This window comes from Ascaphus truei, chromosome 6 (genome assembly GCF_040206685.1).
Source record: "Ascaphus truei isolate aAscTru1 chromosome 6, aAscTru1.hap1, whole genome shotgun sequence".
Classification (NCBI taxonomy): domain Eukaryota; kingdom Metazoa; phylum Chordata; class Amphibia; order Anura; family Ascaphidae; genus Ascaphus; species Ascaphus truei.
This window is the reverse complement of record NC_134488.1, coordinates 20,843,227-21,131,584: the sequence shown is the minus strand read 5'-3', so window position 1 is coordinate 21,131,584 and position 288,358 is coordinate 20,843,227. Positions and strand designations below refer to the sequence as shown.

The following is a 288,358-nucleotide window of genomic DNA, read 5'->3' as shown; positions in this document are numbered from 1 at the left end:
TCCCCGCACACAGCCCGCGCCCCCCGTAAAAAAACTTGCGCCTCCCAGTTTGCGCACTGCTGTCTTAGTGCACTCCCCCCCCCTATTCTATTCCCCTTTTGTTGTGCTGGTATCCACCTCTCTTGTGTCTCTGAGGTTACCTCAATTTGGGAGTCTCAAATGAGGTAATGGGATGAATTTTCCCTAAATGGACCGCGGGGTCATGTGACATGATGTTGTCATAGCGACGCATCACACCAGCCATCTGAACCTCGACAGAAGCCTCACGCGATGCCCCGGCATTTAATTTCAATGCCTTGATGAAGAGAGCGGGGCCTCTGCAACCGACCGCACCCTCCAGACAAATCTCCCGCCCCCCAGTTTGCGCACTTCTGTATTAGATTGATCCAAAGTTGTGTTTAAAACGAAGTAAAAATCTCCAACAATTAATTTCCCTTTTTTTTTAATCCCTTCCAGGTCTTCAAAGAACAAGTCAATGAACGTTCTGCTGGGATTATTGGGGGCATATATATTAGCTATTAATTATAATAATAAGAAATGTATTTATATAGTGCTTTTCTTCCAATGGAACTCGAAGCGCTTCACAGTTACAAAAAGGAAAAAAACAGAAAACATTTAAGGTTATAAAAGAGACCAAACTCAAGGAAAGATACGATACAGGGTGGGACGGCACTGTAGCTATTAAATGGCAGACAGATTGTGGTTACATAGTTACATAGTTACATAGTAGATGAGGTTGAAAAAAGACGTATGTCCATCAAGTTCAACCTATGCTAAATTTAGACAACAGATACTTTATTCTATATCTATACTTATTGATCCAGAGGAAGGCAAACAAAAAACCCCATTAAGGGGAAAAATTAATTCCTTCCTGACTCCAAGAATTGGCAATCGGATTAATCCCTGGATCAACATCCTTCCCAAGTATACTTATTTGGTATATCCCTGTATACCTTTCCTATCTAAAAAGATGTCCAACCTTTTTTTGAACAAATCTATTGTATCTGCCATCACAGTCTCCATGGGTAATGAATTCCACATTTTAACTGCCCTTACTGTAAAGAACCCTTTCCTTTGTTGCTGGTGAAATTTCCTTTCCTCCAACCTTAAGGGATGGCCACGAAAATTAATTCATTAATTAAAAGCTATTGTGACAGTACTGTTATGTAATGTGCCCAATAAAATGATGTATCTATCCTCTTTGTCACATTTCTTTCTCTCAGGAACAAAGTGGTTTATTTTATTAAACAATATTGCTACTCCATTCTTTTTTTTTCTCACGTCAGTAGAATAAAAACACTTGAAGAAAACCCGATTTTGTGTTGAAGTGCGTTTCCTGGAGGAGTAATATACCTGCTCTTATATTTTTGGCGTCAGTAAATGCTATCTTACACTTTCTGGAGTTGGTTAAACCTTTCACATGATGTGAAATTATTTTATATGCCCCCATTCAATTTAAAACGGGTTAATAAGACAGGGGGCAAGTCAGACCTGTTAATTGCTGTAGAGCAGTGGTTTCCAACCTTTTTTTGGTTAAGGAACCCTAAGTGAAATTCTGTGGAACCCCAACCCTCTCTAATAGCGCGTCTGAGATCAGATACATTGTAAAGAACCCCAACCCTCTCTAATAGTGCGTCTAAGATCAGATACATTGTAAGGAACCCCAACCCTCTCCAATAGCGTGTCTGAAACCAGATGCATTGTAAGGAACCCCAACCCTCTCTAATAGTGCGTCTGAGACCAGATGCATTGTAAGGAACCCCAACACTCTCTAATAGCGTGTCTGAGACCAGATGCATTGTAAGGAACCCCAACCCTCTCCAATAGCGTGTCTGAGACCAGATGCATTGTAAGGAACCCCAACCCTCTCCAATAGCGCGTCTGAGACCAGATGCATTGTAAGGAACCCCAACCCTCTCTAATAGCGCGTCTGAGAACAGATACATTGTAAGGAACCCCAACCCTCTCTAATATCGCGCCTGAAACTAGATGCATTGTAAGGAACTCCAATCTGTCTCTAATAGCGCGTCTGAAACCAGATGCATTGTAAAGAACCCCAACCCTCTCTAATAGCGCGTCTGAGACCAGATGCATTGTAAATTCTTCTGTATTTGATACAATTTTCAAATGACGAGAAAATTGCAGGGAACCCTTTAGGGATGCCTAGGAATCCTGGTTGAAAAACACTGCTGTAGGGCTTATAAGTTTTTCAGTTCCCAATTGTTCTATGTGCTTCATAATAATAAAGTTATTTAGAGAGGAAAATGGGGACGAAAGGAATCTGGAATGAAACATCTTCCAGATTTAGTGCCCAGACAGAGGGGTATAAAAAGGGGTAATAACTGGGCAGGGGGTTTAGGGGTTCTGTCAATTATCATTCCAGTGCCGACTATATGGGCTGAAGGTAGAGAGAAACAAGATGGGAGAGGAACCTAGAACAAAGTCCAAGGTGCCTATTCTGGTAGCTCCGAAGTGTGACAAACCTTTCTGGTCGGATTGGAGTGCTGTGCTATTCTGTACGGCAATCTTGCATATCCAATCTGGGTCTAAAAGGCTTTTCTCTGAAGCGGTTTCACTCCGGCTCTGCCAATCCGATCGGTTTGTCAAAAAAGCCTCCAACTCGCATTTTCTTAACTTAAACTGCAATTCTCCTGGCTCCGCTATGCAAACCGCTTCTAAAAACACAGAGTTTTTTTATGCCACCTTAAGGGGGTGAGATTGGTGTTGTGAGTTACATCCAGAGCCTGAAATATGGGTTTGGCTGAGAGAGCAAAACCCGTAAGTCAGACTGGGGATGGAGTTAGCACCTCTGGTCATTCTGCTTCTAAAGCGCGTACAATCCGAGCGGTTCGGCTGCTAAACCGGGCCGTTTGTCACTTTTTATAGAAGCGGTTTAGAAGATGCAATTTGCAATAGAGAAGAGGGTGTTTCTCACATTTCATTCCGCTACTTCTAAACACGCCAAACCGTGCAGAGTGGCACTGACAATTTCGGAGCTATGACAATAGGCCCCCCAAGTCTATAAAGTGAGTTCTCAGCCTGTGTAATCGAGGTACTTGGCAGGGATAGCTTGGCAGGCTGGCGTTTGGAACATATTTTAGGTTGGTTTGTAAATATAACCCTCCCTGCCTGGCTGGAAGGAAGTTTACATACATGTCGTTGCTGTTGGTCACTCAGGGTGCATTACCTTTGCCTGGGGTGCTGAGCCACGCACGCTGGGTGTATAAGCAGATGTTAAAGATGGGTGCCAGGAACTTTGTAGTTACGAACAGGACAGGCTTTATTGATAATTCATAGGTTACAACAACGTCCCCAGGTGCATTACTGCATCCCTGAAGAGGCACATCCTTTGAACAGGTTACATGAGCAATACATTTATGATTGCTCCTGTTTTGATACTGTATAACCATTTATTTCAGGGTCCATTTCTTGGGCTACCCTGTGTAATCCTTCTGGAGGTACTGTATCGGATTACTTGCACTAATGATTCATGGCTGGGGAAACAGAGATCATGGTCCACTTATATTGGCCCACCTCATTGCCTTGGCGATGCTCCCCACAGGGATAGGCCTTCAGGCTTCTGCCTTATTCTCTGTCAGAATGGTCCCAGGGCTACATATTGGGCAACCTCCTAGGGCAGGGGTGCGCAAACTGGGGGGCGCGTGATTTTTTGTGGGGGGGGGGGGCGTGGCGTTTGCAGAAGACCCCCCTCTTCCCCAAGGCATTTAAATTAAATGCCAGGAGACCGCGCAAGGCCTCCGTAACTCACTTACCTTGATTCAGCCGGCTTGGTGTGATGCGTCGCCATGGCAACGTGATGTCACATGACCCCGCAACGTCATTTGACGCTTGCTACAAGGTGAGGGGGGGGGCGCGAGCAATGGGGGAGAGCAGGCAGGGGGGCGCAGGACGAAACGTTTGCGCACCCCTGCCCTAGGGGACACAGGCCTCCCACCTGGGGGCCTGTACTTATCTTCTTCCCTAACGTCCCTAACTTCTTCACTAACTTCCAAGGATACTTCCCTATCTACAAAATACAGAAAGGGCTGCTTATCCCGTGCCACTGTATTTATTTACATTGTTATATACAGGTGAGACCTCTCCCCTCTCTCTCTCCTGCAGAGAGGACTGAGGGCGGGAGCCTCCTGCCTTACTATTTACTACTTACACCTCCCTCTCACCCCTTTGTCTCTGGGGAGGAAAGGGGTGGAGCTACACCTCTGCCTGCTCATTGGTAAACACCTTATCTAGAGGGGCAGGGCTTTAGCATATAGTAACTTTATAGTAACCCCCCCCCCAAAAAAAGGGGGGGGGGGTTACATACACATTAAATATAGGCAAAATCATTGGATATAAGTGGACTTGTCTGATTGCTTTTATATGAATGGCACGCCGATGTGAGTCTATCACATCAAAAACTGTATGGGGTCAGAGAAGTCAATGACAGGAATCGGTGCAATCTTATTATAAATACAGTGAAGCAATGGCAACGTGAAGCCCCATAGCGTTACAACGTCACGCGACATCCCGTTGTCATGGGGATGCCACGACGAGGGACTCAGGAAAAAAGAGAGATCCAGCGCTCCACGGATTTCAAGATAATGAATTTATTGTGCCACACGACGTTTCGACCTACAGGTCTTTTTCAAGTGACAAGGCATACTCAAATGAGGGTCTACCTAGTATATTTACCCTCCAACATTAATCAAACAAGTGAAAAACAAGTGAAAACAGTTACATAATCACCCCAGTTGCTCCCAATCCGCTTCCCCTGATCAGTGCTATCTCCATGCATAGCCATAGCAGTCCATGAGAGTTCATTTCCGGTTCCTGTGCCCATTCCCGGTCTGTGCGTTCCAGTGACGTCACGATACTCTTCTGCGCATGCGCATGCGTTCCAGCATCGTCATCGTCTCCCCGTCGATCTACAGTGACGTCAGTCTTCTTGCCTGGATAATTTATCCTTCCCTCGTGATGCTGTGGGGGCTGTGTGTTCGCTCTATGAGCTGCAAGCCTTCCTTCCTTCTGCGTCTCGATGTGGGAGGTGCTCCTGCGTCCTGTGTCATCACTGTGAGATCTCTGGAATCTTGTAGTCCTTAATGTGTCCTGAAAATTGGGCTTTACTTCTTTCTCTCTTTTCCTGCAATAAATGTCCTTTAGTATGTGATCAGGGGTAGCTGTATATAGTGTGCTCCAGTGTAAATATAAAATGTGCAAAATAAACATTTATTAAAAGTTTATGGAATGCTTATCAATCTATTTTGTTCTTACTCACTTTAAAGGCTTCTCACCAACAGCAGCCATGCCATATAAGAAACAATTTTATCTCCTATTAAGAAAACAGTTGTATGATACGTAGTCATTTAGCCCTTTTGGATAAACTGTGTCCAACGTGTATGTCCAGTATGTCTCTCGTTGTAATAAAAGTGTATCTACATCAAATCCTGTGGACTTTGTTTGTATTAGTTCTATCCCCATTACACGAAGGGATGAGACTGGGTGGTTGTGGTCTGTACAGTGGTCAATAAAAACCGTATTCTCCGATTTATTATTTATCCTGCTCTTATGCTCAATAAATCTGGTTTTTAGACTCCTTTTAGTTTTACCCACATATAAAAGACCACAAGGACATTTAATGATATAAATGACTTGTGTGGTAGTGCAGGTGATACGCTTATTGATTTTAAATTTTGCACCACTTCTTGGAGGACAAAATACATCACCTGTCATTAAACTGTTGCATACCGAACAGTTAAAACACTTGTAGCAGCCTGCTTTTGGGTTACTTAAAAAATGTGTACTCACATAGTGCTCTTTTTTATCTGCTTTAATAAGAATATCCTTGATGTTCTCTCCTCTTTTATAGGCAAATCTCTGTGTTTCTTTACAAATGTTTCCTAATATCTGATCTGTTTGATGAATTTTCCAATGTTTTTGTATGGTTTGTTTAATAAATTTACTTGCAGTGGTGTATTTGCTGACAAAGGTCATTTTATCCTCTTTAGCTATTGGCCTAGTCACCATTATTGGTTCTTTATCCAAAGATTTTTCCACTTTGGATGCTTTATGCCCCCTTTCAGTGAATCTGGTTTTTATATCTGCTATGGTTCTAGCTAGATGTGTAGGCCTGTCGACAATTTTTCCCGCTCTGATTTTTTGCGAATATGGTAACATCCTTTTTAACGGGTCTGGATGAAAACTAGACCCATGCAATGTAGCATTCCTATAGCACACCGTATAGAGACTAGTGACTACAAAAAAAGTGTCTACAAACATTGACAATGGCTGGCATTAGTGAGAGAGGGTAGATCGTATATAAAAGACACGTTTGATTTTTTAAATAAAATAAGATCAATTGAGTTTAAAGATAGAGAAGTATTTCTAGTGACCATGGATGTCACTAGTCTCTATACGGTCATCCCTCATTCAGAAGGTTTAGAAGTGGTTAGGGAAAAATTAGAATTAAGTCACCAAAAAGGACCACCAACTGATTACATCATGCTACTGTTACACTTTATCTTGCACAAAAATTATTTTAAATTTGAGAACACTTTTTATTTGCAGACCACAGGTACCGCCATGGGGAGCAATGTAGCACCATCCTATGCTAACTTATACATGGCACATTTTGAAGAAAAATACATCTATGACACAATTCTTTGGTAAAATGCTCTTCTATTGTCGCTATATAGACGACCTCTTTTTTATCTGGGAGGGAACAGAAAATGAACTTATTGAGTTCTTCACATATTTGGCAGAAATTCCTACGCCAATTAGATTTACTAAGAATTGGAGCAAATCTCAAATATCATATCTAGATGTAATGATCACATATGATGGACATGAGGTACACACAGACCTTTTCCGTAAACCTACGGATAGAAATGCTACATTGCATGGGTCTAGTTTTCATCCAGACCCGTTAAAAAGGATGTTACCATATTCGCAAAAAATCAGAGCGGGAAAAATTGTCGACAGGCCTACACATCTAGCTAGAACCATAGCAGATATAAAAACCAGATTCACTGAAAGGGGGCATAAAGCATCCAAAGTGGAAAAATCTTTGGATAAAGAACCACTAAGGGTGACTAGGCCAATAGCTAAAGAGGATAAAATGACCTTTGTCAGCAAATACACCACTGCAAGTAAATTTATTAAACAAACCATACAAAAACATTGGAAAATTCTTCAAACAGATCAGATATTAGGAAACATTTGTAAAGAAACACCGAGATTTGCCTATAAAAGAGGAGAGAACATCAAGGATATTCTTATTAAAGCAGATAAAAAAGAGCACTATGTGAGTACACATTTTTTAAGTAACCCAAAAGCAGGCTGCTACAAGTGTTTTAATTGTTCGGTATGCAACAGTTTAATGACAGGTGATGTATTTTGTCATCCAAGAAGTGGTGCAAAATTTAAAATCAATAAGCGTATCACCTGCACTACCACACAAGTCATTTATATCATTAAATGTCCTTGTGGTCTTTTATATGTGGGTAAAACTAAAAGGAGTCTAAAAACCAGATTTATTGAGCATAAGAGCAGGATAAATAATAAATCGGAGAATACGGTTTTTATTGACCACTGTACAGACCACAACCACCCAGTCTCATCCCTTCGTGTAATGGGGATAGAACTAATACAAAGAAAGTCCACAGGATTTGATGTAGATAAGCTTTTATTACAACGAGAGACATACTGGACATACACGTTGGATACAGTTTATCCAAAAGGGCTAAATGACTACATATCATACAACTGTTTTCTTAATAGGAGATACAATTGTTTCTTATATGGCATGGCTGCTGTTGGTGAGAAGCCTTTAAAGTGAGTAAGGACTAAATAGATTGATAAGCATTCCATAAACTTTTAATAAATGTTTATTTTGCACATTTTAAATTGACACTGGAGCACACTACTACAGCTACCCCTGATCACATACTAAAGGACTTTTATTGCAGGAAAAGAGAGAATGAAGTAAAGCCCAATTTTCAGGACACATTAAGGACTACAAGATTCCAGAGATCTCCCAGTGAAGAAACAGGACGCAGGAGCACCTCCCACATCGAAACGCAGAAGGATGGAGGGCTTACAGCTCATAGAGCGAACTCACAGCCCCCACAGCATCACGAGGGAAGGATAAATTATCCAGGCAAGAAGACTGACGTCACTGTAGATCGACGGGGAGACGATGACGATGCTGGAACGCATGCGCATGCGCAGAAGAGTATCGTGACGTCGCTGGAACGCACAGACCGGAAATGGGCACAGGAACCGGAAATGAACTCTCATGGACTGCTATGGCTATGCATGGAGATAGCACTGATCAGGGAAAGCGGATTGGGAGCAGCTGGGGTGATTATGTAACTGTTTTCACTTGTTTTTCACTTGTTTGCTTAATGTTGGAGGGTATATATACTAGGTAGACCCTCATTTGAGTATGCCTTGTCACTTGAAAAAGACCTGTAGGTCGAAACGTCGTGTGGCACAATAAATTCATTATCTTGAAATCCGTGGAGCGCTGGATCTCCCTTTTTTCCTCAGTGTACTTTGGAATCTCCTGGCAGGTACTTCCTTGAACCAGCAGCACCGGTAAACTGTATGTATTTATTTATATATTGTGGTGTGCAGCCTTAAACCCTTTTACATTATGACGAGGGACTCTGCAGGAAGAGATAGCGAAGGAGAAGGTAAGTGGCCCCGCACCACGTGTGCCGGCACCGAGCTTCGCAATATTCTCACCTGGTTCAGACTAGTGTTTTGTTTTCAGGTCCATATTTTTTGCTGTGATGTCAGGTGCCTATTACATAAGGTCACGCACAGTGCTTATTACATACGGTTACACACAGGCTATATGACAGATTCCACTTTGTATGTAAAATTGTCTGCATTTGCTGCTTACATAGCTGTGTGTTCCCTTCACTTTTGTTTTTAGATTAGGAGGACAGAGTTGTGAGGGAGTTGGGAAGTACCATAGTCCCCCTCTGTGGAGGCTACGGGAATGAGCCTGTAGACGGGGTATAATACCCCAAAACATTGCCCCCCCACATCTTCCTGCACAGATATCCTTCCCTGTCAGGGACTGTTTCTACCCCACCCCCATCTTATCAGTGGTATCACCCCCCCCCCCCCCCCTTCCCTCACCTCCCCTCCTACCTTTCAGGTTCTGTATCTGCATTTAATTTACCACCTGTTTTGTATTTGCATATGGTTGTAGCATGTCTTTTTTCTCTGTGAATACATAATGTTATCTCTAAGCTTTATTAGGCTGGGGCTATGTAGAGGCATGCGAAGGCTGTGCAGTGACCCGCATGAAGCGGGTGCTTTCCCTGGCCATGGTGGAAGGGCCGTGGGGGGCGTGCCCAGGGGCGTCACGGAGCTGATTCACCCTCATTGGGTCGAACCGCTCACGTGACTGGCCTGTCGCGCCAAGAAATCAGTTTCAACTGATTTCTTGCACAACGTTTGCCCCCTCCCTCTTCAACGCGCCTGCACGCCACATAGACGCGATCACTGCCTTAAGGCAGTCTGGTCGCTCAGCGTGCGGACGTCTCCACGCGGTCGGTGGCACCATGGCCCCAGCCTTAGCTCTCTTGTTTTTTTGGAGTGCTGGGAACACCTGGTGTGTTACATATTTGTAACTGTTGCAATGAGATGAATCAAATCATTCCAAACAGTTCAAGATTAAGAAGTGCAAAAGACAGATATCTGTTTATACTGCAAAAAAAAGGTTAGTTTGTCAAATAAGTCGAGCACACAGATGCAACAGTGAAGGTGGCGTGTGTCTAAGTATTATGGCAACAAAGTTATGAAGCCTTTTGTATATTGAGTCAAACTTACACATCACCAGGACCTTTTTTCTTCTTCTTATAAGTGGTAAAAATGTCAGTTCGAGCTGATTTACGACTGGGGTGGCTTTTATGTATGTTTCAATGCAGAAAGTTTGGGCATAAAAGTTGGCATGTGTGAATAGAAAATTATTTCAACTAAGGGAGTGTCCATGCTGGAGCATGTGAAATCTCAATTCCCACCCAAGACCCTTTGGGAAAAGATCTGATCAATGTTAGACGATAACGTAAGGAAGATTCTAAGTGTATCCTTTTATTTTAAGAAACAGGTCTGCATTTATTATAACGGTATGTTCTTGATATAATCATTTTCTGTCATCTAAGCACTGTCTTATTGTATATTAAAGCGAAACTTTAATAAGTGATGCTTTGGGCTCTGACTGAACTGGTTGCACGCTTTGAAGCGAGTAAAGTACATTTTTGGACACATTTTGCTACAACAGATTTCTGCGTGTTAAAGCTGCAGTTCAAGCTGCCGTTAAAAAAAAAAATCCATTCAATATGTGCATCAATACAATCTGCACACTGACAAGTGATTAGCTAAGTTCCCGATCAATCCGTTCTCCTGTAATTGATCGCCGGATCGGGGGTTATTTAATTCACTGTTAGGGCTGCACAAGAGTACCCAGGATGCAAAGTTCTGCGGGAAAGATCATGTGACCAGGCAGGTGCTAGATACAATTGATGCACTGCTAGAGAGAGGGCAGGGCTCAAGAACCAGAGCCTGTCTCAGAAGAGGAAGAGGGTGTGACTTTGTAAATGGTTTCTATAGAAACAAAATTGCTTGCTACATTAGACTACATTAAAAATGTCTTTAAAAAAATTTTTGTTTTGATTTTTTAAAATGCTACAAGTATTTTCTCATTGTACAGAACCGATTAATTATTTTTTTAAAAAGCACACATGTAGGATATTGCTTGAACTGCAGCTTTAAGTGCATAGTTTTTCTTTAATAAACAGGGACCATAAGACCCTGGCAGATACATATTTAGTTTGACACATATTTTGTCTGGCTTTATCTTTTGGTGGTGGGGGCGGAGGATAGATTGGATTGCAACCCAGTAAGGGTAAATATGAAATAATTTGAAGTACCTTGCGCAGAAGAAAGGTGAGTTGGCTTGTTAAGCCGTGTGTATTAACCCTGATTGCATACCCAAGTCACGTGCTCACTTGTGTGCTGTTCATGACAGATGGTACATTGGCACGGATTGAGGGAGGTATTGTTCATTTCAGAGACCTTTGCGGAAGGTGCAGTGGGTCAGCTAGATAGCTGTGTGTAGCCCCCTTTCCCCCCGTGTCTAGGGTGACCATGTGTGCTGATATTACCTGAGTGGCAAACAGGAGGCCTGATCCTCTGCCACTGGGAGCCTGGGGTGTGTGTAATGAATATACTAACAGCGCCTCCACCTGGGAAGGATCCTCACACAGTGGGATAGCCCCTCCCAAGACAATACAGTCAGTAATTGCACACAAGGGTATATGGACAAGTATTTACTGGACAGTAACTTATAACAGGAACAATACAACATAACATATAACAATACAATATATATATATATATATATATAGATATACTAACCCGTGGAATATCCCCCCACAGTAATTGGGTGCATGAGCACCAGTGTCCCAGTGTCTAGGCCACAATAGCCAATCCCACCCCGTGTGTGACAGCGCTGCCCTTGTGTATTGTTGGTGCACTTGTAGATATACCTGTCCGGGCGCTCCAGCCCCCGGGTGCCGCTGGGTACTAACAAACAACCGATCAGTCTGTCCATCGAAGATCCGCCTCCGCGTGGGGTGGTATCCGGTTGGAGGGTCCCACCTTAGGATAGTCTCTGGTTTGATGACCTGGTCTGGTCCCAGACGCAGGCAGTGCACACCGCGTGCATTCGTAGCATATATGCTGACTAACACTATATTGCTAAGGGAAGTGTCCCTGTCTAGGGGCCATCCCTACAGCACACAAGCTATTAGTGATGGGGTCTAGCTGGGACCTATGGGAATGTTCTGACCTAGTCCAGTGAAGTACAAGGGAAAAGAAACAAGCGTAAAAAGAACTGTGAGTAGGAAGGATACGTTCTAGTTAAAAATATGAATTTCCTTGATGGGTGCCGCACCGGATAGCAAATGGGTTCGTTCTGGGCCACTTGAGTAGTTGAGGAAAACGGGTTCCAAATGCGCACAGTCTCATCAGAATATATAGATGAAAAAAGGGAAAAAAGCACACAATAGTGTAATACTGTATAATACAGTTGAGCAGAAAAGGTATTACACTCACATTTGACTAAGTCAAGCGGGCATTTCGGTTACTAAGTTTAACCACACTGCTGTTGTAGATTCTCCGTTGCCAGGACACCTCTGGTGATGTATAGCGTCTCCAGTCGCAGGACTCGCAGTGTCATACAGGATCACCGGTGACAGGATATTCTCAATGGAACAAATAAAAACCACAAATAGTGTAATACTGTATGTGTGGGTATTAGTAGAATGGTAGAACAGAATGTGCACTCACATTTTGTGTGAAGGTTAAAAGACTTATGGTTGTTAAAGTAACCAACTTGTAAGGGTGGTTCTGGAATCACTGGATAATACCAAAAAAAAGGGGAAAGGACGCAGGAAAAAAGGAATTGAATCTTTATAATATAAAAACAAAAAACAGTAAAGCAACCAAATAGCCAAAATGGGGTACACTAAAACAACTGGATCCCAACTCCCAATAAACCCCAGCGATGGCCATACACCATTGGATAAAGCTTAGAGGAGGTGACAGTGCTCCAGATGACTCCCAAAGGATCTAGTGCAATCTGTATAGTGAACAGATAGTGTCCCTAGTGCTGTTGCAATAAGTTGGCCGGGAGAGGCACGAAATAGAGAACCCCACCCTGCTGGGGGATGTGGCGCGAAAGCTGTGACCGCGCCCTCCTGGACTGTGACAGGCTCAGAGCCTATTCTGGGTCACCAAGTGAACCTGTGGGACCCTCCTCTAATATCTACCAGGGGGAGGGGTCCTTGTATCTGCCAATTGAGAACCTAGTTGGCTGAGGGAGGAGCTGGATGTGCGCTTCCTGCTCCTCAGTTGCGAGGAGCTGGTGAACAAGAGAGACTACTGTGCAGAGTATCTCCCTTAACCAGTGCGACTGAGAGTGAAATGGACATTGCTGTACACCCCTACCTATTGCCAGGAGGCTTCCTGGTAGTGAAGGCGGGTGACAAAGAGACGCTGCGGTGCCTGTGCACTCAATGCAGGTTACCCGGCGGAGAAGCCAGCACCACTGCAGGATGCCCTCAGTGTGGCATACATTATCTGTGGTCTGTGGAGTCGTTTTAGGCCGGGCAAACCGCGGAGGCGGGAGGAGAGACAGCCAAGCTGACGGCTGGAGCCTCGCCCAAAGTAAAGAAAGAGAAGGTCGATCCCGGAGAATGGGGATCCCTGCTGATGATCACTACAGAAAAGCAAGAAACTGGGGCCTGCAACCGCAGCGAGAACCCGGAGCCTTGCTGTCGGTCCCCTGCGGAGGTACCTCTACCGGCATCGGAATCTGTCTCGTCGGACGACGAGCAGGGAAGCCCGACATCGGTGGTGATGTGCCTACCGGCGGGCTACTACAGCGGTGCTGAAAAAGAGCCAGCACTTACCTGTGATGTAGTGGAGCTGAGCCTCGAGAGTCCGCGATCACCTGCGCTGGTGCGACCGGAGCGGATGAGTCCCATGGCCGTGGTGACTTCCAGCGCGGAAGGAGGAGAGGACCGATGGAGCGGTGAGACACCTTCTTACCCCCCACAGGCTCCGATGGATGCAACGGAGAAGGAAGTCCCAGCCAAGGCCCAAACGGAGCAGCAGAACAAGCCATCACATCCGGCGGCGGATGTCGTACTAGAGGAAGTGGTTCCGGTGGGGAACCCAACCCAAGATGGCGGCGCCTCATCCCGCGAGATCGATGACGTCACTTCCGGCGGACACAGCGGAACCGGCTGGAAGCAGGCAGCATCATCACGACCGCCGTGCTGCACCAGGCTGTCAGAAGAAGAGTGGAGCAAGAGTTGGCAGGCCCTGAGGAATCCGGGGAATCGAGAGAAGGGTGAGCCTGACTTGCACCATGCTGGCACCGGCCGAGGTATTGCCAAACTGCGGATCGTAGTATCGCATCGCCAGCCCACGTCCCTTTTTGCCCTGCCCCCGGCCATTGCCCAAACCCCTGCCCCTGTCACTTCGTCATCCGGGTCACTTTCTAGCCAAGGGTGGTCTGGGGAGTCCCAGGACACATCTGAGGAACGGACTGGGTCAACCATGGACTGGGGGGAATGTTTTACTTCTGATGAAGGATCGGGGAGGGAAATTATTTCGTGTGATAGGGTGTCAAGATTAAGTGCTGCTGGTTGTAATGCAAATGTGAGGGGTAGGCCTAAACGTATTGGGTCGGTTTCTAGATCCACGGGAACATCAGGTGTTTCTTCTGGGGGAGAACCGGAGGAAGGTGACATAGTTGTCTCAGTGAGGGAGCAGGCTGTAGAGAAGGAAACCAGATGGTGGGCTCCTATGTTTGAGGGGTATGAGGCCTGGTTGGCTCGTACTCGATTCATACTGATCAGAGGAGATGTAGTTGACCACTGGTGGGATGTGGGTGAGAACTCTGAGGAGGAACGCCATGAGGAAATAGTTAGACGGTGGCATGAAATTCAGAGGGGCCTAGTCACTCCAAGGGGGTCATCTATTTTATACGATGTGATCGCTTCCGAAGAGCCATTGTCATGGGTACTGCCAGGCAAGGCAGGCAATAAAAAGTTAATTCGTATCAGCAGGGCTGAGAGGGCCATAGTTGCACGCTACAAACGGTCCCATGGTCTAGAATACCCTTATGTACTGGCACCTATCATGCAGGAGATAGAGGACAATAGGGATGCCTGGCTAAGGGAGACTATAGAGGACTACATCATGTCTAAATCCGATCATGTAGCACATAAGACAGAGGAAAATATCAGCTATCTCATGAGGGTATGGAGTGTTGGGCGCAACATATACATGCACAAAATGGAGTATAGGCTGAGAATGGGCCGCCTAGATGATACAGTATTTCAGTGCAGGATGCTAACGGGAGGGAGGTGAAGAAACCTGACCCTAGGCATTATTATTAAGGCTTTAGATTCTCCCCAGGAGTAGTGCAATCTTGCAGGTCAGTCTATATCTGTTCATTTGTACAGTATGGGAATGTGTTCATAATAATGTGTACTAACGAATATTGTTATGTTTTGTAGTTGCCACATGAAGGAAGGTTCCGCAAATTTGGGTCCAAGTGGGGACGTTGGCTTCCACCAGGGGGAGATTGTAGCCAATGTAAAATTGGTTTACAGATCTCTCTCTTACTGAGCAGTGACTCCTGTTAAGAGGGCAGGGTTGCCAGTGGTCATCATGGAGGTTTGCCCTCAACCCCTGTGATATGTAGGATAGTAGCAAAGGAGTTGAAAGCATACTCTGTGTCCACTGTTAGTGACACAGAGGTGGGTCTTTCTAGAGCTTATATATTGCACAGCACTGCCAAAAGTTAGTCGGTCTGTCTGTTCAAGTCAAGGAGAGTGAAGTGTCTGCAGCAGTTCAAGTCTGTCTGTCAGAGAGTCAAGTGCAAGCTGATTTCACACTGTGTCCAGGGACCTAGCACAGCTGGTGGTCTCCCTTAGGGGAGAGGTGGAAGGACAAGCTGATTAAAGAGTCAGGAGGAATCTTCCAAATGGAGTGCAAGTACAAGATGTGCGTCTAAGTGTCGGCCGCTGTGATGGGCAGTCTGCCATATGACATGCTAATAAAGATGCCTATGAAAAGATACTTTTCGCCTGTGAATGGAGTTATTCAGGGAGAAGGTGCACCCGGGAGTTTTCTTCCAGACACTCCTCCCTGCAGCCGTGGGGACCTGGGAGAGATGGAGGCACTGTACCGACTGTGAGTAGGACTCAGCACACTACCTCAGATGCCTGTCATGGTGAAATCCCCATTACCAACCAGGGGGAGTGTAACAGGGGAGTTATCCCTGCTCAGGAAATGTGCCTCTGATCCAGCAGCGTGGTGGTTAACTGCTGGTAGTCAATTATCCAACACCACCTGCCTGATTAGCTTCTTAGAAAAGCCTGTCTTTTGAGACAGGAAGGGAGATTGTTCCTGAGTCTCACAACTTGTGAGACTGACCATGGGAACAGATGTCTTGAGCCTGCCAGAAGAAACAGCAGAGCTGCTTGCAAGACACAGGGGAAAGCACCTCTAAACCTGAATGCTGATAGAACCTGAGAAAAGGCAGCAACCCAGGAAAGAGAGAAGCCTTCCCCACTACAGCTACCAGAGAGACAGATAAGACTTTCTTTTGGAACTGTTATGTATCTGTATATATGTTTATATTTTGGGGTTGGTGAATAGCTTAGCTAACCAACCCAGTCAGAGAGGGCTGAGCTACATGTGTAGATAGTCTCCAAAGCGGAGATAGGTTTTTGTTTGGCTTATTTGCATATGTTTTGCTGTGTTAAGGAAACAGGCCAATAAAAGCCTTATTTAATGTCACCTTATCAAGTCTCCCTTGCATACCTCTACGTACGTCCTCCTACAGGGAGACTCAGGAGTCCTGAGAGCCAGCAGGTGCACCACACTACACATACATGTAACTGGGGCCAGATTATACCCACAGGGGCCAATATGAGATTGGGTGGGGGTCGAACCATTACACATACATGGCAGTCCGCTTTCCCGTAAAAGTCAAGGGGTTCTAGTAACTTTGTACGGTAAGAGACAGGGGTGCCCAATGCTACATCCCATTGACAAAACATATATGGTAAAAAGTATAAAGTAAAATACTTCAATAATAATAATAATAAATACTTGGTTATTTAGTTAACCCTTTTGGCCAAAGCGTCATAAGCCTGCATACCAACGCCAAGGTATAACCAAATTAATGCAGGTCCTACACTACACTGTGAACACTTCCTTTTACCTCTATAAGAGGGGAAGAACCATCATAGGTCCTGTTCTTGCAGCAAATGAAAAGACTTCCCAAGTTAAAAAGGTGAAGGTGGAGGAGGGAGCTCTGGGGGGAGGTGCCACCTACCTCCATACAACTGTTACCAGTCAGAAATTGATTAACACACATTCCCAGCTCGCTCAAACTCCTACACCCACCACATTATTAATATATATTTATGTCAACAAGAGAGCTACTGAGCGTGGCAATTGTATATAACAAGATATACCGATACGTGGAATATCCCCCCACAGTAAATGGGTGCAGGGGCACCAGTGTCCCAGTGTCCAGGCCACAATAGCCAATCCCACCCCAAGTGTGTGACAGCGCTGCCCTTGTGCATTGTTGATGCACTTGTAGATATACCTGCCCGGGCGCTCCAGCCCCCGGGTGCCGCTGGTTACTAACAAACAACCGATCAGTATGTCCACCAAAGATCCGTCTCCGCTTGGGGTGGTATCCGGTTGGAGGGTCCCACCTTAGGATAGTCTCTGGTTTGATGACCTGGTCTGGTCCCAGACGCAGGCAGTGCACACCGCGTGCATCCGTAGCATATATGCTGACTAACACTATATAGCTAAGGGAAGTGTCCCTGTCTAGGAGCCATCCCTACAGCACACAAGCTATTAGTGATGGGGTCTAGCTGGGACCTATGGGAATGTTCTGACCTAGTCCAGTGGAGCACTTCTCTCTGGACATTACCTATCCCCTTGCTCTCCTGCTTACAACTCACCCACTGCCTAACGGCCTAATTGCCTAACTGCCAGCGCGAGCTCCCTTGCGCTAAACTGCCTCTCTTCCCTTACCACAAATTCTGCAGCCCTATGGGCTAAGCCGCACGGCATCATCCGGTCCCACCTAGGCCTTCTGGGGCTTGTAGTTCCTGCAGAGCCTTTCTACCTAATGGCCGCCTCTCGTGCGGTCCTACTGCGCAAAATGGCGGTGCCCTGCAAAGGGCGCCGCCAGAGCCACCGGCGATCCCGTCGCTCGCCGCAACAGTCCGCGGCCCTCCCCATACTACCGGCGTGTGCCGGGTAAATGCGCAGTCCTTTGTCGGCAGCCGCGCGCTCCCGCACGCAGCGGAGGTGAGGGGGACTAAGGGGAAACCTGGCCACATGTGTATTAACCATTGTCCCATATCAGGTCACATGCTCACAGGTGTGCCATACATGGCAGTCCACTTTCCCGTAAAAGTCAGGGGGTTCTAGTAACTTTGGTGTTAAGCCAGATTGTTTATGATTTGGGCTGTAAAGTCTTCATGGCTGGCAGATAATACTACTCACATATTCCCCATTTCAAATTAGCAGTTCCAAATCAGTGGTAACCTCTACGGGAGTAGTCTGGTCACTTGAAAGGTCTCTGGGGAAAACAGAGATAGGACACAACAGTGCAGACTGTACAAAATTGTTTCTTTATAATTCATGAAAAAACCTAAAAAGTGGCCCCTCGCCCAGTGAACATTCTTTAAAACATGTATTGCTATAAGCAGGAACACCTGAGATATTGAGCGGCTACAATCTCACTGCCTCTGCAGTTGTCGGCGTCAAATGTGACTCATCCGAACTTCCGGTCAGGTTCTCTGGATGTCGGAAGATGCGTTCCTCTCTGCTCCCCAACTACACGTTTCACCTCGAACGGCTTCCCCAGGAGTCAATACTCACTAACTGCCAGAATCCTCACAAATCGGGGACAAATGACCAATCACTGATCAATGAGACTGTTACCATCTGTAGTGGTCTAATGCTATGTTGACTGATGTGCTGTTAACACTTTCATTCTATTATATCAATTCTGGTTGTTGTTTTCTAATTGACTCCTCATCTAGATCTCGATGGTGCTGTATCAACAGTCAACACATTTATACCTTTAAACAATTGCTCTAAGCGTCTTATGTAACACTAATGTGCTTGAATTGCAGTACTGTATGTTCTTTAGTTAAGTTGACACGGCTCTTCTGTTTTTAATGTCAGTTTTGTAGACAGCAGTATGCGCCTGAATATGTTTTCATATCCTCAATCATTATAACTGTATAGCCATTATGTGTCTTTGTTGCTACTATTTTTGTATCAGTGAGCTCAAAGTTGCGTTACGCAGTCTGCAGAATATATTTGTGTCCATGTTTTCTATGTCTTGTTTGTCACACATAGGTGAATTTATGCACCGATATTTCACACTTCTATTAATGATATGTTTGACAACCCCATTATCTTTTGCGTTCATTACCACTACTTATACTTTGTTGCCTAGCAATCACACAGCTGATTTGATGTTACTGGGAAAGTATTAGGTGCCGAGATTAAATGAACATGCCCACTCTCACACTTATTAAAATAGCACCTCTTCACCGGTTTAGTATCGTAATAAATGTCCAAGTTACGAATCGAAACGTCGGTTACCGCCCCCAATGCATTTCTATTGCTTTAGAACAAAGACGAGTGCCGTTTGTTTTCCCTGTGATGGGTCTACCTCTTGGACATTGCACACACCTGGTGGGAGTTTTGTGTGCAGCCGAGGCTATACCCGTGGAAGTCCAGTTGTGCGAGTGTATCTTTATGCTATATCCATATTATTTCTATAAAGCACAATTTGTTGAGATGTATTGGTTTATAATCACCTTGTAGTAAAATTGTCACTTTATTATAAATTGCACTAATCACTTTAGGGCGAATATTATTCACTGTGAGTTTATTGTGCACCATATAAGTAAAATTAAAGCTTGACGTATATTTAAACACAGCCATGATGGTAGAGGCAGACGTCCTGCCTCGGCGGCCATGTTGGTAGAACCTCATACGTGTATCCTCCACCGCTTGTGATGCCTCTTGATGGACCAGCTAAAGAGTTCTTCATAGATTTAACCGCAGGTATAGAGCCTGCAAAACCTTCCATAAAGAAGACTCTTCTGAGATTCATCAAGAACTATCTTTGTCGTCCATTGAAAAATATCACAACTTGTTATGATTTGGTGCATGGTGATCTCCTAAAAAGTTACCAATATACAAAACACTACTGCACAATTGAATTGTTGGAATTGATTAATAAGTTGTAAATAATATGGAAATATGACATAGGTTCCTGTTATTACGTCTGTATTTGTTACATATGAATAGAATACATTGTCATACTTTCAAACAATAGCAGTGTGCAGTAGTGTTTAGTGTAACTAGTACAGTCTAAACATACTGATCATATTAAAAATAGAATTATAATATAAATATGTTGTTGGTACAAGCACCAGGCACACAAGTGAGCATGCACAAGGCATCGCTGGTGCCAAAAATCTGTCGGAATGTGGGAAACATATAGCGACAAAGAGGATGCAAGTGCCGCAGAACCTTGTCTCCATGCCAGAGAGGGTAAGTAAGTGCTTTTAATTAATCTAATAATAAGCAAACATAAGGAGCTGTTACTACACCATATGCATATGAATAGCTGCTTTTTTCCGTTTGCTTATTGCAATCAGATCATTGATTTTAACCCTTAGTAGCTACGGCGTGGGCTTTTTTGCTGTTTTTTTTTAGTTGAGATCGCTATCTGCGCTACTACGGAATGCTGAACGCAATCTGACCGAACGAGGAACGGAAGAGGGGGAGGGGCCGTGGCGTTCCCGTGACCTCAGAAGCTCGAGATGAAGAAAATCATGATTTTTAACACACAAAAAAAGGTGGGTTTTTTTGTTTGTTTTTTTAAAAGACCAGGACATGCTCACGGGGCAAGATGCTAACATTCTAGGAGTAAAGCTCTACATGAGTGTATATTTAGTACGCAATGCAATACATCGCCCTTGAAACACTATGGCCCCTCATTTGTATCCCATTCCTAACGTGGAATGAGACTTACTAATTAGAAAGCAGCGTCACTCGTTTGTACCATTAGATATGTCATGGGAAGTCATTTACCCAAATCTCCTGGCTGTAACACTGCTGCAAAGGAACAACATGTAAGTCATACAAACAAATACAAAGAAACAATGGCTTTCAATTAGATTTTTTCCTTTGACAAAATGTGCTACTGATTGTTGTTACACCAATTTAGTCCCACTGATGCAACTGGGAATGTTAAAAGTACCACTCACAGACCGATGAAGCTCTGTTTGCTATATAACGGATTGTTAACTCCCCTATCTATCCCCGATAGCTAAAACTTTGACGAATTCTCTTTTGAAAGCTCCCTCATCCCAATGCCTGTCACTGGAAGATTAAAGTAGCAATCCCTTGAATTAAACATATACCGTATACAGTATATGTTCAGCTGCAATTTGGCGAGGATTTTTGATCCTATGTACCATCTAGTTCAAGTGAAATATTTTCTCTCTTTCTCTCTCTTTCTCTCTCTTTCTCTCCACAGTTAGGTCCGGAAATAATTGGACACTGATACAAGTTTTGTTATTTCGGCTGTATACCAAAACAAATTCACGTTACCGTTAAATAATGAACATGGGCTTAAGTGTATCAGTCTATCAGCTTTAATTGAGGGTATTCACATCCAAATTGGAGAAAGGGTTTAGGAATTACATCTCTTTAATATGTAGCCCCCTCTTTTTCAAGGGACCAAAAGTAATTGGACAATTGACTCAAAAGCTGTTTCATGGACAGGTGTGGGCTATTCCTTCGTTATTTCATCAGCAATTAAGCAGGTAAAAGGTCTGGAGTTGATTCCAGGTGTGGCATTCGCATTTGGAAGCTTTTGCTGTGAACCCACAACATGCGGTCAAAGGAGCTCTCAATGCAAGTGAAACAGGACATCCTTAGGCTGCAAAAAAAAAATCCATCAGAGAGATAGCAGGAACATTAGGAGCGGCCAAATCAACAGTTTGGTACATTAAGAGAGAAAAAAAGAACGCACTGGTGAGCTCTGCAACACAAAAAGGTCTGGACGTCCACGGAAGACAACAGTGGTGGATGATCGTAGGATCCTTTCCATGGTAAAGAAAAACCCCTTCACAACATCCAGCCAAGTGACGACACACAAATATACTTTTCAACACCTGACCTTACACCTGCTGTACAAACCAAAGTTTCTGAATGTCTCTCTGCTATATCATCCTGGATGGCCCTCCGTCGCCTTAAACTCAACATGGCTAAAACAGAGCTCCTCATACTTCCTCCCAAACCTGGCCCTACTACCTCCTTCCACATTACTGTTGGAACTACGATCATTCACCCAGTAGCCCAAGCACGCTGCCTAGGGGTCACACTCGACTCCTCTCTCACATTCGCCCCTCACATTCAAAACATTTCTAAAACCTGTTGCTTTTTCCTCCGCAATATAACTAAGATACGCCCTTTCCTCTGTTGCTTGACTGCTAAAACTCTGACTCAGGCCCTCATTCTCTCACGTCATGATTACTGTAACCTCCTGCTGTCCGGCCTTCCTGCCTCTCACCTGTCTCCCCTACAATCTATCCTAAACGCTGCTGCCAGAATCACTCTACTCTTTCCTAGATCTGTCTCAGCATGTCTACTCATGAAATCCCTCTCCTGGCTTCCGATGAAATCCCGCATCTCACACTCCATTCTTCTCCTCACTTTTAAAGCTTTACACTCTTCTGCCCCTCCTTACATCTCTGTCCTAATTTCTCGTTATGCACCATCCAGACTCTTGCGTTCTTCTCAAGGATGTCTTCTTTTTACCCCCTTTGTATCTAAAGCCCTCTCCCGCCTTAAACCTTTTTCACTGACTGCCCCACACCTCTGGAATGCCCTTCCCCTCAGTACCCGACTTGCACCCTCTCTATCCACCTTTAAGACCCACCTTAAGACACACTTGCTTAAACAAGCATATGAATAGCACTGTGGATATCCTGAACACATGATAAATAAGCTTGGCCCCCTACAGACGCACTTACCAGAACTCCCTCCTACTGTCTCTGTACGTTCTCCCTACCTACCAATTAGACTGTAAGCTCCTCGGGGCAGGGACTCCTCTTCCTTAATGTTACTTTTATGTCTAAAGTACTTATTCCCATGATCTGTTATTTATATTATCTGTTATTTATTTGATTACCCCATCTATTACTACTGTGAAGCGCTATGTACATTAATGGCGCTATATAAATAAAGACACACAATACAATACTCTCCAGGAGGTAGGCATATCATTATCCAAGTGAGAAAAAGGGGGGGTGTGAGGCGCTTCTATAAGAGGTGCAATAATTAAGTGGTGCAATAATAACCTTAAATGGTGCTTAATAAATAATAAAGTGAATAATAAATGTAAAACAGTGAACTTCGCAGCTTAACCCTTGAGGAGAAGATCAAATTCCTCCTTTTGTTGATTGTAGAGAGAAACTTGAGGGAAGCGCAGATGTCACCGTATGTGAAAAAAATATATATAATATAGTGTAATACGTTCAACAGGAAAAAACAGCTTCAAAAATCACAAGTGGGGACTCACAATTTCTCAATCAAATACCAGCAGTGTGTATGTATGGAAGACTTGCTTGACATGAAGTACCAGGTTCAGCAGGACAAACCCTCAATAAAAGAGATGGCACTCTTAGTGCAACATTGCATGTTCACTCAAATATATTTATAAAACAATGAATATTGAACTCACATTTTGCACAATGTGCATAGACACGTAAAATTATAGATGCGCAGCTTCAGTGCTTGCCTTCTATCCCACTCCCGAGGTCGCGTCGTGTCACTTCCGGTTTGGCCCGTCGCGGCCATTCATAAGCCTCAAAAATATAAAGGCAAAATTAGACTTTGCCAAACAATATCTAAAAAGCCAGCCCAGTTCTGGAACAGCATTCTTTGGAAAGATGAAACTAAGATCAACCTGTACAAGAATGATGGAAAGAAAAAAGTATGGAGAAGGCTTGGAACGGCTCATGATCTGAAGCATACCACATCATCTGTAAAATACGGTGGAGGCTGTGTGATGGCATGGGCATGCATGGCTTACAATGGCACTGGGTCGCTAGTGTTTATTGATGATGTGACAGAAGACAGAAGCAGTCGGATGAATTCTGAAGTGTATAGGGATATATTGTATGCTCAGATTCAGCCAAATTCAGCGAAGTTGACTGGACGGCGCTTCACTTTACAGATGGACAATGACCCAAAACATACTGCGAAAGCAACCTAGGAGGAGTTTAAGGCAAAGAAGTGGAATATTCTGCAATGGCTGAGTCAATCACCTGATCGAGCATGCATTTCACTTGCTGAATTCATAATTCAAAAATATGAAAATTGTGTCAGTGCCCAATTATTTCCGGACCTAACTGTATATAAGCTCACATGAGCCAGATGGTTCATAGGATCAAAGATCATCACCAAATTGCAGCGGAACTGTACAGAACTGCTTCTGTAACACAATGCATTGCACCCCACCCCCTCTGGCAGCGAAAGGGTTTAACCCAGGGGAGGCCAACTCCAGTTTTCAAGGGCCACCAACAGGTGAGGTTTCTCCGGATATCTCTGCTTCAGCACAGGTGGCTCAATCAGTGGTCCAGTCATTCTGACTGAGCCACTGATTGACCCACCTGTGGCGAAGCAGGGATATCTTGAAACCCTGACCTGTGTGGTGGCCCTTGAGGACTGGAGTTGGCCACCCCAGGGTTAAAACATTTGCCTCATTCTCCTCCCCATTTAATATAATGATTCATACAGTATTACACTATGGCCTTTTCTTCCTTCATTACAGTATCCAGATTTACAGCCTCTAGCTCATCACCTACTGCATAGTGTACGCCATTATCCATAACACTATTTTCACCTTTGGTTTGGTTTTATTTGCGCCCATTCTTTGTTTTTCTCGTTCTCCACCCCACCTGCCCAAACGTACATGTATTCTGCGTGTGCGCCTCCGATACTTTGCAAGGAAGGGAAAAGCTTAGCCTGCAAGAGCAGGTTACCGAAAAGCGCAAGTGTTATCAAGAGATAGACATCGGCGGAGGGGAAGTGCGAGAAACAGGAACTGATCAGAGCAGATCATTTCAGGAAAATCTGCTGCGAGGCACAAGCATTTCTAGATGCCACGAAAATAACCGCATGAGACATGCAATAATAAACTGATTACTGCTGAATGCAGACAGAAGCCGACAGCACGATGCAGATCCTGCAGAATGTAGCACCTGAAACTACAGGTGTAGCACAGATAAACTTGCCTTGGGACCACAGCAGAAAGAGTTTTTCGCTTCTACTATCCCGGAGCTGCAGGAATCCCATCATAAGCCTATATAAATTTAACTCATATAGGGGGCTATGCACTAAGCAGTGATAAGTCGTTTTAAGAGCGCAAAGTGCTCTTAGAACGTGAAGTTCCGCCGAGCGCTATTCACTAAGCCGCGCAAACAGGCACTATGTGCTCTAAAACGGACTTCTTCCTGGAAATTTTTCTAAGTCCAACTTTGCTCGTATGATGAGCTGTTTGCGCTGAATCCTGCCCTTCTGCGGGATTCACTAAGCAACGCAAACTTATTGTACGTGAAAGTTGCGCTGAATAAAGCTCACCAGCTAAAGGCAGGTGATAAAAAAGCAGGACTTTATTATTTGTTTACCGTTTTGCAGGCGCAAAACCCATACAACAGGCGGGCGGGGGTCCCCGAGGGAGGCCGGGGGTCGCGCGGGTGTCCCCGGCTGACCCCGCGGCTGTCCCGGGGTCCCCGCGGGCCTGCGGTACCAATGTTGTGCCTACAAAAATACTAAACATTATTTCTAACTAAATACACCCCCCTAACACATACAGTACAATAATGTGCAAAATATAGATATGGATCATAGATTATTTGCCCATTATTAAACACTGCATTAGCATACCTAAATAAAGTAAATAAAAACAGTAGCCAGCTAATCCAATGAATACAAGCAGTAACAACATCAACAATGAATTAATTAAACCATTAACCAATGAAACCAATTAATTCCTAAACCAACTCAAAATGAATAGTAACACTAACCATTCAAACCAATGAATTACTACAACATTAATGAATGTAAACATTAAAAGACAAAGAAATAAATTCAAACAATATCTGAAATAACCATAAAACGCATTAGCTAACATAATACAACATTAACTACAAACAAAGACCAATCGCAAACATTTTATTACATTAAGCAGGAAAAAAACAAACAATCACATCCACATAAGAAACTCACATTAAAAAAAACAACAGCAATACCAAGCCACAAATGCCCCCCCAAATATTGTCATAGTAATGTATTAATCTGTACCCTAAAGTGGTACAGATTAATATATTATAAGTCAATGTGCCTCCCCCCAAAAATCAAAATACACATCCAATGAAGAAACCTGTAAAAAGAGACATTTACAAACATTCAATATATTACTTATCATTAGAAGCAGTGGCTCTCCGACTCCCGGGGTAACAGGAAGCTCACGTACCTTGAAGGCCCCCAACAGCATCCGATGCCATCCGCATGAAGATCCGGATCAGGTACCCAAATCTTTTTTTTTCTTTCTTTAATCACCTTCTTCTATCTTCATCTGTTACCATTTCTTGATCTTCTTTATCTTCTATCTTCATCTGTCAATCCAAAAAAACCCATGGTAAATCCCAACCGATGTTGTCTCGTCGTCTTCTTGGGCTCAAATTAGGCGTCACGGCCTTAAATAGGGCTTGTGACGTCACATTTAGCCTCAAAATGGTTAACAGCCACCTGATTGGCTGTTCAAACCATGTTCCGACTTTAATGGTTTTTTTTTTTACATGACGTCACTTAAAGGGAATGATGCCAGCCAATCAGAATGGCTGTGCTTCATTTGCCTTTAAGATGACTTCACTAAATCCAAGATGGTCGGGGTCACATGGTATTTCAGCCAATCAGAGTGTGGAATTGGTTCCCACGATCTGATTGGCTGAAATACCATGTGACGCCGGCTTCGTCACGTCATCTTTTTACAGGTTTCTTCTTTGGATGTGTTTTTTGATTTTTTGGGGGAGGCACGTTGACTGATAATATATTAATCTGTACCACTTTAGGGTACAGATTAATACATTATTATGACAATATTTGGGGGGCATTTGTGGCTTGGTATTGCTGTTGATTTTTTTAATGTCAGTTTCTTATGTGGATGTGATTGTTTGTTTTTTTCCTGCTTAATGTAATAAAATGTTTGCGATTGGTGTTCGTTTGTAGTTAATGTTGTATTATGTTAGCTAATGCGTTTTATGGTTATTTCAGATATTGTTTGAATGTATTTCTTTGTCTTTTAATGTTTACATTCCTTAATGTTGTAGTAATTCATTGGTTTGATTGGTTAGTGTTACTATTCATTTTGAGTTTGTTTAGGAATTAATTGGTTTCATTGGTTAATGGTTTAATTAATTCATTGTTGATGTTGTTACTGCTTGTATTCATTGGATTAGCTGGCTACTGTTTTTATTTACTTTATTTAGGTATGCTAATGCAGTGTTTAATAATGGGCAAATAATCTATTATCCATATCTGGATAATAGTAATTTTGCACATTATTGTACTGTATGTGTTAGGGTGGAGGGGGGGGGGGGGGAATCGTGTATTGATGTTTGTTAAATCTTTTTTTAATATACATGTGTTTCATAGTGTAGATGTGCAGGGGGTGTCCGGAGCTGAACCGCATTGGTTTCACCCTACTTCAGGAGATATAGGCCCCGTTATGGGGTGCCAGTATCCCCTGCACTTTCAAGCGTCCGCGTCATGTGACCGGGACATTGCAATTCTGCAGGGGATACCGGCACCCCATAACGGGGCCTGTATCTCCTGAAGTAGGGGGTCCTCGGACCTGAAACCAATGCTGTTCAGCTCCGGAGACCCCCTGCTCATCTACACTATTATTAAAATGTATTTATTTAGTGTACGATTGCCTGTAACAGCCTTGCATAGAGATGCAGAATCTCCATGCAAATGTCACAGGCGGCTTATTTTTTCTATCAGCTACCGTACGGGAAGTTTCAGTGCGCTAGCAGAGGGAAAAAACATTGCACGCACGATAAGCCAGTTTTGGGCACGTCTGATAGAAAATGGGCTGAGGGCCTTAGTGAATCGCGCCGCCGGCTTCATTTTTTATCGGACGTGCTAATTTTTTTCAGGCCGGCGCGAAAGCTCGGAGCTTAGTGCATAGCCCCCATAGTGCTAGTGACCACTGTGATGGTGAAGTGGTACCCAGGCCATTAATAAAGGTATTTGGCCCGGCTGGGTGCCCCTGAACCAGATTGGGAATTGTAGAGTGTCAGCTCTGCAACCCAACCAGGTTAATAATACTGGAAATGTATTCAAAATGCCTGTGTCTCTCTCCCAGGGATAAGGGGTGAGGTTAATACCATGTATCAACTGTATAAGCCATGTAACAGAGTCCCCTGAGTCATAAAAGATAAATGTGGATCGTCAGCTCTGCAGCCCAGGGCTGGCTGCAGTCCTGTAAAATGTGTCAGAATTTTCTGTGTGGCGAGGATCATATCATGTTTTAAATGTATAGTTTATTGTAACAATGTTTTTCTGAATAAGAGAAAAAGAAAATGGTTTTTAACAATCCCCAAGGGTTATATTTTTATTACAGTACGGAAGTCATTTAGTATGGATAAAAGTCCATTTGCATAGGGAGCTACTCCGCCTACCAGCTTCAAAGTTTAGGAGAAGAAGGTGTTAACCATTGGGGTTGCCAGGATATGGACGTGTTAAACCTTTTGTTAGCAAAGAGAGATGAAGGAAGAGAATCTCAATAAGCATCCTGGCAAATGGCAGACTTTCAGGCGCAGAGTCGGGCTAGCATGACAAATGGGGAAAGATGGCATTTATCGCACATGCTCAGTTGCTATACTGAAGCTCTCAGCCAGGTTCTGTAGAGACTTGAAGAACTCTGCTATAGGTGAGATGATTGGTTCCCACGCAAAAGATTGGCTGCACATGATACAGATAGGCTTTTGCTGTTTTTAAAAAGTCCAGTGCAGCCAGTTAGGAGTTAGTTTCATCATGTAACACGTGAGATTGTGCGTGCGGTACAAAGACTTTAACAACGTAACCAAGATTTGTATCCAGTTTCCAGTATTCGTAAGGACTAAGGATTTGCTAACTAATCCTGCATTGGGGAAACGAAAATATTACCTTCGGCGGAGTAAGAGTGGTTGCAGGCAGCGCCACTAGCCAAAGACTGTTTCGCGGCTCTATTTGCGCTCCAACCCCGCTCCTGGGAGTTGGTGCCTAAAGACTTTATTTCTGTGAAGTTCGTTCCGGAAACATTTTATTTCGTTTTGCCCTGTCCCAGTAAGTGTTTATTCGTGTTATTTTGTAAATCAAGCGGTGTGTGTTTCTCGTGTAAATAAATCACAATTTATTTTATCTCACGCTTTGTTCAATGAAAGGATCCAGGTATTTTAGTATTAAAAGCACTGGTCTCCCGTGACAACCACGTCCTCCTCTTTTTTTTGTGTGTGTTTAAATATTGTTAGTTTCCTACTCGCTAGCTTCTGAGGTTACCATGGTAACCTTTAGACTGCAGGGGGCTCTGGGAGAGAGCTCCATTTTAATTTAATATTTTAAACGCTTCTATCTCCAGAATGGAAGATAAGATTTAAAAATAAAAAACAGTGTGGGAAAGAAGAGATCTCTTAAAGGAGAAATTCAATGCAAACAAAACAGGGTGTGGGGCTACATCTATAAGTCCCCGTTACTTTCAATCAGTCTGGGATAGAGATGCTCCATAGGAAGTAAATGCTATGGCGGTGTCTATACATATGTAGTTTACTATATGCAAACAAGGTTTTAGCAATAAATCCTTTGAAGTTATTTCTATGCACTTATATACATATAATCAATAAATATTTATCTTTGATTAAAAAAATATATATATATTTCACTTTCATTTTTTATTATGAGTTATACAGTAGTGAGGGGTTTACAGAAAAAAAGAATGGGGTCGTTAGGGGGTAAGCACAGGAATATATATATATTGTCACGTACGGCACACCTGTGAGCATATGACCTGCATACGGGACAAAGGTTAATACACAGCCCGCAAGCTGCTCGACTTTCACCTTCCGCAAAGGTCCCTCAAATGAACAATATCTCTACTCAATCCAATGGTATATCTGTCACGAACAGCAAACTAGTCAGCACGTGACTTAGATATGCAACCAGGGATAATACACATGGCTACTCTAGCCAACTCAACTTTCTCATACGTAAGATACTTTCAATTAGTTAATTTTTACCCCTTACTCAATTGCAATCATATCTATACGCCGCCACCACCCAAGAAATGACAAATATTCAATTATATATATCTGCCAAAGTCTAATGGTCCCTATCTATTAAAGAAAAAACTATGCAAGCAACAAAACACAAATCTGTTGTAGCAAAATGTGTCCAAAAATGTACTTTACCCTCTACAAATGGTGCAACCAGTTCAATCAGAGCCCAAAGTCACTACTTATTAAAGTTTGGCTTTAATATACAAAAAGACAGTGCTTAGATTACAGAAAAAAGATTATTACAAGAACATCCAGAGCAAAACAGTTTCTTGAAATAAAAGGATAAAACAAAAAGAAATCCCTAAACAATACGATACCACACATCATAAGTTCTTTCCAGAGAGGTCACTGGCGCGCAAAGATAAATATTCACGTGTCTGATCCCAAACACACCCCTGTTGAATTCTGATTTTCTATTCAAACATGCCAATATTTATGCTCAGACCTTCTTGCATTGAAACATACGTAAGTCCCACCCCTGTTGTAAATCAGCAACTTTGGTGACCTTTATGACTTAATGGGAATAAAAACATTTTCTTCTGACGTTTAAAACCTGACTCAATATATAAACACTCATAACGCCATTTCCCAAATACTTAGACGCCATCTTCACGGTTGTGTCAGTGCTCTCCACATGCATGCCTGCACCTAACGTCTATTTTCGCAGGAGAAACAGTCTGCCTCTCTTTTGCGCCTCTTACCCATGCAGTGTATGGTATGATTTGATTTGTCTAATCGCAATGGTGAGAGATATCCATTTGTTACCCTTATGAATTGCTGCCAGGCCCATAATTTCTTATATTTAATAAAGTCCTCCCACTAAGTGGTGACCTATTTGTCACCTCTCTCTGGGGTGCACAAGTAATAATTCAAGACTGTTAAGTTTTGTTTGAGGCTGACAGCCCAGGATCTGGCTATTGTCTGTAGTTTTCTAAACTACACACATTTCACTTTTAGTGGCCATCAACGTCCCGTCCCCCAGCTGCTGCGGGGCCTTCTTTCCCCCAGAGAGAGAGAGTCCCCTTTCCCCACTCTCTCAGGGCCACTTACCGGGATTCTGTTTCCTCTGCTCTAGAAATTTCTCTGGATGGGGCGAGGGGGAGAGAGATCGGATGGGGGGAAGAGGGGATGGAATAAATGGGACTGGTTTAATTGGTCCAAATCCAAAGAGAGCACAAGTTGCAGTATAAGCAACCCTATGAGGACAGAATGGTACCCTTCTCCTGCAAACGTAAACTTCCTAATCCTTTAATAGGAGCTAGCTAATGATCGGAGCATGTTACTAAAACTGAAAAACAATAAACAGTGACATAGACACACTAGCTGCAGACTAAATACATAGAAACGCTATATACAGGACTTACATTGAGGTCCGGACGGAACATTGTTCCAGAATGGAAGGGTGGGGATATATATATCCTCTGTGCTTCCTGTGGTGACATCACTGGTCAGAGGGTAGAAAGGGGAGGGGTGAAGCTTGAGTGATCCCACCAGGTTAACCCCTTAAGGTAGTTTACCCCTTATAGAAACAGTAGCCGTCCATGAGGGGGCTACATAACCTTCATACAGAAATTACATATAGGACCCAGAAAGCGAAAACAGTGCCTGCTAAATAGCTGCAGTATGTATGTATATTTTTATTTATATGTGCATAGTGCTTCACAGCAGTAATACACGTGACATAATAATGAACACATAATGGGTATAAGCACTTGAGACATAAAAGTAACATAAGGAAAAAGCTTACAAACTAAGTGGTAAGTTGGAAATACGTACAGAGACAGTAGCAGGGTGTTCTGGTAAGTGCGTCTGTAGGGGCCAAAGCCGATGTATGAGGTGTATAGTATCAGCTACCCATATGCTTCATTAAGGAGGTGCATTTTAAGATGGTTCTTAAAAGAGGATAGAGAGGGTGTTAGTCGGATATTGAGGGGACAAGCATTCCAGGTGTGGGGCAGTCAGTGAGAGAGGTTATAGGTGGGAGAGGGCTTTAGATACAAAAGGGGTAGACAGCAGACATCCTTGAGCCGAACGCAAGTCGGGATGGTGTATAGCGAGAAACTAGGCCTGAGATGTGAGGAGGAGCAGGAGATTGTAAAGCCTTAAAAGTGAGGAGAAGTTTGTGTGAGATACGGGATTTGACAGGAAGTCAAGAGAGGGATTTCAGCAGGAGAGACGCAGAGACAGATTTAGGAGAGAGTATAGTGATTCTAACAGCAGCTAGAGGGGGCGAGACTAGCGGGCTAATTCCACGGCTGGAGGCGGGAAAAGCTGGGTTGGTGGCGTGCGGGGGAAGCTGGGTTGGCGGGTGCGGGCTCGCCACAGCTCTTCCCCTCTGTCCCACGTTGGGAGAGGGGGGGAGCTGGGAGTGGGGGGGGGGGGAGCAGGCCCGCATGCAGCAGCCGGACACCCTGCTTTCCCTGCGCATGCGCACCAGGACCTCGGCTCTGCCCATGCACACGGAAATCACTGCCATATTTTTTCTTCTTCTAATAAAATGGGCACGACCACGGGACGCCAACCCCGGCAGCCCCCCCTGTTGGTGGGCCTGCATATCAGCCATAAAAATACGCAGCAATTATAACAATGGATTACACATGACTAAATGTAGCCACAGTGCATATGGTTTAACTCAAATATCGCCCTTCTATATGGTCGGTCTTAGACTCTTTGTTTATTCCAGTGTCGAGGAACTCAGATCTACTTGTGTTTCTATACCCGAGGGGGAATCTTCTATAAGGTGAGAAGGTTCCAGTGCTGTCCTGCATGTCCCAGTTACAATGTTATTTTAATAAACAAGTACAGTACAAGCACAAAAGAAAACGTAGGAGGTTTAAAAGTGTGTGGGTGGCTATAGAAAACGCTGAGGCTGGTTCGGCCAATATTAATTCCCTCCTTTGGCTGATCAGGTTATCTAGGCCAGTGGTGATCAAGTCCCACCCAGTGATTAAACATTCCCTTACGTTATGGGTTCGGTTAAAAATTCCATTTAACTTCCACCCCACGATCGGGGATGGTTCCATTGTTTAATAATCCAGACTTTGTATCGGGTCTCTCATATAGGCCTTCAACGCATGGAAGAAGACTGGCATCACCAGGGTTCAGGATATTATCTTGGGGTCAACCATTATGCAATTGCCAGACGTACATGAGCAGAAAAATCTGGCTAATCTGAGAATTTTAGGTACCTACAACTCAAGCACTTTTTTATTATGCATGTCCACACCGGCAGCTTAATTCCACTATCATCAATGATGAGCTGCTCTTTGATTCCCGATAATTAGATAGGGGCCTAATTTCAGCAGTTTATCCACAGCTGCTGAGTCCGATCTATGAGACAAAATGCCCGTATATGCAGAAATAAGAGGAAATGAGAGGAGGAACTGGGCGTAGAGGATGAGGATCGGAGGACATATATGGCGGCAGCCAAGGGGTGAATATGCACAACCACAAAAGAAAATGCCTACAAAATATTGTTCTGCAGGTATCTGACCGCAGTGAAACTACATGCCATGAATGCCTCATGCCCGGTAGGCTGCTCCCGAGGAAGCAGCCAAAACGGCTCATTACCACACATCTGGTGGTTCTGTACCATAATAGTCCCATTCTGAAGGAGAATATTCTCACTCATTAACTCCCTCTTGAACGCCTCACTGAGGCCCGAACCGTGGTCAGTTCTGTTGGGAAGGTCCATTCCTGATCTCCCCCCCCCCCCCATGTGGGAGGCCAAACCCATTGGCCACTTTCACACGACCGCCAGATGTTGCGTGGTAGCTTGCTGGAAAAGGTCCCAAGGCCCCGGACATGAACATGGTCACGAAAAAAAGCTGGCATGTCATGACTACAGAGAGAATTACAGCCTTTTTACCGGGATGGTGTACTCAATTTGCTAGGACATGGAGTCCGTGGTTGGAGTCGAAGGGTAGAGGGAGCTTTAACATGTAACATTTAACATGTAGTAACGTCATGACGTCACGGCAGCATGTGACGTCTCATTGTCATGGCAAGCCATCATCATTTACCAATGCGTTGTCATGTGTCGCCATGACGATGCAATGCTACAGGAGGGGGCCTGCTCCAGAAAAGGTAAGGCTCTCACACACACATGTTCTCCCTCCAAAATTGCCACTCTAGGCTATAACCTACTCAGCTTTTTGGGAAATATGCCACTGCGTACATCTTTAGAATGTCCCACAATGTCACAGCACTGCCCCATTGATGTCAAGGCCGTGCCTCCAAGCCAATCCCCTCCTTATCTATTGGTTAGCGGGAGTGGGGAAATCTGGGGTGGTCCATACTGGCCTAAGGAAATATTATTTTCAGGTAGACGGTAAGAAAATATGGGACATCGCTTTATCTTCCATTAAGTTGCATTGGGCGGAGGATACATTTTCCAGTGAATTATAATGGAGTCTATTCTGTAGAATAGAATTTTTAAAAAAATCCCAAACAGAGAATTGCTCTGTTATTTACAAACGTACATTTCCATTGTATTTTTATAGAAACAATTCATGCGCTTTAAAAAAAATTTTTTTAATTATTATTATAACATAAAAAAAACTGATGAATCAGACTGTTCTCCTATATGAAAGGTCCTAAAAGATGCAGGTGCAAAAGGGTAAACATATATAACAACAAAAAAGACCACAAGAGGTAGAGTCAAAAGCAACCCCGAAATATGCACTCAATGCCAGATAAATAGTGTACGGCATAAATAGCCTGAACCGATAACTCTGCTATGTGGTATGCTGTAGTCCGAGAGAGAAGAGCTAAAAATTAAAAACAAAAATGTTTTATTGCATCAAATTACTTAAACATTCAAATGCTAAAAACCATAAAGATCCTCATAGTGGAGTAGAGGACCCAAAAGTGGTTTAAATGATGATTCCTTAATAGGTATAGACTCCTCCCCCTGATGAAGCGTGTCATACATGTTATGTTATTATTATAACATAAAAGAAAAACTCCAAGCAGTACGATTTTCTTTGCAATTGTTTTTTAACATAGGATTGAAATTGGGGGGTCCCCGCAGCTGAACCCCTTTAATTTCAGGACTCCCCATTTCCAGAGATACTTACCTCCGAACCTACTGGCCCGCAGGAGCTTTGATACTCCATCATTATTGTAGGGATGGGGAGAGGAGCTCCCCTGAGTGTGCGCTACAGGGATAAGGTGGAGGTGGTGTAATGAATAAGGACAAAATGAATTGATGGGACTGGAATGAAAAAGTCTTGATGGTGAAGTGAGCCGCGATATATAATGAGGAGGATACCAAGTCACATAAAATGAATCCACAAAGTGTCTCCCCTATGCATGATGATAATGAACACAACCTCTCCGTGTCTGGACCCAGTAGTGTGAAGATGATATCATCTGTACCAGTCCTAATGTATATACACAGTGTATAACAGAGGTGTGAGGGAGAAGGAGAAGGGAAAGGGGGGGGGGACGGGTAAGGGAGGGAAAGGAAGAGGGTGGACACTTGTCTTGAGGCCGGTGAATACCTCCTTGTGGTGAGCAAAGTGGAGTCTCTGTTCTCTGATCTCTGGTTACTCATGGGACTTCTGGCGCTACGCACTTCTACCCCTGGTATGCTCACACGGGGTAGGGGCGCCGTTCCGATGTCCCCGGACCTTGGCAGAGAGACTCCTCACGTCGGTGGGCTTGCTTGAGTTGGATAAATCGCTGTGACGTCATCCGTCGGCAGCACGCCGGAATCCCACCGTGACACCGACCTCCTCACAGGGAGTACTTTCCTCAGCCGTGCGCTCCGGTTGAAGGTGTCGCTGTGACGTCACGTATCCGCGACTCGTCTGCACCGGCGTCTCACCTCACGCGGTCATGATTTTGCGGGCTAAGCACTGCATGCTCCACTAGACTGTAGAAGAATCCGTCAGGCATCATGCACCATAAGCTGTCGATATGTAGCAGCATAAAGAAGCAGTCACCAGGCGTGCTCCAATGTGTAGATGGAGACTGTAGTAAAGAAAAATTGGGCACTGCAAGTCGATGAGGCTGATATGGGTTGATAAAATTAATTTATTGGGGCATAATGAGCCAAGAAACAAAACAACACAGGAGTCCTCCAACGCGTTTCTCGCCTCACAGTGCGCTTTCTCAATTTCTTGGCTCATTATGCCCCAATAAATTAATTTTATCAACCCATATCAGCCTCATCGACTTGCAGTGCCCAATTTTTCTTTACTACATACTCCATCATTATGTGATCCCTGCCAGCCGAACGGAGCGGCTACCAACACCCGCTAGGTAGGCCTGTATCTCAAGTAGCAAGGTCGCCAGAGCTGAAATTAATGGGGTCCAGCTTCCCGAGACCCCCTGCTTCAATCTTATGTTTAAAAAAAAAAAAGTAAAGAGGGATTTTTTTTGAGATTACTATCACCCTTCCAAACTATGAGAGTATAAATCATACAGCGCTTTTCTCCCAGTGGGACTCAGCACGTCACAATGACAGTACAGCCCGCAGTGCGCAGCGCGCAGCACATAGGAATGTTACAGACACAGTCCCTGCCTAGAGGAGCTTACACTCTATGAATTTAGTGCCTGAGGCACAGGGAGATAAAGTGACTCGCCCAAGGTCACAAGGAGCTGACACCGGAAATTGAAACAGGTTCCTTGATTCTTTACTCACTGACCCACTCCTAACTCAGTAAGTGAGACCCAAACCCAAACCACACGTGCTTATTTACATGACAATAAATGAGAATCATCTCCGTAGACCTGCTAGAGTCAGTGTCTCGTCTTCTCCACCCCCCTCCTCTCTCCCTCCCCTCCCCCCGTCACCCCCTTTATTTGTGTGTTTCCTGTGGTTAGCATGTTGTTTTGCTTTGCCCACACCCTCTGCGTCTATTCAAACAGACAGGGTTCTCCGAAATCAGCCTGAAGTTCTACAAAACAAGACCTATTTCCTCTTTCCAAAATAGCTAACCAAACAGCTACCACTTGTTGATAACAGTCATTGAGCGGGAAACTGCGATGTCTTTCACACATATATCTTCTAAAATGTAGCCCTCCACGCCCCCCAAACCTTCCTGGCGGGACTATTTGTGTTAACCTCTTCATTACTAAGACAAGTGTTTGTGAACCATCTTGCAGCGAAGGTAACAAATATGAAGCTGGTGCTTAGCTGATTATATACAGTGAAAAAGAAAGTACACCCTCTTTGAATTCTGTGGTTTTACATATCAGGACATAATAACAATCATCTGTTCCTTAGCAGGTCTTAAAATGAGGTAAATACAACCTCAGATGAACAACAACACATGACATGATTTATTTAACAAAAATAAAGCCAAAATGGAGAAGCTATGTGTGAAAAACTAAGTACACCCTTAGTGCTTCCATATAAATTAAGATTCTAAGTAGCAGGCAGGTGCTGCTAATCAAATGCCCTTGATTAATTGATCATCAGCAAGTGTGACCACCTCTATAAAAGCCGAAGTTTTAGCAGTTTGCTGGTCTGGAGCATTCAGGTGTGTGTTAACACAATGCCAAGGAGGAAAGACATCAGCAATGATCTTAGAGAAGCAATTGTTGCTGCCCATCAATCTGGGAAGTGTTATAAGGCCATTTCCAAACAATTTAAAGTCCATCATTCTACAGTGAGGAAGATTATTCAAAAGTGGAAAACATTCAAGACTGTTGGCCATCTTCCCAGGAGTGGACTTCCCAGCAAATTCACCCCAAGGTCAGACAATGCAATGCTCAGAGAAATTGCAAAAAAAACCAAGAGTTACATCTCAGACTCTACAGGCCTCAGTTAGTATGATAAATGTTACAGTTCATGACAGTACAATTAGAAAAAGACTGAACAGGTATGGTTTGTTTGGAAGGGTTGCCAGGAGAAGGCCTCTTCTCTCTAAAAAGAACATGGCAGCACGGCTTAGGTTTGCAAAGTTGCATCTGAACAAACCACAAGACTTCTGGATCAATGTCCTTTGGACAGACGAGACCAAAGAGGAGATGTTTGGCTATAATGCAGAGCGCGACATTTGTCGAAAACAAAACACAGCATATCAGCACAAACACCTCATACCAACTGTCAAGCACGGTGGTGGAGGGGTGATGATTTGGGCTTGTTTTTGCAGCCACAGGACCTGGGAATCTTTCTGTCATTGAGTCGACCATGAACTCCTCTGTATACCAAAGTATTCTAGAGTCAAATGTGAGGCCATCTGTCCGACAGCTAAAACTTGGCCGAAATTGGGTCATGCAACAGGACAATGATCCCAAGCACACCAGCAAATCTACAACAGAATGGCTGAAAAAGAAAAGAAACAAGGTGTTGCAATGGCCCAGTCAAAGTCCAGACCTCAACCCGAGCAAGGCAGCTTGTAGCAAGCACAGCAAACACAAAATATGCTTAGCAATCAGCCCAGGGCTGACTGAAGCTATATACTAGAGGTAGCCAATGGGAGACCTTACCCAAGAGTGAGGTCAAAGGTAAGTCGAGCGCCGGTAGGAGGATGCAGGATGCAGGGCAGATGTGCAGGCATCATTGTAATTGCAGCGGTCTGGTGTGTTGATGTGTGACCAGCTGACTTGCTGCCACTCGCGGAGGCCCGTCGCGGCGGCGCATGCGTGTCCATGCCCCCGCCGGTCCAGGAGCAGTGGCGGCATGTGCCCTGAGTCTACACGTGCCTCCGACGGGAGAAGCGGGTGCGCGTGAGTCCCTGCTGGAGAGGAGAGCCATGGGAGGTATGGGCTGCGAGCGGGCGGTCCTTACAGTACCCCCCCTTTAGGATCGGCCTCCGGATGATCCACTCGAGGCTTTAGCTGGAGTTTTCAGTGAAAAGCTTGAGTTAACCTGGTTCTGTGGGATCTACTCCCTCTCCTCAGGACCAAAACCCCTCTAATGCGCTAGATACTGGAGACCTCCTCTTGAGAGACGGGAGTTCAGAATAGATTGGACTTCGAACTCCTCCTGTCCGTCTATTAGTCTGGGACAAGGTGGATGTCCTGGGTTTGAGGGTTAGATTTAAAAGGTTTCAGCAAGGAGCAGTGAAAAGCAGATGAAATTTGCATAGTTGCGGGCAATTTTAGTCGGTAGGCGACAGGGTTAACTCTCTCCAAGATTAGAAATGGTCCAATAAATCTAGGTGCCAGTTTGGGGGATGTAACCTTTAGGCGGATGTTCCTAGTGGATAACCATACCTTCTGACCCGGAGCATAGTTGGATGAATCCTGACGGTGGCGATCGGCCTGTCTTTTTTGCATAGCAATGGCACACCTGAGGTTGCTCTGTATCCTCTCCCAGGAAGACTGAAGATCCTGGATCCTATCCTCAGCAGCAGGAACCCCTGTATTTGGAGCAGAATTGGGGAGAGTAGAGGGGTGAAAACCGTAATTAGAAAAAAATGGGGACTGTTGGGTGGACTCATTCCTGAGATTGTTAAGAGCAAATTCTGCCCATGGGAGTAGATCGCACCAATTGTCTTGAGCGTTGGAGATAAAGCAACAAAGGAACTGCTCCAGAGATTGGTTCGTGCGTTCCGTTTGACCGTTCATCTGTGGATGATATCCATAGGAGAAGTGCAGTGCCACGTTAAGTCCTTTGCAGAAGATCCTCCAGAATCTGGATACGAACTGAGAGCTCATATCTGAGACTATGGTCTGGGGGGATCCATGAAGCCTGAAGATCTCCTTTACGAATACCTCGGATAATTTGAGGCGCTGGGAAGGCCTTTGAGTGGAATGAAGTGTGCTTGTTTGGTGAAGCGATCGACTACTACTAATATAGTGTCCATCCCTTTGGATATAGGCAGATCAACGATAAAATCCATTGAGAGGTGTCTCCATGGTCGGTCAGGAATGGGGAGAGGTTGTAGAAGGCCCGTGGTTTTATTCCGTGGTGATTTGTTCTGTGCCCAGATAGGGCATGCAGAGACGTAGTCCTGAATGTCTTTGCGCATACCAGGACACCAGAAGGTTCACTGTAAGAAGTTTATAGTCCTTTTAATCCCAGGGTGACCCGCTGTTTTGGACGCATGCAACCGTCCATCTGGCACCTTGAGACCCTGCGGGATCTGGTCTTGAACCCTGGCGATTTCTGACAGGGCGTCGAAGGTTTTGGCGGAAAGGACGCAATTGGGAGGGAGTATGGTCTCCTGGTGGTCCTCAGTTTTATCCTCTACAGCTGAGGTGACGAGCTGTCTCAATATATAACAGATTCTTGTGATCCGTGAGGATGGTGATGGGGTTTTCGCGCCTTCCAAGAGATGGCGCCACTCCTCTAAGGCCATCTTGATTGCGAGAAGCTCACGATTACCCACATCGTTATTCCGCTCTGCCGCGTAAAATTTCCTAGAAAAAAAAGCACAAGGATGCAGTCTGGCCTGTTGATTCTTCCTCTAAGATTATATGGCCCCTGCTCCTATATCAGAGGCGTCCACCTCGAGGGTGAATGGCTGTCCAGGATCTGAATGCACCAAGATGGGTGCCATAATGAAAGCTTTTTTCAAAGTTTCAAAGGCGCTGATAGCCTCAGGTGACCATAGTGCTGGGTTGGCGTTCTTCTAGGTGAGAGCTGTGATGGGTGCAACTACTGAAGAATTTTTTTTTATGAATAGGCGGTAATAGTTGGAAAAACCTAAAAACATCTGTACCGCTTTCAGAGAGAGAGGACGCGGCCAATCAATAACCGCTCTTACTTTGGCAGGGTCCATAGCTAGACCTGTATCAGAGATAATGTATCCCAGGAACGATGTGGAAGACAGGTGAAATTGGCACTTCTCTAACTTAGCAAACAGACGGTTCTCCCGTAGCCTCTGAAGTACCTGCTTTACGTGTCCTGTGTGCCCCTGGACGTTCTTGGAGAATATTAAAATATCGTCCAGGTAGACCACCACGTGCTGATCCAGGAGATCCCTGAAGATACCGTTAACAAAATCCTGGAAGACCGCGGGCGCGTTACAGAGACCAAAGGGCTTCACCAGGTTCTCGTAGTGCCCATCGCGTGTGTTGAAGGCAGTTTTCTATTCATCCCCCTGGCGAATTCTAACCAGGTTGTATGCCCCCAAAGGTCAAGTTTAGAGAAATCCTGGCATCTTGTAACCTGTCAAAATTCCGCAATCAGGGGTAAGGGGTACCGGTTCTTGATAGTTACTCAGGAGTGAGGTCAGAGGTAAGTCGAGCGCCTGTAGGAGGATGTAGGGCAGGTGTGCAGGCATCATTGTAATTGCAGGGGTCTGGTGTGTTGATGCGCGCACGTGACCACGATGCGCGACCTCGACGGTGACCAGCTGACTTGCTGGCACTCACGGCATGCGTGTGCACGCCCCCGCCGGTCCAGGAGCAGTAGCGGCATGCGCCCTGAGTCTGCGCTGTGAAAGGCCGCGGGGTAGGAGATGGGAGCGGGGATGTCCCTCAGGTCCCCGCTTCCCCCAGTAACCGCGTGACAGCCCGGAGGTGCTGGTCGCGGCCTTAACTCCCCCCCCCCCGTGTGTGTAGAGAGAGCGAGGGTGTGTGTGTGTTTGTGTGTATATATATGGGAGAATGTGTGTGTGTGTGTGACACCAGAGTTACCCCCCCAATCAGTCACCCCCCCAATCAGTCACCCCCCCAATCAGTCAACCCCCCAATCAGTCACCCCCCCCCCCAATCAGTCACCCCCCCCCAAATCAGTCACCCCCCCCTGCCCCAGCCAGCCAGTCAGTCACCCAGCCAGCCAGTCAGTCACCCAGCCAGCCAGTCAGTCACCCAGCCAGCCAGTCAGTCACCCAGCCAGCCAGCCAGTCACCCAGCCAGCCAGTCAGTCACCCAGCCAGCCAGTCACCCAGCCAGCCAGTCACCCAGCCAGCCAGTCACCCACCCAGCCAGTCAGTCACCCACCCAGCCAGTCAGTCACCCAGCCAGTCAGTCACCCAGCCAATCAGTCACCCAGCCAGTCAGTCACCCAGCCAGCCAGTCACCCACACAGCCAGCCAGTCACCCAGCCAGCCAGTCACCCAGCCAGCCAGTCACCCAGCCAGCCAGTCACCCACCCAGCCAGTCAGTCACCCAGCCATCCAGTCACCCACCCAGCCAGTCAGTCACCCAGCCAGCCAGTCACCCAGCCAGCCAGTCACCCACCCAGCCAGTCAGTCACCCAGCCAGCCAGTCACCCAGCCAGCCAGTCAGTCACCCAGCCAGCCAGCCAGTCACCCAGCCAGCCAGTCACACGGCCAGCCAGTCACCCGGCCAGCCAGTCACCCAGCCAACCAGTCACCCAGCCAGTCACCCAGTCACCCAGCCAGCCAGTCACCTGGCCAGCCAGTCACCTGGCCAGCCAGTCACCCAGCCAACCAGTCACCCAGCCAGTCACCCAGCCAGCCAGTCACCCAGCCAGCCAGTCACCCAGCCAGCAAGTCACCCACCCAGCCAGTCAGTCACCCACCCAGCCAGTCAGTCACCCAGCCAGTCAGTCACCCAGCCAATCAGTCACCCAGCCAGTCAGTCACCCAGCCAGCCAGTCACCCACACAGCCAGCCAGTCACCCAGCCAGCCAGTCACCCAGCCAGCCAGTCACCCAGCCAGCCAGTCACCCACCCAGCCAGTCAGTCACCCAGCCATCCAGTCACCCACCCAGCCAGTCAGTCACCCAGCCAGCCAGTCACCCAGCCAGCCAGTCACCCACCCAGCCAGTCAGTCACCCAGCCAGCCAGTCACCCAGCCAGCCAGTCAGTCACCCAGCCAGCCAGCCAGTCACCCAGCCAGCCAGTCACACGGCCAGCCAGTCACCCGGCCAGCCAGTCACCCAGCCAACCAGTCACCCAGCCAGTCACCCAGTCACCCAGCCAGCCAGTCACCTGGCCAGCCAGTCACCTGGCCAGCCAGTCACTCAGCCAACCAGTCACCCAGCCAGTCACCCAGCCAGCCAGTCACCCAGCCAGCCAGTCACCCAGCCAGCAAGTCACCCACCCAGCCAGTCAGTCACCCACCCAGCCAGTCAGTCACCCAGCCAGTCAGTCACCCAGCCAGTAAGTCACCCAGCCAGTAAGTCACCCAGCCAGTCAGTCACCCAGCCAGCCAGTCACCCAGCCAGCCAGTCACCCACCCAGCCAGCCAGTCACCCACCCAGCCAGCCAGTCACCCAGCCAGCCAGTCACCCAGCCAGCCAGTCACCCAGCCAGCCAGTCACCCAGCCAGCCAGTCACCCAGCCAGCAAGTCACCCACCCAGCAAGTCACCCACCCAGCCACCCAGCCAGTCACCCAGCCAGTCAATCACCCAGCCAGTAAGTCACCCAGCCAGCCAGTCAGTCACCCAGCAAGTCAGTCACCCAGCCAGTCACTCAGTCACCCAGCCAGTCACTCAGTCACCCAGCCAGCCAGTCACCCACCCAGCCAGCCAGTCACCCAGCCAGCCAGTCACCTAGCCAGCCAGTCACCCAGCCAGCCAGTCACCCAGCCAGCCAGTCACCCAGCCAGCCAGTCACCCTGCCAGCCAGTCACCCACCCAGCCAGCCAGTCACCCAGCCAGCCAGTCACCCACCCAGCCAGTCAGTCACCCAGCCAGTCAGTCACCCAGCCAGTAAGTCACCCAGCCAGTAAGACACCCAGCCAGTAAGTCACCCAGCCAGTCAGTCACCCAGCCAGCCAGTCACCCAGCCAGCCAGTCACCCACCCAGCCAGCCAGTCACCCACCCAGCCAGCCAGTCACCCAGCCAGCCAGTCACCCAGCCAGCCAGTCACCCAGCCAGCCAGTCACCCAGCCAGCCAGTCACCCAGCCAGCAAGTCACCCACCCAGCAAGTCACCCAACCAGTCAACCAGCCACCCAGCCAGTCATTCACCCAGCCAGTAAGTCACCCAGCCAGTCAGTCACCCAGCCAGTCAGTCACCCAGCCAGTCACTCAGTCACCCAGCCAGTCACTCAGTCACCCAGCCAGCCAGTCACCCACCCAGCCAGCCAGTCACCCAGCCAGCCAGTCACCCAGCCAGCCAGTCACCCAGCCAGCCAGTCACCCAGCCAGCCAGTCACCCAGCCAGCCAGTCACCCAGCCAGCCAGTCACCCACCCACCCAGCCAGTCAGTCACCCAGCCAGTCAGCCAGTCAGTCACCCAGCCAGCCAGCCAGTCACCCAGCCAGCCAGTCACACGGCCAGCCAGTCACCCGGCCAGCCAGTCACCCAGCCAACCAGTCACCCAGCCAGTCACCCAGTCACCCAGCCAGCCAGTCACCTGGCCAGCCAGTCACCCAGCCAACCAGTCACCCAGCCAGTCACCCAGCCAGCCAGTCACCCAGCCAGCCAGTCACCCAGCCAGCAAGTCACCCACCCAGCCAGTCAGTCACCCACCCAGCCAGTCAGTCACCCAGCCAGTCAGTCACCCAGCCAGTAAGTCACCCAGCCAGTAAGTCACCCAGCCAGTCAGTCACCCAGCCAGCCAGTCACCCAGCCAGCCAGTCACCCACCCAGCCAGCCAGTCACCCACCCAGCCAGCCAGTCACCCAGCCAGCCAGTCACCCAGCCAGCCAGTCACCCAGCCAGCCTGTCACCCAGCCAGCCAGTCACCCAGCCAGCAAGTCACCCACCCAGCAAGTCACCCACCCAGCCACCCAGCCAGTCACCCAGCCAGTCAGTCACCCAGCCAGTAAGTCACCCAGCCAGCCAGTCAGTCACCCAGCCAGTCAGTCACCCAGCCAGTCACTCAGTCACCCAGCCAGTCACTCAGTCACCCAGCCAGCCAGTCACCCACCCAGCCAGCCAGTCACCCAGCCAGCCAGTCACCTAGCCAGCCAGTCACCCAGCCAGCCAGTCACCCAGCCAGCCAGTCACCCAGCCAGCCAGTCACCCTGCCAGCCAGTCACCCACCCAGCCAGCCAGTCACCCAGCCAGCCAGTCACCCACCCAGCCAGTCAGTCACCCAGCCAGTCAGTCACCCAGCCAGTAAGTCACCCAGCCAGTAAGTCACCCAGCCAGTAAGTCACCCAGCCAGTCAGTCACCCAGCCAGCCAGTCACCCAGCCAGCCAGTCACCCACCCAGCCAGTCACCCACCCAGCCAGCCAGTCACCCAGCCAGCCAGTCACCCAGCCAGCCAGTCACCCAGCCAGCCAGTCACCCAGCCAGCCAGTCACCCAGCCAGCAAGTCACCCACCCAGCAAGTCACCCAACCAGTCAACCAGCCACCCAGCCAGTCAGTCACCCAGCCAGTAAGTCACCCAGCCAGTCAGTCACCCAGCCAGTCAGTCACCCAGCCAGTCACTCAGTCACCCAGCCAGTCACTCAGTCACCCAGCCAGCCAGTCACCCACCCAGCCAGCCAGTCACCCAGCCAGCCAGTCACCCAGCCAGCCAGTCACCCAGCCAGCCAGTCACCCAGCCAGCCAGTCACCCAGCCAGCCAGTCACCAAGCCAGCCAGTCACCCACCCACCCAGCCAGTCAGTCACCCAGCCAGTCAGTCAGTCAGTCACCCAGCCAGTCAGCAAGTCACCCAGCCAGTCAGTCAGTCACCCAGCCAGCCAGTCAGTCACCCAGCCAGCCAGTCACCCAGCCAGCCAGTCACCCACCCAGCCAGCCAGTCACCCACCCAGCCAGTCACCCACCCAGCCAGTCACCCACCCAGCCAGTCAGTCACCCAGCCAGCCAGTCACCCAGCCAGCCATTCAGTCACCCAGCCAGCCAGCCAGTCACCCACCCAGCCAGTCACCCAGCCAGCCAGTCACCCAGCCAGCCAGTCAGTCACCCAGCCAGCCAGTCACCCAGCCAGCCAGTCACCCAGCCAGCCAGTCACCCAGCCAGCCAGTCGCCCACCCAGCCAGCCAGTCACCCAGCCAGTCACCCAGCCAGCCAGTCACCCAGCCAGTCAGTCACCCAGCCAGCTAGTCACCCAGCCAGCTAGTCACCCAGCCAGCTAGTCACCCAGCCAGCCAGCCAGTCACCCACCCAGCCAGTCAGTCACCCAGCCAGTCAGTCACCCAGCCAGTCAGTCACCCAGCCAGTCAGTCACCCAGCCAGTCAGTCACCCAGCCAGCCAGTCAGTCACCCACCCAGCCAGTCAGTCACCCACCCAGCCAGTAAGTCAGTCACCCACCCAGCCAGTCAACCACCCAGCCAGTCACCCACCCAGCCAGTCAGTCACCCAGCCAGTCAGTCACCCAGCCAGCCAGTCACCCAGCCAGCCAGTCACCCAGCCAGCCAGTCACCCAGCCAGCCAGTCACCCAGCCAGCCAGTCGCCCACCCAGCCAGCCAGTCACCCAGCCAGCCAGTCACCCAGCCAGCCAGTCACCCAGACAGCTAGTCACCCAGCCAGCCAGCCAGTCACCCAGCCAGCCAGCCAGTCACCCAGCCAGCCAGTCACCCACCCAGCCAGTCAGTCACCCACCCAGCCAGTCAGTCACCCAGCCAGTCAGTCACCCAGCCAGTCAGTCACCCAGCCAGTCAGTCACCCAGCCAGTCAGTCACCCAGCCATTCAGTCACCCACCCAGCCAGTCACCCAGCCAGCCAGTCACCCGGCCAGCCAGTCACCCGGCCAGCCAGTCACCCAGCCAACCTGTCACCCAGCCAACCAGTCACCCAGTGAGCCAGTCACCCAGCCAGCCAGTCACCCAGCCAGCAAGTCACCCACCCAGCCAGTCAGTCACCCAGCCAGTCAGTCACCCAGCCAGTCAGTCACCCAGCCAGTCAGTCACCCAGCCAGCCAGTCACCCAGCCAACCAGTCACCCAGCCAGACACCCAGCTAGCCAGTCACCCAGCCAGCCAGTCACCCGGCCAGCCAGTCACCCGGCCAGCCAGTCACCCAGCCAACCTGTCACCCAGCCAACCAGTCACCCAGTGAGCCAGTCACCCAGCCAGCCAGTCACCCAGCCAGCAAGTCACCCACCCAGCCAGTCAGTCACCCAGCCAGTCAGTCACCCAGCCAGTCAGTCACCCAGCCAGTAAGTCACCCAGCCAGTAAGTCACCCAGCCAGTCAGTCACCCAGCCAGCCAGTCACCCAGCCAGCCAGTCACCCAGCCAGCCAGTCACCCACCCAGCCAGCCAGTCACCCAGCCAGCCAGTCACCCAGCCAGCCAGTCACCCAGCCAGCCAGTCACCCAGCCAGCCAGTCACCCAGCCAGCAAGTCACCCAGCCAGCCAGTCAGTCACCCACCCACCCAGCCAGTCACCCAGCCAGTCAGTCACCCAGCCAGTCAGTCACCCAGCCAGCCAGTCACCCAGCCAGCCAGTCACCCACCCAGCCAGCCAGTCACCCACCCAGCCAGCCAGTCACCCAGCCAGCCAGTCACCCAGCCAGCCAGTCACCCAGCCAGCCAGTCACCCAGCCAGCCAGTCACCCAGCCAGCCAGTCACCCAGCCAGCAAGTCACCCAGCCAGCCAGTCAGTCACCCACCCAGCCAGTCAGTCACCCAGCCAGTCAGTCACCCAGCCAGTCAGTCACCCAGCCAGCCAGTCACCCAGCCAGCCAGTCACCCAGCCAGCCAGTCACCCACCCAGCCACCTAGTCACCCAGCCAGCCAGTCACCCAGCCAGCCAGCCAGTCACCCAGCCAGCCAGTCACCCACCCAGCCTGTCAGTCACCCACCCAGCCAGTCAGTCACCCAGCCAGTCAGTCAGTCAGTCAGTCACCCAGTCAGTCAGTCACCCAGCCAGTCAGCAAGTCACCCAGCCAGTCAGTCAGTCACCCAGCCAGCCAGTCAGTCACCCAGCCAGCCAGTCACCCACACAGCGAGCCAGTCACCCAGCCAGCCAGTCACCCAGCCAGCCAGTCACCCAGCCAGCCAGTCACCCAGCCAGCCAGTTAGTCACCCAGCCAGCCAGTCACCCAGCCAGCCAGTCAGTCACCCAGCCAGCCAGTCACCCAGCCAGCCAGTCAGTCACCCAGCCAGCCAGTCACCCACCCAGCCAGTCAATCACCCAGCCAGCCAGTCACCCAGCCAGCCAGTCAGTCACCCAGCCAGCCAGTCACCCGGCCAGCCAGTCACCCGGCCAGCCAGTCACCCAGCCAGCCAGTCACCCAGCCAGCCAGCCAGTCACCCAGCCAGCCAGCCAGTCACCCAGCCAGCCAGTCACCCAGCCAGCCAGCCAGTCACCCAGCCAGCAAGTCACCCACCCAGCCAGTCAGTCACCCACCCAGCCAGTCAGTCAGTCACCCAGCCAGTCAGTCACCCAGCCAGTCAGTCACCCACCCAGCCAGTCACCCACCCAGCCAGTCACCCAGCCAGTCACCCAGCCAGCCAGTCAGTCACCCAGCCAGCCAGTCACCCAGCCAGTCACCCAGCCAGTCACCCAGCCAGCCAGTCGCCCACCCAGCCAGCCAGTCACCCAGCCAGCCAGTCACCCAGCCAGCCAGTCACCCAGCCAGCCAGTCACCCAGCCAGCCAGTCACCCAGCCAGCTAGTCACCCAGCCAGCTAGTCACCCAGCCAGCCAGCCAGTCACCCAGCCAGCCAGTCACCCACCCAGCCAGTCACCCAGCCAGTCAGTCACCCAGCCAGTCAGTCACCCAGCCAGTCAGTCACCCAGCCAGTCAGTCACCCAGCCAGTCAGCCACCCAGCCAGCCAGTCAGTCACCCACCCAGCCAGTCACCCACCCAGCCAGTAAGTCAGTCACCCAACCAGCCAGTCACCCACCCAGCCAGTCAGTCACCCACCCAGCCAGTCAGTCACCCAGCCAGTCAGTCACCCAGCCAGTCAGTCACCCAGCCAGTCAGTCACCCAGCCAGTAAGTCACCCAGCCAGTAAGTCACCCAGCCAGTCAGTCACCCAGCCAGCCAGTCACCCAGCCAGCCAGTCACCCAGCCAGCCAGCCAGTCACCCACCCAGCCAGCCAGTCACCCAGCCAGCCAGTCACCCAGCCAGTCACCCAGCCAGCCAGTCACCCAGCCAGCCAGTCACCCAGCCAGCAAGTCACCCAGCCAGCCAGTCAGTCACCCACCCACCCAGCCAGTCACCCAGCCAGTCAGTCACCCAGCCAGTCAGTCACCCAGCCAGCCAGTCACCCAGCCAGCCAGTCACCCACCCAGCCAGCCAGTCACCCACCCAGCCAGCCAGTCACCCAGCCAGCCAGTCACCCAGCCAGCCAGTCACCCAGCCAGCCAGTCACCCAGCCAGCCAGTCACCCAGCCAGCAAGTCACCCAGCCAGCCAGTCAGTCACCCACCCAGCCAGTCAGTCACCCAGCCAGTCAGTCACCCAGCCAGTCAGTCACCCAGCCAGCCAGTCACCCAGCCAGCCAGTCACCCAGCCAGCCAGTCACCCAGCCAGCCAGTCACCCACCCAGCCACCCAGTCACCCAGCCAGCCAGTCACCCAGCCAGCCAGCCAGTCACCCAGCCAGCCAGTCACCCAGCCAGCCAGTCACCCACCCAGCCTGTCAGTCACCCACCCAGCCAGTCAGTCACCCAGCCAGTCAGTCAGTCAGTCAGTCACCCAGCCAGTCAGCAAGTCACCCAGCCAGTCAGTCAGTCACCCAGCCAGCCAGTCACCCAGCCAGCCAGTCACCCAGCCAGCCAGTCACCCAGCCAGCTAGTCACCCAGCCAGCTAGTCACCCAGCCAGCCAGCCAGTCACCCAGCCAGCCAGTCACCCACCCAGCCAGTCACCCAGCCAGTCAGTCACCCAGCCAGTCAGTCACCCAGCCAGTCAGTCACCCAGCCAGTCAGTCACCCAGCCAGCCAGTCAGTCACCCACCCAGTCACCCACCCAGCCAGTAAGTCAGTCACCCACCCAGCCAGTCACCCACCCAGCCAGTCAGTCACCCACCCAGCCAGTCAGTCACCCAGCCAGTCAGTCACCCAGCCAGTCAGTCACCCAGCCAGTCAGTCACCCAGCCAGTAAGTCACCCAGCCAGTAAGTCACCCAGCCAGTCAGTCACCCAGCCAGCCAGTCACCCAGCCAGCCAGTCACCCACCCAGCCAGCCAGTCACCCACCCAGCCAGCCAGTCACCCAGCCAGCCAGTCACCCAGCCAGCCAGTCACCCAGCCAGCCAGTCACCCAGCCAGCAAGTCACCCAGCCAGCCAGTCAGTCACCCACCCACCCAGCCAGTCACCCAGCCAGTCAGTCACCCAGCCAGTCAGTCACCCAGCCAGCCAGTCACCCAGCCAGTCAGTCACCCACCCAGCCAGCCAGTCACCCACCCAGCCAGCCAGTCACCCAGCCAGCCAGTCACCCAGCCAGCCAGTCACCCAGCCAGCCAGTCACCCAGCCAGCCAGTCAGTCACCCACCCACCCAGCCAGTCACCCAGCCAGTCAGTCACCCAGCCAGTCAGTCACCCAGCCAGCCAGTCACCCAGCCAGCCAGTCACCCACCCAGCCAGCCAGTCACCCACCCAGCCAGCCAGTCACCCAGCCAGCCAGTCACCCAGCCAGCCAGTCACCCAGCCAGCCAGTCACCCAGCCAGCCAGTCACCCAGCCAGCCAGTCACCCAGCCAGCAAGTCACCCAGCCAGCCAGTCAGTCACCCACCCAGCCAGTCAGTCACCCACCCAGCCAGTCAGTCACCCAGCCAGTCAGTCACCCAGCCAGCCAGTCACCCAGCCAGCCAGTCACCCAGCCAGCCAGTCACCCACCCAGCCACCCAGTCACCCAGCCAGCCAGTCACCCAGCCAGCCAGCCAGTCACCCAGCCAGCCAGTCACCCACCCAGCCTGTCAGTCACCCACCCAGCCAGTCAGTCACCCAGCCAGTCAGTCAGTCAGTCACCCAGTCAGTCAGTCACCCAGCCAGTCAGCAAGTCACCCAGCCAGTCAGTCAGTCACCCAGCCAGCCAGTCAGTCACCCAGCCAGCCAGTCACCCACACAGCGAGCCAGTCACCCAGCCAGCCAGTCACCCAGCCAGCCAGTCACCCAGCCAGCCAGTCACCCAGCCAGCCAGTTAGTCACCCAGCCAGCCAGTCACCCAGCCAGCCAGTCAGTCACCCAGCCAGCCAGTCACCCAGCCAGCCAGTCAGTCACCCAGCCAGCCAGTCACCCACCCAGCCAGTCAATCACCCAGCCAGCCAGTCACCCAGCCAGCCAGTCAGTCACCCAGCCAGCCAGCCAGTCACCCAGCCAGCCAGTCACCCGGCCAGCCAGTCACCCGGCCAGCCAGTCACCCAGCCAGCCAGTCACCCAGCCAGCCAGCCAGTCACCCAGCCAGCCAGTCACCCAGCCAGCCAGTCACCCAGCCAGCAAGTCACCCACCCAGCCAGTCAGTCACCCACCCAGCCAGTCAGTCAGTCACCCACCCAGTCAGTCACCCAGCCAGTCAGTCACCCACCCAGCCAGTCACCCACCCAGCCAGTCACCCAGCCAGTCACCCAGCCAGCCAGTCAGTCACCCAGCCAGCCAGTCACCCAGCCAGTCACCCAGCCAGTCACCCAGCCAGCCAGTCGCCCACCCAGCCAGCCAGTCACCCAGCCAGCCAGTCACCCAGCCAGCCAGTCACCCAGCCAGCCAGTCACCCAGCCAGCCAGTCACCCAGCCAGCTAGTCACCCAGCCAGCTAGTCACCCAGCCAGCCAGCCAGTCACCCAGCCAGCCAGTCACCCACCCAGCCAGTCACCCAGCCAGTCAGTCACCCAGCCAGTCAGTCACCCAGCCAGTCAGTCACCCAGCCAGTCAGTCACCCAGCCAGTCAGCCACCCAGCCAGCCAGTCAGTCACCCACCCAGCCAGTCACCCACCCAGCCAGTAAGTCAGTCACCCAACCAGCCAGTCACCCACCCAGCCAGTCAGTCACCCACCCAGCCAGTCAGTCACCCAGCCAGTCAGTCACCCAGCCAGTCAGTCACCCAGCCAGTCAGTCACCCAGCCAGTAAGTCACCCAGCCAGTAAGTCACCCAGCCAGTCAGTCACCCAGCCAGCCAGTCACCCAGCCAGCCAGTCACCCAGCCAGCCAGCCAGTCACCCACCCAGCCAGCCAGTCACCCAGCCAGCCAGTCACCCAGCCAGTCACCCAGCCAGCCAGTCACCCAGCCAGCCAGTCACCCAGCCAGCAAGTCACCCAGCCAGCCAGTCAGTCACCCACCCACCCAGCCAGTCACCCAGCCAGTCAGTCACCCAGCCAGTCAGTCACCCAGCCAGCCAGTCACCCAGCCAGCCAGTCACCCACCCAGCCAGCCAGTCACCCACCCAGCCAGCCAGTCACCCAGCCAGCCAGTCACCCAGCCAGCCAGTCATCCAGCCAGCCAGTCACCCAGCCAGCCAGTCACCCAGCCAGCCAGTCACCCAGCCAGCAAGTCACCCAGCCAGCCAGTCAGTCACCCACCCAGCCAGTCAGTCACCCAGCCAGTCAGTCACCCAGCCAGTCAGTCACCCAGCCAGCCAGTCACCCAGCCAGCCAGTCACCCAGCCAGCCAGTCACCCACCCAGCCACCCAGTCACCCAGCCAGCCAGTCACCCAGCCAGCCAGCCAGTCACCCAGCCAGCCAGTCACCCAGCCAGCCAGTCACCCACCCAGCCTGTCAGTCACCCACCCAGCCAGTCAGTCACCCAGCCAGTCAGTCAGTCAGTCAGTCACCCAGCCAGTCAGCAAGTCACCCAGCCAGTCAGTCAGTCACCCAGCCAGCCAGTCACCCAGCCAGCCAGTCACCCAGCCAGCCAGTCACCCAGCCAGCTAGTCACCCAGCCAGCTAGTCACCCAGCCAGCCAGCCAGTCACCCAGCCAGCCAGTCACCCACCCAGCCAGTCACCCAGCCAGTCAGTCACCCAGCCAGTCAGTCACCCAGCCAGTCAGTCACCCAGCCAGTCAGTCACCCAGCCAGCCAGTCAGTCACCCACCCAGTCACCCACCCAGCCAGTAAGTCAGTCACCCACCCAGCCAGTCACCCACCCAGCCAGTCAGTCACCCACCCAGCCAGTCAGTCACCCAGCCAGTCAGTCACCCAGCCAGTCAGTCACCCAGCCAGTCAGTCACCCAGCCAGTAAGTCACCCAGCCAGTAAGTCACCCAGCCAGTCAGTCACCCAGCCAGCCAGTCACCCAGCCAGCCAGTCACCCACCCAGCCAGCCAGTCACCCACCCAGCCAGCCAGTCACCCAGCCAGCCAGTCACCCAGCCAGCCAGTCACCCAGCCAGCCAGTCACCCAGCCAGCAAGTCACCCAGCCAGCCAGTCAGTCACCCACCCACCCAGCCAGTCACCCAGCCAGTCAGTCACCCAGCCAGTCAGTCACCCAGCCAGCCAGTCACCCAGCCAGTCAGTCACCCACCCAGCCAGCCAGTCACCCACCCAGCCAGCCAGTCACCCAGCCAGCCAGTCACCCAGCCAGCCAGTCACCCAGCCAGCCAGTCACCCAGCCAGCCAGTCACCCAGCCAGCCAGTCACCCAGCCAGCAAGTCACCCAGCCAGCCAGCCAGTCACCCACCCAGCCCGTCAGTCACCCAGCCAGTCAGTCACCCAGCCAGTCAGTCACCCAGCCAGCCAGTCACCCAGCCAGCCAGTCACCCAGCCAGCCAGTCACCCACCCAGCCACCCAGTCACCCAGCCAGCCAGTCACCCAGCCAGCCAGCCAGTCACCCAGCCAGCCAGTCACCCAGCCAGCCAGTCACCCACCCAGCCTGTCAGTCACCCACCCAGCCAGTCAGTCACCCAGCCAGTCAGTCAGTCAGTCAGTCACCCAGCCAGTCAGCAAGTCACCCAGCCAGTCAGTCAGTCACCCAGCCAGCCAGTCAGTCACCCAGCCAGCCAGTCACCCACACAGCGAGCCAGTCACCCAGCCAGCCAGTCACCCAGCCAGCCAGTCACCCAGCCAGCCAGTCACCCAGCCAGCCAGTCACCCAGCCAGCCAGTTAGTCACCCAGCCAGCCAGTCACCCAGCCAGCCAGTCAGTCACCCAGCCAGCCAGTCACCCAGCCAGCCAGTCAGTCACCCAGCCAGCCAGTCACCCACCCAGCCAGTCAATCACCCAGCCAGCCAGTCACCCAGCCAGCCAGTCAGTCACCCAGCCAGCCAGCCAGTCACCCAGCCAGCCAGTCACCCGGCCAGCCAGTCAGTCACCCAGCCAGCCACCCAGCCAGCCAGTCACCCAGCCAGCCAGCCAGTCACCCAGCCAGCCAGTCAACCAGCCAGCCAGTCACCCAGCCAGCCAGCCAGTCACCCAGCCAGCAAGTCACCCACCCAGCCAGTCAGTCACCCACCCAGCCAGTCAGTCAGTCACCCAGCCAGTCAGTCACCCAGCCAGTCAGTCACCCAGCCAGTCAGTCACCCACCCAGCCAGTCACCCACCCAGCCAGTCACCCAGCCAGCCAGTCAGTCACCCAGCCAGCCAGTCACCCAGCCAGCCAGTCACCCAGCCAGTCACCCAGCCAGCCAGTCGCCCACCCAGCCAGCCAGTCACCCAGCCAGCCAGTCACCCAGCCAGCCAGTCACCCAGCCAGCCAGTCACCCAGCCAGCTAGTCACCCAGCCAGCTAGTCACCCAGCCAGCCAGCCAGTCACCCAGCCAGCCAGTCACCCACCCAGCCAGTCACCCATCCAGTCAGTCACCCAGCCAGTCAGTCACCCAGCCAGTCAGTCACCCAGCCAGTCAGTCACCCAGCCAGTCAGTCACCCAGCCAGCCAGTCAGTCACAAACCCAGCCAGTCACCCACCCAGCCAGTAAGTCAGTCACCCACCCAGCCAGTCACCCACCCAGCCAGTCAGTCACCCACCCAGCCAGTCAGTCACCCAGCCAGTCAGTCACCCAGCCAGCCAGTCACCCAGCCAGCCAGTCACCCAGCCAGCCAGTCACCCAGCCAGCCAGTCACCCAGCCAGCCAGCCAGTCACCCAGCCAGCCAGTCACCCAGCCAGTCAGTCACCCAGCCAGTCAGTCACCCAGCCAGTCAGTCACCCAGCCAGTCAGTCACCCAGCCAGTCAGTCACCCAGCCAGCTAGTCAGTCACCCACCCAGCCAGTCAGTCACCCACCCAGCCAGTAAGTCAGTCACCCACCCAGCCAGTCACCCACCCAGCCAGTCAGTCACCCACCCAGCCAGTCAGTCACCCAGCCAGTCAGTCACCCAGCCAGCCAGTCACCCAGCCAGCCAGTCACCCAGCCAGCCAGTCGCCCACCCAGCCAGCCAGTCACCCAGCCAGCCAGTCACCCAGCCAGCCAGTCACCCAGCCAGCCAGTCACCCAGCCAGCTAGTCACCCAGCCAGCTAGTCACCCAGCCAGCCAGCCAGTCACCCAGCCAGCCAGTCACCCACCCAGCCAGTCAGTCACCCAGTCAGTCAGTCACCCAGCCAGTCAGTCACCCAGCCAGTCAGTCACCCAGCCAGTCAGTCACCCAGCCAGTCAGTCACCCAGCCAGTCAGTCACCCACCCAGCCAGTCAGTCACCCACCCAGCCAGTCAGTCACCCAGCCAGCCAGTCACCCAGCCAGCCAGTCAGTCACCCAGCCAGCCAGTCACCCACCCAGCCAGTCAATCACCCAGCCAGCCAGTCACCCAGCCAGCCAGTCAGTCACCCAGCCAGCCAGCCAGTCACCCAGCCAGCCAGTCACCCGGCCAGCCAGTCACCCGGCCAGCCAGTCACCCAGCCAGCCAGTCACCCAGCCAGCCAGCCAGTCACCCAGCCAGCCAGTCAACCAGCCAGCCAGTCACCCAGCCAGCCAGCCAGTCACCCAGCCAGCAAGTCACCCACCCAGCCAGTCAGTCACCCACCCAGCCAGTCAGTCAGTCACCCAGCCAGTCAGTCACCCAGCCAGTCAGTCACCCAGCCAGTCAGTCACCCACCCAGCCAGTCACCCACCCAGCCAGTCACCCAGCCAGCCAGTCAGTCACCCAGCCAGCCAGTCACCCAGCCAGCCAGTCACCCAGCCAGTCACCCAGCCAGCCAGTCGCCCACCCAGCCAGCCAGTCAACCAGCCAGCCAGTCACCCAGCCAGCCAGTCACCCAGCCAGCCAGTCACCCAGCCAGCTAGTCACCCAGCCAGCTAGTCACCCAGCCAGCCAGCCAGTCACCCAGCCAGCCAGTCACCCACCCAGCCAGTCACCCATCCAGTCAGTCACCCAGCCAGTCAGTCACCCAGCCAGTCAGTCACCCAGCCAGTCAGTCACCCAGCCAGTCAGTCACCCAGCCAGCCAGTCAGTCACAAACCCAGCCAGTCACCCACCCAGCCAGTAAGTCAGTCACCCACCCACCCAGCCAGTCACCCACCCAGCCAGTCAGTCACCCACCCAGCCAGTCAGTCACCCAGCCAGTCAGTCACCCAGCCAGCCAGTCACCCAGCCAGCCAGTCACCCAGCCAGCCAGTCACCCAGCCAGCCAGTCACCCAGCCAGCCAGCCAGTCACCCAGCCAGCCAGTCACCCAGCCAGTCAGTCACCCAGCCAGTCAGTCACCCAGCCAGTCAGTCACCCAGCCAGTCAGTCACCCAGCCAGTCAGTCACCCAGCCAGCTAGTCAGTCACCCACCCAGCCAGTCAGTCACCCACCCAGCCAGTAAGTCAGTCACCCACCCAGCCAGTCACCCACCCAGCCAGTCAGTCACCCACCCAGCCAGTCAGTCACCCAGCCAGTCAGTCACCCAGCCAGCCAGTCACCCAGCCAGCCAGTCACCCAGCCAGCCAGTCGCCCACCCAGCCAGCCAGTCACCCAGCCAGCCAGTCACCCAGCCAGCCAGTCACCCAGCCAGCCAGTCACCCAGCCAGCTAGTCACCCAGCCAGCTAGTCACCCAGCCAGCCAGCCAGTCACCCAGCCAGCCAGTCACCCACCCAGCCAGTCAGTCACCCAGTCAGTCAGTCACCCAGCCAGTCAGTCACCCAGCCAGTCAGTCACCCAGCCAGTCAGTCACCCAGCCAGTCAGTCACCCAGCCAGTCAGTCACCCACCCAGCCAGTCAGTCACCCACCCAGCCAGTCAGTCACCCAGCCAGTCAGTCACCCACCCAGCCAGTAAGTCAGTCACCCACCCAGCCAGTCACCCACCCAGCTAGCAAGTCACCCAGCCAGTCAGTCACCACCCAGCTAGCAAGTCACCCAGCCAGTCAGTCACCCAGCCAGTCACCCTCCCAGCCAGTCACCCACCCAGCCAGTCACCCACGCAGCCAGTCAGTCACCCTCCTAGCCAGTCACCCACGCAGCCAGTCACCCACGCAGCCAGTCAGTCACCCACCCAGGTCCCCGCTTCCCCCTGTCACCGCGTGACAGCCCGCGGAGCAGGAGATGGGAGCGGGGATGTCCCTCTGGTCCCCGCTTCACCCTGTCACCGCATGACAGCCTGGTGGTGCTGGTCGCGGCCTTAACTCCCCCCCCCCCGTGTGTGTAGAGAGAGCGAGGGTGTGTGTGTGTGTGTGTGTGTGTGTGTGTGTGTCTGTGTATATATATGGGAGAATGTGTGTGTGTGTGTGACACCAGAGTTACCCCCCCAGTCACCCCCCCAATCAGTCACTCCTCCCAATGAGTCACCCCCCCCAATCAGTCACCCCCCCCAATCAGTCACCCCCCCAAATTAGTCACCCCCCCTGCCCCAGCCAGCCAGCCAGTCAGTCACCCAGCCAGCCAGTCAGTCACCCAGCCAGTCACCCAGCCAGTCAGCCAGTCACCCAGCCAGCCAGTCAGTCACCCAGCCAGTCACCCAGCCAGCCAGCCAGTCACCCAGCCAGCCAGTCACCCAGCCAGCCAGCCAGTCACCCAGCCAGCCAGTCACCCAGCCAGCCAGTCACCCAGCCAGCCAGTCAGTCACCCACCCAGACAGTCAGTCACCCAGCCAGTCAGTCACCCAGCCAGTCAGTCACCCAGCCAGTCAGTCACCCAGCCAGTCAGTCACCCAGCCAGTCAGTCAGTCACGCAGCCAGCCAGCCAGTCGCCCACCCAGCCAATCAGTCACCCACCCAGCCAGTCAGTCACCCACACAGCCAGTCAGTCACCCACCCAGCTAGCAAGTCACCCAGCCAGTCAGTCACCCAGCCAGTCACCCACCCAGCCAGTCACCCACCCAGCCAGTCACCCACCCAGCCAGTCACCCACCCACCCAGCCAGTCACCCAGCCAGCCAGTCAGTCACCCTCACAGCCAGTCACCCACCCAGCCAGTCAGTCACCCACGCAGCCAGTCAGTCACCCACCCAGCCAGTCAGTCACCCAGCCAGTCAGTCACCCACCCAGCCAGTCAGTCACCCACCCAGCCAGTCACCCAGCCAGTCAGTCACCCAGCCAGTCAGTCACCCAGCCAGTCAGTCAGCCAGTCACCCAGCCAGCCAGCCAGCCACCCAGTCACCCACCCTCTCTCTCTCTGTGTATCACCCACCCTCTGTGTGTGTGTGTGTGTTTGTGTCACCCACCGTTTCTCCCCTCTCTGTCTCCCCCCTCTCTGTCTCCCCCCTCTGTGTCTCCCCACTCTCTGTGTCTCCCCACTCTCTGTGTCTCCCCACTCCCTCTGTCTCCCCACTCCCTCTGTCTCCCCACTCCCTCTGTCTCCCCACTCCCTCTGTCTCCCCACTCCCTCTGTCTCTCTCTCCCCCACACTCCCTCTCTCCCTCTCTCTCTCCCCCACTCTCTCTCCCCCACTCTCTCTCCCCCACTCTCTCTCCCCCACTCTCTCTCTTTCTCTCCCCCCCACTCTCTCTCTCTTTCTCTCCCCCACACTCTCTCTCTCTCTCTCTTTCTTTCTCTCCCCCACAGTCTCTCTCCCCCACACTCTCTCTCCCCCACACTCTCTCTCTCCCCCACACTCTCTCTCTCCCCCACACTCTCTCTCTCCCCCACACTCTCTCTCTCCCCCACACTCTCTCTCTCTCTCTCTCTCTCTCTCACCCACACTCTCTCACACTCTGGATCTGGATCTCTTATTTATCCTATATATCAGGGGAGCGCAAACTTTTTTCCCTGCGCCCCCCTGCCGACGGTCCCCTCACTCCCGTGCCCCCCCTAGCCCCCACTTACCTGCGCTCCGGCGTCATGACGTCACGTTGCCATAGCAATGTGACGTCACATGACCTCGCGGCGGCATTTTGACGCCACGTTGCCATGGCGACGCAGGAAGGAAGCCTCCGGAGCCTAGGTAAGTAATGTTTACAGAGGCCCTGCAGCTCCCCCGGCACTTAATTTAAGTGCCTGCGGGAAGCGCGTGGGGCCTCTGTAAACCCCGCGCCCCCCACCGCAGCCCCACAGTTTGCGCACCGCTGCTATATATCTTAACTGCCCTATACTACACCAAAATAACCTATACTGCTTTCTTCCAGATCTGACTCAAGCTTCACACGGAAACATCGGAACCCCCCTAACCCAGAAGACAGGTAGGGAACACCTCCCCTCCAATGTATAACATTGCGGGAATGAGGCTACCTGGACATTGAGGGACTGCGGATCAGGTAAGATCCCAGGCGGGATTGCTGCTTTAGATATTGTGAAGCGGGGACGTCCAGACACTGGTTAAGGGGTTCAGGATACTAGTCATTCACACCTGGCTTTTATTTCTAGATCCGAGACACACACACACACGACTAATTGTAGTATAATGTAATACAATAAATACATTTATGTCAAAAACAAATGTTCTGACAAGGAATTTATTAAATGTATTTTATATATATATATTTTATTTTAAAGCGGGGTTGGGGGCGGGACCAGGGTTGGGGGTGGGACTAGGTGGCGAGTAGATTTTTTGGTTGGGCGAGTAGATTTTTGGGTGATTTGTCGAACACTGTATATATATATACATATGTATATATATATATATATATATATATATATATATATATATATATATATATGTGTGTGTGTATATACTGACAATGAAAAGACTGCGCTTGTATGTCTGGTGATGATATATATTACAATAAGATAATGACCTTATTGTCTGGGCTGATATCAATATACAATTCTTATAAAAAATGAATAGATCTAATCTCTACTGATTTTAATAGATGTCAAGATACCCAAAATTGGTATACCATGTGTTGCTGATGCCACAAAAATATATATAAAAATGTTTGTGATGAAAACGTATATATACTATATATGTATATATATGTTAAATATGACTCAATAGTTATAAACCATGTATAAAATACATATACATATATATAAACAAATATAAAAATATAAAAATGTGAAAAAAATGGAAAATTTAAAAAAAAGATGTATCTCAAAAAAATGTATACATTGAAATAAAATCCAAAATGGAAAACCATGCGCTTGAAAGTCCACTGATGGATAATCCCAATTTAATTGGTATACTGGACAGGATGATGGCAGCCTTCCTTATGGGCACAACGACCTGCCCTCACAGATCTACAGAAAAAGACAAGGAAAAAGCACCCGATCCTAGTGCATTATTGCTTTAAAAAAAAATGTATTTAATGATATCCAGATTTCCCAATTTAAAACTCACAAAGAAATTGTATAGGCGTTTTTTTGAGATAAAACTCATGCCCCATTCCGGTTGCTGGATCTCAGCTCCTCTGCTCAACTCTCCGGGTGTCCGAATTGTGGAACGATAAGTTTGACGGTAATAAAGAGTGACACCGTGGGCTTGTAAATCAAAATAAGTGGTACTCAGAGCTTATAAATAAAGTGTACGTGGAACTCGGTGCCCCCTGTACCAGTGCCTGTTTTATCCAATTGGGGAACCTAGCCCCTCCCCCGACCCCCACCCCCAAAATGAATTTGTCACCGACGCCGCCGCCTCAAAACGAAAGCCCCGTTGCGCCCGTTATTTACAGAGAGCCCTTACCAGCACGCCACACACTGCAGCCGTCAGGGTTTAAAGTCAGTTTGAAGTCGGCGTTTAATGAAAAGCTTCTGATAGCGGCAATCTGCAACAATTAAAAACAATGCACCGATTACGCCGTCGACAAACTGTCCCCCGACAGCTAAGTAGCGTGCGCCGATTTATGCCGCCGCCGATAATTTTATTTCAACAAGCCGCCGCTAACTTTCTGGTGGCGCACATATCTAGGGCCGCAATGTAAGGAAGGGAAACGGGAGGGATTTCAGATGAATGTTTTTAACTATGCAAAAAATAAATACTAGAGGCCAGGCCCGGCCCTGTCCCGGGGTCCGGCCTGGTCAAGGGCCCCTAAAATCCAGGGTTCCTAGGCCCAGGCCTGACAGGCCTATTTGGAAATCGGGCTCTGCCCAAAACTATCTCAGATCTACCACTGATTGAATCTTTCTGACAAAAAAAGATTGCACTAATGTAAAAGATTTTGCTGTTGTAGAACTGCTGCTTTAACAACACATATGTCAAATAGTATCTTTATTGCAAAGCCTCTCCTTCCTTTGCTTAACTATTTATTTGTACACTTCCTGGTTTCATTTTAGGGTAAAGCAACATGGTGCCTTTGACATAGTAAAGAGGATCTAAACCAGAGAGCCAATTGTTTGAAAAATAAGAGGGATATCGAATTATACTTCCCTACATTCAGGAGAAGAAAGACAGTTATTTAGAGCAGGCTTTTTTTTTTTTAATGTGCTTCAAGCCAAGAAAGCGTAATAGGTACAAAAAAGGGAATTTCTTGTCAAGAGGGGATAATAGGAAATGAGGAGTAGAAAGTACAATAGAAGATTTGGTAAGAGATAAGTAGGGCAGTGCTAATAAATTCTCCCCCAGCCGTTTCTCCTATTGCTTTATAGGACCAGTCGATACAATGATGCAGATAAACGATATGTATTGTATGTCTTTATTTATATAGCGCCATTAATGTACACAGCGCCTCACAGCAGTAATACGCGTGACAATCATATAAATAACAAAAAATACAAGTAACAGATCATGGGAATAAGTGCTTCAGACATAAAAATTTACATTTAGGAAGAGGAGTCCCTGCCCCGAAGAGCTTACAATCTAATTGGTAAAAAAAAAAGGACACCTACAAGCTCATATTGAACCCCCAAAATAACCACAACATATATATAAGCATATAAGTGTCACAGAGGAGCGCTACTGAGCATGGCAATATATATTTAAAACCAGAGCCAGAACATGAAACACAGACAGAGCTCAGTGCACATCCAGTGAAACTTATACACGGTACAGTACCTAAATATATATAGATATCTATTAAATAAAATGGTCTTTTAGTTTAACATTTTGGCCAAACTGTTGTAAGCCCTTGAGCCACTACACGGCAGACCACATCTCAAGGGTCCCTAACACTAATATAAATTCTTAATAACCTGTGCATTACCAGGAAGAATGATTTATAATAAATCTGTCAAAATTAGTTGCATAGTTCTAAGTCTGATTGAAGCTCTTATTAACCTGTATACTACCAGGAAAAGCACTCTGTATTAGATTTGTCACAATCAAACTGCAAGCAAGCAAGATCCCCTGAGAGTGGGAGATGCAATGGAGTGAGCTTTTAACCATTTAAATGTGGGAGGGGGTGAGCTTCAACTAGGTAGGAGGAGCCTCCCTTCAATCAGCTAAGACCAGCTGAACAAGAATTGTAAAAAATACAGGACACCTACAAGCTCATATTGAACCCCAAAAATGTGGTTCCCATGACATCATCCCGTGACGCAAGAGGCCCCGCACGTCACATAATGTCATCACGTGATGGGAGGCGTGACTCTGGAGGAGATAAGAGGCCCCGCACGTCACATAAAGTCATCACGTGATGGGAGGCGTGACTCTGGAGGGGATAAGAGGCCCCGCACGTCACATAATGTCATCACGTGATGGGAGGCGTGACTCTGGAGGAGATAAGAGGCCCCGCACGTCACATAATGTCATCACGTGATGGGAGGCGTGACTCTGGAGGGGATAAGAGGCCCCGCACGTCACATAATGTCATCACGTGATGGGAGGCGTGACTCTGGAGGGGATAAGAGGCCCCGCGCAAACACAGTGCACCGGGCTCCTCCATATTCTCAGCCGGCCTTGCCGCTCTGGCAATGAAGTCTGGAGATTTCCAGCCAAATAACGTGCCCCACTTGCTGCTTGGGCAGATATAGAATAAGGCCTATAGGGGCACATGTATCGAGTGCCTGGACGGGTTATCGCATCCAATTCAATGGGAGTTAATAACGGAACGGGTGCGATAACACTTCATGCATGCGCATAGTCGCAAGTGTATAACAACCTACAGAGCACACTGTGTTAAACCTTTGTGCTGCCAGAGGTGCCTGTAACGTTTTGCTTTCAAATGTGTTGTAAGCAGGGACGGGCTGGAAAGGGGGAATTGCACCCTGGGTCGAACATTTCGGGCTGGTGACAGAGGAGGAGAGGTGTGTGTGTGTATTTATTTTGTGTATATAGATGTATATGTGTGTACACATACACAGTGTGTAAAATATATACACATACTATTTGAATGGTGTGTGTATATATGTATGCGCGTGCGTGTGTGTGTATATATATAGAGTACACACACAGGCAGAATAACTTACCTGGGTGCAACTGAAACTGAATTGGAAAGCTAAAATGTAGAAATAATTCAGCCACTCCACACGACTTGAAACCAAGGCAAAATAGTCATTTATTTAATCACCGTTTCGGCGTATACGGCTTTCTTGAGAAAGGCTTATCTATAAACTGAAACGGTGATTAAATAAATTAATATTTTGCCGTTCTTTCCAAGTCCTGTGAGTGCTTGAATTGTATCTACTTTTTGACTATCCAATTCTAGGAGATCATTTACTTCAACTTCTAAAACCACTTATTTTTCATAAGCGCAATCCTGCCAAAATCAGCTCTGAGCTAAACACATTGTATGAAAGTGTGGATAATAGTAAGCACTACCCAATATTTTGCCACTGTATCAGAGAGACTCAATGGTTGGGGTGTGTGTGCATCTGTGATAATGCATGCATATAGTGTGTATTGGTCTGTGTATTGTGCGTATATCTGGTGTGTATATCTGGTGTGTATCGTGCGTATATCTGGTGTGCGTGTCTGTATATGGTGCGTGTATCTGGTGTGTGCGTCTGTGTATGGAGCGTATATCTGGTGTGTGCGTTTATCTGTGTATCGTGCGTATATCTGGTGTGTGCGTTCATCTGTGTATCGTGCGTATATCTGGTGTGTGCGTTCATCTGTGTATCGTGCGTGTATCTGGTGTGTGCGTTCATCTGTGTATCGTGCGTATATCTGGTGTGTGCGTTCATCTGTGTATCGTGCGTATATCTGGTGTGTGCGTTCATCTGTGTATCGTGCGTATATCTGGTGTGTGCGTTCATCTGTGTATCGTGCGTATATCTGGTGTGTGCGTTCATCTGTGTATGTGCGTATATTTGGTGTGTGCGTTCATCTTATGGACCATTCACTTGAATGGAAGTAAGACGTTCTACTGCCTTGGTGTAACGCGTAGCTCACCACAAATGAGGCGCGACCCCGGGGCTGAGGTAGGGATTGGTATAGAACGCCGACCACAACCGCGAGGGCGCGTCTAGAGTGTAGGATAGTCTTGCAAGCCGGGTCAGGGTTATAGAGGACAGCGTAAACGTGGTACTTGCCGGGTCTAGGAGTGGAGAGTAGCAGATCGTTGGGATACGTAGCCGGGGTCAGGATTGGAGAGAGCAGAGCCGTCGTAATCCAAAGCCAGGGTCAGCGCAGGAGAGTATCACAAAGACCAAGGTACAGGCAGGGTCAGGCAGCAAGGTAAGAGGCAGACAGGCAGGCAGCAGTGAGGTTCAGCATCTCAAACAGAAGTTATGCTCGGCAATGAGAGAGAGTTCAGACAAGGAATTTAAAGGACCTCCCACCAATGGGAGACGTCCAGGAAGCAGAAGCGCCCTCTCTGATAGGCTGCTGGATCGCGCAGGTGCGTCCCATTACACAGCCAATAGAGGCAGAGGTGGGGCCTCGAGAGAGCGCGTAACCCGCGTATCATGCTGGCGACCCGGTTTAGCGCCATTCGTGCGCGCCACGGCACCCGCGTCAGTACGGGGGCGGAGACCGGAGGCGGGACCTGCGGAGACAGAGGAGGAGCACGTGGAACTGCTGAGCCGCGTAGCTCAGACGTCAGAGCGGGGGCGGGACTGAGAGACGGAGGCCGCAGACCACCTGGAAGAGCGCGCACCGTGCATACGTCGCGCGTCAATGCTGCAGGTAGGACAGTGCACCCTGGACACGGGAACCGCGGAGCCCAACGGAGCCCGCGCGCCGCGCATGTACCACCGTGTACCAATGTGAAAACACCAACTCGAAAAATAACAACCCGCGTTGCTTTAAGTAGGGAAACGTTATGTCCCACCGCTGAGATGCCCTCCTTGAGTGCCACTGGATCCTGATGGACAGGTGAGGGTTAAGGGGACAGAGCCGCCAGAATGGCGAATCCTCACACTTGGAGGGCATCTTCTGGCACAGCGCCGCCTCGTGAAAATGGGCAGAAATGTGTGTGTTTGATATTAAAACATATGCTAGGGAAAGTCAAACGCATTTGTGCAGGAATGGAACATGCACAATGAGTCATTTCCAGAGATTAAGTTTTGATGGGCTCAGCATATCCATGCCAACCAGTATCTGTGCCAAGCCTGAACCATTAGAATGTCTCCGACTTGCTCATGTTACCAGTAAGCTCCTCACAGCACCGTTACTTTCTTGCAGTGCTTAGCTATGTTTGGTGTTCTATCCATGTGCAACTCCCCCAATCCCCTCCCCCTCCTTGTGTTGGTTATTAATGTCCAATGCTTTGCCTGTTCTCTGAGTCTTTGTATTTCTGTTACTGTACTAACACCATTATCTGTGTTATAGATAAAATGTGTTACATTACCTGTATTTCCTGCATTAAATGTTACATAGTTACATAGTTACATAGTAGATGAGGTTGAAAAAAGACGTACGTCCATCAAGTTCAACCTATGCTAAATTTAGACAACAGATACTTTATTCTATATCTATACTTACTTATTGATCCAGAGGAAGGCAAACAAAAAACCCCATTAAGGGGAAAAATTAATTCCTTCCTAACTCCAAGAATTGGCAATCGGATTAATCCCTGGATCAACATCCTTCCCATGTATACTTATTTGGTATATCCCTGTATACCTTTCCCATCTAAAAAGATGTCCAACCTTTTTTTTGAACAAATCTATTGTATCTGCCATCACAGTCTCCATGGGTAATGAATTCCACATTTTAACTGCCCTTACTGTAAAGAACCCTTTCCTTTGTTGCTGGTGAAATTTCCTTTCCTCCAACCTTAAGGGATGGCCCTGAGTCCTTTGTACTGTACTTGGGATGAACAGTTCTTTTGAAAGCTCCTTGTATTGTCCCCGAATATATTTGTATATAGTTATCATATCCCCTCTTAGATATATGTTATATATCTCTATGTATAAGTTATGGTTCCACGCCAGTTGGGGCTCTTAGATCAGGTATAGTAACTCCATTATGTGCTGATGAGCAATGCCAGTAAGGATGGATAGTTAAGTACTCTAGCACTGCTCTATTTAAGATGTTGGGAACCATTCGGGAGTAGGGGCTGGGGGAATGTTCAGACAGTAAAGGAGAGGTTATGCCGCCATGTTTGTGTTGTAGATTTGGTAGTGCCTTAAGAGTTAGGACCCCTACAACAATGCACAGAAGATATATGCAGGTCCCAGAAAGGGAATGCAGACATGTCACAGAGAGCTACCTACATATGGCTCTGGGATGTCAGGAGATCAGCCCCACGAGAGGATCTCCATAAAGAGTTAATAGCCCCTGAGAAAGTGGCCGTTTCCTTCAGGAGAAAGGAGGGTGATCAAACCCTCCTCAGAGCAGGACAGGATCTCAGAAGGGGCCGGAAATAGGATGATCCCAGGATTATTAACAGAAGGTCCCCAGGAAAGAACCATGTATAGAGTGATAATAACAGTAAGGGTGAAACAAGGTACCACCATGTCATGACCTCGGAGCCTGCGAGGAAGTTCCCCCTCGGATCCCGCCCCCGTCCCCCCCTAACACACATAAATAAACACACAACAAAGGTCTGGAGGCTCAAGGGGCCACGGCTTTATTTACACAAATAATAATAAACCTTGGTGAGTGCTACCCCTGCCAGCGTGCTCTCCCCCCGGGTAAAGGCAATTGGCACCCCAACCACGGCCCGCACCACCACCAAGCCGGGCGCCCGTTGGCCCGGCTGTTAAGCGATACTGGGCTCAGGGAATCACGCACAAATGAGCCCCGCCCACTCGCTACCCACCCGAAGGCTTTAGGGGTTATCTGCACCATAGAGCCCCCGCTGGCAAGGTTACCGTGCACTCACCCCCCCCCCCAACAGCCGCCATGACGAAGGCAACACCTGCCTTTAAAATTCCCAACTCAGGTATGTCAACATCAAGTCTTTCTTTTATCCACATTCTGAAAGGGGGAAATAATACAGCATACACAATATAATTAAACCGTCATGTTTATCACACAAAGGGCTGGGTGGGCGGGACTTCCTTCCTGTGACCGGACTGGCTTCCCGCTCCATGCCCAGTTTCAATCCCCTAAGCACCCCCCCGCCTCGTGGCATGGTGGGAAAAAAAGGGGGAGGGGGGGGCGCGCAGGCAGAAGGGAGGAGAAACAGTATCCGGCCGGCCGGGATGGCAATGCGCATCCTAACGCTACAGGTGAGGGGACCCCACAAAGGGGGGGGAGGTAGGTGGGAAGAGGAGGGAGCCAGGCCCCAGCGGTCATGTGACCCGTCGCCGAAGGGCTCCAAGCTGCTATCTTATTGCAAATGGATGCAGTGTTCCCAAGTCTGGGAACATGAATAGAGATTGAAGTTGTACTATAAAAACTCCTGGCGGCCATCTTTTCCATTGCCTGGCCGACCACAGCCAGCTCCCTGAGACAAGGTAAATCTATGCTGATTTTCAGTACACAATTACATCAATGTAATCTCCCTAGGAGGGTTGTCCTCGTCTTAGATTATGATTCCCTGGGAATCTGAAATTAGCTCAAGTTTTAGGGATAACAAGCTAATCACACATTCACATACAAAATAAGTGCAAATGTGTGCTTGTTATGTCATGGTTATTCCTAAAATCTGGTCTGTGGTGTGTACCCAGGAGAGGGCTGAGAAACACTGCTCTATTGTAACGTCTGTTCTGCATAGCAGCGGTGCGCAAACTCCCTGCGCCCTCCTTACCTGCTGCCTCCTTGGGAGCACCCCCCTCGCCTCTAATGATGCATCAAATGACGCTGCGGGGTCACGTGACCCACGGCGTCCTTTGACGTCATGTCTCCATGGTGACGGGCGTCATTTAACACCGCGTTGCCATGGAGATGCATGGACAAGAAGCCGGTAAGTAAATTTACAGATGCCTCGCGCTCTTAGCGCGGAGCCTCTGTAACCGCCGTGTGGCCCGCGCCCCCCCAATAAAATCATTCGCCCCCCAGTTTGCGCACTGCTGCTGTATAGCACTGTGTATGTCCTTTTCACTATACCAGTGTTTTTAAACCTTTGTATGGTTAAAGAACACTATAATTATATTGTAAAATTCTGTGTAACCTCAACCCTCTCTAATAGCGCGTCTGAGACCAGATGCATTGTAAGGAACCCCAACCCTCTCTTATAGCGCGTCTGAGATCAGATGCATTGTAAGGAACCCCAACCCTCTCTTATAGCGCGTCTGACATCAGATGCATTGTAAGGAACTCCAACAGTCTCTTATAGCGTGTATGACATCACATGCATTGTAAGGAACCCCAACCCTCTCTAATATCGCGTCTGAGATCAGAAGCATTGTAAGGAACCCCAACCCTCTCTAATATCGCGTCTGAGATCAGAATCATTGTATGGAACCCCAACCCTCTCTAATATCGCGTCTGAGATCAGATGGATTTTATGGAACCCCAACCCTCTCTAATATCGCGTCTGAGATCAGAAGCATTGTAAGGAACCCCAACCTTCTCTAATAGCGCGTCTGAGATCAGATGAATTATAAATTCTTCTGTATTTGGTACATTTTTCAAATACCCTGAATACTGCAGGGAACCCTACAGAGATGCCCGCAAAACCCCATGCTTCCTAGGAATCCTGGTTGAGAAACACTGCAATATACAAATAAAATAGCTATAGATACAGTGTCATCCAGTACAAAAGGCACTGCTTGCTTTTTGGGGATCCTCTGTAGAATTTAACCTTGGCTACCATGCATATAACTTTCACCTCGCCTGTTATTCCCACAAATTACAAATGATCCATTCTCACGCACACTAAGAGGTGGTATTTGTTCTATTTTGGATTGGTCAGGCTGATTGCTAAAATATCATCTAATTTTTCCCACACAGACACGGTATCATTTTCAAATTCTATAGGCAGATGAAAGAGATTGGGGGGCTCTGTGGAAAATAATGTTGCTGATTTATTTTACTCACAGCTCTTATGCCTGTTGAGAACAATTAACAAATACCTTTTAAGAAATACTTATGAACTATACAATAGACCTAGCCGCTCAACCTTAATATCAATAATGAATGTTGGGAGTGACCAGTGTGTACATTTTGAAGGTGCATAAAGGGAAACATAGATGGATACGGCGGCGTCCATAGTGGATCCGACGGCGCGAGCAAACGTCGCTCGAGCCAAACACAAACCAATGGAGGCCAATGCGCGTGTCCATAGTTCGTGCGTGCGTGCAAGTGAGCGGCGAGGCGGTTGATGCGCACCAAAACAAACTGGTTTGAATTTGCCATGCGACAGCCGGTTTCACGTGCGCGGTTCAGCCAATGAGGGCAAACCGCTCACGGGACGTCACGCCCCCCCCCCCCAGCACACCTTCGCCACGCCCCCCCCCCCATCGCGCAACCCTGCAGGACACAGATCTGTGCAAGTACAGGCGCGCGTGACATCACGCGTTCGGTCGCCTACTATGGATCTGGCCTAACTGTACTCAGTCAAGGTAGGAACAATAGGGATAGGCGGCCAGATAGGCTCAGGGTGTGGAGCCCTAATATAAACCAGATACAGGAATCATAGAGCAAGGAGCCTAACCTCAAACTGATCATTAACATTGAAAGAAAAATAATACAAGATTTTTAACATATAATCAACAATGTGAAACACTATGTAGCGGTTTTACGGGCCCCCGCCCGATCTCACATTGGCCCCTGTGGTCTACTGGCCCCATTACATGTCTGTGTGATGTGTGGTGCACCTGCTGGCAACAGGACTCCTGAGTCTCCCGCTTGGTTGGTATGGGGAATATCACCATGACAGGCGTCTGAGGTAGTGTGCTTGGAGTCCTACTCACATTCGGTTACAGCGTCTCCACCCCATCAGGATCTCTGCGGCCGCACGGGAAGTATCTGATGGGGAACTCCTCTCAGGTGCATCCTTCTGTGGAATAACTTCACTCTCACGCAGAAGGGATCTTTTGAACCAGGGCATCTTCATTGGCATCTCCATAGGCAGACTGCCCTTCATCGCGGTCGTGCTTAGCCGCTCATCTTGTTGAGGCACCCCCTGTGACGATGGGGAGGATTTGGCCCGGGATTAAAGGGGTTGCACCCCAATTGACCACCCTCTACCCTCACCTGGGAAGCAAGGGGTTAACTGGACTGAGGTCCAGTAATGTGTTTTTACCTCGCTTCAATATCCAAATGCTTATTGCCCTGTGTAACTGTATTGTGTTTTCCATCTGTTTGCACCCACACATACACTAGGGTTGCTACGGGAGGAAAAGGGTTAATGTTAAAACAGTGATTCTAGCCCTTTGTTTAAATTACCCTCAAAGATGCCTGCCTACTAAATGCAAATGGTCAGGAGAGCTACCAAATGGTTAGGAAACAGCCCTGATCAAAGGCCCAGCCCCTCTACCTGTTTGCAGGAAGCTAGAGTGGGTTGTGAGCGTTAAAACTCACACTTACAAACCATAGTATCCTGCCATGTGGTAGACTGGCCAAACGCCTCTGATTTAGGAGTGGGGCTACAGAATGAGTGACCTTATTAAATATAGGAATATTATGAGATGTCCTTGGCTGAACGTGCTAAGAGTTACATATGTGTATTCGTGGGACCAAGCCCCAACTAATGATTCTAAACACTTGATATCTAACAGATACTAAGAGCCAGATATTAATATCTCTCTTAATCTTAGTATTACACGGTAATATTTAGTCTCATTGGGAGCGTCATGTGTGACGGAATGTATTAATATGTCTCGCGTGCCAGTAAGTATGACTGAACTGAAGTTATGAAGTTATTTACAGTGTATATGGGATTTTGAACCTGTTGTGAAAACTGCAAACTCACTCTGTTATGGTAATAGGCAAGCAGAACATCTTGCTAGAATTTACATAGCCTGGTGATCAAGGGCTAAATTGCCTAATTGTTTATGTTGTAGGCAGGAACCAGGAACTGTTTGATTTTTAAATGTGATACTTCACACTAAACAATGGAAGTCCAAAAGCTGCTTCAGGAAGCTTCAAAGACTTTTGCTAGCCTTTTCGGCATCTAGGGTTAAGAGATGAGTTTGACATGGTATTTAAGTCAGAGTCACCCCTTACTCAAATGTCTTCATGTATTGTCTTCATGTCTGCATGTCTTCATGCCTGTGTCTTCATGCATGAGTCTTCATTCATGGGCTGCATGTATTGCTGTGATGTCTTCATCTGAACCTGAATTATGGAAGAAATGGCCCATCCTGTATCCTGATGGCTTTCTTGTCATAATCTTTAAGTAAGTGTCTATATTTTGCCTGTTATTTGTATAATCTGTTGTGTTCACCTTTATCAAGGAATAAATTATATTTTATCATATCTAAGTCTCGTCCCAGTTCAACCCAGTTATATATTTTGGTGTGTATTATTAATAGCCTGTCACAAAGCTCCCGTCACACCCCCCTTCAGAAGGTTCCTCCTCTCTTAATAGAGTTGGTCCACCTCTCCCCTAAGGGAGATCACCATCTGTGCCAGGTCCCTGGTCACAGTGTGTAGTTAGCTTGCACTTGACTCTGACAGCCTTGAACTGCTGCAGACACTCTGGTAACTAGACTACTTCAGAACTGGAACATAACCTCCTACAGAACTCCTAACTTTTGACAGTGCTGTGTCTTATATAGACTCCAGAAACAGACATACCTTTGTGTCACTAACAGTGGACACAAAGCATGTTGTCACTTCCTTTGTTACATATGACACCTCACCAGGGTTTGAGGGCAAACCTCCATGATTGTTGCTGGCAACCCTGCATACTTACCAGGCTTACTGCCAGCATGAGAAAGAGATGTACACCATTTTTACACATGGCTACAACTATATACAGTGAATGTTAAAAATCCCCAGTGATGAGGTATCGGATCGGCGTAGGTGTTTGTGTGTCTGGCGTGCAAGTAGGCGTAAGGCTGCGCTCATAGTGCCGGCGACGTTGCGCCAAAACAAATCCATTGTTGCCGCGCGTGCGCTTATAGTAAGCGCGGCGCGATGGAGCGACGGCTTGGTCGCGATCGCTGGAAGTCATCTCAATTTGATTTTTCCTGCGATCGCAGCCTGACGTCTCCGCCGCCGGCACTATAAGCGGAACCTTACTCTAGATAAATATACATGTGGGATCCAGGAGCACTGCCCATTGTGGCTCTAAAGGTAAGTAAGGGTTACCCTCAAGTGTCAGATAGTCACTAAAATGAGACGGTGTTTATGTTATCCACACGCTGTGTACAATTGGATAAGGATCTACATGTATGTACATATGTCACAGATATCTATCCGAAAGAGTATATAAGCCGAAATAGATGGTTAATAGTGATACAAAGTGGCTATGCTGGCAGCTCCGCATTGGCTGACAAATATGTCACCTTGTAACTACTAGTGTCCCATTCTAGGAGACAGATAGTATCACCCTGCAGTAACAACGTCAGTGGGGAATCCTCTGTGCTACTGCCCAAAGGCCACGGCCATAGCGTGAGCGACAGCGCGCGCGGGGCGAACAACAGGCTGCATCTGGATGAGGCAGGCCATAGAGCGTGCTATGACGCGCGACTGAGCGGCAGCATTTTCAGCAGACAAAGGGAGTTTGTTTATGTCACGTGACGGCCTGGGGCCTTAGTGAGCGGTTCAGCCAATGAGGGCGAACCAACCTCCTGATGTCACTGTCACGCCTCCCCGTCGCTGTGGATCTCAAGCCACAGATCGCTCGGCTGACAGGCGCGCGTGACCCCATGTGCTCCGTCGTGCACGCACTATATCCGAGGCCTAAAGGCTAGCACATAATCAGAGCGCCCAGCGGTATTAACTAGAATACTGCTATTACATATAGGCAGGCCTGAGTGGAAGGCCGCATCAATATGTAGAAAATGATTGGATGTACATAGAATATATCAGCATGGGATGGTACACATACAATTACCTGTGTGGGTGTACTTGTATATATCTATGTTAATGTATGCCATGATTGCGAGCATGGAATAGTATATATCTGTGCTGGCCTATCTGTATCTATGAGAGGACGAACAGATACTGAGTCTAGATGTCGAACGGACAGCAATGTAATCGATGTCTAATTGTAAAAGTGTAAATATGTGCAAACGTTCATACACTTATGTACAGATATACAAGTATGTCCCGGTGTGTATATAGACATTCCAACACATGTATGTAAAAATCTCATGTACACCTGATGCAGCAGTTGAATAGAGCTGCCTGGGAATGTAAGTATGAGATAATATGTAGGCGTGAGCTAGTTCACCTGCTAGTTCACCTAGTTCATCTAAAGTCAAAACGGACCACCATCTCTTGCCTGTAACTTTCTAATTATTTCTCTGTCAATGTTAATGATCAGTTTGAGGCTGGGCCCCTTGCTCTATGATTCCTGTATCTGGTTCTATTAGGGCCCTACACCCTGAGGCTATCTACCCCGCCTATCCCTATTGTTCCTACCTTGACTGAGAACATTATTAGGGACTTTTTTTGCGACCCCTTTGGGGATCATGTATATGTATATAAGAAATACTTATGGACAACATTTGTCAATGTTGGGTCCTTGATTTATAGTCATACATATAAAAAAAAATCTATGAAGTCATAAAGCAGAGGGGGAAAAAAATATGACATCATCATTCTTTACATAGAATGTTTTGTAAACAGAACTAATGCTATCTCTGAGTTTGCAATCTATTCATTGGTGCCCCATTCACAGGGAGATAACGTGACATGTCCACGCGTGCAAGGCTAGCATCGGTTCAGAATATTACACTTGAGACATCAAAGGTATTCTTCAGTGACTGAATACAATGTCATGTATTCAATTCTTCCTCTGGCACCATAAGGGTTAACTGACAAGGCGCTAGGACCCCGCGGGAACGCAGACTGTCCACTACTTTGAGCGCCCCCCTTCCCGACTGCTAACTAGCCCCGCCTATTTTTCCAACACGCTGTGATGTGATTGGCGCAAGGCGCCCTGGCCACGCCCCTAACCGCCGTCTCTGTCACCATTGATGGGAAATGCTCGGCACTCAGACACCGGCCTGCACCGGGAGTGGAGCGCGGGCACCGGGGAGGGAGGGGGCTGGGCTGGGAACCGGAAGAGGAGCCTCGGCACCGGATAAATAATATCCCGGCAGGTGACATTCCTTCCCCCCCCTCCTGCCCCCAGCAAGAGCCGAGGTTACCGGGTTCATGCCGGGCAGCCACGGACAGAGGACCGGAGGGGAGCGCGGCACCGGAGCCAGGGAGAGGGCAGGTGAGAGAGCCTGTGTATAACAGTCATTGGCAGCTTTTTAGTTTGGTAATTTATGCTCCCTCTCTGTCGACTGACCTGGAACCATCCCAATATAACCCATTGGCTGGCACTGCCCACCCTAGTCTCCCAACACCCATCCTTGACTGGAACTGCCCACCCTAGTCTCCCAACACCCATCCTTGACTGGAACTGCCCACGCTAGTCTCCCAACACCCATCCTTGGCTGGCACTGCCCACCATAGTCTCACAAAACCCATCCTTGACTGGCACTGCCCACCCTAGTCTCCCAACACCCATCCTTGACTGGCACTGCCCACCCTAGTCTCCCAACACCCATCCTTGACTGGCACTGCCCACCCTAGTCTCCCAACACCCATCCTTGACTGGAACTGCCCACCCTAGTCTCCCAACACCCATCCTTGACTGGCACTGCCCACCATAATCTCCCAACACCCATCCTTGACTGACACTAACCCATCTTACTTTGCCAGTAGATCCTTTATTGCCTTCCTAGTTGGCCACAATCCCTTTCAGCTGGCATCACCATTCCTACTTGACTGGTAGTGTCCTTACCACTTGTTAATTACCCCTTCTCGAATGGCACTGCCCTTGTCTGGTAACTTTCTTGACTGCCAGTGCCCTTACTATGTGACCAGTTGCCCTTTTCGGCTGGCACTGCCCTTGGCTGGAAGCCTTCCCGACTGGTAGTGCCCTTGCTGCTCAGACAGTTGCCCTCGGCTGGCACTGCTCTTGTTACTTGGCTAGTAGCCTTCTTGGGTGGCAGTGCTGTTGCCAACGTATTCCACAGCACCTTACAATGGGGAAAGGAAGGATACCATTTACATAAACAGAATGACATACCAAATTAAGGACAAACAGATACAAAAAGGTATTGATCAATTACTCTTTCAACCACCCCTTAGCTGCCTGTTGACTGGCACTGCCCATTCTAGTCTTCCAACACCCCTCCTTGACTGGAATGACCCATCTTATTTTTCCAGTAGCCTGTTTCTTGCCTTACTAGTTGGTCAAAGCCCTTTTAGTTGGTATTACCATTCCTACTTGGCTGGTAACCTTATGCACTGGTAGTGTCTTTACCACTTGGTCAGTTGCTCTCTTCGGCTGGCACTGACCTTCTTACTTCGCTGGTAGCTTTCTTGACTGGTAGTGAGTGCCCTTGCTGTGCAGTTAATTACCCAACTCGACTGACAGTGCTCTTGTTACTTGGCTAGTAGCCTTGTTGGGTGGCAGTGCTCTTGTTACTTGGCTAGTAGCCTTCTTGGGTGGCAGTGTTCTTGTTACTTTGCTAGTAGCCTTGTTGGGTGACAGTGCTCTTGTTACTTGGCTAGTAGCCTTGTTGGGTGGCAGTGTTCTTGTTACTTGGCTAGTAGCCTTGTTGGGTGACAGTGCTCTTGTTACTTGGCTGGTAGCCTTGTTGGGTGGCAGTGCTCTTGTTACTTGGCTAGTAGCCTTCTTGGGTGGCAGTGTTCTTGTTACTTGGCTAGTAGCCTTGTTGGGTGGCAGTGCTCTTGTTACTTGGCTAGTAGCCTTGTTGGGTGGCAGTGCTCTTGTTACTTGGCTAGTAGCCTTGTTGGGTGGCAGTGCTCTTGTTACTTGGCTAGTAGCCTTCTTGGGTGGCAGTGTTCTTGTTACTTGGCTAGTAGCCTTCTTGGGTGGCAGTGTTCTTGTTACTTGGCTAGTAGCCTTCTTGGGTGGCAGTGTTCTTGTTACTTGGCTAGTAGCCTTCTTGGGTGGCAGTGCTTTTGCCACTTATTATTGTTTATGTTTTAAGGCACCAACGTATTTTGCAGCGTGGTAGAATGGGGTAACGGAAGCATATCACTTACATAAACCGAATGACACACCAACTTAAGAACAATCAAGCACAAACCGATACAAAAGGTATTGGCCAATTACCCTGAGTTGGCTCTGCACTCCTCGCTCGATCTAGGACATTTGGTCACGTCTGTTTTGCCGCGACCAAATCACCACCGGCATTTAGCCGCTACTCACTTTGCCGTAGGGACATCTCATCGCCGGCCACCAAGGTCAGTCCTAACGCTACCCCTTACCCTCAAACCTGTATCCTTAACCCTCCTACCCTAACCGCTAAAACCCCTTAATGTACTTGCCTTATTGACGAAACGGCCGGTGGCTGATTGTCCAGCGGTAGAGTTGCCGCGACCAAATATCTGTCTTCCATTTCTCACTTGTCTGGTAGCTCAGCTCATCTGGCATTGTCTTTCTTACTTGGTCAATACGGCCTTTTTATTTACCACTCTCATTCCTAGGTGGTCAGTAGACCACTTGTCTGACAGCGTCCTTCTTGCTTGGTTGGTAGTGGCTCTTGCCAGTCACTGCCTTTTCTCTTCTTTCAATAGTCCCTCATGAATGGCACTGCTCTTCCTATTTGGCCAATAGTGTGCTTGGTTGACATTGCACTAGCCACTTTTGGACTCTGTTAACTAGCAAGCTAATTCTGTGTCTAACCCCCCTCCTTGCCTAATTCCGTATGTCAGAACTATCTCTGACTGACACTTCTACCAGTGACCAATCCACATTCCATGCTCCTCACAGCAACAAAAACACCTCCTCCACTGAGGGTTGCTCATCACTCTGCTGCTCGCTGTCTTGCTTGGCTCTGCCTTTCTATTCCTGGAGTTTGGTATGAAGAAAGCACGATGTTCGTCACACAGTCAGTGAATATGATCAATTGGGAGAATACAAACGCAGAATCAAAAGGGAATTTGCCCAGGGTGGCAAGCTTTGGATATTCTCAGCTGGGGAAAAAAGATCCAAGTGTCCCCAAATTCAACAAAGGTTGTACAGGGTTCTAGACCCTCTTGGAAATTGCTACACACTTTATGAAACTTGTAACATATGGCAATGTCCAGATAAGCACAAATATAATCAATTTAGATTGACGCAATTCTTTGCCAGTGAATGTGAAAAAAAAGTTAACTAAACTCTTCGTCTTAGACCTAAGTATTCTGAACCAAAGAGGGTAAACCTTTTACATTTAGTCTTGAGGGGAGTAGTATTCCTTAGAATAGTATTGACTTGGTGATAACTGCTTGGAAGAACACTTCCATTCGTGTGTGTGTTTGTGTTTATGGTTGTTTCCCCCCCCCCCTCAAACCCTACTGCACAACGCTATGGAATATGTTGGCGTGTTATAAATAAAGGATAATACATATAGATTTATCACACACTTTGATGACTGTGTTGCATATCATTTGGAATAAGGAACAGTGTCACGTGTGCACATTCCAGAAATGTCCCGTCTATACTTCGTTCCCTGATCCACTGCTGCGTAATTCCTTACGTGAGCAAATTTGGTGTCTTTGGCATCATCTGCTGGCCCTGAAGCATGTTGACTCTGCAGCCCGTCCCAAATCGGAGTGTGGACATATTTATTCTTCCATATTCAATTCCGTGTCTCAGGGGTGTTCCAGTAACCATTTCAGTTGTTTCTTCCTCTTCTTGAGCAGTATTTTTATCTACTATTCTTCAAATACGACTTCAATGCTATCCGCAAATGAGTTGCTTATGGGGTACCTTCTACAGGCAGCGGCTCCTTAATTTGTAACCCCTTTTTTGTCCCAGGGTGTCAATGTTTTGTCTCTAGCAGTGATGGGGTTAAGACATTTTGGTGTGCGAACATGTCATATATGGGTGATTTTACATTTGTCATGCAGCGTAAAGCATACACGATTCAACTACTGTCATCTATTGATTATATATATATATATATAGCCTATAGGGAACCATGTTAAAAATGGTTATTGAGGCAAAAAGTGACACTGTGTGCTCATTTGCATGTCATTTCCCAGAATCCCTTGCTGCAGTGGAAGTGCTGTATGCTGGGTGATAATGGGGAAAGGCGGGGTTGCAGACCTGCCTAAGACATGCGGATGAGCATACAGCTATATTTGTGTATATATATATATATATATATATATATATATATATATATATATATATATATATATATTTTTTTTTTATTTTTTTATTTTTTTATTTAAAAGACAAAATACAGGTTCATCAAGTTACCCTTATCATACGAATCTCTGAACCAGCATCTCATCCTAAGAGAGCGTGGTTTTTTTTTTCCTCCCCTGAAAATGATCATACATTCCTATGATGTAATAACAGTGCTGAGCATCTCTCTACATTACCCGCCATTTTGAAACCCCGCCGCCAGCTCCGCAAACAAACCAAAAAACTGCATTTATAAAGCTCGCATATGAAGGGATCCCCCGGGGTGTGAGTGACCTGGCCTTTTTCAGAAGCCATTTAAAAAACAGTTGTTCTCAAAGGTTTTATTACTGCAGTCCACTTTATTGGTAATAATAATTTGGATGATCAACTTATTTACGCTTGGCTCTGTTCATCTCTATATATATCTCTATATCTAGTATGTGCCAGATTTATAGGACGACCCCCTAATTTCAGTAGTAGCTGGAAAGAAAAAAGTTTACACACACTCCTGTCTGTCTATCTCGGTTTGAGCTTCTTGCCACAAGCAACATGGCTGCTTCAGGCCTCCACGGTGGAGCCGTCTCCGTTTTACCCTTTTTACTTCTACATATGACTGTTGATTGGCTCGCAAAGTGGGCAGGCCCGATTTTTATAAGGCGTGTATGTACTTTTCAACTTAACTTTATTGAAAACAACCATTGTCTTATAATCAGATAAAACGTCTGTATAAAGGCCGCACACACTAGGTAGAAATCCTCAGTAAAGGGGTAGGTGGTGCAAGGTAAAGGTAAATAGCAATAGTCAAGGAGGATCACACAACGTTTTGGTCCCCAGGGAACCCTGAAGAAAGTCCTTATGGGGACCGACACGTCAGGATATGTCTGCAGGATGGACTGAATAAATAAACCTTTCTTCATTTAACCATTGTGCTGTGCTGGTATTTGATCACTTTTGTGATCCTCCTTGACTATATCTACCTCTATCTATCATCTAAACATCTACCTCATGGTAATACAAGGTGCTAGATCAGCAACAACAAAATATAGGATTAAAAATTCTCAAGGTGTAGAAAATAAGCTGTTTTTAGCTGGAGGTTCAGCTGGGCTCTTGTATGGTGTGCTCTGTATCCACCGATGTGCAGGTAGGCGTAGGTGCCGCGTTGCTTTTGGGATTGAAGCTAGCCGTCCACTTCAGCTGCTGGTAGCTTTCTGCAGTGAGTCGGGGTGATCAGCTGGTGGTACCTACAGACTTGCAGAGGTTCCCAAGAGCATGCCTGTGTGATGCAGAGATGATTGGATCTCCGATGGAGCTAAGAATCCTCTGTTGGAGCCTGGCACATGATCCTTACAGGGTAGTGAGAGAACGTCCATCCTACGCGTTTCGTGACTATGGTCACTTCATCAAGGGATGAATATATAGAAAAATACATACACACACATTGGGTCAAGGGGAAGTGAGTTATTGTATTTTGGAGGGGGATTAACAAGAAATTCCATCTAGTGATTCAGATCCTCCAACATTTTGCACAAAATAGGTACCCCTCTAGTACCATTACTCGTGCTGGATGGATGTACTTCCAAGCATTTCCTATGGAAATGCACAAACGGGGGTGGGCGTGAGATTTTCTGAGAGGGGTGGGGTGGTTCGGGGTTACAGTGACTACGCGCTTCCCCGAAGGCATTTAAATGAAATGCCGGGGATCGCGCGAGGCCTCTGTAACTCCCTTAACAGCGACGCGTCAAATGACCCCGCGGCGTCATTTGACGCCAGAGCCGAGCAGGAGGTGAAAGCAGGCAGGGGGGCGTAGGGAGAAGAGTTTGCGCACACCTGCTCTAACCTATGCAGTTTCTCACACACAGACTTTCTGCTTTGGTGCAGCTGGTCTTACAGGACCCAACAACATGTAGTGTGTATGGTGATTTACGTAAGTATTAGGAATGAGGCTTGTATACTTACTGAAAGTAGATGCATACTTTTCTACTACATTTTTCTTTCAAACGGAGTTGTTAATTCTGGTTTAGCTATAAATAATGTTTATTTGCTTAGGGTTCTGACATTTTTTACCCTACAAAAACATGAATATATAACATTTCATTAAAAATTTTTTTACCTGAAGCCCAAGAATCAGCATTCAAAAGCGAAAGAAAATTCACAAACTGCGGGAAAGAGATGTCTTGACGCCCTCCAAAAAGCGTGGATTGCGACTTAAACGCTGCTCCTATACACCGATCCGTGCCTCGGCATTATATGGTGCCCTGGTAATAATCGATCATTGTAGAACGGGGATACCCAAGTTCAGTCCTCGAGGGCTATCAATGGAACAGGTTTCCAGGACAATTGCATACAAGTTGTCTTAGTGAAAATGAAGGCCGGGCTAATTGGTAAAGTGTTAATTAGAGTGAGCTTACCCTCCCGGAGGATCTTTCTGTTGGTGCTGTAGATAGGAACAGGGAGCGAATGAAACATTGCTCTGCAGTTGAAGTGACTTCCTTTGACCAAAGTATACCGACGGCAGTGACTTGGTTAAGAGGTTAAATCTGACAGATTTATCCAAATTTGCCACTTTTCTTGCACACGTAGTTGTAACCCTGTTTTAAAGTTGGTTAGTAAACTTGGTGACAAGAGACTTGGAATGAGATTTAATCTTTCTCTGGCCACTCTCTGTTTTGTCTGGTGTTCCTGTGTTCAACAAGAGTTTGATTAGGTAAAACCCCTCTCTTCTCCCCCCCCCCCCCCCCCCCTCAATTGTCTTAACATGATACAGGGCTTTTGTTTTATATCTTTTTCATTCTCTACCAGTTCACAAGTAGAGCCCAATTTGGGAGACCTAGGCTGGGAACCAGGCCACCCGACCCTCACCCAAAAACAAATGTGTCCCCCATGCTGCCGCCTCAACCAAATCCCGTACCAGTCTGCAACACGTGACCACCGTCAGGGTTTAAAATTGGGGTCTGAAGTCCGTTTGAAGTCGGGGTTTAATGAAACGCTTCTGATGGCGGCAACCGGTAAGAATGAAACAATGCACCGATTACGCCGTCGACAAACTGCCCCCGACGGTTAAATAATGTGCGACGATTTATGCCGCCGCTGATTTTATTTCAACAAGCCGCCGCTAACTTTCTGGCGGCGCACGTGTCTAGGGCCGCAGTGTAGGGAAGGGAAATGGAGGGATTTCAGATTAATGTTTTTTGCAGAGCTGAAAACATTAAACTAGGGGCAAGGCTGACCCAGGATCCGGCCTGGCCAAGGAGCCCTACAATTCAGGCACCCTAATCCGGGGATGCAAAGTTCTGTGGGGAAGATCATGTGACCAGGCAGTCACTAGATACAATTGGTGCACTGCTAGAGAGAGGGCAGGGCTCAAAAAGGGGTGTGCCAGAGCCTGTTTCAGAAGGGGAAGGGGGATGTTACTTTGTAAATGGTAGCTATAGAAACAAAATTGCTTGTTACATTATAATATATAAAAAATGTCATTCAGAATTGTTAAAAAAAAAAAAAAAAAAAAAAGCTACAAGTATTTTTTCATAGTATAGAACTGATTTATTACAAAAACCACGTGGGATATTTGCTTGGTCTGCAGCTTTAAAGGACTTATCTAGTAGTCAAGATGCTGTAAAATAAATTGTGGCTTAGTATTTTTAAGCAGTTTCTGAATCAAGGAGTATTGTTATTTTTTGGGGCAAAGCGACTTCTCCATTTGTAACCCTTGGGAGCTTCCTAATTTGGGGAATAAAAATCTCAGAAATCCTGGTACTTTAAAAAAAAAATTTTTTTAATTTATTTTATACGTGAAACCGTCAGCTAGCCAGAGATTAAAGGCATCACTATAATGATTCTGTTTTTCACTGACTATTTTAGTTGATCAAATCTTTTGAGACATTGAATGGGAATATGTTGAGGTGCAGGATTTACTGGGCTTTAGGAGACCATATTCCCCCCTCTCAGGTTCTTTTAAAAGGATTAAAATAAGGTCTCCAGATCTTTAGATTTTTATTGATACTTTCTCGGTTCCCAAAGTGTCTTGTGCAGCCTGGCAAGGACACGTATTACAGATCACTCTGTCACTAAAGGGTTTGAACCGGTTGCTTCTATTTCTATGCTCTAAGAACGGAAAGAGGAGAGGACCTGCTTTTAAAAATAAACCCTCTCTTGCTTTAAAAAGGATGTTGAAGTGTAGATTTGTAAGCCAGAAAAAGTATGCTCTCTGCACAGTATATCCCACGTAAGAACACTATTCAGCCACTGACTACCACCATTGTGAATATATAGTGTTTACCAATCTCTGTATCTGCTTTAGATCATTAAACATGTGGGGTTCATCTTTGGCGTGCACCTCAAAAGTCAAATGGTCTAAAACATATTACCCCAGTGGGTATATTTTAAAGAAGCAATCCAAGAAGCTTTAAAAAAAAAAAAAAAAAATATATATATATATATATATATATATATATATATATATATATATATATAATTTTTCTATCCTTTAATTAATTACCTTTTTATTGAAAATGAATTGCCTAAGCTGCCGATCGATTGGTTCTCCCGTGATCGATCAGCAAAATCCTGCGTCCCAGGGGTCAGTAAATGGCTGCTTTTTCGATTTCAATCAATCCTTCAGTCAGTGTAACTCAGCAGCTACAATGTATCCTTATATTACTGGGGTAATATGATCTATTGTTACAGTTTTCAGATCAAACTGCTAGGATTATTGGCAACACATTATCACAAACAGGAAAGTGTTACAAGGATCTTGCACTGCTGGGGGGGGGGGGGGGGGGGGGGGGGGGGGAGAATGTTTAAAACCAAAAGAAATCAAAGTATTATCAGTATATTAAAAATTGCATTATGAGTTGAATTAATTAATATATATATATATATATATATATATATATATATATATATTTTTTTTTTTTTTAAGGTAGTCGATTTTATCTAATACAGTACTACAGAACTGATTTATTTAAAAACAGACCTGTAGGATATTGCTTGGCTTTCTCCTTTTAATCCTGCCTACTGTAACCAAAGCATCAAACCACTTCTTTTTTCTTTTTTAAGAGGCAGTTCTCTAATTGGCAACAAAAAAAGCGTGTATATACAATGTCTCAATGAAGTCGTCTCCCCTAGAAAGATTCGATTATCCTTAAAAGTGCAATACAAGCGGGCGATTTATTTTTAAACATAGGATTGAAGCAGGTGGTCTCCAGAGCTGAACCCCGTTAATTTTCAGCTTCTAGAGATCCAGACCGCTGAAAGGGGTGCTGGTATCTCCTGCTTCAGTGTCACGTGAGCCAATAGGAAGCTGCACCACAGGACGTCACTTCTTTCTATTGGCCCGCAGGACGCGGGAGCTTTGCAAATCGGCCATTACGTGAACCCCAGCTGGCGGGCCCATACGGAGGTAAGTATCTCCAGAAGCAGGGGGTTCCACGGAGCTGAAATTAACGGGATTCAGCTCTGGAGACCCCCCCTGCTTCAATTCTATGTTACAAAAAAAAAAAGAGAAAAATTCACTACAAAAATCGCCCACTTGAATTGCCTCTTTATATGCTTCCTGGGTAAAATTCAGTACGTTTCTCTGTGCTTAGGGTCTAATTATGAACACGGAAAATCATTTAGTTACTATAGGCATTGCAAGTTTTAAATATTGGGGGTTTTTTTTACACTTGTTTTCTACTTGTCTGTTGCTTTTGTTTAATCACCAATCATCTATGAATTCTTTGAGTGCCAGAATTGCCACAACACCAGAGGGCTAAAACGCCTCTGGCACGTCACGATAGCAATCACATGATCGTGACATTACTGATGATGCGAACAGAGGAGTCCTCTTTCATTCGGCCGCGTACATACTAGGCGCGATTGAGTGTGTGATGTCACGCGCGCCTGCAGCACACAGCCGATCCGTGGCCTGTGGGGGATGGAGGAGGGGCCGCGACAAGGGCAGCTCCAATTCCATGTTTGGGGGCATGCCCGTGACGTCATGTGAGCTGTTCGCCCTCATTGGCTGAACCCCGCACCTGACTCTGCCGTCACGAGACCAACTCAAAAGATTTTGTCTCGCGAAAAATTGTTTGCGCGCTCTATGGACGTTCGCATTGCCTTACAGGCTTTTGTCCGGTGCTCGTGCCATCGTGCTTACTATGGCCACGGGCTTGCGCATACGTTTGCGCTGAACGTGATCTCCCCTGGCAAACAAGCAAAAAGCCCATCACGTACCCACTTAGTGCAGTAGTGGTCAACTCCAGCCACCAACAGGCCAGGTTTTAAAGATATCCCTTCTGCAGCACAGGTGACTGAGCGCCACTGGTGCTATGAATATCCTTAAAACCTGACCTATTGGTGGCCACTCCTCATGAGACCTGCGGCATGTCAGACCTCAAGACATGGTAGCTGCATCATGGGGCACCCAATGGGTTAAACAAAAAAGGAGGCTTGAATTTTCCTAATGCAAATGACTTAAATCCAGCCTTGCATATGAAATACTAGGGGAAAGTACCCGGCATTACTCGGAATTTCTAAGAAACCAAAACATACTGAGCTGTATAAATGGATAATTCAGTGTTTTAGTTTCTTAATGACGGATCCCCTACTAAAACAACAACTGCACCCATTATAGTTTCATTGCCTCTGAGGTCCTGAAGTGATCCAGCGAGAGCCTCTAACGCTGCGTGTTTGTGGGACATTGTACTCGCGCCCCAAACACTGATCTGGGAGAACTTTGGCTGCTCCTGTATATTTGCTAATGTTCCAAATTGGATTTTCAGAGCGACCAAGATGAAGTGGGAGCTTGAGGGTTGTGTGATGGGATCAGGGAATTGTATCCATACATAGACAAACCCGCTCCTTGATCTCCGGAACCATCGTGCTAAATTTGTTTCTATCTTAAGAGGTGTCCAAATGCATAGGGACCAGGGGAACAACTTTCCAAACGTGGATGGTCAATTCTAACATGCAGTTCTGATCATCGCTCTCATGCTAACGCTTCTCTTGAATCGGTTTGCTTTCCTTAGAACCCTTTCCTATAGTTGGCATCTAAAACCACTTTCTCTACCTCGGTGGATAACTTCTAATATTTCGCTATGGGATACTGTTAAGAATGGGCCAAAGTGAGATGTATTTGTACATATCTCACTTTATTTACCTATTTGGAAAGCCGGTAATACAGAGCCACTATTTAGACTATGGAGAAGGATGGAGATTTAGACTTTTCTTAGGGATCGCTTACATTTAAATACATGTTTCTTCTATTTCCAACAATTTTAAAATGAAAAATTAAATATCCCGAAAATAAAAAGTTTTCCGCTTTCCTACAACTATATATTTGCTCTTTCATTGATTTAATGATTTATCTGTTGGCTCCCCGGTGACACTTGCGAAGTCCATGGCATTTTTCAGGTGGCTCATCTCTGCTCCCTTGGCTGAATCTGAGGTAAAAGTGAATAGCTTATTTTCCTATAAGATATAAAAGGAGGGTTGCGATTTTAGACAATATTACTCTTATCTGCAAAGGTATCGCATTTGTCAACTGCAGTATACTAGCTATATATAAAAGAGAGTTTAGAGAATTGCAATTTAAGATCTGACAGATCAGCAGAGAAGATATTCACAATCATCCAGCGTGATGCACGCAACTGGATAAACTGCCTACAGACTGTGAGTACTCTTTCCTTCCAATTTATGTGGATTCGACGATGTTGACCATTATGAGTGCTACTCCAGGGTGACTATTTTTCCAGTGGTATACTTATAGAGGACTGTCTACTTACCAGAAGTTGGTCTGACATTTAACCATGGAACTTTACATTTCATGTCCCCAGATAGGAGAATATATTGCTCACAAGGCCTCGTTATAGTTTATCTACAACCTAACTCAGAATACCTTTCAGGACTTTATTGAGCTATATGTGCCCTTTGCATACTGAGCACCGACTCTTGGAACTTGTTCCTGTTGCTTACTCTAAGATCTGACCGAGCCTACATTTCAACTTTATGCAGAAGTAAGTTCTTGCCTAAGGGCTGGGACCCGCTGCGCCCGGTGGCGCGGGCGGCCGCGTGAGCGCAACTCACTGTTGCTGTTTAGCTTCACAATTCAGTCCCAGTCCCTCCTCACTGCCAACTGACTACGTACTGTGACGCGTCAGCCAGCAGGGGATACCAGAGAATTGTGTTCCCGTGCGGCGACTCGTCACATGGTACGCGAGTCAGCCAATGGGGAGGAGGGGAGGGAAGGAGCTAGATGGGAGGCGCCTTGGGCGGGGAGCAGGGAAGGAGCTGCAGGTTAAAGTGTGTGTGTGTGTGTGTGGGGGGGGGGGGGTGGACGGCACCATGATCAGATCCCGCTCCGGCTCCAGCTCCCTACAGACCGCATATCGCGGTCTGTGTCTATCAGTGCCCCGCCTGTCTGCAGTGCTGGCGCGCTGACTGAGGGAGCGGGGCCTTAGCCTAACTTCATCTCGCTGCAGTTCAAGCAATATCCTACATGTGTGTGTTGTTGTTGTTGTAATAATAAATCAGTTCTGTACTATGAGAAAATACTTGTAGCATTTATAAAAAAAAAAAAAAAAAAAAACAATTTTAAGGACTTTTTAAAATGTATTTTAATGTAACAATCATTTTTGTTTCTATAGCAACCATTTAGAAAGTCACATCCCCTTCCTCTTCTGAGACAGGCTCTGGCTCTTGAGCCCTGCCCTCTCTCTAGCAGTGCACCAATTGTATCTAGTGCCTGCCTGGTCACATGATCTTCCACGCAGAACTGTGCATCTTGGGTAATCTTCTGCAGCCCTAACAGTGATTTTATAAAACAACCCCCGAGCCGAATCTTCAGCGATCGATTACAACAGAACGGATTGATCGTCAGCTTAGCTAATCACTTGTCGGTGTGCAGATTGTAAAAAATAAAGATTTGGGAAGGGTCGGAGTTCCTCTGGCTTCTCCCTTGTGTATGTCACTGTAGTGCTTGCACAGCCAGAGTCCCCTCTCCCCTTAAACGTTATTGGCTTTCTGATGAGGACAGGGCTGGGATAAGGGTAAAGAAAACACTTGATTGACAAACACTTCCTCATTTAGAGGCCCCTGAGAAATTGAACTGGCCTACTGTGGGATTGCACATTTAGTTGCCAGAGAGAAGAGGCCACTCTTTGTGCTTCACCATTTATGGGAAAGCTGCAACGTTTTCTGGAACCAAATTCTGTCTTACGTTTGAGCCACACATAAGTTATGGCGGGTGTATTACGTTTACAAATGTAGCTAGATCTCTTTCCCTACAAGGTGATATCCCTATGATTTTGGGGCGCTTGGATCAGAGTTCTCCTTCTATCCCATCAATTGTGCATGTTTTACTAGCAGCAAAAAAAGGTGGCACTGATACATTTTGGTTTATTTGTATCCATCCTTCTATACACACGGGAGGGGGAGGGGGGGGGGAGGAGGAATCCATTTGAAATCACTTGGTTTACCTTGTCTCCGACGGCATGTCGCTATGGCAACGCAACGTCGCATGACCACGCAGCGTCAATGGCAACGCGACGTCGCATGACCACGCAGCGTCATTTGACGCTGGAGACAAGGTAAGGGGGGGGGGAGAGATGGTAGGGGAGCGCAGGGAGAAAAGTTTGCGCACCCCTGGTCTAAAGGTTACCATGGTAACCTTGGAAGCTAGGTTTTCGGAAAAATCATTGTTTAACACTGACAAAAAAAATCATAAAGGCTTCTGGGGGTTCTCGGGCACACGAAAGCAGGCGTGCTCAAGGCTCTCCTCCCCAACAGGCCATGTTTTTTAGGATAACCCTGCTTCAGCACAGGTGGCTCACTGATTGAGCCACCTGTACTGAATCAGTGAGCCACCTGTGCTGAAGCAGGGATTTTCTGAAAACCTGACCTGTTGGGGGAGGCTTGAGGACTGGAGTTGAGTGCCCCTGATCGAAGGTACAGTATTAGAAAGCCAGATCTTCCCTCCCCACCCCCCACACTTCGGTTTCAAAAATGTGCCTGGACTTCCTTCTAACGTGATCTTGCATTCCAGTGTAGAATACCTCCCAGTACCGATCTGTAAACATACAGGCGTGCACCAATAATAGTAATGGTTTGGAAACAAAACTAAAGCAAACACAAACCTGTCAAATGCAGAAGATAATCACTATGTAGCAATTACTAACTAATTATACATTGTCAATTGTGCTTTGGTCAAACTCCCTTCAACACCTCTCTGCCTCTTCCTTCACCCAGCTCTGTGACTCATAGCCTGGAACACAGAAACAGCCCCAACTGTCAGCTTCAGTTCCACGGCTGAGCACATATGTTGTGCAAACAGCGCTGTAATGGGCTTAAAGTTACAGTGCCTTAGATACCTGGCTTGCGGTTGATACCCTTTTTTTTTTTTAATATAAATAAGTATTGTGCCTTTTATTTTTAAGGCCAGGCCCCCCAAAGTAGCTGTGATTTCCAGGAGCCTGTGCACTTGTAAACTGATTCATTCTCACATTCAGCTGTGCACTGACTGGCCGGTCAGTCACTGCTGCCACCGGCAATAGCACTGCCCCAGAATAGCACTCCCCCACCGGCAATAGCACTCCCACACCGGCAATAGCACTCCCACACCGGCAATAGCACTCCCCCACCGGCAATAGCACTCCCACAGCACTCGTTTGTTCCCGATGCTGCGTTGCAGGTGCACTTACCTACAGTGTGGGAGGTGGTGGGGTTGGAGCAGAGAGCGGGCGGCACAGGTGCTTGGGGGCAGGAGCGAGTCGGAGTGATCCCCATGCTCCTATCACACTGTGGCTAGGGAGGTGGGAGGAGTGGGTCTCAGTGTGTGTGTGTGTGTGTGTGTGTGTGTGTGTTTCTGTAAGCGTGTCATAGACGCACAATGTGGCACAGAGCTGCCCTTTGGGTGGTTAGATGAACCCCCCCTGCCCCCCTCTCATGAATCAAAACGCTGTCTCCTAAAAATTCAGTCTTTCTCCTTAGTATTTTATATGTGTGTGTGTGTGTGTGTGTGTGTGTGTGTGTGTTAGAGAGACACGCACAGACCCCGCAACAACCCCCCCCCCCCTCAATTCCACTTCTGGTAAGGACAGATTCCTGTTTCTCGTCATTGGCATAAAGCAGAATGCACATGTCTTTCAAATCCTTTGCACAGTGAATGTATTTGATGTTTTTGTAAAGATGAGATCATGAATCCCATGAGTCACGGCCTACCTATTCCCCCACACTGACTGGTGCTGCAGGGAATCCCCCACCCCGGTTTCCTGCTCTCCTCCCAAGTCTTCAAGTCTATGTATTTTTTTTTGCATTGACTGTCCAAGACAGTAGAGCAGGGATGGCTGACTCCAGTCCTCAAGGGCCACCAACAGGTCAGGTTTTCAGGATATCTCCCTGCTTCAGCACAGGTGGCTCAGTCTTCGACTGAGTTACTGATTGAGCCACCTAAGGCCGCGTTCACACTGCAGGCTTCGCGACGCTGCGTGCGCGTCTCCGCGCCTCCGTCTGCTGGCCGATGTGTGATCATCCCCAGCAGACGGAATGGTCCAACATGTGGGGGGCGGGGCGGCGCAGTGTCACGGGCGCAGAGTGGCTGTGTGTGTGTGTGTACACAGAGGGGGGGTCCGCACTGAGAGGCGGGGTATACACAGAGAGGGGGGGGCCCCGTGTAGCGCGCTGTGTGAGCGGGGCCTAACTGACCTGCAGACTGGAGATGGCCACATCCCTACTGTAGAGCACAAAAGATCTACCCCCTCAGCACTGAAGTGGTTAGGAATGCTGAGTGTGGCGCTGATCTAGAGGGAGGGCCGACATCTTATGTGTGACCAACTGTATATTCCCAGCCTGATCGTTACTTGTTAATGAACATTTAATTTGGCTTATGTAGATCAGTTTGTCGGAAACGGCGCAGGAGGGAATTTCATACACGGCACTCTACATAGTGGGAGTGTTTTATTTTATTTAAACCACTTCTCTGTCTCTATTGTTTTCTAAGGAAGATGCAATCAGCCTTACTGTCAACATTTGACTTATTTGCTTCTTGCGTAAAAATAAGTTGGCTTTGTTTTTTTTTCTCTTTAGGTCAATTTAACTGCTGTTTAACCTGCATCACAGTGGAGATGAGATAATGATTATAAAAGACACTGCAACATTTTTGGCTACTAGGGAGATATTGTAAAAGTAAAAATATTTATTCTTCTCTGAATTATTATTATTATTATTATTAAACATGCCTGTGCCATTAGCTCATTTTCATCCTAGGAGGTCCTGGCCTTTTTAGAGGCGTTTCATACTTGCAAGAAGAGGGAAGTCCATAATATATCCGTCCACTCCTGTGAGAAACCTTCTGCACAGCATAATGATGCAGAGTACCATCATAGCAGAAAACAAATACATACTTGCTAGCTCCTTAACACAGATCCCACATGCTGATTTAGCGCCCTCTAGCACAGGGGCGCGCAAACTTTTTTTGCTGCCCCCCCCCCCCCCTCCGTGCCTGCTCTCCTCCTTGGTGCGCTCCCCCCTCCTTACCTCGCGTGAACCAGCTCACGTGACGCGACTGTAGCCCGAAATATAATGTTGGGTTGTAGCGGCAAAATGTAGCAGCGTCAACGCTGCACTTTGCCGGCGGTGGAGTTTGAAAACTCCCACCGAACAACCCGAAATTGTGACGGACGTGCGTGCGCACGGCGCGTAGCATCCACCCTGCACTCGGACTAAAGGGACTGGATGCGACTTGACAGCAATGGGCCTCCCAGTTGGCGCCCTTCATTTTGCAATCCAGTATAAGCCAGGAAAATCTAATGCTGCAGATGCCTCTGGACCTGCACCCCAGTGTTCAGCAATTGGCAGAAGGGTATAAAGCTATTGGATGAGAAAACACAAGCACCCATCTCTCCTGAGCAATAGAGCTACAGACTGGTGGCAAGGCTCTGCGTGCTAGAACAGAACTAATGACCAACCACAGGATCAATTTGCTTTTTGGTAAAGTGTTGCCAAATATTATTCATGGCAGAGACATGACCGTATATAAGTAAAAAGGGGGGTATTGGGAAAGGGGACCGGCTAGAGGTGAAAAATTGTCTTTTATGCCAACTAGTGCTCCCGGCACCCCTCAGAAATCTGTCCTTCACCTTGCTACATGATGACACTTGGAAGCCGACTGCACCTTAGACCTACTGAGGACACTATTCTTTTGGCCCCAGGTGAGTGCTATGGTGGCATAGTACTGTGAGTTATGTGGAAGTTGCTGCTTCTGGGGGAAAAAAAGCTGGAATTGGACCAGAGCACCACTTGTATGTATTCAAACTGGTCTGCATCGACTTTCTGATTGTGGATCCTTGCCGTGGGGGCATCAAGAACATCTTGGTCATTACTGACCATTTCAAAAGGTACGCCCAAGAGTTCCCTACTTGTGACCAAATGGCTGCCACTGTAGCCAGGATACTCTAGAAGAGTTTCTTCTTACACTATAGGCTTCTGGACCGATTTGCACTCCAGCTAGGGTAAAAAAGTTGAGAGTGCCACTATTGAACAATTGTGCAAGCTCCTGGGTATTGCCCCTAGCCACACCACTATTTCATGCCTCCAGGGGAATGGTATGATCAAGCGATTGAACTGTACCTTGCTAGACCTGTTGTGTATGGACAACTGGAAGGAGCATTTGGAAACACTGATGCATGCCTATAATGTCACCAGGCATGAGTCCACCAGCTACACCCCTTACTACCTGATGTTTAGTCATCATCCTCGCCTGCCAGTTGATGTAGACCCTCAATCTCTGGGGAAAACATGACGTGGACAGCTGCATCAGTAACTTGCAAGACCTTACTTGCTTTGTCTTATGTATAGCATAGCCCATCTGCTATGAGAAGCTAAGGCCACATATGACCGAAAGGTGAAGGAGATTACACTTCATATAGGGGACCGGTAGTCCTGGTAGGGAATAAACTGGAAAAGACTGCCACTCTGCTTCAGCAGTTTCAAGATCCCACAGACATCCATCAATGGGTCTTTGCTGGCAGCAGGTAAGCGCACATGGGAATGCAAGGGAAAGATGCAGACACAAGGAAGAGACCAACTTATGTTCTTGTCCTTTTTCTGTGGTGGTCCGGTTTACTTGTTAGGATTGTTCATTTTGCCTTTATCACTTTAGTACTATATATGATAACGACACAGATGTCGTTCCTTATACAGGGGGAGGGTGTGACCAGCCGTTTTGGACATTAAGTGGGTTAATGTGTTCAGTGCAGCTCTGTAATCTGACGCCACAGTGTGTGTGTTGCTGCTGCTGCTGCATTGGGTTTCTGGAGGGACCTGTTTGAAGGAGCAAACAGGAAGTAACCATGTGAGGCTGGACACTGCAGCAGTGCTGATGGCTTCTCTCCTTGTATGATCTCTTGTTGCATTACACTGACAGTGTGGAATCTCCTTTCCTGGAGCCCAGTGCTGGCCCTGGCAGAGAGCTGTCTGGCAGATACACCTCAGCAGACATGGGGGGTTTACATATACTGCTGCAAGTCCATTTTCACAGGGGTTCAGAACATTACACGTTTCTTCAGAAGCCCAGTTGTAGTTCCAGCAGCTGTATTTGTCCTGCAAAAAGTGTGCATTAATGTCTGGAGGGGTTTAGGGAAATGGGAAGATGTAGTGGTAATGCCATTGCCTTTTGAAGAGTACAACCTCAGTTTCTATCTGTGTCACCTATTTACGCCCTTGCACGAGTTTACTTTATTTCTCACTGTCTCCAACATCAAAAAAGATCTCTGGGACAGGGGCTTGTGCCAGGACATTGCTTTACACCAGGACTCTTAACCGGCGACCCACAGACTAAATGCTGCTCGCAAACGGTCTTAAAGTGACCCTTTGGCTGTCTGCTGCTTCTGTCATTGCTTTGCCAAAACCCACTTGTAAGGTAATGTGTGTGTGCGTGTGTGTGCGTGTGTGTGCGTGTGTGTGCGTGTGTGTGCGTGTGTGTGCGTGTGTGTGCGTGTGTGTGCGTGTGTGTGTGTGTGTGTGTGTGTGTGTGTAATCACCACATTTATTAAGGTTATGGTGGGTGAAAAAAGTGACTAAAACCCTCCACAGTAAAGCATAAAGCAACTGTAAATATTCCTGTATATTCATTTGCATGTCTTAGACATGTCTGTGAGTGGGTTTACTGACTTTGCATCTCCCAAGCCCTTGCTTAAAAGCTGTGTTTAAAGCAGCATGCATTGGCTAAGGTTTGCTCATGTAATGTGAGCATGAGATAAAAGGTGGCACTGTGTGCTCATTTGCATGTCATTTCCCAGAATCCCTTGCTGCAGTGAAAGTGCTGTGTGCTGGGTGATAATGGTAAAAGACAGGGTTGCAGACCTGTCTAAGACATGCAAATGAATATACAGGAATATTTACAGTTGCTATATGTATATGTATATATGTGTATGTATATATGTAGCCCAGTGTAATTTTGGGGTTACATGCCTCTCTCCTCCTGTGCAGTAAACCCTGTTAAGAGGGCAGGTTTGCCAGGAGTAATCATGAGGTTTTGCCCTCATCCCCTGTAAGGTGTAATATGTAGCAAAGGAAGTGACAGCTTGCTCTGTGTCCACTTACAGTGACATAGGGGTGGTGCCTCCTGGAGCTATATAATACGCATCACTTCCTAAAGTTAGGGTGTCTTGTGCAAGTGTCAGTTCAAGTCTGTCAGTCAGTGAGGAGTTGCAGAGTGTGACAATCTGACCCCACACTGTGCCAGGGCTCTGGCACAGATTGTGGCCCTCCCTTAGGGGAGAAGATACAGACTATTCCCCTTTCTCTATTGGAGAGTCAGAGACTTCCTGGAGGTGGGCAACCTTGAACATGTGCGGCTAGAGACCGGCCGCTATGATGGGCAGTCTGCCATGGAAGATGTTAATAAAGATGCCCTTGATTCAAAGAACCTTCTTGCCTGAGACTGGAGTTAATCAGGGAGAAGCTGCACCCAGGGTTTCTCTTCCAGAGACTCCTCCCTGCTGTTGTGGGGACCTGGAAGAGATGGAGGCGCTGTACCAACTGTGAGTACGATCTCAGCACTACCTCACGAGCCAGTCCTGGTGAAATCCCCAATACCATCAAGCGGGAGACTCAGGAGTTCTGTCAGCCAGCAGGTGCACCACACGACATGACATGTAACTGGGGGCAGTTTCCTCACTTAGGGGTCAGTATGAGAGGGGCCCAGGGAAACACCGTTACAATTAGAGGCGCTGCTAAGATCATCAGGACAGGCTATAGCTGGGCTAATGAGAAAGGAAATGTATGCTACCAGTAATGTGCTGCAGAATGGAAGGAAGCCTAGGGGTAGTCAGGAGTACCATGGTCACTCTCAAAGCACCCCCTGGAATGGAGTAAGGTAGATCTGGAGACAGGGCTATTGCTGTTCTAGTCACCTTGAGGCAGCTAGTCGTAGGACGCCATGCTCATGGGATAGCCTGGTTAACGCGGGTCAGGAACTCCTGGGAGGGTCTGCGCTAGGTGTAGCCAACAGTAGGTGACGCCCTAAGTACTGCATGGAGAAGCCAGAGTACTCTAGCCAGTAACCAGACTACTAACCACAGAGCACATACTGGAGGAGATCGTGTACAGCATACACAGAGAGTGAGTTAGCCTAGCCTGAGGTAGTGCATACATCTGAGAGAGACACACATGAGATACATGTAGAGGTGCACTGGCATACTTTATTGCATCGGAATGGCGACTGCCCAGCAGAGGAGCACCATGTGCGATTGCAACAGAAGTGTAAAGATGGCGACCTGTAAGGATGTCCCGCGCGGTGCAGAGTGTCCAAGATGGCGGCTCCTGCCTGATGGGGAAAGCGCACGTGGTGTGTGTACCACGGAGGTACAAAATACAGAAATGACTTTCGCCAGTTTGCTGTGGAGTGGCGCGAAAGCTGTGCCTGCGCCGTTCTTGTCCTGCCTAAATTCCCGGGGTGCCACCCTGGAAGATAGCTGTGAGGACATTGTGATTACTTGCGAGAATGTTGAAGAAGTATCTGATTGCCAGGCGCTGATAACTACCCAAATTACCGCTGCTGCTAATGTGGATTCCAGAGTGATCCAAAATGGCGGCTCCCGCTTCCCTGGGAGACCGCATGGGCTGTGTGCAGAAGAGGCTTTTGCAAAAACTTGGCCGGGAGAGGCGCGAAAGAAAGAACCCCACCCTGATCGGGGAAATGACACAAAAGCCGTGGCCGCGCCCTCTTGGACTGTGACAGGCTCAGAGCCAATTCTGGGTCATGACGTGAAGCTGTGGGACCCTCCTCTAGTCTCCACCAGAGGGAGGGGTCCTTGCATCTGCCAATGGAAGACGGAGCTGACTGAGGGAGGAGCTGGAGCTTCCTGTCCCTCAGTTGCGAAGAGCTGGTGAGCAAGAGAGACTGCTGTGCCGTGTGTCTCCCTTGCCAAACACCACTACTAATTGTGTCATGACGGACATTGCTATCCACCCTTATCAACTGCCAGGAGGCTTCCTGGTGGTGAAGACGGGTGGAAGGGAAGTACTGAGGTGCCTGTGTATGCAGTGCAGGCTACCAGGCGGAGAAGCCAGCACCACTACGAGATGCCCTCAATGTGGCATCCATTATTTGTGGGCCGTGGAGCCGTTTGTGCCTGGGCACGCCGCGGAGGCGGGAGGAGATACAGATACAAGAAAAAATATAATAACTGCGCCAACCGTGATAAAATGGGTTCAAAGTTTCAGTCCCTCATAGAGTGTGATCCTGCTGCCAGAGTTTCTTCCAGAGGTGATTCACCAACCTCTGTATGTAGTCACAGAAAAGGAGGGGAGGGGGGATCCTCCGGCGCGTAGTTTCACTCGTATTTCCAGGACACATGCAATATATAAACAGAGGGACCGCAATCAGGAATGGTTAAAACACAATGATATACCGTGGGGAAATGTATAGGGAGCACACTTACATTAAAAGCACCAAATTCCAGCTTGGGGATAGTGTGTACTTCTTAGTGTTACCTCAGAAAAAGGGGGGGGGGAAAGGGAAACATAGTATAATACTGTTTATTAAAAAAATTGATTAAAAAGAGATTGCAAACTCACAAGCGGCCATTCAAAAATGGCATAGAGAGGAATTGTCTTCAGGCTCCACCAAACGTCCTCCTAAGTGGTTAGGTGTCCGCGTGGAGTCTGTCCCAGTTGGTAGGATGGTAATGCAGGGATGTGAATGACAATCGGGTGGTCTTAATGCAGGGATGTGAATGACAATCGGGTGGTCACATGGAGACCGGAGCATGCGGAGTACTAACCCCCCAGAAGCATTGGCCCTCCAAATCCCGGTTATTCTTCAAACTCTCGTACCGCGACGTCATCAAAGTCAATCCAACGCCATCCACTTTGAAGATCTGGAACAGTGTTTTACAGGTCTCTCTGACAACAAAGGGGACACATTTCAACCTAAATTTTGTAGTGTAAAAAAAAAGTTAATGATCAAAAAGGCGGAAGCTGCAGCAAGGAGAGGGACGAAGGGGAGAGAAACCAGGCTGTGCACAGGTCTGGGGAGACCACCCGATTGTCATTCACATCCCTGCTTTACCATCCTACCAACTGGGACAGACTCCACGCGGACACCTAACCACTTAGGAGGACGTTTGGTGGAGCCTGAAGACAATTCCTCTCTATGCCATTTTTGAATGGCCGCTTGTGAGTTTGCAATCTCTTTTTAATCAATTTTGTTAATAAACAGTATTATACTATGTTTCCCTTTTTCCCCCCCTTTTTCTGAGGTAACACTAAGAAGTACACACTATCCCCAAGCTGGAATTTGGTGCTTTTAATGTAAGTGTGCTCCCTATACATTTCCCCACGGTATATCATTGTGCTTTAACCATTCCTGATTGCGGTCCCTCTGTCTGTTTATATATTGCATGTGTCCTGGAAATACGAGTGAAACTACGCTCCGGAGGATCCCCCCTCCCCTCCTTTTCTGAGAAGAGATACAGCCATGCTGACGGCTGGAGCCTCGCCAACAATAAAGAGAGAGCAGGTCGATCCCGGAGAATGGGGATCGCTGCTAATGATGGTACCTAAAAAGGACGGCGCAGAGGCCTGCAACCGCAGCGAGAACCTGGAACCTCGCTATGGGTCCCCTGCGGAGATACCCTTATCGTCATCGGCGTCCGCCTCGTCGGACGACGAGCATGGAAGTCCTACGTCGGTGGTGATGCGCCTACCGGCGGGCCACTACAGCGGTGCTGAAAGCAAAGACAAGCGACTTACCGGTGGTCTTGAAGAGCTGAGCATCGAGATTTCCTGACCGCATGCGCTGGTGCGGCCGGAGCAGCGGAAGAGTCCCACGGCCGTGGCGACTCCCAGCGTGTCGGGAGAAGAGGACCTCATCACAAAGCCAGCGGAGTGGTGAGATACCCTCTTACCTCACACAGGCTCCGATGGAGGCGGCCCAAGAGAAAGGCCCGACCAAGGCCCAAGCGGAGCTGAGGAGCGACCTTGAGTATCCGGCGCTGGACGTCGAAATGGAGGAGCAAGTTCCGGTGGGGGACCCCACTCAAGATGGCGCATCTTCCCGCGAGAATGATGATGTCACTTCCGGTGGTCACAGCGGAACCGACCGGAAGCATCAGTCACCGCCGCTGTTCAGTACCAGTCTGTCCCAGGAGGACATGGACAGATACCGGCAAGCAGTAAATAGACGGGGCTGCAAGAAGACGGGTAAGCCTGATCTGCCCAGTGTTGCCACGGGGCGCGGCATAGCCAAGCTGCGGATTATGACCCTGCAGCGTAAGGACACTTCCCCCTTCCCTTTGCCCAAGGCCACTGCCCCTATCCCTGCCCCTGTCACATCTCCCTCGGGGTCCCGATCGAGCCAAGGGTGGTCTGGGGAGTCACGGGACACGTCGGAGAAGAGGCCTGGGTCGGCCATGGACTGGGGTGAATGTTTTACGTCCGATGAGGGGTCGGGGAGGGAAATGATACCTGCTAGGACATCTCCGAAAATGAACCCCACTACCTATAATTATATTGTCCGGGGGAGGCCTAAACGCTATGGGTCGGCCACACGTTCAAATAATACTTCAGGTGTCTCTTCTGGGGGAGAGACTGAGGAAAGTGAGGCTGCAGTGCCAGTGAAGGAGCAGTCCCTAGAGTATAGCACTAAATGGTGGGCTCCAATGTATGAGGGATATTCGGAATGGTTAGACCGCACCCGATTTGTATTAATGAGGGGAGATGTGGTTGACCACTGGTGGGATGTGGGCGAATACTCAGCTGAGTAACGCCAGGAAGAATTAGTAAGGCCTTGCCCCCGCTGCCTGCTACAGCGTCCGCTGTGGCGGACGCTGCGCTCACGAGAGCCCTCCCCGCAATGGTGCCGGGCCCGCTGCGAGGGGGGGCCGCAGCACTTGCGCGAGAGCTACTCCTGCTCTCAATAGAATAGAATAGAATTGAGAGCAGGAACTCGCGTCGAGCGGCTTGGCATGGCCGCGCCCCCGTCACTCCTCCGCCACGCCCCCCCCCGGTCTCTGCTCCTGCAGTGAGCTGCAGACCGGGGAATCGCCGGAACGCGCAGATAAAAAAAAGCGGGCGCGCATTACAGCGCCGTGACTGGGGCCTTAGCCTAAGGCGGTGGTATGAGATACAGAAGGAATAGTCACCCCAAAGGGATCATCTATCCTTTATGATGTCATTGCCCCTGAAGAGCCCCTGTCTTGGGTCCTGCCAGGCAGGGCAGGGAATAAGAAATTGATAAGGATAAGCAGGGCTGAGAGGGCCATAGTAGCGTGCTATAAGCAGTCGCATGGGTTGGAATATCCCTATGTTCCTGAACCTCTAATGCAAGAGATAGAGGACAATAGAAGTACCTGGCTAAGGGAAGCCGTGGAGGACTACCTCAAGTCCAAGTCTAGCTACTCTGAGCACAGAACAGAGGCTAGAATCTGTTACTTAATGAGGATTTGGAGTGTTGGGCGCAACATTTATATGAGTAAGATGGAATACAGACCAGAAAAATGGGCCACCTAGATCCTATAGCATAACTGTGATTGATGCTAATGGGCGGGAGGTGAAGAAGCCTGACTCTAGACATTATTACTGATGTTTAGATTCTCCTAGGGAACAATCTATAAAGTATAGTTCTGGGTACAGTGATTATGTATGGTGTGTGCAAATGTATTCCTGTAATGATATTGTTGTTTTGTATATTTTTGCAGTTGCCCGTTTGAAGGAAGGCTCCACAAATTTAGGACCAAGTGGGGACCATTGGATCCACCAGAGGGAGATTGTAGCCCTGTGTATTTTTGGGGTTACATGCCTCTCTCCTCCTGTGCAGTAAACCCTGTTAAGAGGGCAGGTTTGCTAGGAGTAATCATGAGGTTTTGCCCTCATCCCCTGTGAGGTGTAATATGTAGCAAAGGAAGTGACAGCATGTTCTGTGTCCACTTACAGTGACATAGGGGTGGTGCCTCCTGGAGCTATATAATACGCATCACTTCCTAAAGTTAGGGTGTCTTGTGCAAGTGTCAGTTCAAGTCTGTCAGTCAGTGAGGAGTTGCAGAGTGTGACAATCTGACCCCACACTGTGCCAGGGCTCTGGCACAGATTGTGGCCCTCCCTTAGGGGAGAAGATACAGACTATTCCCCTTTCTCTATTGGAGAGTCAGAGACTTCCTGGAGGTGGGCAACGTTGAACATGTGCGACTAGAGACCGGCCGCTATGATGGGCAGTCTGCCATGGAGGATGTTAATAAAGATGCCCTTGATTCAAAGAACCTTCTTGCCTGAGACTGGAGTTAATCAGGGAGAAGCTGCACCCAGGGTTTCTCTTCCAGAGACTCCTCCCTGCTGTTGTGGGGACCTGGAAGAGATGGAGGCGCTGTACCAACTGTGAGTATGATCTCAGCACTACCTCACGAGCCAGTCCTGGTGAAATCCCCAATACGATCAAGCGGGAGACTCAGGAGTCCTGTCAGCCAGCAGGTACACCAAACGACATGACATGTAACTGGGGGCAGTTTCCTCACTTAGGGGTCAGTATGAGAGGGGTCCAGGGAAACACCGTTACACACACACACATATAAATATATATTACGAATGGAAAACGTGTTATACTTCAACATGTTGCAAAACCGGTAGAAGTATTTCAATGTATGCTTATGTTGTGGCCCCGCTGCTCCTCACTTATTTTCTGATCTCTTTGGAAACCTGATTGAATTGCTCTGCTGTACACGGAGCTGCATGTCCAAAATACGCTAGGATAATTGTTCTAATAATAATGACTATCCTCATTTTAATATAAATAAATGTCGCACCTTTTAATAGTAGGCCAAGGGTGGCCAGCTCCCGTCCTCAAGGGCCACCAAAATGTTTTAAGGATATCCCAGCTTCAGCACAGGTGGCTCAGTCACTGATTGAGCCACCTGTGCTGAATCAGGGATATCCTTAAAACCTGTTGGTGGCCCCTGAGGACTGGAGCTGGCCACCCCCTGTAGTAGGCATTTCAGACCATGAAGGGGTTGAGCTTTCCCAGCCCAGCTGTAGTTCCCACCCCCCTATGGTTATCTTCGCACTTCCCTTTGTGTGGGTTCACTCCATGTTTTGGCTTCCCCACTCACTCACTGGCAGTTCCTCAATCTGAAGGGGAGGTGAAGCAGTGGCCGCGTTCTCACCCCCACCCTCATTAATCGCACACTGCAATATGAGTTGCTTATGGCAGAACCGAGGTTAAATGTGTGTGTCTAGTGTACAAAACACCTTTCTTTTCCTTTCCCATTCTGAGTACCGTCTCTTCTGAAATTCAGCAGGTACTTCTGTGAAATATTTATGATTATATCTGGAAACGGGGCGGCTCGCTTTCTGCATGTACTGTAGGCACAAGCTCCTAAGTAGCTCCACTTGAAACTTTGTGTGTTATGTGATGTATTTATTATTGGGCTTTCCAGAGAGTGCCTGTGTGCACAAAGCAATGTTCCTACCTCTGGCAATGCAGGGGTTAAACAAATCTTACATTTTATATAGGTTTCAAATGGGAGAGAGAAGTTATCACTGCTCAGCCTTGATTATACATGTTGTTAATTGACACTTCACCTTTAATTTGGCAATCTGTAATACAGTTGTGTGTGTGTGTGTATAACCGACATTCTTGCATTGTTTTCTTTGGTCATTGTCTTTGTTCTGTATTTGTTTTGGCACTCTTAAGCCTTAAGATATCTGCTTGCATTTTTGGGTTTGGCTTGTGTAGAAAATAGCAATCATTTATAGGAAATAATGGTGACAAATATTGCTAAAGCGTGCTTTCCTGTATTACCCTCTAATGCTTATGGATAAGTGACACCTTTTATTACAGCAGCGCTGCTTTTGTTAAACTGATCTATATGTAATTTAAAACCACAATCTGCACTGTTGTATCTGTAATTGGTTTTGTTACAGTTTAAAACTGCTTTTTGTGCTCTGTTGAGCCATGTTTTTGGCTTGTCATTTCCCATTGCTAGAATACAGAGCACCAGTAGCTCGGATACTAGGGAGGGCTAATAAAGGCTACCTGGGATGCCTATAGAAACCACAATCTTTAAAAAAAAAAAAAATATATATATATATATATATGTCATTCCGTTAGAGATTCTGTTTATGTATACATGTATAGGCACGAGTGTGTGCACATATACATATACACATGTGCACACATACATATTCACGCGCGCGTGCACATACATATGCGCACGCACACATACACATACCCATGCACGCGTGCACGCACACATGCTCACATGCACATGCGCACACACACATATGCACATGTACACATATGCATGTGTACACATACACGCAGATACTGCGCGCGCGCACACACTTGCACATATACAAATGCGCGCACATACATGCAGATATACACATGTGCGTACACACTTACACATATGCGCGTGCACACACTAGCACATTCAAATGCACGCACCCATATACGCACACACATGCGCGCGCGCACACATATGCGTGCACCCATATATGCACATGTGTGCACCCATATATGCACATGTGTGCACCCATATATGCACATGTGCGCACCCATATATGCACATGCGCGCACCCATATATGCACATGCGCGCACCCATATATGCACATGCGCGCACCCATACGCACATATACGTTCATGCGCGCGTGCACATATACGTTCATGCGCGCGTGCACATATACGTTCATGCGCGCGTGCACATATACGTTCATGCGCGCGTGCACATATACGTTCATGCGCGCGTGCACATATAGGTTCATGCGCGCGTGCACATATAGGTTCATGCGCGCGTGCACATATAGGTTCATGCGCGCGTGCACATATAGGTTCATGCGCGCGTGCACATATACGTTCATGCGCGCGTGCACATATACGTTCATGCGCGCGTGCACATATACGTTCATGCGCGCGTGCACATATACGTTCATGCGCGCGTGCACATATACGTTCATGCGTGCGCGCATGCAGGCGTGCATATATGCACATGCACGCGTGCATATTTGCACATGCGCGTGCACATATACACATACGCACATGCGCGTGCACATATACACATATACACATACGCACATGCGCGTGCACATATACACATACGCACATTCGCGCGCACATATACACACGCACATTCGCGCGCACATATACACATATACGCACATGCGCGTGCACATATACACATATACGCACATGCGCGCGCGCACATATACACATATACGCACATGCGCGCGCACATATACACATATGCATATGCGCGCGCACATATACACATACGCACATGCGCGCGCACATATACACACGCACATGCGCACGCACATATACACACATGCGCGCGCACATATACACATATGCGCACGCACATATACACATATACGCACATGCGCACGCACATATACACATATACGCACATGCATTTAAGATATCCTCTTGGCACCTTCACTGACAGCCACACTGATAAATATACAGATCAGTGCAGATGCAGGAGTGCGTCTGATACATTTTGCTGCAATGCTATCCTATTGCCAAAACTATTACTAATGTAGCAAAAAGATATATTATACATTGTATAAGACTGTGTAATAAGACTACTCTATGTAATTCTCATAGGGTGTACAGAAGTGATTGTATTTATCTCTCCCCCTATGCCTATTATTAGGGCTTTTCTATATTTATAGGACCCTTATGAGGACTTATTTCAGCCATTGAGCTTACACTTATGTCTGATTGTTAGCACTTATACTGTACTAATCTAGCGATCATAGTCACTAAACAAGTATTGTTCAATTTTCATACCCATAATTTTATATTCATTTGTTGACATTAAACTATTTTTAATTACTTTACATATCATCATCATCATCATCATCATCATCATCATCATCATCAGTGACTGAGTGATCAGAAACCTAGGTTTCCTGTTCTCTTGTGTTTATATAGTATAACCTAGTGAGCACCTCACTTTTATCACTTCAGCTGTAGCGTTTCATACATACATACATACATACATACATACATACATACATACATACATACATACATACATACATACATACATGCCTTGATCTTCTCCTTGATCACATATGTGAATATATATCCTTTCAGATATATTTCTATTAACAATTTGTTTCTTGTGATACGCATTGTCATACAGTATACGTAAGTAGCACAGGAGAACGGCTGGGTAGTCTTCACTGACTTCCTGTGTCTGCCGCTGCTACAACGCAGCTCCTCCCCCGGCCGTTCTCCTGTGCTGCTCACATGCTGTCAATGCTTTTCTCCTGCCGCTCGCCGTCTAATGCCTCTGCTGCCCTGCTCCACTGACATGATGGTCTCGGTCCTCTTCTCCCGCCGCCAGCTGTCTGACTCCTGTGTGTGATTCCTGTGTCCAAGCTTTTTTTTGTTCAATTTTAAATTTGAAGGATGGCTGCTAAGTGCTTTTGTGTTTGTTCTCTCTCTACCTGTTGAACGAAACCTGTATTTTTTTTATAGTGTCCAAGTTTGGCCCTTTTTTAATAGTGATGGTATAAATGTGATTCTCTCTCAGTAGGGCCTGCGGGGCGGTAGCCACAGGGCAGGATGCCACCTGGAGTTTACTGCCCAGTTGACTTCTGGGCCAAGGAGGAGAAGCAGAGCATTGCTGTGGACTTCTTGCTTCCCACGGGCATTTACCTCAACTTTTCTGTGCCATGTAGTGCCAGCCTGGGAAACATCAAAAAGGTACGGGGACCATGTCCTGTCACACAAGTGTCCTTTGTCATCCTGTAGCATGGCCTGGCTTGTTTGCCATCAACCTAATCTTGAGTTGTGTATTCAACATCTCGGGAGTACATTTGTCATAGTGTAATATACAAAAGGTCACAGTAGCTTGGTAGAAGAGTACTGTGTAAATAAACTCTACATACACTATGGTGCATAACCACTGCTACTGACTTGATATATTGGCAGTGCCGGGGACATTTTCAGTTTCAATTATCGGGTGGTAGCAGATGAGTTCGTCTGGGTGGATTACGCCATTTTATCCACAAAAGCAAGAAATAGCTGTGTCATTTACTGATGTTCACCGATGGAATGAGTATTGTACATCAGGAGTGGCCAACTCCAGTCCGTAAGGGCCACCAACAGGCCAGGTATTAGGGATCTTCTTGCTTCAGCTCAGGTGGCTCAGTCAATGACCACCTGTGCTGAAGCAGGGTTATCCCTAATACCTGGCCTGTTGGTGACTCCTGAGGACTGGAGTTGGCTACCCCTGTTCTACAGGGTTCCAGGCTGGGAATATGTCCTCCTTTTCTTCCCTTTCTTCTTTATTCACTAAAAGAACATGTCAGCATGCTGCGACATTGCCCTGTTTCCCATCCTAGTTGCACCCATGTGCTGTGTGCCTGAATCCTCACTATCTCCATTATGTCTTCAGCTGCTATGGCACTGGGCACAGCAGGAGCCTCTGTTTCATATGCTCAGCCACCCTTCGTCCTATGTCTTCACCTGCATCAACCAGACAGCTGAGCCGCAGGAGCTGGAGGACGAGCAGCGGCGTCTCTGCGACATCCAACCCTTTTTGCCGGTCCTGAGGCTCGTCGCCCGAGAGGGTGACCGGGCTGAAAAGCTCCTCAACTCCCAGATAAGCCTGCTCATTGGCAAAGGTGAGGACGGGGAGGGGGCGTTTCTGTTACGATAGGCCCGCCATTTTTATAATGATCAATAAAGAGGCAAGATCACATTAAAAATGTAGGGCAACAAGTCGAGACACGTTAGAGTCCATTCACCTGAATAGACTGTAACATGTCTTACAGCCCCCAAAGGTGACCATTCACCGGACACCAAATGGCTTTGCATTGCTTAGGAAATATTGCTCTTGATCTCTCTTGCATCAGTATACACTCACATGGTGGGTCATTCTGATAGAAAGCTAATACAACATCCTGCAGCCAACTTTTGAGTTCCCAATTGAACCTTCTTCAAGGTGAGATGGTATGTAGAATGTTTGCCAATGTCCTATGAGATTTCAGTTTTTATACCAACAGTAGTGTAATATTGTGTAACATTTTGAGCAAGTATTTTAAAAAGCATGTAACCTGCTTGTAAATGTACTTGTAGTATATTCAATATTTCTGTTTTAAGATGACCTATATTTTCTAGTACGCTAAACCACATGGTCCATATGTGTTACATGTGTGATCTTGGTCATTTTTGCTTCGTATATCTGTGCCCGTGCTGGCTGACTCTTCCACCACCCCTGGTGCTCTCTCTAGGTCTGCATGAATTTGACTCGCTCAACGACCATGAGGTGAACGAGTTTCGCTCCAAAATGCGTCAGCTGTGCGAAGAGATATCTGTGCGTCGGCAGCAGATGAGCTGGCAGGACTGGATGGAGTCCAACTTCCCTCGCCAGCTTGAACCCTCTACCAAAGTGTTCAGGAGAGGGTCTGTTCCCAGCAAAAGTCTTATGGTCAACATCAAGTTCGATACTAGTGAGGTACTGGGGGGCTATTGTTTTGGTTGAACAGTCAATGATAAATGAGTCTAATATTAATTAGGGCATATTATAAATGGTAACGTAGACTTGGAGGGATTGGGTTAAGGTAATAGCCGTGTCGTTGGTTGCATAGCTGTGCAGTTTGAGCTGTTTTTATACTGCATCAGTTTTTAAAAACCAGTGACCCCAAAAATGAATGTCACTTTTGGCCTTGGGCTTGTGAAATGTCACTTTATAGTGCTAGAGGGCACGAAGCACTGGAGTGGTTGGGTACCGTGAGCCATTCTGCTGGTTCCCTCATTCTTGCAGTGCCTGAGGCATGGGACACCATGTCCACAGCTGCAGTGGAAAGTGTTATTTAATGCACAGGCCTGTAGGTTCAAATCTTGCCAAGGACACGAACACTCCATGTGATCTTGAAAATAATTATTTTGTTTCCATGTGCCGCCTTAGGGCTTACCTGAAAACAAGATGAATATTTAAAATGTTCTTTACTGGTATAATGTAAAAATATAGTACGGCCATGGCAAATCTTAGCAACACTTGTAACACACCCTGTTTAGAAGAACCATTTGTTTCAATGTGCCTCACATGTGCTAATTAAGTTGGCTGGGCTTAACTTAAATAAGTCAGCTGACTTATTAGGCCTTTATAACTGCAGATGGCAGCCCAGTTTAAAATAGCATGCAGTGCTTGGGTTTAAAAGGGAGTTCAAAAGGAGTGGACAACACACCTACTGGCACTGAATCCTGGATTTTGCTCCATTTTCTCAACACCTATTCTCTCCTAGACCTTCTACAATCTGGCTTCCGCACTGCTCACTCAACTGAAACAGCCCTCACTAAAATAACTAATGACCTCCATGCAGCCAAAGACAGAGATCAGAACACTCATACTACTCGACCTCTCTGCAGCATTTGATACTGTGGACCACCCTCTTCTCCTTCACATTCTACATAAGCTTGGCATTCTTAACAAAGCTCTTTCCTGGATCTCCTCTTGCCTCTTCCATTGTACTTTCAGCATCTCTTCTGCCAACACCTCCTCCTCCTCTATCGACCTCTCTGTGGGGGTACCCAAGGGCTCTGTCCTAGGACCTCTCCTCTTTTCTCTGTACACACTCTCTCTAGGTGACATAATCACATCTCTTCAAATATCACCTCTATGCTGATGGAACACAAATTTACTATTCGACCCCTGACCTTACACCTGCTGTACAGACCAAAGTTTCTAAATGTCTGCGATATCATCCTAGATGGCCCTCCGCCGACTTAAACTTAACATGGCAAAAACAGACCTCCTCATACTTCCTCCCAAACCTGTCCCCTCTACCGCCTTTCACATTACTGTTGGAAGTTCAGTCATACACCCAGTAGCGCAAGCACGATTCTCGACTCCTCTCTCACTTTCTCCTCTCACATTCAAAACGGATCTAAAACCTGTTGCTTTTTCCTCCGCAATATCACAAAGATACGCTTTTCCTCTGTTGCTCGACTGCTAAAACTCTGTCTCGGGCCCTCATTCTCTCCAGTCTCAATTACTGTAACCTCCTGTTGTCCGGCCTTACTGCCTCTCACCTGTCTACCCTACAATCTATTATAAACGCTGCTGCCAGAATCACTCTACTCTTTCCTAAATCTGTCTCAGCGTCTCCCCTGCTGAAATCCCTCTCCTGGCTTCCTATCAAATCCCGTATCACATACTCAATTCTCCTCCTCACTTTTAAAGCTTTACACTCTTCTGCCCCTCCTTACATCTCAGCCTTAATTTCTCGCTATGCTCCATCCCGACTCTTGAGCGTTCTGCTCAAGGGTGTCTTCTCTCTACCCCCTTTGTATCTAAATCCCTTTTCCACCTTAAACCTTTCTACTGACTGCCCCACACCTCTGGAATGCCCTTCCCCTCAATACCGGACTAGCACCCTCTCTATCCACCTTTAAGACCCACCTTAAAACACACCTGCTTAACGAAGCATATGAGTAGTTCCGTGGCTAACACTATACACCTATACATAAAGCTTGGCCCCTTGCACACACACTTACCAGAACTCCCTCCTACTGTCTCTGTATGTTCTTCCTACCTACCAATTAGATTGTAAGCTCACGGAGCAGGGACTCCTCTTCCTAAATGTTACTTATGTCTGAAGCACTTATTCCCATGATCTGTTATTTGTATTATTTGTTATTTATGATTGTCTTGTATTACTACTGTGAAGCGCTATATACACGCACACGCACACAAATTTAGCTATAAAACACTGGTGTAGCAAATGCTGGAGCCTCTGACCGCAAAAGGGTGAATTTGTTCCCTCGCTCTCTGTGACCGGTTTGTTTTCCTATTCACCCTTTCCCGTCCTCACTGTCTCTCGATCTGTTTTTATTTGTGGATTGTAGGAGAGCTTCACTCTGCAGGTTTCCCCTGTAGACTTACCAGTCTCCCTTGTGCGCTTGGCACTGAAGAAGAAATCAAATGTGTTTGGGCAAGCGTGCCAAGGGCGCGTGGAGGAATATACATTGCGGGTCAATGGCATGTTGGAATACGTGTACGGCGACTACCCCCTCTGCCAGTTCAAGGTGAGTGACCGAGTTAACCTCTTCATGTTATACCATACAAGCAAAGGATTGCAATGCCTGCTCACTGCTGTCCAGCAGGAAAGAAGTTAAACCGTTTCGGGTAGGACCCTATTGCGATACCCTGCAACTCTTGAGGGATTCGAAATTCCTTCTCAATATAGATGCTTTTGATGTGGGCGTACGGTGTAGGTTTCCTCATCAGAAGATGATGGTAATAAGTAAATAGAACGATGCCCTGCAGTGTTCTCCAGTGTTCTCCTGCATGGAGGTTACTGGCATGGCTAGGAACCAGAGTAGGGATGCTTCAGCAATAATTACTGAAGGCACTGTCCTTGAGCAGCAATAATTGTCTGTATAAAATATAGTTTTACTGAGAGCTGTGGCTGTAGGAGCAATGCTGTTTTGGGCATGGTCTGTTAGGACTTGTATGAGCTTTTTGTCCTTTTTTTGTTTTAGTATATCTGCAGCTGTTTGCACCAGAGCTGTACGCCTCACCTCACGCTGGTCACCGTGTCCTCCACATTGTGCGACCAGCAGGGAAACGCTGCAACCCCTGGCTCCAAACTGCGCCACAAACCCCCACCCCTGCCAACCAAGAAGGTAAGTGTGTTTATGTATAGGATATTCTGTGAGAGCAAGACCATTGTACTATACCAGAGTGCAGTGATATCTGGGGCACATTGTGGCAGCTACAAGAGTAGGTCATGTGGAAGCTCGGAGCTACTCCTTTTTGCACTTTTAGATGTCATCTGGTCCTTTTCTCACAAATATTTAGAGGACTCTTTCCTTGCTCCCTCTCAGCCCCATCACTTGTCCATCTGGAGACTGGAGCAGCCTTTCTGCATTCAGCTTATTCAAGGAACGAATGTAAATGCAGAGGATGGATTGAAGGTGAGGTGGTACCCTTCATTGTCAGGGTTTGCTGATACAGGGGGAAAGCTATAGATGTGTAGATCAGGTTCTGGTGGTGGTATGCATGTTTATCTGAAAGTGTTGAGTGCAAATCCCTATGATTTTTTAAAGGTGGTCGTTCATTAAAGTGTGGTATCAACTATACAGTCCGTCTCACCTGCTCGGCTTTAGCGAATGCTCCTTGTAAAATGTATTTTCTCATCTCAAGGGAAACACAAGGGGTGTAAACAATGGGACGATAAAAGGGGTAGTTCTACCTTTGGCTCAAGTTGGGTAGTAGTGCTTAAGAGAGAATAATGCAAATGACTGGAGGTGAATGTTAAAGGGGTGTATGCTTTGGAAAACCTCTATTCTAATTGAAGTACCGATGTGCAGAGCTTTGTTGGGATCATCAGAAGCGTCATAGCCGTAGGAGCAGGGTGGGTGCGACCCTTCCCTTGGTCTCTGCATCATTAGAGTCCATTGTCTCATGCAGCTGATGATCCAGGCTGGGCTCTACCATGGAAATGAGCTTATGTGCAAGACGGTAGCTAGCAGCGAGGTGAATGCAGCCTCTGACCCAGTCTGGCAGCAAACCCTGGAGTTCGACATCAATGTGTGTGATCTTCCTCGCATGACACGGCTCAGCCTAGCGCTCTACGCCGTGGACAAGTCCAAGAAAGCACGTTCCACCAAGAAGAAATCCAAGAAAGCTGTGAGTCTCTCTGCCATCTCTTTCCAACTTCTCAGGGTCTCCCATTGCCCTACTCTAGTCCCCCAACAACTAATAATGTAATGTTTAACAAGTTCTTCATTGTAGTGGTAACATATACTCTGATCTTAACTCTTACTTTGCTCTACCTGCCCAGGACTATCCCATTGCTTGGGTGAACACAATGGTTTTTGATTACAAGGACATGCTGAAGTCTGGAGAGTACTCTCTGTGCATGTGGTCATCATTCCCAGGTATGGCGACAAGACTTGAGTGCTGCGGTGGCTCCTATTCAATATGTTGTGAAGCCATCTTCAGCACAGCTGAAATCTCCCTGAGCAAGGGAAGCAGACTTTACAGCATATAGAACAGGGGCCTATACTGTGTCAGTATTATTTTAAGTAAATCTAGGATGGGTGCTGTCAGCTTATGGACGCACAGTGGTTCCCAGTCTTGTTGACTCGTGCATAATGTCTATAAGGGGTTCTCTGAAGGCCTTAGTGGTGATCCCCAAACCCCCTCAATATTCTCTGCAGACAGCGCTCGCTTTTCTATCACTGACAAACTGATCCTTATACCCAAGTGCTTTTATGTGGATGGAGGGGGTAATAGATACACTTTTTTTTTTTTTTTATTGGACCAACAATTCTGAGACAGGCATGTAAAATGTACCTTAGATTTTAAATGACTTGTTTTGAGGTGCACAAATCCTTCAAAGTGCAGATCTCTAAGACAGGAGAGTAGAGCTCTGCTTTGTATCTCTTAAGTTCCTCATGCAATTCTCCATTTAATGCAACGGCCAACAACAGTGGGAAGATCATGTTTCCGGTTCCATGTGGACCTTTCGTCATTTGTTTTGAGGTGTAAAGATGGTGTCTTTAGTCTATCTGTTTGTTCACGTTTTGTTCCTTGTGGTAGTCTGCCCTTTTTGTACAGAGGGTCGAGTGATAACAACGTTCTGAATTGGTGTGTGAAACAAAATGACAATGTTGAAGTGTGAATATCACAATATACAAAATCTAAAGTGTTTACGTAGGGCACAAGAATTGTGTGTATATATAAATACAGTGCATACAGTAATCAAAAGGATAAACAAAATGTGGCTAATGGAGAAATTATCACCTCAACTAAACCATGATATGGATCAATTCTACAAAATATGGGAGTTACTGTATGGCCACATAAATAAGAAAAAATCAATGAAAAGATATATTGAGTATTTTGAAATGTTTTGACAATTAAAAATACATTAGATTTTTTTACACTCATTTCGACCAGTCCCATACCGCATCCCCCCACAATACTTCATACCCCCCTTTCCTACTCCTCCACTCATTCGCGCTTTCATAATTCCTCCCTTCTCCCCTTCTTTTTGTTTATTACTTCTTTCAATCTATCCTCTTCTATCTATAATAATAAAAAAGAGGTTGTTTTAATCGAGTTAAAGATTACATATTCACTACTATATGTAGTGTTAGTTTTTTCTGTTGTATATATTTTGTATAACAATTTTTGTATATCCTTTATCATTATATATTACGTTATAATAGAATTATGTATGTATATCAAATCGAAATAAATACAGTGCGTACAGACATTAAAAGTCCATAATCCGTACTACCAGTATAAGGATATAGTGATGTGAATGAAAAGTCCCCTATTATGTATAAGGCGATTTAAGATCCTTCCAAAGGCAAGTAAGACTTGGGCAGCTTCTTATGGATAAGATAAATGTTCATGGTAAAGAGATGCACTCACAAGGATAAAAGTTGTTCTAGCTTTTAGAGATCATTCTCGGTGAGTTACCAGCCGGTGAATTACCAGCCGGGGAATGAGTGGAGAAGAAATCGGGGAAGCTTCTGCATGGGACGTGATCCTTCTCAGGAAACCCCTGTGTATTAAAGCAGCTCCAAATATGAATCCAAGGCAGCCAACTCGCCCTCGTCTCTCCATGCGCTGCTTAACGCAGCAGGTTACAAATTCCTTCCGGCGAGCACTTGTTTTCTGTGTGTGTGTGTGTACGTGTACGCGCGCGCGCGCACACCTATTCTTGTAATCATAAGACCGCTGATCCTCAGAGTTTACGTTGAGCAGCCTGTTTTTTCCTTGTACTACAGTATTTGGTGCCCTGGAATTTTTAAGTGTGTTCTTTAATCCTGCCATTTTTTCTGGGAGAATATCCCTGTTGAGTGAATGCTTTGTGTCCTGAGCTGTTCATCTCTGATACTCGTATCCGTGCAGAAGCTGTGGTATAGAAGGGTCTAACTGTACAGAACAGATTTCACTTTTTTTTGGGTGGCTACTGGATCTGTGGCGGTCTGTAGGTTTCTTGTAGATGATTGGTTTGAGTGTTTAATTTTTGATAGTGACTGTTGTATGTAGAAAACGATGCTGGTGGAGTATTCAAGAGAACGTTTGGTGGATGGGTGCAGGTTGTTTTAAATTTTGATGTGGCTTTTTTAAGAGAACTTATTCCTTCTGTCCGAAGGATGAAGATATCGATGACGTACCTAAAATGTAACAATGATTTGATACTGCAGTGTTACAGAAATACTTTTTCCAGCTTTGCCACAAAGAGGTTGGCCCAGTAAGGTGACACTCTGGTGCCCATCTCTGAGCCCAGGGTTTAAGTATAACGTTCATCATTAAAATAAAATTGTTGTGTATGAGTTTTGCAATGTGCTTGGGTTGGAGCATTGTCCTTTTCAAAGAACTCTATGCAGACTCTCATCGATATGTGGGATGTTGTTATACAAGGATTCATTGTACCTGAAATTATGTTCGTTTTGGACATCTTCCCTCTGACGTTTCTGTAACAAATGGGTGGTATCCTGGATATTGGCCGTTTCGGTGATCTATCATTTCGGACATTTCCTCTGTCGGGTATTGATCCCAGTTTTGGTTTCTCTTCCTGGGTTCCTTGGTTTATGTAAGTTTGGAAGCATGTACGATGTTCTTGGTGCTCCGCGCTCGCTCAAGGGTTCTCCACCTTTTCTTTATCTCTGTATCTAAAACGGGCTTTGGAAAATGTTCATGTATAATTCTGCATTTTACATGCTTAAAATCATACAACCTAATCATTTTGTGCGGAGGATTGTGCTGGTTAATGGACATTTGTGAGCTCAAAGAATTCTAGAGTTTGTGGTCCTACTGTTTTAGTTTTCTAGTTTTGGATTCCGATTTTTGTCAATGGGGGGAGGGGGAAATGTAACGCCGATCAACACTGGGCGTGACAACACCCAAAATAAACACTGATTTGTTTTAAACAAAAATTCAACTTGAAAACAGGAATCCCTAATTATAGTGTGATCTAGCATGAACCGACCGCCAACTTTTCAGTGATCCGAACAGTGCTGGGACCCATTGCGTGATGCTCTGCACGAGATTATATCTGGCTACAGGCAGCCGTGTGCCTTAGATGGTTGATCACCAAACGCAGGCTATTTTTCGTACTTTATTTCCCAGAACGAATAGGCACCTCCTGTGACTGGCACTGGTTCCCGTAACTGCAATGCTGGGAGCTGGCTCTGTTTGTAGTAGCTCTAGTATGTGCTCCTGAAGCACAGGTACATTATAGTAAATGATGAAACGAGCAAGTTGAAGGCTATGGAGAACCTCTGCCTTGGATTTTTGGCTTGGAAAGTATACACTGGAGGAAGGTCGTGCAGCATTTTCAAACAGGAGCATCAACCTGTTTTTAATGGTTATACCTATCTACTACAACACCTGCTGTCTTGGTATATTGGTCCATATAATGTTTTACTATGCAGTCAGAAAGCTAAAAAGGCAAATCTTTTATAAACCAGTATATAGATTGCTTGTGTTCCTTTCCCAGATGAAAAAGGGGAGTTGCTGAACCCGATGGGAACCGTACAGTGCAACCCAAACACAGAGAGTGCGGCCGCCCTGACAATTGGCTTCTTCCTAATATCTGAGCACCCCATCTATTACCCTTCTTTTGAAAAGGTAAACCCATAGTGATCTGTCTTAGAATTGGATGGGGGTGGGGGGAGGAGGGAGTGCCATGCGTGTTGGGGAGGAAGGTAATGGATAGTGTGATAGAGGAACGGAGCAAAGTGTGTGGCAATCTTTATGTGGAGTTAAAGGCACCTTTTATATTGTTTATCCAAAGAGCTCTACTTTATCTGCGATCTCCATTCATCAGCTGCAGAAACGTCCAATGAGGACCGACATTTGTGTGAGCTGTGTCCCATGAAGGGAAGAACATGTTGGTATAGTCCAAGGATGGACAACTCCAGTCCTCAAGGGCCACCAACAAGTCATGTTTTCAGGATATCCTTGCTCCAGCACAGGTGGCTCACTGATTGAGCCACCTATACTGAAGCAAGGATATCCTGAAAACCTGATCTGTTGGTGGCCCTTGAGGGCTGGAGTTGTCCATCCCTGGTTGTCAAATTGGAGAGCGCTATTTCCCGGATTACTTTCTGTAGGTGTCATTTATTTTTTTAACTTTGATTGCAGCAAAGGAGCGATCAGCGCAAATGTTGTTGGCTGTGCTATTAAATAGAAGCATTTATAAGGCAGCGTAGGAGTCAAACCTTTTGGTTGGCCAGAGGCCATCTCTACAACGGTCGTGGCTCTAAATAGGGAAGAGATGGAGTTGAGTTGGCACAGTGCATTGACAGCCCATCCGTCATAATCTACGGTGTCCCATTCTGCTTTCAGATGATTGAGCTGGGGAGAAACGGAGAGGCGTGTAGCTCAACACCTGACGAGGTAACTGCTCCGAACCACTTCAGTGAGCCAAGTGACCTTGAACACATGGTCATATTAAGAATAGGGGTGGGGAGGGGGTTCCTTTTTGGTAGCTCTCACAGTCCGTGCTGTGCATAGCCGTACTGCATCGCAAATGACAGTGGCTAATAAGGTATAGCATAATCCTATAGAAGATGCTTCCGACATACCTAAATAGCACAATGTACTCCTTCCTTAACTTCTTTATATAAATGAGTTATTACTCTGCAAGCCTGTGGCAGGAAAGGCACACGTACGTATGTATGTATGTATGTATTTATTATTTTATTTTTTTATTATATTATTGTATTTTATTTATTTTTAAATTAATAATTCTAAGCATTAAAAAAAACAAAAAAAAAAACCAGACATACTTGCTCTCCAAACTAAATATATCAAATCGTGCAATAGAAGATGAACTTCCTGTAGGGGTTGTATATTAACCACTGATTTCCTGTTATTCCCCAATAATAATGATAACAATAACTCCACACAGTGTGTGCTCTGATCTGCAGTGCCTCGTTTTGCATTATATTTTGGGATTCAGGTAAAAAGTAAGTCTCATGCGTTTCTGGAGTGTCTAATCCAGTGGTGCTCAACTGCAGTCCTCCAAGACCCACCTCCCCCCCCCCCCCCAACAGGTTTTCAGGATATCCCTGCTTCAGCACTGGTGGCTCAATCAGTGTCTCTGCCTTCTATGGAGCCACTGATTGAGCCCCCTGTGCTGAAGCTGGAATATTCTGAAAACCTGACCTGTTGGGTGGGTATGTCTTGGGGACTAGAGTTGAGCACACCTGGTCTAATCCACCAGTGCACACAGGGTTCCCTTCCCAAGATCTAGGAAGTTAACAGCTGACCAATCCGTGGGTGTCTCATTGCATGCTCTTCCTGTACCGAGCAGCAGCTGCAGCTCCAGGAGATCGTGGAACGGAAAGGACAAGCGGAGCTGTACGAGCATGAGAAGGACCTGGTGTGGAAGCTGCGCCACGAAATCCTTGAGCGTCACCCGGAGGCTCTCCCCAAGCTGCTTCTCACCACAAAGTGGAACCGTCACGAGGATGTTGCACAGGTTAGGAGGATGTAACCGGAGAGATGGGGGAAGATGAATAGACACGATCACAGACTCGCTTAGAAAGATGAAAAATTGGAGGGAAAACGTACAAAATGAGCCCCATCCCTTGCTCCCATTTATAAAAAAAAAAAAAGACATTGGTGTGAAATTGCAGGGACTTCTAGTGACCTCTTGGCCACTTGTGTGTTTTTGAGGTCTCTGGAAGGAAAATGGTTAATAGGACACATTCCCTCTAATGGTGTTCCCCATTGTGAAGGCCCCCCCTGATCCTTTCTGTCCCCAACAGATGGTGTATTTGTTGCAGTCCTGGCCGGACCTTCCTGTCCTCACCGCCCTGGAGCTGTTAGACTTTAACTTCCCCGATCGTTACGTGGGATCATTCACGATCAGCTGCCTAAAGAAACTGACGTGAGTGCAGCACACAGCGGGGAGACGGGGGACCCCTGGTTGTTTTTGAGCTGGTGGGAGGTGACCCTGCGCTCTCTCTCTCCGTCACCCTTTCAGAAATGATGAGCTGTGTCAGTACCTGCTTCAACTCGTGCAGATCCTGAAGTACGAATCCTATCTAGACTGCGCGTTAACCAAGTTCCTGCTGGAGAGGGCAATGGTCAACCGCAAGATCGGACATTTCCTTTTCTGGCACCTCAGGTAAAGGCTGAGCCGGTCCTACGTGTGACTCACTATGGCGAATCCTGAAAAACTGTTTACCCCTGTGCGCTCTGGCAGGACCGGCATCTCCGCCTTGTACCACTGTCCCATTAAGCCAGGAGTTGCCAACTCGAGTCCTCAAGGGACTCCAACCGGTCAGGTTTTAAGGATAGTCCTGTTTCAGCGCCGGTGGCTCAGTTAACGACTTCGCCACTGATTGAGCCTTCTGTGGTGAAGCAGCAATTTCCTTAAAACCTGACCTGTTGGTGGCCCTTGAGGACTGGATTTGGCCGCCCCTGCATTACACAGTATCACTTTATTTTATATAGCGCTTTTCTCCCAATGGGACTCAGCGCGTCACAATGACAGTACAGCGCGGGGTGCGCAGCACGTAGGAATGTTACAGGCACAGTCCCTGCCCAGAGGAGCTTACACTCTGTTTTTGGTGCCTGAGGCACAGGGAGATAAAGTGACTTTCCCAAGGTCACAAGGAGCTGAAACCAGGATTTGAACCAGGTTCCCCTGCTTCAAACTCTCTGAGAAATGTTTACAGAGTGGGTGATTTTACCCACTGAGCCTCTCCTTCATCTGTCCCTTTTTATCTCTGAGCGCTTCTGTCTTCCCTTTGTGTCCCTTCCCCGCTGCCCACACACTGGCACATTCTCTCTCCAGGTCAGAGATGCAAGTCCCCGCCGTGGCTCTAAGGTTCGGGCTTATCCTAGAGGCGTATTGTCGGGGCAGCAATTACCACATGAAGGTCCTCATGAAGCAGGTGAGGCTCCCTGGTGATAACATCTAAGCGGCGATGGGTAGTTATCCCAAAGATATCATAATCGACTCTAGAATTGTGTTAATTTTGTACAGTGTTGCAACTGGGACAATGTTCTTGAAGTTATCAGTAACCATATCATAGAGCTGACCGCATGAATGGCTGGTTACAATATTACCATATCACTTAATTCTTCCTATTATTATGTATTCATGGTGATGGCATTATCCCACCTTTCTTCTCTTAAATATTGAAGAGTAGACGTAGCAGAACCCATTCTGTCCTGTAAAGGTAGCTATAAAGAGGACCTTCTTTGTGTTACTACTGGCATTCTTTATGCTTCTTGGTCTCCAGGGAGAAGCTCTCACCAAGATGAAGGGTCTGAATGACTTTGTGAAGTCGAGCAGTTTGAAAGCTGCCAAGCCCCAGACCAAAGAGGCCATGCACGTATGCCTGAGACAGGAAAGCTACCAGGAGGCCCTGTCTCACCTCCAATCTCCTCTGGACCCTAATCTGATCCTAACTGATGTGTGGTAAGTGTGCTCCCAAACTGTGCATATGGCAAAGTATCCTGTAATTCAGGTGCATTATTCACCCAGGAATTTGGTGGCACTGTGCAGTATAAGAACATAAAAAAAAATAAAGCTGTATGCTTTTCTGTACCCCTTTTTGTGTCTAAATCACTCTCCTGCCTAAAACCTTTCTCACTCACTGCCCCTCACCTCTGGAATGCCCTTCCCCTCTATCCAACTGGCACCCTCTCTCCACCTTTGGGACCTTTCTTAAAACGCACCCCTGTAAAGAAGCATCAGTAGCTCCGTAGGCTGGCTCTATACATCTCATATGCTCTGACCTTGGCCCCTTGCAGACGCACTGACCAGAACACCCTCCTACTGTCTCTGTACGTTCTCCTCACTACTTAGATTGTAAGCTCTTCAGGGCAGGGACTCCTTTTCCTGTTATGTCTATAGCGTTTATTCTCATTATGTGTTATAATATTATGTCACGTGTATTGTAAAGCGCTATGTACCTGGATAAAGCTGGGGCCATGGAGTGTTAATCAATTTCTGACTGGTAACAGTTGTATGGAGGTAGGTGGCACCTCCCCCCAGAGCTCACTCCTCCTCACCTTTTTAACTTGGGAGGTCTTTTCACTTTGCTGCAAGAACAGGACCTACTATGGTTCTTTCCCCTCATACAGAGGTAAAAGGAAGGGCTCACAGTGTAGTGTAGGACCTGCATTTTTGGTTATACCTTGGCGTTGGTATGCGGGCTTATGACGCTTTGGCCAAAGGGTTAAACGAAATAACCAAGTAATTGTTATTATTATTGAAGTATTTACACTTTATACTTATTACCGTATATGTTTTGTCAATTGGATGTAGCATTGGGCACCCCTGTCTTTTGTTGTATACATTTGCCACGCTCCGTAGCACTCTTTTTTTTTTTTTTACATAAATATATATTCATGATGGGGGTGTAGGAGTTTGAGCTAGCTGGGAATGTGTGTTAATAATTAGCATGTGTCAAGACCAGCAGAAACAGTAGGGGTACTTTAGAGTGCATTGGTAAGACCAGGGGTGCTCAACTCCGGTCCTCAAGCCCCCTACCCCCCCAACAGGTCAGGTTTTCAGGATATCCCTGCTTCAGCACAGGTGACTCAATCAATCCCTGCTTTAGGCCAGGTGGCTCAATCATAGGCTCTGATTGCGCCACCTGTGCTGAAGCTGGAATATCCTGAAAACCTGACCTGTTGGGGGGGGGGTAGGGGGCTTGAGAACTGGAGTTGAGCACTCGTGGGTTAGACTCCGAGTTTGTATAAGAGCATAATGTAGTGGGTAGTGCTCACCCAGGACTATTTAACACTACATTGGATAGATGACTATTCAGGGGAATTGTGACGTTGGAGAGAGAAGGTGCTTGGTGTACATTGAGAGGGAGGGGAGTTCCCGAGGTATGATGCAGCATGCGAGAGAACTGAGGCTGAGAGAAGATGGGCCTGAGCAGAATGTTGAGAGCAAGTAGGGGCAATCGGGAGATTAAAGCTTGGATAGGAAGCTGGACTGGAGAGTTGAGAGCCTTGAGAGACAGAATTATTTTGTAGTGAATGCAAAGATTAATAGGGAGCCACAGAGTTTTCAGGAAGAGAGAAGCAAAGACTGCTTTAGGCTTTGGTCGCGCTGCGGCCGCGGTCCACCAGCTGCTTGCCTCCAGTCTGGATGTCCCCGCTGGCTCTTTCCGACGTGGCTGACTGCGTGCTGGGACGCGTCAGCCAGCCGGAGCTAGAAGGAGCTTGTGGTTTTGGCGAGTGCCGCGTCACGTGACACACAAGGCAGCCAATCCAATTCTGCTCAGATTTCCCCCCTCTGCTCCGATCCCCCTTCCGATTCCCCCGTGCTCCGATTCACACCCCCGTGTGTATTTGTGTGTGTGTGTGTGTGTGTGTGTGTGTGTGTGTGTGTGTGTGTGTGTGTGTGTGTGTGCGCGCGCGAGTGCCTGTATGTGCGAGTGCCTGTGTGTGTGAGTGCCTGTGGGGCTGTGTGCCTGAAGGGCTGAGTGATGGTCCCGTCCCCTCACGTCATGGCCGCACCCCGTCAAGTCATGGCCGTGCCCCCCCACCCGTTTTGGCCACATACACCCCCCCCTCGCCGGAAGAAAATCACTGCAGACCGCAGATTGCGGTGCAGTGAATTGCACGCGCCGCCGGCAAGCAAGGCGGCCGTGCGGGCGCGTGCAGCGGGGCCTTAGCCTTAGAGGAGTGTGAGGTTATACTCGCTGCAGCATTTTTAATAGATTGAAGGCTAGGAGGCAAGGAAGCCAGTAGGGAGAAGACCAAGTCCTATTTTAGCGATGTTACAAAGAGGGATGTGGCAAGATTTAGAAACATTAAAGTGAGGGGAGAACAAAAGAGAAGAATAAAATATGACACCTAAACAATGGACTTGTGGAACTGGATCGATTGCTAGATTACAGAATAATATGCAATTTAGGTGGCATTATGAGCATCTTGATCTGTGATATATTGAGTTTAGGGCATCTATTTGAGATTGCAGTGAAACAGTTGAAGAACTGGGACAGTACTGCAGATGTGAGGTTTGGTGTGGATATATAGTTGTCATCTCCATATACTTGAAGCCACATTAATTAATAAGGTCATGAACGGATAGTGTATAGAGGAAAAAAACAGAAGTCCCAGAACTGCGCCTTGAGGTGGATCAAAAGAGGAAGAAGAGTTGGCAATAGATATACTAAAGAAACCATGAGCATGTCATGAAGACCGCCAGGAGAGGACTTTGAATCGTAGTGACTGAATGATGTTTGGTTGGAACAACAGCTGTCACATTTAGCATGTTGGATCTCAACGCCATTTATTTAATTAATAATCTTGTGCTGTGTCTGTCCCAAACACCCATTGAGTAGAGTGTGAAGTAGAAGTGTGTGGTTAACATTATCAAAGACTACAGACCGGTCAGTTGGGATGGGAAGAGATATAACAATGTGAAGGCTGTTTGCTACTTTAGTGAGTGATATTTTAGTTCCATGAGCAGGGCAAAAGAAAACCTGGTTGGGGAGGATATAGGAGCGTATAGGAGCCAAGGAAAGAAATGCTGGAAGATACAACCTGTTCAATAAGTTTAGCGGGAGAGACCGGGCGATGGTTAAATGGGTTAGTGTGGTGAAGGGTGTGCTTTTCAATAGGTTTCACAACAGTATGTTTAAAGGGGGAAGATACCAGAGGAAAGGGAAAAGTAGAAAATGTGAGTGTAGAGATCCGAGTTAGAGGTCGAAGGAGATGGGAAAGAATGGGAGCAAACAGTCTGGTGTTACCGGACTTAAGGCATCTAAAGTAGAAGGGGAAATTTAGTAGAATAAGTGACGAGGAAGGCAGAGAGAGGGGATCTCTAGTTTGATAGAGTCCATCTTGTTTTTGAAGTAGTCAACAAAAGTTTGAGGCGACATGGAGGGTGTGAGACTGTTAGAAGGTTTGACCAAAAAGTGAAATGCAAATAAAGGGCGTTGTGGGTTGGACCTGTGAGTGTAGAGAAGTAACTTTTTGCTTAAAGTGCTGAGTTGTAAGAAAACAGGAGAAACTTGTAATGGAGGAAATCGGCAAGAGTGTGAGGCTTGCTGTATAGATGCTCAATGGAGAAATAGTAGGAGCATAGAAAGCTTGTCTGAGTATTGAGCCAGGGTTGAGGGCCAAAGTTGTAGGCGGTGACGAGATTGTCGTGGTAGCAGGAGGATAGAGAAAGTTATAGCTCAGACTGGATTCCAGAGCTTGATCCATGGAACGCAAGTCCCTGGAATAGTGAGGGGAGACGGGTGTAGTGGAAGGTACTTAGCGAAGGAGATTAGATGATGGCCCGAGAGCGGGCACCATGGGGAAAGAGCGAAAGGGGAGAGGTCAGAAAGAAGCTTTTTCTTTTTGTTTAGTGAAGACAAGGCCTAAGTAGTAATAATAATAATAGCATGTTCTTGTATAGCGCTGCGAGTTGTACGCAGCGCTTTACAGAGACATTTTTGCAGGCACAGGTCCCTGCCCCGTGGAGCTTACAATCTATATATTTTTTGGTGCCTGAGGCACAGGGAGATAAAGTGACTTGCCCAAGGTCACAAGGAGCCGACACCAGGAATTGAACCAGGCTCCCCTGCAGCAATCTCAGTGTCAGTCAGTGTCTTTACTCACTGAGCCACTCCTCCCATAGCCATGCTTATGGATGCTGGATGTAGTACATTGGTAAAGGCAATAAGAGGAAGTAAGCGAGAGAAACTGGGAATCCCAGAAGACCGAAATTATCAATATGACCATTAAAGGAGGAGGTTTGGAGAGTTAGAGAGAGGGGGGACGGCCAGGATTCAAAGTCGGAGAGAAAAGTGGAGACCATGGAAGGATGACACATGACAGCAATCTGTAGGGTGAAAAGGCAGAAAGTGTGAAACTCTGAGCATGGTCAGGAAAAGACGATGCCTGGAAACAACAGTAGGGAGGGGAAAAGGAGAACATCCTCTCCCCCACCATGACCTTGCGGGCGAGAGAACGAAAGGCCAACATATGAGTGTGCAGCCTTTATAGCAGTCAGGATCAGAGAGCCAAGTTTTAGACAAAAATAAGGATATTTTGGATGCGACAGAGGTCATGCACAGTTTGGACCTTGTTGGAGAGGGAATTGGCATTCGAGACGGCACATGGGGAAAAAGAGACTAGGCTGGAGAGCACAGATATGAGGTTAAGGATACGGTTGTTGGCAGAGACTTGGAGTGTATCTTGCGTTAAGCGGTAGAGGGAGGTGAAGGGAATAGGAGAGACGTCTTAGAAACACAAGAGGGTAGTGACGCTGCAATGTATATGGAATGAGCGCTTTATGGCAGATAGAAGATGATGAGACTGTAAAGAGTGTAACAAGGTAGATTTACTTGCAGAATAGGCAGAACGTTGTGTATAAAAGGGGAGTCTGTGAAGAAGTGTGTGGGAGGAAAGTGATGGGAAGGCAGACTAAGCAATCATTTTACTTCTTGCTTATGAGGTAAACCGTAGAACGCGTTTTGCTCTTGATTGAAACACAAGACTTGTGCTGGTGTCTTGTAATCCCACTTCTGTTTAACGCCCCGTATATTGTAAGTCACTTTAACATATGAGCACTTGAAAAGAAGAAAACTTTAAAGTATGCAATACTGCAACCTGAACATTATCGCTACAGAAACTATTATAAATATTAAGCAGTCTCCTTATCACCATCTGTGTCACCGATATTACATGCTCATCAAAGCATTTATTTAAATATTTTTTTTGTGCTGGTACAGTATTTTCGGTCATGCCTGTCATTTCTATCCTCCATTGTATCAGAGGGACATCAACTTGTTGAGTTGTATGGCCTGTTGCAAGGTATGGTTTTATTTCTAGCGGGCATAGCACCTCCACAAAGCAATCAATACACCTATCATACAGTCCAGAAGCAGGTTGGCCGTGAAAAATGTAGACAGACTATTAACCCAATTTGTGAGGGTCTTATTGCATGAGTGCCAGAGGATACACATTCCAATTTGGCCAAGCGGCTGTAATTTCATATTGGGCGGGGAGGGAGCTGGCTGTAGCCCAGTAAGCCCTGCTGTTTGTGCAGCAGGTGAGAGATGCTCTGTAGAGTGTAGCCATGCATTAATTCCGGCATCTCGTGTCCCTCTCCCCTGCAGCGTGGAACTCTGCACTTTCATGGATTCCAAGATGAAGCCTCTCTGGGTTGTGTATAATAACGATCTCTCAGGTGGAAGCCGTGTTGGGATCATCTTTAAAAATGGAGATGGTAAGACAAACTTGGGAACAGGGGAGGTCTTGTAGTGACCAAGTGATCTTTGAGTCATGAGGGTGAGGGGTTCACTGTATAACTGCAATGTCCTGATTGGTACAGACCTGAGGCAGGACATGCTGACGCTGCAGATGATTAGGCTGATGGACATCTTGTGGAAGCAAGAAGGCTTAGACCTCAGGTAAGACCATCACAGAACTTAAGGTGAACTTATGCTCCTACCAATTAAGTATTGTATTGTATGTCTTTATTTATATAGCGCCTAAAGTGTACTCAGTGCTTCACAAAGAATACAGTACAGGGAATTATAATACAATAAGTGCAGCAAAATCAGACCATAGGAAAGGAAATCCCTGCCCCGAAGAGCTTACAATCTAAGAGGTTTGATGGGGAACTTTCAGAGACAGCAGGTGAGGGAATAAGTGCTGTAGATGGCAGTGCTTGACCACAATGGGTGGTAGGAGTGACTGAGTGTGGGTGAATAGCCATGAGGGCAGGCTATTAGGATGCTTTGTGGGGTGAGTTTTAAGGTTAGTCATTATTAAAATGAGAGGGTTAACACAATTTTACAGGGGAAGAGATGGCAGGGAGGCATGGGTGAAATCAGGTGTTTATGTCTGGGTCAGTATTAGGGGAGATCCCCCTGCAGCAGGAAGGAGTAGATAAAGGGTGTGAATAGAGGATTTGTGTGGGTGCTTTTTATTGAGGGGTTGTTTCTGTATATATTGGTATGTGTATAATATATATGCCCCACTGTGTTTTTGCCCAGTGCAATGTTTCCCCATCATCAGAAAAAACACAGTAGATAATTCTAGGAATATACAGTGCCAACTTTGAGCACCTCTGTGTATCTGTAGTGCTGCGACATGAGTGTCACGCCACATGTAATCCCAGCCTATATACACACAACATGATCTCTGTGTGCTTTGTGTTGATTGTGTAGGACTGGAGTTGAACACCCCTGGTGTACATGGCCGCTGTACATGCATATTACCAGCATGCTTTGTAGTTCTGATATGGGGTTTATTTAGAACAGTAATGAGTAAAGTGAGTAAATCTTGGTGCACTTATCCCTGGGAAACAGAATGACTCCTTATGGCTGCCTCTCAACGGGGGACAAGACTGGTCTTATTGAGGTCGTCATGCAGTCTGACACCATCGCCAACATACAGCGCAACAAAAGCAATATGGCAGCAACTGCAGCTTTCAACAAGGACGCCCTGCTCAATTGGTTAAAGAGCAAGAATCCAGGGTACGTGTGGGGGACCAGCATACAGTACTGTGTGCCAGGTGTGCTTACACCATTTAGGATTATTCCGTTCAGCAGTGTGACCTTTGGCAGCTTGGCCAGTTTGTACTGTGGGAGTTAAGTTACCATACAGTCATTTATTCAACTCCTAGCAAGATGGTGTGCAAACAATAGATTGGTATCCACAGCCTTGAAGGTTTCCATCACCTTTGGAGCCACATGTGAAAGCTTTAGGGTTGTAGAGATCATGTGACTGAGATGTTTCAATCAATGTGGTGTTGGAACTTCCCTCTTATCCATTCGATAGCTGGGATTTCAGTTCTCTCACCACATTTTCTGGCATACAGAGCAAACATGCAACGACTAGGGAATGAGTTGCATCCTCATGCAGCAGATAACGGGTTAAAGACTGGTACATGGTGAATAACATTGTTCAGCTAAGGTCTCTGCTACCTGGTTGAGTTGCTTTGTGTGGCAACTGTTAAAAGATGTTGGTGATCCTCCCCTTTTACTTGATACTTGCCATAGGGACATTAAAACACGTGCTCATCTGTAGTCCACCCCAGTGATTCCCTGGAGGGCATTTTGGAGCCTCTAGAAGTTCATGAGGTGTCTCCAAGTGGTTTGCCCCCCAAAAGATCTGTAATGGTGCATCCCAGGCAGTATCGTGGGTTCCTGAGCCTGTCTGGGGCCTCCACACTTAGTAAGGCCCCAAACTGCACCATTATTTTGGATGGTATAGCTATCACTTATAGCAGGTGCAGGAGCTTCCAAAGTCACTCCCCACAATGCTTTGCATTCACAGCAGTGAGGCATTGCGGGGTGTGGCTTTGAAGCTTCCGCAGAGAAGACAACTATCACACCCACACTGTCTGCACACAACTGAGGTGTAGTTTAGGGCCTTAGTAAACGTGTTCTATGCAAAAGATTTATTAATTAAGGGTTCACGGACATAGCCAGTCAAACTACTTTTTGTAAACATTTTAATGATCTAATTCAACATGTCTAACGATGCTAAAAGCAAACCTTATTTTGTTTTTGTGGAATTTTATTATAAATGACATTTCTTAGGAGGCTCTGAAGGGGGTTGAGGGTGTTTGCCAATTAAATGTTTTGTTTACCCTTGTAACACTCTGTCCCTAGAGAGCCAATAAAGACCAGGAGAGGGCAGAAGGGGTTTGCCTGTGAAATCTCTTGTTACATGCAACAAAAGGGAAATCAAACTCCTCCCAAGTCTTGGCTCACCATGTTTACAAATTATTTGTGCCGGTAGTGTACGTTCTGTGCATGGTGCGGTGTGCACGTTAGCATTATGTAAGAAAAATATAGAATAAGCACAAATCTCAACTTGCCCATTTTGATCATTATCAAGAATGTTATAAATATGAAAACTAATTTCCCTCTCTGTGCCTCTCCTGGTGTGGCAGGGAAGCTTTGGAACGTGCTGTCGAGGAGTTCACACTGTCCTGCGCTGGCTACTGTGTTGCCACCTACGTTCTGGGTATCGGGGATCGGCACAGTGACAATATCATGATACGAGAAACTGGGCAGGTGCGTGGTACAGGATACGAAATAAATAATTGGCCTGATTAACCAATCAGAATGCTACAAATAGTGCACTCTAGTTAGCTTAGACCATGGGTGGCCAACTCCAGTCCTCAAGGGCCACCAACAAGTTAGGCTTCAGTCAACGATATGCTTAAAACCTGACCTGTTGGTGGCCCTTGAGGACTGGAGTTGGCCGACCCTGTTTTAGACTGTTAATGAATATACTGGATCGATCTAATCAATAGTTCAGTGAGGTCAATTTACACTGAAGCACATACTGTTACGGTCGGTGATAAATAGAGACCATTATCTAAAAATGAAAAAGGTTAGCGGATCCTCGCTCCCTGCATGAAGGAAGCGCCTCAAAGGATTCTGGGAAGTTCGGATCAGTTTTACTTCCCTCTCTTCACTTCCAGCACACTATGCCAGAAGGACTCCGCAGCGCGGGTTTTGGTGGAAGACGAGGGGGGGGTTTAACTATAATTAACTTTTGCAAACTGATGACGTGGTCTATCCTCCGTTTATTTCTCCGAGCTGCTTTTGTGCTGGGACAGTGCAGTGATCCGCTTTTCCCACTGTCCTTTTTCTAGCTGTTTCACATAGACTTCGGCCACTTCCTGGGTAATTTCAAGACCAAATTCGGCATCAACCGGGAGCGAGTCCCCTTCATATTAACCTATGACTTTGTACACGTTATCCAACAAGGGAAGACCAACAACAGCGAGAAATTTGAGAGGTGAGCGCCATTGCTATATTATTATATGTAGCTCAGAGATGGGCTAGCGGCTTATTCCCACGGAGCGGCGACATACTTGTATGGGAGGGCCAAATCTTTGCCTAAGAAAGGACAGCCCTCTATGTTTCAGGTTGGTATTCTAGCGCTGTCAGGGTCATAAACCATAACATTTAAGGAGGGTGAATTTTATTTGTTACTCTGCTGTTTCAGCCATCTTGTATATCTATAAACCAATCACATAGGTAAAAGGTTGGAGCAGACGGCATCAAAAGGAGCATTTCTGCTGCAGCTTTTCCTTCAAATTAACTAAAACTAACCCAATGCAGAACCTTGGTATTGTGTCGCTGTAGCTTTTTTTTTTGTGTAAATACCTTCTACTGGTTTGTAACCGTGTTAATCTTGATGATAATAATAGCATGTTCTTGTATAGCGCTGCTAGTTATACGTAGCGCTTTACAGAGACATTTTGCAGGCACAGGTCCCTGCCCTGTGGAGCTTACGATCTATTTGTTGGTGCCTGAGGCACAGGGAGATAAAGTGACTTGCCCAAGGTCACAAGGAGCATTTCCCCTGCTTCACACTCCGTGCCAGTCAGTGTCTTTACTCACTGAGCCGCTCCTTCTCCCGCTGGGCTTGTTCCGGTTTCTTTCGTTTTACTTGCAACTCGGCCATTTCAGTTGCTTCCAAACGCTTTTCCTACCTGTCACTTAAGCTGTAGACCAGGAGTGCTCAACTCCAGTCCTCAAGGGCCACCACCAGGTCAGGGTTTCAGGATATCCTTGCTTCAGCACAGGTGGCTCAATCGAAGACTGAGCCACCTGTGCTGAAGCAGGGATATCCTGAAACCCTGACCTGGTGGTGGCCCTTGAGGACTGGAGTTGAGCACTCCTGATGTAAACTCGCTTTATTCCTAAATTTTACATTTAGTTTTGTTGCACTAAACGGTGTATTTTATTATAATTCCTTGTATTCTCATGTTTCTCATTCAAAGAGCTGTACCATATAAAAACAAATATTAACGTGCACACCTATAAATAATGATGGGAGGGGCAGCATGTAACTTTATCTTCTGTTCCGTTCTCCTTCTCTAGGTTCCGGGATTACTGTGAAAAGGCCTACACTATCCTAAGACGTCACGGCCCTCTCTTCCTCAATCTGTTTGCACTGATGAAAGCAGCTGGGCTGCCTGAACTCAGCTGTTCTAAAGACATCCAGTATCTCAAGGTAAGAAGTCTGAAGGCTGCCTGCGCTGTACATGAATAAAGCAGTCATGGTTTATTGATGCTGTTGGAGAGTGCACAGGAGTTGGAAGGGAGAGAATACTACAGCCTTTCAAGCCAGAGGGAAATACAGCACATTTGTAGTCAGGGCTGCCGACAGCTGGTCCAGAGCTAGTCTTCACCTGAACCCCTCGTCGGCAGCTCTGCAAGTCTCCTTTCTTTCCCTCCTACCTCCCCCCCACACCCCCACTTTCTTTCCCCCCCTCCCTCATCACTCTGTCGCTTCCCCCTCTCCCCCCCCCTCACTCTTGCTTTCCCCATGAAACTCCTCTAAAGAGTGTTCATTTTAATGGTATATTATAAAAGCAGCCACAATTAAAAAGGTGCCCATCTTACATTGTGCATTAAAGCAACATTTCATCTGCCTTTTTTCTTCTATATCCTGGCAAAGAATCGATACAATTTAAGAATATAATTGGTTTTCTTCGTAAGACTTGATTACCATGACAATTTTACTAATGTGTTGCCTCTGTTCAAATAATTTTACTTGCTTGTATTTTTTTACTGCTTGGTTAAATCCATATTTCCAGTCCCTTCCTTATCTGTTTGGCTGAAGATAGCATTATAAAACAGAAGAGTTTGGAACTGATCATTTCCTAGAGATGCCCATATAATGTCTTGCATGCACACAGACTGCAGTACCCCCGCGTGAGTGAGCATGCATCACATAGCACGCACGACACGCATTCCCTCACTGAATCACATCTGTATCCCTAACAGGATTCTTTGGCCCTTGGAAAGAGTGAGGAGGAAGCCTTGAAGCATTTCCGGGTGAAGTTTAATGAAGCTCTGCGGGAGAGCTGGAAAACCAAAGTGAACTGGCTGGCCCACAATGTGTCCAAAGATAACCGGCAGTGAATGGCTGGGAGAGACAGCACTGATACACATTGATGTTATCCCTGGAGGTAGATAACTGCAGTGAGGGGGCTTAAGGCATCACTGAAAAGCAAAGGATTATTTAGCCCCTTCACGCTGTCCTTGCGAACATTCTGAACAGCGATTGTCAAATCATTTCCAAGTGTAGGTCACTGAAATCTTTCTGTTTACAGAAATGGTTTTAGACCGTCCGCTCCTGGGAGGTCCTGATTGATTGGGCCTGATCTCCACTGAATTGCAAAAGTGGATGTGTTCACTCGTTGCATTGCCTGCAAGAAACGAAACCGTTGGGGAAGTAAATGGAAAGTTGTGCAACCCAGATGAGACGACGCCACCAGTGCAGGGCTGGCACTTGTTACAGGAGCTGCAGTCTTGGCATGAGACTAAAAACCTCTCTGCATCTTAACGCAATACTTGTAGGAGAGGTCCCAAGCACATTGTAGAACAGTGTGTTACCAGCAGCAAGCCGCTTGGTCATTTATAATGTGATAGCAGTGGGTGGGCAGGTGGTGGCCACTAAAGGTTCTCATCACTTGCAAACCAAGCCTGCTGCATCACCTTTTTAGCCTCAGAAATGATTGTAGATCTATTTTTGTTGTAAAGTGCACATTGAACATAGGGGCTCAGGTAATTTGGGAACATAAGGCTTTACAGAGCAAGCATTTGATACCGCAGCAAAGGTTTCCCTAATTACTTCAAGCTGAAGCCACACTAAACAGTTTATATGAGGATCTTTGCAAAAGTTGTACTTCCCTTGTGTTTGTGGGGTCTAGACAGCACAGTAAATACGGCACCTTCAATGGAGAACTCATGGTGTAGGCGTCCATCTGCTATCCTCTAAAAACCGTGACGTAGGAGGAATTTTATATGGGTACATGATTAGCAAATCTTGCACTGATTTGTTAGCCGATTACCTGGCGTTTTCTGCTAGCATTTAAATGAATCAGAGAAGAAAGCCTATAAAATGAGGTATTGTTGCAATAAATTAATTCCTTTTGTGTTAATAAAGTGTACATTGTGCATGTCTTAAAAGGCAGATGTCCTGTGGTTTAGAATATTATATTTTCTTTGGTTTGAGTTTGTTTGAAAGAATATATTTTTTACTTTTTATATAAAACAAATGGTCCAGTTCAGTCACATTAAGACTTGAACAGTGTAGCTATTTAGGCTTCGATTTTCCATTCAGTGAGTTTGTTAGCAAGACAGTGTAGACTCCATTAGAAATTCCCGGCAAGGCACCAACTGGGGCAGGATGTGTAAGGTGGGGGAGATCCTAAAGAACATTCAGTGTATAGTATATGCATCAGTTGGGATTTGGCATAATTAATTCAGTGTACTTGGAGAAGGCTTAGGACAAAATGTGCAGGGAAAGGCAAAGATCCAATGTTGTCTTCAGGAAAAGGTATGGCTTCTGTTTTCTGAGGCTCTGTTTTTTTTTTTGTCAGGATTTTATTTATTAAAAGAATTCCATGTAGATGTTCAACTTTTCTCGTGGCTAATATGACATCTGAAGGGATGTATAGTTTGAATGTAACTGCTCAGGAAAGCCACCCAAGAATTAGTTGTCGGAAAAGCTTCCTTTTTGGGGGAAGTGTCCACTTCATGACTTAAATCGAAGCAGGCTACTGCAATAAGATATAGATGTGCTGGAGGTAAGTTTTTTTTTTTTCCCCCTAAAGAACAGTGATCACATTGATACAATACTTTGATCAGAACAAAACTGCTTTTATTGACTGGTGCATCTAAATTAGTTTGTGCAAATGTTGACAAAAAGAAATCCTACTTATCTTGGTACTTCTACTTGGTTAATGATGAACACTAACAAACACCAGTTGTAAAGGAGAGTGGACCTTTGGAGGAGGAATACTGGACTTGTAATAATGTGAAATCCCCCACTCAGTCTACCATGGGAGTTGTGCCACTTTAACCAGTTTGGGTGTCTAATGACAGACTATTGACCACATATAACATGCAAGATTTAAGCTAATAGTTTATCTGCAACTGAAACATGTGATCAAGGCTATTCACAAGAAAATATTAATTTATTACCCAGTAGCTTCCTAAGGCGTCCCCATTAAGTATGCAATGTTAAAATAAAATTTAAAGGAGACTTCGAAAAACATTCGACAGTAACACATATGTAGGAACACTTGAACTGAATCAGCATAAATGAAATGTGATGTTTCAAAGTAAATGTTTTACATTGTATCCTCGAAGAAACTCAGTTACAGTAACATTGAAATGTAATGCATCAATGATCATTCACATTTGATAATACATATTGAACAGGATAAACATCAACCTAAATATTTGCACTTTATTATTATTAGGGATCGAGGATTAGTCATGCTGCTACCACTACCCTAGGAATAATCTTCCCAGTATAAAAGGGAGACATGAGGGTTGTATTTTGAGTGGGAAGTATGTTCAAACGCCTGGCCAAAAAAACACGCATTGCACACCTAATTTAATTGGTCACCATATTTTCGTGCGTAAGCCTGAGCAATTCATAGTTCCTATGGACATGGTCTTTTTGGTTATTAGTATTTTAACTAATTACACACATCTTCAGCAAAAACGTTATGTATGTATTTGTATACAAAATGAATTTCAGTGCAAACTTTTTTTTCCCCAAAGATCCAACTGAAAACATTCAGACATCTTGTAATCTAATCCAATGATTTTGACCAAGCAGCAGTTATAAGTAAATGCTGCTTAAATCTGGCCTTTTATATGAAGTTGTAATTGTCCGGCGTGTTCTTGGTTTGCACTAAACTCTATGGCTAAACTCCAGGTTAGAAGAGGTTTCAGAGATCCAATCTCTGGCCTGCAGAGGTTGGAGTAGTGGCCCTGCTTCGATATTTTAGGATCAAACAAATGTTTTGCAGCATTACAAAACACTTACAAAATATGAGCCCTGTACAAAGTGGAGAACAAATCAATTCAGGAATCGCCTGTACTAACAGGTACCGTTTAAAGTTTGCATGCAACATTTTGAGAGACCGTTACTAGAGGATTCTTGAATGTGTGAGGATATGCACTGCAGTGACAGAAGAAGCTTTTGTTAATCTGAACCAGTTACCAGAAAAGGAGAAAATCAACTTTTGATCAAATGTGTTAGCTTTTTCTAGCCTATAATAATCCTTTATATCTGCCATCTCAAATCTGATACAGGCACGATCTTGCTATCAATACGTACCCAATTAGATTAACTGTGCTCCCCCAATACACTTCTGCAAAATGTCATCAATTCAAATAAAACTCAATTATCAAGAGGACAAAAGATAGTAGCCAAGGCAGGCTGGGCTTGCTGCTGTAAAATCTGCACCGTTTTGTAACCTGAACAGCATAATCACCAGTTCATTCCATGGAATCATTGCTGGAGTTCTTTAACCAGTGATTTGCAGCACATCCATCGTGCATGTGGGCAGGGCCGTTTTAAGACCTTCGCAGTCCCCAGGCACTTTTAGTTCTAGAGGCCTGTGTGTCCGATATTTTTACTCATTTTTACGCTAATTTAATTGTTTGCTTGTTTCTTTCGATACTAGTGATATTTGGCATCGATACTTTTGTTTCGATATTTGACTGTATCGATCATTCAAAGGCATTTTAAATTAAAATTTGTTGTTTTCTCTTATTTTGTGATTTTTTTTGTTTAGGTACTTTTTAAAGTGAAATATTGTAGGCCCTAAAAGGTTCGTAGGCCCTAGGCACTGTGCACTGTGCCTAGTCGGCCTAATGTATAAAGCGGCCCTGCATGTGGGGGATAGGAGCTTACATTTCAAATGAACTTTGGATTTTAAGAGCACAATAAGCTAACTTGCTTCCTGGAACAGTTACTAGATAAAAAGTAAAGATTTCAGATGCACTGTAATGCAGAGGTCAGCTCAAAATGGAAATACCCAATAGGGAATTCAAAAGGAAAATATTACATACAAAAAGTTAAATGCTGCAATTTAAATAAAATTAGTAAACAATTTATGTACTACTGTTGCAGATGATTTATTATTATTAATAAACCAATCTGACTTCAGCACAGAAAACACTGCTAATAGTGTTCCTTAAAGCAGAGAGGCATGCAGCGCTTACAGAGGCCCCGCGCTCTTCCCCAAAGCATTAAAATTAAATGCCGGGGCAGCATGCAAGGCTTCTGTAAGTTCCTCTACCTGGTCTCCGGCAGCTTCCGATGACGCGTTGCCATGCTCGTGATGTCAGAAACGCCAGAGACAAGGTAAGGGGGGCACAGCAGGGGGGAGAGCAGGCCAGGTGGCGCAGACAACGTTTGCGCACCCCTGCCTTAAAGTGTAGTTGATAGGACGCCCAACTTAAATAGACGAGTGTCCTGGTGTGTTTTCAATATTCTGATTGTACAAACACTCATATCTTCAACACTGTACATAGCCTTCTAACCTCCCCGATTTGCGCAACACTACAGAATAAACATCTGCATATTGTTTTAGCAAGTGGGGAATTCAGACATCATATCCTCTTATTTGTCTTAAAATCTATACTTATTGGAACATGTGCCAAAAAGTTTTTTATTTTTCATGAAATTTAAACTGTTGCCAAAGGGGTCTGAAACACATTGCACACCAAACTGCACAATAGGAGTGCACGTTAAATATTGGTCTCGGCAACCTAAAAGCTGCCCCAGTACATTTTAATGAAAGCGAGTACAGCCGTACAACCAAAAAATTGTGATCCATCGTCAATCCCCTGCATGATGCATGCGTCACCAAAAAGAAAAGGGAAAGCCTGTATTTAGAACCAGAAATTTATTGTAGCTTATAGACTGTTCAAACCGACCTATCACCAATATACAAATCTGAAAAGTTATATTCATAGCGGCTACATACAGCATCAGGTTTAGAACGCTTTAGCGGTTGCGTTTCATGTCGCATTGGTTTTAGTTTAAATACAGAAGCTACTGTGATATTAAAATGGAAGGACAAATCTACACATCAACATGAACACAGGACGACTGTCAGACAGAAGTAAAATCCCCAGGTTACGCGAGAGCTAGCAGTTATGTTCATCACATTATCACAGAAGTCGCTAAAATCAATTCCCCATTTCTTGCTTAAAAATGTACATTTATGGTAAAAAAACAAAAACCAATCCCAGCTGGACTGCAGCTCTCCCCTCCATGTACACACGTGGAATGGAGTTCCCAATCGCACAGACCAGGGGGTGGTCAACTCCAGTCCTCAAGGACTACAAACAGGTCAGGTTGGTAGGATATCCCTGCATCAGCATAGGTGGTGCAGTCCAAGACTGAGCCACTGATTGAGCTACCTGTGCTGAAGCAGGGATATTCCGACAACCTAGCCTGCTGGCAGCCCTTGAGGACTAGAGTTGGCTACAACCTGGTGTAGACTGTGTATTGTATACACAGAAGTGGGAAGATGCCATCTCATGCCCGATTGAATCCCTGCTCATGAAGGGATTCTTCCCGACACGCTCACAATGATTATCCACCTCACATTTCTAGTTCCAACATTATTTTAAATCTTCATTCTACTTTTTGCCATCTCAGTGTTACTTTTTCCTCAGGCACTAGTGTTTCGCACTACTTTAGAAAAGGTTTGAATCCCAGCTACAAAAATAGCCTTGGAAGAATTCATGCCAGACTGGAAAGTGTCATTTATTAAAAAGGACAGCATCACGTACCTGACCGGTAGCAACCTCACCGACGCCAAATGAGGACAAAGACTGCCCCCTGATTTACATATACACAACTTGCTCTCATGAGCTGTGTGTTGTGTGTGCTCAGCATAACTTTTGACACAATACCCTATATTTCCACTTCATCCAATGATATCCAAATGTAACAAGTAATAAGTAAGCATTGAAATACTAGATGGAATTTAAACTCATCAGGAGCTGGACTCCCTTAATGATATGAAGAAACAACACAGTTTAGCGCCCAAAAGATGATATTTCCGCTATTCCATTCGTTCAATAAAAAGTACACCAGGTACAGAGTGCTTACTTATTATAATATCACATTTGCAGCTGGAATAACAGCTACCATCTGACTCAATCACATCCAAGCCACAAATGGCTTTTACATTTCATTAGGTCAGCAGCTACCCATAGGAGAGCATTCCTGGAACACAACATCATTTCACTTGTTTCACAAGATTTTAAGCACAATTTACAGTAACTTTAAAAAAAGAAAAAAAAATAGTTGGGGAGAACAAAAAGTAAAATGTAAACAAAATCCTTTAATACGCCAACAGCCCAGCTCACATGTACAGGGGGCCGGTGCACCTACAACTCCAGGAGATGCGTGTGAGTTGAAGGAAGGATATTACATTATGTGAAATTCACCTATGCTTTTCTATTCAGAATTAAGCAAGGGGGATTACAATAAGACTCCCCCACTGGGGACTGGAAGCTAAACGTACCCTTGTGTATATCTATACCTTGCCTGCTTTGCAGAAAGTGACAGAAAGCATGGGCTGCTGGAGACACTTGCCGGCTATTGCAGTAAAGGGGTGCGCGCGCTCTAGCCCCTCTGAGGTCTGATGTGCTGCTTGTTTGGGTTGGATAACCCCCCCATCGAGCATTATACAGCACCGTATTGTCAGCATGACCGTGTACAGCTCTGTGCTGTTTCTTTAATGTCATTGAGAAAAGTACTCGGCCGTGAAGGGGTTAAGCTGCCCTGACCACAATAACCTGCACTAAGATGCCTCCACCCCTGTATGAGACTGCAGACCTCTGCCAGCCATATAAATCACCTCACTGAGGCTGCACAAGAGACTGGCGCGAGCGAGTGCCATCAGTCACCAATATGCCAGCCTGCGCTGTTCCGTCAAACCCCATTTTACACCAAAATTGACAATTACACAAATCCCAAAATATTTACAAAAAAAAATTAAAAAAAATATTAAAAAGTTAGTTCATCTTCTACGTAACCGATGTTCCCGTTGCAAGTCCCTCGACAGCAAGGTGTTTAACCATTTCACTGGCAGGAGAACAATCGGTTCCACTGGCAGGGAAAGGGTTAATATCCTTGGCTGTTTCGCTCACCATTTCTGACATGCACTAATCTGGAGGGGGAGGGGGAAAAAGAGAGGGGGGTGGGAAACTTCATCATCATAAAATTACCAGTCTATGTGGAGTCCCTGTGCCCCCCCCCCTTGTCAACTACAATTTTTGCATCTTCCAGAAGGGAAATGAGGAATGAATTATCGAAGTCCAGAAACGGTTGTGTCTCTCCAGCCGCAGAGCAGTGGAGAAGGCGAAGAAATAAAAGTGCAGGATGGATCAAACCACTGTGTGAAAATGACCCCAGTCACTAGGAGGGCAGAGGGAGGGGGGCACATACATTTTCCGTGTGTTTCGTTAGGACGTGTGCCTGGCAGCGCTAGCGCCTGGAATTACTGTTTTACACGGTGGGTACGCAGGGGGAGGATGAGGGTGTGCTCTGGTGACTGGGTAGTGGTGGGAAGCAAGCAGCAGAGATCAGTAGGTGAGGGTGGAATCATCCCACTCCAGCTGCTGCTGCCTGTTCACATTCTGCTGATCTTCCTGCCCGCCGTCCTCCTCCTCGCTGCTCTCCGATTCAGCACTGGTGATGTCATCTTCCTCGCCGTCTTCGCTCTCCTCATCATCCTCTTCCTCCTCCTCCTCGCTGCTGTGCTGGTCTTCGTACGTCTGAAGCAAGGTGACAAATGATATGTTAGGATATATTCTTCCATTCAAAGCAATAAGTACCCACGTGACCAATGCAAAGCTTGATTCCAAGACTCGGCAATGAATAACCCCCTTTGCCTCAGAAAACCCGTTAAACAGAATTAAACGTTTTACGGCATATTCACCAATACAAAAGCAGCACCTCAAACATGTGGGAGAGGATATTTTTCCACCAAAAGTGTTTGTTCTTTATCTCAAATCCTTTGTTGTCAGAGGAGCTACGAAAGCAATGTGTATGTAGCAGGGCTATGCAGGTCCCTCCAGAATACAAGGTGTTAAAAGGCACCATTACAGGTTTATGCCACCAAGTGTGTTACTATACACTTTATATATGTCAAATAAAATAAATGATGCCTCTTTTTAACCCAGTGGATTATGGTAGGGGCATAATATCCAATGCACTGCTGGCCTACCATTGAAGGTGGTTTTATCACTACCAGCAAAGAATTTTCTTTATATCTGAAAGGAAATAACTAGATGTGTTACTAAATTCCCATGATTCGATCATTAACATCTTTTAGCCTTTCTAAACCACTCCCCACAATGGAGGGGCCACATTCGAAATAATAAACTAGTGGAAGAACGTGTCACTAAGGTCATGTGATGGGAAAATACAGTTCAGTCTGTCTACATGCAGACAAAAAGTCTTCGAGTCGACAAACATCAATCCTGCTTGAATAAAATTATAATGACTTTACTGACACACCCAGTGAGTGACATTTCTCTCATCCCATCCCACCCCCACCTTACCACCCCCCCCCCCCCCCACCCACTCACTGAGACAACCACCTCAAATTCTAGTGACAGCCACCCTCTTCACCGACACACTCCCTCAGTGATATAATTAACCGTCCTCTCTTACACCCCGCGTTTTCCGCTCTGAAAAAGGCTGAAAAATACATAAATACTGTCCCAAAAGTAAAAATAACCCCCCGGTGCACACCCCCAGGGTCCCCTTAGTATGCACGCAACGTTTCAGGCGTCTAGGTTTCATGGTTTTGGAGCTATGTCCCTGACAGACACATACAGGCTCTTATTATTAGATATTTAAAAAGTCAATTTATACCCAGGTATAGTATGAATTTGTGGCAAACAAACCACATACTTCCAAAAACTGTATAAACTGAAACCATGAGTATGCATCTGTCTGTGGAATAAAACCAGAAGACCTGATCACTTACAAGTGGCTGGGGGGGCATAAAGTGCAACAAAGTGCATTTAAGGTACGTGGCTTAAGTTTAGCTAAACGCATTGTAGTGACTCATTTAAAGAGGTCGCAGGCCTTTCATGCAATTAAATGATTAACCCTTTGGGTACCCAAGGAAGCGGCTATTACATCACGGGAGTCTGGAACTCCACGGGCCTCATGACATAGTAGCAAGTCAATCTACTTTTTGTAGGGGAGATTGTGTGATATTTACAGGAAGGGGAGGCCTTTTCTGTTCAGTCATCAGTGACAGAGCGGTCACGTGACCGCGAGTGCTCCGGCACTCAAAGGATTGAAGCAGCTTACCAGAACAGAGGCTGAAGTTCTCTGCTGGCATCTAGATCAGCTCACTTATATGTCAAATGATACACCAGAAACCATCACTGCTTAGTCATCTCAGGAACACTGTAGCATATTCCTGTCAGTGTCAGGCAGAATGTCACGTTTGTTCAATTATCTTCTGGGCTCAGACAATGAAAGGGTACACCCGTTACTCAGTGTAGGTGAGGGTAGTGTGTGTACTGTACCTCCATGGGGTTGACTGTGATGGTCAGAGCAGAATCATCCCAGTCCATTTCATTCTCCTTCCCTCCTTCTTGGTCACTGATGGTGCGCTGATGTGCGGCACGGATACGAAACACTCCCAGGATTATCATGAAGACCAGGAAGCTGACACACACCACTATTACAATGGTGGCAGCACTGGGGACAACTGTAAGAAGAGGACCCGATTAGCAGGGGAACGTGCATGCCTATTTCCTTTAGAACTGGATTAGTGCTTGTAGCACAAAGTGAATGCCAATTGCAGGAGTGGCCAACACCAGCCCCCAAGGGCCACCACCAGGTCAGGTTTTATCAGAGGCAGGGACTGATTGAGCCACCTGTGCTGAAGTAGGGATTGATTGAGCCATCTGTGCTGAAGCTGGGATATCCTTAAACCTCACTTTGAGAGGGGGGTGGGGGGGGAGGGGGTTTGGGGCTGAACACTCCTGCCTTAAATAAAAGGAGGTGGTACAAATACATATTAGGGCAGGGGTGGCCATCTCCAGTCCTTAAGGGCCACATACAGGTCAGGTTTTCAGGAGATCCCTGCTTCAGCACAGGTGGCTCAGACATTGATGAAGCAGCGTGGTATAAAGCATGGATATCCTTAAAACCTTACCTATTTACCTAACCCTGTTTGTTCACTTAATGCAACTATGTCTTGGTAACCATGTATCTGTCACCATAACTATGCCCAGGACATACTGGAAAACGAGAGGCAATTCTCAAATGTATTACTTCCTGGTAAAACATGTTGTAAATAAATATTTGGGGCCCTTGAGGACTGGAGTTGGCCATCCCCTGCCCTATTGTAAAAAAAAACTGCGCTCTTTAAACACAAGATGTTTCTATTTAGCAGCATGTACAGGATACAAATTCTTATCGGGATCCTCTACCCACCGTGCTGGCAAACCGTTTCTCGCCCTGCTACCAGAATATCATTTCATATTATGCTCGCCTTAAAAACAGCAGCGTGTGCTGCCAGTCTCCTAAATATAATGCTCCGTTCGGGAGATAAGTGTTTGAAATATGACGTTAGGTTACAATGGAGCTCTTTCACCTCCCGCGTCCCTCTACAGCCCAGTGCAGTGTAATGGGTACCATTTTAACCTCAGATGCTGAAGGTTAAGAAAATCATGAGTTTTAACACAAAAAAGAACGTAATTAAAGAGGGGAGTTAAACGCCACTTCTGGAGGAAATTGCGACCTGAAGGTGATTTGTAAACAACGATAACAGCTGTTCTGTTTTTATTTTAACCATTTTTGTACAAATAATACAAAAGCTTAATTGCATCACCAGTTAGTGGCTCAGCTACAACAAACTGAAGTATAGAAATAGGAGTACATGACTTCTAGGGATAAGAGGGTCTTATTCATAGAGAACCAGCACCTATATAAAACTTACCCGATGTTGGGTGGGGATTAGCCAGGTTGTGACCTGACAGATCCACAAAGGAGTGATGCACAGGGTGGACAAACTGAGGCTGTGCCACAATGTGATTAGGCTCTTCCGCTGGGCTGGCAGTGTGGATGACATTCACCTGGCACGGTACAGCAAACCAGAACATTACCAGACAGAAAACAGGCACACACACCAACCTAAAAGTCCATTATTACCGGCCTAATAGATCTATGTACCATGCAAAGGTCTCATTGTTCATGTGTGAAGTGTCCTTTTACAAGAAGAGCTTCCCCTGGACAGAATGTAGCCTGTACAACAATGGAATCATGTATGGTTGTCCTCCCGTTTAAACACCTTTCCACCCGTATTGAGATATTCGCTAGAACGTCCCCACCTCCCTCTAATTCACCCATGCTCTGCTCGCTTCTCACCTCCACTTGGAACTCATTACTGTTATATCGTCCATTCAGTTCTGAGCAGACCAGCTTAAACTTTCTGTCGAAGAGGGAGACTGTGCGCCAGTTCCTGTAGCGGATCAGGTGCAGAACCTCCTCGTAGTTAGCCATAGTATCAACACCTATGAGAGAGACAAGCCACGCATTTATTCCCAAAATCCCAACAGCCACAGACAATCATGGCAGACCCTGCATGCATTTTCTCCGACAGCCGTCAAAACCTTTCACCGTTTACTGCAACATCACTAACACGGTGTGGCACCAATAGTTATATAATGTTGCACATTTTCCAAGCATGACTACCCTACCTACAGTAACAGCTGAGTAGGTTTAAGGGTTGTTTTTTTTTTTTAGCTTGTCAGATGATAAAGAGGCAGTATGGAGATCAGAGGATCACGCAGAATAGGGATTCGAAGGAATGCTCGTACTGTCCACACCACAACGGGCAAAGCCAACGACAAATAAGTCAGGACTTAGGGAAAGAAAAATACCAGCAGAGAAGATACATGAAAACATGAATAATGTTTTTGGACACACTTTGTATTACAAAGGAGGTCATTTACATATCTTTAAAGAATTATCCTGATGAGGGTCCTAGGAAGCCGCTCCGGTGATCTGCAGCTTTGCGTGTTGAAGCGCCCCACCACATTTTCAGCCACAATGCATCAGTTTCCAACTTCAGGATTGGAGGTTTCTATCTGCCACTACCGCAGATTCAGACTACAGCACTCCAAACCATTTGCTCCTTTCTATAACAGAAGCAATATATTGGGCTATTCATTTCACTGACCCGTGATTATCATGCCGAGGTTTGAGCTGCTCATCTCCATTCCCTTCTGCTGTAGTCGGGTCACATCCACCTGCAGGCTCTCCTGATCTGGGTTCAGCTCCTCTCCCACCACGCCGATCTCGCAGGTGTCCAGGTTGTGCATGATTTCCTCAGAGACCAGAGATTCTTGAACTGGTTAAAAATATATATCTATATTATAATTACATTTATTCCAAATGAGAGCAGGATAGAAAATGAAGATCTTGCACAAATGTAATCTAGGGGGAAAGTAGCTTAAAATATCACCATTTGGCAGTAACTCGTCTCCATCAGGAGGAGCAATCTTGCTCACTGGAAGGCACAACGTACCATTTGTTTTTATAACCAATGATTTCATAGGTTTCAGCAAGAGAGATCACTGAAAGATGAAAACGTATCCTGTCTTTACAAAATGTGATTAGGCTTAATCCCCAAAACACCAAAGGTGGTGATATCAGTACCCTGTTACTTTGCATGTATATTGTGATCTGTTTAGTTCTCCTTCTGCCCAAAAGGCGCCCAGAGGTCTCTCCTTCGCAACTATGGACTGGAACTAGGTTACACGGTTTAAGACTGGTGATAACTGCCCCATGTGGGGTAAAAACCAGGCCTAGAAATAACTCTGTTTGTCACATTGCCATCAAGAATAAGATGCAAAAATAAAATCATTGATACATTTATAGTATCTTTGATAACCATCACTGCAAAATGTCAACAACCAATGTCTTGCGGTTTATTATTCTTAGACATGTTAGATGTCTGACAATCTCATTTTAATACGTGGTCAGGGTCATCTAACCTGTAGGATCCTCGTCTTCATCCCCCTCCGGCTCCACCTCACGTGTGATTGTGCTAATGATATGCAGCTCAGGGAACATGGTCACCCCCTCGCTGCTCTCAAACTCTGATGCGGAGCGGGCAAAGTGGTCTATGCCACTTAAACTGATCTTTGGTTCCTCTGGCTGTAACACCATGACGTAGCCATCCACATCTGGAATGGTGATGCATGTCTCCTCATTGAAGCATCTGCAGCAAAGCAAAAATAACTTACCATAGCAGAAAAGCTGGCTTGTTACATTGGTATTTTATTTAAATACGGTGCGTCTGCAGAGCTAACTCCCAGCACTAGGCGGGTTATTAGGCAATAATCCCACTCCATGCAGCTTCTATTGAGAGCTGTATTGTCATTATAGCCACATGAATATAATGACAGATTATACAAAATCCTGCCCCCTGGGTCTCTGGGATTTCACTTCTCTAAAGCAGATAACATTCTCAATTGCTTCCGATGAAAAACATGAGATTTCAAACACACGCACACGTGTACCACACGGATTGTATTTTTAACATCAGGTACAAAAAGAGAAGCTGGTCATACAGGAGGACACATGCCACACAGAATAAGGCTGTGCAATCATGTAAGTGCCAAGGCCATGCTCAGTCTGCTGCACACACACATCCCCCAGGCACACAGTCCTGCACTAGCACACATACTTGACTGTGGTGGTGATCTTAAGATGTCTTATGCCAGGTGTGGGGAATTGGCGCGAGTTCAGGTAGGAAATATGCTGCATTGCCTGGTCAAATCGGTCAATGTCATCCCCTTCCAAGGACAGCCCAGACTGGCTGGGGTTTAAGTTGATCTATGATTCCAAATACAAAAGGCAAATACATGTATTAGGCAGATTCAGAGTCTCTATGCCGCAGCACATAGAATATAGTAGAACACAAGTCCATATCTCCATAAGGCCCCTTGCAACCAATTATAGCGAATGGGTCATAGAGTGCTTCATTGCTTAGCATCGCTCGGTAAATAAGGACTGAATGACTTGCTAAGATAGATGTTGCTTTGCAATGCATTACAGGCCTCTGCCAGAAGAGGGTTCCTTTTTTTATTACAGATTAGTTGGAAACCGTTTTAAATGTCCCATTTACATGCAATTTGGTTACCTTTTAACTTAAAGGCTATGCTTCTCATTTCAATCTGCCTGTAGTTGCTACCAGGGATAAACGGGTTGTGTTGTATATGGCAGTGATATATTTAAAGTGTTTAATGTAAAATAAATAATACAATGTGTTAAACAAAAAAAAACAAAAAAAATCAGGAAAGTATACATCTTTTGAAATATTTTCCTTTAGCTTTTAAGATTTCCAAAATAACCAAACGCCTTGGTGTTATGATCTTTATCTAATCAAAAAGTTTTGTTTTCTTATTGTAAATCAATCTTTGTCATCATTACCAATGAGATAGAGAAAGACCAATGAAGAAAATCTATTCATTCATTTTAAGCAAGGAGCAAGTTAAACATTTGCAAGGAATCCAATTATATTGATACATTGTTTTTAAACAAAAAACAAGGTTATATTTGCCCAGTGTGGGACCGGTGTCACTTTAACAAATGATATTCTGTGATGCAAATAAAAGCAACACACGGTCCTTTAATGGTGATGTATTCTACATATTGGTAATTGTGCCATTGCCATGTTCCTTCCAACACTGTCGACTTACCTGCATTCCTTTCCCAATGCCATCTGTGGCCTGGAACTCCAGCCCCTCTTTGCAGGTATACAGGCAGTCTATGACCTTCTTGCTTTCCAGTTTGCCCGAACGAATCATCAGGCCCGCGAGATTGCCACGGAAAAACTGAGCCATGTGGAGATCACCACCTTCAGAAAACGGAAACCAGAAGCAAGGTCAGTACTCGGGGCAAAGCCACTGCATGTCTGTGGTGCTGCTCGGGGTTATTGCCCAGTAGATGGTAACAGCTTTACATGCAGGTTAGTAACATCCAGTCTTGGCATCAGCCTGGTCACATCCAGGAACAATGAGGGTATTTTCATGCACATGTGCCTTGGAGGCGGCAGGTGGAATAGGGAGGACTGGTGGGAAATGGAATGGCAAATGTGGATTTATCATTGGAAGGGTCACTAATGATCTCGTCAATTATATAATATAACTCATTAGAACTATGCAACCCCAACATTCACAGAAAAGAACACTAATATATAGATTACAGTTACTTATAGTACGCCGCTACAAATATATTCCTTTTTTTGCAAAATGTTCTCTATAGAGTTGAAGTAAAAAAAAACAAGGTTGGAAATTAACTAGGGATGTAGTTTATAATTAGTGTTCAATTAAATTATGTTAGAGAATGTAGGTGCGCCACTAGCCTTCGGTTTTCTAGACTATGCAACATGGCTATTTACAAGTTAAGAAGTTTCCTGACGCATGGGAAATTGTAGGTTGCAGTCATGTATGTGTCAGTTGTGTGGTTTCCCTGAACACCTGCTAAGAACCCTCCCAGCACAAAAGAACAGGCTGGGGACAGGGAAAAGCTGGACAAATAGTTGAACTCCAGCAGGCACCCCTGACCTGACACCACTTTACTATGAGCTACACAGCGTGCTAGAGTTGCCCGTGCAAAGGAGCTGAACAGGCCCAAAATGAGAGAAGAAAGTATACAGAAAGTGTAGTTTGCGTTTCATGCGAGGGCAGATGGCGTGAAATGCTTTGTTCAATTTAAGGGAGCAGGAGCATGGGAGGGAACAAAGTGCAGCCACCTGCATCACTCTCTGGCATTGGGTCAGTGGCATTTCCATTTCCTGAATACTCTGCAGAAAAGCAAGAGAAGGGACAAACAAGGGAAGTGACCACGGGATTAGGGACATTGTTACATTGACAAAACATGTTACGAAAACAAATGCATCTGTACATGAAAGCAGCACACGGCTGTTCAAGGGCTGGCTCTTCTCCAAGGCATCCCATTCCCGAGGGAGACTTTTCCAGGTAGTGTGCGGTCTTCAGGCTGCATGGTTTTTGCAGCAAGGTGAAGCTTTCGTAACAAACGCACACCAAAGCAGACAAAAATTGCGGCGGCCCGTTTAAAAACTTTTTTTTCTAGTTAAGTTATTATCAATCAGGGTTTGGGCACTCCTCCGGGGTTCCCCGAGGCAGAGCTGGGAGAACTCTGGCGGCGTGGCAGCACCCCACGCAGCAGTGACCCGGCAGCTCCGGCGTTCAGCAGCAGCCGCCCCAGTCACTGCGATCGTTTTTTTCTCCATGCGCTGGAAGTCTCATTCAACTTCCGGCTGACAGAAGGGAGCTGCGGACCGGCTCAAAGAGGTAAGGGGGAAGTCTGTGGGTCTGTATGTCGGGGAGGAGAGCGGGACGGAGTTCCCCACAATTTCAATCTAATTCTAGGGTTCCTTAACCAAAAAAGGATAAAAAAAACACTGGTCTAAGATGAACTTTAAGAGTAAAGAACCATGCACACATTTCCAATAACCGGAATATTCCAATAACTTGCGTGACCTCAATGTTAGCCTGGTATGTTATAGGGTTTTTCAGCAACTGTTTTCAGTAGAGATGTAGTTTGAACAGACTGTGTAGACAAGCGGGCCAAACTGTCCTCAAGGGCCACCAACAGGCCATGTTTTAAAGATATCCCTGCTTCAGCACAGGTGGCTCAATCAGTGGCACAGGCACGGATTGAAACACCTGTGCTGAAGCAGGAATATCCATAAAACATGGGCTGTTGGTGACCCTTGGTTACAGCGTTTGGCCCCGCTGGTGTAGACTGAACACCTATATTTATAAACGTTACCAAACATCAAATTACAGAACTATATTTTCTCAGCAGGACAGGGTTAAATTTCTCTATATTTAACATTTATATGTCCTTAGCCATGTAAAAGGGGGAAAACTCGACAAATGATCAAATTCTACATGAATTCTTAACTCAGTACCAGTGAATATTGGGCTCCTGTTGCAGACAATGCCAGTCAAGTTGTTAAAACACAGTCTATTACTCCATTCCAACCCTACACAGGAGGTGTTTTAGACCCTTACCTTGCCAACAAGCACCAACTACCAGCTGAGTGTCTATTTGAGAAGGATGCAGAGGGTAATCTTCAGTCACAGTGAAAGGCTCGTATGAAACGCCATCCACGTACAGTGTGACCGTGGGGAATTCTACTGTCAGAACATAATGGTGCCATTCCTTGTCACATGCCTGGAGAGAAGAACACAGTGGGAGTCTGAGTTATTTTGGATTCACTTCCCATGGATTCTCAGCATTCACGCCTTGCACAGATGCCAAGTTGTATGCAAATGCTCAAATACCAAGTTCTTTGTTCAAACCAACTCAGAAGAAACAAATACATATTTTAGTATTTTAGGTATCCCCTCTGCACAGACCACTTAATTTCATCACAATGCTTATTATAGTATACAATAATAGGGTTAACATGATTTTCTGCAATTACTCCACCAGTCAATTAAAATAAGGAATATTGTTGAGATACTAGTTGCATTTTCGTGGTTTCAATTTTTGTGCCATTTGTAATGTTTGCTTTATTTATTTTTTACATTTGGCCTGAAAGCCCCTCTCCTAAAAACACACAGAAGTGTAAGGGATTCTGCTAATGATACTACAACGAATTGAGAACAAACATGCCAGTGAGAAAACGACACTGCAATCAGCCGAATAATATGAGTGAGAGAGAGTGAGAGAGAGTGAGAGAGAGTCAAGAAGAATATTATAATCCAAGAAAAAATAAAATAAAAAGACAACATTTCGGTCCAACATAATGGACATACACATACGTACATTAAATATTTTACTTATTTTAAACCATAAACAAAATGCAGGTAACACTTGGCACAGAATTAACTGATAAAGGATTAGTGTTGGCCAGACTCCAATGGGATTAAATCTTGGGGGCAATAGAATAAAATACAATAAAGATCTCATCTTCCCCCTGGGGTTTGGCAATGGCACAATGTTTTGCAAAATAACGATAAATATAATGATTGTGATAATATTCACCCAAATAAATATTTTCTGTATAGGAAAGAGAACTTTTAACGGCTCAAATTCATTTGAAAACTTATTTTTCCAGAATAAATGTTAAAAATAAAGCCAACATCCCCCCAATTATTCAACAGTTGTCATTTTAAAAAGCACTTAATTTTATATTAATAATAAAAAAAAAACTCTTACTGTACCTTATTCCTAAACATCCAAGATATGGGTATGGAATAAGAAGGAGGGCAAACACATGTAATGTGATCTCTATAGGGTGCAAGGGTGCCAAGATTCAATGTACATTGGCAGTCGGGCCTTCTTTAAAGTCTATGGATTTTAATCTGCATGTTACAAGCTGCTCTAACATGTTAATGACATCCAAGGCAGACGGATACCACGATGTTAACAATATGTCCCTATTAAAATGTACTATCACAATATTACTATCATATCGTATATTGCTCAAGTCTATTACATTAGCGGGAAGAAGTGAGGTGCACAGCGTTGCGCACAACACAACTTGAATTGTTGTTCAATGCACGGATGAACCGCATTAGTAGTCAAGGTCACCTTGGCGTCAATGCAGCAGCTTCCCCCTGGCCTGGTAGCATGACTCCAGGAACCACTCCATGTCACTACATTTCCCACCGCTACTACTTCAACTGGCTTGTCAAGTCTCACTTATTTTTAGCCAATCTCACTCATTAAAATAATCATTACAAGACAACGGGAAAAAACAAAAATCGCCTTAAGATTTGAAGACGGACCATCAAGACATAAAAACTCTAAATTACTACAAAGCTTTAGTTTCACATTAAAAAATGTTTTTATTTATTTTTAAAGCTACATTTACCTTTTAAAAACATGCCAATGTAGTAAGTGCAATTTTGTCATGACAATATCATGAGCTTAGGTATTTTAATCAATCTGTTGCTTCAGGGGTTAATGTGGTTACCATTTGTCCTAAAAAATACAATATACTGGGTTTATGACAGGCCAAGACCCTTCCTGGGTCAAATGTCAGGAGAGACCACTTATACAAGGGTGGGTCTTATGGTGTTTCAATGGGGGGTGGGGGGGGAAACGGGTACACAAGTCTCACCCAGGTAATATGAAAACCAGAACTCAATAAACGTGAGTTTTGCAATCAGACATCTGAATTTTCATCTTCTACTCCAGTGACCTCTCTGGGAAAGACCTATGACATATGGTAATGTACTGTATAGGGTTTCTGTTTTATCCTTTTATTTTAAGAAGCTGTTCTGCATTTATTGTAATTGTATGTTCTTGTAATCTTTTATTCTGCAAGATATATAGATATATATACATACATACATACTATCTTTAATAAATAAAGCTTTGGGCTCTGAATGAACAGCTGCAAGCTTTGTAGAGCGTATTTACATTTTCAGGCACATTTTGCTACAACAAATGTGTTAAGTGCATAGTTTTTTTCTATAATAAACAGGGATCCGAGACCCTGGCAGATGGATATATAATATATCTATCCATTACATATTTTTGCATATTTCTTGGATGCTGGAAGCGGATAGGTATGATTGCAATTGAGTAAGGGCTTAATATTAACCATTTCCAAAATCTGTCTCCGCGCCTCCCCTGCTGAAATCACTCTCCTGGCTCAATTCTCCTCCTCACTTTTAAAGCTTTCCACGCTTCTGCCCCTCCTTACATCTCAGCCCTAATTCCTCGCTATGCTCCATCCCGACTCTTGCGTTCTGCTCAAGTATGTCTTCTCTCTACCCACTTTGTATCTAAAGCCCTCTCCCGCCTTAAACCTTTCTCACTGACTGCCCCACACCTCTGGAATGCCCTTCCCCTTAATATCCAAATTTAAGACCCACCTCAAAACACAACTGCTTAAGGAAGCATATGAGTAGCTCCATGGCTGATAATTAACACTTCATACATAAACCTTGGCCCCTTGCAGACGCACTTAACAGAACGCCCTCCTACTGTCTCTGTACGTTCTTCCTACCAACCAATTCGATTGTAAGCTCTTTGGAGCAGTAACTCCTCTTCCTAAATGTTCCTTTTATGTCTGAAGCACTTCTCCCCTTTATGTGTTATTTATAATTATTTGTTATTTATATGATTGTCACGTATATTACTGCTGTGAAGCGCTATGTACATTAATGGCGCTATATAAAGACATATACATACAATCGAAAGTACCTTGCGGAGGAGAAAGGCGAGTGCTGGCTAGAGTAGCCGTGTGTATGAACCCAGGTTGCATATCTAAGTCACATGCTCACAAGTGTGCTGTTCGTGACAAATGGTATATGGGGGCGGATTGTGACAAGATATTGTTCATTTGAGGGACCTTTGTGAAGATGAAAAGTGGGCCAGCTAAAGAGCGGTGTATTAACCCTTGTCCCGTATGCAGGTCACGTGCTCACAGGTGTGCCGTACGTAACCGGGGGGTGGGGAATTTTGAGGTACACTTGCTCTCTAAAATATCAATGACTCATTTTCAGAAGTCAGAATAACGCCACTTTTTTGGGGGGAGGGGGGCGGGATCAATTCTCACTAATCTGGAAGTGTTTACTCGAAATGGCATTCAAGCTCCAGCACCTTGCAGCTCGTCTTTCAGCTTCCCACACCTCCCCCACCAATCTGCTACACATGCAGCATGAACTGCCTGGAAACCGGCAACATAATTAACACAAAAAACATCTCTCTCTGCAGCAGTCTGTACCTGCAACATCTTTTCTCTTTGCCTTCAATTCTAACAAACGACAGAGGCATATAATGTGCTTGGGTGCCACATACAGAGGAATACAGAGGGCAACTCAATTCATTGCATAGCAGAGGATTTATCTTACCGACCTACTTGTATGTTGGAAACTGTACTCCTATTTTGAAATCTGTCCGAGTAATATCGTAGTTACATTAATGCTAGTGAATCAACATACAGGTAGAATCTCACACACACACAAAAAAAAAAATAATCTCAGGGCACAGATTATCCTGTGGAGAAGCAAGGGAGGGCAGATGCAAGAGGACCTGGCAACAGAGCTGTTTCAGTCTATTAGCAAGGAGGGCTCAGAGGTCATCTCACCAACATCAGTGCATTCTCCTGAGAGCCAGCGGAACATTAGGGAAGGCATGAGCTAAATTCAGTAGCTGACCACAGCAAATTTGTCAGCTAACCTCAGATTCATTGCACAGGGACCTTTAATGATGGGCACTCAGGCTGAAAGAAATGAGCTGAAAGTAGGAGGCGATGGTCAGACATTCTTCTATGCAATGCGCAGATCTTTTGAGAATACATTCTATGAATAGCCATGTACGAATCTGGATACCATGCACATGGGCCGGTATGCCTTTATAGACCTCATGGCTACAGGTACAGCTGGCTTCATTGTCCCCTCGGTTGTGTTATGGTGGGATATGTGGTGATATTCTGCAGCACAGAATTTACATAGGTTTCAGAGTTAGAACAGGATGTGTTCAATTACCCCTAGGAGAAAGCTGGATACACCATGTGGGAAATACTTGTAAGCTGTACATTGTGCTGACCGCGTGCATTTGTTTTCTTGCGTTTTACTCACGGATTTTTCCTTACTTCATATTACTAGGCCTTATGTTTATGAAAAATGTATTTAAATTTATGTTAAACCTTTCTCGCTGACTGCCCCACACCTCTAGAATGCCCTCCCCCTCAATACCCGACTAGCGCCCTCTCTATCCACCTTTAAGACCCACCTTCTTATTGAAGCATATGAGTAGATCCGTGGCTGATACTATACACCTGATACATAAAGCTTGGCCCCCTGCAGACGCACTTCCCAGAACACCCTCCTACTGTGTCTGTACGTTCTTCCTACCAACCAATTAGATTGTAAGCTCCTCGGAGCAGGGACTCCTTCCTTAATGTTACTTTTACAGTATGTCTGAAGCACTTATTCCCATGATCTGTTATTTATATTATTTGTTATTTATATGATATGTATTACTACTGTGAAGCGCTATGTACATTTATGGCGCTATATAAATAAAGACATACAATACAATACAATACATGCAGGGTGGTTGGGATTTTGATTAGAAATATAAAAATATATATTATATATATATCTGTAAAGACAATTAGATTGTGAGCTCTTCAGAGCAGGGACACCTTTTCCTAAATGTTACTTTTATGTCTGAAGCACTTATTCCCATGACCTGTTATTTGTTATTTATATGATTGTCACGTGTATTACTGCTCTGAAGTGCTTTGTACATTAATGGTGCTATATAAATAAAAAGACATTCATGTTTCACGCTTTTTGTATTCTCTTTTTAAAAGAAAAAAAAAAATACCTAATGTTAAAAATGGGTTTTTGAAGAGTTGGAAAAGAAGTTGCTATGCAATAGGCTGTGAAGGTCTTCCTTGTGCTGAAGCTGTTCTTCCTTGTGCTGAAGCTGTTCTCCCTTGTGCTGAAGCTGTTCTCCCTTGTGCTGAAGCTTTTCTCCCTTGTGCTGAAGCTGTTCTCCCTTGTGCTGAAGCTGTTCTCCCTTGTGCTGAAGCTGTTCTCCCTTGTGCTGAAGCTGTTCTCCCTTGTGCTGAAGCTGTTCTCCCTTGTGCTGAAGCTGTTCTCCCTTGTGCTGAAGCTGTTCTCCCTTGTGCTGAAGCTGTTCTCCCTTGTGCTGAAGCTGTTCTCCCCATTCTTTTAAAAGTAACTGATCTCTTCTACAGATGCCTTTGCAGTATATTAAATACGAGCCTTCGAGCAGGGAATACGGAGATGCTGATTGAGCCACCTGTTCTGAAGATGGGATATCCTTAAAACCTGACCTGTTGGTGGGGTCTTGAGGAACCCTGTCAGAGGGTAGCTGGCAGTGTTAACATGCATCTACTTAAAATTATGATCTACTGCAAAACCTGTGCATCTATACACAGAGCACTTAAAGAAGTAATACATTTGGACCCGTCTTTTTCTTTTCTATGTGAACAAATTGCTTTTTATCCTACATAGGACTGAGAGGTAGAATGCGATCCTTGGGCCCGTAATCTCACCTGGTTTAACTTCCAATGGAATTCAGCAGGTTTATATCTCTTTTCCTCCGATGGTCCTTGACGGAACAGGAAACCCAGTTTGCAGTTGTTTATATAGAGCGAGTAATGGTGGCGGTTCATTTCTGTAAAAGGATGTGGAAGTTCAGTGGCACTCCATATTACTCACAAATGACGTCATTTTGCAATTATGTACATTACACAAAAAAAAGGAAGTGGTCCCTTTTCTAAACCAAAATACATCAGTTGTAAGAAAATAACAGTACTGAGGACCACAAGCTGAAAGTACCCACCCTCAGGAGGCTCCCTGAGCATCTATAAGAACAGAGCCTGTGTGTGTGTCTGTCAGAGACATCGCTCCAAGGCCATGACACCGAGACTACTGAAACTTTGCTTGCAGACTAAGGGGACACCAAGGACTAATTTTAATGTGGGGTTTTTTTTCCTTCGGTTTTTAACAGCTCTGCCTCCGATTGGTTGTTCCCTCTCCGCGAGGCCGCTGATTGATCGGTTTCGGGTGGGGGTGTAAGAGAGGGGGGAGAGAAATACATGGGGAGGGAGAAGATGAGAGGAAGAGTGTGAGACGTTGGGGTGTAAGGGAGTAATGTCACTGAGGGGGAAGGTCACTGAGGGGGAAGGTCACTGAGGGGGAAGGTCACTGAGGGGGTCAGAGAAGAGGATGGATGTTAATAAAATTTGGGTTGGGAGTTGGTGCGCAGCCTCACTCACTAGAGGATGGAATTATTGATCGAGTTAAATAGGACGCTATTATTGATTGAGTCAAGTCTGCAATGGAACAGATGACTCCAGAGTACTGCAATCCGAGCGACACCGGGTACTATAGCTAGTATCCAATAAATGGAGCAATAACTGCAGATTTTACACTTAACCACTCATCTAATAATCAAAGAGTAGCCAAATAAATGGCATGAGTGCTTTCAAGCAGTCCTTTTTAAGTGGCTAAAAACCATTTAAGTAATGCCTTTGATTTCACTGAAACAGCTGGACAACCATCACGTTTTAGTTAACTGTTGAACTTCAATTTAAGGGGACCAGTAAATATGGCCAACAAGGTACATTTTCTATAAAAAAAAAAAAAAATGCATAGTCAATGGAGTTACTAAAAAATAATCCCTGCAGTATGATCACTTTAACTAGCCCGTTAGAAATGCATATGTTATTGGGTATATTTTTGAGTTGAACTTTCATTTTTTTAACTTGTATTTTATTGATTTAATACTTAGGGGAGGGGTACGTAAAATAATACAGGGAGGTGCGAGTAGGGGTTGGGCCAGGTGCACATTAAGGGAAGGATACACATTAAGAGGGGCCCATTACACATCAATTACCCAATTTTGACTACTTGGCAGGGAGGTCCCCAGGTCAGATCGCATTTGCCCTCCATGGCTCCCAAGTGGGAGTTGTACTTTTTAAAATGAGTGTTTCTAATTTAGCCCCCAAAGCCCTTTATGAAACATCTGATTAAAAAGGTAGAGAATATATTACATCCCTGAATGCTTTTCAGGTGTTCAGATGCAAAGATCTCCCTTCAGAGCTATGAAAGGATAATGTCCCATCACATTTCACAACCCAGAAAGACAATCTCTTTATATAAACAGGTCTAGCCATGTTCTCAAGTCTCGGGCTAATGATGGGAAAACATTTTTTAAATAGAGTACATTGCACAAACAAAATGTTTTCTGCGAAGCTGAGCTTCAATGTTTATACTGACTGGTCCGGCTGAATCGTGCTTTGTTCATGTGACAATGTTTTTCTTCTTCATTAAAGTCATTCGCCCACAGGCTGATGAAGGTGTCCGATGTCTGTAAAGTTCTGCAGCAGCATAGATCTATATACCTAGCTTGTGATACAAACTGCCTGTGCGGTTCAGTACGGAATCTTGACCTGAGTTTGTGACGGCGATAAAAACTTTCTACCGCCGCATTACATGTAAAGAAAAGGAAACCATGGCACGAACGGGGCACGAACGGGGCACGACAGGACAAAATAAATAGAACGATCAAAGAGAGACCATTTCAAAGAAACTGTACAACATGATCCCAACAGAAAAGAATCATTCAAAATTAATTACAACAGCCACAAAATACAAATATTAAACAGTTAGGTACAGTTTTTTTGTGGCCGTTGTAATTAATTATGATAATTGATTCTTTTCTGTTGGGATCATGTTGTAGGGTGTCTTTTTAATTGTGTCTTTTTGATAATAAATTCAATTTATTTTGCCCTGGCGTGCTCTGTTCGTACCATCACTGTTTCCTTTTCTATACAGGTAACGCATAGGTAGATTGTATTGGTAGCAGGCTGGGAGTATGGTGGGGTCCGTTGCACAGTGCGCGTACGGGGCCTCTTGCCGCCTCTAGAGCTGGCATCTCCTTCTGCTACCGCACAACGCCATCTCATGTGGAGACGTGCGAGGCCTCTTGCCGCCTTCACGTGACGTTGCGTCATCATAGCAACACATCGTCACGTGGTAGCAAGAGGAGATGGCGGCACTTAGAGGCCCCATGCTCTCCCCATGGCCCAACTCCGGTAACCCCAGTATAAATGTTGTAGTAGTTCATTTAACCACCACAGCATTTCAACTGTGATTACAGAAGCCCCAGCGAGGGGCCTCTGTAACCGCGGGGACCAGTGCATTCTCACCGCGGGCACCGCCATCAAGCCGACCAGGTAGCATCACGGTATTTATGCTCCTTACACTATATGGATACAGAAAGACTGATTATATTTTGTGTTGAAATATCTTGTTTTTCAGCTATGAAAACATGCTAAAGTGTTTGTGTGCTACTAACCATGCCCAAATCTCTCACATAATGCAAGTCCTTCCCTCAGTGACAATGTATTCCCAGGGTGAAAACAGGACTGGAAGCAGACGATGAGACTATGCCCCACCACATATTAAATCACTATCAGAAGGCTTAGTCACACTAATGATGTAAAAAATATTATTTTGCTGGAGAGACAGGCCATGTGTCAGCACCATCTAGAAATAAGGGGGTTAAGATGCTTCATCAAAGTCGATTCATTTAGCGCAGGGGTTCTCAACCCCAGTTCTCGAAGGCCACCAACAGGTCAGGTTTTAAGGATATCCCTGCTTCAGCACAGGTGCTTTAATCAGTGGCTTGTTAACCGAGACACTGATTGAGCCACCTGTGCTGAAGCAGGGATTTCCAGATCTGTTGGTGGCCCTTGAGGACTGGAGTTGGCCACCCCTGATTTAGTGGTTTGTGAAGATATGCTTAGGGAATTTCTATTTAAAGTGTTCACTCAACATAGCTGGAACGACAGCACAGAATGAAGTCAGGGACGTGGTCCCTAAAAATAGCCGTTTTCACACAAATATAGCATTAGATATGGGCAGATCTGGAAGACAACAATTCTATTGCTGTGCAACTGTACATCAATACAGTATGTCACATTCAAACTGCACACTTTCCAAGGACAGTGCCAACCATCTCACTATCCCAGAAATAACAATAATCAGTCTGACACAATCCTGCACAATTACACTGTACCTCCTCTAGTAAAGGCAGCACAGCCAAAATGTAACTACAAATACTTCCATCTTATATACTGCACATTGTCAGCACATCAGAAGGATAAAATACTGGTAGCCAAATCGCATTATCATGGTTATAATTGGCTTGATAGAGCCTCATCAATCATGGATACAGCGTTTTAATGTTTAGTGTTAAATAGCAACCCAGCCTGTTGTGTACCACCAGCTCCACGGCCCTAATTCTATACCTTGCATGGAAAGCCCAATTGCACTCAATTCCCTTATAAAGAGAAAAAAAGGGTTCAATAAAAGGATATGGTTAAGATGCGACATTTACACTGTGCTGACAAAGTCAGTCCGTCCTAATAGGAGACAAACAGTATGTAACTGTTAAGCCTAAGGGGATAGGGAGATTTGTTATAAAGGCTTTAGTATTATATATGGGACATTATGGTACATGGAAAAATGAATGTGTAATGAATGTGTAATGAATGTGTAATGAATGTGTAACTAAATGGAGTAATCGTGTAACTTTTTTGAATTATTTTTTTTATCTTTCCTGAACCAGGAAATTCCAGGCAGTATAATGTCCTGAGCTTCGGGGACGACGACGACGACACGCGCTTAATAAGGTTCCAAACGGCACCTCAGTGTGTGCAGACAGCGTGGGTGTTATAGATGTCAATGCCTTGCAGCGGTGGATGCAAAGCATTGTGTGGGGAGCGACTTAATAACCCGCTATACAAGCCACACTAATTTGCAGTTTGGATCCTTACCAAGTCCACAATTCCCACACTGGCTCATGAACGCACTTTACTGCCTGGAAGCTGCCATTACACTTTTCGGGAGCGCACCACTTAGACACCCAAACCCTGTCCGGAATCACTGCTATGGAAGAATGCAGCACAGAGTGCAAGAGAAAACATTCACGCTAGTGCTCAAACCCTACATCGGCACTGACACCTGAACAGCTAGCACACAGGGCAAACAAGGAGCCAAACTGATTCAAAAGTTCACCGAACACCAATGAGAATGAAGACAGGCGTAATAACATTATGAGGCAACCTTCACCCTGTGTGCTAACTTTTACATGTTAAGATTTGTCTTTTAGAAAGAATCATGTGTCAAAAAGAGACAACATTAAATATGTCCCAAAAGTACCTGTCTTGTCCGAATTACACAAAATGGTCTCTTTGTCCCGGCCTCCGGGTCCGTGCCTCATCCACACAGAAATTACGAATGGCCCCTTCAGGTCGGCAGTCACAACTCCATCAGGGATCTTCACGGCCTGAGTGCCATTGAACTCGAACATCTGGTCACTGTCATGGCCATTATCTGTAGGTAGCCCCACCGTCCAGTTGGCAGTGCTGCTGGGAGGGGGGAGCAGCTCAGCTGTGCTGGAGGAAGCCCCTGCAAAGACACGGTCAACATCAGCAAGTAAAGAAAAAAAAGAAAATCATACCATTTACAACAAAAAGCCACAAGTGGCACTTACCACACAGCCGGTGAATAGACTTCTCAGAGTACGTATCTCGGTCACATCCTTTGCCGATGTGGCTGGTTTCAAGCTGCACGTTCACTTCGATTGATGTAATTGGTTCGTCGCAAGTTGACAGATGCATGCCGGGAAACAGCGCCAATGATCCAGTACCAGGCTCATATTCTATCCTCTTACTCCAACCTGCATTACGACAGACAAATGGGTGGTAAAAAGTAGAGACCAGGTTTACTGAATGCTAACCACAAGGAAGCCCTGGGGATCCTGCTCACCTTGCCAGCTAGGTTTGCATGTAGGTTTAATGCTGATTTTCACCAATATGTCCTCTGTTGCCCTTTTCTTCCCACAGTCATAGGCAGTGACAGTAAGTTTATACTGACGTTCTTTCCCATAGTTCAGTTTCTCGGTGTTCTTTATGTAACCTGGCAAGTACACAGAATCTTTACAAGTCACATCGGCCGTGGTGGCACATTTGTGACGACTCAAAACATATGCAATCGTGGCCTCTTGCTAGACCAGCTTCATCATGTAGAGCTAGCCATTCCATACATGTACTTTTAAACAGATCAAAGTGTTACGCATTATCAAATGTCAAAATCATTAAAACCGTCCACATTAGCATAGATAAACATACCAAAAAAGACCAACACGGACAAAATCTCCTGATCATGTGTTACTGAGAGGGTGTACCCTCAGCCTGATGACCATTGAATTTAAAGGCACTCGAGCATCCTTTTTAAAAAGGAGCACATCAGAACAGGAACAGATGCATTTTCGTTACATTTTGTCACATGAATATTTACTTTAAGTTTTCATGAGTCATTTTACATTGTAAAAACACAACGTAAGTGTTGGACATTTGTGTGTGTGTGTGTGTGTGTGTGTCTATACACACGCACACACGTATCAGCATTAAAATGATTACCTTTACAGAGAACAAAAAGGATTGCTCTACTTAAACACCAACCTATTGCACCATTTTGTTCTGTACCTGAACTCTCCCCGGAGATGAACGGTGGGGTCCGGCACCCTATTGGGACTCCCCATTGCAGAGATGTTTGCAGCAGTGTGGGAGAACAAACCAAAACCACAAACATGGCTGCAGGGTGACCAATAAACATTTCTATTGGCTGCTGGAGCAAGACTGATACAACAGCCATACTGTGAAACAGGGCACGAAAACACAACCAGATAAATACTGGGACCGGGGGGGGGGGGCGGGGATCCACTGTTGTCAGGGCTCAGCAGATCAGTTCTGAGGAATAACCTGTTCAGTTCATTATGAAAAAATGCGCACAGAGACAAAAAAAATTAAAAAACTTTTAATTTATTTTTTTGTCTACTATACTAAAATGAGACTGATTAGTGACACAAAAGTGGACAACATCAAATAATAAGTATCAATCATGTATATTTAATTTAAGTATAAGATCTCAGACAGCTAATGTTCAAATCAGTAATCAATCTAGAATGAGTGTGTAAATTCCAGCAAGTTTTTCTTTCACCCTTAAATCCTTCTGAGATAAAGTGAAGATTAAATATAACAAGGTTTAAAAATTAATGATGACCTGTTTTCATGAACCTGACGCATTAAAAAATAAATAAACTGGATTTTTCCATCTTTAATTAGCTCTCTACATTATTTACTCGCATACCCACCTTCCCGATTGTCGGATTTGTATTCTCCTGGTGCAAACGGGAGCTGTTCAATACCTCTACTTCTAACATTACCCTATCCACCTAAGCAAATAACCTACTCCCCAGCCTCCATTACAGGGATCCCAAGAACAATTCAACAACAAAAACAGACAAAATTGGCTAACGAGACTGGAGTTTCAAAAAAGATGGGGGATAAAAAGGGAAGTTAACAACCGTAACTCACCAATTATTTGTAATGCAGTCATTAGAAAAGTGTATTTAGTTGTTTTAATGAAGCATGCACAGATCTGAAGGATAAAATGGTGGCATTCATATAATGCGGTGGTTAATCCTTGTCCAGGGTTTATGAGCAAGTTAAAAGCAGGTTTCGGGAATTAAACTTAGTCACAAAACAACTATTAACAGAACAGGCTAGCAACTGCAGCATTGCGTCTTACCATCTTTATCGATTGTGAAGGGCACATCGGGGGTTACTATTTCATAGCTGCAGATCTGGCTGAACTGGGGGGAGCAGTCGGCATCCACCGCTTCAACCTTGAGGATGTTATCATATTTCTTCCCTTCGATGACTGTTGCTTTGTATGATTTCTCCTTGAAGACTGGAGCGTACTCATTCACGTCATTCACTTGGATGTGTACTGTTGCCCTGCAGTAAACCATATGATGGAATTTAGATCGGTAGCATATGGGAATCGCAGTGCAGCCATGCAATGAACTGACAGCTAATAACCAAAGAATAAGATCAGTGGGATGGGAAGGGAGACTGCACTCTGGGATTGGCCACTTATTACATATAGGTGTGTAGCACGTTTCTGCTTTTAGGCATCATTATGATGAAAGACCAACAGCATTGATGTTTCTTTGTATTTGTATTATATACTCCTAATCACTTTTGCCAAGCACCCTAACCTTGGAAGGTAGAAGTCTTCCTTTCTCTTGCTTATTCGATACGTGAGTGGGATGTTAAATGTAAGTGAAGTGGAGATTAGAGGTAATGTTTTTGATTTTGCACATATCAAAAAAATAATCTGTGATCTCCTCTTTGGCCTGCAAATTATGCTATTACAGTACCTGACATGCCCACAAAAATGACCAATGGGCAGCATGGATGTATTTCAATATTGATTTTACAAGGAAGACTTGTGAGATCACACTGCATTACCATTTACCATTAAGTAGGAGGAAGAAGAGGTCTCAATTAGCAAGTCAACACCCACTTCACACCTGTTTGGCATGATCTATAGCAGGCCTGGCCAACTACAGTTCCCAACAGATCAGGGTTTCAGGATATCCCAATTTCAGCACAGGAAGACTGAGCCACAAGTGCTGAAGCGGGGATATCCTGAAAACATGATCTGTTGGGGGGGAGGCGGGGGGTGTTGAGGACATGAGTTGGCTTCCCCTGATCTAGAGCATTGAGCAATTTAGTAATTCACACTTAAGCAGAATACTCACTTGTTCACACCAAATTAACAGAGCAACATACTGATATTTGTGGTGTTGAGATGACGTGTCCGTAATGTAAGTTAATGCTTTCAAGCTTCAGCGAGGACGCACGAGACGATGTATGAAATAATGCGCATAATCCCTTTACTTGCTGAGCTCATGTTTGCGGTCACTAAATGGACCTTTTTAAACGTTAATGTGACGCGCTCTCTTCTGTAGCAGCTTGCTGTAAATTAGCTCCAGGTTATTATCCGTCTCGTGTGTGTACAAAATTGGTTATCACAAATCACGGAAAAGAGAAGACATGAAATCACAATGCCCCTCGCCCCCAGCTTACTTGTGGGATTTTTTCATGCTGGCGCTGTCTGGTCCCTTCCCACAGTCGTAGGCCTGGATGGTGAAGGTGTAATCCTTCTGCAGCTCACAGTCCAGCTTCTCTGTGGAGCGAATCACTCCCTCGCCAGTGGATTTATCTATCACCACTGCCTCAAAGGGGACATCCTGATCATGGATCTTAAAGCCACAAATTTCACCTGGAGGATTCACAAATAAAAGATTACCACCCGCAGGCTGCGGCACATTAATAAAGCCGTGTGTGTTACAAACATAGAAATATACATAGCCAAAAGAATAAATAAAAAGGACTATTTGGCAGCCAGGGGTAGTGAGGCTCTGTGGGCAAGTCAGGAGCACTGTGCTTTAATACATGGGGTGAGGTCCGGGAACTTTAGTGACAGAAAGCAGGTGTCTGCCTTCCAAGCAACTCCATAGATTTTGCATCCATACATGCAGGAATACAGAGAGAAAATGTAGACAGGCATTACACAGGAGTACTTAGGACTGCTGAAAGCAACAAAAAAACTGCAGCCAAGGCCGCTGGTATTTACATGACGTAAATATATCTTTGCCAAGAAACTGGGAATTAGCTGGGCCATGTTGGGTTTAACCAGTGCAGAGGGTTAAAATGCAAAGTCAGAAGTGAGAGATGAGGAAGCTCCCGCATCAGAATTACAAAAATTCAATGTTAGAGGGGGGGAAAAAAAAGAAAAAAGGGGAGGGGGGTGTGAAGCAGTAAAGATGAAGTCTTCCTGTGCAATGTACCTGGCTAAAATTAGGGAATCAAAAGCAAAAAAATTCTGGATAAGAAATGTAGAAATATCAACAGCTCAGACATCCAATTCAACAGCTAACTACCTTATGGATGACACCGCCATAACTCTGGGAGAGTGGAATATTACACGGGAATATTCTGCACGTTACAGGTATGTGTTCACCACATGTAGGGAGGAATATGGCAACTTCTTACGTTTATACCTTGCTTAGACATTTACCAATCACATTTACAATACTCCAAAGATTACTCTGGTTAGAGCATTTCTTCAATGGGAATACATAGCAAACGTGTTATCATTTCTACAGCGATAGCCAGACTAACTAGCCTTGTCAGCAAGGTTTATATGAACGTTTACAGGCAACTCCCATGATCTAACTGGTGTTTAAAATAACTCCTTAAACACCAGTCTTCAATCAGAATTCTACTTCCACTATGAAGACTCTTATTAATATTTTGAAAATACTAATTATCCTGCAAGAGCTATAAAAGCATCAAGTAATCAAATGCTGGGTAAATCTATATTCTTGCATCACAAAAAGGTTGAACAAAGCAGACCTGGTAATTACAGATGTACCATATAAGCGTGAAATGTTCAGAAACGGCCACATCAGGCGACATTAGCAAACCCTTTCTGCTCTGACAAAGCTCTGTTTATACTGTATACCAGGGGCGGTCACCTTCAGTCCTCAAGTATCACCAACAGGTCAGATTTCATGGATATCCCTGCTTCAGCACAGGTGGTTCAATCAGTGACTCAGTCGTTGACCAAGCCACCTGTGCTGAAGCAGGGATATCCTTAAAACCCGACCTGGTGGTGGCTCTGTAGGACCGGAGTAGGCTATCCCTGCTCTATACCAACTACATTACCAAAGATGTTACTTACACTGTCTTAGTGACTGAAATGGATGTCTGATCACTAGATATTTCTAACCAAAGGGTTTGGTCACATAGCAATCCAATTTTACATAGAAATATAAATTAAAAAAACAGAAGATTAAAAAGGGATCAGAGTGGGACAGGATCTTCTGTTTAACTCCTTCAGAGCCAATACTAAGCAACGCATTGCAGGCTATTCTGGCGCTGAAGGAGCCAAGTGCTGATTCCCCATTTTCATAACCAAAAGTTAGTGGGTTAATAAGTCATAATAAAGGATAGAAAGAGCCCTTTATCACCTTCTTTGGTGACTGTCACCTCAAAACTCTCTAAAGGGAGAAAAGATAAACCTGTGTCAGTAATACAGGAGAGATGGTATAGAAGGAACAAATACAGGAAAGAGAAGGACATCAGTTAATATTACATTTGCCCACATTAGTTCATGTACCCGAGCTGTCACATCATCAATTTCCCTTACCGCTCCCTCAGGCTGAAAACACAGAAAGCAACATGGTGTCTTTTCTGCAGTTACATTCCAACATTGTGTGCACCATAGTAACTTGGGAGGGGTTCTCTAATGCTTTACTGCAGGGGTGGGCAACTGCAGTTCCCAAGCCTCCACAAACAGGTCAGGTTTTCAGGATATCCCAGCTTCAGCACAGGGTGCTCAAATCAGAGGCTCAAAGACTGAGCCTCTGAGCCACCTCTGCTGAAGCAGGGATATCCTGAAAACCTGAACTTTTTGGGGTAGGGGGCTTGAGCACCCCAGCTTTACAGAACCCTCCTGAGTTAAAGATAGAGGACCATGTTTGCCACGTGGTGCTATGACACCTTACAGCCCATACAAGATTATAGGCCCTTTTGTGTCTTAGTGCAGGGGTGCACAAACTTTTTAGTCTGTCCCTTTAACTGCTCACCGGCATTTTCTGACGTCTCACCAGAAGCCGCCGGAGACCAGGTAAGTGAGTTAGAGTCCTCACGCGCACGCTCCCCCGGCATTTAATGTAAATGCTTTGGTGAAGAGCGCAGGGCCTCTGTAAGCACAGAACCCCCCACAAAATATCATGCACCCCCAGTTTGCGCACCCGTGTCTTACAGCATAGCACAACTTTGTAAATATGGACCTACAACCATAAAACCACGCAGCTTGTGTCACAGCAGATGCTTTGGAACCAGAGAATTGTTTTCTATGTCACTGTCAATCGTTGTTTAGTGTTTCAATTTTTAAACCGACTTACCCATTTAGCTCACAAAAACACACAAATAAAACTTCATGCGAGTGGATTCCTTCGATAAAATAATCCTAAAAGCAAGAATTACGCATCTGAATTGTTTCTTTGGGGGAGGAAAAAAATATCACTTTTGGCCAATCTGTTGGAAAATGAAAGGATAGCTTGTTCCATACACAACGCACATTATAAAAAAAGTTCCAAACTAAAGGAAAAATTGAACACGACAACCTGCTGTTTGCAAATCTATTAAAAACCGCAGTTCTCAACAGCATTGGGCTACACTTATAGCGCCGGCGCCGGCCGCTGGAAATCAAATAGAGGTGACTTCCAGCGATTGCAACCAATCCGTTGCTCCGCGCTTACTATAAGCGCACGCGACGGCAGCAATGCATTTGTTTTGCCGCGATGTCCCGTCGCTGGCACTATAAATGCAGCCTTATAACTTAATATACCTCCCCGGGTCACAAGATCACCTGCACCCTTTCCCACTATTTGAGACAGTTTTCTAAACACTTCAGTTCCAGAAGGGAACACTCCTCCGGTTCCGAAGGGATTAACCAATACTCTGTTGAAGACAGCAAGCCTCAGCCCTTAAAAAAAAATAAAAAGTAGGAGTCCAGCATCCTGAGCAGACCTGTAGCACTGAGGTTCTTTCAACAGCACCAGAGAGGTGACGCCAGCCTCCGGCTGGAGATCTTGTAATGACAGGAAAGCCAGTTAGTTGGTGAGACAGAATCTAAAGATAATGTACCTTCACACAACCTTATGAGTATGTTCTGCAGCAGGAGTGCTCAACTCCAGTCCTCAAGCCCCCACAACAGGTCAGGTTTTCAGGATATCCCTGCTTCAGCACAAGTGTCTCAGAGGCCCAGTCTTTGGCTGAGCCTCTGATTAAGCCACCTGTGCTGAAGCTGGGATATCCTGAAAACCTGACCTGTTGGGGGAGAGAGGGGAAGGGCGGGGGGCGTCCCTGAGGACTGGAGTTGAGCACACTTGTTCTACAGATAAGCTTAAAGGTTAACGTTCGCTTTCTTAGAACAATATCACTGTCTCGCTACTGAGAAACACTTGGTGGATTGTTGATATTTTACATGTAGATATTCAGAGGTTAAAACCATCATTAATTCATGGTGGTAAAGCTTAAAATAGAAGGTATCACGCTCCACCATTAAAGTGCATTTCCAACTCTCAAAGCTCTTCCTTTTTAATTATAGCTCTGAAGAGCACATTCAGTGTAGCACCCCAGCCTTATTCAGCGGGGCATGTTGAAACATGAAAAACTAAATTAAAAGAAGTATATACTCCATTGAATAGTTTTTAAAAAAAAATTTTTTTTAAAGAGTCTGTTTGAGTTAGGCCGAGTCCATAGACGGACAGGCTGCGCTGAGGCATGCGGACGCTCCGCGCTGAGCCCCTGCATCCTCAATGAGGACGCCTTGAGAGGGGGCTCACGCGAGCGTCCGCAGGCGTGCTGAGGAGTTGGAGGTTTCAGCCGAGCGCCAAGCTGTTTTTCAGCGCGCTGTCGGCTGAAAACCTCCAATCACAGCACAGCAGTGTCGACGTCACGGCGCCGTGACGTCGACGCCGTGACGTCGACGGCAGTGCGTCGCGGGCGATTGGCCCGGCGACGTCACTGCCCCGCCTCCAACCACCTCCCCCCGGCTCCGATCACGCCCGCTGGCTCGCCTGTATGGGCATGAAATCGCCCAGATTTCAGCAGGTGAGCCTCTGCGTCAGCGCGGCTCGCCTCACCCCTCTATGGCCCGGGCCTAACAAGGGTAATGCAAGAGATTGCATGATGCCTCAACCCCTAAAGTGCCTGGTGAAGGTAACGCACTGCAGGTCGTCATTGCACTGAACATTCATGAAAATTATTGGCCTTCTTTAACATACAAGTCTCATTCAGAGGCTCTCTGTCTTTTAAAACAGCAGTTGTCATTTAACAATTAAACTAATGTGTGCGTAATAAAAAATGATGGTGGGTGACCAGTACAGAGATGAACCAGGGCACTTTGGAATTTTGAACACATGTAAACTTTATTGTGCCCCGAGTACACAATGTTTCGGCCCCTCTATTGGCCTCTCTCAAGTGAAGTGCCACTTCATTTGATAAAAGGACAATAGAGAGGATGAAACGTTGTGTGTACTCAGGGCACAATACAGTTTAAATTTGTTCAAAAATCCAAAGTGCCCTGGTTCATCTCTTTACTGGATATACTGGATTACTTACAGGTCGTCCCTGGGACCAGGAGCACTTTGTGGTTTTTTTTTAGTGTGCAGCATATACCTTTAATTGTGGGTGCCCAGTATAACCAGCCTCACACTGGCGAGACCGAAAGGTTGAAACCGTCTGAGTAGGGTTACTGGCTCTGCACTTTAACCCAGGCTGTGCTGAAATGCTGTGTAATACGGCAGGCATTAACTTACAAGTCTCCATGTTAAAATGGACATGAAGCAAAAAGTGACGCTGTGGGCTCATTTGCAAATCATTTCCCAGAATCCATAGCTGCAGTGGAAGCATTGCATGCCAAGAGATAATGGTGTAAAGCAGAGCTTGCAGACCTGTCAGAGATAATTCAATGTGCTCACAAGTAGTAATATTATTCTTCCCTAAAAAAATTAGAACATATCTAAATGCCAAGAAAAGACTAGAAATCTGAAATCAAACCAAATGCTTTAGTTAAGACATTAAATACAACCTTTACTACATTGCTTTCTTTTTTTGCAGTGTATGTATAATCTGACAAAGGCACAAATAAAGTGCAAGATATGAAAGCCAAAGAAAGTATAAGAATGCAGCAATTCCCCTTAAAAAAGGCATTTAGGAGTTAAACTAATAGTATTATATCTTGCCCTCAGCATCTCCTGCTCTTAAAATAAATACATGCAAAAAGGTCTTGTTCAATGCCAATTTTCTTCATTTCTAGTGTCTGATGTTACCATGGTAACCTCAAAATGAATTGGGCTCTGGGGAAAGCTCAATTTTGACCTCGTAAGCACTTAATATTTTCAACGCTTATATCCCCTGAACAGAGACGCAAATTAAAAAAATTAAACCAGTCAGAAAGGGCAAAAAACAGAACTCTTACGTTTAAAAAAATTCAATTAAATAATGCAGAAATCAAAGAAAAAAAACAAAAAAACAGTGTTTCATGCGGACTGCTGCTTTAATCAAATAAGCCTAATTGACCCCGCCATCAACAGCTGATGACGGCTTTTTTTTGTTTGAGACGGCTCCCCTACAGATTATCTCTTTTTATTAGAAATGCTTCAGGAAATTAACATGAAACTTCACTTATGTCAGCACAAGATTTCCCTCTCAATACAAAGCGTGCGGCAGTGCAATGAGAGAGGCTAATCATAGCCAGAGGGCAAGGCGCTGTGCTGGAGATAGAATGCAGCTGTCTGAGCGGGGTGGAATAAGCAGGTTAGTAGCTATGCCTGGAAAGGCTTTTTCATCTTCTCATTCTCACCTGCACACAGACAAACATTCCATGAACAGGCTGCCAGGTGGCAGAAACAATACCATAGTGAAGCCAGTAGGAGAGCAGATATTGTTTCATAAATTCTCTCGCACAAACCTGTAGCTTCCTTAGTTGTTTAATTATTGTCTTTTCAATAGGATGGCAAGTTTCATACAGGACAATACACGCTTCTTGCTGCTGACGCTTTCAACTGACGCCACCAGATTTTTTCTTAAGTACCGGTCCCACATAAAACATGTCTCTGCTTTTCCCGTACCTTTCTGAATACATGCCATGTCAGATAAATAATTGTGATGGTGGGGCAGCTTAGCATTGCATCTTATAGGTTAAGCTCGCTGGTTGCCTCTACCTGTCAAGATGGCGACCTATGTACAGATCAGTCATCTTGATGTGGCCAGCCCACAATGAATCCCTGAGTTATCCTTCATCTAGGGCCAGGTGTGGTGCTTGGGACAATGGAGAAGCGCAGCCTCATGTCGGGGGAACACGTACTCCAAAAGGGGAGGCTTTGTTCAGCCCAGACAGTGAGCTGCCTACCTTTGCGGGAGGTATGGATCTGAAACTGTGAGCCGGGGCCTGGTCCTAGCCAAGTCAGCGTGATTTCCATTAATCAGTTACAATATTCACACTCTTTAATCCCCACCTGATAGGCTGCCCTATAGTGCTGTCATCACCCACAGCACTGACTGTCTTCGCTGAGCAGAGGGCTTGATCGAGACCAATCTCTCTCCATTGGTCAGCACCCAGTTTTCCGATGAAGGCCGGGAAGTATGTAAAGTCAATGCTGATCAGAGCTCCACAGTTCATAATTAGTCTCCGTGTCAGAGACTAACTGGAAATAAAAACTGAGACCCGAGAGGCAGTGATCCAGAATCACTGGGATCTTGTGAGACAGACTAAATCATGGAAGATATCCTGGGTAAACTCGCTTCGGCAGCACCCCGCACATAGCCAGGTGTCCCCATAACCCGGGTTCGGGCGAGTTGAGAGAGTGTGTTGCTCCTTGCTGGCTCCGAACAAAGAGAAACCTTGTTTTATGCAACTCCTATGTTCTGTCTGGTGCTTCGATACCGGTGTAATCGTCTGCTCTCACATGACTTAAAATAATATGGTCATGGCCTATTAAAAAATGGTCACAACGCATTCCTGAACAATGTTATATGAGGATTGGTGGAGATGATTCTACATCCTAAAAGGACAATACAGAAGCAATTGGTTGGAATAAGTGGTTAAGTTCCAGTGCCTGCTCCTTGCAACCCCTCATTATTAATGTTTGGATACCAGGGCAAGGAATGGAACGTTTGGCCGTGACCCAAAATGCCTTCGCCGCAGTGCAGCTTTGTCTCGATATCTGCGCCCGACTGCTTGCTGTCCACCACGTGCCAGACCTAACAAGCCAAGCTAGGTCTGCTTCGGACAATTTCCTCCAAGAGACGTACACTAAAACAGGTACCCCTGCTACAGCTGGTAAGTATATAAAATCAGCTGTGCTCCCCTAGGTGAGGTAGTAAGTAGGACAGAACCAGAAAAAGAGACCTTGTGCAGGCACTCATCTGATAAGTAATGGTGGTTACGGTAAAAATAATGTTTACGGTCAACAAAGATAATAAAATATTGTGTATTAAAAACAACTCTGATGCAGCTGTGATCCTAGCAAGAGTCGTGTAGATTGAAGTATTTCGAAAAATCTCGGGGAACCCCTATCTGGCTGACATATATTAGGTTCGACAGGGGTCAGTCACAACATTTCACACCTCACGAGCCACCTCTATTTCCCACCCTCTACCCATGTATTTCTTTCCCATCCATCTCCCCAACTCTCCCCCTCGCATGTATTTATCCCTTGCGTCTCACTCTTGCTCCCTCTTTTCCTCACTCACTTCCTCCTGCCCCCCTCTCTTCTCTCACTCGCCCCTACCTTCCGTCAATTACCCCACTCTCTCAATCCACCCTACAAAATACATACCAAAAAAACACCCCCGGGTGGGTCGGGGGGCTGTGGTCCGTAGGAGGAACCCCTGAGACTGCTTCAAGGAGCCCCAGGGTTCCATGGAACCCTGGTTGGGAATCACTGGTCTAAAGACTATTTTGCCTGTAAAGTTCTACAGTGTTCAAAACAAAAATCCTAATCTGCCTGTTTGATTTTAACAGACCATTATAAATATCTGAAGCTCTGAAACATGAACATGGGAGATATAACTTGCCAATTGTTGCTGGTTCTTCGTGTTATGGGAATTGCTATGTAAAATACAAATTCAAGCTCAATACTGAAGGACAAAGCATGTTCATTCGTATGTTCAATACCAAGAATGCCTGGAGTTCGTTGTCTCAATTAGGCACTGCATGGGTTAATGCCGCTTGTATTCTCCCAGGAAAAGCACACACCAGATGTTTCTGTTACAATACAGCCCTCTCTATTGTAATAAAGGGGAATTAGTGTGAAAATCACAAGACATGGTTCCCTACCAACAGGCGCTCCGATGTAACATTGTGGTTGGGAGTGTTGCCTTCTATGGAAGGGGCATTCTGCTCTGAGGCTTTATCTGGTCCCATGAGGGACCCAGTGCTCACATATAAGCAGAGACATGCACTTGATTTTATCTGGAGAACAACTTCAAACAGAGGCTACAGAAACAGGCCCATGACCTCATTGTTCTTCATGATAATCAGCGTGGGCCTCGGCACAAATAATTAGCATGGTAAATAAATACTAGACAAAGGGGATGGCTAAAACAATCCCCCACAGGAGCGGACGTAATAAAACGAGCTGAAAAGGACTGACACTGTAAAAAATGTTTAAAAAAGCCCTGATATTTTACAATTCCGGAACAATGTCATTTCAGCAGCAAGTTAGGTTGCAAATAGTGTAAAAAAATGGTGGGGAATATTAAGTATTTTAATCAATATGGTGCTTCAGGAGTTAATGTGGTTACCATGTGTCAAAAAAAAAAAAAGAATACAATATATTGGATTTAAGACAGGTTAAGACATAAGTGGTTCTGTGCAGGTCTACAAAGAGGGCTTAATTGGTGGGTTATCACTTACGGCCACTAAAAGTACCACGTGTTGTATGGGACTAATAGAATCGAGAGATCAGGGCACTTGTTTTGCCAGAGATGGAATTAAATTATGGCTCTCTTGACGTGTATAAACCAGCCACTTTCAAAGGAAACAGTCTTGAATGATCACTTGTGGATCCCAGAGAGGTGTGACACAAGTCACCACTTAGTTGGAGGACTTTATTAAATATAAGAAATGGCCCGACATTCATTTGTTATGGTTATGAATTGCTATCTGCCACCGTTGTGATTTTACAAACCAACCCGTACCCCACACTGCATGGGTAAGAGGTGCCAAGGACAGATAACTTTCTCCAGTGGAAAATAAACGTTGGGCTGTCAAAATTTTAGGTGCAATAGTGCGTGAGCAAGGACGCAACCGCGAAAGTGGCATCTATGTATCGGGAAATTAAGTTATAAGTGCGTCTATATATGGAGTAAAGATTTAAAACTTTTTAGGGCAGGGTTTTTTCTAAATGGTAAAATAGTCAGCATATATACGACAGGGGTGGGTTTATGTTGTTTCAATGGGGAAAAATATAGTACATAAGTCTTAGCAAGGTATTAAGAAAATCAGAATTCAGAGGCGTGTTTGGAATCAGATACACAAATTTTCATATTTCTACGCCAGTGACCTATCTGGGGGAAAAACCCTATGACATATGGTAATGTATGGTATAGGGATTGTTTTAAGCTTTATCCTGTTATTTTAATAAATTGTTCTGCATTTATTGTAACCATGTTCTTGTACTTCTTTTTCTGTAATCTAAGGTGTGTGTGTGTGTGTGTGTGTATGTATGTGTGTAGGAGGTATGTGTGTGTAGGAGGTATGTGTGTGTAGGAGGTATGTGTGTGTAGGAGGTATGTGTGTGTAGGAGGTATGTGTGTGTAGGAGGTATGTGTGTGTAGGGTGTGTGTGTAGGGTGTGTGTGTGTGTGTGTGTGTGTGTGTGTGTGTGTGTGTGTGTGTGTGTGTGTGTGTGTGTGTGTGTGTGTGTGTAGGAGATGTGTGTGTGTGTGTGTGTGTGTGTAGGAGGTGTGTGTGTGTGTGTGTGTGTGTAGGAGGTGTGCGTGCGTGTGTGCGTAGGGTGTGTGTGTGTGTGTGTGTGTGTGTAGGAGTGTGTGTGTGTAGGGGTGTGCACACACATTTAATAAGTTATGCTTTCGGCTCTCAATTAACTATTGCACGCTCTGTAGAGAGTAATTTACATTTTCGGACACATTTTGCTAAAGCAAATGTGTTAAGTGCATAGTTTTTCTATAATAAAAAGGCACAGATATATAATAATTATACATTTAGCGTATATCTTGGGTGGTGGTGGCATATGACTGCAATGGAGTAAGGGGTTAATATTAACTCATTGAAAGTACCTTGCAGAGGAGAAAGGTGAGTTGGTTAGAGTAGCCGTATGTATTAATCCTGGTTGCATATCTAAGTCACGTGCTCACTTGTGTACTGTTCGTGACAGATGGTACATTGGAACGGATTGCGGGGAGATATTGTTAGAGGTATCTTTGCAAAGGTGAAAAGTGGGCCAGCTAGAGAGATATGTATTAACCCTTGTCCCGTTTGCAGGTCACGTGCTCACAATTGTGCCGTACGTGATATACAGTAACACCAAATTTCAAATTATACAGACATCCTAGTTTCTGAAGTCTGAGATTGTATTTGTCACTGTATTGCATTGTTCTCACTAAGAACTAAAATGGGTTCACACAAATATGCAGCTCTCCAGCACATGGCATCAGATCAAATTATCTGATGATTTACAGTGCAGCCAATCAAACACAATTCTAATGTTTAAGGTGGAAAAAATCTGCAAAGGAGGAGGAGACCAAGGATCGTGTCACCAAAACCGTCGGATTCTGGCTCTCCAGGTAAGGGGCTCCATTCAGTTTGTTTCTCCTTGAATTACAGCTGTGAAAAACCGCAGTCCAAGTATCTACACTTTACTTTCTGGACGATCTGAAGCGAAGGAAGCTGGTAACTTGGATTTAAAAAAGAGTGACTTATTTGCATTACCCAGAATCCCTGGCAGCAGTGGTAGCATTGTATGCCAAGAGAAAATGGGGAAAGCAGAGTTGGTGAATGTGCTCACAAGTGGTAGTTTTACCAACTGTACGGTGGAGGGTTTGTCACTTTTGTACTCACAATAACTTGTGCCTGATTAAATGTTTAAAAACACAGTATTTGCACGCTATGCTGCAATGCCCCAGTAGATTAAAACATAAATGCTTCCAAAGAAAATGTTGGAACTTCCGAAAAGGAAAAAAAGACAATAAATTCTAGATTAAAATGAAAGTCAAGTAGTATGTTTGTAAAGATGGATGTGTTTAAAAGGGCGGTGAATGCATTGAATAGTTCAAATATAAGCAATATGGCACCCAATTCTAATAATTCACACAAATATGTTTAACATCAGTTGTTATACATAACCTTCTGTGGTTAGACTGCATTTACAAGTAACTTATTTTTCCTTTGTTCAATCATGCAAATTAGTTTGGATGACAATTAGCAAAATAGTTCTAGGTGGAAGATAATATTTCTCTTTTATAAAAATTAGATCTCAGATTTCTTAACACTCAACATTAATTTATCCCAGAAAGATTAAATCACCGATGAAGTGACAATTTGACCTATGTATGTATTTTTTGTGTTGCACGATACGTAGGATCGCTCAGTTAAGGGTTTGGTACGTAGGATCGCTCAGTTAAGGGTTTAGTTCATGGTTGGTTGTACATGACACTGTCATGAAAGAATTTACGACTATAAAAAAAAAAAAGTGACATTTAAGAGGTGACTGATTTAATTCCATCTGTTTGACTACAGCCAAACAGAGTTAAAATCAATGTCAAGCAACAAAAAACTAATGTAAACGGGTATCTATGGAGTGTTCTGAAGGGTGAATTCCACATAGAATATCCAAGGCTTTGATTCTTACATCACATGCTCTGTCCTGCGGTAAGAAAAGCAATAATATGCGCTCATTCAAATTCCAGGCATGAGTTCTCTTCAACTTGCAGCAAGTTCTTCGGTAATTAGTTTGAAGACAGCCTTTCTCCCCACCTCTAAAAATGTTAAAACTACATCACCTATGAAATGCAGTGAATCTAGCCTTGTACAGAGAGCAGCAGTGTTCACTTTGAAAACCCATTTATTCCTTGCCCTGCTATATGGTACAGCAGTATTACAAATGCACTGGTGTACTCTAGCAAGGGAGATACTGTACTAAAGAAAACAAATTGCCTTTTTTTTTTTTTAAATAAATTTTGTGATTATACCAGCAAGCGCAAATCTGTAGTTCATGCTTGTGGAACGCAATTCCCTTTGACATAAATGAATATGCTGCACTGTATAGTGATCGCAAGTGTACTAGAATCCTATCCAACCCTTAGCATAATGATCTAATTAATGCAACTTTCACAAATAACCAGGGATCCAAAGCCCATCACTGCTGCACTTATCAAAGCGATTTGCTAAATTATATGGGGTTAAAAAAAAATAAACATGTTCAAGACACAGATCAACTATGGTATATGTAAGCCCCCTGCACCAATTGACTAAAAGCGCCAGAACACCAATGACTACTGTTGGAATTGCACAAGTGGGTCTGAAGTTGCCGAAAGGGTGGCAAGTTATGAAGGCCTACATGTTATTTGTGACTCACAATAATTCACCATCTATGCTTTTACCTGCACACAGGCTTCCCAGATTTATTCTAACAAGGCCACCGTAAATGGTAAAGATGGAAGTTAACCAAGGTTTACAATAGGGAAGTTGCTGACCGTGAGAACACCATTAAAAGCAGCCACAATATACTAACCCAGGGTTTCTCAACTCGTACTCAAGTCTCCCCAACAGGTCAGGTTTCAGAATATCCCAGCTTCAGCACAGGTGGCTCAATCTGTTGCGGGGTCTTCAGGGCTGGAGTTGAGAACCTCTGCACTAATTCCAGGTCTGCTAGGTTGCTTTTACAAACATTTTCCAGGAAATCCCCCCCCCCCCCCCCAATAGTAGCGGTTGCTCTATTGGTACTTGGGGAGATAGATATTTAAAAAAAAAGAAAGGATTGGGGTATGCTGTGGGGAACAAAAACTTGTATTTACAAGAGACCCGATATTTCTCAACTGTTGCTCTCCAGGTAAAAGTTGGACTGCACACAGATTTGGAACCGTTTCACGCAGTTGGAAACACTCACGGCAATAGATTGCTAAGAAGGATTGAACTGAATAGACATGAAATCTCTGCATGTATAACTTAGCTCCGTTCTAGAAATGTCAGTAACAAGGCCATTATTGTCTTGTTCCAATTATACAAATGCTGCCCCTTTTCAAGCCCTGCCCGAGACCTCACAGTTTTAGAGTTTTGTTCATTGCTATTCAGTGGAATGCTGCATGACATTCCAGGCTGCAGCAGACAGTACGTCAGCCTCATTCCCAGGCAAACTACATTGGTCGCCATAGGTTCTTAGCCTGGAGAAGAGAAATGTGTCACCCCAGCTTTGGGATTCATCTACAGACTACCACAGTAGCAGTGATAGAAACTGCACAACTAGGCTGAGACTTGTTGAGGTTGCAGACATTTCAACATTTGCTCCAGTGTGGTACGATAAAATGTCATTAAAATTACAAATGTTGTATTACAACATGTTAAAGCAGCAGTTCAAGCAATATCCTACATGTTTTTGTTTTTTTAAATAAATCAGTTCAGTACTATCAGAAAATACTTGTAGCATTTTTAAAAAAAAATGTTTTAAAGACGTTTCTAATGTAGGAAGCATTTCCAAAGTGACACCCCTTCCCCTTCTGATAGGCTCTGGCTCTTGAGCCCCGCCCTCTCTCTAGCAGTGCACCAATTGTATCTAGTAACTGCCCAGTCAATCATATTCCAGGGCTACATTGGCCACAATGCTGTGCAAGTACTGAATTAAATAACCCGGAGCAAGCGATTGATTACAGGAGAACTGACAAGTGATTATCTAAGCTGTAGATCGGTCAGTGTGCAGATTGTATTGATGCACATATTGAATGGGGAAAAAATATATTTTTTTTATTAAAAAAACGTCAGCTTTAAACAATACAGCCAAGTTGTGCACTTCAATTTACAAAGTTTATAATAAAACCAAGAAGAAAAGTACACTTTTGAGACCTTTTTAATTGTCTTAAATGGAACTGGGCATATGCTAAATTATAATTGTGTGTTAATTTAGTTGAATTTGATTTATTTAAAAGTATACCGTTTATCATTACTTAATATTTGTTTCAGTATTTAGTCAATACTTGTGTGGCTATACTGCTCTGACCATTCTATGTTGCTTCTACAACAAATACTTATTCTGCATTACTTCCTGTAATTTAATTCTAAAAGCTCTTATTCCAATGTCAATAAAGGAGTTTTTATAAAGCGAGAGAAATAAATTTAAAAAAATGTACAAAAAGGGAATAGGAACCCTAGATTTCTAACTAAACAGAAATAAAGTTGTGTTCCTCTATACCGCATAATACCATCACACTTTGACCAGTGAGGTTATCCATTTCTTCATCTAATGATCCCACCATTGCTGGTCGCGACTTCATGCCATTCCAAACCCATAGTCAAGCTCCCAAGATCCATTAGGATTTTGAATAAGAAATAGTTTGTGCATGTTAATGCATTTAGGGCCTCATTCAGAAACAGTGATAGCCAGAGATGTCCATTCAATAGAATAGTTATCGGTAGGCAAGAATGGCTACTATCAATTGATGTGAGAAAACCATTCGACTTCAAGCCCACCTTAACACTGATGTTGATCTGAAGCCACTAATTCAGTTAACTCTTTCAGACCAGACAGAACAGCTGACGGAAATCAGGTTCTTATCTGAGCAGCTAAAATCGAAACAAGTCCAATGCGGTAAGAGCCAGATAAGCAGCTTAACTTGTCAGTGCAATCCGATCTTCCATAAAACTACGTCATCCCTAGTTAATGGGTTTCTCACCATTTACACACAACACCTACTGGCCAACACAGGACAAAGCCACTGCTATTCTTTTCCATGGGGAGGGCAGAAATAAGGCCGCATTGTTCACCATTATGAGAAGAACAATGCAGCTGACTCAGCTCGGAAGTAGGAACACTGCCTCTACCATAAATTATTTGTATAGAATGAAAATGGATCAATCCCCTAATGACCATTCCTGAAACAAATAAATATAATCTTGACCACGACCCTTTCATTCACAAGGTCATTTTTTTATTCTCTGTTTTATAAGTAATAAAGAGGATTATCTCACACGGAACAAACAAAAAGATTGGTCTAAAGCTTTAAGTTTGCCAATTCCTCTAATGATTTAGAAAACTATAGTCCTATCTACACTCAGATTATTGCACGCTATTGAGGGGTACAGATTTATTAGGAATCATAACCATAACCAGTATGAATGCTTAGAAAATAATGTGCTGGTGCTGTACAGTTGAAGAGAGTACAGGGAAAACGGCGGCAAAGAGTTCTTTGATAAAGCGTGGGATACCACGGGAAACGCGTCAGAGTGTTCTTTTTGGCTGTTACTATGCCCTAAAATAAATTTTTGCACCTAGGATATTTTGTGGTCTGCAGTTTGTGGTTTCCAATCTTCAGCAGCAGCAGCAGATGCACCGCCGTTTTCCCTGTACTCTCTTCAATTGTTCCTTGGTAGGAGCACGCAGGACAGGACCAGAATATCCCCAAGGTCAGCAGTGACTAATCCATTTACTTCATTTATGTGATCAGTCCCACACACGGTTACCTAGACCACCACATAAGACTTACCTATATGGCTAGTGGCATAATCTATGGGAGTGTGTTTAACATTGGACTATCTGGAATCCTGAGTCTTATGAACTGTCCTATGCTATGAAGATGTTTATATTTTTATATCAGATCAAACATTGCCTACTCCTGGTTAGCATCACAAGTGGGAATTAACCCTCCCCTTCCCTTTCAGGTGCTGTACAGTTGAAAGATTTGAGGTGTAATGATCAGCCAAAATATGTTACGGCGAGTAAAAAAAAGTGACAAAACCCTCCACCATACAGTGTACAGAAAATAAAAATACCCCTTGTGGGCCCACTCCCAGGTCTCAGACAGGTCTGCAACCCTGCTTTCCCCCATTATCTCCTAGCACAAGGCAGAGTTCAGGGTGCATGCTGCGGCTGCGTGCTCCCCTGCGCGCCTCCACCGCACGCTCCTGCAGCTCAGCGATCTGTGTTGAGGCTGCAGGAGTCAGGTTGCGGTGTTTGGGGGCGTGGCCACATGACGCGACTGCCGCCCCAAAAAAATCAATTTTGGATGTAGTGGCAAAATGTAGTGGCGACAACGCTGTACTTTGCCGCTACAAGAAATTGCACCCTGCATAGTTAATTGAAAACCATGTAATTGCTCCGATCGTGCGCACGTAAGCGCGCAGACGTCGTGTAGTAAGCACCCTGAACTCGGCCTAAGAGTGCTTCCACTGCAGCCAGGGATGGGGAATGAGATGCAAATGAGCACACAGTGTCACCTTTTGCTACATCTCCATTTTAACATGGACCATGCATCTTACGTCTGCCGTAATATAAGATATGAGACTGGCATCTGGGAATCCAGGCACGCAGATTCTGCATTTGGAATGGCAGGGTGCAAGTGTTGATAAGCATTGTAGCCTTAAAATGTTCATCTAATTATGGGAATGATCGGAGAAATTGCTGCACAGACGTAGCACTAAGCAATCATCCGCCATGATTTCCATGTAAGATTTGATAGTGCAGGAACTGCACAGCACTCTGTAAAAAGCATTTAGTCAAATACTTAAACAATTTATCATTGTAAATGTCTTTCAGGAATCAAAAGCAAAAAGGTTGCTGCTTCTTAGGAAAGTCAATCAGTTTAAATTTTCACAAAGGACACTGAATGCAGCAATAAAGCACTATTTTCGCCTTTATATTAATATTTCTGGAACTGCAGGATGGTGTGGGGGTCATGGAAAGCGTTTTTTCCACTGTCTTTCTGGCATGAATCAGATAGCACAAACAGCCCACATTATTACTGCTTCAGTTGTTAATAACCAAAAGGGCACTGTGAGGAGTAACATTTGTGTTACTGGTTGGCTCCTGACAAGTTAGAATTCCAATGTGAGAAGGGAGAGGTAGAATGCTGGGTGATTTAATGAATTTAAAGCTGCAGCTCAAGCTTTTTTTTTTTCTTTTCAATTTGTGCATCAATACAATCTGCACACTGACAAGTGATTTGCCAAGTTGTAGATCAATCCGTTCTCCTGTAATCGATCGCTTTGCTCGGGGTTATTTAATTCAGTTCTTGGTGGACAACATTACCTAGAATGCAAAGTTCTGTGTGGAAGATCCTTTGACCAGGCAGTCACTAGATACAATTGGTGCACTGCTAGAGAGGGCGTGGCTCAAGAGCCAGAGAGGTTGAAGGGGTTGTGACTTTGTAAATGGTTTCTAAATAAACAAAAATGCTTCCTACATTAGAAACATTAAAAATGTCTAACATTTTTTTATTTATTTTTTAAATGCTACAAGTATTTTCTCATAGTACAAAACTGATTTATTATTATTTAAATTATTGATTTATTTTTTTAACACGTGTAGGATATTGATTGAACTGCAGCTTTAACCAAAACTTCTAAACACTAGTAGATTAGAATAGCCCTTAAATGTCTTTTGTTAATTTCAATTTCTAACACATGCTTTGCTTTTATTAACTTCCTGGTTTTACACAGTATAAACACTGTCTTTCTGACTCTCTATTACCAGTCACCTCTTCCAGGCATCTAGAACTTGGTGTGGCCAGTGACATTTCAGAACCTCTGCATAATGAAGATGTAACCACAGAACTGCCATAATTTGGAGACACAGCACACATTCCATGCACGTTACAACAAATAACACAACATTTGTCAGTTTAGAATTTGAAAACACACAGATCCCAGTCATTGTACAGCATTGTAGCTGACCTGTGGTGAGGTTTGTGATTTATTGATGAACCTAAGATTGAAAACTACTACCCTATTTCCTCAATTCTAAGACGCACCTTTTTTCTGATTCACATGTTTGAAATCGGGGTGCGTCTTAGAATCGATGTATTAAAAAATTATTTATTTTTTTATAAAAGTGTCTACAGTACTAACCCCCTCTTTTCACTTACCATGTTTAAGGAGAGGTCCCATGTCAGTGGAGGATAAAGCGGGCGGTGGCGGCAGGAGAGGTCCCACGTCTACAGATGGTTGAAGATGGACAGCGGGCGAGAGTGGGGCAGGTGTGCAGCGGCAGGATAGGTCCCAAGTCTGCAGGTGAATGAATATAAGACAGCGGGCGGACGTGCGGTGGCGGGAGATCATAGCAGGAGAACTAAGCAGAGCGGCATAGGGGAATGGCTTGTGAGGTGCACACTGTAACAGGAAGTTAGACACCGATCAACTTCCGGTGTTAGTGTGCACCTCCCAAGCTGTTCCCCTGTGCCGCTCTGCTACTACTAAGCTCTCCTGCTATTATGATCTGGCACAGCACACCCGCCCGCTTTCTTCTTATCTTCATTCACCTGCAGACTTTGGACCTGTCCTGCTGTCCATCTTCAACAATCTGCAGACGTGGGAGCTCTCCTGCCGCCACCGCCCGATTCATCCTCTGCTGACATGGGATCTCTCCTGAAACATGGTAAGTGAAAAAGTAATTTTTCTCGATTGTAAGACACACCATTGATTTGGCCCTTACAAAATCGAGGAAATACGGTAGTTCAGACACAAAAAACCTGGCACCGTTAAGGTTTCAGGTTATGCTGAACAATATACTGTAAGTGTTTGAATTTTATATTCTCCCATGAATAAGAATTATTGTACCTTAAAATTAGTGCATTATTATTTTTGAAACTCCCCTTTGCATTCATAGGCAGGGGCTACATTTTAAGGCAGCAGGAGGAAGGAAGATGGATGAAAATTTGGACTGTCTAAAGCTATAAAAATCAGCCTTACTGCTTCTGACAATCGGTACTTCAATTTGTTTGCTGCTTGCGAGACCTGCGATGTATATCCTACCATGTAGATTAAACGGAAAGTAAGGAGATGACCAAACATTTTATGAACAATTTGCTAACAAATGGAGCAGAACAATTGAGAAGTACTTCTCTGCACACCTGAGCGGTGCTCTCTGGCAGGGAGGGCTCCTGAAACCCGGGGGCTAGGCACCTGTTCAAGCAGAACAACTCAACATCTTCTCCAAGCTTCAGTGTGAGGCTTTTGTATCGAACAGGAACATACTAAAGCAGGGGTGGCCAACTCCAGTCTTTAGGGGCCACCAACAAGTCAGGTTTTAATGATACGCCTGCTTCAGCAAAGGTGGCTCAATTAGTGACTCATTCAACAACAGCCACCTGTGATGAAGCAGGGATAGCCTTAAAACCTGACTAGTTGGTGCCCCTGAGGACTGGAGTTGATCACTGCTGTACTAGTGCGATGAGTATACAGATGTGAATAAAAACAGACCGGTGCAATGACTAGATATCTGGGGATAAGCCAAAAGACTGAACCATCACCACCAAGTTCCAGGACACGGCAAACACCAACTTCACCATGTTGTACTTAGGAGCTCAAGAAGGCGTGCTCTTTGTTTTTCTAGGAGCTGTTACCGCTACCTTTGTGACAAAATAATAATCTGACACCTGCAACATGTTACTCAACCATAGGACATGGAATAAGGAGTTTAGCATGGCACTTATTTAGCAAGCTGACTGAGTTAATATTGAAGATGAAGCCCATTTGGGGGGGGGGGGGTTTGAGAAATAAGTTTCATCTGAAGTACTAACTCACTTGGCAGGCTAAATTCAAAAGGAACATTTTTTTCCATACATATGAAAGAGCGTGTATCTGAAATATACAGAAAAAGTAGCTTGTAATGTAATAATTATTGTTGAAAGAAAACATGTATGTTAAAAAGTGACGAGACCATTTCTGCAGCACGATCCAAATAGCTGCTGCAATACAACGTAAAAAAGTTCCCAACATCTATTGTACAAACAAAAGTGCGGGCAAATGGAGTTCCATACCTGCATAACGTAGCGGTGCATCCTTGTCCAGGGCAATCAGTGGGGGGTCCAACAACACAGCATTATCATTTTCCGTTACAATGCCGTGGTATGTGGTTTCAATCCATGGCTTATGCTTGTTGACTATGGGAAGGGAGAAATATAGTTGGTATAGGAGGAGAGCATACAGCCGAGTAAAAAAAAGAGAAATGTCAATGTTCGTACCAAATCCTACATTAAAAAAACACAAGTTCCCAAAAATACAAAATGTATGTATTTTGTTGTATAGAATCATCCATTTACATAGCACTTCACATCAGTAATGTACCCAACAAAATAACATGACATAATGGGAATAAGCGTTGGATACATACAAGTATACATTAGGAAAAGGAGTACCTGCTCAGAAGAGCTTACAGTTACATGCTGACATTTAGTTGCCCCACCCTGACTAGTTGTTGATCTGTGATATATTAGGATTCGCAAGCTTAATTGTGTTGTCTGTTAATTGTCCAGCATGTAACAGGAAGATTAATTGGGGGGAGGCCATGTGACTGTTTAGATGTATAAATTTCAAAGCAGTCAAGGGAAGCATAGCAGGGTTTAGCAAAGCATCAAGAGTGTGCAAGTCCTCCCATTTCAACTCCCATACCCCAGAGAATGCCCCTTCTGGAATTCCAAAACGATCTGTCGCCGATAGAAATATCTGTAAGCCTGCTGCCCAATCTAGATGAACTCAGGGCATGGTGACTTTTCGCATAAACCCAAAGCCAGCACTCAACAAAACATGGCTAACCATTAAAACCCTCAAATGCACTCATCGCCATTCTGGGATACTCCATTTCTAGAAAAGATAGGTCAAAGAGAGGAGAGGTATTACTTTATATTGAAGACTCCTTACAATTTATTTAAAACCAGAGACAGAACATGAAACACAAAGCTCAGTGCACATCCAGTGAAACCTATACACGGTAGTGTGCCTAAATATATATGTATAGATATCAATTAAATAAAATGGTCTTTTAGTTTAACATTTTGGCCAAATTTTTGTAAGCCCTTGAGCCACTACACGGCAGACCACATCTCAAGGGTCCCTAACACTAATATAAAGTCTTAATAACCTGTGCATTACCAGGAAGAATGATTTATAATAAATCTGTCAAAATTAGTTGCATAGTTCTAAGTCTGATTGAAGCTTTTATTAACCTGTACATTACCAGGAAAAGCACTCTGTATAAGATTTGTCACAATCATACTGCAAGCAGGCAAGTTCCCCCAAGAGTGGGAGATGCTAGGTCTCTGGTTTTAAATATACATCGCCATGCTCAGTAGCACTCCTCTGTCACACACACACACACACACACACGTTATTTTGAGGGTTCAATATGAGCTTGCAGGTGTCCTGTATGTTTTACAAATCTTGATCAGCTGGTCTTAGCTGATTGGAAGGTGGCTCTTCCTATCATGTTGAAGCTCACCCCCTCCCACATTTAAATGGTTAAAAGCTCACTCCAGGTTTCACTGGATGTGCACTGAGCTCTGTCTGTGTTTCATGTTCTGTCTCTGGTTTTAAATATATATCGCCATGCTCAGTAGCACTCCTCTGTGACACCTATATGCTTATATATATGTAAGCAAGAGAAAAAGAAGCCCAAGAAGATAGCACTCTGGTATACCATCTGCAATATCAAAAATACATTTTATTAATTAGATGTCACAAAACAGAATAAAAGATCGCACAGAATTTTAAAACATGGCATAGATCCCCTGTGCGTAAACCAAAGCAATATGCTGATTAGCATGTCTGACATAACATATAGAAGCACTGTAAGAAGCCAGGTAGATGAATGAGTGCCATCTTCTTGGGCTTCTTTTTCTCTTGCTTACATTAATACTGGCCCTTTTAGCACCATTGATATACTTAAGTATTTATAATTGTCAGTATGTTGGTTGCCTTTATTGTGCGGTCTTGTGGATGCGGGGTCCGTTTATATATATATATATATATATATATATATATATATATATATATATATATATATATATATATATATATATATATATATATATATATATATATATATAGTGTTCGACAAACCTATACATTTGCTCGCCCCAGGCGAGTGGATTTAACCCCCGGGAGTAAATATTGGCCCAAGCAGCACACGTTTGGTACTAGGTGGCGAGTAGATTTTTTTTTTTTTGGTGATTTGTCAACGTGTGTGTGTGTGTGTGTGTGTGTGTGTGTGTGTGTGTGTGTGTGTGTGTGTGTGTGTATATATATATATATATCTTATATATGTTGTGGTTATTTTGGGGGTTCAATATGAGCTTGCAGGTGTAGTGTATGTTTTACACTCCTTACAATTTACACTGCTAAATTGCCCCCCGAGCCCACCCTCTTAAATCCTAGCTGGGAAAAAAATTGCCTCCCCATCTCTAACACTATTCTTATTGTTGACATCTACCGCCCTCCTAAAGTCCCACTACAATCACCGATGGCCATCACTCATTTCCTTGGCTCAAATACCGCTCTGAACGGGAAGTGTGAGCTGTAGGTTTTCAGGGATGTCAACCTCAATTGGCTTGATCCTAAAAAACAACAAAATCCACACAAGTCAAGTCACTAAACCTAACCAAACTAATTTCCCAAACCACCTGCTCAAACCTGAAATCTCACGGCCATTCCTTGCTAGACTGGATTCTATCCTCTAGTACCAGCAGAATCCAATCCTCTTGTAGTCTACCTGACATTTTCACAGACCATACAACTGTGTAAGGAAAAAAAAAATCAGACCACCCAAATCATGCCCTAAATCTACTCACTGAAACATTTAGAAATTATAACCCACAACAGTTTTTGGTTGATCTTACCAACTTTCCTTGGTACAGAATCAACTTGATACCTGACCCCAATTCAGTGCTTGATTATTTCCAAACAGTTCGTAAGACTCTGTTGCCTGGGTCCCCGCTGCATCCGATAGCACGCGGCCGGATGCAGCGCCACTCACCAGCTCCTGATGTCCTCCCGAGTCGGCCCCAGTCCCTCCTCACTGGAAGGCTCACTACACTCTGACGCGTCAGCCAGCAGGGGCTGTAATAGGATTGTAATCCCGAGCGGTGACACGTCACGTGGTGTGCCAGTGAGCCAATGAGGAGGGGAGCTGTCTGGAGCTACGGGAGGGAGGGAGGCGGGCGGGGAGCAGCAATTTCATCTTCCAGATAGAAAATCAGATACACTAAATCACACCCCACTGTAAATTCCCCATTAAGTACATGACCACCCCAGTAACAATCATTTGTCTCAGTAGGACAGAGGTAATATTATGAAAGCTTAAACACACACTTGGGCAGATAAAGCAGCAATATACACATTTGGGTTATTTGCTTACAGGTCAGATCCCAGTACGTTAGTGGATCATAATTACTGCATTTAGATAATCAGCTTTCTTCTCTAGAACCTCAGCAGGTTAGATAGATAGATAGGAAGTACTAGTTCTCAATACTAGTCATGGAAAAATGTGTCCACACCCAATTAAGTGATTACAATACCAAGACAAATTTCTTTAGCCAACTCCAATCTGGCTTTCGCCCAAAACATTCCACGATAATTACCCTCCAAAAAGTTTGCAATGAGATCCAGCGTGGATTGGAACAATTTATTGGTGCAATATTCCTAGATTTTGCAAAGGCTTTTGATACTGTTGATCACGTTAACTTGTTAAATAACCTCCACTGCTCTGGAGTAGGAGAACATGCTTTAAATGGTTTTCACTCCTACTTATCAGGTAGATCCCAACAGGTGTCTCTCGTGCTCTAACTCCAATCCCTTGGATATCACATGTGGTGTCCCAAAAAGGCTCTGTTCTGGGGCATGTACTCTTTTCAGTCTTCATTAATGATCTACCCACAGCTTGTAAAAGGAGCTTCAATGCACATGTATGCAGGTGAACATCTTCTATTCACACAGCCCTAGACTCTGACATTGTACACTTTCTTCAATCTGATTTTTCGAGACTTGAAAACTGGATTTCCCAAAACAAACCGTTTTTAAACCCTGACAAGACCAACAATGATATTTAGGACCAAGACTAAATTTCTAAAGCTACAGACCAGAAACAACTCTAATACCATTCTAGACCCGGTCACTAGTTTTAAATACCTGGATATATGGTTTGATACCCCATTTAACATTTGGGTTGCACAATGATACCCCAACATCCAAAACTAGATGAACTTTATAGGAACAAATCCTCCCATAGCCCGCTGATCAGAAAGTGTATCGCACAGCACATGCTAATGCCAATTATTGCCTTCAAATACTTTCTGTACAAGACACACACACACACACACACACACACACACACACACCACCTGAGATCTGACTCCAAAAGACTTTTCACAGTCCCAAGGTTCAACAAAGACCAATAGTGTCAGGGAATGGCAGCTTAACAGAACTTATCAGTGTATATTTAGATAAAATACTAAGATCATTTGTTACCACATTACCCTCATATGTTAAAGACACCACTGACAGGTTGAGTAGACTACAGGGCATCTGTACCACAAAAGAGTGCCTGTTAGTAAACTTAGACGTTGAGGCATTATACAAGTCTATCAAACATGAATATGGACTACAGGCCTGTAGATATTTCTTACACACATGCAGTTCATATTGCAAGAACACCGACTTATCATTGAATTAATAGACTTTGTTGAGACAATTATTTCCTGTTCATGAATAAGCATTATTTACAATATTATGGCACAGCCATCCTGTGTCCCATCTTCTCCAGCCAGCCTATTAGGCTGGTGGGAGAACAATGTATTTAGTAATGAATTTATGCAATATACCAGTACCATTTAACTATGGATTGGGCTCATAGAAGGCATACTGCTAATCTGGAATGGTAACCAAGAGACACTATAGGAGTTCATTCAAATCCTCAATGCCAATAACCTGAATCTCAAACTCACATACCAATATAGCAGAGAACGAAAAACTTTCTTAGATCTGGAAATAAGAAATATTCAGACCACGGTGTTCAGAAAGGAGACATCCACCAATAACCTGCTAACAGGAAACAGCCAACAATTTATAACTGGTATACCCACGGGTCAGTACTTAAGACTGAGACGCATATGCTCTACCCAAAGTGATTTTGAAGAACAGGTGGAAGATCTAAAATAAAGATTTCTGAAACGCAGCTATAGCCTGAAAAATCTATATTTAAAAAAGGGCATATAAAAGTGCGAAAAATACAGCCTGAGGCACTTCACTCTGCACTAGACCAAAATAAGACTACAAAGGAGATCAGGTACATTGGCACAAACATCAAAAGAGCGGCAGGCAGGAATATGAGCCATCTTTGAGAAACATTGGATCATATGAACATCTGATAATTATCTCAAAGTGTTGGGCAAAAGACCCACCATGATCACAAACAGAAGGTCTAGAAGCAGAGACACACTGGTCCATAGCCACTTTCAAATTCATAAACAGACCAATTGGCTAGAGGATAGAATTAAGGGCTGCTATCGCTGCAATTCATGCTACGCATGTCCGCATATTCAACCAGGAAAATCTTTCTGGGATACCAACCACATGCAGGAATATCATATCCACAATTCTATAAACTGCAAAACGACCGGGTTATTTACCTGATAACATGCCAATGCGTTAACTGGTCAAAACATTCAAGGAATTATGAAGACGCATAAGAGAACATGTAACTTCCGCAGACAATTAACAAGATACACCAATGGCACGTCACGTAAATCTGCTACATAATGGTGACTAAGTGCTTGACATTAATGTGTATAAATTTGTGTCATGATAATATCATGATATATTATGTATTTTAATCAACCTGGTGCTTAAGAGGTTAGTTTGAAGTTGAAAATACAATATTTGGGGTCTGGCTTTTCATGAATCTGTGCATGCTTAAACTGAGCTTAATTGGGGGGGGATTATATCCTGTATGGCACACTTAAAAGGGCCAGATGGGTTGTATATTGCTGAGAGTGTCGAGATAAGGGAAGAGTCAGCAGATGTGGGAAATAAAATATGGCCCCTGTGACAACTGTCTATAAAACATGTTTTTTTATTTTAATTTTATTTTTAAGAGCGAGCTCCAACATTCTCTGGAGGGGGTTTATGGATGGCCGGGGGCGTGGCTAAAAGTATTCACAGGTGAAAGGTGAGTTGGCTAGAGTAGCAGTGTATATTACCAGATAGCATATCTAAGTCACGCACCCAATTGTGTGCTGCTCGTGATGGTGGTATATTTGGACGGATTTAGGGGAGATGTTAACTCATCTAAGGGACCTTTGCGAAGGTGAAGGGTGGGGCCCGTGCGAGCGTATTAACCCTTGTCCCATATGCAGGCCGCGTGCTCGCAGGGGTGTCATTGGTCCTTCTTGCAGACAGGGGAACTATAACCAAAAGTTATTACAAAAAGAAACTGAATGGATTTATAAACTTAACACATTACCCCTTAGGGTTTAGTGAAGGCTTTACATACAGTCCATTCATATGACAAACTGTATCCATCAGGTTACTGTCTAACAATCATAAACATAACTATATTATGTCTCATTAGATAGTGCAAGGTGGTTATTCGACCAGTGACTCATAATTGTACCATTAATGTCATATACTCTTATTTTTAATTTGTTTTTAATCAACTTTGTCTTAAGTGCTAACTTCATACTATGCACTAGTTGCCTTGGAGTTCTAGGCTTATATTCTTTATAGCTAAACAAACTACCATACAAACCACTGGGATAGAGAGCATGTTTGTTAACTGTTTAATTCCATAGCTATGGAAACTACCCGCTATAAAGAGTCAGCAGGGGACTCGGGCATTCAGATTGCCATTGCCAAAGCTCCGTGGACAGAGCAAAACGGCTGTCGGGCTAGCTTGGTGGCGATTGGTTGCTGTGTGGGTGGAGTTACTAGTGACGCGCAGCGCCTCTGATCTCAGTTGGGATCGCGCAGCGCACTCCAAACAGCAGCGCGATCAGCTGTGAGCAGGTCTGAAATGGGAGGATGCTGGGAGAGGCTTTATTCATTTGATTAGCAGAGTTCTGATCTCTCAACTTTACCACACATAGTTAAATATCTCTCCCAGCACCCCCACTTAACCACACACTGGAATGGTGATACTGTCAGTGATCCTTCACACTACCCCACATTAGCATACAATTGTATGCATTGTTATCTGGGAACAGATCTGCTGTGTTTAGTAGGAGAGTTCTGATCTCTCAAACACTACCATATGTATTATATACATGTATCCCAACACAGCTAAACTTACTGGGTGATATACTGTGGAGATCAGTGAGTCAGGGACTCCCAAAGCTGTATCATTGAAGATTATCACTACCTGGTTCACCCACCTCACAGTCACAGCTGCCATTTAGCAATTGAGGAAAAGGTGGGCTATTTAGCCATGACATATTACCTTTACCTTATCTCATCCTTTTCACTAGTTACTTTAGGCCTCGGGCCGCGCTGATCAGCGCTCCTGCTCTGCCTCGCCTGCTCAATCTGGTGCTTTTTTGTGTCCTGGCAGGCGAGACAGTGAGCGTGCTTTGGGGGCGGGGGCGGGGTGAAGGCGTGACGAGGTGGAACTGAGACGTGGCAGGAGGCGGGGCTAGTCCCTCGCTCCCATTGGATGTTTGCGGTTACGTGACCGCTCCTCCGCTCCCCTCAGCTCCGAAGTTCAAACCTTCCTGTCTCCTGAAAGTTTCTGAGCCGCGCTGATCACAGATGGAGGGGGTAAGTTCATCTGCTCAGCACAGCTCAGCGGGGTCTGTTGGACTATGTCCCAGGCATAGTGAATATAACCAACACACGTCACAAAGACCCCTCCCCCTTCACCAATTACAGTATAAGTTAGACGTGTGTTTAAATGGTGTTCAGCCACTACTTTATAAGTTGTGCAAGTTAAATTTTTAAACATTAATTTCACCCTTGTTTTTATTAACCCACCTGAGTACACCTTTCAAATGTGTCTCTGTGCATCTTTGCTACATATTTTTCACCTATTAAAAAAGGTGCGCACCCCCCCCCCCCCACTAGGGCAGCGGTGCGCAAACTGCGGGGCACGTCCCCCCTGCTGCGGGGGATGCGGGGTTTACAGAGGCCCCGCGCGCTTCCCGAAGGCACTTAATTTAAGTGCCAGGGAAGCAGCAAAGGACTTTGTAAACCTCACTTACCTTGGCTCCCGCAGCTTCTTACACGCGTCGCCATGGTAACGCAGCGTCAAATGACGTAGCGAGGTCATGCGACGTCGCCATGGCAACGCGACGTCGCCATGGCAACGTGACGTCGCCACCGGAGTAAAGGTAAGGGGGGTGCGGAGAGAGAGGAACTGCCAGCAGGGGGCACAGGGAATAAAGTTTGCGCTCCCCTTACTCTAGGACAGGGGGCGCAAACTTTTTTCCCTGTGCCCCACTGCCGGTGGTCCCCTCACCTCCGCGCGCCCCCCCCTCACCGGCATCATAACGTTACGTTGCCATAGCAACGTGACGGCACATGACCTCGCTTGCCATGGCGACGCGTGAGAGAAGCCGCCAAAGCCACGGTAAGTTAGGTTTACAGAGGCCCTGCAGAGAAGCATGCGGGACCTCTGTAAACCGCGCACCCCCCGGAGGCAGTCTCACGCCCCCAGTTTGCGCACCGCTGCACTAGGGAATAGTGTGGGCTTCATTATTATTAGATACATCAGTACTTCAGTAAGTTTCATCCTGAGTGGACAATTTCCACATTGTGGAGGTGGTGTTGCTACCTGAAACTCACCTTAGCAAACTATAAACACCTTCTACAACTCAAAATGCCGCTTTGCCCTGCAATGTAACTACAACACAGATAACTGCGAAAAGCTCAAAAGAACTAGATTGGCCATCACTAGAATCTAGGCGCAAAGTTCATTTTTCCGGTCTTGCCTTCAAATAGTTTCTGGGAAAAGCTACCCAGCTATCTGAACCAGCTCCTCACCCAAACCACATTCAGCACTTATCTGAGATCTGACTCCAAAAGACTGTTCACGATCCAAGTTTCAACAAAGAATCGGGCCGTTCCTCCTCTTCTCGTTCACCTCACAACTGGATCAACCTACCGGAGACTCTCAAAGCCACCACACATCTAAAAGTTCTTTCAAAACTGAAGTGGTCACATTTTAATCTAGCCTGTAACTGTTACATACGCCTGTAGCATATATCAGCGGTGCGCAAAATGGGGGGCGCGAGACAGCCGGCAGGGGGGCACGGGGTTTACAGGGGCCCTGCGCGCATCCCAAAGCCACTTAAATTAAGTGCCGGGAGCTGCAGGGCCTCTGTACACCTTCACTTACCTATGCTCCGGCGGCTTCCTTCATCGCTGAGCGCAGGTAAGTGGGGGATAAGGGGTGCGCGGGAGTGAGGGGACCGCAGGGGAAAACTTTGCGCCCCACTGGCATATATTATGCTTTAATTGTTCATGGAAGGTCTGTAAATTGAATGTATAACCTCTGTTCATTTAATATAACCATGTATTATCATCTCTGTGCCCAGAACATACTTGAAAACGAGGGGTAGGAATGTATTACTTCCATATTATAAACAAAATAAATATACCTGGTGTTTAATTTCATATTCATGACTAGTGAACAAAGAATAGGTACATGGCAAACAGGTTTGTGTTTCTTATTTTTTTTATTTTGATTGCATAAATGTCATACCGAACTCTTACCGAACAAGATCACAATCTTCAGGATCACTGAAATGTAATTTATGATCACACTGGTTGGTGCAATCCCACAGTCAGCCAATTGAATTTCTTACAGGCCTCTGAATGGGGAACTGTTTGACAATCATGTGTTTTCTTTACCCAGATCCCACCCTGTCCTCATCAGAGAACCAATAAAGATGAGGTGAGAAAGGGGGGCTCTGGCTGTACAAACACTTGCTGCACACACACAGTGGCATCAGGGGGAAAAAAAAGGGAGCAGCCAGAGGAAACCAAACTCTTCCCAAGTGTAAAGTGAATTATTTTTATAAATACTTATCGGTGTCCAGTTTAGATTAAAAAAAACAAAATCACACACACACACACACACACACACACACACACACACACACACACACACACACACGAGACCCTTTAAACAGGTCACTGAAATTAGTTTACTTCGGTCCTAGGAGGACTTGCCCCTTTAAGAGTATAACAATTGCGTTACTGTATGTTGCATAGTTATTTAACTTTTACTGAAAATGGCAAAATCCACAATTCAGTATATGATAACTAAAGTGCACTTTTACTCAAATCTTGACCCAAAATCCCCTCAATTTGATTTCATAGCAAATTTTTACACACCCAAATTCCATTATCCTTCACACTAGGAGACTTGTGCCCGTCACCTCTGGAGCTGTAAATATGCCAAGTTTACGAATATTTTTCCCATGTGGAACCTTTATTAACATGATCAAGCTTCAACCCAGACAGTAGATTTACAACTACAGTCATAGTGCTAAGATTCTTTTTAAATGGTACTTATCCCTTTTTAATTTTTAAGTGATGCAAATCCAACAAAACCACAATCCCATGGGAGGCGCATGCGCGCGAGTGAGGTGGATGGAAGTGTAAGTCTTGAGCTCCGTCCCCCGTCTAATTAAAAGATTGAAAATATCCACAATAAAGCTACTGAATCGACCCAAAATTAACACAGCTCAAGCGGTGAAAGTACAAAATACAAACAAAAACAAGTGCGCAACTGGATAGATTATACAGCTCTCAAGACTATTTTATTCACTATCTGCGTGCTGATAGTAGCTTGGAGTCTTTCAAATAATTGCTGAACTCGGCACTACTGAAGTGACGCGATATCTTCCTTTACGGCCATCCTCACTGTACGGCCGGCCGTGAAGTTCATACGGGACACGTGACGAACTAGCCCGGCGGTGAACCTAACAGTTCTGACTCCTGAGGGCGTCCCATCGGCGGCAAGCCGGACGAAGTGGCGGTCTTTCAACGGCCCTGACCTGCAAAGGATCCTTACCTGCAACCTGGAGACGAGCGGAGGGTGTTCCCCAAGCATCGTGGCGGTGTGCTCCTAGGCTGAGATTTTCCATAAGGCAGCAAAGTGTAATTCCTGCGGTCTGGATGTGGCGGTGTGACGTCGGGTAACCCATGTCAATACACATGAAATGCTGAATATTGTTTGATCTGATGTACGCAGATATCTTATCCTAATAATATATACATATATTTTTTACATACTTCACTATGTGCGTCTGCGCTTTTGTTTTCTTTGTATTCAAGCGGTGAAAGTGCAGGGATGGCTCCGCAAAGTACCAGGAAGAAGAACGGAGGAGATTTAAGGAAATATCTGAGCAGGTCTAGATCACAGATCGCCGGGACAGAAATGGCGCCGAATTCAACGGCGGGCTCGGAATCTGAACGAGACGAGGACACGGCTGATGGACCAGAACTGCTACCGGTCCACCGCTGTGATTTTGACAGGTTATACAGAGACACGAAAACCCTCCTGCATGCAGAAATGCAAGAACTCCGTAAAGAGGTGCAGAGCGTGGGAGAAAGAACCGGAGCACTGGAAGAAAAGATGGCGGCAACAACTAAAACAATAAAAAAAAAACTGAAAAAAGGACTTCGCATTTACAATCCCAGATAACGGAGTTAGCAGACCGGCAAAGAGGACGCGGAGAACAGGGACCGCCGCAACAACATAAGGGTCCGTGGCATCCCCGAAGAAGGTACTGACGTAGAGGGATTCGTCTCCCGTTGGTTAGCGGCACTACTCCCCGACTTACCTGAGACAGAACTCTTGATGGACCGCTGCCATCGAGCCCCGAGAAGCAGACCAGCCGCTGCAGAACAACCACGGGACGTGATTGCGAGGCTCCACTATTTCCGGATCAGAGATGCAGTGTTCCAAAAAACAAAGTCAGAGGAGGCCTGCCGGTTCGAAGATGCCACCCTGCAGATATTTCAGGACTTATCCCCAGTCACCCTATCTAGGAGAAGAAAGCTTCAACCCATCACGAAGATCCTGCGTCAGAGAGCGATCCGGTACAGATGGACCTTCCCGTTTGGTTTACTGGTCATCACAAACAGGAGGGCCATCTCCATAAAAGAGATCGAAGACGGTGAAGACTTTCTCCACAAACTGGGGGTAAAAGAAGGTCCTGCGGCGGGTCTACGTAGAGAGCAGTCGCCAGAGGCGGAATGGCAGAGAGCTGGCAGAGAGCTGGCAAGCTGAGAGGGAACCGGGAGTCAGCAGCCACGGAAGAGGACTGAGCAGTGAGGATTGGAGCAATATGTTGGTTAAAAAAACAATAAACTCTGTTCTGAAGTCCCAAAAGCGTGATCTCCCAGTTTTTGTAGAGCTGAAATAACTGGGGGGAAAAAAAAAAAAAAGGATAAAAGGTGAAGCTTGTCGGGCTACAGAAGATGGCGGTGGAACGCATGTCAGGCAAGTTGGCGCAGGTGGAGGACACAAACCCCATGGCAGGACTGCAGAAGAAGAAGAAGTCGGTATGGCGGGAAGATTGGGTGGGAACACACCCATCTTCGTGGGCATCCTGCTGGAGAATGGCAGCATCCGGATATGCGTCACCGGAAGTAGAGATGCAGCCATCTTGGAGGGGGCAGGAACGAGGAGCAGACGGACGTCATCGAGAGGCGATGTGGCCCCCCCCTGCACCCGCGAGACTTGGAGAGCGGCAGCAGACTACCGGGAGGGAGAGTCCCATAGTGGAAAAGAGGGTAGCGGGCTGGACACGGCCGCTAAGGAGGCCCGAGGAGGAGTGTAGTGGGCTAGGGAAGGGGGGCGAAGGGGACTGGTGGGAAAGAGGGGTGAAGGATGAGAAAGTTGTAGGGGGAGGAGGGGTTAGAGACGGAACGGAAGTAAGGAGAGAGGAAGGAAGCAGCTGCTGAGGAGGGACAGGGGCACAGAGGGGGTTACATAAGACTGACCCCATAATTGTGGCTGGCAACCCGGAAGAGAGAATTAGACATACACAGAGGGAAGAAGGTAGTGCTAGGTCCGAGAGCTAGAAGCAGAAGGGGCTGAGCAGCAGTAACGCGATAGGGAAGAGGTAGTTAGGGAAAAGGAGCTACACATAGAGCCCGATGGGTCGCCTGAAAAGGTGGGAAGAGGAGATCACAATGGTGGGTCAGAGAGGGTAAGAGGAGTTAAGGGGGTAAAGTTACGTTAGATGAGATAGATATCAGGGTCATTAGAGGGCCTCCTACTGAGGAGGAGAAGAGGGGGCTCAAACAGTCTAAGGTGGATATTTTTCTCTCATAGATAGATCATGTTAGATGGTGGGGGGGAGTTTTGGGTCCGTTCCCACCTTCAACATGAGTCTCCACATGAGTGCCAGGGGGTCATTTCCTGGGTGGCTCATGAAAGTCCTCACTGGGCCAGCTGATATGGGCGTTAGCGGCAGGAAGATCATCCAGGACTGCGCCCAGGCTGGACGGCCAGGAGGGGCAGAGAAGGTGGCGGGAGGGGTTTGGCCCCGCCCAGCCACCGGTTGTTCAATATATGTTTTTACATGTTATGTCGTCATTGTCTCAATGTTTCCCTCGTGTGTGTGCCCCGCTGTTTCGCCCCCCCCCCCCCCCCACGCTGTTAGGAAGCACAGAGCAGGCGCGGAACGGCTCGGCTGAGAGGGCCGCGCATAGGTCTTATCTACGCACTCAGAAGGCCTACAGACAAGCGAAGGTTTGGATCTCCACAAATGGGTAGGGACATTGTTATACTTTCCCACAATGTTAAGGGATTTAACAGCCCCCGGAAGAGGAGAGTGGCCATGGCTGACTATAAAAGATCTGACCCAGACATCATACTGATACAGGAGACACATTTTTCCAACAATAGCTCCCCGAAGTACATAGATGGCAGGTACAACAGTTGGTTCTCAGCCACAGCTAGTAAGAAACAAAGAGGAGTGGCAATCCTAGTTCACAACCGTTTACCTCTAAACATCAAGCTCATTAAAAAAAAGACAAAAATGGTCGGTTCTTAATTGTAGTAGGCGATATACAGGGTCAGCCTATCACGCTGGCAAATGTCTATGCCCCTAGTGAATAAGCGGAAGCCTTCCATGACAAATTCTTTTCAACTCTTAGTAAACTGGCCCAGGGCTGCGTAGTGGTAGGGGGCGACTTTAATCAGCCGTTAGATCCGACAATGGACAGATGTACCCCGGGAGGTCACAAGAGACCGTACTTTCGGGCCTCATGGTCCAGGGAACTGAGGGCCAATAATCTAATAGATATTTGGCGTGAACACCACCAAGGGGAGAAGGGGTTCACCTTCTACTCCCATCCACATGACAGATACAGCAGGATTGACTACCTCTTTGTGTCTAGCAGAATGGTTTCACAGATCTCCCATACGGGAATCCATGATATTTCATGGTCAGATCATGCACCGATTGAGCTGTGGTGCACTGATTTCAGGCTAGACAGGCCAGGAGCGAACTGGAAACTCAATGAGTTACTGATAAAAAATCCCTGAGATTGAACAGAAGGTTGGGGATAGAATTAGGGACTACTTTAAGGAGAACGTCGGCAGTATGATTTCACAGTCCACTCTATGGGAAGCCCATAAGGCAACTCTGAGAGGGGAGCTCATAGGGATTGCGAGCAGACGTAAAAGGGAGAAGGACAAAAAGATCAAAATATTACAAATCAGAATTGGCTGTCCTGTCGGCCCTACACGAAGAGAACAAAAAAGCTTTGACGCTACAGACGTTGCTAGATACCAAAACTAAGCTAAATTTACTGCTGAGAATGTGGGAATCTGTCCTGCGCTTCCGTGTGCAGAGTGGCAGTCTGAAATTGTGTCAGACACTGGGGCAGCGCATGAGGGAGCTCCGCTTGGCCACAGAATTGACCGGTGCAGGGGGCTGTTGGTAACTTACCTCACCTGCATCTCCGGTCTGGGGCCTGCTCACCTCGGCTGCTCCTGCGTGCCACCGTCAGAAGAGTTACTGGAAACAATGGCGGAATCCGGCGCAACTGCGCATGTCTGACTCAGAGAGGCTGCTGGGATCTTCAAAAAACTTTATTCATGGAACACACAAGGGCTAGCACCGCATTCTCCCCCTCAACGCGTTTCACCCTTAGGAATAGGGCTTCGTCTTGGAGTTTTTTTTGAAGATCCCAGCAGCCTCTCTGAGTCAGACATGCGCAGTTGCGCCGGATTCCGCCATTGTTTCCAGTAAATTTACTGCTGACCTCCAGAGCTAAAAGAGATGTCCTGGTCTAAGTGGAAATTTTTGGAAAAAGCGAACAAGCCAGATACCCTACTTGCCAATAAACTTAGAGATAGAGACCAAAACTTTCATATTCAGGCAATTCGGACAAGGAAGGGGGACCTCACTTCCGACCCCAAATTAATAGTAGAAGAATTTAAAGCATATTACGAGACCCTATACGATGGGGCCAAGGTTACCCAGAGTGGGGCCACGCGCAAGCAACTGAAGACATTCCTAAAGGGGGCTAGATTACCTAGATTGAGCAGAGAGGAGAGGGACGCGCTGCAGGAAGACTTCACCCTAGAGGAGCTTTTGGAGGTAAATGAAATCACTGAAGGCATCCAAAGCCCCTTGCCCGGGTGGCTTCCCTAACTTATATTATAAAAAAATTCCGAAATATACTAGCTCCTCATCTATTAAAGCTGTACAATTCCTTTCTGGAGGGTGCCCCCATTCCAGGCCCGATGCTCCAGGCGTCCATCTCAGTAATACATAAGCAAGGAAAGGACCCAGCAGATTGCAAAAGCTACAGACCCATCTCTCTGATTAATTCGGATACTAAAATATTTTCCAAAATGCTGGCTAACCGTCTCAACCAGGTGATGCCAAAGCTGGTCCATCCTGACCAAGTAGGGTTCATATGCGGCAGACACCAGACGGATAATAGATTTAATCGATTTGGCTCAGAGGAAAAATATCCCGTCTATGGTGGTTAGTCTGGATGCAGAGAAAGCATTTGACAGAATTGATTGGCCCTTCTTGAGAGAGACGCTTGGAGAATACGGCCTGGGTGGGAGAATGTTGGGCGCAATTCTGGCTCTGTATAAGGGACCGACGGCGAAGGTCAGGCACCAGGGCTTCCCATCGGAGAAATTCCTAATAAAGAGCAGCACCAGGCAGGGATGCCCCTGTCTCCTCTCCTTTTTGCACTATGCATTGAGCCCCTGGCAGCATATATCCGCCACAGCCCAAATATAGCAGAAATCCAAATCGGGGAGCAGTCACACAAAGTGGCCCTGTACGCCGATGTTATATTAACACTATCTCAGCCCCTCATCTGTCTGCCAAATGTCTTTAGTCTGTTGGGGGAATTTAATAAGATATCCGGTTTCAAAATGTATCAGTCAAAGTCAGAAGCCCTAAACATAAATCTTCCTAAGGTCACAGAAAAACTAATTGCGGTAAATTTCAACTTTACATGGCAAGCCTCCTATATTAAATACTTAGGGGTTAACATTACAAAAGAATGTACTATATAAAGCAAATTACCCCAGACTGATAAGGACCCTGAGGGAGGATCTCAGGAGGTGATCAGGTTACGGAATTTCATGGATCGGTAGGATCCAGAGTATAAAAATGAATCTCCTTCCCAGAATCCTATATCTGTTCCTAACTCTCCCGGTACAAGTGACCAGGGATGACATCCTCCGTTTGCAGTCCTCTATGGTGAAATTCATCTGGGGTAACAAAACACCACACATTAAAAACTAGTACAATAATTAGGCCCACATTAAGAGGAGGACTGGCGGTACCTTGCTTGTTGTTGTATTTCAAAGCGGCCCAATTATCTCAAATTACTCAGTGGCACACGCACCCAAGCCTAAGGCGATGGGTAGAACTGGAAAGAGAGTGCTGTGCCCCTGTGGAGTTACAGGATTTGATTTGGCTACCAAAAAAAGTATTTAAGATCGTACGTGACCCGTTATCCGCAATGAGCAGCTCTTTGGCAGTATGGTAGAGTAGCAAGTACAAATATGCCCTTTCAAGGCAACACTCCTTGATGACCCCGTTTTTGGGAAACCCTGATTTTGCTGCGGGTCTGCAGAGTAAGGACTTAGCAATTTGGAAACAAAAGGGCCTCACGAGGCTACTACACCTGGAGAGCAGAATCGCAAAAAAATCTTTTGAGCAAATTAAATTGGAAAAGGAGATGTCAAACTCAGAATTCTTTAGATACCTCCAGTTAAGAGCATTCTACACTAAAATCCCAAAACGCCTTAGGTGAACAAATTTTGAGCAGCTCTGTTCAAGAGGGACAGGCACCAAGGAACTTATCTCTGGTATACACGGAGAGGTGGTGTGTCCTGCAAAAAATGACGACAAGAAACTGAGTTATAGGACCAGGTGGGAGGTGGACTTAGGGGAAACAGTAGAAGACGAGGATTGGAACTCTATAGTACTGGCGGCTGCAAAGAGTTCTATATGCACCACATTAAAGGAGAATGCATATAAGGTCCTGATGAGGTGGTACCTTACCCCGATGAGATTGACAAACTTAGCCAAAGACTACCCCCCCATTGTGTCCTAAACAATGTGGGGAACAGGCAGACTTGTTGCACATGCTGTGGAGTTGCACCAAGGTGCTCCCGTTATGGGAAGACGTTAGGAATTGGCTACAGAGAATTCTCGGGCTCGCGGTCCCTTTGGACCCCTGGTTGTTTCTGCTGGGCAGATGCACCCGGGGGTTGAACAGATCGGAGCACAAATTAATTGCACATTTTGCAACAGTCCAAAATGCAAAAAAGAGATGGGAGGTGGAGCGCAGAGAAAGAAAATACCAGGGTGAGATAGGGTCAATTTATTGTAACAACAAAACACAGAATTACTTACAATTGGTAAAACAGCAGCATGTAGATACTCCCACAGAAATCTGGTCTGCATCTATTTGGTTGCCCCCGTCCTGACTACGACACACTGCTTCAGTCACACAGGGTCCCCGACCCGGAACCGGAAGTGTAGCAACTGAGTGATAGGCGGGCTCTCTCAGGTCGTGGAAAAAGCTATAGCAATAGCAACAGCCACTCCAGACTGACGGGGGGATTTCCCAGCAAATACAGAAAATAGGGAGATTCTACTGTGCTAAAAAATGCACTCCTACCCAGGAGTGCAACATAAAAGTATTCAAACAACCCTCTACGCGTTTCGCGCAGTATAGCGCTTCGTCAGGAGGTATTAGGGTATTGCAGGAGGTGGTCTTATATAGGTCACCACCTAATTAACCAACACAAAATACATGTGTCAAACCATACTTTTAAAATAATTCCCAATGGTGAATGTGACTAAAGATGAATAGTATACATATACAAACACTGAACATATTTACACATAAAAATAAATACAATAATACTTAATGTGAACTCTACAAATACATGTCTACCTATACTCATACCAATAATCCAATTAATGATTAAGATTTGATTTTAAATTGATAGCTACCCATTTTTGATCCCTGATGTTGCATATTGTATACTTATACAGTTATATCTTTCACTAGCATACATCTCCTAAAAATACATGACAATATTAAAATAGAATTAAAATCAACATCTAAAATTCCACGTCTAAAAGCTATATATATATACACACCTAAAGTTCATTATTGATGATATGATTTATAAATTATTTAAGAAAAGGGTTTAGTTCTATCATTTCGTTAAGGCCACCAGGGATACCATTAATGGTATTAAAAATGCAAAACGAAATATAGAGTCTGGGAGGAAGGTACATAATCTGGCCATGCACTTTTTAGAGCAACAAAATGGTGAAACAAAGGGTTTACATTTTAGAGGGTTGGAGGTCGTAGAAAGAGATATTAGGAAAGGCAATAGAGAATTAAAATTACTCCAAAGAGAACAATATTGGATTTATACCTTAAAAAGTTAAATCCCTGGTGGCCTTAACGAAATGATAGAACTAAACCCTTTTCTTAAATAATTTATCAATCATATCATCAATAATGAACTTTAGGCATATATATAGCTTTTAGACGTGGAATTTTAGATGTTGATTTTAATTCTATTTTAATTCTATTTTAATATTGTCATGTATTTTTAGGAGATGTATGCTAGTGAAAGATATAACTGTATAAGTATACAATATGCAACATCAGGGATCAAAAATGGGTAGCTATCAATTTAAAATCAAATCTTAATCATTAATTGGATTATTGGTATGAGTATAGGTAGACATGTATTTGTAGAGTTCACATTAAGTATTATTGTATTTATTTTTATGTGTAAATATGTTCAGTGTTTGTATATGTATACTATTCATCTTTAGTCACATTCACCATTGGGAATTATTTTAAAAGTATGGTTTGACACATGTATTTTGTGTTGGTTAATTAGGTGGTGACCTATATAAGACCACCTCCTGCAATACCCTAATACCTCCTGACGAAGCGCTATACTGCGCGAAACGCGTAGAGGGTTGTTTGAATACTTTTATGTTGCACTCCTGGGTAGGAGTGCATTCTTTAGCACAGTAGAATCTCCCTATTTTCTGTATTTGCTGGGAAATCTCCCCGTCAGTCTGGAGTGGCTGTTGCTATTGCTATAGCTTTTGCCACGACCTGAGAGAGCCCGCCTATCACTCAGTTGCTACACTTCTGGTTCCGGGTCAGGGACCCTGTGTGACTGAAGCAGTGTGTCGTAGTCAGGACGGGGGCAACCAAATAGACGCAGACCAGATTTCTGTGGGAGTATCTACATGCTGCTGTTTTACCAATTGTAAGTAATTCTGTGTTTTGTTGTTACAATAAATTGACCCTATCTCACCCTGGTATTTTCTTTCTCTGCGCTCCACCTCCCATCTCTTTTTTGCATTTTGGACTGTTATCTGGCTGGCTGATCACCGGAGGGAGAGGGAGCAGCGGGAGAGGAGACCTTCCTGAGGAATTTCCCTAAAGATCCCAGACGAGCGCAATCTCCATCTCCAGGAACATTTTGCAACAGCTCTGAGGTGCAAAATCGCAGCATTATGGAAGCAACCAGACATCCCAAAAATCAGGAACAGAATCTGGTATGTCTGCCGGATGGAGCAGTTAACGAGTCTGGTTAACGACACCAACACAAATTTTTTAAAAATCTGGGCGCCGTGGCTGGTCCAAACTGACATCCCAGTGGTAGATGCCTCCAATATTTTGCTCTGATAGATTGAAATGCATTCTCCTATGATGTGCTGGTACTGACGATAGGCAAGCAAGACACTGGTAGAACTGACAAGGACTAGCAACGCTCAGACAAGAATCATGGGTCACAAGAAGAGACCTGTCCCAAAATCCCAAACTATCAGGGGCCCCCGTTGATGAATAGTGAACCAGAGGCTTCCTGGACTGCCTACCCCCCCCCCCCCCCTCCTAGTGTCTCAGTCTGTGGTCTTGTTAGTCAGTTAGTCCCCCCTGTTTGTCCAGTTTACTAAAAATTGATGTGATATGGATACTGAATTGTAGGACAGCATGGTGTTAGAGTCTTGTTTACCTGTACCATTCGCTCAATAAAAAAAAAAAAAAAAAAAACACAATCCCATTTTGCGGATTTCTTTGGGAACTTTCACAAAAACAATGTTTCAAGGAATTGCCATTGCAGGATATGAGGTAAAAGACAGACACACACTTTTTCTTCACATTCAATCAAGATAAGTAAAGTAAAGCAAAGGCACTATGAATTTCCGAGTAGCTGGGGAAAGCCATCTTCTATTGTCTCCATAACAAAAGCAAGAAACCATTTCAAACTAGCCAGTCACTTATACACCAACATTTGCATAAAAGCAAACAGAAACCAGTGGGAGGGCTACACACAAGTCCCCAGAAACATTGAGTCCCAGAACAAAACAATGCATCCCATATGAAGGTATACAGACACTATTTAGCACCCATTACAGGGACCATAAAAAAGCAGTTGAAATGCATAGCATAGCAGCTTCCAACATCTCAGAACACTTACAAGGCCAATCAAGTCAAAGTCTTTAGCTGCAATAATCTGATTATCTGTGTTTTTAATGTCTGTCCCATTGTGCCAATCAGACACTGCTAAGAGATAACCTCCTGCCCTTTCTATTTAACCCAAACATGCTAGGACAGCATATCTCCAACTACAACACTAAAATAATACACACCCGTTTCGCATACACTGTACATGTCCTCAGGGCACCGCAGTATTCTCTGCCCAGAACAGATCAGACTGATTAGTTAAAACAGGGACAAAAAAAATTAAACAAATTAAAACATTTAACATTTTCATAGTAATAGCCCTTTCTTGTGTGTGTGTGTAAAGCAGTGCCTGGTACTGAGAACAGATCCTCCACTTATGCTTCTTATTGGCCGATAGACAAAAAGGAGGCAACGCAAAACAAAAGATGCACTTACTAGCATAAAATTAAAATATCCTCTATCATTGAGTCAGGAAGTGGCTTTTTCAGTACGTCAGCAGCACTCCCACTACACCACTTCTGCTATAATGACAATGATTGCACTGAAGGATCAGCTGGACCAGAGAGCTTTGTGTTTCTGTGGGACTGTGTGCGTATATCATATTAACAACAATTAACTGTGGAATAACTGACTTTTTCCTAAATGCAGTAAATCAGTAGGGAGTTATTAAGAAACCATTTCACCATATCGGCCTCATATACAGTTAGGTCTGAAAATAATTGGGCACTGATAGAAGTTTTGAAAATAAATTAAATAATGAATATGGGCTTAAAGTGCAGTCTATCAGCTTTGAGGGTATTCACTTCCAATTTGGAGGAAGGGTTTAGGAATTACATCTCTTTAATATGTAGCCCCCTCTTTTTCAAGGGACCAAAAGTAATTGGACAATTGACTCAAAAGCTGTTTCATGGACAGGTGTGGGCTATTCCTTCGTTATTTCATCATCAACTAAGCAGGTAAAAGGTCTGGAGTTGATTCCAGGTGTGGCATTCGCATTTGGAAGCTGTTGCTGTGAACCCACAACATGCGGTCAAAGGAGCTCTCAATGCAAGTGAAACAGGGCATCCTTAGGCTACAAAAAAAAAAAATCCATCACAGAAATAGCAGGAACATTAGGAGTGGCCAAATCAACAGTTTGGTACATTAAGAGAGGGATGGGGGGGGGAGGGGGGGGGGAAACGCACTGGTGAGCTCTGCAACACAAAAATGCCTGGACGTCCACAGAAAACAACAGTGGTGGATAATCGTAGGATCCTTTCCATGGTAAAGAAAAACCCATTCACAACATCCAGCCAAGTGAAGAACACTCCAGGAGGTAGGCATATCATTATCCAAGTCTACCATAAAGAGAAGACTTCACGAGAGCAAATACAGAGGGTCCACCAAAAGGTTCAAACCATTCATTCATAAGCCTCAAGAATAGAAAGGCCAGATTAGACTTTGCCAAACAATATCTAAAAAAGCCAGCCCAGTTCTGGAAGAGCATTCTTTGGACAGATGAAACTACAACCAACCTGTACCAGAATGATGGGGGGGGGGGGGGGGGGGGGGGGGAGGAGTATGGAGAAGGCTTGGAACGGCTCAGGATCCGAAGCATACCACATCATCTGTAAAACACGTGGAGGAAGTGTGATGGCATGGGCATGCATGGCTTAGAATGGCACTGGGTCACTAGTGTTTATTGATGATGTGACAGAAGACCGAAGCAGCCAGACGAATTCTAAAGTGTATAGGGATATATTGTCTGCTCAGATTCAGCGAAGTTGATTGGATAGCGCTTCCCTTTACAGATGGACAATGACCCAAAACATAATGTGAAAGCCACCCAGGAGTTTTTTTTAAGGCAAAGAAGTGGAATATTCTGCAATGGCCGAGTCAATCACCTGATCTCAACCCGATCGAGCATGCATTTCACTTGAAGACAAAACTTAAGGAAGAAATACCCACGAACAAACAACAACTGAAGACAGCTGCAGTAAAGGCCTGGCAAAGCATCACAAAGGAGGAAACCCAGCGTTTGGTGATGTCCATGCGTTCCAGACTTCAAGCAGTCATTGCCTGCAAAGGATTATCGACAAAGTATTAAAAATGAACATTTTATTTATGATTGTGTTAATTTGTCCAATTACATTTGAGCCCCTGAAATAAGGGGACTGTGTATGAAAATGGTTGCAATTCCTAAACGTTTCATACAATATTTTTGTCCAACCCCTTGAATTAAAGCTTCTATTGCATCTCGGTTGTTTCATTTCAAATCCATTGTGGTAGCGAACAGAGCCAAAATTATGAACATTGTGTCAGGGTCCAATTATTTCAGGACCTAACTGTAGCTAAAAAGTGTGTGAATATTGCAACTACCGCCAAACAATCTCCATCGTTGTTGGTGGAGCCTTCAAATTACTCTGGCAGTAAATAAATTGATGGGTAGCGTTTTGCAGTTTTTCTATTAGAGTAAAATGTATTTTGTTTCTCTAAAACAATACCCAGAGAGAGAGCTTAAACAACAAATCTAGGAGGCATGCCATAAAAATAAATAGAGCAATTGACCCAATTTTGGCCACTCACTTTATTTCCTTAAAATATTCTCTGCTCAACTTCCAAATATCAACCTTAACTTTACGGTGCTACACAGAAGAAAAGGGCATATTGCCTTTTGCCTATCCTGAGATTTAGTTTTGAACCTTTGCATCAAAACTGAACACGACCAGCAATTGTATTATTCAGACAGTCCGCATGTTTTAAAATCTGATTTGCTACTCTTGGGACAGGCTTGTTGGGTTTCTTCCTAAACTGTTGTTCTGGCAAGTAATAAAAAAATTAAAAAATAAATAATAATAATAATCTCCACTTTACACAAATAACCTCCCTACAACTAGAAAAACAGTCAGGGTGTCAATGAGAATAAATAGCTGGGCTCTGCACTTATGAGCTGGAAGACTACAATTGTAAGCTTATGGAAGTTCAGTTGGGGTTTTTGTGTTAGGTAATCAACATTGTGTGTGTGCAGATTTAAAGGCATTGCTGACAATCCATAATTAAGAAAGACAACCTACAGTTCTGACCTGGCACTGCAAGTCACTGCACAAAAGACCAGTTATTGGAACAGATAAACACGAGAACTGGTGCTAGGAATGGCAACATGGATTCCTATAACATTTAAAGCCCTGGAAGTCTCATCAGGCTGACATTTTACATCGTAGCATTTCAAGTGCTGCCATTTGCAGACACGGTGTGGAAGAAATGCCTCCATCTTACCAATCTGTTCTTTAATTACATAGCAAACATACTAAAAAGGGACAAAATGATACTCGTCAAGTAGAATATATAATTTATTTATAACCTGTTTTACCAGGAATATAAACATGAAGTAAACACAATATAAACAACACCCCAAGTTTATAAAGAACCCTATGTTTGGGAAAGGGATTCTGGAGAACCAGAAGAAGGAAAATTTGAGCAAACATTGCCATAGGTTGACAAAGGGAAGTTTTTTTTGTGTTGTCTATTGTAGTTGGTTATCTCTAATCATTCCAGAAATGTAATGGGATCTATACTGCAGGGTAAGGGAGTCTCTGCTTTGAAATCACAGAATTCTCCAGTGTCTGTTTCTATGGTTTACACATCTCTCTTTATGGCAGCAACAGTATAAGAGGGTGGCCGAAAAATTGACTAGGTTTCTCAGGTCCTGGACAGTTTAGAGTCACTCACCAGCAGCAATGTGAACCCCCTCTCCCCCCAACAATATTGAAAGAGGGGAGGAAGCACAGATGGGGGGGGGGGTTCAATATCACAGAGGTGGTGAAAGGTGTGGGAGACATGCTTCTCTTCTACAAGTGGGAGAGAAGCGAGCGTGTGGGGGATAAGCAAAAATATGCCACTATCCATGGTTCACTCATCCTAGACAAAACCGCACCTTCATGGTGTCACGAGGACTTAATTGTGGGAAGGGGTGACAGGATTGTGAATGGGAGTCTGTTGGGAGGAGCCCATCATGAGCTTGTATATGTGAAATAATGAGGATAAAGAGAGCCCTTTGTGTCAACATGAAAGAGAAACATTTCTTGGATGAGCAGTTATTACCGGTTATGTAGGAACACCTGGTCCATGGATTACAGAGCAACACTGAATTAACCTCTGCTATAAATCCACATATTTTAAGATTGTTAAACCAATACTTCTCAACCTCCAGAGAAAAACAAAACTAAGGCATATACACAAGGGGTATTTATAGAACACATTAAGATTAAGTAAATTAAATAAAAGGATAAGTAACCACAATACAAATATGATCTGTGCCAAACTCGCATGAATTATATACAGCAGCGCGGAGACTGCAGTAAATGGATAGGACTCCAATGCAGTAAGACAAGGTACTTAGAAGGACAAAAAGTGCAGCATTAGCAGAGCATACAGTGTAACAGAACATGGGCAAATGTTTTGCTCAACAAAAAATTGTTTTTTTACTTTTACATCCGAACTGCATGTTCAATTACAAAATCATCCGCAAGTAAAGTGTTTACACAAACTTCGATAAAATATTTGTGGGTCTCAAACATGACCACAATTTTGTATATTCCATGTGCTGCTTTGTAACCCTGTCCTCATTACAGACTTCGCTTTTTCTAGTTGCAGAAATGTCAGTTCTTATTAACCTTGCCATTTGTAAAGATGCAGTTCAGTGTATGTTTTAAAGACATATCAAACATAGCTCAAGGTGAACCAAGAGCTTATAATTTAGAGCAACTTGTAAACTATGAACTATAGCTATAGCTATATATGGAGTTCCCTATCCTGCCCTCAAATGTATAAATAAGATTACATTATTATTAATATAGTTTCACAAACATTTTTGTAGTCAACATAAAATATTTGAAAAACCACAGGAAAGCACCTGGCTGCAATTAAACATCTGGCAAAGGTAAGACTTTTATGTGTGACTGGTTTAAATTAATAAAAAATGCTGTTAATACACGTACATATTCCCTTACTCATGGGTAATGAGAAAGCAGTTGTGGAGCACAAATTGATATAAATGGATAATGAGCCTATCTACAGTAAACAGAGCAAGTGATGAAAACGAATCTTCTTATGCACTCACCCCAAATCTTACTACGGCTGAGTCCATGCTGCCGCAGACCGCGCGGCACGATCAAATGCCTTACGGCAGGGTTTTCCAACTCCTGTCCTCAGGGAACCCAACAGGTCAGGTCTTAAGGATATCCCTGCTCCAGCACAGGTGGGTCAGTCAAAATGAATGAGCCGCTGATTGACCCACCTGTGCTGGAGCAGGGAAATCTGTAACACCTGACCTGTTGGGGTTCCCTGAGGACTGGAGTTGGGAAACACTGTCTTAATGCATTGATCACGCGACAATGGACCAATCAGCTCCGTGACGCCCCTTGACACGCCCCCCCGCCACCCCCCAAACTGCATCTAGAATGGACAAAAACGCACCCGCTTCACGCGAGTGATGTCACGCAGGGACACGCCTCCGCTCGCAGGCAAGCTGTATGGACCTAGCCTAAGTGGTGTCCAGTGCTTGCAGGTGACAACATCTTATCCTTTTGTTTTGTAGGTGCCTCAAATGTAAACTAGTCAAAAGTTCAATCCAGGATGAAAAAAATAATAGTTGATAACAATAACTCCCAGACCACCATATGAAAGAGTACATTGTGGAGTTCTGCAATCGCATGACTTCAACCGCTGCAAGACATATAGCAAGATAGAATATTCCATTTATTGTCTAGCTTACTATAAAGCAGTTTCCCATTGTGAAAAGTTGCTTTAAATTCAATTTCTTATTCTAATCACATGCGTAAAATCTTCCACTAGTTTTCCATATTAAAGAAATGTAAACACACTGCTCAGCCCCAATCACTGTAACATTGGAATTGCCACTGCATTCTTTCCTCAATTAGGAACACGTAGTTAACAAATTTTATATTTACACTTGGGACAAGCTCTGTTTAACATCTAAATTGTGAAACTGCAGTTGGTTGTCATGGTTACAATACATTACGTTTTGCTTTGTCCAACACTAGTATGCACTGCTTAGTAGAAATGCACATTTAAGTAGGACAGTATAACAAGTACTGAAAACAAACATGAATAATCTCGTTGACATGTTTAGTCCACTAAAGAGCCAGAACTTTAAACAAACAACTGACTACAAATTCTTGTCACATACTAAATCTATCACTAAACACTGTCCAGTTTTAACACCTGTCACTACAGGCAAGTGGTTCAGGGCAATGTAGTGATAATTTGTAATAACGATAATAAGACATTACTTCCTTTGTAGTCAGCATGCGGTGTTGTTGTGGAAGTATGCGTTGGGAAATGCTCAATCCTAAACGAGGCAGTTTCCCAATCTTATACTATATTAGTGAAAGCACTGTATGTTTGCCTGCCTGCCTGCATGCATGCCTGCCTGCTGGATGTCCGGTGTCCCTAGCGGCAATCTCATTGGTCCCTTGGCCCGCCCGCCCCCGCACACCTCTCATTGGCCTCACACACTCACACCACCCCCTTGGCTCGCCCCCCACACCTCTCATTGGCCTGAGGCGGAGTGACGGGCCAAAGGTCCAAAAAAATAAATAAAACACACACACACACACACCTCTCTCCCCTCTCCAAATCACCTTTTTCCCCTCCCCAGCGGCATCACCTCTTCCCCCTCCCCAGCGGCATCACCTCTTCCCCCTCCCCAGCGGCATCACCTCTTCCCCCTCCCCAGCGGCATCACCTCTTCCCCCTCCCCAGCGGCATCACCTCTTCCCCCTCCCCAGCGGCATCACCTCTTCCCCCTCCCCAGCGGCATCACCTCTTCCCCCTCCCCAGCGGCATCACCTCTTCCCCCTCCCCAGCGGCATCACCTCTTCCCCCTCCCCAGCGGCATCACCTCTTCCCCCTCCCCAGCGGCATCACCTCTTCCCCCTCCCCAGCGGCATCACCTCTTCCCCCTCCCCAGCGGCATCACCTCTCCCCCTCCCCAGCGGCATCACCTCTCCCCCCTCACCGCTCCAAATCACCTCTCCCCCTCACCGCTCCAAATCACCTCTCCCCGCTCCAAATCACCTCTCCCCGCTCCAAATCACCTCTCCCCGCTCCAAATCACCTCTCCCCCCTCCCCGCTCCAAATCACCTCGCTTCCCGCAGCTGCCACGCGGCGCGTAAGATGGCGGACCCCCTTCCTCCCTCGCGGCGCCGAGTCAGACGGTGGCGGCGCCCGGAAGTACAGGTAGGTGTCGCTCCCCACCTCCGGCGCCAAACGGAACTGAGAAAGGGCGCATCAACTGAGGTGTGTGTGTGTGTGTGTGTGTGTCACTGTCCACTGCCCCCCCCTCCTATCCACTGCCCCCCCCTCCTGTCCACTGCCCCCCCCTCCTGTCCACTGCCCCCCCCTCCTGTCCACTGCGTCCCCCCTCCTGTCCACTGCGTCCCCCCTCCTGTCCCCCCTCCTGTCCACTGCGTCCCCCCTCCTGTCCCCCCTCCTGTCCCCCCTCCTGTCCACTGCCCCCCCCTCCTGTCCACTGCCCCCCCCCTCCTGTCCACTGCCCCCCCCCTCCTGTCCACTGCCCCCCCCCCTCCTGTCCACTGCCCCCCCCCCTCCTGTCCACTGCCCCCCCTCCTGTCCACTGCCCCCCCCCTCCTGTCCACTGCCCCCCCCCTTCCTGTCCACTGCCCCCCCCCCTCCTGTCCACTGCAGGAAATGCAGGGGGAGGAATCCATGCCTTTGAGGCGCCCCCCCCCTCCCTTTGACGCCCCCCCCCCTCCCTTTGACGCCCCCCCCCTCCCTTTGACGCCCCCCCCCCTCCCTTTGACGCCCCCCCCCCTCCCTTTGACGCCCCCCCCCTCCCTTTGACGCCCCCCCCTCCCTTTGACGCCCCCCCCTGCCTTTGACGCCCCCCCCTGCCTTTGACGCCCCGCGCGCACACACTGACTGACTGCCGCACGCACGCACACACTGACTGACGCGCACACAAAGCCTGACTGAAGCACGCACACACTGACTGAGGCACACACTGACTGTGTGTGCGTCAGTCAGTCTGTGTGTGTTTGTGTTTCTGCCTCAGACTCACTGACGCGCGAGCAAACACACAGTGACTGACGCACACACGCTACATGAAGCTGTAAAGGAGGGAGGGAGGGGGGGGACTGGATTCATGTGAATGGGGGACAAACAGAGAGAGGGGGGAGGAGAGAGAGGAACGGGAACATTACATCCCGGGCAACGCCGGGTCTCTCAGCTAGTACTCCATAAAGGAAGGTCCAGTTTTAGAAATGCACAAATGTCCGCTGACATCTATTATTTCTAATCGACTTAATTGAGAGATACAGGTGTACAAAACTAGCAAAAACAGACACAACTACACAAAAATTAAAAGGGTTACAATAACAAAAAAGGAAAATAGCTGGTAATGCAGGGTGTCGATGCACTAGGTTAAAGGAAGTTTTATTTAGATTCAATTTCATTTCAAATTCAGGAGGCAATTTAGTACATCTTGCACCCGGTAACACCCTAAAAATGCTGCACTATGCAATCAAAAAGTGAATGCAAATATTATAAATACGTATTGACTATGCAAACCAAGTTCATAACAGGACATAGAAATCTGCTGCAGGAAAGTTATCCACTTGAATAGCTATATTTTGACCAAATGCGAACTGGCTCAAGGCAGCCATCATATTACCTACACGCATCTGGTTAGATGTGTTCTACAATATATATGCACTATTCATTTTCTTGAAGAACACCCAACAGTTATGTTAAATATAAAATGTGAAGTACGGTGAAATAGATATATGAAAGTGCATTGGTTGACCAACCTAAAAAACATTGCATACACATCCCCCAGCTCCACCAAATCAAGATTTGTAAGACTTTGTCCTGTGGTCCATTTAAAAATTACAGTGCATAAAGAGGTAATAAACATTTCATCTGCAGGACAGAGTTGCAGTTACTTTTAGGTCCTTTTTGCAGTCAGGAGATATTAGCATGATAATCTTTATGGATATGTATTGTGTTTTAACCTATATAAGAACATAAGATTAAGGGGGGGAAAACGAAGCTTCTCATTAATTCCCATAATAAGAAATAAAACTCTAGATCAGTGGTTTCCCAACCTTTTTTACAGTGTGCAAGAAATAAAAGATAATAATAATAATAATAAAGCTCATTGCCTACTCAGACTATTGCGCACAAAGCAGCACAGAGTCTGAGCTTGTGGGGTAGGAACACATGCTTAATAAGGCCCGAAACTGCCCCATAGTAGGTGCAGCGGGTGTTATAGCAGGAGTTCCCAAAGTCACACCCCACAATGCCTTGCCAATGTGGGTGCAAAGCATTGTGGGGAGCAACTTTGGAAGCCCCTGCTACAATTGACAGCTGTATCACTCACACAAAGGTGCAAATTGGAGCCTTACTAGTGTGCAGTTTGCACACATGCTCAGAGACCCCCTATACTGCCTGGTATGCACCATTACATTTGTATTTATTTTTCTTGCAAACCCATCGGAGGCACCTCACTAGTCCTTAGTGGTTGGCAAACCACAGTTGAGAAATCAGTGCTCTAGATGAGAAGAAACCGATAACCACCTTTAATTATGAATTTTACTTTTTATCAATGGTCTATTAAAATATGTTAAACTAATCAAAACCCACACCACCTGCAGTGATTTTTTCCTTACAAATCCTGTAAATAAAAACAAAACTGCAAATTGAAACGCAACATGTAAGTTTAGGAAGATCTCAAAGTAACAGGGTAAGACTAATTTATTGTAAAAATAGGGAATATCAGTGGCTAGTAAACAGCCATTTCCAGGTCATGCCGGGGGGAAAAAAATGGAGTTGACCAAAATAGCGCTGCTCATTAAGCTTTGTTTTCCTAAGGCAGCAATACATCTGAGGGAGAAATCCAATGCCCCATCAACCACTTATATACCATTATAATGCTGCAGGATAGAGCTATATTTTCAATGTGTGTAAACACAACCCCCAAATCCTGCTCCACCAGATAATGTATTCATTTTAAGTAACGTCACTCACGAACTCCCATCATTTGAACCATGTTGAAGTGCAATGCCTGTCTCTTCTGCCCTTCAAAACATATAAACAGAAACACACTTCATACTGTGACACTTGAGGAGATGGACAGTGGAGGCTGCAAGTGTACCATCCCCAGTCTTTTTCTCAGAAGTCTGTTCTTCAAAGAAAGACAAGCTCTCTAGTGCATAAGTGTGGATTGATGATCCATGTTATATGTTTCGACATGTTCGGTTTTGGAAAAAGAAACTGATCCTGTGTTTCTGGAAGCATGTGTGTGAGTTTTGCAGTATTAAACGCCTTAGCTGAAAGAGGGAGATTTCAACCCAGTAGGGTTATATTAGAGAGCAGTGGCTCAAATTAACACACTAGAAATATCAACTGGAAAACAAGAGTGAAATCACATTACAGTCCCAAATGAAGGTATATTAAGTATAAATAAAGTTGGTACATGTGTTGCAAGCTCCTTACGATAAAAATAAGGGTTAAAGATCCAGCTGAGACTGTGCTTATACAGTTAGTTATCGCCAGTAAAACAGAATAAAATGGCACAGAACTCCCAAAAATGACATTAACCCATTCATTGCATGCACGGAGTTATATAGCAATGCATTGATAGATCCTTTCACTATGAAGTGGTCAAGCGAGTCCAAAAATATGTAGGTTTGCAATAAACAGAATGCATTCCACTAATGGATGCAACATGGTCATAAGACTCATTCTATAATTGGCTGCCAACACCGCATACACTCCAAATATAAAGCTCTTTTACGCAGTATTATTTTTACCAAGTATCCGAGACTGGGGGGGTTAAATCTATGTAGCCTAAATACCACACACATTTTGCAAATTTAGCAACACAGTTGCTGCATTTCATACAGTAAAAAATAAAATAGAGACAAGGGATTGCAACAAATGAGCTATAACAGCTTGCAGAGCTGACCTAAACCTATTTGAATATACACTGTAAATACTTGTTCAATAATAGCACACTGTGTAATTAAGATAAAACACTTTGCTCTAGTGTAGAAAAGGTGCTGTGTGAACAGTGAATTCAAATACAGTTTCTCTGGTAGGATAAAAATAAATAGGCTTCAAACAAAAAAGGATCAGTAGATTTATTAAAAAAAAAAAAAAAAAACATGTAGGAACATGAGCACTGCATATATAAAATCATCACCATATCTCCAACAGGAGAATGTCATGGTATGATAATGTATAATGAAGAGTATTATGCAGAATGTAGGAAAATGCATTGATAGCGAGAGTGACAACAAAGACGAAGCCATTAGAAAAAACAAGACTCAATGCACCTATAAATTTAAATATCGAAATTAAAAAATCAATTTAATGTGAAATATATTCAAATAATGATTCGTTCGTTGTTGCATGGTTGCACAACACTCCATAGCAATTAGTTTCAGACTTTTCCACTACTGAAGGTGATCATTTTTACAAAAGTATTTCTGTATCCGTAATTCACATACAACAAATAGGGAACAGATGTATTTTCCACCGCTATATTCATCCCATGTCTTGATCTTTCACATTGACTAATTTAAACCCTACCGTTATTTCTAGGCCCATGTAATACAGAAAAGTGTATCCACAAATCCTTTCAGTTAATTAGAAACGCATGTTGTAAAAGCAAGATAGGAAAAAAGCCAACTTATCTAAGAACATTTAAGTCCATAAGAAGACAAGGATCTTAGGCACAGATAAAGCTACCATTTAATGATGCTTTATTACCAAACTAAAATAGCTCAATTTTTTTAACCATGATGTGTGTGTGGTCTGGAGTACTTCAAGAAAGCCTCTGCTGAAATGTATTCAAGGGGAGATCTGCAATGCGCATACCTACAGACTGTAGGATCAATCACTACAAAAGGACAACAAAACTGTCAGCCCCTCTACTAGACCACTGAAAATAAGCACAATGTGCAGCAAAATGACAGGCAAACGCATGCAGCCACATAGCAACCCTGATAACCTCGATGAATCCATGAGGCTGGTAAATGTGCTACTCCCCATGAGGGGTTATTAATGAAGCAGCAAGCACATCACAGATGAGGTCCAAGGCTGGAGATGGATGGCTCTACAAGCGAGTATCCATGAATTTCTTTCCCTCACTACCCCTCCCTCTCCCCCCTCTCTCAACCGGGAACGGGTTCATGTGCATGCATGGCGATGGACACCTTGGTGCTGGGGGGGGGGGGGGGGGGGGGGGGGGGGGGGGGGGGGGGGGGGTTATTTCCAACAAAAGATTCACACGCACAAATGTCTCGCACCAAATCCCAACGATACATTGGATACATTGAAGTCAAGAATAAAGACCAGGGTGACAACGATCGCCGGGTTTCCCTTTAATAGCATGGTAACTTCACCCTGTGTAGCATGTTCTACGTGTGGCATCACTAAGAATAGAGGAGGAGGGGGGGGATTCTTCCGCGGGACCCTGGAAGATGATCTCAAAGCCATGGCATTGATTGGGGATGTGCTAATATTACAGGGACCACAAATAGGCAGCGAAAGAATGCAAAAAGGAAGGGACAATAATAACATGACCCCTCCTGTCCCCCCCCCCACCCCACCCCACCCCCCCCCCCACCCCCACCCCCCCCCCCCACCCCCCCACCCCCCCCCCCCACCCCACCCCCCCCCCCCCCCCCACCCCCCCCCCCAGCGCTGCAGCCACATCACCACCCAACTACACAGCAGGTCTCTCCCCCCAACTCTCCATGGGACCCTGATACAACCCAACACCGGATGTATCAGCCGAGCCCCCCCCCCCCGTGTAGTGTTATTGGTACCCGGTATCCAGCTCCTCCACGGAGTATCCACGAGTGTCCTGACATCTCCCGGGTATACTCTGCATTCAGTCATCCCACCGATACGCTAGCTCCGGGGGATTCGGGATCCAGCATTCTAGGAGGATCAGGGATCCAGCATTCTAGGAGGATCAGGGATCCAGCATTCCGGGATCCCCTCCCCACACTCGTTTTCCCAAATCCCCCCCTGCCCTCGATATCTTCTGCGCCTCTTCTCCCGACCCAGGAGCACCCGACCCCCTCCCTGTGCCCCCTCTCATTTTCTCCCCACTCTCATCCTCTCACCTCGGGCGGCCCAGGCCCCGCACAGAAGCCCAGTGACGAGCAGCAGGCAGACCGGGGAGCGCAGTGCCATCCCCGGCATCTTCTCTCCCTCACCCTCTCTTGGACCGGGGAAGAGGATGGGGGGGTGGTGAAACACAGCGACCGAGTGAGACGAAAGCCCCCCGGCCGCCTCACGGTATCCGGGCGGGTCCCCCTACCAGCAACTCTGGCCTTCAAAGGGAAAGCCGTGCAGCTGCGAAGCGCGGGTTCGGTAGCCCCCCGGGGTCGGTGTGTAGGTGCTCCGGTGCTGGACTTAAAGATGGCGGCTGCTGAGGAGAGACGTCTCTGTGTCTGCGGGTGCCGCGGTTACCAAGGGGGGCGCGAGGCAACCAGCGCGCATCAGCAGCGCGCGCCTGAGGAGGAGAAAATAAATAAATCAACTGTGAGCGCGCGACCCACCCCACAGCTCACCAGACCCCTAACATTTGCGTTGCAAGCCTCTTTCCTGGCCTATTTTCCCGCCCCATTTCGGGCCGTTCCGTGAAGCTGATTGGCTAGCCCTGGAACGCTCCTCCCCCAACGCCTGGGCTTGTAGAATGTGAGGATGTCATCTTCGCCCCTCCCACCTCTGGTGCTGAGAGGTGGCAGCCCTGAGGTGTGTCACGCTTTGGTCCATGCATACCGAACTGTGCACACGCCTGCCCCGTCATATGCGTATCCCCAGGGGAAACATTACCAGCTGTGATCAACCCATATTGTATATGCAAGATAAAGAAAGGGAGTCATCAATAAAAGGATCATGAAAGAATGTGCAAATGATTTGCAATATAAGAAGTCTTCGTTATGTTCTTTCTCTGCAAGTTAGACCCAACATTATAGGTGTGGGAGAAGGGCCAGGTTGTGACATATTAACATAGTGTGTGCTTGATTACAGCAAAACATTTATTTACACAGAATGGTAAAACACTAATGCAGTGTTTTTCAACCAGGAATCATTGTGTTTCCCGGGCATGGGCTTGCCTGTAGTTTTCAGGTCATTTAAAAATTGCACCAAATACAGAAAATTTACAATGCATCTGATCTCAGTCGCGCTATTAGAGAGGGTTGGGGTTCCTTACACTGCATCTGATCTCAGACGCGCTATTAGAGAGGGTTGGGGTTCCTTACAATGCATCTGATCTCAGACGCGCTATTAGAGAGGGTTGGGGTTCCTTACAATGCATCTGATCTCAGACGCGCTATTACAGAGGGTTGGGGTTCCTTACAATGCATCTGATCTCAGACGCGCTATTAGAGAGGGTTGTGGTTCCTTACAATGCATCTGATCTCAGACGCGCTATTAGAGAGGGTTGGGGTTCCTTATAATGCATCTGATCGCAGACGTGCTATTAGAGAGGGTTGGGGTTCCTCAGAATTTTACATAGGGTTCCTTAACCAAAAAAAGTTTGAAATCACTGTCTCTATTTCTGCTGTAATTATACTGGCTAAGCATAATAGATGTAAATTCAATAGTGGACCTTTTTCCTAAAAAAAAAAGCTTTGTGATCCTGTAAGTTTGTTAATGCAAAAGCAGCTCTCCTGAGTACCAAGCAGAACCAGCACTCACATCAGCTACTGATTTGTAGGAATTAAAAGCATTCTTCTATGTCCAGGAGAAATTCTCCCTCAGGGTCCATCACAAACATGAACATGTAAATCTGAAAGCTCCTTCTCTGTAGAGGTTCATGTTCTCTGGTACAAATTCCAGGACCAGGGGATGAAGTGGCAATACAGGAGAATCCAGGGTTTAAAAAAAGGTACAGTCCCATTCAGCTGGCCCAAAACTGCCTTTTGTAAACAATGTAACAATAGCAAAAACTTGGCTAGATTCTTTTTTTTTTGAATTACACATTACATTTTTTAGGCCTCGTCCCCACTGCTCACGGCTGCGCACAGTACAGCATGCGCGGAACAAACAAGATATGGCCCTCTATGGGGCCGCCCCGTCACTGCCTGCGCCTGCAGAAAGCGCAATGCGCAACCACCTTTGCCAAAAGACAAGAATTTTGTCTTTTGGCGCGGCAGCCGAGCGATGGCTACGTCACGGCGGCGGTTCAGCCAGTGAGGGCGAACCAGCCGTGTGATGTCATGGCCGCACCCCCGCCACGCCCCCCCCCTGCTCTTCTCTAAGACCGCGTCCCATCTCGACCCCTGGACCGCAGATCGCGGCTGAAGCTGGTGCACGTGCCGCTATGCGCTCCGACGTGCGCATGCGTGCACGCAGTGACTGGGGCCTAGCCTTAGCGGTCTCTAAGTAAGAAGGGTGGGGGTTGTTGTCAAGTGTTTTCTTTATCTTTAGCTCACCTTGTCCTTATCAGAGAGCCGATAAAGATAACGGGAGGGGGTGAGAAGGGGCTCTGTGTGTGCTATTACTGTTGAACACACAGCGACGGCAGATAAGAGTGGGTAGCCAGAGAAAATGAAACCCCACCCATGTTTTAGCTCACCAGGTTTACAAAATATTAATAAAAAAATAAATACAAAATACAGTACTTTTGTAGGTAGCAGATTGTGATAAAAAAATACATGTTTCTCAGCTATAATAACCCCTTAAACAAGTCACTGCCATTAGTCTTTCCCCTATAAATCCAAGGTTACAGCAGGAAAGAGGTGGTCTGATACAAAAATATACATTTGCATTAAGTTGTTTCCAAGAACTGCGCAGCATGAAAGACATATAGGGCCTCATGCAGTAAGCGTCGATTATGTGAAATCGGCAATCTTACCGATTAGTCATGTTATTGGCGTTTTTTCCTCTCCGTATGCAGTAAGTGCCGAATACATTCAAAATCAACCCGAAAACAAATCCGCCCACTCTCACGATGATTAGCCGATCACACACAGGTGTATCGGCGTGCGTGGCGGGGTGCTGTTAGGTTGCCCAATCACAAATCTTGCTGAATCAGGCGAAACAAGCATGTTTTGGATTGCGCGCCATATTTAAAGGCAACGTGTACTGCTATTCATTCTCTGTGTTGTTGGGAGTGAGAGAGAGAGAGACGCACAGAGCTGGCTGTTTGAACATTTGCATATTGACTGAGAGACTTGTTGTGTATTGGGTGAGCTTTGTCCATTGTTGTTTTGTTTACATCTTTGTCTTGTTTTATATGTGGAAGTGTTTCGTGTGATTGGCTGTACATTTATTGTCTGTTTTTTGTGAGTGCTGGAAGTATGCCCGCAAAGCGTGGGAAGAGTGATGCTGGTGGGAGTGGGAGTGCTACTCGTGGGAGTACGCGTCGGAGTGAACGTACTGTTCAGGGGAGTGATGTTGCTGAGAGTGAGAGTGGTGTTGCAGGGAGTGGGAGTGCTGGTGCTGCGAGTGGTGTTGCTGGGAGTGGGAGTGGTGTTGCTGGGAGTGTGAGTGCTGTTGCTGGGAGTGGGAGTGCTGTTGCTGGGAGTGGGAGTGCTGGTGCTGGGAGTGCTGGTGCTGGGAGTGCTGGTGCTAGGAGTGTGAGTGCTGGTGCTAGGAGTGGGAGTGCTGGTGCTAGGAGTGGGAGTGCTGGTGCTGGGAGTGCTGCTGGTGGCGCAGTTGCTGATGGGGTGGATGGTGGTGGCGTGCTTGCTGGTGGGCAGCTTTTGGAGGCTCTTCCATTGGAAGAAGGAGAGTCCAGTCAGCACCAGCCAAGCTCTGACCCTAAACCTGCTCGGAAGAAACGTGTGGAGAAGCCACGTAATCCTCGCTTCAATGACCAGGAAAATACAGCTCTTGTCACTGGCATTCTGGAGCACTATGACAGTATCTATGGACATTTACTAGGTAAGTGTACCTTTACATTTATTATTCAAATACATGTGATCCTAGGTCATCTGAGTTTTGTTCATATGCAAATATGGCTTCACAATATCTTTCTATGTTAATTAGTCTGGAAACACAGCTTTTTATCATGCCTTACAAGGACAACTAAACACAGGCGGTCAATTTGCCATAACTGCATACAATATGAATGCAACCTTGCTTACATGTATAGGTTTAGTAGTGAATGCTCATGTGCTTCACATATTACACATAAAACAGCATGTTTGCTATCTCTTGGAACAGCTAGCAGTGTAGGAAACTGGTGCTTATATTATTATTAATTTACCTCATATATTTTATATGTTTTTCAAGGGCGGACAAGTTCAGCAAGCAGAAAAGAAATGTGGGACACAATAGTCATTGGTGTCAATGCGTGTGGGAATCATGTGAGGGACAAGCGGAATTGTCACAAGAGATTTGATGATATTAGGTCCAAATTGAAAAAGAAAATACAACACCAACGCGTGCATGCTACTGGCACTGGAGGTGGGCCCACACCACAACGTCTCATATTAAGTCCATTGGAGGAGCTGCTTCGGGCAAAATTACTTCCCGTCGTCGTGGAAGGCTTACCTGGTGACCGTGATATAGGAATTTACCCCTCACAATTTCCACCAGGTGAGAAATATTACTGTACTAGGCGTGTCGTTGCTTACAGTTATTTTGCATAGTTACACTGCTTTTTATACTGTCTTCACAATATAAGCATACCTGCATCTATATATGTATATGTCTGATTCTGTATATATATATATATATCTCAAAATAGACATATATGTTGTAGTCCTACTAAAAGCAGTAACTAATATAGCACGTGCCATTGCGTGCTCATTTACATGTGAATTCCCAAAATGCATTGCTGCAGTGGAAGCAATTGATGGTGGGCGAAGATGGGGAACAACAGGGTAGTACACATGTGTAACACATGTTAATGAGAAATTATTACTAGCTACAGGTACAGAACAGAAATATGTAGAATATTATTGTGTATTTTATTTATTTTACTCCGACAAACATGACATTACTGCCTATTTTAAGCATGCATCAAATATATTGCATGCAACGGCCTACAAACATCACTTGCACTAACACATCTATAGTTGTTTATGAAAAGGTCCATTTTTGCTTTAAGTCATATACAGACAGCATAATGAGGCACACGTATCATATTTTATGTCATTGTTTTCATAACTTAAAAACTGCACACGACTATTTAGCTCATCTACCATTGTGTTAAAGCAGCTGCAATTAATATCTCATCACAGCATACACTTCAACAGAGGGGGTGGGGTTCAGCACACACACTAATTACAGCCTCATTTTAGGGTCAACTTAGTTCACACCATTTTCACCTGTTTCAAGTAATTGAAAGGTGTGGCTCATTAGGCTTTTTGGGGAAGGGAATACCGTTCTTACAACCTGACTAGCACAACTGAAGTTAATCACACTCATTTGAAAGCTTCACTTTAGCTACTAAATGCCCCAACAACTCATTACTTATCAAACCGTACGTCACACATTAGTTCACTCATATCTATAGTTGAACTACTACTATCAACGACACATTATCACACACTGCATGTGTTGTCTTGTTTAGTCACAGCCACATTCATGTGTGCCACATCTTATATTAATGTACCACACATATCCTCTACCAAAAACAACACTTTTTGCAATATGACCACCTTAATGATAACCATTGTGAATGGTCATCTCATGATAGTTATGTACATTATGATACTGATATCACTACACAACATATGATTTTTATGTACAAATTTAATGTATTTTTCCTCACGCATTACTGCAGAACCATAGTATGTTGTATGTTAGGGAACTCAAAACTTCTAAGTACACAGGCATGTACATTGTTATTACAACTATTTATGTTCACTTTCACACACACATTTTGGGTTAAGGAAATGATGCTGTTAGGTACTCATAAATACAGAACATACAATAACTGTTTGTTCAATATTTACACATGTAAATGTAAAACTTATGTTATTGTTATATATAGTTGCCCCTGAAGGACATGTGTCACCTGAGACTGAACAAGTGTCTTCACCTGGGTCAGCCAGCTCAACACACCTAGAAGGTGAGTGTATCAGTTGGTGGCCATATAATATGTGCTCTTCTATATGTTATGTTGTCATGTTCATTATTTGTTTTGCACATCTTCTTTAAATAGGATTACTTAGTGTCAGTGAAAATGAAGTGTAAGGCAACTTGTATTGTGTTAGTGATGTTAACTATCATGTAGGAGTTGTGAGTTTACAGCAAGTTTTCATTCACTCATATTTCATACTGAGTCCAAACATTATTCTTAAGTCAAGGTAGTTTTTAATGTGAGGTTATAAAACGTATGGAAACATGTTAGTTGTTACTTATGACACAGTAGAATTACATAGTAACACAGCAGAGATTAACATGACATTTAATAATGTGTACATTTATTTGTAGAACATGATGAAGAGGATTATGATGATGATGATGATGACGCCACCGCCATAGACACACAAATAGAAGCAAGTGACCATGAAGACGTTCCAATTGAAACTGTTTTACCGCCAAATCGTCCAGCAAATACGACATACGATGCAATTGTAGCTTCTGAGGGAAAAATTGTGGAAGCAGAAAATCGTCGCCATTCTGACTTCATGACAGTGCTGGAAAGGATGATTGCACTGCAGGAAGAAACAGTTTCACAATTGGCACATCTCCACAGAGTCTTCATTGAAGTGCCGAAACAGTTGCAAAAAATCAACACCTCATTCGAAGCATTAGTTGTTCAGCAAACACAAGCTAATTACTGGAGAATGACTAATGTACCACAATTCAACACCTCCCAGCCAGGATCTGTTCATGCAGGTCAGTTTTCACCACATTCATCTGATATTCATTCACCAGGCCCAAATGTTACCGGTCAAGTAGCAGACATTGCTGTGCAGGTTCCTGATGACATCCTACCGCTGCCATCTGTACAAATTCAGCAGCAGACACCTACAAAGGAGCCCACAAAAACAAAACACAAGCAGTTACTACTGACCAGTTTTTGGTCAAAAACAACAAAAGACACACATGAAACAGACCAACCATCACTTGTGCAGTGTCTACCAACTAGCTCACATGTGTCAGTGGGCACAAGCCCTGTCCGTGAACAGTCACTACCCAAAAGCCCTGTAGGTGAGTCACTGGCCAAAAGCCCTGTAGGTGAATCGCTGCCCAAAAGCCCTGTAGGTGAATCACTGCCCAAAAGCCCTGTAGGTGAATCACTGCCCAAAAGCCCTGTAGGTGAGTCACTGGCCACAAGCCCTGTAGGTGAGTCACTGGCCACAAGCCCCGTAGGTGAACAGTCACTGCCCAAAAGCCCTGTAGGTGAGTCACTGGCCACAAGCCCTGCCCGTGAAGTGCCAGAGGCCACTCAAAGTGGCTCTGTTGTGCCTAAAGTTGGTGGCAAACGAAAAAGGAAAATTCAAGAGACAACAAGCAGGCCTGTTACTCGCTCGCAAAAGGAACAAAAAAAATAAATGTTATAATTCAGAAAATATGTCTTTGGCCTTGTTTTGTTGACTTCAGATTATCTAATTACTATTGTATGTATGCTGAAGACTGTGTTGTTTCCAAACTTTCAAGTATGTTCTTGTACACGTGAAGTTTTGGAAATGTTTACACTCCTAATTAATGAATAGTGTTATAAATATTTATGTTTTAATCGTCTGTTCAGTAATGGTCCACCAGGAGCCAGTTGCTAAGTTTAGAGAAGCTGCCATTGACTTTGCAGCAAAACATTGCATTTGGGTGTGTTAATTGATGTAATCATTGCATGTGCATATTATTTTCATGCAATTATAAAAGCACCTATTTAACTGCAAACATCTTTCTTGTACGTGTACAGCAGGATTTTGTGTTAAATATTACTTACCTTTGCTGCCCATTGTAATGTTGTCCTTTAATCATTTATGTGTTCTTGTTTCAAGAACATCTCTGAATTGATACTAATATATATGTAGTATGTATTGATATATGCACACACACACACACAGACACACACTGTGTGTGTGTGTGTGTGTGTGTGTGTATATATAGTGCTATCTAAACTGGTATAGATGCATTTACAAAAAACATACACTTCATGCTTCCTTGTGAAAACACAGTATTTTAATAATACAGGCCTAATGTTTGACAACTATACTAAGTGTGAGCCTCTAACATTATTGGGCGCAAACAAATGTTTATTACTTAATTCACTCATGTTTATCACCATTTAAATAGGTTTCATACAAGGCCTACTTACTGCCATCAATATGTTGTGTGTACTCCAGCAATATTTAAAAAAAAAAAAAAAAAAATTACTTTTTTATATATATATATAATATATATATATAAAAAAAAAATTATTATTTTTTTATATATTATATATATATATACATATACACATACACATACACATACACATACACACAATATACATATAGTACAATATACACTTTATATATATATATATTTATGAGATAGATATATTTATATATATATAGATACACACGTATTTAAACTCATGCAGACAGGGACTTAACCAGACTTTCAAATACACACAGAAATGTATGTGGGAAAAAAACATTTCATTTTGCAGGTGTGTGTATTTACTGATATGGCTGTCTAAGCACTATTTTCACACAGTGCTCTTTGTTATTTTGCAAGAAAACTCAATGTTACTGAATGAAAAGTGTACTAATGTTTTCAAAAACGAGATAAAAAAAGGATACATGTTTGTCCCACATGCGGCTATCACAAACCACAAATGTTCAAGCAATTATAACTAGAAATCCAATTGGCGTTTGAAATAAGGAGTTACAGTTTATACTTTTGTTGACCTTGAAAAGGAAACACAGCAATTTGTTAGCCACTGAGCAGTTTCATTTTGATGAGCAAAGAACAGATACCTGCACACATCTTTTGTGCTACTCTGCAATGGCTGATGAATTGGTGACAATTATGAATCCGAATTTAGGTTATAAATACATGATATCAGAAGCTATTTTATCAACTTGCGGATATCAAGCAAGCACACGCCAAATCTATGATTTGATTCGAGCAAAATATCCTTATTACCAAAACCGTCGGCATGCGCGCAATTTTAATTCATCAATAAGATTGACTTTATCAACAAATGACTTTTTTGAACGTGTGCAGGATAAGCTAGAACACAACTATGGTTTCTGGAAGATTGCCAAAGAAAAACATTTCACCGTGAAAGAAGGCACATATATTGTGGTTAAAGGCATATTTATTCCTAATGCCAATAGCAATGGATCCGCTACTACTGTTCCGTGTGAATCGATAGCTGCTGCAATATCTGCACCCTCCATTCCTGAAACCCACATTGTACAAGAACATAACTACTATGATTCTGTACCAAGCCTTTCAGCTGAAAATGCATTGGAATGGGTACCCGAAGAAATGAACATACCTCCCGACCAATTGTTTGAAGAAAGCAGTGGCGATTCCTATGAGCGCTTCATGGAGGAGATGTGTGTCATACTGGATTCAGCGGGTGGGTCAAGCGTGGATGAAAAAGCCTTGCATTTCTGGAGCGACCAGTTGCAGCCAGACGAAGAGTTAATTCTAGAAGAATGGTAAATATAACAACCGTTATGAGTTGACTCTGCGTTTAAATTTTTTTTTTTTTCTAACCACCATTTTCCCTTTCAATGCGTGGATACAGCGTAACATAGCAGACTGCATAACATGTAGCGATCACAAACAAATTGTTTCCGAATACAATATAGTAGAACCTGAAAGAGTAGTACACATTGCTGACGGAATAAATATACGTACTTTCCTATCACTTTAAACATATTAGCAACATTTTACCATAACTCTAACACATACCTGTTTTGTTATCATGCTACATCTACAACATTTAAAAGCGGGTCCACCACGTATGACGTGGGACCCTTGTCATGGCCCAAGGCGTCCTTAAAAAGGATTACGGATGTAAGTCCCGCCCCCAAGCGACGTGCGCGCCTCAAAGCCTATTGGCTGTCATGTTTTGTTATAGTAACGGTAACTGCAGTGTGTCATACAGTGGGGGCGTCAACTGGGCGTTAGCCGAATGTTAATTGAGTGGGAGGAGTGTTAGCGTGCGTTTCACGCTGGTTTAACATGACGTCACACGTATTGCATTTGCGCATTGTGTTATCGGCCGTCCTTTCTGTCCAAACACGTCTGTTTAAAAAGAATACAGATGTACTCGTTTAGAACGAATGTAGTTTCGTATTCATTGTATTTGAAATAAAGATTTTATGTTTAATCATATTTTCAACCTGTATTGAACGCACAACGTACGCTTTGTTTTGCGCATGCGCAAACAGTTAGTGCAGCCAAGCCTGAAGTGCGTGCGCACACTAAGATGTGCGCGCACATTTTTCAGTATACAGGCAACGTTCACATCATATACATAGTTATGCCTGCTACAAATTTAAAGAAACATTACATACTGATGTACACTTGTACTTCTAACATATAAGTGAGTGACGTGTGTATGTACACAATCATATAGAGCTGTGTAACGCGTTGTCACGGATACATATATAGTAAGGTGCCATCTTTGACCATCATGTGTTTGCTGTATTTCAGAGATGTCGGGGAAGATACAATCGGATCAATGTATGATTTCAGAAGAGTCTACCTTTATATGAGATGATTGTGAGGAGGAGCCACCGACTACTATACTACATATGGAACTAATTTTATATTGCTTGCAGCGCTTATTAACAAACAATTAAAAATGTGATACACTTATGCCTATATTGCATAAGCACTTAATTAACATAATGATGTTGCAAAATAGTGCCTCATGAATTTTTATTGAGTGTTCTTTAATGACTACTATCATTTTATGGCATGGTGTGTTTTATATATAACAACCATTCCCACTCTGCTAACACATTTGTGTATTCTATTGTGTAATGGAACGTATGACTGTCGAAACTATGTAACAATAATAATAATAATAATTATAATATGAGCATGTTCATGTATAGCGCTGCTAGTTGTACACAGCGCTTTACAGACACATTTTTCAGGCTCAGGTCCCTGGCCCGTGGAACTTACAATTTATTTTTGGCCGCCTGAGGCACAGGGAGATAAAGTGATTTGGCCAAGATCACAAGGAGCCGACACCGGGAATTGAACCAGACTCCCCTGCTTCAAACTCTCAGTGCCAGTGTGTGTCTTTACTCACTGAGCCACTCCTTCTCCCAATGTTAAGGACACTTACAACCAACTAGTCCTTTATTGTTAAAAATCTCTTGTTACATGGGTATGTTGATAAAATGGTTTGGGACTGTAGCAATTAATGTTATTGGCCAGATGTTGTGGTCCCCTACAATGCATGATGTTCTGAATATGACATCAACATCATGTAATGAAGTACGTTTCTGTGTATATTTCATTAACCTAACTAACTATAGTTTACTGTGTTTATTAAACTTTCTAAAAATACATCGTATAGTCAATATGATGATATAAGCTACCATAATAAAGCTGGTGTTATCATTTGTCGGTGTTATACATGGATCCTACACAAATTGATACAGACACAAACAGTTGTCTTAAAAAGTGTGTCTATGCTAATGTGCACGTGATTGACGTTACAATTGTGAGAATACTTGATAATTATCATCATGATAATGATGAAGTGACGTGAATTATATTGCAAAAATATTACCAACATTGTCATATAGGTAAATTAGAAATGCTCAATGACAGTAACATTTGCAACAAAATAGTGTTTTCTGTTCACAGTTTTACACTTGGTACATGTAGGACACATCCACACACGTGTGACTTATACATACACATGTCACAAATTTAAATTCATGTTGACTATTAATTCCTAGCATTAAAAAACACCTACATTGCTAAATATAAGATGTAGTACGCATTGTTGTGATTACAGGCATTCATGCATGGAGTGTTATGATCAGTCAATTTCATCCGTGATGAATGAGCTCCCGTAAGTAAACAAATAAGTACAGTTATCCCCTTTTCTCCAAACAGCTCTATATTACATGAATGGAATTTATAAGGAAACATACATAAAATGTGATAAAATGGGAGTAATCATTTTCTAATACAATGCACATGAAAGCTCAAGAGTAGCTAAATGCATATACATGATACAGAAAGTACATGTATGTTACATTTGTGTTTAAACCAATATGTTGTGTTTTTACTTCAAATAATTATAGGAAGATTGAGGTAGGCACATCTTATGAGAGATGTCAGCAAATATACATACCATGATCAGTCATACTGGAGATATACCTATAATGCAAAGGAACAATATATAAATTGCAAACATTGACATGCCATCTTCAGTACCGTAAACAACACAGCAAAGTGTGTATTTGGTGTTAAATGTGCAACACCATGTATATTTAATCACATTCAAAATGTACATGTGCGTGGTGTACACATCATATGGATGTACATGTTACACTGCACCAATAACATTGTATGTAAGCATACTAGAAGCATGAATGAGTATGGGCATAATATGTGTATTGTGTTAGCATAAGGAACAACACAATGCTAAAATATTAGTGCTTTGTTACCCCAGTTGTATTCACATACACACAACTAAAGTACAATTCAAGAGGGATTATATAACCTGTGCAACAATAACATACCGGTGCCACATCCCTTTGTGCACACAGCAGAGAGAAGAAAGGTGTGCAACCCATATTCATCTGTGTCCTACCAGAAGGTTATATAAAAAAACATTATTGTTAAGATAACATAATGTAAGTATAAAAGTAGAACTTGGAACATATCTGTTTTTACTTACAAGAAAAAAATGAATTGATGAGATTCTGGCGTGTCTGGCCACCACTGGCTGTTTGTTCATTTTCAGCAGCTACATGGGTGGGATGCTCGTCTACCAAAGGCTCAGCTAGGTCTGATTGTACATTGTGCCTGAGTGCAACATTGTGCAAAATGCAACAGGCAAGGATAATATCAGACACTTTTTGAGGCTTGTATAGAAGAGCCCCACCAGTTCTGTCCAGACACCTAAATCTGGTCTTGAGTAGGCCAAATGTCCTCTCTATAACAGATCTTGTAGATATATGGGCTGCATTGTACCTCTCCTCTGCTTCAGTTTGAGGGTTTAGCACCGGAGTCAAGAGCCACGGCCTAATTCCGTATCCTGAGTCACCTATAATGAATGGAGCACACATAAGCTGACATTAGTGATCAAATTGTACAATGCCAACATTCCTAAATAAAAATGTGTTTTGTGTTATAACATGTAAATGTGTACTCACCCAGCAGCCAACCAGGTTCAAAATGTCCCTCTTCGAACGCATGGAAGACTGAAGAGTTCCTCAGGATAGAGGAATCGTGACTGGAACCAGGGAATTTGGGTACCACATGCATTATCCTCATCGTCGCATCACATACCACCTGTACATTGAGTGAATGGTAGTGCTTACGATTGCGGTACACATGCTCACTCTGACTAGGTGCAATCAAAGCAACATGTGTGCAATCGATTGCACCCAGCACACATGGTATCCCTGCTATATTATAAAAGCCAGTCCTGACTTCCAGACACTCTGTCGCCTCTGTAGGAAAATGAATATAATTCCTAGCGCGTCTATTGAGTGCATAGAGAAACTGGGTCAAGGCCCGCGAGAATGTAGATTGCGAGACCCCGCCCACTATACCCACAGTTGTCTGGTATGACGCGGAAGCAAGATAATGTAATGAGCACAGCATTTTAACAAGCCCAGGGACTGCACGACCTCTGGCTGTGAAAAAATCTAAATCTCCCCTTATCTCCTGATAAAGAGATAAGATTGCTGCTGAACTCAAACGATAGCGACTTACAATCTCCTCCTCACTCATCCCATCTAACAGGGTTCTCTCCCTGTACAGACGCGGACGAGGCACAACTTGTCTCCTCTGTCTTCTCCTCTGATCTCCTGTCCCTCTCCCTGTCCCTCGGCCTGTCCCTCTCCCTGTCCCTGTCGTATCCGCGTCACTGTCCCTGTCACTGTCCCTCGGTGTGTCCCTCCCTTGCCCTAAGTCATTCTCTTCATCAGCAAGCATGTCATAGAAAAGAATGTTCCTCCGTCTCCTAAACAATCTCAACATTTTGAAATGAGTAGCTGTGAATGAGCAGGTAATGGGCGTCCTTTAAATAGGTATGTGATGATGTCAGGTGACATAGTAAAATGCAAGGTGTTACATTAACATAATAAAGTACTTGTGTGGCAAGCTGTGTGCAGTTGTTGTTATGTGTATTCTGCAGGTATTGTTGTTGTGTGTATTCTGCAGGGAATGATGATATTTGCCAATGATGTGAGGTGAAGCTTTGTACAAACATTGCTTGCAAATAAATAGTTGCATGTGCAATGCATGTAAAACTTGTGAACGCAAGAGTCAGTCATGTAATGAGACAAAAAGGCTGAGATTGATGTGGGAAAAGTTTTGTGTAACATGTGTAATTAGCCATGTTATTGTGACATGTTGCCAACAATGAATAGTCGTGTGCATATGCATGCATTTCTGTAATGAGGATAGTTGCTATAGAATGAGTTTACAAGGTGTCCCAATGATGAATTACTGTAGATGTGTGTATAAGTTAGGTTGAAGTGCTTGTAATGCAACGGTTATAATGTAAACATGCAATGTGATTGCGCGTCCAATAAGTGACGTCATGAAAATAGGGAGGAGCAAACGTAGATGTAAACATGAGAATTTAGATGTACATGAACGTTTAAAGATGCGTGACACATTACAAGCATTGTGTAATGTAAAGGAACATGAATATACGGTGTATGTGTGACATGTGTGACATGTGTAACATCATGTAAACAATTGTCGATCAATTCAGTAAAATGTGTGCTATGATGTGAGGTTCTCCTTTAAGAGTTGAGTATAGTATTTTCCCTTGACACATCATCACATGATGAGTAATGTGACCCGCAAATGCTGAAAACATGTAAAAGTATAATGTTATGCAAATAATACACGTCAGCTGTGACACAATGCAGGGAATGCCCCCCACACTGTAATGCAAATCCCCTTTGTATTGTGAGCAATGAAACGTAAACAGTACTATACTGTTATACGTCCCCGCTCCATTGACTCCATTGATGTACAGAAGATTTTTTTTTTCTAAGTGCCGTTCCGGCAGCCTTAGCGATTGTTCTCCCGTCCAAACTGCCAACTTTAGTTGGCGGGAGAAATCGGCCATAACATCTCAATTTCGTAGTGCCGATCAGCCCCGATAAGCTGATTTTTTTTGTTGAATCCAGCCGATTTAAAAAAGTAGCGATCAGTGGCGAAAACAGGCTTATCGGCAGCCGACTGGCCATAACAAAATAATCGGCTCCGAAACCTGGCGAAATCAAGCACTTATCGGCGCTTACTGAATCTCAAACCCAATTTTGGCTATAAAATGGTGATAATTCCCTTATCAACGCTTACTGCATGAGGCCCATAGTCTCATAACCACGAAAAGAATTAGGTGCAGGTTGTAAAAATAGATCAAAGTGTTTGGTTACTACGGAAACAGTCCAAGTTTAAAAATAAAATGTATTTAACTACCTAAATACTGTAACTTCTACAACTTTTCTAAAGATCCCCAATCACCAGCATTTAAACCAGCTGTTCACTTTGCTGGCGGCTTTTTAAAACATTTTTTAAATAAAATCTCACCTGAACCGGGAAGGGTCCCCAGAGCTGCTCCTCCGTGACCCGTTCTATATTAGTTCTATATCCATTGTTCTTTATTTATACATTATTTTAACCGGGGGAAAAAAAATAAATTTTGAATTACCTTTCGTTTTCAAGTAGGTACTCAGCACAAAGTAAAGCTGACAACATTACAAGTTACGGTTACAAACATGTTTAAAGCTGCAGACCAAGCAATATCCTACGTGTGTTTTTTTTGTTTTTTTTTAATAAATCAGTTCTGTACTATGAGAAAATACTCCTAGCATTTTTTTTTAAACAACTCTGAATGACATTTTTAATGTATTCTAATGTAGCAAGCATTTTTGGTTTCTATAGCAACCATTTACAAAGTCACAGAGTTATTCTTTGATAAAGCACCCTGCGTGTGAAAAGCGTTAGTGTTGGTGTCAATACTTTGTTTCATGTTTTTTTAACATCAAATAAACCTTTGGTCACCATGTTCCAGTCTTTTTCCTTTTTATGAGCGGTGCGCCGGCATTTTTTCCTTCATTGGCTTCCCTTCAACCACACACCGTCTGCGCCTGGGAGAGCGCACAGTGGGAGTTCGGTCAGCGGCACCGTGAGTCTTTCAACAACCAACATTATAGTGCTTTTTGTAAGCTGGTTGGGTTTTGTGCTTAACTGAGTGTCCAGCCGCCGGGCGGTGAGTGCGCATTAGGGCGTGGTCAGCGCAGGTTCACGCACCTCACCTTCACTTGGGCTAACGGGACTTGCGCATTATTATATGCAATACGCAGTGACCGCACTCATATGGACTTTCTGTTTGCATTACAATACTCCCACTGCTGTTATCTGAGGAACGTTACTTTTATTGGCTGGGACACTTTTTGCGACACTGAGGACTACTTTTGAGCACCGGATAATGAGCATTTCTAGCTCATTTTGCTGCTATATTGGATAGCCAAGGGATAGCCAACCTAGTTCAGTTAAGATACCACAATGGTGGGTGTTGAAGTTATATAGTGAAACAAAGCGGCACGTGGAGTTCTAAAGAATGTCAAGTTCGCTGAGTTGAATTTGGGGTGCTGTACCATACACTATATCCCCAAAGTCAGTCATTTGCATTAGCATCTGCTGTGCAATGCGCTTAGACCCATTTAAGTTTTGCTTTTTCCCTAAAGGGAATAGGACCTCTACTTCTGCCCGAACGATGGTCTCTGATCATACACATGACTAAGCTTCTAACTGTCTTGGACATCTTCAGCTAATAAATATGCTTTATTTCCCTTTAATAAGAAAGGAGGGGGTGAGACTGTAGAGGGAGAGGGGGGTTGGCCCGGTATTAATGGGGTTGCACCCCATATGGCCACCTCCTGACCTCACCAGGGAGGCAAGGGGTTAACTGGACTGCGGTCCAGGAATGTGGTTTACACCTTGTCATGTCATGAAAAAATGTATGTTCCCCTGTTCCCATGTTTCATTATAATCCTGTATTTTAATGTTTTAAAGTGCATTTCTGTATCTCCAGTTCTGGAGGTTGCAGAGAGTTGATATTTGGCCAATGTGTGGAGTCACTGTAGGCATTAAGAACTGGCAAATTTCGACCCACTGAGCCCACCAGAATGGAACTTATTAATATGTGTAGATATTAAAGTATATATGTATGGTATTTTGGATCTGCTCTGGAAATGCAGACCATCTGCTATGCTAATAGGTCATGAAGGGCAGCCGGCTGATTGAGCCTAAGCACTGTGATCAAAAGTTAACTGCCCGGATTGTTTACACTAAGTACTAATCAACAGACCACGTACTAATCAACAGACTGCCACTCTAATTGTTACCTGAGGGTGGAGAATCATCAAACTGGAGTGGTTTGTACGTGTTATGTCTACACCTACAAACAATGCAGATACTTCATTTGGTAAACTGGTCGTCGCCCCTGATTAAAATTTAGGGGCTACCCATAGGGTCCCAGTACACATGGGCTAATTAGCTGGGGAGCATGGGTTAATCTGTGTCTGCACATTAGGGATTGGCTACAGATAATTGTTCACCAATAGTCTGTATTCAATGTTAAGAATAGGGTTACACAGGTATATAAACTGTGTCAACCCTACAGTTTTGAGTTCTTCTTCTGATACCATCTTGAATGTCACCGGATTGCTGGAGAATTGCTAGCTGATACTTCTCCATCCCCCAACCCTAAGTAAGTGTTATCTTCTTGCCTGTTAATTGTACTATATTGCTGTGTTCACCTTTTTTAAGGAATAAATATATTTTATTATATCTAAGCCTCGTTCAGTTCAACCCAGATATTTGGTGTTCATTATATCTTGTCATAAGTTACCGTGACAAGCTCTATAATTAACTGGTGGCAAGCAGTGGGATTGAACTGAACCTATATTACAGTGTTCTGCGGGACTCTGTCATATAGTTGAAACTCGAGAGTAATTGCAAGTTCCTGGGACTAAAGATATTTAACACACAGTAGTGCAACAGTTCACACAAGTTGTAACACCACCTCACTGCTGCGACTGTGAACCATGAGCGAGGCTGAAGGCTCATCCAACATGAGGACCCGAGCTCAGCTCAAGGACCAGTGCCGTAAATATGGACTGCCCTTTGAGAACCAGGAGGTCGCAGACATGGTTGACGCAATCGGTGACTATGAAGCCAGGCTTGCAGAGCCTCAGGATATGGCTCAGCTTGCCCTTATACAGCCACCCGGAGATCAGGGAAGGAACCCAGTGCCGGGGCGGCGGAATCTCGGGGAGGGAACGAGTGCACCTCCCGGGAGCAGTGCAACAGGAGGGGTACTGGTTGCTGCGGCTACCAGTCCGTTCACCCCTGAAATGTTGGCACTGATTACTGCGTGGGGTGAATGAGGGACACCGGAGGAGCGGCTGCAGTTTATCACTATGGCAGTGAACAGACCCGCTTATTGCCCCCCTGTCCAAACCAACAACGATGAACTCAAACTGGATCAGCACAGCCTCACCAAGTTCGTGGAAGGTACTGATCAGATCAACAGTTTTCTAAAGAACTTTGAAACGCAGTGTCGGCGGTACAAAGTGCTTCCCCAGCATAGGGTTGCACGTTTGGACCCCTTACTGTCCGGCTTGGCTAAGCAGACGATGATGGCGCTTCCAGATGAGTATGCTGATGACTATGACCACCTGAAAGAAATGTTACTGTTTCAGTACGGTTATACCCCTCAAGCCTACCGGGGTAAATTCCGGCAGGAAGAGAGGCAGCCCCAGGAGTCCTATGTCACCTACGTGACCCGCATGGCTTTGTATGGGATACGCTGGGTGGAGGGCTATGAGGCACGGACTTACCAACGCCTGCTGGACCTCATTTTTCAGGAGCAGCTCATGCAGCAGTGCCCACCGGCGGTGAGGGCTTGGGTGTTCGACAAGAAGCCCAAGACTTACCAGGAGGCGGCGAGGCTTGCAGACGACTATGTGCCCAGCCGAGCCCTGATGACCGCCAAAACAGTAGCCAAGGCGGCGGTGGCGGAAGCATCAGCCAGAAAGTCTGCCAATACCCCCCATTGGACTCAGAGGCTGCCTGCGGGCAGCAGTCCACCGAAGGAGGGGGAGCTCCGGCACGAGCGCCGGTGCTACAACTGCAACCGCCCTGGTCACATCAGACCAGATTGCCCAGAACCCCTGCATTCCGGCGGACCCCATCAGGGGCAACGCACCCCAGCTGCGAAGCCCGTAGCCCGCGTGCGGGTGGCTTCCACCACAGACTCCGGACCGGTCATGGAACCAACTCCCAGCGAGACGTCCCATGCAACGCCTGTCCCGGTTTCATCGGTGCCTACAGCCAGGAGCGGAGGACATCTCAGCGCGGACCTGCAGCCGACGGACGGCCAGAGCAGACATCTCACTACGGTCACAGTCGGTGACCGGCAAGCAGTCGGCTTGCTGGATTCAGGAGCTGCAGTGACCCTGGTCCGACCTGATATGGTCCGGCCAGAGGAATTACTCCCAGGCCCTGGGATACAGATCACTGTGGCCGACGGAGAGCCACGTTTCCTGCAAGTGGCCAGAATCTTTTTGGATTGGGGGGAGGGCCAGGGTGTGCGGGAGGTGGGAGTTTTACCCGGTTTGGATGCCGATGTTCTTCTTGGCAACGATCTGGGATCGATGACCTGCACCTACGACCAAGTGCCCAAACCCGCTGCAGTGGCGGCGGTTACCCGGAGCCAGAGAGCGGCAATGGCGGCGCCAGTCCCCCAGCCTTTGGGATCAACGTTAGCGGAGGGCGCAGAGGAGCCCGGGGAGATAAGCCAGGATCAGTTGCAACCACAGACTGACTTACTGTTCCCCCTCACCCTTCCCCATTCTGCGGACAATGACATGACTGGGGGGTGGCCAGAATTAGGAGCCCAGTTTAGGGAGGCAGTGAAGACAGACCCTACCCTGGCCGGCGTGAGACTTCGGGCGTCCGAATCTCAGGCAGGGGAAGGCACTGAGCACTGCCTATGGTATAAGGGACTCCTGTATAAAGAAGAAGGGAACCCAGGGATAGAGGAGGAATTGACCGGTAAGCGACAGCTAGTAGTGCCCCAGGGGTACGACAGCAACTGTTACGGGTAGCTCACTCTATTCCGTTAGCGGGACATCAGGGGGTCAACAGAACGCGAGCCCGGTTATTACAGCATTACTACTGGCCGGGGGCATCTCAAGATGTAGGCACTTTCTGCCGCTCTTGTGATGCCTGCCAGCGAGTGGGTAAGGCGGGCGACCGTGTGAAGGCACCCCTGAAACCCCTACCGATAATAGGGGAACCCTTCCAGAAAGTAGCGATGGATCTTGTAGGACCCCTTATGATTCCTAGCAGGTCAGGGAAGTGCTACATCCTCACGGTGGTGGATTTTGCCAACCGGTACCCTGAGGCGGTAGCGCTTGGCACCGTAGATGCCAAGACAGTGGCAGCAGCTTTGCTGAACATTTTTTCTAGGGTAGGTTTCCCTAGTGAGGTCCTAACCGATCGGGGGTCGCAGTTCATGAGTGAACTGTTACATTGTCTCTGGGATGCATGCGGTGTACAGCACCGGCGCACTACCCCTTACCATCCCCAAACAAACGGATTATGTGAGAGGTTTAACGGTACCCTGAAGAAGATGCTTCGGACCTTTATAGAGACGGAGGGGAAAGACTGGGAGATTCATTTACAGCACTTGCTGTTTGCCTACCGAGAGGTACCACAGGAATCTACAGGCTTCTCCCCCTTCGAGCTACTATATGGCCGCAGGGTACGTGGACCTCTGGACCTATTCCGTGAGGGATGGGAAGGGGAGGCTACTGCTACTGATGCTTCAGTGATCCAGTATGTAGTAGATCTCCGAGACCGGTTAGAGATGCTCATGGGGGTGGCCCAGGACCACCTCAGGACCGCTCAGACCAAGCAAAAGCAATGGTATGACCAGAATGCCCGTAGCAGAGAATTCATCCCAGGACAGCAGGTGCTTGTTCTCAAACCCACTCGGGAGAACAAGTTGATGGCTGCCTGGTCGGAACCGTACCCGGTTATCCGAAAGGTGAATGAGTACAACTACGTTGTACAGGTAGAGCCTGAGAGGCATAAGACATATCACGTCAATATGCTGAAAGAATACAGAGCACCGAGTATGGGAGCAGTAATGGCCATTTGTAGCCCACTGCTGGGGGATCCGGCGAGCAATGCTCTGCCTGATCTCCTAGGGGAGGCTAGGCAGGGAAACACTGTGGAGCAGGTAGAGATAGGGGCACAGTTGAGTGCTAGGCAGCAGGTAGAAGCCAGGGACATGCTAGCTAAGTATAGGGCCCTCTTCACTGACAAGCCAGGGACCACACATCTCACAAAACACCCAGTGCACACAGGGGATCTGCAGCCTCTGCATAAGCACGCTTATAGAGTGTCAGCAGAGGTCAAGACCAGTATGGAAAGGGAGATAGAGGAGATGCTGACCCTAGGGTTAATTACTCCATCCCAAAGTCCTTGGGCAAGCCCGGTAGTTCTAGTCCCGAAGAAGGACAAGACCACTGGGTTTTGTGTGGACTACCGCTTGCTCAACGCTGGGACGGTGTCAGATGCCTACCCCATGACCCACATGGATGAGTTACTGGATGAACTTGCGGGGGCAAGGTATCTGACCACTATGGATTTGAGCAAAGGCTATTGGCAAATCCCACTGACCCTGGAGGCTAGGGAGAAGTCAGCATTCATCACTCCAAGTGGCCTCTATGAGTTTTTGGTGATGCCATTTGGGATGAAGAATGCCCCGGCTACCTTCCAACGCCTGGTCAATAGGTTACTGGAAGGGATGCAGAGCTATGCCAGGGCTTACTTAGATGACATTGCTGTCTTTAGTAATTCCTGGGACTCCCACTTAGGACATGTAGCTGCGGTGCTGGATAGGATCAGGGAAGCTGGGCTTACCTTGAAACCCACTAAGTGTATGGTAGGGATGGCAGAGGTCCTATACTTAGAGCACAGTGTGGGTGGAGGGCACCTCAAACCAAAGCCAGCTAAGGTAGAAGCCATAGTTCAGTGGCCTGTTCCAAAAACCAAGAAACAGGTCATGGCATTTTTGGGCACCGCAGGGTACTATAGGAAGTTTGTCCCACAGTACAGCGCCGTGGCCAAACCCCTGACTGATTTGACTAAGAAGCAACTGTCTGTGCTTATCACCTGGTCTCCTGCCTGTGAAACTGCTTTCCAGGCACTGAAAACTGTGCTTGCTGGGGCCCCCATACTGGCTGCCCCGGACTATACCAAACATTTCCTCATACAGACTGATGCCTCGTCATGCCTATGGCATTGGGGCTGTGTTGAGCCAAGTGGGGGACGACGGTAGAGAGCACCCTGTGGTGTACCTCAGCCGAAAACTACTCCCCAGAGAGGTGGCCTATGTCACCATTGAGAAAGAGTGCTTGGCCATTGTGTGGGCACTCAAAAAACTCCAGCCCTATGTGTATGGAAGGGCTTTCACGGTCCTCACAGACCCCAACCCCCTGAGTTGGCTGCAGAGGGCATCAGGGGAGAATGCCAAGTTGCTAAGGTGGAGCTTGGCCTTGCAAGAATTCGAGTTTACTATTCAGCACAAAAAGGGTAGTGAAAACAGCAATGCTGATGGACATTCACGTCAGGACTATCCCTCTGAGACTGAGTTCGTTAAGGGTGCCAGCAGTGCCCCACTCCCCGTTAGGGCCAGTGGGCCACAGGTCACCCATTAAGAAGGGGAGGTGTAGAGGGAGAGGGGGGTTGGCCCGGTATTAAAGGGGTCGCCCCCCATATGGCCACCCCCTGACCTCACCAGGGAGGCAAGGGGTTAACTGGACTGCGGTCCAGGAATGTGGTTTAAACCTTGTCATCTCATGAAAAATGTATGTTCCCCTGTTCCCATATTTCATTATAATCCTGTATTTTAATGTTTTAAAGTGCATTTCTGTATCTCCAGTTCTGGAGGTCGCAGAGAGTTGATATTTGGCCAATGTGTGGAGTCACTGTAGGCATTAAGTACTGGCAAATAATCAACAGACTGCCACTCTAATTGTTACCTGAGGGTGGAGAATCATCAAACTGGAGTGGTTTGTAAGTGTTATGTCTACACCTACAAACAATGCAAATACTTCATTTGGTAAACTGGTCGTCGCCCCTGATTTAATTATGGGGCTACCCATAGAGTCCCAGTACACATGGGCTAATTAGCTGGGGAGCATGGGTTAATCTGTGTCTCCACATTAGGGATTGGATACAGATAATTGTTCACCAATAGTCTGTATTCAATGTTAAGAATAGGGTTACACAGGTATATAAACTGTGTCAACCCTGCAGTTTTTAGTTGTGCTTCTGATTCCACCTGGAATGTCACCGGATTGCTGGAGAATTGCTAGCTGATACTTCTCCATTCCCCAACCCTAAGTAAGTGTTACCTTCTTGCCTGTTAATTGTACTATATTGCTGTGTTCACCTTTTTTAAGGAATAAATTATATTTTATTTTATCTAAGCCTCGTTCAGTTCAACCCAGATATTTGGTGTTCATTATATCTTGTCATAAGCTACCGTGACAGAGACTCAATCATTTTGTGCCCCCCACGGGCACAAAATAATCGCTGTGTCGGGCTCACTCAGCCGATAATAGAAAGCTGGGAAAGGGAGAGGATATTTCAGGTTTCTATTGGTTTGTAGGTTGTGTTTTTGTTGTTGTTTTTTTTTTTTAGAAAAGATTCAGGTCCCAAGGGAACCGAAACCTTGGGCTTTTGTTTGAACTTAGGACATAATAAACTACCTTTCTTTGCTAGGACATTTTCCAAGCGGCATTATGTCATCACGTGGAGACGCGGTCGGTCCGGGTCGTGCCCGGGGCTGCTATTGAGGCTGCGAGTATTCAGCTCGCTACATAACGGGACTCCGTCTTTACCACCCGGACTTGCCAGCTGTTCGTGAGCAAACCCGTGCAGCTGTATCTCCTTGGAGGACTATCATCGTGGCGGGGATATATTCACAAACACTTTTATATCTGTAACCCTTGTGAGTGAGCCTTTTCCCTCCCTTGTCCATCCCCTACATTAAAGACTATGGGGTTGGCGCTCTTTTCTTTTCTCATATGTATATGTACGGTATATGTGTGTGTGTGTGTGTGTGTGTGTGTGTGTGTGTGTGTGTGTGTGTGTGTGTGTGTGTGTGTGTGTGTGTGTGTGTGTCTGTGTGTGTGTGTGTGTGTTTACTGCTTTTTTCCTTTTTGCGGGTGCCCATCATGTAGATGTATATTTGCATAAGTTACATGCTTATAGATATATTTCATTTGTCTCTCATGATACTTTATACCGGGTTATTGCTGTCAACATGAAAATTGGATTTATGAATGTTTATTTTGTCCTGTATTTTTTGTATTGTATTCAGGTTTTTCAAATAAATATTTCGTTCATAGTTGAACTTTTTATTGAGTGCTCATATGTATACAAACACAAACGGCACTACCCTCTTGGTACTGTAAGCAGCACAGAACCTTAAGGATGAGAATCGGTGAAGGTGGACATGTGGAATCCCTAATTCCTCCAACAACATACAGAATCAGCCAATTGTCCACAGCAGTCAGACAGTAGCAATCTCACTGGGGTAACTAAGACCCCCTAAAGAAAGAAGTACTAGTATTCAAAATGAAAAGAGTTTAATAAACAACGGATTTAGCATAAAGCTGTACAATGATAACAGGTGAAAAGTACAACACACCCAGTATATAATCTGTGCTATCAACGTTAATGCATAATCAAGTGCCTAAAATGCACGCAAAGAGAGAGCCTTCAGTACACAATCTGTGGTATCAGCCCCCTATTATAATCACTGATTGCTGTTTGTGTTCCCATAGTGGTGTAGCGTTTTTTTTCCCTTTGTGTTAGTCCTGTACTCCCTCATTATTTTTCTGTACCATTTAGTGGTGATTTTCCATTATGAATACAGGTATTTAATTCTTTAGGGGTCTTTGTTACCGCAGTGAGATAGTTTCTGTTTGAGTGCTGTGGACAATTGGTTTGATTCTTTTTTTTCCCTCTCTCTACGTTTTATTCAATAATTAGACTTGTTTGGGGAGTTTTTCTATTTAACCGCAACATTTCAATCTGACAGTGGACGCACTGTTTGCTGAGAGATGACGGGGAAAGACGGGGTTGCAGACCTGTCTGGGACATGCAACTGTACCCACAAGTAGAGAAGGGCGGAACTGTCAAAATCAATTTTCTTTCCCCCTGGAATTTCCCGCGCTTTCCATTCAAAATCCGTTCCGCGTGTGCAAAATCCTTCGGCGGATTGTTCCAGTTTAAATCCGTGCAGATTAATCCAAAACCGCCATTGGATCCAATCCGCACGGATTATAAAAAATTCAATCCGTGGATTCTGCCACCAGATCCTCCAACAGATTGCGGAATCCGCCGATATTGCTCTTGTAATTGTGCTCTTGGAATCCTCCACCGGTTGGCGGAATCCACGGATTGGATTGTCAGTGAAAAAAAATAATCCGCAAAAGGACAAATCACCCTTTTCTTGGAGGCTGATTGGCAGAAATCCACGGACCAAAGGAACCGCCTGATCCGAGGCAGATCCAAATCCGCCAAAAAGAAAACATTTGCTCGTCTCTACTCACAAGTGGTCATTTTATTTACTGTATATTAAAGGGGCGGAAGTAAAGGTTTTTAAAAAAAAAATAAGTAGTGCAGCAAATAAAAATACCACGTGTGAGCACATTCACATCTCAGACAAGTCTGCAACCCCTGCCTCTCCCTATAATCACTCAGCATACAATAATTTCACTGCAACAAAGGATTCTGGGTAATGACAGGCAAATGAGCACTGACTGTGTGTTGATACACTCTGGCATCTGATATCATCACAAGTCCACCTCTGCTCCACTATGAAGTGTAATTTACTGGAAGAGGCCAGTCCAGTGTAATAGGTAGTACTTTGCAGGCCTGTTCAGTGAGCAATTTCTTTGGGCAAGAGATGGAAAAGTCACTGCATCCAAAGGTGAAGTACACCCAGTGTCAGATTTTTTTTTAAAAAAGCCGCCCTTAGGCCGTGCCCATACTCCTGCCTCTCGTGCTGAGGCGCGCTCATGCTGTGCCTGGCCAGCGCAAGCAGGAGCTTTTGCCTGTCCTGGCCGGCGAGGCAGTGAGTGCGCTTGCGAGGTGGGCGGGAGGCGGGGTGGGAGGCGTGGCACGGGAGGCGGGGCATCAACTCACCCACCCCACTGGCAGCCAGTCTCTCCCCCGTCCTCTTGGGACCTTCCTCCCTCTCCCCCGCAACAACTCACCCCGCTGCCAGGCAGTCTCTCCCCTGTCCACATCTCTCCTCCTGCTCCACTCACCTCTTCCTCATTGGCTGCTTTGGAGTCACGTGAGCGGACTCAGTGCTCAAACTAAAATCCGACTGTCGGGTGAGAGTCAGCACGCTTCTGCACGCCTGCGGAAGCGTGCGCGAGCCCCTGCTAAAGCCGCTCTCATTGCGGCTGCAGGGGCTCACTGCCGAGCGTCAGCGCGGGTCAGCGCCTAATCGCTGACCATGTCCGTGGCCTTAGGCATTTACCTGGTGCCACCATCCTCCTCCAGCACTGTACCGTCCCGTTGCCATGGCAATGTCACGACGTGTGACATCACGTTGCCGGCTGCACATGCGCTAGAGCGGATAGCAAGCGCCAATCACGCATGCGCTGGTGGCGAGGGTAGATCGCGCCTGCCGCCCCCAAATTCTGCTGCCCAACATTTTGCCGCCTTTAGCCCCGGTAGTAGATCCGCCACTGAATCCAGCATAATTGACATTAAGATAAAAACATTCTAATCTCTTTTAGGAAAGACCGCTTAAATCCACGGGGATACCTCCATAGCATAACTATATTGTTATGTGATCGATGGTTGAAAAAAGACCTCCCCATCAAGATGACCTCTTTATTTCATTTCATAGTGGACAAGATATGTATATTTATAGTGATATGGAAAATGGATATGGAGAAAGACACCCAAAAACCTAGATTAACATTTGCCAAAAATAATAATTTTATTTCATATAGCGCTTTTCTCCCAATGGGACTGGGTGCGTCAGAATGACAGTACAGCGCGGGGTACACAGCACATAGGAATGTTACAGGCACAGTCCCTGCCCAGATGAGCTGACACTCTATGTTCTTGGTGCCTGAGACACAGGGAGATAAAGTGACATGTACAAGGTCACAAGGAGCTGACACCAGGAATTGAACCAGGCTCCCGATTCAAACTCAGCATCATTGTAAAAAACCATTTCCAAGTGATAAGCAAATCTCACACTGGATCAATGATCTACTGATCTTTAAAATCTATTCAGCATATCCGTTCATCCCTCTGCTGCCTAAGAAGAAAGCCAATCTCTTTTTAAAAATACTTTCTTGATCTGCGACCACAGCCTCCTTAGTTTGTAAATTTCCCATTTTCACCGCCCTTATTGTAAAGAATCTTTTCCTTTGTTACTGGAGACATTCCCCCCCCCCCCCCCCTCTAAAAAAAGCCCATCTCCTCCAAAACCTGCTGTAACACTTGTTCTCAATGCCACGTGTAATCCTGTTAGTCCATCCAATGCTTTGTATAAAGAAATTCAATGCAAATCCATCACGAAAATATTCACAGCATGTAGCGAGTTTCGTATATTAACATAAATTAAAATAATGCCTGTATTGTAATGAGATTTTTCAGAACAACTTGAACTTGTCATGTCAAGAACAGAAACATCTCGGTTTCTATAATAAAGAAAGTTCTCCGTCATATCAATCTGATTTTCCCAAAGCGAAAGACAGAATATTAAAGCGGCGATCCAAATGGCACTTTAAAATATACGCAGCCTTTGATTACCTTTTATTGAAAACTAATTACCTAAGCTGCCGATCGATTCGTTCTCCCGCGATAGATCAGCAAAGATCCCGCTTCCCAGGGTTCACTAAATGGCGGCCTTTCAGTTTCAATCAATCTTTCAGTCAGTGTAACTCAGCAGCTACAATGTATTCTTATATTAACACGGTAACATTGTTTATTGTTGCAGTTGGCAGCTCAAACTGCTGGGTATAAAAGAAACAAATTATCACAAACAGGAAAGTGTTACCAAGATCTTGTGCTGCTGGGGAGGTGGGCTAAAGCTTGCTATAGAAATCAAAGGATGCTCAGTGTATTAAACCTCATTAAAAATGGCATTAAGAGTTGAATACATTTTTTTTAAAAGTAGTATTATCTAATACTACAGAATTGATTTATTTTAAAAAAAAAACACACAAAAAACATTACTGCTATTAAAAGAGGAAGCAGAGTTGTGCTTAATATAGAGACCAAAAATGTCATGTCCTGGCATCAGTATTTTTCAACAGGGGTTCCTAAGAAACATGTGGTTCCTCTGAGCATCCCTAAAGGGTTCTCTGCATTTCACAGGTCATTTGAAAACTATACGAAATACAGAAGTATTTACAAGGCTTCTGATCTCAGACGCGCTATTAGAGAGGGTTGGGGTTCCTTACAATGCATCTGATCTCAGACACGCTATAAGAGAGGGCTGGGGTTCCTTACAATGCATCTGATCTCGGACACGCTATTAGAGAGGGTTGGTGTTCCTTACAATGCATCTGATCTCAGACGCACTATTAGAGAGGGTTGGGGTTCCTTACAATGCATCTGATCTCAGACGCGCTATAAGAGAGAGCTGGGGTTCCTTACAATGCATCTGATCTCGGACGCGCTATTAGAGAGGGTTAGGGTTCCTTACAATGCATCTGATCTCAGACGCGCTATTAGAGAGGGTTGGGGTTCCTTACAATGCATCTGATCTCAGACGCGCTATAAGAGAGGGCTGGGGTTCCTTACAATGCATCTGATCTCAGACGCGCTATTAGAGAGGGTTGGGGTTCCTTACAATGCTTCTGATCTCGGACGCACTATTAGAGAGGGTTGGGGTTCCTTACAATGCATCTGATCTCGGACGCGCTATTAGAGAGGGTTGGGGTTCCTTACAATGCATCTGATCTCAGACGCGCTATTAGAGAGGGTTGGGGTTCCTTACAATGCATCTGATCTCGGACGCGCTATTAGAGAGGGTTGGGGTTCCGTACAATGCATCTGATCCCAGACGCGCTATTAGAGAGGGTTGGGGTTCCTTACAATGCATCTGATCTCAGACGCGCTATTAGAGAGGGTAGGGGGTTCTCAGAATTTCACAATATAATTATAGGGTTCCTTTACCAAAAACAAAGTTGGAAAATACTGCTTGGCATTGATACGTGCATGACTGAAGAGATTAGCTGTACTGTTTAAAATATTTGGAAAACCAATAAAAAGAAAGATAGGTATGAAGACAAAGCAAGAATTCCCACACCACGGAGCTCACTGAGTATACAAAGGGACACAGATTTGAATACAGATGCAAACAAATGTCAAAATAGAGCAAAACTGTATATAAACATTTCATCTGAGATTCCACTGAGATGATATACATATTCTCATGTCCCATTATATATTCATATCAATACCAATGTGCGTGTATTTGAAGCATGGTCAGTAGAAACATGTATATATATATATAGTCTTGCGTCACTTTTCTGGTTTGCTTGTTACATACATTGGCCTGACCGGCACTTCCCATGAAAGTGCTGACAGGTATTTGGAAAGTTGTGCTGGAGTTGAGAGATGTATTTGTAGGGCTATGCTAAAGTGAAAGGGGTTCTGTTTCCCCACATTTCTGCTCCTGTGTCGATCTTCGCTGAAGCAGTGCTATTTATTTTTAATTTTGCACTCTCTTGTCCGGTAAAATGAAATGGATTTGTAAGCCTGGTTTCACTTTGGCAAACAAAGACAGCAAATAGTGATGAGTTATTGTATATAGCGTTTACAGGTTAGGCTGTACTTTAAGGCAGGGGCGCACAAACTTTTTTTGCTGAGTCCCCCCTGCCTGCTCCTCTCCGTTCTGAGCCCCCCCTCCTTACCTCGTGCGGCGTCATTCACGTGACGTCACGTCATGTGACCCGCGGTGTCATTTGACATGTGTGACATCACGTAATTTGACGCCGCGTTGCCATGGACTCGAGTGGCGCCGGCAGAGTTCAGGTAAGTTTTTGAGTTGCAGGGGCCTCACGCGATCCCCCGGCATTTAATTTAAATGCCTCGGGGGAAGAACGCTGAGCCTCTACTACCACCCCCGCCCCCCACAGACAAATCCAGCGCCCCCCTGGGGGTCGCGCCCCCGACTTTGCGCACTGCTGGTTTAAGGCACTGTACACCATAGAATAATACAGCACAGAACACCCCAGAAGAGCTTAAACAGGGGTGGCCAAATCAGTCCTTAGGGACACCAACAGGTCAGGTTGTAAGGATATCGACTGAGCCACTGATTGAGCCACCTGTGCTGGAGCAGGGATATCCTTAAAACCTGACTTGGTGGCCCTTGGGGACTGGAGCTGGCCACCCCTGGCTTTGAACCTAATCTTTAACATCTGCACCACAATGAGTGAAAGAAATGATGCAAAAGGTTACATAAAGCTGCTACCGGGGGGGGGGGGGGGGGTCCCACTACCAATACCAGTGGCGTACGGCTACTCTTGTTCTCTACCCATAAGCCCTTGCAGCATGCCATTGTTTACTTCTGTATAACATCAGCGGCATTGTGTGGTGCACAAGCAGACAGCTAATAAAAAACACAGACGTCCCTGACCGAGGAAAACCTTTCATTCCCTTTTTCGTACTAATTGTTAATGCTACATAAACACAGGGGCGCAGCGTCTCCGAGCCCAGCGGGGGACGAGCGCTTCCCTTTAGATCCTCAGCTCTTTGTTCTTTTGGCATCTTTATTGTACGGTTGAGATTTTGGCAATTAATACAATTATAGTAATGAAGGCAACTTTATTTTTTTTATTTTTTAAATCCTCTTTCTGTTTGAGCAGTGCCGGGGCGGCAAGGACAGCCCCCGGGCGCATAGCCCTGAGAAGGAGACCGCTGCATCACAGGAGCAGGAGATCATTTGCTGTGCACACCCCTAGCCCTTTAATGTATTGTATTCCCCTCCAGCAGTGAAGGAGTTAAAGGGAGCAGTGCATGCAAAATCCTATGTGTGTTTTTTTTAAATTTAAATAAATCAGTTCTGTAGAATTAGATAATACTTGTTTATTTATTTGTTGTTCAACTCTTAATGAGTTTTAATATTCCGAGCATCCTTTGATTTCTATAGCAGGTTTTAGCCCACCTCCCCAGCAGTGCAAGATCTTTGCAACACTTTCCTGTGACAATATGTTGCCGATGTTCCCAGCAGTCTGAGCTGCAAACTCCGAAGGCCGAGTCCATGGTGCAGGCACACGCCGGAGGGAGCGCATGGCGTTGCGTGCGCGTGTCAGCCGAGCGATCTGTGGACTGCAGATCCTCGCGACGGGGAGGCGTGACCGGTGACGTCATGGAGCTGGCTTGCCCCCTCATTGGGCGAACCGCTCGCATGACCCAGCCGTTGCGAGACGAAAATCAAACAGCTTTGTCTCGCAAAAGAACAGCTGCGTTCTATGGACGTTCCCATAGCCTGTGTGTTTGATCCCGCTGCTCTCGCTGTCGCTAGTGCGGTTGCTCTAAGCATGGATGCGGCCAAACAATAGATAATGTTACCTTAGTAATATAAGAATACATTGTAGCTGCTGAGTTACACTGACTGAAGGATTGATGGAAACCGAAAGGTGGCCATTTAGCGAACCCTGGGAAGCGGGATCTTGGCTGAATGATCATGGGGGGAATGAATCAAATGGCAGCTTAGGTAATTAGTTGTCAATAAAAATGTAATCAAAGGCTGCATACATTTAACAAAAGAATACATTTTTGTTGGTGTGTGTTAAAGTGCCGCTTCTTTTAAATGCTGCAGGCCATCCAGGTGAAATACATTACCCAGAACATTAGCATTAGACTGTACTTGCAATAAAGTAAAATCCCACATTAAAGTAACACATGCCCGGTAATGTATCACAGAGACAAAACATACAAATATACATTCATTGCAGAAATGATAAAATAAAAAACATTAAACGTTAAACAGGGAAATAATACATTACCTTAACATAAACCTGAAATTAGGCATAAAAAAACAGATATCTGCACTCAAGCAAAGGTTTAGGTTTGTCTCTGTACACAGTATACAAGAGGCGGCCAATCCCAAGGTTTTCAGGATATCCCCGCTTCAGCACAGGTGGATTTAGACTTTGACACTAATTTTTTACGTAATACCCCAGAATATCACTGCTTTTTTATTGACAAACATGTACTTCCACTTTTTATTTAAAGTCATTTTGATTTAAAAATAGCAAGCGTCTCCCCCTTTCTTCTTATAATAATGGTATCATTGTTTAAAATATGGTTCCAATAATTTGTAATTAAAGGTAAGTTCATTTAAAACGATACCACCCCAACCCCCACCCCCCAGCGCCCAACCCCCACCCCCCAGCGCCCAACCCCCACAGACACACACACACACACACTTTTCGACTGCTACAAATATGACCATTGTTCCACATGAGACAATGTAACTCTTTGATCCTTCGCAATACCGAGCAACGTGGGACTTCTCTATTAGGGATATATCAGACATCTCTTCAGCTTGCACCCTGCATTATTCCCTGCAAGACAAGGAGAATCAGACACGGTGTCATCGGATGTGAGTCACAAGGGAGTTGGCTTATGCATAATGAATGAGAGCTGCTCTACCAAGGGGGCTCAACTCCAGTCCTCAGGCACTCCCCCCCCCCAATATTCAGGTTTTCCGGATATCCCTTCAGCACAGGTTGCTCAATCAGTCCCTGCTTCTGCACAGGTGGCTCAATCAGTCCCTGCTTCAGCACAGGTGGCTCAATCAGAGGCTCAGTCGAAGACCTGAATATCCCACCTATGTGTAGCTGGGATATTCTGAAAACCTGACCTGCTGGGGGGCGGGGGCGCGCCTGTCCAATACCATGTGGGCACTCTGATTACTTCATTTACCGTGATTGACAATTCAATCATTTCTCTCTCATTTCCAAGCAGCGCTAGTAAGTATTATATATATACAGCTGCAGCGGCCGTTATTGGAACACTTCACGCGGTGTGTGCCTCGGAATACCCATGTCATGGCGCGTGATTTCTTCCAACCGTACCGCCTTAAGACGCGAGTGCAGAAAATGGCATTTTAGTGTTAAAACACTGACAGTGACACAGTAACAAAGTGACACAGTAGAGCAGTGACACAGTAGCACAGTGACACAGTGACACAGTGACACAGTAGCACAGTAGCACAGTGACACAGTGACACAGTAGCGCAGTGACACAGTAGCACAGTAACACAGTGACACAGTAACAAAGTGACACAGTAGCGCAGTGACACAGTGACACAGTAGCGCAGTGACACAGTAGCACAGTGACACAGTGACACAGTAGCGCAGCAGTGACACAGTAGCGCAGTGACACAGTAGCACAGTAACACAGTGACACAGTAGCGCAGTGACACAGTAGCGCAGTGACACAGTAGCACAGTAACACAGTGACACAGTAGCGCAGTGACACAGTGACACAGTAGCGCAGTGACACAGTAGCACAGTAACACAGTGACACAGTGACAAAGTAGCACAGTGACACAATGACATAGTAGCACAGTGACACAGTAGCGCAGTGACACAGTAGCGCAGTGACACAGTGACACAGTAGCGCAGTGACACAGTGACACAGTAGCGCAGTGACACAGTAGCGCAGTGACACAGTGACACAGTAGCGCAGTGACACAGTGACACAGTAGCGCAGTAACACAGTGACACAGTAGCGCAGTGACACAGTAGCGCAGTGACACAGTGACACAGTAGCGCAGTGACACAGTGACACAGTAGCACAGTGACACAGTAGCGCAGTGACACAGTGACAGAGTAGCGCAGTGACACAGTAGCACAGTGACACAGTAGCACAGTGACACAGTGACACAGTAGCACAGTAACACAGTGACACAGTAGCGCAGTGACACAGTAGCACAGTGCTGTACACATTACAATTCGTTCATTTCTGCCACGGATACGAAACAGAATCCATGAAATTCAAACAAAGCAGCCGCGATAAATACGTGTGCCTGGGGTGATTTGCCGCATTAATGCTGCGTGGAATACAGTAGCGCACACGAAAACGGCTCCGTGATTTGTTCGTATAACGGCCGCTGCATCTGTATGCTTCAATCCTCATGCGTTCAGTTTTTATGCTACAAACAGTGGCCAAGTTGTGATAGTGCTTGGAGGCACCAAATAAAACTACTCAGAGAATTGCTACTTTGTTGTTGCAAACATATCTGGGGATATCGCTCCCAATCCTGGTCCCTGCCTTATTTCTACATGCGCTCGTCCTCGCCTGCCAAATGCAACCTCTACTCCTTCTGGTGTTAACCCCTCTAACCTCATACCCATCCCCTGCCATCCTCCCTCCTCTCTCCCTTTCTCCTGTGCCCTTTGGAATGCTCGCTCCCTCTCTAACAAGTTCCTCTCTGTGCATGACTTCTTTCTCTCTCACTCCCTGCTTCTCTTTGCTATAACTGAGACCTGGCTCACTCAGTCTGACTCTGCTCTGGAAGCTGCCCTCTCCTACGGTGGCCTTTCCTTCTCCCACACTCCGCGCACTGATGGCAGGGGTGGAGGTGTGGGGCTCCTGCTCTCCTCTCTCTGTCGTTACCGAACCCTTCCTATTCCTCCCTCTCTTGTTTTTCCCTCCTTTGAGGCTCACACTGTCCAGATCGTCTCTCCTCTCCCTGTCCACGTGGCAGTCATCTATCGCCCATCTACCTCTACTCATCCCCGTCTGCCCTTCTCTCTCATTTTGAATCCTGGCTCTCTTTCTTTCTCTCCTCAGACTCCCCTGTTCTTCTCCTTGGGGACTTCAATTCCCACATTGATGACCACTCTCTCCCTTGGGCTTCCCGCTTTCTCTCTCTAACCTCTTTTTTTGGCCTTCAACAGTGGACTGCAGCCAGCATCCACAAGGATGGCCACTACCTAGACCTGGTTTTCACTAAAGACTTCTCTCTCTCCGATTTCTCCATTTCCTCTCTCTGACCATTACCTCATCTCATTCTCTTTATCTCGCTTCTCCCCTTCTCCACCTCCATCTACTCCTCGGTTCTGCAGAAACCTGCACTCTATTCCCCTACCAGACTTTGATTCCACTTTACGCTCCTCCCTCTCCTCTCTAAGCTCTGCTACAGACCCTGACAACCTGGTCAGGAACTATAACTCTGCCTTATCCTCCTCTCTTGATCTTCATGCCCCGCTTTCTCTCTGCCGTCCTCGCCCTTCTAACCCCCGACCCTGGCTAAATTCCCACACGCGCATGCTGCGTTCCTCCACTCGTTCCTCTGAACGCCTCTGGAGGAAATCTCATACGCTCGCAGACTTCCTTCACTACAAATTTATGCTATCCTGTTTCAACTCTGCCCTGTCGCAAGCTAAACAAGCCGACTTTTCTTCACTAATCAACATGCACAAGTCTAACCCACGGCGACTGTTCTCTGTCTTTGATGCCATACTCAAACCATCCTCAGCTGCCTCTCCTTCCTGAATCTCCGCTCAGGACTTTGCTGACTATTTTAAAGAAAAGGTGGAATCCATACGTTAGAACATCACCACTGTTTCTTCCTCCCATCCAACACCTCTTCCTAACTCTCCTCCTGCCTTCCTTGACTCTTTCCACTGTCTCAGAGGAGGATATGTCACTGTTGATCTCCTCTTCCCCCTCTACCACTTGCTCTCTTGACCCTATTCCCTCCCATCTCCTTAAACCTCTTGCTCCTACTTTAATCCCTACCCTCACACACATTTTTAACTCCTCCCTCTACTCTGGTACCTTCCCATCCTCCTTCAAACATGCAACAGTTATACCATTACTCAAAAACAACAAGCTTGACCCTACCTGTCTTTCTAACTATCGACCTGTCTCCCTCCTGCCTTTTGCCTCTAAACTCCTTGAACGTCTTGTATTCTTTCACTTGCTCCATTTTCTCAACACCTATTCTCTCCTAGACCCTCTACAATCTGGCTTCCGCACTGCTCACTCCACGGAAACAGCCCTCACTAAAATAACTAATGACCTCCATGCTGCCAAAGACAGAGGTCATTACACTCTGCTCATATTACTCGACCGCTCTGCAGCATTTGACACCGTGGACCACCCTCTTCTCCTTCACATTCTCCATACTCTTGGTATTCGTAACATAGCTCTATCCTGGATCTCATCCTACCTCTCCCATCGTACTTTCAGTGTCTCTTCTGCTAACACCTCCTCCTCCTCTATTGATCTCTCTGTGGGGGTACCCCAGGGCTCTGTCCTGGAACCTTCTTTCTTTTCTCTGTACACATTCTCTCTAGGGGACATAATCACATCTTTTGGGTTTAAATATCACCTCTATGCTGACGACACACAAATTTACTTTTCAACACCCGACCTTACACCTGCTGTACAAACCAAAGTTTCTGAATGTCTCTCTGCTATATCATCCTGAATAGCCTCCGCCGCCTTAAACTTAACATGGCAAAAACAGAGCTCCTCATACTTCCTCCCAAACCTAGCCCTACTACCTCCTTCCACATTACTGTTGGAACTACGATCATTCACACAGTAGCCCAAGCACGCTGCCTAGGGGTCACACTCGATTCCTCTCTCACATTCTCCTCTCACATTCAGAACGTTTCTAAAACCTGTCGCTTTTTTCTCCGCAATATCACAAAGATACGCCCTTTCCTCTGTTACTCGACTGCTAAAACTCTGACTCAGGCCCTCATTCTCTCCCGTCTTGATTACTGTAACCTCCTGCTGTCTGGCCTTCCTGCCTCTCACCTGTCTACCCTATAATCTATCCTAAACGCTGCTGCCAGAATCACTCTACTCTTTCCTAAATCTGTCTCCTCGTCTCCCCTCCTGAAATCCCTCTCCTGGCTTCCAATCAAATCCCGTATCACACACTCAATTCTCCTCCTCACTTTTAAAGCTTTACACTCTTCTGCCCCTCCTTACATCTCAGCCCTAATTTCTCGTTATGCACCATCCCGACTCTTGCGTTCTTCTCAAGGATGTCTTCTTTCTACCCCCTTTGTATCTAAAGCCCTCTCCCGCCTTAAACCTTTCTCACTGACTGCCCCACACCTCTGGAATGCCCTTCCCCTCAATACCTGACTAGCACCCTCTCTAACCACCTTTAAGACCCACCTTAAGACACACTTGCTTAAAGAAGCATATGAATAGCACTGTGGATATTCTGAACACATGATACATAAGCTTGGCCCCCTGCAGATGCACTTACCAGAACTCCCTCCTACTGTCTCTGTACGTTCTCCCTACCTACCAATTAGACTGTAAGCTCCTCGGGGCAGGGACTCCTCTTCCTTAATGTTACTTTTATGTCTGAAGCACTTATTCCCATGACCTGTTATTTATATTATCTGTTATTTATTTGATTACCACATGTATTACTACGGGGAAGCGCTATGTACATTAATGGCGCTACATAAATAAAGACATACAATACAATATAGTTCCACTTAAAAATAAATAAAAAATAATAATACTTGGAAAAATGATTAATGAGGAGGAGCGGCTCAGTGAATAAAGACACTGACTCTGTAAAAAATGACACTGCGTGTGAAGCAGGGGACCCTGATTCAATTCCTGGTGTCGGCTCCTTGTGACCTTGGGCAAGTCACTTTATCTCCCTGTGCCTCAGGCACCAACAGTCAGAGTGTAAGCTCCTCTGGGCAGGGACTGTGCCTGTAACATTCCTACGTGCTGCGCACCGCGCGCTGTACTGTAACTGTGACGCGCTGAGTGCCATTGGGAGAAAAGTCCTGTATGGCAGTTATTATCAATCACTGTTTTTGGAGATTACATATATATTAACCTCCGTTTTGAGGTCCCAAAATTTTCTCCTGTTTCACTAGTTTAGAAGGTCTGAAAATCATACACAACACCATTTTTTTAACGTTACTCCTACCCCAGCCTATAAACCCATAATGTTACATAAAGGCATGTTCAATAGCTTTCAGATTCAGAAGTCAAAATCATCATTTGAGTAGAAAAATATCAAACACCAATAGTTTGAGCCCAGTTTCTATTTTTTATCCTGAATATGCTGGAATCAATAACCATGTTTCGATGAATGAAAGCCTTTGAAAGCGTTCCCCCTCCTGGCCAATCCCCACAAACCTATTCATTTACACCGCTTCTATTTGCCTCTGTAAATCTCCCTATATACCACTTGGACATTAGCCTGTAAGCTCTTTGAGCACAGATTATTCCTAATGTTTACATTTGTTTTCTGCAGTAATCCCTATATAGTATCTTATTATCTTTGTATTCAAGTCTCTTCCTTAAATGTGGCATACATAGTCTTTGTTTTTGGTGGACACACACACACACACAGACAGACAGACAGACACACACACCTCTCTTTTATATGTGACTCAGAATCAAAATATAATGCAACCAAGGAGCCCCAGCCAAGGCGTCATTCCAGTAACATGCAGAGCAGTGATCTCACTTCCTCGGTGAGTCGGAGGGTGTGGGCCTGTCTGACTTGGTAAAACGTGGGTCCGAGAGAGGACTTCGTTGGTCAAAGTGCCATTCAGAACGTAATGCTCCTGTGTTTAAAGGATCAAGCAAACCCTTGTTACCCCCTTTTTTTTACATGGGTTTAAACCACTCGGGGGGGGGGGGGATTAACACTGTTCAGTTCTGGAGACCCCCAGCGAGGGGAAGGGGAACCCAACAGGAGGAACAGCAAGGAGGAATATTGCTGTTGCATGAGAAGTCAGAAGTGCCCAATGCTACATCCAATGTGACAAAATATATAGTAAAATACCTCAATATTCTCATGAATAAGGTTCATTTAGTTAAACTCTTTGGCCAAAGTGTTATAAGCCTGCAAGCCACGTCACAGCATGACCAGTAAGCAGCCACGTCACAGCATGACCAGTAAGCAGCCACGTCACGGCATGACCAGTAAGCAGCCACGTCACGGCATGACCAGTATGCAGCCACGTCACAGCATGACCAGTAAGCAGCCACGTCACAGCATGACCAGTAAGCAGCCACGTCACGGAATGACCAGTAAGCAGCCACGTCACGGAATGACCAGTAAGCAGCCACGTCACGGCATGACCAGTAAGCAGCCACGTCACGGAATGACCAGTAAGCAGCCACGTCACGGAATGACCAGTAAGCAGCCACGTCACGGAATGACCAGTAAGCAGCCACGTCACAGCATGACCAGTAAGCAGCCACGTCACAGCATGACCAGTAAGCAGCCACGTCACGGAATGACCAGTAAGCAGCCACGTCACGGAATGACCAGTAAGCAGCCACGTCACGGCATGACCAGTAAGCAGCCACGTCACGGAATGACCAGTAAGCAGCCACGTCACGGAATGACCAGTAAGCAGCCACGTCACGGAATGACCAGTAAGCAGCCACGTCACGGCATGACCAGTATGCAGCCACGTCACGGCATGACCAGTATGCAGCCACGTCACGACCAGTATGCAGCCACGTCACGGCATGACCAGTAAGCAGCCACGTCACGGCATGACCAGTATGCAGCCAAGTCACGGCATGACCAGTATGCAGCCACGTCACGGCATGACCAGTATGCAGCCACGTCACGGCATGACCAGTATGCAGCCACGTCACGGCATGACCAGTAAGCAGCCACGTCACGGCATGACCAGTATGCAGCCACGTCACGGCATGACCAGTATGCAGCCACGTCACGGCATGACCAGTAAGCAGCCACGTCACGGCATGACCAGTATGCAGCCAAGTCACGGCATGACCAGTATGCAGCCACGTCACGGCATGACCAGTATGCAGCCAAGTCACGGCATGACCAGTATGCAGCCACGTCACGGCATGACCAGTATGCAGCCACGTCACGGCATGACCAGTATGCAGCCACGTCACGGCATGACCAGTATGCAGCCAAGTCACGGCATGACCAGTATGCAGCCACGTCACGGCATGACCAGTATGCAGCCAAGTCACGGCATGACCAGTATGCAGCCACGTCACGGCATGACCAGTATGCAGCCAAGTCACGGCATGACCAGTATGCAGCCACGTCACGGCATGACCAGTATGCAGCCACGTCACGGCATGACCAGTATGCAGGTCCTAACATGAACGGTGAAAAGTCTCATTTTCCTCTGCTAGAGGGAGAATGTATACATTTGGCCCTCTCTGCAACACTCCTTTTGACACATATATAATGTAGTTGGTGTTGCAGTTTTGAACTTGCTGGGATTGTGTGTTGCACGAGAAGCAGTGAGCAGATCTTAATTTCTTCATATATAAATCCCAGGTATTGTACATTAAGCCTATTGCTGCCGCAGGGTCAGCAACACACTAGCAGTTCCTCTGCCGGCAAATGAGTTACAAAGTAGCTGTACTGAATTCCACCAGCCTCTGGGACCTCATCTCATTCTTGGGAGGAAGATCTGTGGTCCTGATGGGAACATGAACTATATGATGGAGCAGCCAGTGCTATCAGACTGGCATTGCCCGCATGGGATTTCTCTTCTGTGCAGAAATAACATGCGTGTAGCAGACTCACCCACTGCAGAAAATGAAGGCTATAGGAAAATCTGTACAACAAAAGACAGGGGAGCCCAATGCTACGTACAATTGACAAAACATACATGGTAATAAGCATAAAGTTAAATACTTCAATAATAATATTTATCTTGGTTATTTAGTTAAACCCTTTTGGCCAAAGCGTCATAAGCCTGCATACCGTCAAGGTATAACCAAATTAATGCAGGTCCTACACTACACTGTGAAGCTTTCCTTTAACTCTGTGTGAGGGGAAACAACCACAGTGATTCCTGTAAATTCAGCAAAATGCTAGAACCTCATTAAAAAGGTGGAGAGGGGTGAGCTGTGGGAGGAGGGGCCATCTACCTCCAAACAACTGTTTTTTTTATTTACAAGTTGCTGAATGAACAGGACCTACTATGTTTAGTCAATTGGATGTAGCATTGGTCTCCCGTCTTTTGTTGTATACATTTGCCACGCTCAGTAGCATTCCTTTTGACATAAATATACATTATATGATGTGGTGAGTGTTTGGGGTTTCAGCTTACTGGGAATGTGTGTGTTATAGGAAAATCCGATAACCTGTCCAGCGATGACACTTGCAATTCAAGGCACTTTGTATAGCGAATGTGCTGCAGTATACAAGAAGCTCAGAGGAGATCATAAGGGCCACTTTTTTTAAGCTGCATGTTTAAATTTGTTGAAAACACTTTATTAATAACTATTCTAACATCCATTTTGTAAAACGCCTCTGTATATGATTTATATTATCTAAACGAAAATAGACAGATACACAAATACACATTTTTCGGTGTTAATAACCCTATGTGGTACACACAGCTCAAATCTGTTCATTAACCCACTCACTGCCAGAAGTGCCAGCCACACATTGTACACTTCGAAAACACCTGGATTGATAAAGCCTTACAAATATACAGACATAAGACATTGCTGGCAAATATTACCTATTGGGCCTACCAACTGTGCTTGCATTCCCAGCCGTTGTGACGTTCCCGGAGACCTAACTTACTTCCTGTTGGTTTCCAAATGTACGGGATACACTTGTCAGATATTTAGGAAGTCTAACTGGGCTGTACCTTTGTCTCACTGCTTTGCTGAAATAAAAGTCACAGGAGGGAGTTCTCTGAAATGAAAGGTTTGAAGGAGCACGAGGCAGAAAACACCGATTGGAACGTGCTCCCACTCAATAGGCTCCGAGTTATCTCAAGGAATCGCCTCGTGTAGTTACAGTTTCATTACTCCAAACACCTTTCCATGTGGAAGTGCCCAGTGATCCAGCATTCAAAATCCCGCGCCTCATCGACCTGCTCCTGCCACTGGTTGGGATGGACATTTACAAGTCCAGGAAGCGATTTGTCACAGCTGTGGTCCCCTTAGAGAGCCACGCCCTCTCACGTCGGATCCTGATGCATTCCCGTATCTGAGCAGAGTACGCATTAAGCCTGTGTTGTGTTGGTGATATAATTCAAACCCCAGTGGGCATGTAGTGGCACTAGGCAATACCCAAACTAAGCAGCAGGTTTCTGCACCAACAGATATAAAGCGGGTAGGATTTATTTTGCATTGAAGTCAGAAAAATGACGTCCAGTGTAGTTAGTGTTTGGAACAGAAGACGTATGCCACTTTCGTGGGTTCTTATGTGGTATCATGCGGAGTGACCAAGAGACCCAAAGGGGGAACACAACAATCTCGTCTAAACAAGGCAAACATTTTAAAAACGGCACTTTCGATTTGAATAATGTTAGGAACATTATGCAGGATTTTAATGGTTACTGTGGTTTAAGGGCTCAGCAGTACGAAGCACAGCACGAGATACTATGAAAAGTCCCGGGAAGCGCATGTATTGGGCAAAAATGAAAATGCTAAGTGGCGCTCATCTGGCATGTAAACATAAAACAGTAATTAAGGGGGAGGGGCTTCAAACTTAAAATGCTGCTTAGGCCGTGCCTATAGTGCCATCGATGGCGACACGACGGGTGACGTCACCCGTCGCAAGTTATATTTTGCAGGGCGTCGTCATCGCATGTTTGCGGCAATTTGATTGGTTCAAGGGCCGTCACGTGATGCGACAGCCCTTGAAAAATCAAATTTTGCCGGCTACCGGTGTTCACGCGACGGCGACGTTGCTCTGTCGCTTTGTCACGCACACTATAAGCGCACGCGGAGGCAATGCATTTGTTTTCGGGCGACGTAATGTCGCCAGCACTATAAGCACGGCCACAGATGTGAACAATCCTGTGACGGACTCACTCTCAGTGGAAAGCTATGTGCAGGTGGTTCCAGGGTCCAGTAGAGAACTGACCCCTTAACTCCAGAGGTCTAGCAGCTGACACGCGCACACCTCTCTTCCCAGCAGTGAGGGCTCTAACCCAGTGAACACCTGGGCTGACTCATGTATGCTGCATGGCTTCAGCTAATGGTTTCTCTGTGATTGTTAAAGCACAGCTCTCCTTTCACATGGATGATTTACAGGAACTAGACCAGGACACCCCCCTCCTGCTCCTTCCCACAACAGTCAAAAAATCCAGCCGTCCTTCTTTCCCCATCATGAAACTCTGGTACTCCTCATGGCCATTCACAAAGTGCCCTACTCCTGAAGCAGTGGCAACAGTTGGTGTTCTCCTAAACCTTTCATACACAACGTAGGAATTTACCATCGCGTGCGGTTTGCACTGGTCCTAGACAGTTTTACTTGTAACCTTGTGCGTGCAGGCAAGGGGCAGAAGTGGATTGCTACTAGGGAAGTGATATTTGTTATGGTTGTGTAATTATGCTAACCCCAAAATCGCAAACACACCTATGCACACAGGTGTCCAGCACTATTACACATTTGTATCCGCCTACTCGGACAAAACCTTGGAAGACCTGCCACATCAAATTAGCATAAATTGTGATTATAAACGTCAAATGAGGATTATTTTTTTATTACTCCAAATGTCTAAATCGGGGGTGCCCCCACTCAGACCGTAAGAGGTTTTAAGTTTATCCCTGCTTCCGGACAGGTGGCTCAATCATTTTGATTGAGCTACCTCTGCTGAAGCAGGGCTATCCTGTAAATCTGGCCTGTTGATGGCTCTCGAGAACTGAGTTTTGCTAACCCGGGTCTAAGTAATAGGTGCTTGACAACTTCCATACACTGTGGAAATTGGTGACATATATTGCATGTATACTAAATCAAGATGTGGGGATACATTATCTAACACACAAATATGTAGGGGTCTCGTGTGCATATGCAGAAAACATGTATGTAAATATAATGGTTCTCCCATAATTCAGTCTTTGGTGTATATACATTTTTCGGTGTGCCCTTTACATCACAAAACCCGTACACTAAGAGCAGAGGCAACAGATCCAGCTGTTTCTTGCAGTGCAGGACAGGACCTGCCAGCTGTGAATGCTGGAGGTGCAGAACGAGTTCAGTACACACCCATCTCTGCCTCCTATCCTACATGTCTAGACATCACAGTCATGTTTGGGGCCTCGAGCTCCTTACACTGCTGGAGTGAAAGAAATCCCAAGTATCCGATAGCCTGGAAAATGAGTACGATCATTACTTGTCACTAACACGACACCATGGCGGAAGTACATGTGGTGGGTTAGGCGGTGGACCTATAAAGTGCTACATGCTGATTTAATTAGGGGTGATTTCCAAATGCTTCCACACAGTGTCACTACTTAATCCACTTGGCACTTTGACCAGTAGGAGGGGAAAAAAAAAAGTATGCTCCCCTCATAGTACTACAAAAGAAAGCAAAGTGCATCTGGGGTGCTCTCTATGCGTCTCTGTACTGGGCAGCAAATGGAACCTTTTCTTCTGTACCAATCACTCCTAAGAGCATATACCCGGTCCCAGTGTAGAAGGGCTGAAAGCATTACTTTATCTCCTATACAAGAAGATGCTCGCCTAGCAGCGTCTCTGCATTTTAACAAGAAGCTAGCCCTCAGGCAGGCAGGTGAGCTGCAGATTAGTCACTGCTGGCGCTGAGATAATACTTGTTCCTGAAATCTAATCCCCCCGCGGCCCTGGAATATCGAGCCTCACCCTGCTGCGTGCAAATCACTAAACAGTGCTAGGATGTTGAATGGAAAGACTAGAGTCATGTGGAGGGGGAGGGTCACCTGAGCAGCTAATGTATTGCTATGTTATCCAGATACCACCATCTAACATCAATACCTAGTCCTTGTGACCTTGGGCATTTCACATTGGCAGTCTGTACCATTGTTCTACAGCAGGGCCCCGCTCATACGGTGGGTTCTGTTCCAGCCCGCTGCCGTAAAGTGGAAATCGCTGTAAAGCGAGGCCGTACTGTATTGTACCTTTGAAAACAGAGATGCAGAGCTGTAAACTGACTTTTTCGCTGACAAATGGCACCCGACAAGGAGTTGCGCAGGCGCTAAACCTGTTGTTTAGTGACAGCCGGGTACTCAGCTGCTGAGCGCGTCATGCCGAAAATCGCTGGAAAAACGGAACAAACGCCAAACCTAATGAATATGGGTATACATTGGGAAACGCCGTATTAGCGGAACGCTGTAAAGCAGGGCCCTACTGTACTTTCTACAGTATTGCAGCTATAAAACCCCCCCCCCAAAAAATCACACTTTCTATAAATAAAAAAAACAAAAAAACACTTTCTACTTCAACATTTGGGAGGAGATCACGCTCCCAAAAACCCATTGCCGTGATGTCCTATACTTAGAAAGGTTGTTTCTTCACTTGATGTGTGAGCGGTACACATCCAAGGTCTGAATAGTTAACTGAAGGGTTCCCATAGCAGCACGCCTTAACTAGGGCTTAAGGGTAAAAGTTTAAGTTTGCGGGGAGGGGGAGGGAGACACTGAAAAATGAAAGATCCACTAATGAATTAAAGAGGGCTTCCTGAGAGGAGTAATAGCAGCCTTTATTGATTCTTTTTCTAATTGCAAACCCTGCTGTGCAGTGGGTGACGGCTATTTCAGCGTATGTTCTCGCAGGAATCAACCTGAAGCTACGAATCCACACAACACCAAATTTCATTTGATCTTCGTGTAACAACTTGTCTGCAGTCTCTTCCTAGAGCTGAGCAGACCCGCAAACACTTTCTCATCAGATGAGAGATATATATCACACAATCTGTCTTTTCTTTAAGATATAGCCATTACAATGCCACCAAAGGATTAAAAGCAGTTTTATGGATCTCGTTACCATTTACATTTAGTAAGAATACACTCGCTTCCACCTCTCCCCACTGTCCAAACATGAGGACGTTGGAAGGGGGGGGCGCAGAGTGAGATTTGCATGATTAGTTCTGGGACAAACAGAAGAGGAATACTGCTCGACAATTTAACCCATGTGCTGCTGAGAGGCATGCGAGCCATTGCAAAGTGTAGCAGGCCTCTCCAGAAGCAGCAAGGGCTTATCAACAGGGGCGGCCAACTCCAGTCCTCAAGGGCCACCAACAGGTCAGGTTGGCCTACAATTTGGATAATTCATATACACCTGTCACGTCCTTATCCTCCTAAAAACAATTAAAAAAGATAAAATAAAAACTCCTAGAAAATGGAATTTGCCCAGTGCCCTTGAAAAGGGTTTATTAAAATAGCAGTTAATGTTCAGGATACTTCATTAATTTGTCATAACAAAATGTTGAGTGGGATATAACCAGGGGTGCTCAAGATCCGTCCTTGAGGGGTAACAGGCCAGGTTTTCAAACATACGTAACCAATGAGCCCAGCTTTAATGATCACTAATGCACATTAGATATGGATTGCTTGGCAAACCGACATCAAGAGCCACGGGTACATATCCCAGTCTAGTCTTTGCGCTATCCACTCGCCATTCATTAAACTCCTACCCCACTAAATGTCATCAATAAATCGCACCATTAAAACAACCCGGGACACACAAAAACAGACACAGTGGGAAAAACAGCCACAGACTAAATGACAGATTGCAGAGCAGTGACTTTGCACATTAGGGCTGAAGAGCAAAAGGGTTCAGGGAATGCTGTGCCCTTCTGCGCCCCCCCCCCCCGCACAGATATATACTTAACCCTTAATCTGCCAGGTCCCTCTGGCAGTAAAGGGTTTACACAAAGACGTTCACATGCCTTTTGCTTCAGCCAATCCTTAAACTAAAAAAAAAAATTTTTTTTTTTTTTACAAAAAGCACATTTTTCCCCCCATCATTCCCCCACGCTTGTAATAAATATTGCAAAAAGCTCACTTCTTTCAAGTCGAAAACACAGTGTCGTAACAGCCAAAAGCGCCAACATAAAAAAAAAAAAAAAAAAGAAGAATTAAAAAAAGTGTCAATGTAAAAATAGCGACTGGGGGGAGCGGAGACGCTCAGTAGCAGCTATCCCATTTAGGCTTCCAGTTGTAAAAATCAGCATGTTTTTCCAGCTCAGTGAGCGGAGTCGTATTCGTAAGGAGTCTCAGCGACGGCCTCGTTCCAGGAATTGGCGTGAGGGAAAAGGTGAAACGTAAAACTATGAAAACAAGGAGGCGTCCGTCAGCTGCGAAACCAAACGCTGATAAACAAGTCTGTTCCCCTTGCGTTAGGCCGCTGTCCTTCAGATGGGGCTTGTGCTGGCCAGAGCCGGGCTGCGTGAATCGCCTCCTTTGTGCCGTATCTGGAAGCACAAACAGGTCGGCTTTACAGGGCAGGCTGGAGGTTGAGGGAGTTGGGGGGTACAAAGCAAAAACAACGTGGGGACGGTTAGGGAGCGTGTGACAGGGAACCCAGGGAAGCGGCCATGTCTCTGCAGCAGCTGCACAGCCTGTGTCTCCCATCTGCGCTCCGGGTCAGGTGTCTGGCAATGGCTGCGGTCCCGTTACTGCCTTCGGTCTTCAGTTTCCGATCGGGAGAAGGCCATGACCACATCCTCAGCACCTGAAGCAGAACAGGAGATGAGGGTAGAGGGGGTGTGAGTGGTAACAACTGCAATGGCTTCTACCCCCTCCGAGATGCCACCATTTACTGCTTAGCAGTACTGAACTGAACACAGACACCCCCCAAATGTTATAACAGTGGAGAAGGTCATAATTAAGCTGCTATTTTTCAATGGCCTGAGCTAAACCGTGCATTAAATAGATGAGCCGATGGCTTTCATTTCAACATGAACACGTTATAATTTAAACCCTTGTAGAATAGAATTGCAAAAGCTTCTTAGGTGTCAGCAAACAGAAAACTGGGGTCCTTCTATATATGGGGTGCTCAACTCCAGTCCTCAAGCCCCCTCAACAGGTCTTCAGAATATTTTAGCTTCAGCACAGGTGACTCCTGTGCTGAAGCTAAAATATCCTGAAAACCTGACCTGTTGAGGGGACTTGACTGGAGTTGAGCACCCCTGTTCTATATTGATGCCCAACTACCCTTTAGTGTAAGGGGCAGATCCATCCAGCGCTGGTACCAGTGAGCGAGCCTGATCTGGCGTTGACTCCGATTCAAGTTGCTGGGAGTTCACGCTGGATCAGGTGCACCAACTCGTACCAGCGATTGATGGTTCTGCCCCATAGGCTGCGCTTATAGTGACGGTGACACCGCAGCAAAACAAATGTATTGCCGCTGTCGCGTGTGCTTATAGTAAGCGCGACGCGACGGAGCGACCGCTTGGTCACGATCGCTGGAAGTCACGTCAATTTGATTTTTCCAGTGACTGCAGCCTGACGTCACCATCGCTGGCACTATAAGCGCAGCCTCAGACTAGAGGGTAGTTGGGTATGGGAGGACGCTAGTCTTCTGTTTTTCGACACCTAAAAAGGTTATGTCACTGGATTTCTAATTGGCAAGAACAGAATGAAGGGGAATCTTTGCTATAGGATAATTTACATCTTTAACATATACACTTCGCTTGGCAAAGCGTTGCAGGCAATGAAAGGGTGTTAGGCTAACTCTCCATGTAAAAATAAAATCCTTCATCGAGCTACAAGTGCAGGAGTTGGACCACTTGGCTTTGTGCCGACAACACAATATCAGGTAGGAACTGAACAGAACTTGGATGGATTAGTGATTAAAATATAACCCTCTATAATACTTCCATTATCACAGGGTGTATATATGTTGATACATTTACAGTATGGATACATGTACAACGCACCAACAGCAGGTTTAGAACTGCAACCAATAGGAGCAGGGTCAATGCAATGGAAACAGCGAGCAATCAAACCCACACAAAACCCCAAAATGACTGTTACCCACGCATCATATATACTGGCGGACTGCTGTAAAGAAAGGACTTTACTTGCTCATTTTATGCATTTACAACAAACCAACTTCGTCACGGTTTAGTATTATAAAAAATATATATATATATAGTGAAATGCATTTCGTCTTCCAGAAAAAAAAATTCCTGGTATATTGCATGTTTTATATTGTTTTATATTAATACGGGTGTTCTCATTCAGTCTCACGGGTAACGCTGTGCTAAAGGAATCTCACTGTGACAGAATAGTAGTGTAGCCGCAGTGGTGGAGTTTATACAAAGTGTTTCCAACTATTGTTATGCTTTGTTCTGGTGGTACTGCGCTCTACAAATAAAAGGCGACGATAACAATACTAGTAAGCACCCTAAACCAGGGGTACTCAACTCCAGTACTCAAGCCCCCCCACCCCCCCCAAAAGGTCAGGTTCTCAGGATACCCCACCTTCAGCACAGGTGGCACAATCAGTCGATTGAGCCACCTGTGCTGAAGCAGGGACATCCTGAAAACCTGACCTGTTGGGGGGGGGGTGAGCTTGAGGATTGGAGTGGAGCATCCCTGCCCTACAACCAGGATGGTGCTCCATACTGCTGTGCTTGAGAAGCGTCAGTTTCTGTGGAGAGAGGCTAAAAGAAAGCACATCACAATTCTCCCAGCAACAGGTATTTATAGGATTAGCTTGCAGCACAACTAAAACTAGGTCATGGGTAGATATTGGAACGATAACAGGGATGGTATAGATAAGGCCTGCATAACGCCAGTCCTCGAGGGCCGCAAACAGGCCAGGTTTTCAGGATATCCCTACTTCAGCACAGCTGGCTCAATAGGTGGCTCAGTCATACGGATACATGATATCCTGAAAACCTGGCCTGTTTGCGGCCCCCGAAGGCTGGAGTTGTGCAGGCAGGTATAGATACGCTGTGTTCTGTTAGTGTGGTCAGCAACACATTCCAAACACAGCAAAGCTTTGCCTGTCACAAAGCAGTAAGCGCACCAGTGACCAGTGGGTGGGACAGGGATGTGTGTTCATTTACTATTGTGGTACAGAACTTAAAGCTGCAGCCCAAGCAATATTATAACGGGATGGGTTTTTCTCTAAATAAATCTGTTCTGTACTATGAGAAAATACTTGTAGCACTTTTTTGTTTACATTTTTTTTAACAACTCTGAATTACATTTTTAATGTATTATAATGTAATACATTTGTTTCTATAGCAACCAGTTACCAAGTCACATCCCCTTCTGAACCAGGCTTTGGCACACCCATTTTTGAGCTTTGCCCTCTATATACCAGTGCACTGCTTGGTCACGTGATCTTCAGACAGATCTTTGGTCCTCTACTGCTGCACTGACAGCCATTTAGTGAACCCCTGAGCCAAATCTTCGACGATCGGCAACTTATCATTGTGTGGATTGTATTGAGGCAAATATTAAAAGGGAAAATTATAAAATAAAAAACACAGCAGCGTGGACTGATCAATGGCCAATATGGAGACTACAGTTAACACTATTGTTAACAACAAAAAACAAAAATGCCAAAAGCTACTTCCAATGTGACAAAAATACACAGTGCAATACCTATATATCTCTTGTAAAAAGGGCCGTTTAGCTGAACCCTTTGGCAAAAGCGTCTTAAGCCTGCTGCCACTTACAAGGCATGACCGAAAGCAGGTCCTAACACTCACCTGGGTTAAAATGTAAAATTCTTATTTAATATATATATATATATATATATATATATATATATATATATATATACATACACACACACACACACACACACACACACACACACACACACACACACACACACACACACAGTGGTCGACAAATCACCAAAAAATCTACTCGCCACCTAGTACCACACGTGTGCTGCTTGGGCCAATAGGAGCTCGCCACGATGTTAAATGCACTCGCCCGGGGCGTGCAAATGTATAGGTTTGTCAAACTATATAGTGTATATTATGAGAAAAAAAAGGGTTAACAATAGTGTTATACACAGATTCCCAACAAGCTCTGAGAAACACTAACCATTACCACATATATATATACACATATACACATACATACAGTGTTCGACAAACCTATACATTTGCACGCCCCGGGCGAGTGGATTTAACATCGTGGCGAGCTCCAATTGGCCCAAGCAGCACGTGTGTGGTACTAGGTGGCGAGTAGATTTTTTTGTTCGGCGAGTAGATTTTTTGGTGATTTGTCGACCACTGTATATATATATATTATGTGGTAATGTGGTAATGGTTTTATGTGGTAATGGTTAGTGTTTCTCAGAGCTTGTTGGGAATCCGTGTATAACACTATTGTTAACCCTTTTTTTCTCATAATATACAATACCGTTCAATCCTACATTAGACATAGCCTCTCAGCTCCCCCCCCCCCCCTTGGGGATCAGTGGAAAAGGGATGCACAGCTCCGTGTGGAACACCGTTTTACAACCTGAAGGCCCAGGAGGCATCAGGAGGCTCTGAAAAGAGAATAAATAACCCAGCCTGCACTGTGGCTCTGTATTATGAGCTGTGTGCAGGGAGAGGCACAAACCAACAGGGGAACACGGTCCCCGTCACCAGCGGAGCGAGGAGACCGCTCTGCTGTTGCTATGGAGACAGACTGGCTTAGCTGCGAGGGCAGGAAAAGCTGCAGGTTAGCGTTTGGATGTATAATGAGGATTGCAGATCACACAGCAACCTAGGCACAGGCATCTTTCCTCCCCCAACAAAAGCCATTAAAGCAGCAGCCCCAACTAGGATCGATGTGGACTACGGGTAGTGACTTTTTAAAAAAAAATATTGGTTAAATCAGGGGGTGGCCGACTCCCCGCCCTCAAGAGCTACCGACAGGTCAGGTTTTCAGGATATCCTCTTCGACTGCGCCACCTGTGATGAAGCGGGGGTATCTCGTAAACCTGACCTGTTGGTGGCCATTGAGGACTGGAGTTGGCTACCGCTGGGTTAAATGTACGTAGATGGCAAGTATGTGTGTGTATGTGTGTGTGCGCGTGTATGTGTGCGCGCATGCGTGTATGTGTGCATGCATGCGCATGTGTGTGCATGTGCGTGCGTGCGTATATATTTTTTTATACAGGATAACAAATAAATTGAAGCTACAAAATGTAATTACCCACATCAACGATGGTTTAAATGTAAAAAAGTTTGTGTTTTTGCAAGATCATCCATACTACATATATACAAACACCATGTCTAATCACTCCTACGTCTTGCACGCCCACACTACTGCCATCATCTGCTTTACTTGCCATAGCCACTGCGTACCCAACAAAACTATTTTCAAGACTTCACTCCTAATCAGAAAGCATTCTGGTACATATAGCAGTGTTTTTCAAGATGTCATGATACGTCGGATTAAAAACGAGAACAGGACCGAGCTGGCGTGGAAGTATGTAGTCAGTCGACACAATGCACTCATCTAGAATCCCATTTCCTTTCTAGCTTATTATAATATTGAGTTTCTCTTATGGTGGACGGGATTCAGGTCCACTTTGCCCATTTCCCAGAGAAAGCTCTAGGACAGGGGTGGGTAAGTCCAGTCCTCAAGGACCACCACCAGGTCAGGTTTTCAGGACATCACTGCTTCAGCACAGGTGGCTCAGTCGAAGACCGATTGAGCCACCTGTGCTGAAGCAGGGATATCCTGAAAACCTGACCTGTTTGTATCCCCCTCCTCCCCCCTCTGCTCTAGCAGCAGTCTGGACCATATACACTTATGTTGATATTTAATGTGCCGCTGTGCAACATAATTGTATACCTGGCTTCAATTGTTAACTCTTTAGGGTATGGTCTCCTTTTTCATGCTGCTCACAGCATGCACTCCTCTACCGCCGCGATTTACTTCACTATATAGGACACGGTCGCAATTTGTGACAAATAACCAACCATAGTACAGCCGGTATTTCAGCAAACCCATAAAAACAAAAAACTACTAGTATATGAACCCACCCAAAATGTCTTGGACTATGCAGATACCTTCCAATTCTTTGCAGCCTTATTCAATTAAAAAAATAATAATTATTATTATATAATAACAGCCTGTTCATCGACTTGCTATGGATACTGTCCAAGTACTGGGATTGGAGACCAGCAGAATGTCTGTGACTTGGGCACAGAACACAGCTCTCCTCATCTCCAACTTGACATCTTACTTGCTGGCAGCACTGGAGCCGTGATGAAACATTTCTGCTGCAAGCTGCTATGTTTTCGCTCCCTCGCAACCCCCCCCCCCTTCTTCCGAGCAACTAAGAATCTAACACGTGAGGGAGCCCAGTCCTTGCAATTCATGTACTGCTCCCTCCCGGTGAACAGACCCCCGAGACAGTCCTTGCAATTCATGTACTGCTCCCTCCCGGTGAACAGATCACCGAGACAGTCCTTGCAATTCATGTACTGCTCCCTCCCGGTGAACAGACCCCCGAGACAGTCCTTGCAATTCATGTACTGCTCCCTCCTGGTGAACAGACCCCCGAGACAGTCCTTGCAATTCATGTACTGCTCCCTCCTGGTGAACAGACCCCCGAGACAGTCCTTGCAATTCATGTACTGCTCCCTCCCGGTGAACAGATCCCCGAGACAGTCCTTGCAATTCATGTACTGCTCCCTCCTGGTGAACAGACCCCCGAGACAGTCCTTGCAATTCATGTACTGCTCCCTCCCGGTGAACAGATCCCCGAGACAGTCCTTGCAATTCATGTACTGCTCCCTCGCGGTGAACAGATCCCTGAGACAGTCCTTGCAATTCATGTACTGCTCCCTCCCGGTGAACAGATCCCTGAGACAGTCCTTGCAATTCATGTACTGCTCCCTCCCGGTGAACAGATCCCTGAGACAGTCCTTGCAATTCATGTACTGCTCCCTCCCGGTGAACAGATCCCGAGACAGTCCTTGCAATTCATGTACTGCTCCCTCCCGGTGAACAGACCCCCGAGACAGTCCTTGCAATTCATGTACTGCTCCCTCGCGGTGAACAGATCCCTGAGACAGTCCTTGCAATTCATGTACTGCTCCCTCCCGGTGAACAGATCACCGAGACAGTCCTTGCAATTCATGTACTGCTCCCTCCCGGTGAACAGACCCCCGAGACAGTCCTTGCAATTCATGTACTGCTCCCTCCCGGTGAACAGATCACCGAGACAGTCCTTGCAATTCATGTACTGCTCCCTCCCGGTGAACAGATCCCTGAGACAGTCCTTGCAATTCATGTACTGCTCCCTCCCGGTGAACAGATCCCTGAGACAGTCCTTGCAATTCATGTACTGCTCCCTCCCGGTGAACAGATCCCTGAGACAGTCCTTGCAATTCATGTACTGCTCCCTCCCGGTGAACAGATCACCGAGACAGTCCTTGCAATTCATGTACTGCTCCCTCCTGGTGAACAGATCCCCGAGACAGTCCTTGCAATTCATGTACTGCTCCCTCCCGGTGAACAGATCACCGAGACAGTCCTTGCAATTCATGTACTGCTCCCTCCTGGTGAACAGATCCCCGAGACAGTCCTTGCAATTCATGTACTGCTCCCTCCCGGTGAACAGATCCCCGAGACAGTCCTTGCAATTCATGTACTGCTCCCTCCCGGTGAACAGACCCCCGAGACAGTCCTTGCAATTCATGTACTGCTCCCTCGCGGTGAACAGATCCCTGAGACAGTCCTTGCAATTCATGTACTGCTCCCTCCCGGTGAACAGATCACCGAGACAGTCCTTGCAATTCATGTACTGCTCCCTCCCGGTGAACAGACCCCCGAGACAGTCCTTGCAATTCATGTACTGCTCCCTCCCGGTGAACAGATCACCGAGACAGTCCTTGCAATTCATGTACTGCTCCCTCCCGGTGAACAGATCCCTGAGACAGTCCTTGCAATTCATGTACTGCTCCCTCCCGGTGAACAGATCCCTGAGACAGTCCTTGCAATTCATGTACTGCTCCCTCCCGGTGAACAGATCCCTGAGACAGTCCTTGCAATTCATGTACTGCTCCCTCCCGGTGAACAGATCACCGAGACAGTCCTTGCAATTCATGTACTGCTCCCTCCTGGTGAACAGATCCCCGAGACAGTCCTTGCAATTCATGTACTGCTCCCTCCCGGTGAACAGATCACCGAGACAGTCCTTGCAATTCATGTACTGCTCCCTCGCGGTGAACAGATCCCTGAGACAGTCCTTGCAATTCATGTACTGCTCCCTCCCGGTGAACAGATCCCTGAGACAGTCCTTGCAATTCATGTACTGCTCCCTCGCGGTGAACAGATCCCTGAGACAGTCCTTGCAATTCATGTACTGCTCCCTCGCGGTGAACAGATCCCTGAGACAGTCCTTGCAATTCATGTACTGCTCCCTCCCGGTGAACAGATCACCGAGACAGTCCTTGCAATTCATGTACTGCTCCCTCCCGGTGAACAGATCCCTGAGACAGTCCTTGCAATTCATGTACTGCTCCCTCGCGGTGAACAGATCACCGAGACAGTCCTTGCAATTCATGTACTGCTCCCTCCCGGTGAACAGATCACCGAGACAGTCCTTGCAATTCATGTACTGCTCCCTCCCGGTGAACAGACCCCCGAGACAGTCCTTGCAATTCATGTACTGCTCCCTCCCGGTGAACAGACCCCCGAGACAGTCCTTGCAATTCATGTACTGCTCCCTCCCGGTGAACAGATCACCGAGACAGTCCTTGCAATTCATGTACTGCTCCCTCCTGGTGAACAGATCCCTGAGACAGTCCTTGCAATTCATGTACTGCTCCCTCGCGGTGAACAGATCCCTGAGACAGTCCTTGCAATTCATGTACTGCTCCCTCCCGGTGAACAGATCCCTGAGACAGTCCTTGCAATTCATGTACTGCTCCCTCCCGGTGAACAGATCCCTGAGACAGTCCTTGCAATTCATGTACTGCTCCCTCCCAGTGAACAGATCACCGAGACAGTCCTTGCAATTCATGTACTGCTCCCTCCCGGTGAACAGATCCCTGAGACAGTCCTTGCAATTCATGTACTGCTCCCTCGCGGTGAACAGATCCCTGAGACTGTCCTTGCAATTCATGTACTGCTCCCTCCCGGTGAACAGATCCCTGAGACAGTCCTTGCAATTCATGTACTGCTCCCTCCCGGTGAACAGATCACCGAGACAGTCCTTGCAATTCATGTACTGCTCCCTCCTGGTGAACAGATCCCCGAGACAGTCCTTGCAATTCATGTACTGCTCCCTCCCGGTGAACAGATCCCCGAGACAGTCCTTGCAATTCATGTACTGCTCCCTCCCGGTGAACAGATCACCGAGACAGTCCTTGCAATTCATGTACTGCTCCCTCCCGGTGAACAGATCCCCGAGACAGTCCTTGCAATTCATGTACTGCTCCCTCCCGGTGAACAGATCCCTGAGACAGTCCTTGCAATTCATGTACTGCTCCCTCCCGGTGAACAGATCCCTGAGACAGTCCTTGCAATTCATGTACTGCTCCCTCCCGGTGAACAGATCCCCGAGACAGTCCTTGCAATTCATGTACTGCTCCCTCCCGGTGAACAGACCCCCGAGACAGTCCTTGCAATTCATGTACTGCTCCCTCCCGGTGAACAGACCCCCGAGACAGTCCTTGCAATTCATGTACTGCTCCCTCCCGGTGAACAGACCCCCGAGACAGTCCTTGCAATTCATGTACTGCTCCCTCCCGGTGAACAGATCCCCGAGACAGTCCTTGCAATTCATGTACTGCTCCCTCCCGGTGAACAGATCCCGAGACAGTCCTTGCAATTCATGTACTGCTCCCTCCCGGTGAACAGACCCCCGAGACAGTTCTACAACAGCCTAACAAAGGGCACAGCTCCTTACATCTCATTGTCTTATAGAAACAACAAGGTTTGCACAACTTCTGTGAAGGATCTGCACTATCTGGGCCAAAAGGACAACATGTGCATGTTATTTCCCAGAATCCCAAGCTGCAGTAGGAAGCATTGTATACTAAGGCTACGGCCCTGATGCCTGCGAGGCTGGCGGCGCGTGAAGCAGAGTTCCCCGGTCTGCAGAGAGCTGCAGGGGGAAAGATGGGGGGGGGCGTGATGGGGGCACAGCCATGATGTCACCCAGCAGGTTCGCCCTCATTGGCTGAAACACAGGGGGGCGTGGCCTGGCGCTCCATCACCCGTGTCCATCTCAATTTTCGGGCCTGGAAGAAAAACTCGCCACGCGGCGGCCCCATTGAGAGGCGGCTCTTGTCCCTGCAGCGCCCGCCATAGCGAGCACTGCAGCAGCCAGTGAGGACTAAGCCCAAGAGAATGGTGAAAAGCCGGGTGCAGACCTGTCTGAGCCATGTGACTGTGCTCACAAGTGGTATTTTTTTTTTTTTTTTTCAACTTTCATTTTTTATTTGTGGGTATCCAATATACAGAATCTCACCTCCCATTGGCGTATATAATAGACAAGCCACTTTTAACAAATCGACAAATGCATCAGCAATAAACTAACATTAAACAGAGAATCAAGACAAGACGTACTAGACTCACCGGACTGGGGGAGGGACACAGAGGGGAGGGGGTGGGGGAGTGATCCTGCGAACTTCTGGAGGTGAAACTGCCCGTGCCAGGGCGACGGCAACTCATCTTAGTTAAATCTATCTCTTAGCGAACCTGACGGGGGGGCCTATCTATTAAATTCCTATGTCTTTGTCATGTCAGTCACCTCCAAGGAGAACGCATTTGTTATTATTAGTGCAGAATTGTAGCGGCGTCCACCCCTGAGATGATATCGGTTTGGGCTAACCACGGGTCCCAGACTTTTAGAAATTTAGTGCCAGAGTCGTTGACCCAACTCGTCAACTGTTCCATCTGACAAACGTGCCAAATTCGATTCCTAATTTTGGGGATAATTGGGATCTCATTTCGCTTCCATAAAGCCGCGATCTCGCACCGGGTGGCGGTCGCAAAGTGCATGACCAATTTGTGTGTCGTTCTCGACATGTCCTGAGGCCGCCTGCCCACAAGGAACAGCCACTGGTCCAGGGGGATCTCTAACTCGAGGATCCGTTGTAACCAGTCCCTAATAGTTTCCCAAATCGGGACCACTCTCGGACAGGACCAAAGCATATGGATGAGGTCAAGTGGTATTTTTACTTTGCTGAGATACTAATGTAAAATACTATTTTTAGGGACTCTTAGGATTTGTTCTAGTAGCTGTATTGATTCTGGAGAAGAGGACTTCACACTAGAATTTAATTTATAAAGAACTTTCATGTTGGTAAAAGGGATCACACCCAACAACCCATCTTTGAGCCACGAAACCCTCGTCTTCAAGACTGAGTACAAAGGGTGATTTAGATCAATGGTGCTCAAGCCCCTCCAACAGGTCATGTTTTCAGGATATCCCAGCTTCAGCAAAGGTGGCTCAATCAGAGGTTCAGTCGATGACTAAGCCTCTGATTGAGTCACCTGTGCTGAAGCAGGTATATCCTGAAAACATGACGTCTTTGGGGGAGAGGGGTTGAGGACTGGAGTTAAGCACCACTGATCTAGAGAGATGTTCTGACAGCTAAGCAGCAGAACAGACTTCGAATATTCATGACAACGGAATAAGCCAACCAGGATGTCCCAAGCCCGAGCTGAGAGATCCCACAGGAGGCACCAATTGGGGTGAAAGGAATCCATTCTGGCCGGTTAATTGTGAAGTCCCAATACACAACCTCTGAAGCAAAATGTCACATGAACACACACAAAAAAAAAAAAAAGATGACAAGGACCAAAGCCATACACATTGTAACTTGTACGCAAGGCCTCCCTTCACACTAGCAGGACAGGGATATGGGCAACGCCAAGAAGTCTGCATGAATAGAAGAATTGGAGGCTGATAGCAAGTGCCTACCCCATAACATTCTCTGCACCCATCTAAAAGGCATCTCCAAATGCCAATCCGAAGGTAGATTTTACATGGGAAGTGACGCAGTGAAAGGTTTTAGTAGAAAATAAAATAAAAAAGAGGGCTAACACATTAAAACCAATATTACAAGAACCAGTAAATTCCCTATAGCTTCAACAATTCATACAGATAGTTGTGTCAGTGCAAATAGATAAGCAATAGCTCCAAAGTAACAATGAAAAAATACATGAAGCTGAAGAGCTGACAGCTGACCTGAAAAACAGGGAAAACAGGGTTGTTAAAGGGAACTGCAGAGACATCTGGTGGCCATTGCAGTGAATTGCATCAGTGTCTGAAGCAGATGTAATGTTTAATACGTTAAACACACACACACACACACACACACACACACACACACACACACACACACACACCACACCACACACACCACACACACCACACACACCACACACACCACACACACCACACACACCACACACACACACACACACACACACACACACGGTTTAAGTTCAGTGTTGACAAACATTTCCAGAGCAAACAAATAAGTCTTATTGTAAGGCGTCAATCACCTTGGTAGAACCCAAAACTGCAACCTTAGGGCTGCGGCTAGGGAGGGAGGCCAAATGAAAATGACTGCTCTAGTCAAGCAGCTGAGTGCCGTGCGCTCACATGCAGCTTGAACACAGCAATTTACTTTAATTGTTGTGATGGCGCGCTCGCAAGCTCTCAGCCTGGACGAGGCTCCTGCTTGAGAGCGGTGACGTCCCCAACTCTCCCAGCACGAGCGCTCGGCTGTCCTGCATAGATTTTTTGTTGTTGCTGAAGGTCATGTGACCCTTCAGCGCGCCTGGAAATTAATTTCATCTGTCTCGCCAAGCACCCGAGAGTGTACGAGCACGCGCGATCGTGGCCGGACACTGACATTCATTGAACTCAACGCACTAAGCGCGCTCAGCGGCAGCGCGGACGCAGCTCAAGGCTGCGCTTATAGTCCTGGCTACAGCGACGGCGTGCAGCCGCAAAACAACTCTATGTAGTCCGTAGCAACCGCCCATAGTGGGCGGGACGGCGACGTGTGACGTCACACGTCCAAAATCGCTGTAGTCAAAAGAATTTGATATTTACAGAGACAGCCGCACCACGTGACTGGCAGTAGCCAATCACACAGTCCCTGCCGCCAGCAACATCGCACACCAGAGTGCAACTTTCGCTACAGAGGCGGTGACGTGTGATGTCACGGGTCGCTGTAGCCAGTACGATAAGCGTAACCTAAGGTTTCACTGCTACACACTGCACTGATTGCTATATATAGTAGCACCCTCGGTCAGCAGTGGGCAACTCCAGTCCTCAAGGGCCACCAACAGGTCAGGTTTTCAGGATATCCCTGCTTCAGCACAGGAGGCTCAGTCATTGGCTAGTCACCCTTTTCTTCCTACTATGGAAGCTGCATTGAGAGATTTCTAACGGCGTTTACTTACCCTGATCGATAGAGTGCTGGGGCAGCTGGCTGAGCTGGCTGTTTACCACCCCAGCATACGAGCGCAGGAAGGCCTCCTCACTGGGGGTGAGCTGTGAGAAGAAAGGCAGTTACTAAAGGCTCAGAAAATGGGATAGGTGGCAACTAGGGAGGGCAGCAGAGAGCACTGGGTGGGTAGCCAGCCTGTCTAGCCTGAACATGCTGGGTGGTCTTAATCATTGGGCCTGATCTCATCCTGACTCCTATGGTCAGCCTCATACCTACAAATATCCCCCAATGGGAGAAAGGGACATGGCTGATAAAAAGCAGCATTAATAGTAGTCGCAGTACCACAGTAATAATACTAGCAATAGTAAGAATTCTGTATTCTGACTGCGTTATGGCCTTTTCTTACATAGCCCAACTAGTCTTCTTCCAGTATACACTGCAATTAGCCAAGTACAGCAATATAAGCAGAATGAATCGTTATCCAAAAACCTTTCAGTATAAATTGAATTCACCTTATGATAGCCCCGGGCAAATTATCAGAAGTCGCCATTGTTACAGCTTTAAAATATATCATCTAAAAATAATACGTCAAACACCCTGCCACTGAGCGCCTTAACACCTATATTTGCTCATTGCTGTGTGTCTTCTGTCTGTAGAATGTCCTGGGTGATTCTCAAGAGAGTTTAAAGCAGCATTATTCCCATGCAAGCATTCATTGTTCCCTCATAAATCAACACTGCATGTCAAAGTGATCTTCGTTTGCAAAGGTACGAATAAATGAACTCGCCCTACCTCCCCAGAATACTCTGTGAAATCGAACATGGCTGCCAGGGTACATTAAAATGGCCCTGTTGGAACGCACAGACCATCCATCAGGATAAGCAGGTCTACCAACTACTAGGACCACCACTTTAGTGTAATGCAAGGGTAGCCAACTCCAGCAGGTCAGGTTTTCAAGATATCCCTGCTTCAGCACAGGTGGCTCAGTTGTTGACGTGTGCTGAAGCGGGAATATCCTGAAATCCTGACCTGCTGGTGGCCCTGGAGGACAGGAGCCGGCTACCCCAGATCTAAGGGTTGGTAGAAGAGCTACAGAGAGACAGACTTGCTCAAGGTGCCACAGAGGCTGCCATGTCTCCAGAACACATATGGGACTAGCGTGACTCACAGGCTGTAGCTTTTAGCCTGTCTGATCTACATAACAGCATCTTCTGAGCAATGTAGAAGACGTAAACCTATTATCTGCTTCCCCCCCCCCAACAATATTTATCTTTTGATTGAATTTTGTGATGTTTTCGCAGTAGGTTTGTAAGGGTCGATAGAGCAGTCCTACTTGTACCATTGCACCTCTATAAGGTATTTTTAACAAGCGCTATAAACATTGCTCGTATTATATTTGTCTGGACACCATCTTTTCCTCCCATTTTTTCCGCCAGAACCTACTGCCCCAAGAACACATACTACTCCATTGTCCATTCTCTCCCTCTCGTGCCATCTGACTCACAGGCTCCCCTCCCATCACACAACACAAAGACTACTCACGTTGGAACCCATCTTCCGTAGCATGAGCAGGACTCGCACCTTCTGTTGAACGTACATCTCTTCCGGACTCTTCCCGGGGGCTCCCTCGCGGTTCATGCCCCCTGCCCCTGCTCTCTGCAAGAACCGGGTATAAAAACAGGAGTCATGAGGGGGTCTATGAGGATACAAACAGTCACACACCCACCTGGCAAGAACAAGGAGACCAAGAAGTAATTCAAGGAGCCGTTTGTTTTACACCCAGAGAACCACTACTTTTATTAAGCCCATTCCATGACTGAAGGAGAAACCCGACTCAAATGGGATTAAATAAGGAAATCATATGGAAAAGTTAAGTGAAAGACTACTTCATAAAGCCTTCCAGTGCCAAGACAAGCTCCCAGATGCACCAACTTTCGCTATGCACTACATTTAACTGCTTTACAGCAGAACTGTATCCAAGCATCATAACTTAAAGACCTCAGCAAGGGCTACTTGGGCTCAATCTACTTAGTCCTGCTGGCAACTGAAGGGCTATCAACACAGCATGGGGCCTGCTCTGGCAGAGAAAGGGTGAAAAAGTACAATAAAACAGAAACCGCATCTAATTTCTCTCTCTCACTAGAGACCAAATTAAATTCAGATTCTAGGCAATAAGACGTACTATATTTCCCGCATATCACAGGTAAGGAAATGCTGCCCGTTGCTCTGCGACTTTAATAGAAAGCCGAGCAGAGAACATTTCCTTATAAAACATTAACAAGCCATTTTAATTGCAGACACTCCACAAAGGAATGGGGAGAAAAGCCAGCCGTGTGACATTCTGTTCAGGCTTAATGAGGAGAGAAATAGATTGACTTAATTATACGGTTTGATTAGCACATTTGATGGACCTCGGACGTCAATGACTTGTTCGTGTGTTCGGATCTCATTTACTAACCTGTTGCGGAAAGACCCTGGATATTCAGCCGGTGGGACGAGACAGATGTACCCTGTAACACAAGTACATTAACATTTAATCCCGGTCATTGAATAAAGTATTAAGTATTGTTTGGACATGCATAAAATTGCATTGCGGTACACTTGCCGACACTCCAGGTCATACTTGAAAACAAGGTAGTGATGTATTTTTTCCTAGTAAAATAGCTTATAAATAATATTAACCTGTGGCTTTTGTACTTGGAAAGGAATAAGAAAGACACTGCCGGTCAGAATAAAGACAGTTGAACAGTAGGTTTAGTCACACATGTTGGTGTGGGCCCAAGCCAGAAATCAGCGATTAGTGGGGGTGTTAAAAGATATGAACTGAAGGACTGAGTGAAGAGTAAACGAGCCTAAAAGGGACACATTAAACACAGGATGAAGAGGGACACCATGGGTCATTGTCATTTTATACTGGTTACTCCACCAGGTTACAATCCAGCTATATAAAAGAGACTTCTCCTGTAGAGGAGCCGGATGCATCTCAACTGTTTTAGTATACCATTTTCTTAGTAATACCCCAAATCCATAACTGGACACACCTATATTGTGCTGCTCAATAAAAAAAAAAAAACAAATGGAAATCAAAACTAACATTTTCTATCCCTGCATGACAGAACACGTGGATATTAATAGGCTGCCCAAATAATCTTCCAGGTACTGTGGTTGCAGCTTCTCTTCATGTTGCGCAAAAAGTTTTCTGATTGCATCCTCCCACCTTACTTTTGGTCGTCGTCTTGGTCTTTTAATCTCTTTTGCAACCCAGTCAAGTACCATCTTTCTCCAAACTCTGGTCATTTCTTCTTGTGACACGTCCGCCCCACTGCCATTTGACTTTTGTTTGGTTTCAAACACATTAATTATTTTTCCTGTCTCTTTGGGTAATACCCATCATACATCTCTCCATACGGCTTTGCATTGTCAAAAGCTTCTACATTACCTTCGCATTTAGGGTCCATGTTTCCTATTCGTACATGATCAGAAGCAGAATACATTGGTCACATTTATTCCTCTTGATGCACAGTAGAAGGATCCCTTAAAATATTGTGTTTCTTCCAAAAGGCACACCATTTCATCTTCAGATTGATTTAATTCAAAAGATTCCCACCCATAGTTAGTTGGTGGCCAAGGTAGACAATCTTTGATGACCTCTAATACTATTCCATTTATTTCGATCTTTGCAGAATTCACACATTTGTTGATCACTTTGGTCTTGCCAAATTTTATATGGAGGCCCACTTTCCTACTTGCTTGGACGAGTTCTCCGATTTGTTGCTGAAGGTCATCTGGACTAGTGGCAAAAATAATAATGTCCACCGTTAACTTTTACTCCTTTTTCCTCCCAATGCAAGAAGGTCTTGGACAATTCTTCAAATGTTGCTGGGAAAAGCTTTGCTGACATGGTGTCTCCCAGTCACACTCCCTTAATGATCCTTATCTTGATTGTATCTTGACGTAATCTAAGGGTCGAAGTGGCATTCTCGGAAATGTTCTTTGTAATTTCATTATATGCTTCTACAACAGTCTTCTTAATGCATCTAGGACTGCTGAGGCGCAGACAGAATCAAATGCTTTTTGGTAATCTACGAATCCCAAGCTGTGAGGTCGATCGTGTTCCTTACTTCAGAAAATCCGTTATTGTACTCTGGCTGTGGTCGATTGTTTCGTATCCATGGCAAAATCCTGCATGTTCTCTAGGCTGGGTGAAGTCCAGAGTTTGTTGCAGCCGATCAGGAAGTAGCTTTGTAAAAATCTTCTAAGTGATTGGAAGTAGACTGATCCGTTTGCAGTTCTTATGGTCTTATATGTCTCCTTTGCTATGAATAACGATAACTATGACTTTGCTCTGGAAATTTCCTGTTCAAGCAACATGTAAGGAGTGTGTAAAGGATTTTCTCTACTTCTTCCCCAGCTTCTATCAAGATTTAAGTTGTAATGCCATCTTCCCCAGGGGCCTTCCCAGGCGCATAGTACCTCATTGGTGGTTTCTTCTCGCTGGCTTATGCCCCATGTTATCTGCGTTCTCGTACAATTTAATGTATAAGTCTATTTATGGTAAGTGTACGGTCTTTTATGGTTGATCCATTGTCTTGTTTGAGTACAATGGTTTGCTTCTTCCCAAGTCGCTGTTTCGTCTTAATCTTTTATCTTCAATAGTTTTCCTCTCCCTATCGCAGTTAAATGTGCTTATATCGTCATGTATATATTTGCAGATTGTCTTACACAGCTCTGCATATGACATTGTTATTCTTGCGTCTTGGGATTGTTTCATTTCTTGTCTCAGTAATTGCTTCCCCCCCCCACCCGATATTTTCTTATCTTGTTTTTTGTTAGCGATTCCTCCAGTTTTTTCTGTGCTTCCGATTAAAATCTTGATACGTAATTATTTAAGTCCCCCCATGCATGTCAAGCAAGCAAGCTGAAGTGGTTTTTCAGTTGTAGTTGAAATTCTCTGCTTTGAGGTTATTGATGATGATTGTGTCTTTTTAATCAGTTTTCTTCTTTCCAAGCAGATGTAATTTGCAGCGAACAAATCGCTAAATCTGAATAGGGGATCACTCCTCCTGTCAAAACGGTTAAGGACTGTGCAGTTTTCAATCATATAAAACAGCAGAACTAAGTTCCATAAAAACGGTGCTACAAAAAAATGTGTAACCAGTTGCATAAACAATAGATGTTGATAAGCTTGCTTGTAGAGAAAGATCAAAGCGACAGAGTAACTCAGACACTTGTATACTCTCTGACGAAGCGCTGTGTATAGCGTGAAACGCCTAAGAGTAGTTTTTTTATTCTGTCTGTACCATGCTATCAATTCTTCATTAAACACCTTTTTATTAGTACTACGCTGTAGCCCCGGACATCCATTTTATGCACGGCTGTGCTCCGTTCCTCCTCCTTCACCGGATCACCAATTTTCAATCGTGTTTGTGGTTAGCTAGGATATAGTCACTTTTATTCTTGATTCCATTCCACGTCCATTTTCCATTTGGATTATTATTGACGAATTCATTCATGTTGTAAAAGATTTCACATTCTGCCAATTCTACCAATCTGTCCCCACGCTCATTCCAGTTACCGTAACCATACTTGCCAACTGATGCTTCGTCTTTCTGATGTGCACCAATCTTTGCACCGAAATCTCCCAGAACTACCTCGGTAACAATTTCCTTTGTTGCTAAGTTGGTTGATTTCATGGTAGAAGTTTTCCACTTCGTTGTCTGCGTGACTTGATGTTGGAGCATATAATTGGATCACTTGAAGCCTGTATCTCTGTTAACTGAATGGCGATACTGGCTGCTCTTTCTGATGGATTTTCACACTCGACCATATGGTTTCTTCATCTCTTGTTAACGATGAAGCCTACTCCACTGTACCTCTGAGCTCACAGCCAGACACCCATTATATTACTATTACAAAAAGGCCTTTATCTTTTCTTAACCAAGGCCAACAATATCACATGTAATCTTTAAGAGTTCGTAGGTAGCCAGGTTTAGGTGTGAATGAACGCTTTTGTTTAACCTCCAGAGATTCTTAGCACTCTCTGCCTTCATCTTGAATGATGTCAAGGGCTTTGAGACGGCAGCTTCTGTAGAATGAGGGCCCATTGCTTTTCGGTGTTTTATATTTGGGGGTTGAGGCCTTACTTGCCATTCTGGCCTCATTTGCATGTTGTACCTTTCCCACTTTAGCCAGGTATATTGTTCAAGCGGTCATAGTGGTTAAAGCTAGCAACACAAATGTCACCACACATTTTCTTGAACACACGTTGCCACCTTTCCGACACTGAGGCAGTGAGGTAAGGTGTTAGGATAGAGATATAAATATCCGATGATGTTTCTTAAACTTCAGATATGCCAGCTGTCATTCGTCTAAAAGCAAGAGAAACTCAGTCATCTATTCTCTCCGTTTCTGACTTTATACCAGTAACCCCGAAGACTTCCATGACCTTTTTGGAAACGGTAGAACTTGAAATTCTATCTATCCGTTATCTCTCATGTGTTAGTGGACACCTAGGTTTTCATGGCTGCAATCTTTATTTTGGACATTATAAATGTGGTCACAAATATATGTGCACACAAAGGCGTAATAAGACTATCTTACAAAAGGATGTTCTACATAAAAAAAAAAAAAATATATATGTTTTTTTTTTTTAAATAAGGCGGCATGATATACAAATCCTGAAAAAAACACACCCGCAGAGACCCCAATATTTTGGTAGAGGCTCCTCAGAGATGGCCTTGATAAAGTGTTTCCATACATGTTGATGCCACCTGTTCTCATATTTTTATTCTGATGTTAACGATTTTTGTTGGAGGTCCCCAAAACGGACTTAGAAGATCGAGAGGACATGCTGCTTTTACCATGTGTAGTGCTGTGTAAACTGAGTGAGCAGCTGCTCCTACCATGCTGGATGTCATCCCAAGAACTCTCTCCACTCAGATCCGACAACACCTCTTATATTTATACTCACTCAACCTAATAAGGTGCAAGGAAGTGAAAGGATGTTATACCCCTAATTGCGAGCAGACAGATCGTGGCATTTTGCTTTCCAGTAGTCTATAGGAAGCATCATATACGCATTATTGCCAGGGTATAAGCAATGTGCCTGGCATGTAACACTAAGGGGCACAAACACTGATGCCTATTTCAGAGGGTAGCAGGGTTTGGATGACCACAATTTATATGAAGTTATCTAAAAGTAGAACATATGTGAGCATGTGTAGGAGACCCATGGTTTCCTGCTGGAAGTGATGCTTCAAACCTCACCCTGACCTTCAGCTACAAGCAGCTGGGGACTCTATATGTTTTCTCCCAGCAAAAGACTATGTCGGTTGCAAGAGCCAAAACAGCCAGCTGTCTATTTGTGAATGACAGTCCTGTTGAGATCCAGTCTGTAAAACAAGACTGTACAGCAACTTATTTTGCTGGACTCTTACACTGAATGCCACCTGGGACAGGGGACTGGAGAAAGCTCAGTGCCCAGAACATTTAACCACACAATGTTCAACAGCCAAACCATCAACACTCCAAACTACCTAATTCTGGCCTTACAGAAAGCTGACACGTTGCAGAAATGTGGTTGCTAAAACAGTTTAGAGGGAGATCTTCTGTATCAACCAGCTCATAATGGGATCACGATACCCAGGGCTCAAAAAATAACTACCTGCAACCAGTCCACCGCAGGGGCCAGCACAGGAAAGACTGCCCCTTCGGAAGAACCTCTTCAGAAGAGCTGTCAATAGCCGCATTGCTTGCCAAAGCGGCACCCCAACAACGCCTTGCACAAGTCTTTCAACTCCACATGTCACCCCCACTTTTCCATCCAAGTGTTTCTTTGGAGCCCTGATGACACCTAGACAATGAAGACTATGGGGATCATGTATAGAAGTCTCTAAAACAGGGGCGCGCAAACTTTATTTGCTGCCCCCCCCCTCCCCCCGCCTGCTCCTCTCCGTTCTGAGCGCCCAGGTAAGTTTTAGAGTTGCAGGGGCCTCGCGATGCCCCGGCATTTAATTTAAATGCCTCGGGGAAGAGAGAGTGGGGCCTCTGCAACCGCCCGCCCCCCCCCCCCCCAGACAAATCCAGAGCTCAAGCAGTGTCACCTGTGCTGAAGCAGGGATATCCTTAAAACCTGACCGGTTGGTGGCCCTTGAGGACTGGAGTGGGCCACCCCTGCTCTGGCATGCCAGAATTAGACAACCCCAACCATGTGATGCAAGTAACAGAGATAAATATACTTGATGCAAGGTGAGAAAGCATACAATAGCAAAGCTTCTTATTGCATGTGCATGTAGAGATCAAGTAATGCTACATGTGCCCATGGGTGTTGGAGACGAGAAATATGTCGTTAAAAATGTGTCAGCCGCAGGTACAATCAGATCAGTGGTTTTGAGCAGGAGTCAAAGTTTGGAGGTTAATGGGTGTGAGAGCTTTAGTGACGATATAGGACAGTGATTCCCAACCAGGGTTCTGCGGAGCAGTCCATTGGGTTCGGCCTACGGACGGCCCGCCTGCACTCACTGTGACGGCTTTCCTGGATTTCCCCCCAACCTTTCCCGAGCCCGCTCATGGCTCACCCCCCCCACCCCGCTCTCAGGTCAGGACTGCAGGAGGGCGCTGTAGTAGCGCAGCACTTTCGGTGCCTGCTAGAGCGCGTGCGTGCAGCCCTGACTGCTCTGGTCGCCGCCGCCTCCTCCTGTCCACTGCCGGCAACCGCAGGACAGGATACCAGCCTCTCCTCCCGCCTAAGGTAGGCATGTGGGGGGCCAAATCGCCTGCAGCAGCGCACCCACCGGTAACCAGCAAACCCCCCTGCACGAGTCCATGTTTCCCAGCTGACAGGCGAAAGCGACCGGGGAGAGAAAGACTTCCGCGCCACGCGAGGGCCGGGATCTGAAATCCCCGCCCCCTGCGCTTGCCGTACTCCAGTGACCGTCCATGTGCACACTGGGAGGGGAGATGTGCGGCTGTGATCACACGCAGCGTCAGCGGGGCACCTCACCCACCCTCCCTTCTCCTCACTCATTGGCCCCTTTGTATTCAGGCAGAAACGGGGTAACCATTTGCAGTATGGATAGCAAAGAAAAATACCCTGTTTTTGTATGGGATTTGTTTCTCTTATAGAGCATATTTTGACCCCAGTATTGCACCATAATTTGCAATAAACAGATGTTCAGCATCAAGGACACAAAACAGTCAGAGGGTACAGTAGGGACCAAAAATGAGGATGATGAGGGGGTATTGGGGGAAGATATGTATTGGAGGAGTGGGGGTCTTTTTAAAATGTATTGCAGGGTGGGGTTATATGTATTTATGGGGGTGGGTGAATGAGGAAAAGAGTGAGTGAGACGGAGGGGAGAGAAATACATGGGTAGAGGGTGGGAAATAGAGGGGGCTCGTGAGGTGTGAAATGTTGTGATTTACCGCTGTCGAATCTAATGTGTCAGCCAGATAGGGGCTCCCCGAAATTTTTCTAAATACTTCAAGGGTTTCTCCAAACAAAAAAGGTTGGGAATCGCCGATATAGGGGATGTGAAAGTTACTGTATATACTATTGGTAAAAAGTTTTTTTGCTTTTACAGACATTAGGTGTACATATGTTTAAATAGCAGAAATTGTAGTGTGGGTACAAAGAGGGTCAGTGCACATGTTACAGAAGAGTGATTTATGTAGGGATGCAGTGCTAATAGTGTGTGTGTGTGTGTGTGCGTGTGTGTATACTCTACCTTTTGTATGTGATGGGTGGGTGTGGGTAAAAAAAAAAACCACATATATATACACACACGGGCCCCGGGTATACAGCAGGTTCCGTTCCAGGGGCCCGCCGTATAGTGAAAATCGCCGGAAAGCGGATCCGGCGATTTTGTATGCGCAAATCGGCATTTTTGCAGTTCTGCGCATGCGCGACCTATGGTCTGCGCGCGCAAACTACGGTCTGTGCATGCGCGCCGGGTGCACCCGCCCGTTCTGTGCATGCGTGACTGAGGATCCAAGATGGCGGTCCCATCTCGGTGCCGCCATATCAGCAGATCGCCGAAAAGCGGGGCCCTGATATAGATATATAGATATTGACAGATATACACACACACACACACACACACACACACACATACATATATATATATATATATATATATATATATATATAATTTCTTTTTTTCTACTTTGACTCCTAGTCTTTTTTCTATATTTGATTATTCTGTGGTATATTTAGAGTGCTACTTTTGGAGATTGTCTTAATCTTCTGTGTGATAGAGATAGATATATATATATATATATCTCTATCTCCTGCACTCCAGTGGTGGAGTAGTAATAGCTGATGCTAAAGTCATAAAAATACACAGCATATAATATATATAGCATATAATACCTGAAAGGTAAAGAGACAAAGGCACTCAGCAAATGTATTAAAGTACACAAATACTTGCACAAAAAGTCCAACGTTTCGATCCCGGTGAGAGATCTTTATCAAGGGGGGTGCATAAAGATCTCTCTCCGGGATCGAAACGTTGGACTTTTTGTGCAAGTATTTGTGTACTTTAATAATTTTTTTCATTACTGAACTGCTGAGTGCCTTTGTCTCTTTACCTTTCACGTATTATATGATATACACACACACATATACACACACACACACACACACACCACATACACAAGGTAGTGTGGCTAAGTAGGAAATATTATGTAAGTGTTGCATACTGCAGGGGGCAATATATTTAACGCACCGGTACATAGGGGGTAGTATATTGAATACATTGGTATATAGGGGCAGATGTAACAGTACAAAGGCGACAGTAGATTTGAAATTGTGATATACGGGAAGGAACCAGATTTCACATAGTAGTAGTATGTGGGGGGGGGGGGTGTTCACATTGTAGTATGTGGGGGGGGGGGGGCGCAGTTTCCCAGGGGTATACGGACGGGGGTGCTGCAGTTTCCCCAGTGGTATATAAGGAAGCCGCAGTTGTATATGGGGTGGCTGCAATTTCCGCAGTGGTATACGGGGAGGGGGGCGTGCAATGGTATAAGGAGGGGTGCAGTATGCGCAGTTGTATATGGAGGCCGCCAGTTTCGCACAGTGCCATATGAGGGATGGGGCACACATTTGATGTATTGGTATATAGGGGGCAGTAGATTTAATGTATATTGGTATTGTAGGGGATATATAGGAAAATAGGGATAAGCAGGAGGTTGTCAGGAGAATATATATATATCAGTATTGCCGACCTGAGGAAGAGAGGAGAACTCTCTATAGCTTGTCCTATGACATCAATTGCTAGTCCAAATAAAAAAATAAAAAAGGTATCACCTAATACCGAAGAGCGTGAGTGTGTGTGTGTGTGTGTGTGTGTGTGTGTGTGTGTGTGTGTGTGTTAGCAATGGAGGCATGTACACAGTATATATGAGAAAATAAGATAAGCAGGATGTTTAGGTCTAAAAATATAGTGATAAGCAGGTGGGTTAGTCACTGTGTGTGTATATATCCGGGATAATATATATATATGGCTGTATATACGAGGCACTGCGGTTATATATGAGGCGATGTGGAGGTGTGATTGTGGTTCTATAGGAGGCATGGGGTGTAACCCGCCGGTATAGGGGGAGGCCGGCTCCCCGGGCCGGGCACACTCCTCCATACTGAGAAGCACAAACAAAGGGGCAGCAGCAGCAGCAGCAGTCCCGGGCCGGAAGCCGGACCCCCGGGGAGGGAGGGGTGGGGGGAGAGAGGCCGGAGCCCGGGGGGGGGGGGAGAGAGGCCGGAAGCCGGACCCCCGGTGGGGAGCACGAACCCTCACCTGGCTGTGCAGCCGCAGCGCGCTCCCAGGCCGCCTGTATCCGGCTCCTCTCCCGGTCCCGGTGTCGGGAGGCTCCGGCCTGTCTGCAGCGGGGATCAGGCTGTGCCTGGGAGTCACCGGCCGGGGAGGGGGGAGGCGGGGCCTGGTCCGGGAGGGGGCGGGGCCTGGTCCGGGAGGGGGCGGGGCCTGGTCCGGGAGGGGGCGGGGCCTGGTGGAGGAGCCGGGATACAGTGTAATAACCTCATAGGATGTGACATTCCTGAGCATCGCTCATAGCAAGCACAGCACTGTGCCCACTGCCATTATTCTGTGTCTCTGCCATTATTCTGTGTCTCTGCCATTATTCTGTGTCTCTGCCATTATTCGGTGTCTCTGCCATTATTCGGTGTCTCTGCCATTATTCGGTGTCTCTGCCATTATTCGGTGTCTCTGCCATTATTCTGTGTCTCTGCCATTATTCGGTGTCTCTGCCATTATTCTGTGTCTCTGCCATTATTCTGTGTCACTGCCATTATTCTGTGTCACTGCCATTATTCTGTGTCACTGCCATTATTCTGTGTCTCTGCCATTATTCGGT

General features: G+C 45.9%; 4 protein-coding genes and 1 long non-coding RNA gene across 15 annotated transcripts; 3 read left to right on the top strand and 2 right to left on the bottom strand.

Moving 5' to 3' along the window:
• Positions 1–74,208: 74,208 nt before the first annotated feature.
• Positions 74,209–133,458, top strand: PIK3CD (phosphatidylinositol-4,5-bisphosphate 3-kinase catalytic subunit delta). Of its 8 annotated transcripts, XM_075603571.1 has the most exons (25): positions 74,209–74,469; positions 81,250–81,455; positions 90,511–90,609; positions 104,461–104,633; positions 105,328–105,556; positions 106,166–106,389; positions 108,783–108,962; positions 109,419–109,562; positions 109,764–109,853; positions 110,350–110,568; positions 110,723–110,819; positions 114,401–114,531; positions 115,252–115,302; positions 116,222–116,389; positions 116,679–116,800; positions 116,897–117,040; positions 117,713–117,812; positions 118,164–118,342; positions 123,999–124,108; positions 124,214–124,292; positions 125,196–125,363; positions 126,788–126,911; positions 127,499–127,644; positions 128,736–128,868; positions 129,645–133,458. In XM_075603571.1, the coding sequence occupies exons 4-25, from the start codon at positions 104,493–104,495 to the stop codon at positions 129,780–129,782; spliced, it is 3,117 nt and encodes a 1,038-aa protein (XP_075459686.1). In that variant the 5' UTR covers positions 74,209–74,469; positions 81,250–81,455; positions 90,511–90,609; positions 104,461–104,492; the 3' UTR covers positions 129,783–133,458. The 8 variants fall into 8 exon arrangements, with proteins under 8 accessions (XP_075459686.1, XP_075459687.1, XP_075459688.1 ...); XM_075603572.1 differs by lacking the exon at positions 81,250–81,455; XM_075603573.1 differs by lacking the exon at positions 90,511–90,609.
• On the bottom strand, positions 131,505–216,275 carry CLSTN1 (calsyntenin 1). 4 transcript variants are annotated; one of them, XM_075603579.1, is made up of 19 exons: positions 215,810–216,275; positions 181,690–181,812; positions 163,159–163,188; positions 161,210–161,405; positions 159,864–160,072; positions 158,040–158,189; positions 157,765–157,950; positions 157,431–157,679; positions 152,753–152,874; positions 146,772–146,934; positions 145,484–145,534; positions 144,429–144,586; positions 143,414–143,562; positions 142,719–142,945; positions 141,902–142,072; positions 141,088–141,233; positions 140,660–140,795; positions 139,239–139,423; positions 131,505–137,465 (listed from the first exon to the last, which is right to left on the bottom strand). In XM_075603579.1, exons 1-19 carry the CDS (start codon positions 215,886–215,888, stop codon positions 137,274–137,276), a joined length of 2,922 nt encoding a protein of 973 aa, XP_075459694.1. In that variant the 5' UTR covers positions 215,889–216,275; the 3' UTR covers positions 131,505–137,273. The 4 variants fall into 4 exon arrangements, with proteins under 4 accessions (XP_075459694.1, XP_075459696.1, XP_075459695.1 ...); XM_075603581.1 differs by lacking the exon at positions 145,484–145,534; XM_075603580.1 differs by lacking the exon at positions 163,159–163,188.
• On the top strand, positions 180,169–180,718 carry LOC142496724 (uncharacterized). The gene is made up of 2 exons (XR_012802092.1): positions 180,169–180,305; positions 180,541–180,718. It is a non-coding gene; the product is annotated as an uncharacterized LOC142496724 (long non-coding RNA).
• A 1,525-nt stretch (positions 216,276–217,800) lies between the features above and the next one.
• LOC142498019 (uncharacterized) lies at positions 217,801–257,875 on the top strand. Its single transcript, XM_075606528.1, has 4 exons — positions 217,801–217,888; positions 221,644–221,721; positions 222,087–222,917; positions 257,715–257,875. The coding sequence occupies exons 1-4, from the start codon at positions 217,801–217,803 to the stop codon at positions 257,873–257,875; spliced, it is 1,158 nt and encodes a 385-aa protein (XP_075462643.1).
• Positions 257,876–261,601: 3,726 nt separating this feature from the next.
• Positions 261,602–287,935, bottom strand: CTNNBIP1 (catenin beta interacting protein 1). Its single transcript, XM_075603569.1, has 5 exons — positions 287,782–287,935; positions 278,445–278,496; positions 277,529–277,642; positions 276,000–276,090; positions 261,602–263,322 (listed from the first exon to the last, which is right to left on the bottom strand). The coding sequence occupies exons 3-5, from the start codon at positions 277,622–277,624 to the stop codon at positions 263,264–263,266; spliced, it is 246 nt and encodes an 81-aa protein (XP_075459684.1). The 5' UTR covers positions 277,625–277,642; positions 278,445–278,496; positions 287,782–287,935; the 3' UTR covers positions 261,602–263,263.
• Between the last annotated feature and the right edge of the window lie 423 nt (positions 287,936–288,358).

What these genes read in the sequence shown, in the direction of transcription:
- PIK3CD (XM_075603574.1), top strand. Translation starts at nt 104,493, where the DNA reads ATGCCACCTGGAGTTTACTGCCCAGTTGACTTCTGGGCCAAGGAGGAG. An exon ending in GCCTGGGAAACATCAAAAAG is followed by an intron (nt 104,634 to 105,327) that starts GTACGGGGACCA and finishes TTATGTCTTCAG; the next exon opens with CTGCTATGGCACTGGGCACA. An exon ending in ACCCCCTCTGCCAGTTCAAG is followed by an intron (nt 108,963 to 109,418) that starts GTGAGTGACCGA and finishes TTTTTGTTTTAG; the next exon opens with TATATCTGCAGCTGTTTGCA.
- CLSTN1 (XM_075603579.1), bottom strand. Translation starts at nt 215,888, where the DNA reads ATGCCGGGGATGGCACTGCGCTCCCCGGTCTGCCTGCTGCTCGTCACT. An exon ending in AATGCCAGAGAGTGATGCAG is followed by an intron (nt 144,587 to 145,483) that starts GTGGCTGCACTT and finishes CGTTTTCTGAAG; the next exon opens with GTGGTGATCTCCACATGGCT. An exon ending in GTAATGAGTTCCAAGTGGAG is followed by an intron (nt 140,796 to 141,087) that starts GTGAGAAGCGAG and finishes GTACCGTGCCAG; the next exon opens with GTGAATGTCATCCACACTGC.
- LOC142498019 (XM_075606528.1), top strand. Translation starts at nt 217,801, where the DNA reads ATGCGCAACCACCTTTGCCAAAAGACAAGAATTTTGTCTTTTGGCGCG. An exon ending in TCACGGCGGCGGTTCAGCCA is followed by an intron (nt 217,889 to 221,643) that starts GTGAGGGCGAAC and finishes TGTTATATATAG; the next exon opens with TTGCCCCTGAAGGACATGTG. An exon ending in ACTGCCCAAAAGCCCTGTAG is followed by an intron (nt 222,918 to 257,714) that starts GTGAGTCACTGG and finishes TCCATGTGGAAG; the next exon opens with TGCCCAGTGATCCAGCATTC.
- CTNNBIP1 (XM_075603569.1), bottom strand. Translation starts at nt 277,624, where the DNA reads ATGAACCGCGAGGGAGCCCCCGGGAAGAGTCCGGAAGAGATGTACGTT. An exon ending in TACGGAAGATGGGTTCCAAC is followed by an intron (nt 276,091 to 277,528) that starts GTGAGTAGTCTT and finishes TTCTTCTCACAG; the next exon opens with CTCACCCCCAGTGAGGAGGC. An exon ending in CCAGCACTCTATCGATCAGG is followed by an intron (nt 263,323 to 275,999) that starts GTAAGTAAACGC and finishes GTTCTGCTTCAG; the next exon opens with GTGCTGAGGATGTGGTCATG.